This window comes from Ornithorhynchus anatinus, chromosome X1 (genome assembly GCF_004115215.2).
Source record: "Ornithorhynchus anatinus isolate Pmale09 chromosome X1, mOrnAna1.pri.v4, whole genome shotgun sequence".
In the NCBI taxonomy this organism is placed as follows: domain Eukaryota; kingdom Metazoa; phylum Chordata; class Mammalia; order Monotremata; family Ornithorhynchidae; genus Ornithorhynchus; species Ornithorhynchus anatinus.
The window spans coordinates 41508910-41752702 of record NC_041749.1 but is presented as its reverse complement, the minus strand read 5'-3'; the positions used below and the strand labels follow the sequence as shown (position 1 = coordinate 41752702).

General features: G+C 43.8%; 1 protein-coding gene, 1 long non-coding RNA gene and 2 other non-coding genes across 9 annotated transcripts; 1 reads left to right on the top strand and 3 right to left on the bottom strand.

Moving 5' to 3' along the window:
* Positions 1-267: 267 nt before the first annotated feature.
* On the bottom strand, positions 268-133796 carry ACSL6 (acyl-CoA synthetase long chain family member 6). Of its 6 annotated transcripts, XM_007655370.3 has the most exons (22): positions 93114-93403; positions 87370-87484; positions 61450-61670; positions 56119-56233; positions 47741-47805; positions 45391-45492; positions 45178-45277; positions 43016-43194; positions 41741-41773; positions 38975-39026; positions 32314-32387; positions 26653-26730; positions 24291-24425; positions 23200-23334; positions 20247-20342; positions 19046-19118; positions 16694-16782; positions 14376-14492; positions 11093-11236; positions 9813-9914; positions 8014-8085; positions 268-717 (listed from the first exon to the last, which is right to left on the bottom strand). In XM_007655370.3, exons 3-22 carry the CDS (start codon positions 61642-61644, stop codon positions 580-582), a joined length of 2094 nt encoding a protein of 697 aa, XP_007653560.1. In that variant the 5' UTR covers positions 61645-61670; positions 87370-87484; positions 93114-93403; the 3' UTR covers positions 268-579. The 6 variants fall into 6 exon arrangements, with proteins under 6 accessions (XP_007653560.1, XP_007653557.1, XP_007653558.1 ...); XM_007655367.3 differs by lacking the exons at positions 26653-26730; positions 87370-87484; positions 93114-93403 and adding exons at positions 26789-26866; positions 133668-133796; XM_007655368.4 differs by lacking the exons at positions 87370-87484; positions 93114-93403 and adding an exon at positions 133668-133796.
* LOC114806466 lies at positions 35101-37347 on the bottom strand. Its single transcript, XR_003754505.1, has 2 exons — positions 37028-37347; positions 35101-35526 (listed from the first exon to the last, which is right to left on the bottom strand). It is a non-coding gene; the product is annotated as an uncharacterized LOC114806466 (long non-coding RNA).
* A 73077-nt stretch (positions 133797-206873) lies between the features above and the next one.
* LOC114807196 lies at positions 206874-207011 on the bottom strand. The gene has a single exon (XR_003755249.1). It is a non-coding gene; the product is annotated as a small nucleolar RNA SNORA7 (small nucleolar RNA).
* Positions 207012-210888: 3877 nt separating this feature from the next.
* On the top strand, positions 210889-211026 carry LOC114807273. Its single transcript, XR_003755324.1, has one exon. It is a non-coding gene; the product is annotated as a small nucleolar RNA SNORA7 (small nucleolar RNA).
* Positions 211027-243793: the final 32767 nt, after the last annotated feature.

The following is a 243793-nucleotide window of genomic DNA, read 5'->3' as shown; positions in this document are numbered from 1 at the left end:
TGGAGGGTTTTTTCCCTTTATTCTGAAATGAATTGTTAATCTTATCAATTAGATTAATGATAAGAAGTAGAACTTGAATTTTTTGGAGAAGATAAAAGATGTTACCTATTTTATTTTTACGTGATTCAATTTAACATCCAGTCTTAATTTTTAGGCCCTGATGTGCTAGTAATTTGAACATAAATTATTGAATGAGGTAGACCACATTTTTTCGGTATTTCCTTTGTCTCGTTACTATTTTATAAATAATTAAATACAGCATATCAATTATGTTTTTCTTTTATGTTTAATCAGCATCTTGGAACATGAAGATATATATTACTTTTTATGGAGCACTGTGTGAAGATCTTGTTTTTTATACATCTTTACATTATTGTTTGCCATATTTTAGCAGCCTGCTAGAATGTCAATTCAATAAAAATAAAAGGTATTCAGTGATGACAGAGAAAAATATTGTTAAAGACTTCTTGGGACAAAAAAGCTCAGGCTATTTGTTTCAATTTCATCCTTCTGTCTCTGTACTTTCAAGATAACTTTCATATTGCTACAGAGTCCAATATTCAGAACTTGTCTTGAACTTCACATGGAGGTTGAATAAAGCTCTTCTATTTGTTTTTTGAAGTAATCTCTCAGTTCTGGTCTCTTAGCCTTTAATGTTGGTGTCAGCAAGCCGTTTTGCACTGAAAACATGTCAGAGTGGATGTAAATAGCTTTAACCTAAAAAACAAAAGCAAAATCTATTTTATACAGGAATGAAGTACTAACACAACACAGGGCATAAAAATGAGGGAACGTGAAAAGTAGGTATTGTAACCATGCATATTTTTAAGTAAAAATCACCTTCATTTTTTATTTTACATCTATTTATATCCTCCCTCCTGAAAAACACATCACACTTTTTTTCTAGTGCCAAGAAATCAGATTCTAATATGTATTATGTTACAGCTGCAGTAAAAATGACCCAAGCCAGGCAAAATGGGAGATGAAAGTTAGGCTACAGCAAAAACTTCTATGATAAGACCAATACAATCACTCTGAGGATGACAGAATCAGTTGCAAAAGTCATGCTTTTTCTACATTTATAAAAAAGAGAAGGCAAAAATCAATGTTTGGGTCTGGGGAATCTGTGGGTGTGGAATTGTTATTTCATAGTTTAAATGCTTTACTCATTTCAAATGAATTGATGTAATCTCAAACATCTTTGAATATACCTCAGGTGTTAAGTAGAAAAAAACACTCTGACAGTGCAGAGTTGTGACTCATTCCAGTGTAAGTGACTCATTCCAGTATAAGAGAGTTCACATTTTTTACAATGCTTTACAATTAGTAATTATTTTTCAAATATAGCCAAATGCAAACTCACGGGGCGGGGGGGAAGAAAAAACATAGAGAACCCATAAATCATAAAAAATAACTTCATCAGAAGTGCATTTCAAAGAAAGAAGAATTGGGATCAGGAACAGTCAATCAATCATATTTACTGAGCGCTTAGTGTGTGCAGAGCAGTATACTAAATGCATGTGGGAGACACATTCAGACACATAACAGACACATTCCTTCCCCACAACAAGCTTACAGTCTAGATGGGGAGATAGACATTAATATAAATAGGTAAATTATGATTTGTACAGAAGTGGTGAGGGACAGGTAGGGGGATGAATGAAAGGAGGAAGTCAGGGTGATGCAGAAGGGAGTTAAAGAAAAGGAAAAGGGCTTAGGGAAGGCCTCTTGAAGAAGATGTGCCTTCAATAAGGCTTTGAAGAGGAGGAGAGTAATTGTCTGTTGGATTTGAGGAAGGAGGGTGTTCCAGGCCAGAGGCAGGAAATGGGCTAGGGGTCCTCGGCAAGATAGATAAGAATGAGGTACAGTGAGTAGGTCAGCATTAAAGGAGTGAAGCATGCAGGCTGGGTTGTAGTAAGAGAGTAGCGAGGTGAGGTAGGAGGGGGCAAGGGATTCAGTGTTTAAAACCACTGGTGAGGATTTTCTGTTGATATGGAGGTGGATGGGCAACCCCTGGAGATTCTTGAGGAGTGAGGAAACATGGCCTGAATATTTTTGTAGAAACATGATCCAGGCGGCAGAGTGAAATATGGACTCAGTGGGGAGAGACAGAAGGCAGGGAGGTCAGCAAGGAGGCTGATACAGTAATCAAGGTGGGATAGGATAAGTGCTTGGATTAACACGGTAGCAATTTGGATGGAGAGGAAAGGGCAGAGTTTAGGAATGTTGTGTAGGTTGAACTGATAGGATTTAGTGATAGATTGAATATGTGGGTTGATTGAGAGGAATCAAGGATAAAGCTGAGATTATGGGTTTGTGAGACAGGGAGGATGGTGGTGCTGCCTACAATGATAGGAAAGTAAGAAGGAGGACAGGGAATGAGGAGTTCTGCTTTGGAAATATTAATTCTGAGGTGCCAGTGTGACATCCAAGTAGAGATGTCCTGAGGACAGAAGGATACAGGAGACAGCAGAGAAGGAGTGAGATCTGGAGGTGTAGATTTGGGAATCACACACGGAAGATGGCAGTTGAAGCCACAGGACCGAATGAGTTCTCCAAGGGAGTTTGTTAGATGGAGAATAGACTCTGTGTTTTTAGTGTTAAAATACAATGTTTTAATTGTATTACTCTATGAGATTCAACTTGTCCCAATCGTATTACTCTATGAGATTCAAAGGGAGTCAGAGGTCATGGGTTCAAATCCCAGATCTGCCACTTGTCAGCTGTGTGACTGTGGGCAAGTCACTTCACTTCTCTGTGCCTCAGTGACCTCATCTGTAAAATGGGGATTACCTGTGAGCCTCACGTGGGACAACCTGATGACCCTGTATCTCCCCTAGCACTTAGAACAGTGCTCTGCACATAGTAAGTGCTTAACAAGTACCAACATTATTAAAAGGCAGAACAACCTTTGGCTGTGGCAGGGCTTAAGTCTTTAAATTTTTCAGCAGATTACTGTAGAAACTTTACATTTTAACAATATTTTACTTAGAGGCAATAAAACACAAATAATTTAGGTAGCATATACATAATTAGAGATGATATCAAACATTCATATTTACTGTAATAAGCCCCTTAAATTTAGGAAGTAGTATGCAATATTTCACTGACATATAATTTTATAATATAATTGAAATGGATATCTCTTTTATAACTACAATAAAAACAAATGGAAATAATATCGAGTTACTCTCCCTAATTGAGAATGCTGCTATTGTGAAATTTATTTCCTGTGTTGAATTTCTCATTGTCCCATAAATTAGCATTTGAAATGATTACAGTGGAAATGAGATAAAATGGACCTACCCAACTGTGATTTCCAGCTCTTAGTACAGTACTTGGCATATATTAAGTGCTTAAAAAATGCCACGATTATTATTTGCCTGTTTTCTTTCAGGCCAAATTCCAGGGCAACACTTCTTGTCTCCTACCTTTACCTGGAAAAACCAGGAGCATTTCTAATTGGAATCAAATCTATCATGTCAAAGCATGCAAAAATTGACAGTGGAAATCTAACTTTAATTACTTTTTTCTACACTCTGCTTCCCAGTAATCTTTTCCATTAGCAGGTAAGTCTAATGATAACTAGGATACCATTTTAGGGGACAATGGTTATTCATGACACAAGATTTTCTTGAGAGTTATGATTTCTGTTCCATCTTCCCTCATGTGAGTGACTGATCTTGGTAGCAAGTTGTGGGATCTGAATGATGGTCAGATTTTCTTTCGAAGACAAATTCGACTTTTGTTGAAGGTTCGGATTTTATCCCTGTGGATTTACACTTGTTCAGGAGGACAAATTTACATTTACCGCAAGGCAGCTCATTTGTTTGAGAGTAGTCTCACTTTCCGTTGTGGCATTTTTTCAAGTTACTTGTTAAGTACTTACTATGTGCTTACTGTAATAAGGGCTAGAGCTCTGAGTCTTAATCCCCATTTCACAAATGAGGCAAAGAGAAGTTATGCGACTTGGCCAAGGTCACAGAGCAGTCAAGTGGCTGTCAGGATCAGAACCCAAGTCCTTTTGATTCCCAGGCCTGTGCTCTATCCACTAGACCATGCCACTTCTCTGCAGAGAATCATTTACATAGTACAGCAGTCCTTTGCAAAATCTTGTCACTGTATTGTTAGTTTCGCACCTGAGAGATTTACTTTTTAACATCAAAATACTGAAAGGGAATTCATTTGTGAGAGGCTAAGAGAAAGAATAAATAAAAGTAAAAGTAACAGAATTGTGGTATTGTGGTTTTGTGCATTAGGGAATTAAGGGCATTAGAGAAAAGACCTGTGCTTGTGGTTTCTGATGCTACTTCTAATTGCCTAGGAAAGCCTACTTAATGTACAGTAACCATATGGTGTTTGAATCACATGTGTTCGTTTCCCAGGAGGTTATTAATATTTACAGATCAGTACTGTACTTTAGCTAAAAACAGTACCCTTGCATCACACAGTAGGAATGAATAGATGCATTCATTTGGGACAAAAGGGACTTTGGTGGGGTCGGAGGTGGGGGTTGATTAATCGAATTGATTGGATCCCTTTATATTTTCCACTGAAGCAATCAATAGCTCTCAAATGCTTCTTTCGCTAATAAATCCAAAGTTGAAACACAGATCTGATGCCAGAAGTCCCGGGGCCCTGGCCATTCACAGGTCATGACATTCTGGGGTGGAGAAATAGGGAAGAGATGGCATGGGCAGTGCTGAGAGGGGGATGATGGCAAGGGGTCTTGCCTGTTGACATGGGTGCTAAACTGGCTTTGCTCCTGCTGGCTCCCAAGGTGAGGGGCCTAGTGGAAATAACATAGGTCTGGAAATCAGAGGACCTGGGTTCTAATCCCACCTCTGCCACTTACCAGCTGTGTGAACCTGGGCAAGTCACTTCACTTTTCTGAACTTCAGTTTCCTCATCTGTAAAGTGGGGATTCAATACCTGTTCTTCCTCCTACTTACAATGTGAACCCTGTGAGGGACCTGATGATCTTTTATCTAACCCAGTGCTTAGTATGGTGCTTGGCACCTAGTAAGGGCTGAATGGATAGCACAAGTATTATTTTTATGATTATAATAAATTCTGAATCCAGTTGGTACGTTCTGCTCCCTCTGGAACTGGGGTGGGGATATGAGGGAGGGGCAGGATAATAATAATAATAATAATTAATAATTATGGTATTTGTTAAGTGCTCACTATGTTTGACTTCCCCTTTTGACTGTAAGCTCGTTGTGGGCAGGAAATATGTCAGTTTATTGTTATAGTGTACTCTCCCAAGCGCTTAGTACAGTCCTTTGCACACAGTAAGCACTCAATAAATATGATTGATTGAATGAATAAATGAAAAACACAGTAATCTGTGTATATATTCATTTCTGCAACCCTGAGCTTGTAAATCTTCCTGGCATCTTCAAGCAAGGCAGCAGAGAATATATTAAATCAGACTCGACTTATCATTTGTCCCTCCTTCACTCAATTGGAATTTGAAAAAGACACAGGCAGTATATCTTCACCTCTAACTCATACTGTTGCAAAATAGTGATCTTGGTGGATGTTTCAGGTCAGCTCAATCTCCTTAACTATTTCCAGAATGCTATTCTTTTGACGGCATCAAATGCTTTTATAAAATCAACGAACACGATACAAGACTCTTGGTGTTGCTCTCTGCACTTTCTCTAGGTCTTTCACGCTACACTCTGTATCCCGCCCCCTCTGGACTGTAAACTCAGAATGGACGGGGAACGTGTCATTAATTCTGCATATTGTACTCTCCCCAGGCACTCAGTACACGAAGTAAACGCTCTGTAAATACCATTGATTGATTGATACAAAAATCCTATCTGCAGTGCTGCATTTTGGTCTGAGGTAGCAGTGGGATTCAGGCAGAGCACAACTGATTATGTTTTCAGTAGTGTGTTCCAGGATTCTGCCAAGCATCTTTCTGTTAATGGAAAGTGGTGAGTTTCCCCAGAAATTTCCATAACTCACAGAGTTAATAATAAGAATAATGTTGGTATTTGTTAAGCGCTTACTATGTGCAGAGAACTCAGAGCTGGGGTAGATACAGGGTAATCGAGTTGTCCCACGTGAGGCTCACAGTTGATCCCCATTTTACAGATGAGGTAACTGAGGCACAGAGAAGTTAAGTGACTTGCCCACAGTCACACAGCTGACAAGTGGCAGAGCGGGATTCGAACCCATGATCTCTGACTCCCCAGCCCAGGTTCTTTCCACTAGACCGTGATGCTCCTCTACTTAGCAACTGCTTGCAGCAAACCAGAAATGCAACAGTACTTTGTAGTGCCTCATGATCATAACAGAATGGAGGGCTGGAAAAACCTGCCAAGGAACACACGGATTGCGTTATGAAACATAAGTGGAACATTTGTGGGACTCATCACTAAATAAGAAAAATAATAGTAATTATGGTATTTGTGAAGCACTTCCGTGCATGGCACTGTACTGTGCAGGGGTAAATGCTAATAAAATGGATTGGACACAGTCCGTGTTCTGCATGGGGTTCACAGTCTTAATCCCCATTTTACAGATGAGTTAACTGAGGCCCAGAGAAATGAAGTTACTAGCCCAAGCTCACATAGCAGACAAACGGCAGAGTCGGAATTAGAACCCAGGACCTTCTGACTCCCAGGCCCTTGCTCTAAAGATTTATGGCACCATACATGCCACTACAGCATTGTTGAAGGGTGTGCAGTGAAACCACTCTCATCACATACAGAAAGGGAACTGATATGAAACTCTTGAAAATGCCTTCCACTGTCGAAGAAGTCGGTCTTTTTGAGACACAGGAAACCAGTTAAAATGGCTATTATGGCTATTGCAAATAACCATGTTCGAAGGCATTAGCAACTGGATTTGTTGGCATTCCTTCATAAATTTAATAATAATAATAATAATAATGATAATGTTGGTATTTGTTAAGCGCTTACTCTGTGCAGAGCACTGTTCTAAGTGCTGGGGTATACAGGGTAATCAGGTTGTCCCACATGGGGCTCACAGTCTTAATCCCCTTTTTCCAGGTGAGGTAACTGAGGCACAGAGAAGTTAAGTGACTTGCCCAAAGTCACACGGCTGACGAGCGGCAGAGCCGGGATTCGAACCCATGACCTCTGACTCCCGAGCCCATGCTCTTTCCCCCTGAGCCACGCTAAATTTACAAGCATGTGAATGTGGAGGAAATGGATACAAAGTCTCAAGATACTGCCACACTCACCACCTACCAGAAGATAAGGGGAAGAGCTAATTCATTCAATCGTATTTACTGAGCGCCTACTATGTGCACAGCAATGTACTAAGTGCTTGGAAAGTACAATTCGGCAACAGAGCTAATTGTGGAAAATCCTGGTGAACCTCATTATTCTCCATTTTGTTAATAACAGATTTTCTTAGGAACACACCTGCTGGCATCGGAGAGGAACTAGTAGGCTCAACTGTTAGAAAAGCTGAGTTGCATGAAATGCCAATGCATGAAATGAAATATGAGAGTTCAAACATTAAATTCATTAAAAAGAAATGTATAAATTATATAACAAAATGAATAATGTTCTATTAATGTTTCAACTCTATCTTTTTATTTTTTGTGCTGGAATAATTTTTTATGATAAATTTTTTCCCACTTACGGGAGAATCATTTATGTGAACAAGAGAAAAGGATTGCTAAAGACACTGAAAAAAGAGAAGAGCTGTGGCTCTAAATTATGAATGAGAAATGAATTGTCAGTTCCCCTGGAAAATAGAATCAGAAGATTATAAAGGCTGAATTCATGAGGAAGAAATTAAGGGCAGAAATTACATTCCATAATTCTGTCGATGCAAACAATGCGATAGAAAACAAAACCCCAAAACCAGGCTTAAGTGTATCATATGCAAAAATCACTTAGTCCATCATCCTCTAGGCAAAAAAGCACCCCAAAAATACAATTTGCAGGACCAACAGTTGAAACCATAGCTTCCTTTCATCACATAATGCAATCCTAAGTGTACCAGTTGAAAGATAATGTTTACCTGTTCAAAAGAATGAAGTCCACTTTCTTTTCCTAACCTCACCAAGTCATCCATTATAGCTTGCTTCAGTTCCTAAATTGAACCACACAAATTACAAGTTACAGAGGCATATTTCTAAATTTGGGAAGAAAGAAAAAAATATTTTCTGAGTAAAGAAAAGCAATCTAAGAGTTTAAAAAATTCTGTTCAGGGTCTAGGTAGCTTAAACCCATTAAAGCGCAAGCCCCCCACCATAGTCAGGATCAGAGAGTGGCCGGAAGCCCCGAGCCCCTATTCCACTAGATGACAGGGTCAACCCCTTGCCCAGCCCAACCTCCCCCAAGCTCTGCTGAGTTCAGTGGGAGAAAAACTCTATCCACCTGCAGGAGAATTGAGTGGGCATAAGAAGCCTCCCTACTCAATGTTTTTTGACTAGAGGCAAGAAGGTGGAAGTTTGTAACCATGGATTTTTGTAGCCACAAACGAACCCAAGGTTGCCCACTTCAAGTACTGGTAAGGTGGAATATTTTTACTACTTGATTTTAATCTGTTTTCACTGTTCTTGTATTAAGCGCTTAGTACAGTGCTCTGCACATGGTAAGGGCTCAATAAATACTATTGAATGAATATTTTTTGCCTATATATGTTTTCCTCCCATATTTAGCTTGTGAGGCCCTGGAGGGTCAGGGAACCTGTCTTAATTTGATTTTTGCATTATTAACCCAGTGCTTATACAAGACATGCAAGTGGTAAGCATGTTATAAATGTTATTAATAATAATTATAATTAGTTATTACTTGGTAAAGAGTGACCAGACAACCTAGATTTGTTCATTTTTGTTTTGCCACAGCGTTATGAAAGAAGCCCTCAGGATACACAAGCACTCTCTCTGCCTCTAGACAGTAAGTTCACTGTGGGTAGGGAATGTGCCTACCAACTTTGTTTACTGTACTCTCCCAAGCGCTTAGTACAGTGTTCTGGACACATTAAGTGCTCAATAAATAGGAATGATTGATTGTCTCTTGTCCCTTACGATGCCCTCCATGGCCACACATACTGCATGTAGCTATTGGTAAGTGCTATATAGCACAGTGATTTTTCTAATGGTATCTGTTGAGTGCTTACTATGTGCCAGGCACTGTACTAAGCGCTGAGATCGCTAAAAGCTAATCAGGTTGAACACAGTCCATGCCCCCTGTTCTGAGAGACATGCTGTAAGCAAGCTGAGTTTTCACCCTTGCCAGTGGTTCCCTTCTGTTCCCTGAGAGAGTGATTGGGCTTCTCTATGTACTTTCTTTCCAGCCAAGCAAAGATTCATGCACTAGAAAGACAAAGTGTTCCTGAGGGGAGAATTATGTCTTCTAATTTTATTCATTTCTTCCAAGTACTTAATACTGGGTTTTGCACACAGTAGGTGCTCAGTAACTATTAATTTATTGTTTGAGACTGTTAAAGAAAATAATAATTTTATGATAGGAGGATATGTGGGGCTACCAGGCAAACATTTAATTAGATTACTGTGCTCTTCATGAACAAATACTCTGCCCTAATTCTGTCAAGATGAAATAGTGTTTGCAATTCATAATGAGGTAAACAGCATTAACAAAAGCAACATACTCTACATATTATAGTATATGAACCTCTGTCCAGTTGAATAACTTCACAATTTGCCAATACAATATTGCCATTTGGCTATAACATCATCTCTTAGAATATTGGTCCTGGACAATGTCAGAAAAACAGGTTCTTTTACAGAATTGTGGCTTTACACTTTTTGATCGTAAATATGGCAAAGGGAATACAGATAAAAACCCGCATACCTTATCTTCACAGAGTTCTGCATATGCTCCTTCAAGGCCTCTCTTCTTTGCCCAACCTGGCAAGACTTCAGGGTCAGGTACAACAATGCCCACTAAGAAAGCCTACCATTCCGCCCCCACAGAGAAAAAAATCAAATGTAAAGCAAAGCTGTTTATGGTGCGGAATTCAGAAAAATCATTTTATTGACTTTCCGGGATAATTCCTTCTTTCCCTAATTATCATTTCAGTACATGCCAGAATAAGGAAAATAATATTTTGATGGACATGCATTATAATCCTGATTGCTTCTCCTTTTCAAAAGTGTTGGTTTTGCACACTTAGGTTCTTGAAAACCAGCATTTTAGGACTGAATGAGTCCAAATGTGTTCAGAATAAGAATTCTGTCATTGCCTTGATCTATATATTGTTTCACATATGTCATGACTGGCTAGTCACAATACAGAACATCAAAAATATGAACTTTACCCCAAATGGCTAGATCCTTTCTTAAAGCTTTTGCTTTTGTATTGAAACCAGCTAGATTTTCATTTCCTCTTTCACAGTAATCACATGCAGATGTGGATGCGTGAAAATTATGAAAGTATTACTTTAGGCTGGCCCTTGGCCACTAAATATTCTATTTGAGTAGAATATTACAAAGCAATTAGCTTCAAAGTCCAAGTGGGTACCATACTGTAATTATAACAATCCAATAGTGGCTTAAAGCTAAGGGAGGATGTAAGCTTTCTTCGCTTGTTTCTTTCTGCTCCTAATTGGAATAACGCTGGGAGCAAAATGCCATGCACAGTAATTAGGAATGACCCCCAAATAACTTCACTTATAAAATTCAATAGTTTCTTTCCACTAACACCGCTCCATGTTATCCTTAGCTTAGCATTTATAATCCCTATCCTAATCGGTTGTGAAATTAATTCGAGCATGGCTACCTCTGAAAATTACAAGCATTATAAATCCCGGTGTACAAACTAAGAATTATACTGAAGCCCATTTTTCTTGCTTGTTTAACACTTGTTTGTTTCATACTAGAAAAATGTCTTATTTAATTACATTATAAACTGCTAGATATAGAATTCCAGTAAGCACCAATCTCTACTTCTGAAAACCTGGCTAGAACAATGGCTCTTTCTTAAAGCTTTTGCTTTTGTACTGAAACCAGCCAGATTTTCATTTTCTCTTTCACAATAATATGTGGATGCCTGAAAGTTCTCACAAATGAAAATATTTCAGTTTGAGCAAAATCGATGACTGATAATGGATGCTAAAGAATGTCAATTGTTACCTGTAAGCTGTCCCCGTGGACGTAAATCTGAGCAACTGGTTCACTTCGGATGTAGATATTCTCAATTTTTTCTGGGGCAATATATTCCCCCTGGGCAAGTTTAAATATGTGCTTTTTTCGATCAATAATTTTAAGAGTTCCAGTCTGTTAGACAAGAAAAATCGTTTACAAAAAAATATTCCAATGCTACTTATCTGGATGACTTTTCACAAGTAAACAGAACATTTTCTCTAAAAGATTGTTAGGAATATAGATCCGAGCAGAATGTTATGAAAATCAGCTTACTAGCTCAAGCAAACTCAAATTGGGTACACCTCTTTCATCAGAAAAAATAGTGCATACACTAGTAACCATAAAAGAACCTGTTGTGGTTGAAAACTCTATGTTCACCCTCTGCAGATGAGAGTTCTAAACAATTACCTGATGGTTAGTTCTGTTCGATGAGGGCAGGCCAAGAACTAAGCTCTGGAAGACCGGTGGACATTTTATGGCAGGATGTGACTTCAAAAACTAAATCACCTTAAGAGGACCATAGTGATATTGCCCTCTCATGAATTACAAAGGAGAAGGTGACACAAAAGTAAAATATATTCACCTAAAGCCCTTCCAGATATAAGTCTGAGCAAAGAAATCAAAAAAATCTAGCCATCATTGTGGAAAAAATATGACAAGAAAGATTATAGAACAACATTTGAGTGGATGTCCCTGAAAAAAGAACAGAGGCCAAATATTAACAAAATTGAATTATATATTTCCACATTCTCTGTGAGGTAAAGGAGGATTGTCTGATTTTTCACAAAGACCCAATCTATTTTATAGTTTTAAAAACCCAATGTATCTATATATGAGTGTTCAACTGTGTGCAATACTTAAGGATTAGACGTAAACTCCCTGTGGACAGGGAACCTGTCGGACTTCGGTTGCACTCTACCAAGTACTTAGTACAGTTTTTAGTGCATAGTAGGTGCTAAATGAATATCATCAATAAGGAGTGTATTATAAACTGTTGGGAATGGTGCTATAATCAGAATTTAGGAATTGGCATGTCCAGTCCTTAATTATGCATAATAAACCTATCCTCAGTTATATGACATGTGGAATCAATGATATTTGGGGAATTGAAACACACTTTAATTCATTATAAATAGCAACTCATCCAGGGCAACTAATCTTTTAGGAATGGCAAATGGTCAATAGTGCTAATTTGATCTAATATGATCTCTGTATTCTCTTATGTACTTTTAGTGGGAATGGTGAGCTGGTCAAAAATGTGTGTCTGGTTCAAAAGGGGGCTCTTGCCTTGCTATGCCTTGTCAAAACAGGGCATACGGACATTTTTTGAAATCATTTTTCCTAAGAAATTCCAGTTAGGCACATTCCTAAACATTAGGCATGAAACTAATATTAGCCGGACTGCATCATTCAAATAGGATACATATTCACTTTTCCTTCTTTGTCTTCTCTTATTATAACCAACTGTTCCTCCATTGTGTCTGCTTATAATAATAATTGCTATTATTATTATTATGCCATTTGTTAAGCACTTACTATGTGCCAGGCACTGTACTAAGCACTGGGGTGGATACAAGCAAATTGGGTTGGACATAGTCCCTGTCCCACAGAGAGCTCACTGTCTTAATCTCCATTTTATGGCTGAGGTAACTGAGGCACAGAGAAGTCAAATGACTTGCCCAAGGCCACACAGTAGACAAATGACAGATCCAGGATTAGAACACATTCTGACTCTGACTCTGATATATTAAGCACTTATCGTACTTGCAGCACCACTTGCACTTTCTCGCCCCTACCAGACAGTTTCATTCATTCATTCATTCATTCAATTGTGTTTATTGAGCACTTGGGAGAGTACGATAGAACAGTAAACAGACACATTCCCCGCCCAAAATGAGCTTACAGTCTGGAGCCAGAGAGACAGACATTAATATAAATAAATACATTGCAGGTTCCTGCTGGGGCACAGAATGCAAGGAACAAGTAGACAGGCAGGGGTTTACCTCACTGAGAAGCAGAATGGCCTAGAGTCAGAACACGGGCCAGGGAGTCAGAGGACCTGGGTTCTAATCTTGGCTCTGCCACTTTGTTGTGTGACCTTGAGCAAGTCACTTCACTTCTTCATGCCTCATCTGTAAAATGATGATCAAGACTGTGAGCCCCATGTGGGACATGGACTGTATCTAATCTGCTTATCTTGCATCTATCCCCAGTGCTTATTACAGAGCCTGGCACACAGTAAGTGTTTAACAACTGTCATTTAAAAAAAAATTGGATGTGCAATCTTCATCCATGTTAGCCAGCTTTAGGTAGAACCGATGTCAGAACACAGATTTCTGTATGCTCAGAGCAGCAGTCAAGCTGCAGCAGCAGCAGGAGTAATAATGATTTTTACTGACAGCATAAGCAGTGCAATATTAAGACTGTGAGCCCTGTGTGGGACGGAGACTATGTCCAACCTGATCAGCTTGTATCTTCCCCAGCTCTTAGTACAGTGCCTGGCACATAGTAAGTGCTTAACAAATACCAGAAGTATTTATTATTATTACTACCCTTTGCTCAGTGCTCGGGAAAATACAGAATAAGCACAAGGAACATTTCCAACTGCCAACAAGGAGTTTACAGTCTACTGGTCCTACATCTGCTTTTGCCCATGTCCATTAGCTTGCCTGCGTGACTAACATTTCAGGCCTTTTGAAACTCACATCTCAATGTCTGTGAGGAATCTCAGGTTGGGCCCCAGAATCCTGGCAGGCTAGCAGCAAAGTGAGGGATGGAGAATAGAGAGAACCCAAAGAACCTTTAAACAGTAGTCATCAAGAGGGTAGAAACCTGGGTTTCCTAAGAGGCCCAGATACAGAAAAATTCCCCCCTTGACTCAGTTCAAGCCAATACTTTTGAGGCCTATTGGATGGAATTGTGTCAAATGTTGTATTAGTAAATTCTCTAATTACTACCACCTGACATGTGAGATATCATTTGTGCCATTGTGAGACAAGAGGATGCCAAGGAAAATGCTTCTGTTTGTCCCATACGGAAACAGATCTTTTGTCACTAGAGAGCATTTCTACCTTTAACCTGAAACAATAAGGGACAGCAATTTTGATGCATAGAGTCCTTTCTTCTCAAAAGGAGGGATTCTGTGACTAACAGGGAAGGTGTCTGGTAATTCTGTTGTATAGGACTCTCCCAAATGCTTGGCACAGTGCTCTGCACACAGTAAGTGCTCAATAAATATGATTGATTGATAACGGGTCACTTAAATACATACCGGTAACCACTTTCCGATGTCTCCTGTGTGAAGCCAGCCTTCCTGGTCCAGAGCCTCATTAGTCTTCTCATCATCTTTCAAATAACCCTTGAAAACATTTGGTCCCTTGACGCATATCTGCAGAAGACAAAGATGATTACCAAATGTAACTATTAAATCCACCAAATTTCCCTAAACTCGCTGCTTTCCTTAAACAAATGACCCTCAAAACCAAAATAGCTTCTACTGTTAGAATAGACCTAGGTCATGCCATAGGACATTAGCAGGGAAAGCTCTGGTGAAAAGCAGAGGTTAATGGCTTGGAATTAACCTGAAGAGGGTGGAGATGGACAGGGATAGAAACAGGAGTACACACTGGTACACAGTTCCTTGACCTCTAAGTCCATTTTTATTTAAAAGCACTTAATATTGTTGCACTCCGGGATCTTAGAGTAAATCCCTTCCATTTTCACTATGGGCAAAAAGTAACTATGGGCAACAGAAAGATCGGAGTGAACCCACTTCCTCAATCCACAGCTTCTAGACCATGCTTTTATAACCCTTCTGGAGGCAGCCTTTAGTTTCCCCTTCTTTTTATGCTTTTTGCTATGAGATTGCACAGACTTTGTGCCTAGAATATGCAAACCATGTCACACTCAAGAAGCAGTTTGGTGAGAAAACAATCAGTGATATTTAGAGTGCTTATTGAATGCAGAGTAGCGCTTAGAACAGTGCTTGGCACATAGTAAGTGCTTAACAAATACCATCGGTATTATTCTAGATGCTTGGGAGAGTTCAATATAACAGAATTGATAGGCATGTTCTCTGCTGACAGTGAGCTTACAGTCTAGCAGGGGAGAGAGCACCATTTGATACAGTGCTGAGCACTCAGGTGACGCTCAATAAATATCGCTGATTGGGTAGACTGGAACAGGGTCAAGTGCATCATCTTTGATGGCTTCCATATATATCTCTGAGACATGTTTAGCAATGGTCAGTCAATCGTAGTCAGTCAATTGTATTTATTGAATGCTTACTGAGTGCAGAGCACTGTATTAAGGGTTGGGATGCACTTTTCACATAGCAAGCTCTCAATAAATGCAAGTGAATGAATGAGTGAATGAATTACATATTCCCTGTCCATGAGTTTACAGTCTAGAGATGGAGACAGATATTAATGTGAATATATAAAATTACAGCTATATACATAAGTGCAGTGGGGCTGGGAGGGGTGATGAATAAAGGGAGCAAGTAAAGGTGGCACAGAAGGGAGGACTTAGTCAGGGAAGGCCTCTTGGAGATGTGCCTTCAATAAAGCTTTGAAGGTGGGGAGAGCAATTACCTGGTCGGACATGAAGAGGGAGGGCATTCCAGGAGGGAGGGCATTCCAGGATGGAGACAGATGTGGGCAAGAGGGCAGAGGCAAGATAGACGAGATCGACAGCCACAGAGGCCGCTAGGGAATATAGAAAGGAGGTCGAGGGGAGCCCTCCTGAAACTTTGGAGGTGCTTGTTTGTGCCTCAAAGGGCCAGCTGGAAGGGGAAAAGAAAGCTCAAGGCATCACATGGGCCTGTCAACACTGGGCAAAAGTCACATAGATATAGTTGTGACATGGCAATCAAACCATTTACAGCTTTTCTCATTTTGCCCCATTTTAGGCCCTGCCATTTTCCAAATGAAATAGGAAAATGGTAAGATGAGATAAAAAAAAAGGAATGAAACATTGCCTTCTTGTTAGTAAATAGAAAGTTACAATGCTAAATTTGATTAAAAAGATCACCAGAACGCTTTTAGGGGAGGTGATTCTGATAACAGAAAAATATTTTAATCCCTTTTGGTCTAAACTATATTACACATAAAAGAGTGCTCAAATTTAATTTTCAAGCTTCAATCTGCTCTATAATCCCAGTCATTCATTGATTCTTAAAATTGGAAGTAAGGGTAGCATGAAAGGAACATGAGATGCAAGGAGGAAAGATGATTAAACTAGAACCCCAGCTGTAACAGAAAACAACTGTACTGCTAGTAATGAATAGGCTTGTATTAATTCTCAGATCCATGTAAATCAATTAGGTGCAGGACATGAAATGCACTTGGGTTAATGCTGATTTCCACATTTCTAATTAAACTGTCAGTACTATAATTCCTTTTTCTCTTTCATTTTTCCTTTTACTTAATTATTTGATTACCTAATGCAAGAAGATTAAAATACTAGAAGTAACAGACTGCACATTTTTGCAGCCATGCCTCACTGTTCCATTATGACATAGTTTAACAGATGAGGGGCTTTGTTTTCCACTTGAGGTAACCAACCCAATTAAATCTATGCTTAATTTACCTCTCCCTCTCCTTTGGAAGCAAAATAGTTCAGTTCTTCCACATCTGTCAACTTGATGAAATTACAGGGCAAAGGAGCCCCAACGTGACCTACAAATCAAAATCAACAAGTCAATTGTCAAATTCCAAAAGCGTCTCCATACTAGTGCAGAAGACAGACTTGAAACATCTTGTAACTTCTGTGACCAAATGTCCTTGGTGGACACATTCTAACAGTTGGAAAACCCCCTTCTGAGACAACAAGATTTTTACTTTCCAAAACCTTAATGCTGTAGGGTTGTGAAGGTATGCATATTCTATACTGACATGCCTTGGGTTTGTGTCATACTGGTGGAGAAGAGTGAAATTTCTCTATGTAGTGGTTAACTTAGAGTAGCTCAGAATTTCTTGAAAAATGGAAAAGTTCAACATTTCAACATGGTGCAATGTAGCAAAAAAGGAGATTTGCAATTACGATAAGATTTCTAATTTCTATTTGTCTTTCAAATAACAACTTCCAGAAGCCAAATTACTCCTGGGAATAAGAGAGAGCTGTGTGCATTAATTTTAGTGAAAAAATTACACTGAAGATATGAAAAATTTGAAGTTCATACATTGATAGTGGGAAAAAAATCTAAGACAGGGATATGATTCCCAAGATGGCAAAGACACTTCTACTCTTGTGAAAGTAGGATCAATCAATCAATCAGTCAATCAATGGTATTTACTGAGAATTTACTGTGTGCTGAGCACTGTACTAAGTGATTGGAAGAGTACAATACAATACCAATACTTAAAACAGTCATGCATTTTAAAATATATTTGTCCATAATGGTATATTACCCAAAGGAGCTGTCTCTCTCAAGTGTGCTTTTTAATGGTATTTGTTAAGTGCTTACTATGTGCCAGGCACTGTATTAAACACTAGGGAAGATGCAAGTTAATCAGATTGGATACAGTCCATTTCCCTCAGTGGGACTCACAATCTTAATCCCCACTTGGTAGCCATGTACCCTGCCCACAAGGACCATACAGTCCCGAGATGGAGGCAAACATTGAAATAAATTATGGATATGATTAAAATAAATTATGGATAGGTACATTAAGTGCTATGGGGCTGAGGGTGAGGAGAATATTGAATCCTTAAAGGTACAAATACAAGTGAAACGGTGATGCAGAAGGGAGAGGGAGTAGGGAAAATGAGGGCATAGTTGGTGAAGGTCTCTTTAAAGACATATGATTTTAATAAGGCTTTCAAGGTGAGAAGAGTAGCAGTCTGACATATGAAAAGGGAGGGAGTTCTAGGCCTCAAGGAGTTGGTGGGGAAGGGGTCAGTGGTGAGATAGATGAGATGGAGGTACAGTGAGTAGGCTGGCGTTAGAGGAGTGAAGTATTCAGTAGAAAATCAGGGAGATAAACTAGGAAGGGCAAGCTGATTGAGAGTTTTAAAGCCAGTGGTAAGGAGTTTCTGATCGATACAGAGGTAGATGAGTGACCACTGGAGGTTAACTAAATGATTTTGTTGAAGATGGTCCGGGCAGCAGAATGAAGTATGGACATGGGTAGAAAGAGACAGGAGGCAAGGAGATCAGCGAGGAGGCTGATGGAGTAGTCAAGGAGGGATAGACTAAGTATTTGGATCAGCACTTAACACTTGGATCGAAAACAGTCCAGTAGCAGTTTGGATGGAGATGAGAGAGTGGATTCTAGTCATAGGCTGAATTGATAGGATTTGGTGTCAGATACACTACATGGGTTGAATGACAGAGGTGAGGACCAATGCCATAAAAAAATCCCTATTAGATTCTGACACATGCACAATTGTTAATATAAAACATAAGCTTTAATTCTAATAATCATTTTGGGGGAAGAACTGTCCTAGGTGCTGAATTAGAAGTTATGTAGCCCAGTGTGGAGAGTGGCTAATTATTTTAATAGTAATAAAAATGGCATTTGTTAAGTGCTTACTATGTGCCAGGCAGTGTACTAAGCACTGCGGTGGGTACAAGAAAATTGGGTTGGACACGGTCTCTGTCCCTTATGGGGTTCACATCTCAATCCCCATTTTCCAGATGAGGTAACTGAGGCCCGGAGAAGTGAAGTGACTTGCCCAAAGTCACACAGCAGAAAAGCAGCAGAGCCAGGATTAGAACCCATGAACTTCTGACTCCCAGGGCCGGGCTCTATCCACTACACCATGCTGCTTGTATGTGTCCTCACACACTGTCTGCTAAGGAATGTGATTTAATGACAAAATGGTCCTTGGCTGTTCATACTCCATTTGCATTAATTGTACAAGTATAACATGTATCCGCCATACTAGAATCGGTACTATTACTTTCTAGATTTGGATGTTCGTTGGCCAATTTCTTACCTGAAGTCCAGTCACCTGGAGTAGTAAAAGTGCATCCAGCAGTACACTCAGTTTGGCCATAACCTTCATAAACCTGAAAATACCAATATTTAAAAGCCATGCATTTTTAAATGCATTTGTTCATAACTGTATATTACACAAAGGAGATATCTCCCTCAAGTGTATTTTTTAATGGTATTTGTTAAGTGCTTACTATGTCCAAGGCTCTGTGCTAAGCCCTAGGGTAGGTACAAGCTAATCAGGTTGAACAAAGTCCATGTCCCTTGGTGGGGCTCACAGTTTTAAACCCAGTTTATAGATGAGGTCACTGAGGCAGACAGGTTAAATGACTTGCCCAAGTTCACCAGCAGACATGTGGTGGAGCCAGGATTAGAACCCAGGCACTCTAAATCCCAGGTCCATACTCCTTCCACTAGGCCATGCTGCTTCTTGTAAAAAATTTGCAATATAAGAAATAATTCAAGAATACCTTAAATTGGAAAAGTCATTATGATGAGTGCTGGGGATGATGTGTAATTATATGTTATTCTGAATAAAGATCCCAATAATGAATACAATTATAAGAAAGTTATTTAAGTTATTTTTCCCTAAATGGTGCTGGGTAATAATATTTGTGTGAGAAAATTTTGATATGATTAATTTAGCTATAGAATACATTAGCTCATTCTAAAAGCTTTGCATAATTCATATATCCTTATAATATATTACCAAACTCTTAAAGGATTAAGATCTAAGCACATTGATAAAAATATGTAGATTTTGCATTTGTTTTACTCTCATAAATAACGGATGGTATTTAATATGGATCAAACTAAGTAAATTTAACAAACAAATGGTTATTTCTCAATTAAAAAGTGAAAGGAAAATAATATAGGTCTTACTCCTGGGCCAGTAAATGTTTTGCATATTGAAAGAGGTGCAGACATTGAAAATGCTAAACTTCCGATTTATTCTGATGAGGATTGTGGCCAATGACCTATCGTCCCATCACAAAATGGAGGGGCTCTTAGTTTCCATAAGGTATTTAACTAGCCTTGGCACACTCTATGCTCAGATTGAATGTGTTTTGAATAGAAAGAAGGGAGATTCTACCATGTAGGTCTGTATCCTCAAAATTTGATGTAATTTTGGTGTAATACCACTAGATATGTTAACCCAGTCCCCACACACCCCACATACAAGGTATCCCCTCCCCACATACTTGGCACCCCAAAGCTGCCCGAAGGAAACCGAGGACAGTAGGAGATGCGGGAGCCGCACCGGTGACAATCATCCTTACACAGCCCCCGAGGCTTGCCTGAAAGATAACGGAAAACAATGACAACTATCAGAGACCCATGACACATGATCTAGTTTTGTATAGAGCCGATCCTAGCTTGGGCAGTGGCTAGCGAGTGGAAGGCAATCTGCTACAAGTCAAAACTCACCCATACTGGAAGCAGCGGCACAGGAGAGAGTCGAGGGCAGAGACTCGAGTTTACTGCTTGGATGGTGGCAGTGGTAAACCACTTCTGGATTTTTACCAAGAAAACTCTATGGATATACTATCAGAACAATTGCAGATGGAGAGCGGGGTTTTGTGGGAGAGATGTGTCCATGGTGTCGTTATGGGTTGGAAATGACTCGACGGCATAAGACAGGACAAGACCCAGCAGACAGCCCACAGCAACCTCTAACCCACGTGGCAGTCAAGCTAGACCTCAGATCAAAATTGAAACATAGTTCAAGGTCAGAAAGAGATGGGGAATTTAGAGGATCAAAACATAATTAACCTAAAAGAAATTCAGGGATCAATCTGTGGTATTTGTTGAGCACTTACTGTGTACCAATAGAATTGGTTGACATGACCACTGCCCACAGTGAGAGTACAGTCTAGAGGGGGAGATGGATATTAAAATAAATTACTGACAGGGGAAAAGGGGGAGTATAAGGATATGCACACAAGTGTTGTGGGTATGGGGTGAATATCAAGTGCTTAAGGGGTATCAAGGACTTATAACTGCAAGAGATGCTAGAATGACTAGAAAAGCCATATCACCTACAAAAAAAAAAAGGTCTGAAGCTCAAATCGGACTAAATAAATTCAGCATTAGCATAATTAAATGATGTAACCAAATTCTTCCTTTCCATTCTAATGGCTGTTATTAAATATGTCATTTTGGGGAGCCCCTTCACTATCTCTGATTTTTCCCTCATGCTGATATCCTTCAAATATGTGTACACTATTCACAAAGCCCTCCAACTCCCAGAAAAGCTGAGTAATGATGACTGATTTTTTCCTATTTCTAAATTTTGATGACATTGCCTTTTCTTCCAGATTCCTAATCAATATATGGCTCATCTGCTTTGCATCACTTACTAGAAAAAAAAAATCCCTTTCAATTCTTTATCTCTGCAAGTCAGAGGGCAAATAGTGCAGAATTTAAAAGGATCCACTTCTAAAACTAAAAATAGAGTTCGCCACTGCACTGTCACAAAATATTTTTAAAATACGGGTTTGCCCTGATCCAGACTCAAATCTTTCAACTCAAACCTTTCAAACTGAACTGGAACTAGATTTATTTCTGGAGCTGGGAAAGAAGCCAGATGTCATTCCATCCACAGTGCTTGGCACACAGTAAATGCTTAATAAATGTTATTATTCTTGTGGGAACAGCCTGATCACAAGGTAGTCTAATCTGCAAGTGGGATGTGGAACAGCACTGTATAAAATGGAAATCCTGCCTCTCTGGGTAAAAAAGAAAACTGAGGTGCAGGGAAATAATAAAAAAACCCAAAGAGATTATAAGAGGATATGACTGCAGTATACAAAAATCATGCTGGGAGTGTTCAAGGCAAGCACAGAACTGGTCACCAAGTGTGAGTACATTTTGCAGGAGCCTTTATTGAAGCTATAGCGAGATAGGTTAAAATAAAACAAAATGAACCTTCTTCACCTAGCAGGGGGTAAGCAAATGTAATTGGTTCCCTCAGAAAGTTGTGCAAGTAGAAAATATCAGTAGGTTCAATGGTACAGGAGAGTGCAAGGGGATTAATAATGATAATTTTATTATTATTGTTGTGGTATTTATCAAGTGCTTACCATGTGTCAAGCACTGTTCTAAGCACTGGGGTAGATACAAGGTAATTATGTTGGACACAGTCCCTGTCCCACCTGAGGGTCACAGTCTTAATCCCTAATATACAGATGAGATAACTGAGGCACAAAGTGAAGTGAAGTGATTTGCCCAAGGTCACACAGCAGACATGTGGCAGAGCCGGCATTAGAAGACCCGCCCTTTGACTCCCAGGCCTGTGCTCTGTCCACTAAACCATGCTGATTAACCTTAATAATGATTATTATTATAACTGTGGTATATGTTAAGTGCTTACTAAGTGCCATACACTGTATCAAACACTGGAGAAGATACAAGATAATCAGGTTAGGCTCAGTTCTTGTCTCACACAGTGCTCACAGTCTAAATAGGAGAGAGAACAGGTACTGAATCTCCATTTTACAGTTGAGGACACTGAGATGCAGAGAACTTAAGTGGTTCCCCCAAAGTCAAACAGCAGACAAGTGGTGGAACCAGGATTAGAACCCTGAGCCTCTGACTCCCAGACCAATGGTCTGTCCACTAGATCACACTGTTTCTAAAGTTAGGGAGGTAAAACAAAAGTTAGCTTGTACCTTCTTAAACTTTAGGATTAAAGAGCAACCAACATGTACTTCTTCCAAATCTTTCCCATTAAAGATTGGATGTTGGGCTGAATGAACCTTTATTCTGATCCAGGAAGGGCAATGCTTATGGTTGGTTTGTTTTTTTGTGGTATTTGTTAAGCACTTACTATGTTCCAGGCCCTAATAAGTGTTGGGGTAGATAAAAGCTAATTAGTTTGGACACAGTCTATGTCCCATATAGGGCTCACAGACTTAATTCCCATTTTACACATAAGGTAATTGAGGCACAGAGAAGTTAAGTAACAGGACCAAGGACACACAGCAGAAAAGTGGCAGAACCAGGATTAGAACCCAGGATTCAAAGCTGGGATTAGAATATGGTTTTATTAGCTGACCCTTGGCCCGAGAGCACTTAAGACTCCTCAAGCCGCCAGAACTTTTAGAACTCCCTGGCAAATTGCCCAATCTAGGGCTCACCCATTTCACAGCTTACCTGAATCTTATTAAAGAAAAGTTCATCCCATATACTGTCATTTCTAATGATTCCACTCCGAACCTCGGCCTTTTTACGTTTTGCTGCAAATTCTAGAAGCCAGCGTTTTAGAGGCGTATCAGCCTGGCTGAAGATCTGAGACAAAACAAGATGGAAGAAAACTTCTATTCGTCATGAAATCTTCACAGCCAGAACGTTTTCTCTGAAACTACTAATTTGGGGAGTCCATGAGGGAAGCCTTCTAGGCTTTTTGAAGGACTCAATGAGCCCCATGAACTACTGCAAACATAAAAATAGCAAGAGAAAAGACGTAAGATCATGCACAATAATGCCAGATCGATCTGGAGCACTCTTCCAATTTATTTTAAGTTATTGCTGTTATCATCATCATTAACATTGAAATTATTTCTAAGAGATAGACTCTGGGTATGGCAATATATAGGAAGGGTGGGAGAATGGTAGTGGCCACTTTGATGGAAGAATTAGACTTAGTGCACTTGACTGCCCCACTAAATAATACAATTTATTGCCATTTTTGGATTTGCTCGAGAATGCTGGGCAACTTGCTCTCATTCTGTGTGGAGTGGGAGCTACATTCTTACCCAATCCCCGTGGGCTACTGGAGTCTTCACTCTATGAATTTACTGTAGACCCTTCTACTTCCTATGATGTGTGGGTGGAGTCAGAAGGGAAATGAAAGCTTATTAATGTTGAAACATGTTATTCATGGAAGAAGGGTCTGACACTGCCAGGAGCTGTTTGTTCACTCATTCATTCTTTCCCTTCCCTCACTTCGTTTCCCTCACTTCCTCCCTCCCCTCCCTCCTTTGCTTCCTCCCTCCCTCTTTCTTCCTTCATCTAAAGCTACCAAAAGTAGATGAAAATCCATTCTGCTTAGAGGCAGAATGTGGCTCATATCTAGCCCAAAGGCAGAGAAAGCAGTAAGCATTTCAGCTTTAATTCCTTTGGCTCACAATGTTATTCACTCTTAGGAAAGGTAGGACAGGCAAGCATGAAAAGTCAGAAACCTACATATCGCAAGAAAGGATTGAGCCAGTTTCTCCGTCTGTTCTTACTGAAACTAAACTCACCTTATCATACATTCGGTTCAACAGCCTTGGGACAACTGGAAAAATGGTGGGACGCAGGGCTTTCATATCATCAGATAAAAGACGAATATCTCCTTGAAAGAATCCAACTCGTCCCCCATGGCAATAGACCACGGACTGTTAAAGGGGAAAAAAAATTATGGAAGAAAAATATTGCTTTAGGAAGTGTCTTGGTTAAATAACCCTTCCCACCCAACCCTGGAAGCTGGAATAGCAGTTAGCACTTATCACCCCCTGCCACACCATTCTATAGTCTGCCTCCACAGTCATCTTATTGGGGGACTTTCTTCTTGAATGGTGCTTATTCCCTGCAGCTCCTTGTATCGCAGAAGGGTCGGGTCAGTACAAATTCCCGCCTAAGCCATCCCATTCTTCAGGCAGCGGTGGGCCAATTTTGAAAGAACAGAATCAAGACCTAAGCATCTTGTTTCAGTTTTCCAGACTCCAACGCACAACCTTTCTTGCTCTGTAATCAAGCTAAATTGTCGGGATGATGTTTAATCAGCAAGATGGTCCTATTTCTTTCAGTCTCCTTGGGCAGTAATTATAGGACTGGGCTTTTCAATTCAGAGGAAAATGCCTTGTAAGGAGATATACGAGGATAAGCTTTTGTGCAGCTTTGGAATTGGCTTGGCAGTGCTTTGCACACAGTAAGTGCTCAATAAATATGATTGAATGAATGAATGAATGGGGCAGACCCAGGAAGGACATAATGCTTTACTGGCAGTGGCATCGGTATTAATCCAAGTTCTCCTGCATGTCTCTAAAGATGCCTCTAATTCTTTAGAGCTGGAAAACATTCAAAGCACAATGCTGAACAAAGTCCCCATGTAGGGAGACAGTGAGGATGGGGTAGAGGATATAGAGGGGCCTTGGGCCTCACGGTGGAGGGGCAAAGGGCTAAAATGATCCTCATCTACAAGCCAGATTCTCCAAGTGTGTGAGCAGCTCCTTAATTGGACATTAGGTACCTTCACAAACTGAATTAACTCTTTTGGGTCTCGAGGGTATGGATTTGGTTTGATGAAGCAGTCTCCTGTTGTTGAGTACACTCTGATCTCCAATAATGCAGGGTTACATACTTGTTGAACCCCTCGTTAAGTAATACTCACTTTAGAGTCCTCGTACCTAGATCGATGCTGTGTGTATGCACCCAACTATTTCTTCTGATCCCACATTGCGCTGTACCCAGATGGATGCGCGTTGTCAGAAGAAAGGTCCCTAACTCCCCAGCAGTGCTCTAGCCAAGATGCTTAGTAAAAACTTGTGTTTTAGAAGAATGGAGTATACCCTCCAAGAGCTAATGTGTTCCCCAAAATGCCTCAAGTATTTCCAGTGAACATCCTACAAAGTGTGATTCATTAATAATTCAAATTCTTCACCAAAGATTCATTAACAATTGAAATTTTTCATTTTTTAAAAGCAATAGGCTCCCATAGTCTATATTGAATACAAGGACTCAGAAGCCTCAGGGCTTTTAAAAGCAAACTCTATTTTTTTCCCTATAGAGGTATTTTGGCATCAATCTTCAAAGTCTTTAGGCTCTCATCTTTTGGGCAGAAAGAGAGCTGTAACCCATCTTGGACACTGGAGATCAACCCAGAGGGGACAGAAGAACGTCATAATGTAAGAGGCAACAACCAATTTTCTTTAGTTCTTTTAAATTTGAAAGACCCAAGACATGACTTTTCCCCTTCTAGATTCTTCCTTTTCTTTACCTTTTTGTTTCACTAAATTAACCAATTCCCAATTTTTAAAAAAATCAACAAAGGAGGGCAAAAAGAGATACAGCAAAGGCTTTTATGCTATTGCTTATATCATACTAGGAATGTTAGTGATGGATATACCTTCAAAGCTCCACTAATTTCTTTCAAGAAGGGAACTTCATAAATCTACAATCAGGAGCCAGCCACACAGAAACCCATCTCTAGAATACTGTCTGAATGGACAAACATATCTACTTACCCTGTTTAGGAAGGCTCGATCTTTAGAAAAACTAATACTGAACTGATCTGATTTTCAGCCTTTGAAATACTGGATTTTAATCTTTAAAGTGGAACTTGGGGTGAAAATCAGAATGCTTTTTTTTTTCTTAAACTCAGAAAATTTGTAATGTTATTAGGTTGGGACTTTGGAAATGAGATAGATGTTGAATGGAAAGGGAATTTATTCGCAAAAGGATAAATTTTTGCAGACTCAATTCCCCAAGAAAGTCCATATTTCTTATTGAGCCTGTGCACAGGCAATTTGGGAGGCATAAAACATTTTAGTTTAATGGGATATTTTTGTCAATGGTTAGATTTTCTTGCAATGGAAGAGGGCTTCACTGACACTAGGGCCTTACCTGTACCATTCTCTCAAACATGTGTGCTAAAGGCAAATAGGAAATGTGTACATCCTCACAAGTGGGAGACCACTGACTCTGGAAAAAAACACAAGGAGCCCACGCAAGGCCCGGTCAGTTTAGACAGGTTTCTTACCTGTATAACTCTTTCAAACATGTGAGCCAGAGGCAGGAAGGAGATGAGCACATCGTCCTGTCTCGGAAAGATCACTTTCTGCAGGTGAAGGGCATGGGAGACAGAAAGGAAAGAAACACTGACAGGAAGACAACAAGAAAGTCATAAAACAATAAAAGGAAAAATGGTACTAGAGGAGTATACAGTAAAGGTCGTCGAGAGGAACAGAGAGAGGAGAGGGAAAGGGAAAGAACAGAACAGCAGCATACGAAGCGAAGCGTTAGGTCACGACATCATGAATCTAAGTTACTGGGAATAGTAAAGAGCAAAATGGAGCACATATAAAACAGCGGAGAAAAATCTGCTCTGAAAAAGGTAGAGCTATTTAAGGAACCCTGCACTCACTCGATAAATCCACACTTACTGAGCAGACAATCAACGTAGATTTTATGCTGTACAGATTCTCCCTCTAGTCAATCCCCTGTATCATTCAGATGGAAAGAGACAAGATGGTGCCCTGAAGTTCGGTGATACTGCTATGTTTGGAGGTTATCTTCTCTTCTATAGGCTCTTCCTTATTCTTGTCTCCGAAGAAAGAGGTGATGTAGGATTTGTCACTGTTTTAGAACCTGTATATATGTGTGTGTATGGACGTAAGAATATATATACACTCTATATATGTATCTATATATAAAATTATATATTCAATTATTCAGCTTTATTCTGACATACCAGTACTACTACCTGGTATTCCTTGCTCTTCTTCTTGCTCCCACTATTTCCCATTAGACCGCAGACCTGTTGAGGGCAGGGACTGTGTCTTGCTCAGCTGTACTCTCCCAAGCACTCAGCACAGTGCTTTGCACTCACGAAGTGCTCTATAAATACCACTGATAGATTGAATTTCTCTCTAGCCTTTGTGCTGGAGTTTGAGTTGCAGATTCATCCACCTGAAATCCCCTTACAGGGTAGAAACAGATGTGGCAAATGGGGGCAATGTATTTTCCAGTGAAATGTATGGTGAGTAGCCCTGACCATATACAATTGGAGCACAGGTCGGCATTGAGTGGGCATTGGAGAAATGATTGAACCACTGACCATACCTCTTTCACAGCAACCACTGGGAAAAGGAGAAAGGCACTCTTGGATAAGAGATGGAGTTTCGGGTCTTTTTTTCTTACCAAAGACAAGATGATGGTCCAAAATAAAAATGAAGGCCTTATCGCCAACTTTAATGAAGGTTTTTTTTTTACTCAGATGTTTGCAGGTTATTTAGAACTAATTACTATGTACACAATTACTTAGATGTTGTGAATGCACACAGTGCTGCAGATGGCTTATGCCTAACTTTAAAAGCTGTCACAATTCAGCCATTCATTTCATTGGATTTTTTTTCTATTTTACATAGCTTTTACTGTCCTTTATTTTGGTTCGTGTCATGTTAGAGGGTTACGGTTGGCTTTAAAGCACTCAATTAGCTCTCTCCCACCTACTTATCCTCACCCCTCTCCTACTACACCCCAGCTTCTACATTTCCCTCCTCTCAAAACAACCTAGTGACTATGCCTCAATCTTTTCTGCCACAGACCTCTCGCCCTCCCAAATGCCTGGCACTCCCTCCCCCTTCATAGCCTTTCTGAAATGACACTTCTTCTCAGGGGAGGGCTTCCCTGATTAATCTCCCACCCTATCTCCTCACCTCAGGCTACTTCAGTGCTTCCCATCAATTAAATCCTTAGGTACTCACCTTTTCCCGGTTGCACAAGTGTACAGATCAAGACTCTACTGCTACCCTCTACCTGCAATTCATTTTATTATCTGTCTCCCCTCCTAGATTGTAAATCCCTTGAGGGAGAGGTTGTTTCCACTTATTCTACTCTACTCTCCCAAGCACTTAGTACAGTGCTCTGCCCACAGTAAGCACACAATAAATACTACTGATTGATTAAGGTCATGTTATATTGCTGACAATCTCCTTTAAATGTGGCTATTTACCAAAACAGATTTGCAGATTTACCACTGCTGCTGCTAGACACATACATGAAAATATCTTCTGCTCCATAAAAAAAAGCCAGTCTGTCAAAAACATTACACATTTTTCTTCTATAGGAAGCTTGAAACTTGTTTTTCTCTTCATAGTAAACAAATGACACTTTATTTTTCAACTGCTATGAAACTGTCTGCTATTAAACCTTTAGAGAGAAGCTTGGTGCAGAAAAGTCGATACTATATTTTAGTTTCCTTTTTGTTAAATGCCAATTCAAAGAACAGTATTTTTTCTCAATTATCTCAGAACCACACATAATACTGCACTTCCCACCTGCCCTTTTTTATCGTCTCAATTCTGAAATAATAATAATAATGATGATAATAATAGTACTTGTTAAGTGCTTTCTGACAATCATTTATTGAGCACTTACTGTATGCAGAACATTGTACTAAATGCTTAGGAGATACAATATAATGGAGTTGGTGGACATGTTTCCTACTGACAAGTAGCTTACAGTCTAGAGGGAGGAGCTTAGAGTCTAGAGCTCACTGTGCCAAACACTGTGCTAAGCTCTGGGGTAGATACAAAATAATCATGTTGGGCCCAGTTTTTGTCCACATGGGCCTCACAGTCTCTGTAGGAGGGAAAAGGATTTGATCCCCATTTTCACAGAAGAGGAAACCAAGGCACAGAGAAATAAGTGACTTGCCCCAGTTCACAAAGCAGAGAAATGGTGAAGCTGGGATTAGAACCCGGGTCCTCTGACTCTTTCCACTAGGCCATGCTGCTTTTCATGCCACCCAGGTTTTCCTATTCAGATAGATATTTTAGTTCTTGGGTTTGTCTTTTTTGGATGACCACCGCCCCCCCCCCCAGCAATATTAAAACTGGGGTAGCTGAAAATACAGTTGAGGTTTGTCACGATTAGAATCAACTCCTAACGTCACCCCATGATCCCATCCATGTTCAGTTACACCTCTGGAATATCCATTTACTCCAACCAAATTTCAGGTGCCTGGGTCACCAGGTTGGACGCTGGGTCCTCAAATTCCAGAGATTTTATGGACTCGTAGAAAAATGGATACAGGATCACTGGAGCTTGTTTTTGGGCAGGGATTGTCTCTGTTGCAGAATTGTACATTCCAAGCACTTAGTACAGTGTTCTGCACATAGTAAGCACTCAATAAATATGCCTGAATGAATGAATGGAGCTCTGGGCACCTACATTGTTGAGCCAAACCCCACCAAGACTCGCCCCTGCCTGTGTCCTTGCCCATATCCCTGCCCCGTCATAGGCAGCACAAGCACAGGGATAAACTAAAAGTAGAATGGGACTGGGAGTCAGGAAAGCCAGGATCTAGTCTTGGCTCCAGCCACTGGCCTGCTGTGTGACCCTGGGCAAGTCCCTTAGTCTCTCTGTGCCTTAGATTCCTCATCTTTTAAATGGGAATCCCTCCCTTTTAGATTGTGATCCCTATGAGGGATAGGGAACGTGTCTGATCCCATTATCTTCTATTTAAACTAGTACTAAATACATCTTGACCTGATTTTTTTAGGTATTTGTTAAGCACTTACTATGTGCCAGGCACTGTAGTAACAGCTGGAGTAGATATAAGGTAATCAGGCTGAACACAGTCCATAGACTGTCCACATAGGGCTCATAGTCTTAATCCCCATCTTCCAGATGAGGTAACTGAGGCACAGAGAAGTTAAGTGATTTGCCCAAGGTTGTCACATAAAAGATGAATGGCAAAACTGGGATTGGAACCCAAGACCTTCTGGCTCCCAGACCTGTGCTCTACCAACCAGGCTAAACAGCTTCTCCATTTTTATGATTATTTTGTATCAACCCTAGCACTTAGCAGACTGCAGAGAGCACTTAGTTGAGCACTTAATACCACAGTTATTATTATTAATAAGAAATATCGCAATTTAAAGCACCCAATCACCTTGCCTCCTCCTACCTTACCTCACTGCTTTCCTACTTCAACCCAACACACACTCTTCACTCTTTTAATGCTAACATACTTATGAAACCACGATTTCATCTAACTAGCTGCCAATCTTTTGCCCACATCCTGCCTCTGGCCTGGAACAGCCTCCCCCTTTATCTGACAGACACTCACTCTCCCTCCTTTAAAGTCTTACTGAAGGCACATCTCCTCAAAGAAGTCTTCCCTGACTAGACCCTCATTTCCTCTTCTCCCACTCCCTTCTGCACCACCCTTCCACTGGGAATTCCACCCTTTATTCACCCCTCCCCCAGCCCCACAGCACTTATGTACAGACCCAAAATTTATCATTTATATTAATATCTGTCTCCCTCTCTAGACTGTAAGCTCATTGTGGGCTGGGAATGTGTCTCCCAAGTGCTTAGTACAGTGCTCTGCACACAGAAAGCGCTCAATAAATATGATTGGTTGATTGATAATTAAAAGGACTCCTTTTTATTATCAATCAATAAATCATATTTATTGAGCACCTGTGTAGGTATATCATGGGGGCCACACAATACTATAGACTAGAAGAAATCAAGTAACGGAGATGGAAGACCTTCAGATTCCAGTACCAGTGACATGGGTACTTTGCCTGCATCACCAACATTGATGTCAGGGACACCAAGGAGGCTAGATGGTAAGCTCATGTTTCTTTTGAAGTCTTGTCACCCACTGAACTGGTTTGGGCAGAGAAGAAAGCTAGTCAGGTGTTCAGGTCAGCAGCAGAGATTGTCAAAGACCTTTCATATCACGAATGAGCTATAATAGGGTAAAGGAACTTGACTGCTCTGAAACTTGCAATATAATAATAATTATTACTATTATAGTATTTTTAAAGTGCCTATTATGTACCAAGCACTGTTCTAAGTACTGGGGTATATACAAGGTAGTCAGGTTGGACACAGTCCCTGTCCCACACAGGGCTCTCACTCTTAATCCCCATTTTACAGATGAGGTAATTGAGGCCCAGAGTAGTGAAATGACATGCCCCAGGTCACACAGCAGAAATGTGGTGGAGCCGGGATTAGAACCCATGACCTTCTGACTTCCAGGCCTGTGCTCTATCCACGCTGCTTCTTCTTCTTTATATTAAAAGATGATTGTAATTCATTATTTTGGGGTTATATAATGTCAAAGGTAGGCTTTATTTTATAGAATATAACAGAGTACATATTACCAAGAACACCAGCTAAAGTTTTTGAGAATCCTTTAAGTATATAGAGTGGTCCACTTAATCTCTGGTCCAGCATTTTAATGGGCAGATTTTTGTATTTTCAATTCCATGTGTTTTAGACACAATTTAAGAATTCACTTAATGGGCTTTTTTACGGTCCGGCAATCACAGAATACTCTTCTGCTGCGAAGGCACATGTCACAGTTGGGATTTTTAAATATTCCATTGATGCAAAAGAGGGTTTTTGTGTGTGTAAGGATTGGGAGTAGGGGGTTGGGGGTGGGAGCAGATCAGGGAGGACATTCTAGAGTGCAAATGAAAAAGAAACCTGCAGTTTTAAGAAGTCCTGGATATGACATCTGCTTTATGAAACTGCTGTATTCACCTCTGTCACTTTCAAAAAGCCTGAAAAATCAGCAACGACATTTCCATGGGTTAGCATCGCACCTTTGGGGTTTCCTGGAAAGAGAAAAAGAAAAGCCACATAAATGAGAGTCCCTAACACCCCTCCATTCAGCTTTAAGTACTGATGGCCAAATTTTAGAAACAACCCACAGAGCCAGATGCACGAAGAAGCCATTTGAAAATGGTGACAGGGCCTTTCTGTGTCCCCATTAGTGGGAAAAAGCCTTGCAGTGTGGGAGAGAGCCACCTTCCAAAATCAAGCCCCAGAACTGAGATCTGGGAAGCAGAAGTTTGTCAAAAATGAAGGGAAAAGCAGTGACAAATGTTCTTCAACAGATTACTTCATTTCATTCCAATCATCAGAGATTGAGGGGTGAAGTGGCCAAACGGCAGGGGGATGGTTTAGGGCAGAAATCCTGGTCCTGTTTTCCTCTGGGAAGAAATCTGGCAAGAGGGCCCAGGTATTCCACAGTCAAGTGGCTTTCCTATAATCAATTCTCAGTTTGGTGCGGATCCCCACTCTAATAAATGCTGTCTTCCCCGCTTCTCCTCTTCCCAAACATGGACACTGGGGACAGGGATTGCAGCATTGCTGCAGCAGTTTTTCCACACTTGACACATCTACACCGAGTGCTGACACTTCTGGAAAGCCAGGTACCAGAGAAAAAAAGGCATTAATACCCGAATCTGAACATATCCTGTGACATGTTGATAAAACAGTAGAAGACAGATTACGGCATTTCTGTATTTCATGGGAGAGCCACTCTCTTCACTGCTGGCTCAGAGAGCTAAGCATAGTTTTCTAGTCAATATACAGTCATCAAACTGACCAGGACTGAAGTTCATTAGATTGTGCCATACAGAAAGCTCTGAGGGAGATCTGGGTTTCTTGCTGAAATTCTCAGGATAATAATAATAATAATTTTGGTATTTGTTAAGCGCTTACTGCGTGCCAGGCACTGTACCAAGTCTGGGGTGGATACAACCAAATCGGGTTGGACACAGTCCCTGTCCCATATGGGACTCACACTCCTAATGAGAAGGATATGGACATCACTGAGACAAAAGTACCATGATTATCTGTAGTCCTTGGAGGCACAGGCCAGGCACTGTCAGAGAAGATTTAAGAAGAGGATGACCTTTCAATACTGAACACCAGAATGCAATTGGTCAGTGTTTTCTCACTTGCACTTTATTTTATCCTGCACTTTATTTCAAACTCTCAACCCAATTCAGAACATTAGAAAGGTGCCACTCAGGACAGGAGTGGGGAGGAAGGAAGAGGGGCCTTAAATGAATGGGGAGATTTGGACTATATTCTCTGCTATCTCACTCTCCCAAGCCCTTAGAACAGTGCTCTGTGTACAGTAAGCGCTCAATAAGTACTACTGATTAAGACCTTAGGTCACCCATATTGCTGACAATCTCCTTTAGATGCGGCTATTTCGCGAAATGCTCAATAATTGGCAGATTTTTCACTGCTGCTGTGGGACGCAAACACAGACAATACCTTCTGCTCCATAAAAAAAGCAAGTGTTTCACTCATGCAGTTCACATGAGAGTTGAAGAGAAATGAGCCCTGAACACAAAATAAAGTCAATTCACAGAGCTTTTGGACTAAGAACGTGTTGTATTTTAATATGTTTTTGAGGCACTTACATTTAAGTCATTCATTCAACCTGCTGGTAGTTGATTTCTGGTGACTGAGAAGAACACATACTTTATCAATCCTGCCTTTCCTGGAATTTTCCTCTAATGCCAAGTGAATCACAATTCTCCCCAAGAGAAATTCTTTCTCCCTTTTTCCTACCAATAGCCTTTTGCCTAAACAGGGTTCAATCCAGACATGGAGGAAGACATCTGCTTGGGTGGCAAATCTGATTCCAACTCTTCAAGTCTAGTCCATTCTGGAGATGTGTTTGATCGGCAGCCTGCTGGGTGGCCTCAGCTTGTCTACTTCCATTAATTTGCAAGCAGTTCCATTCATTTGCAAGCAGTGGAAGCTCTGGCGGTGGAAATTCAGGCTTCTCTAAGTTACGTTGGACTCTCCATCCCTTTCCAAAGAAGAAAAATCAAGTGCCAGAAACATTTCGCTTTCTTCTCAAAGTGATGATGATAGGCTCTAGCACTGAGAGGCTAGAGCAAGAACAAGTCGTAGACCAAGAACTTGTGCAAAGGAGTTGATTATAGCTTATGGCCTGTTACAGTCACTTGTAATCTTTTATCCCTGCCAGCTGTATTCCTGCAGGGGCACTGAGTATACCGTGGTATGAATTTATTTAGAAGAACAAGATGTTCTTTAAATGCAATCTATAGAGAGGTGATAGCCATGGCTTTCAGAAAGATTCACAGAACTTACAGCATTCAAGGCAGAAGCTAAACACTACAAGTACCTACCATATGCACAAAAAAAACCCCTTTTAGTTTCTCAGTAGGTTTTGTACCGTGTACTGCAATTGAATGTCTGCGTAACTTTAGCTTAGTGCCCGAAGAACCTTCTTAGAAAGGCAGCCACAAGCTCCAAGTATGTCAAAAGGTTATTCCCCACCTGATACCTGTGTGTAAGCTCCTATGGGCAGGGAATACAACTTGTGTCTTCAGTTCTGCTTTCCCAAGCACTTAGCACAGCATACTGCACTAAGCAGCCATGGAAGAAATTCATTCATTCATTCAATCGTATTTATTGAGAGCTTACTGTGTGCAGAGCATTGTACTAAGTGCTTGGAATGTACAATTTGGTAACAGATAGAGACAATCCCTGCCCAACAATGGGTTCACCATCTGCCATTATTATTTTAAATCTTCAAATCACAGTATCATTTTAAATTGCTTTCTCCATCTAGAGAAGCGATCTAATGCCATTTTGAAGTCTTTAAGAGGTGCCTCAGTTTTCACCCAGTATTCCAAAGTGATTACTTCATCAATTTGGAAAATTCCCTCTCTATCACCTGACAGTCCTGGCAGCAGCTGAGGCCCTGACACACTGTTGAGGTTTGGAAAGGGTTTTTGCTGAGTGGTTGGCATCTAGCACTTCCTGAGAATGAATCACATTTTGGCTTGTAGTAAAAGCAACTGTCACACCAAAGTTGCGCATTCCGATGAAGCTTAGCAGAGTTGTTAAATGTCTGTCGCCTTCCGGTTACAATCCTCTTGTCTCAACCTCTCTCCCTCTCTTTCTCTCTCTCTCTTCCTTCTGTCAAGCCAAGAATAATTAAATTCAGATACTGACAGGAATGCTTCATTCAATATAAGCTGACAAAATGAAATTTCTCCTCAATTTTAGTTTGTAAATTTCTAATTAAACCAACCCTTCTTTTTCTAAAATTGTCTCTAAATGCTCTATCACAACAATTTTATCAATTAAGAAGTTTTGATTTTTTTGTTTTTAAATCAGTTATGGTGGTCAGCATGAATGAGAAGGCTTCACTCTGCTGAAACAGAGGAAATACTCATAGAATGGAGATGATGCTGACTTGACCAGAGTCTTCAATGGGCTCAATTTGCAACATTGGGTTGAAACAATGAATAATCATATGACAAAACAAATGTTATCCCAGAAAATATTCTTCTAAATAGTCCTCGATGTAAAACTCATCATCTAAATAACTTTCCTGACTTGAGCATTATTCTATACCTGATGAACTGAGGTAACCTGAGGACCATGTCAAATGGAGTGTGGATAGAAGTAAACACTGAGAACATATTTACCAACTCTGTTATATTGTCTGCTACGAAGCACTTAGTACAGTACAGTACAGTACAGTAAGTGCTCAATAAATACAACTGATGGACTGAACTGCTCCCCTATCCTTCATCATCTTGTACCACTAACCCACAGCCCTGTATCACCTCCACAGTCTACCTCCTTTGCTCCTGTGCACGAGTCGCAGAGCACTGCTGGCAGAAATCTAGATATCTAGATATCAGGCTGACCTCATCCATTTCAAGTTTATTCTTGAGTGCTCTCCTCTGCCTGACAAAATTATTTCTCCATCCTCACTGACACCCATGTCCATTATCCTTGCCAGTTGTTCCAGATATTTAACTCCCTCCTCAAAGCCCTGTTCCCCTGCCTCCTCTATCCTTTGCCTCGAATGACCTGGCCACCTACTTTATTGAGAAAATTGAAACTCCCAGGCCTGATCTCCCTAAAACCTCCCCTGGCCCTCCCCTTTCCTGCTCCTTCTTCAATCTCCCATCTTTCCCAGAAATGTCTCAGGAGGAGATCTCCCACCTTCTCTCAAAATCCACCCTCTCCACCTGTGCATCTAACCCTATCCTTTTGCACATTATCAAAACACTTGCTCCCTCCCTTCTTCTCTCCCAAACTATCATCTTCAACTGTTGCCTTTCCAATGGCTTCTTCCCCACTGATTTCAAATATGCCCAACTCCCCCTAACCTAAAAGACCCTCCCTTGACTCCAGAGCTTCCTCCAGTAATTGCCTTATCTCCCTCCTACCTTTCGTCTCCAAGCTCCTTAGCAAGTTATAAATGAACAAATACCATAAATTCACAAAAAAAACCCACCACATACACACACAACTGCCCAGGTCCAGGGAATGGCTATCTCTACTTTCTTTGGTCCATGAATGCTAATCTTTGCTTACTTAGGCTCTGGCACAGCTAGTAGAAATTTAGCTAACCAGCATTCTACTGCATAGATAAATTCTCTTGACAAAGAAATGCACTCACCTCCTCCATTCTGGAGTCCTCAGGGCAAATCAACTGTTTCCACAGTACAATTATCAGCCTCTGCCACAGAATTCTTGAGGTTCTTGAGGGGCAGCTTCTTCTTCAAATATTAGAGAAAATCTTTTCGGAAGATTTTCCACCAGAAGGAAAATTTCAGGGCAAAGCATAATCCTATATGGCTGATTTGATAGAGTTATAGGGATGTAATACTGGGATGGAGGGAAGGGACAGCTGAGGAAGTAGGCCAGATGAGATGCTCATGGCACAGTGAAAAGAGCATGGGACTGTGAGTCAGGAGATCCTGGTTCTAATCCCAGCTGTATCACTGGCCTGCTAGTGACCTTGGCCAAATCACTTAATCTTTCCGGGCCTCAGTTTTCTTTTGTGCAACATGGAGTAAGACAGCTGTTTGCCCTACTTCTTAGACTGTGTAACCCTGGGCTGAACAGTGACTGTGCCTGATCTGACTACTTGGTATCTTAACTGAGCACAGAGTAAATATGTACTTAATAAATTCAATAATTATTAAGGTTGGGATGCAGTTTCCTTTTATTCCTTGAATGATACAAACACCCCTGATTAATGAGTAGGAAAGAGGCGGGCCCTGGAGTAATTGTGGTAATTAATGAGAACTGTGTCAACGAAATTCTCTGGGGCTTTAACACGCCTGAGGACAAAGGCTTACAAGGAGAAGCAAAACATGTTCTTCTCACTCATCTTTACTTTACCTTTCAGTTGCCGTCACTATTCATTAAGAAGCATGGAAATCATTTGGCTTGAATCATTATTTTCCCCTTAGCCCAGCATTTGGGTCCTCTGGTTCCCAAATCCAGTTTTGGCCCCAGAGAGGAAGAGAGAACACTTCTGCCTCCCTCCAGTGCCTGCTTGCACCACTAGAAGACTAAATGGGTGCTCAGCATCTCATTTCAGTGAGATGATTTGGGTAGTATTTTTCCATTCACATTTGTATTCGAAGAGAAGGCAATTACTCGACTATGCAGACTTTTGAAAATGCATATTATCTCAAAAGAATTTAAGGATCCCATAAGCACAATGAAAGAACACCTGTGTTCTGGGAATCATTTTTTTTTAAATGTCACAAAATTTTGGTTTCTTCGTTATCATGGAAATGTTTTTGAACTATCACCACCAAAACAATTCTGAGATATTCAAAGTCCCAGGCTGACTGTAAAGCTATTGTATTGCCTTCTTGATGACTCTGGTTTAAGTCTTCATGTATAAGTTCTTGGAAGGAAAGGAACAAAGTATGCATCTCTTTTGTACCACGCTTGGACATTAATGAATTCTCTGACCACTTGCACAAGGTAAATAATAGTCTTCAGCATTTCTGAAAGCCTATGTACATTTCCTTTAGTTGTGCCTAAGTTGGTTCCCCGAACATACTGAGCCTTTTTTGAAGCACTGAACTGCAAATGATATAGTTGTCTAGAGATTTCCATTTGGACACACTCACATTGAGATTCTTGTATTCTCTCCACTCATATCTTGCTTTTCTTCAGGATCAACCTAGCGTATTTGTGAATTGGCATTTAACATGGATGAACTGGGGCAGGGGTATAAGCTGGAAAAATCTCTTGTGAAAAAACAGTCATATACCTTTCAGTGTAATGTATTGCTGAAGTTTCCAGAATGTACATATACAGTAAACAGACCACAGTGCACACTGAGTTTAAAAATAGATTACAAATTCTAAACATCCCATTTTACAGAGGAAGCAAGTAGGCACTGGGAAAGCACTTTGGGGTAAGCAATTAATGGCAACTCCTTTGCCAAGAGATTCAGATGAGCCTGACATGGAGTTGTTGGGAAATGACGACCTGCTAGCTGTTACTGTAACAGGCAGAAAGCAACTGAGTCGTTAGTAATGTTAAAAGTGCTCATGAGAATGCAAAGCGGTGATGACAGTAAGGATCTCTATTTGGTTACCTGTAGTGCCACTGGTGAAACACACAATTGACAGGTCTTCCGGCCGGGGAGGCTAGAAATATGCATGAGACAAGGGAAAATTAGAAGGTTGCACACAGGACTGGATTGCATTTTTACTGGTTATTCCTGGAAATCAAATCACAATGCCCTTTACTTCCCATGTTTTAGATCTTCTGTGCAGTACATATGAACTCTGGCTTTCTCACCCCTCGACCTTCCCCTCTTCTAAGTTTTGAGTGAGGGTCTTCTCGGTAGGAGTGTTCGAAAACTGTTGCTGTCTCTGATAGACTTCTCTGGTCCGCCCACCTAGATTTCTATGAGGATCTTCTGCAAGTGCTCTAGCACTCCTAGAAATCATGTCTCAGTCTGAGCAGCTCTGGACTCTAAGGGTACTAACTGCAAAACCGCTTTTGGTCCAAGGGACCCAATGACACTGGAGCTGCACTGGATAATTGTCCTAAAGTCACTTGGTGTTTGAAAAGAAATTGACCCACAAAACACTAAGGGTACACTAAAAACATGGAAATGAAATCAGACCAGCACCCGAACAGACTTCTCCCACAGGTGAGGAAACTGTTAGAGGCACATTTCATATCCCAGTTTGATAACTGATGAGCTTCCTCAGACTCATCCCTATCCAGTCCATACTTCGTTCTGTTGCCTCCAGTACTTTCCTCAAACATCATTCTGTACATGTTTCTCCAGTCCTCCAAAGCCTCTGTTGGTTACCCACTCCTCTGCACATGAAGCAGAAAGTCAAAACCACTGGGTTTAAGGCATTTAATTAACTCTCCTTCCTATTTTTCCATTCTGTTCTTCACTACATCCCAGCTCACATTCTGTCTTACTCTTGTCTGTCCCTCTGGTGACCTCATTCTTTCAATCATTCAGTCATATTTATTGAGCACTTACTGTGTGCAAAGCACTGTACTAAGTGCTTGGGAGAGTACAACACAACAATAAACTGACACATTCCTGCCCACAATGAGCTTACAAATCTAGCCATGCCCTTCCCCCTGGCAAGGTATTCCTTCTACTTTCAAATCTGACAGATCAAAGGTCTCCCCATCCTTAACGTCCTCCTAAACACATCTTCTCCAAGACGTCTTCTCAGATGAATTTCTATTCACTCTAGGTTATATCCCTCAAAGTGCCCCAGCAGCACTTCTTTGCCATCTGAGCATTTGGGAACTCACAACCTCCTGTAGAACTTTATTTTCATATCCCACATATCCTGCATGGAGAAGCAGCATAGCTTAGAACAGAAGCAGAGTGGGCTAGTGGAAAGACCACAGGATGGGGAGTCAGAGGACCCTGGGTTCTAATCTCCAATCCACCACTTGTCTACCAGGTGACCTTGGGTAAGTCACTAAACTTCTCTGTGCCTCAGTTACCTCATTTGTAAAATGGGAATTAAATCCTTCACCTTCCTACTTGTACTGGGAGCCCCATGTGAGACAGGGGCTGTGTCCAACCTGGTTACCTTGAATCTACCCTAGCGCTTAGTACAGTGCTTGGCACATAGTAAGTGCTTAACAAGTACCCCCCCAAAAAACCCCAGAAAAAATTCCTTATTATTATTTAAGCACTAGCTCATATGCTTATTCTTTTTCTGTTTTCTCCTATATACATTGTTTTAGTCTGTCTTCCCCAATACAGTGTAAGCTCTTTGAGGGCAAAGACTATGTCTCTTCACAAAATTGAACACTCTCAAGTATTAGTACAATGTTCTAAACAGAGTGGGCATTAATAAATACTATCAAGTGATTGACCTCAGTGCTCCCCTCCAAAATATCCCATCTTCTTCAACAAGGCTTCCATGACAAATTATCAGTATCTTGATTGTTACTGAACTTGCCACCCCTTGTGTCTATTTATATTTAAGGCGATCTTCAGTACTTGGGAATATATGTGTATTAAATGTCTATGTCCACCTTCTCCATTAGAGTGTAAGACCCTTGTGGGGAGAGACTGTATCGTGCTCCTGTCATATCTTTTAAGGTTTCAGTACAGTTTACTACATTCATTCATTCAATTGTATTTGTTGAGCACTTACTTTGTGCAAAGCTCTGTATTATGCTATTAAGCGCTTTGGAGAGTACAATATAACAACAAAGAGACACAGTCCCTGCCCACAATGAGCTTACAGTCTAGAAGGGGAGATAGACATGAATATACATACATAAATATATAAATTACAGATATATACATATGTGCTGTGAGGATGGGAGCTATTACCATCCCCTCCTCCTCCCCCACACCCCCATTTAATGGCTATAGTACTTTGGAGAACTTTCAGAGCTCTGGTAAGAGAGTTTAAAAAACAAAACAAAAAAATTCAACCCACCACTGAAAATCCAGGGGAGAAAACAGCTGAAATTTCTTTCCCAACACCAATCCAAAATGCTTAATCCAGAATGAAAGAACAAGGCTTTCCCTTTACCTGGGAAACTATCTTTTTTAAAAATAGAATTTGTTAAGTGCTTACTCTGTTCCAGGCACTGTACTAACCACTGGGTAGATTCAAGTTAATAAAGTTGGACATAGTCCACATCCCACATGGGGTTCAGTCCTAATCCCCATTTTACAGATGAGGTCACGATGCACAGAGAAATTAAGTGATTTGCCCTAGGTCACAAGGCAGACAAGTGGCGGAGCTGGGATTAGAAGCCAGGTCCTTCTGACTCCCAGGCCCACGTTTTATCCATTAGGCCATGCTACTTCAATATCTGAATAAAAAGTAGTTAAAGGCACTTGGAGACTTACCACAGGAGCCTGGTGGTTCTCTCTTCCATAATCCTGAAACAAGAAAATGCACTTAGATGTGTCAAAAGTGCCCTGATATCACACTAGAGAATTCAGCTCCCCTCATATATATCCTTACTTTACTTTCTTTTCAGATTCAAGGGTTGAATGATTAACAAACTGAATTTTGATGTAGAAGGGCCTACCTGAATTAATTTTATGTCTTTATAGACCTCTCCCTGGAGCTAAAGGGAGTTCAACATTTAATTGTATCTCATTTTCGTTTGGTGCCTTTTTCTGAGGGCAAATGAGTTTCCATCTTTCAATCTTGGCATTTACATTCTTGTAGGTGTAGACCAAACAGCCCACTCCCCAGTGTGCATAGTGATTTCTGTGGGTACCTATTGCAAGGCCCCTTGTTTCTCTTCTTCCTCCGCCTACAAACTACAGTCTCATGAAAACAAACAGCTCTGTGAGGATTTAAGAGACAGTAGCATCTTTCTTGGCATCTCTCTGAGGTCTGAGTAACCCAGTTTCATATGGAATTCTTCATCCTGACTGGGTGAGGAACCCGAAAACTGCCAGAGAATCCACATGGTTACCCTAGCAGACACAATTATGCACACAGAATCTCACTGTCAGTAATGTCATCTTTGACTATCACATACAATGCCATAAATTCATACATACACACACACAAACATACACATACACGGCTCCTATGGGCATGGAGAATGCTGAGTGGTGAAGTGCCTGAAGCCAGGAGCAAACAAGTACCTCCTGTCTGCATCACTGGTAGACTATGCCACTGATTCCTAATTACCGTTCCCTGTTCAATTCCACATACCCTGCTAAGATGCTACTGCAGTTCTGCTATGAAACAAATGGAAGGAATTAAAAACTATTACAATGACAGGGACCATGTTCTACCAACTTTATTGTATCGCAACTTCCCAAGCGCTTAGTGCAATGCCCGGCACACAGTGAGCATCCAATAAATACCATTGATGGATGGACTGCAACTCGTCTGAAATGACTTGTCATGATTAATGTGCTTCTATCTGTATCTTGACCAACAGCAACAGTATTTAGAAATCAGTTATCACCTTCCAATAGAAGAGGCCAAAGCTCTTCACATCACAGTGTCCTCATTTGTGTGTTAGGTCCTCCCTTAATGTAATGCAATGAGTTCCTGTTCTCTGCCCAGATAATGCGATTTTGTCATTTGTCCCATACGAGCTAAAATGGCTGTTGGTGGAAGATGTTTCTACATTACACTGAGGAAAGGAACTTCACCTCGACTTCCTGCATAGACTGGATGAGCACGCCACATTTTTTCCCTCGCTCCTTCAAGTCATTCCCAAATGCATTGATGAGGATAATGAATTTCAGGCCCGGAGTGTCCTTTCTTTCCACGTGTTCTAGGAGAAGGGTAGCCTTCTCTGGCTTGTCACAGATGACGGTGGCGATATCAGCTGAAAATGAAAGTAAGATATTTTACAAAAGCTGAACCGTTGGGAGGTTCATTCATTCAGTTGTATTTATTGACTGTGGGCAGAGCATTGTACTAAGCACTTGGAAAGTACAATTCAGCAATAGAGATAGTCCCTGCCCACAAAGGGCTTACAGTCTAGAAGTCTTCATATACAGTCTTCATATTTTCCACCTCCTCCCCGCCAAAAATACTCCAGGTCTTTCCTGGGTGATCTGGGAAAACTTCAATTTGAGGATGGGCTAAGAGAAACTAGGCTATTCTCGCCTTCTAGGAAAATCCTTCAAGAATCACGTCACACTGGATCAATAGACTCAGCTGGGCCACAAACATGAAGGAGAAATCCTGAAGCAAGAATGATGAAGTATTAACTCTGGGTACAACTAACGGATTATGAGTCAAAGGGCACTGAAGATGAAAATCAAAGAACTGCATGGAAAACAATGGCTCCACGGTTGCCCAGTGGTAGAAAATTTTAATCTATCTCTTCCTTCATAGTGTAAGCTGCATGTGTATGGAAACTGGGTAAACTCTTTTTGTTGGACTTTCCCAAGTGCTTAGTACAGTGAATCATACTAAGTAGGCTCTCAAATAAATATAATTCCTACTTTATAATTTATAATTCCTAATATAATTATTCCTACCATCAATCAATGATATTTATTGAACACTTACTATGTGCAGAACACTGTACTAAGCACCTGGGAGAGTACAATACAGCAGAACAGTGGATTCATTCCCTGCCCATAACAAGCTTACAGTTCCCCACAGGGCTCCATGAGTTTGATTGTCACTTACTACTAACACTGTACTGAATGATATAAAATTTGTCCCTCTAGTCTGTAAGCTCATTATGGGCAAGGAATATGTCTGTTAATTTTCATGTGCTGTCCCAGGTGCTTAATACAGTGCTCTGAAAATAGTAAGCACTTAATAAATACCAGTAATTGATTTACTATTATAACTGTTACAACCGCCACTTTGGCTGGAACAGAAAAGGGCTCTGGATAGAGAGAGATCTGAGATCTGGATAGAGAGTCCAGATCTGAGGACTAACACTGGGAAGTGACACTGCTGTGATGTCAGGCCTTCTATGCCTAAAGTGGAATTTTTGGAGATCCTTCCATGAGAAGAGAAGTTTCATATTAATTTCTTTGTCACAAAAGAAAGATATCCCCCGATTAGACTGTAAGTCCGTCAAAGAGCAGGGACTGTCTCTATCTGTTACCGATTTGTACATTCCAAGCGCTTAGTACAGTGCTCTGCACATAGTAAGCGCTCAATAAATACTATTGAATTAAGGTATTTGTAACATGTTTTCTATGTGCCAAAGCATTGGGCTGCATGCTGGGATGGATATTGAGTATGGACACAACACCTGTCCCTATCCAAGAGGGAGATGAAGAAAGAGAGAGTGGATATCCTATCCCTATTTTACATGAGGTAACTGAGGAACAGAGAGACTGAGTGACTTGACCAAGGCCACACAGCAGGCCAGTGGTGGAGCTGGGAATAGATTCCCAGGTCCATGCTCTTTCCATTAGGCCAGACCATCTCCCAGAATATTATGCATGTTGCAGCCAATGACTAAAACAGAATCCATGTGGTCTCAAGAGGTGAGCCATGCTTTGAGGGTTTTAGTTCATTGGTAATATTATGAATTACTTATTTATTTATATTAATGTCTGCCTCCCCTCTAGACTGTAAGCTCATTTTGGGCAGGGAACATGTCTGCTGATTCCACTGTATTGTACTCTCCCAAGTGCTTATTGCAGTGCTCTGCACATAGTAAGCCCTCAACAACTACTATTGATTGATTGGTTAATCGGTTTCAATTTGAGTCTGTCCTTCCACAACAGAAGGGCATGCTATCACCCTTACGTCTCTTGGGTAAAACTAGCTGGCCAGTAGCTATTCTCTTTGGGGTGACTAGTTTATGGTAACGGACGTCACGGAACTCTGTTACCTGTGTTAATAATGTAGCGAATGGCTCCAGGCCCCAGTGTGTCGTACAGAGGCACCACCACCATGGAGTAGGTATAACAAGCCAACTCAGAAATGATCCACTGGGAAGAGATGACAGAGAGAAAGATGAGATGAGAGGAGTGAAATGGAGAGAGATCGAGGCAACGTTTACTCTCCTTTTATAAGCTCCCGCGGCACTCAGCGAATCCCTCACCTCTGGCCGGTTCTGTGCGAAGACGCCGATAAACTGATCGGACGATGGTTTACAGCCATGGTGGAGCAGTCCTGACCCCAAGAATTCTGCCCTTTTAGCCACCTGGAAGGAGAAAGAGAGAAAATCAGTAGGAAAAAACCAAAGATGTAAGCAAACACATAGGGGAGCTCCTATTCATTCTTCTCTCATGATTAGCCAGGACCCCAAAACCCCAGAGAGGGGCAGTCTGCACTGCTCCTCCCTGGTCCAGGTCCACCACCGCCTATGATTCCACAATGCCTAATCAGTCTTCTCTGGACAATGACTGCTACTGTCTAGGAAGCAATAGCTTACATGGGGTCCATCGTGGATCAGAATTGCCACAGCTTAGGGAGGAACAGCAAGCGGTAGGCTGAAACTCATTGCGGCAGGGAATGTACCTCCCACTCCCTTCTCTGTCCATCCCCTTTCTCCATCCCCACTCCCAGCCCCACAGCACCTATGTACATATCTGTCATTTATTTCTTCAGTTATATTAATGTCTGTCTCCCCCACTCTAGACTCGTTGCTGTTGTGAGCAGAGAATGTGTCTGTGTACTGTTGTATTGTATTCTCCCCAGTTCTCATTACAATACTCTGCACACAATAAGCGCTCAATAAATACAACTGAATGAATGAATACCAACTTTGTTGTACTGTAGTCTCCCAGGCAATTAGTACAGTGCTCTGCAAGCAGTAAATGCCCAATAAAGACCACTGATTGAAGCACTTGGTCCTAGACCAGGACTGCCACAGCCCAAGGGGCAACGACGTGTACTGGGTCTCCCTGAGAGACAGCGAGGTTGGGAACAGAGAGAAGGATTGCAAAAGAAGGGAAAAAACACCTTTTATTTCTTTTCTAAATTGAAAGTTTCTTCCGGGCATTTTCTCAGGGGAGATTGGATTGTGCAGAATATATCTTAGAGCAAGAACTTGAAATTCAGAAAAAAACCCATAGAGATCCCTGTCCTCCTGCCTCTCTCAGCTTAGCTGGCACCAGGCTTGATGGGAGTTTTCAGCCTGTTCTCCAGAGAGAAGATTGCTCAAAGACCCTCTGAGACTGCTATGGGGACCCTGCCCATTTTTGCTTTGGAAGGGTCCCAAGAAGGAAATTCTATATCTGTCTATGTTTATAGCTTTCCCCTCTCACTGAATGATTCCATGCCTATCCTTCTACTGCTCCTTCTTATTATTATTATATGACCTCTGACTATTTGTTATTCAACCCCACCTCCAACCCCACAGCACTCATGGACATATTTAACTTGCCTATTGTAAATTATTTATTTATAGTAATTTCTGTTCCCACCCTAGGCTGTAAATTTGTTATAGGCAGGGAACAAACTGCTGCATTGTACTCTCCCAAATGCCTTAGTACATTGCTCTGCACGTAATAAGTGCTGAATACCACTGATGGATTGATTATTATTGCTATTATCATTAAAATTATTACATTTGTTAAGCACTTACTATGTGTCAAGCAGTATCCCAAGCACTGGAATAGATAGAAGTTAATCAGGGTGGACTCAGGCCTGGTCCAATGTGGGCTCACAGTCTAAGTAGGAGAGAGTTAGTTGTCTCTCTCCTGAGACAAACTCAAACTTCAAGATAGACCAGAGTAGCCAAAAGCCATTATTTTGCTAAGTCTGGTCCTTTCCTCTGTCCTTCCTCCAGGACTGAAACACTCCTGTGGTAGTTACAGAGAAGTGACAGCAGAGGAAGAAAATCTGAAATACGCCAAAGAGCTTGGATAAATGGCCTACGAGCTTGTGAAAGTGTCATTAAAACATCAATCAACCAGTCACATTTATTGAGTGCGTACTGAGTGCAGAGCACTGTACTAAGCATTTAGGACAATATGATATAGCAATATAAAAGACACATTCCCTGCCCACAACGAGCTTACAGTCTAGAGGGGGAGACAGACATTAATAGGTACAGTAAGGAGGCTGGCACACACAGTAAGCACTCAATAAATACTATTGAATGAATGAACGAATTAGAGGAGCAAAGCATGCGGGCTGGGTGGTTGTAGGTGAGCAGCAAAGTGAGGTAGGAAGGAGCAAGGTGATTGACTGTTTTAAAGCTGATGGTAAAGAGTTTCTGTTTGATGGGGAGTTGATGTGGGCAACCAATGGAGGTTCTTGAGGTGCGGGTAAACATGGGCTAAATGTTTTTATAGAAAATGATGTGAGCAGCAGAGTGAAGTATGGACTGGAGTTGCCTTAGGAGTTCCTAATTTGGTCACTTTTTTGGGTAAACTAATTCTACCCCAGATATTATCAGCATATTTCTGAGAAACAGTGATATTACCTGTTGAGAATATTCTTACCTCTTTGTAGGATAACCACTGATAAGGCTGCTTGGGTCTTCTGGATCCTAGACAAGGGCCATTCTCTAATGAAGCAGAAAGAGAAAATTAAGTTGCATTGTTGTTTGGGGCACTCATTAAGCACTTACTATGTGCCAACCACTCTGCTAAGTACTGGAGACATTAAAGGATAATCCAATTAGATATTATCTCTGAACCAATATCTAAGAGGTAGGAAGTGCAGGTATTTTATCCCCATTTTACTGAAGAGGAAATTGAGGCCCACAGATGTAAAATAACATACCAAGGTCACTATTAAAGCCAGTTGTAGAGCTGGGATTAGAACTCAGATCTCCTGCCTTACAGTCTCCAGCTTTTTCTACTAGGCCACACTGTCTCCTAAGTCTTTTTAAAGTGCTAAGAGAAGCAGCATGGCTTAGTGGAAAGAGCACGAGCTTGGGAGGTCGTGGGTTCTAATGCAGCCCCCACCACTTATCAGCTGTGTGACTTTGGGCAAGTTGCTTAACTTCTCTGTGCCTCAGTTCCATCATCTGTAAAATGGAGATTAAGACTGTGAGCCCCACATGGGACAACTCCATTATACCTAGTATCTACCCCGAAGAGTACTTGGCATATAGTAAGCCCTTAAATACCATCATCATCATTATTATTGTTATTATGAGTTGCTATCTATTACTTTTGAAAGCTACATTACTTTGTCAGGTTTGCTTCTATGGCTGCATTACTGAGTTTGGCAAACCCTCACACGGATCCTTCACCTCACCTGAGCCAGACCTGATTCACAATACAATCACACCATACTCAGTCATCCTTCCTGAGGCCGAGGAAACCAATTTGTGGTGTCAGTGGATATGGCTATGGCCACACTTTCAGTGACAGCAACAGTTCCTCTTTCCGTTCCTCAGTTTGGCGAGGCCTCAGTTCTGTACATTTTGACTAGGACATTGTTAGAGAATTAGAGAATGTTTGTCCCATAATGTGAGCCTGTTGGGATACAGGGTACTGTGGTGGTGTGGGGACAAGAAAGGTAGTGCACATTCATTCATTCATTGATTCAATTGTATTTATTGAGCGCTTACTGTGTACTGCACTGCACAAAACACTTGGAAAGTACAATATATCAATAAAATACATGCGCATGGCTTTGAAATCCAGAGAAGCAGCGTGACTCAGTGGAAAGAGCCCGGGCTTGGAAGTCAGAGGTTATGGGTTCGAATCTCAGCTCTGCCACTTGTCAGCTGTGTGACTGTGGGCAAGTCACTTCATTTCTCTGTGCCTCAGTTACCTCATCTGTAAAATGGGGATTAACTGTGAGCCTCACGTGGGACAACATGATTACCCTGTAACTAGCCCAGCGCTTACAACAGTGCTCTGCACATAGTAAGTGCTTAACAAATGCCAACATTATTATTCTTATTATTATTTGAAATGGGTGATGTAAACAACCCTGGGTTATGGGAGAATGGGTTCATTTTTAAAATGTTCAACTAGTAAGAGAGCAAATGCTTCAAATCAGATTCCTCCTCTTATGGGCATAATTTTAATTCTGTGACAGCACTTTAGCCAAACACTCTGTCACAGTGAAAAGAAGCAGCCAATAGCTGTGTGGTACTGGGAAATATGGCGTTACTTACTCAGTTTTTTACCCACCCAACACATGTATCCCAACTGCTCATGAAGGAAAAACATACAATTTTAAAGATATCAAGAGAGCAATTATGTTTTCCCTAAGAGCAGCATGACCTAATGGAAAAGAGCCCAGGCTTGGGAGCCAAAAGACCCGAGTTAATAATGTTGGTATTTGTTAAGCGCTTTCTATGTGCAGAGCACTGTTCTAAGCGCTGGGGTAGACACAGGGGAATCAGGTTGTCCCACGTGGGGCTCACAGTCTTCATCCCCATTTTACAGATGAGGTAACTGAGGCCCAGAGAAGTTAAGTGACTTGCCCACAGTCACACAGCTGACAAGTGGCAGAGCTGGGATTCGAACTCATGACCTCTGACTCCAAAGCCCAGGCTCTTTCCACTGAGCCATGCTGCTCCTCTGCTCCAGTTGTAATCCTGGCTCTGCCATATGCCTGCTGTATGACTTTAGGCAAGTAACTTAGCTTCTCTGACCTCAGTTTCCTCAACTGTAAAATGGGGATACAATGCCTGTTATCCCTCTTGTGTCCAACCTAATTAATTGTACTTACTGCAGTGGTTAGAAGAGCGCATGACACATGGTTAGGATTCAAAATACCATTATTATTATTATCAATAATTATTATTAAGAACAAATAATCTCCATAAATTTTCCTCCCAAATCAACAGAGAAGAAGCTTAATACTAGTAGGTATGAGTTGGATGCTGTTACTCTGGCTAAGCCTGTGCGTGACTGAAATTTGGGAATGGGGCCGGTTCAACCTGAAGCCAGAAATGTGAGGTTTTTACCACTCTGACACCTAACTTCCTGCAGGCATAGGAAATGGCACACTTAATGGCCACAAAAGGCTGCTGGGTCTTGTGGTCCCTGCGGTCAGCCAGAAATATACCCATAAGCCAGACATAGCATAGGCATGAAGGGCCTTTAGCCACTGAGCTCATAGGATCCACCATGTTAGTCTTAGTTCCCAGAATGAGGAAGCCCAAAATGAAGATGCGTGGGAAAGAAGCACAGATCTTAGAGGCCAAATCCAAGTCTGTACTCTCTCTTTGTACCTGCCTTAGTGAGGTCTTAGGCCTGAAAATCTGCCAGATTGTGTCTACTAACTCTATCACATTCTCCCAAGTACTTAATATAGTGCTCTGCCCACGGTAAAGGCTTCATTGAAATTACTAATTAATCATTTGAATGACTGCTTATGACTCTACCTTACCTCAGCCTATTTTCTTCCCATTTCTTGGCAAACTTGCAAATGTCAATGGGTATCCATTTCCAAGTAGAGCTGGACTTCTGGATCTCAAATGCTCCACTTCACTGGGTTGAAGAAAGATGTTGTTCACAACTTCAGTAGTCACTAAAGGTGTGAGAATGCCTTTCTGCCTTTAATTTCCTACTGCGGCCGTAGGACTAGCGCACGACAGTGGACGTCTAGCAGTATCTCTAGAGAAGACCTCCTGCCTTCTCTTAAAATCCAACCCCTCCACCTGTGCATCCAACCCCATTCCTTCACACCTTATCGAAACACTTGCCCCCTCTCCTCTTCCCTACCTGCCATCTTCAGCTCTCACAGAGTTGTTCGACACGTTTCTTGCCCACAGTGAGCTTACAAGTCTAGAGGATACAATGGAAGCAAGTCCCACAGTCCTTGCCCTAATTAATATGCATATTAATGGACTGGACAGGCAGATGAAAGTTGTTTACAAATAGCGGGAGCAGGAGGAAGAACAAGGAATGCAATGAGGTAGGGGCAGACTGGGTGTGCTGGAGGATCAATCAATCGATCAATCAATTGTATTTATTGAGCTCTTACTGTTTGCAGAGCACTGCACTAACAGATTGGGAGAGTACATTATAACAATAAAACACAGTTCATTCATTCATTCATTTGTATTTACTGAGTGCTTATTATGTACATAGTACTGTACTAAGAGCTCAGGAGAGTACAGTGTCAAAATAGACAGATTCCCTGCCCACAACGAGCTAACAGTCTAGAGGATGGAGAAGCTCTGGGAAGGGGCAGACAATTGATGGGCTTTACTGCATGATTTGGGATGACAAGACAGGACATGAGGAGAGAGGAACTGAGGAATCACAAGAACCATGATGTCCCTCCTTTCCCAAAGGAAGGAGGCATCCTTAACTTGGAAATCAATAAGGACTTTCTAGATGCACACAAGTTCAGATGGGCATAAACAGCCCTAATAAGTGTTGGTTTGGCTCAACCGGATTGCCATCCATCAAATCCTAGGTCCATATGGATCCAGATAATAAGTAATTTGGGAGAGAAGCCTGGCAGAAGCCTAAAGGAGGAGATCTGGGGAAAGCAGGTGAGGATGTAGGTAAGTAGTGTGCCTTGACCTCATGGATTTAACCATCTTCCCTATCAAGAAATCCTTCAGTTTAGGAGAAGCAGCATTGCCTAGTGAATAGAGCATGGGCCTGGAAGTCCCAAGGGCATGGGTTCTAATCCAGGCACTGCCACTCGTCTGTGTGACTTTGGGCAAGTCACTTCACTTCTCTGGGCCTCAGTTCTATCATCTGTAAAATGGAGATTAAGACTGTGAGCCCCATGTGAGCATGGACTCTGTCCAACCTCATTAACTTGTATCTACTTCAGCTCCTAGTACAGTGCCTGGCACAAAGTAAGCACTTAACAAATACCATAAAAAAAAGAGAGAATGGAGCTCAGTGGTTTTACAACTAGTGTGACTCCCTCATCCTATGTCTCTGACTGGTAGGGAGAAGAACACTGAGACTTGGGAAAGTTCAAAATGCTTATTGAAGACAGAGAAGAGGCAGTGATCTCCCCACCCTCCCACCCACCCATGACCACTCTCCCCTGCATGTTAAAGGCATGAGCTTGGCCTCTTGGACATCCTTTATATATGTGAGAGAGGCAGCATAGCCTATTGGATAGAGCACAGGCCTGGGAGTCAGAAGAACCTAGGTTCTAATCCCACCTCTGACACTTGTCTGTTTTGTGACCGTGGGCAAGCCACTTAACTTCTCTGTGCCTCAGTTATCTCATCTGTAAAATGGGGATTAAGACTGTGAGCTCCATGTGGGACAGGGAATGTATCCACCCTGATTAGTTTGTATCTATCCCAGCTTTTAGTACAGTACCTGGCACATAGTAAGTGCACAATGAATGCCATTAAAAGAAATGAATTCATATTCTTCTTCAGGGATTGCACACCTGCCCACTTGTCTGGATGATTTGGGCCATGCTAATGTTCACAGAATTATGCAGTTTAGAGCTTGGAAATGAGGTTGCTTGGAAATGATGCAAAAATCAGAGGAAAGAGTAGGACTCAGGATTTCATTTCCATTTTTTTAATGAGACTTGGTTTTGTCGGTTAGAGAGGCAGCCAGAAAGTACTATTGATCATGATGACACAGCTCATCATTAACAAATCTTGACTTCTTGTATTACCAGTCGTCCAACTGGCAGTAGCAAATATAGAGTCGGAGAGGCAGAAGGAGGTGACACCATACAAATAGAGTAGGTAAGTTAAAGGCAGTAGACAAAGTGCAACTGACAAGAATATATATATTCTCTTCTTTCTCCAGTTCTCTCCTTGACCCGCTCCAATCTTTCTTCCATCCCCTTCACTCCACAGAAACCTCCCCCTCAAAGGTCACCAATGATCTCTTTCTTGCCAAATGCAACAATCTCTACTCCATCCTCTTCGACACTGTGGACCACTTCCTTCCTCTGGAAACATTATCTAGCCTTGGCTTCACTGACACTGTACTCGCGTGGTTCTCCTCATCTCTCCAGCCGTTCATTCTCTGTCTTCTTTGTGGGCTCCTCCTCTGCTTCTCACTCCCTAACTGTGGGGGTCCCTCAAGGTTCAGTTTTGGATCCCCTTCTATTCTCCATCCACACCCACTCCCTTGGAGAACTCATTCGCTCCCATGGTTTCAACTACCACCTTTATGTGGATGATACCCAAATCTCTATCTCCGGCCCTGATCTTTCTCCTTCTCTGCAGTCTTGCATTTCTTCCTGCTTTCAAGACATTTACTTGGCTGTCCTCCCATCCCCTCCAGGTTAACAAATCCAAAACAGAACTCCTTATCTTCCCATCCAAGCCCTGACCTCCTCATGACTTTCCCATCACTGTAGATGACAGCCTCATCCTTTCTGCCTCACAAACCCATAACCTTGGTGTTATCCTTGACTCCTCTCTCTCATTCAACCCATATATTCAATCCATCACTAAATCCTGTCTGTCCCACCTTCACAACATCACTAAAATCCACTCTTTCCTCTCCATCCAAACTGCTACCACGTTAATGCACTCACTCATCCTATCCCTCCTGGATTACTGCATCAGCCTCCTTGCTGACCTCCCAACCTCCATACTTCACTCAGCTTCCTGGATTATTTTCCTACAGAAACGTTCAGGACAGGTTTCCCCACTCTTCAGAAAACTCCAGCAGTTGCCCATCCACTTCTGTATCAAACAAAAACTCCTCACCATTGGCTTTAAAGCCCTCCATCACCTTGCCCCCTCCTACCTCGCCTCACTACTCTCCTACTACAACCCAGCCCACACACTTCACTCCTCTACTGCTAACCTTCTCACTGTGCCTTGATCTCATCTATCTTACCACCTACCTCTCACCCATGTCCCGCCTCCAGCCTGAAATGCCTGGTCTCAAATTCGACAGATAATTTACTCTCCCCGCCTTCAAAGCCTTACTGAAGTCACATCTCCTCCAAGAGGTCTTCCCTGACTAAGCACTTCTCCCACTCCTTTCTGCATCGCCCTGACTTTCTCCCTTTGTTTATCCCTATTCCCAGCCCCATTGCACTTATGTACATATCTGTCATTTATTTAGTTTGTACTGATGTCTGTCTCCCCGCTGTAGACTGTAACATCACTTTGAGCAGGGGATGTGTCTGTTTGTTATTGTATTGTACTCTTCCAAGCACTTAGTACAGTGCTCTGCACACAGTAAGTGATGAATAAATATGATAGAATGAATGAATGAATATGTCAGCATATACATTCATTCATTAAATCATATATAAATATATATATACACACACACACACACACACATAGTTTTTATTTGGCATTTGTTAAGTGCTTACTATGTGCTAGCCACGGTACTAAATGTTGGGGTAGACACAAGCTAATCAGTTTGGACACAGTCCATGTCCCATGTGGGGCTCACAGTCTTCATTTCATTTTACAGATGAGGTAATTGAGGCACAGAGAAATGAAGTGACTTACCCAAGGTTACACAACGGAAAAGTGGCAGAGCTAGGATTAGAACCCAGGTCCTTCTGACTCCCAGGCCACACTGCTTCTCAGCAATTTTGTTTGACTGATGAACTAAGCCAAAAGTTGTTGATCAGACAGATCAGTTCTAGGTTCCAGTGGTTAGGAATCAGAAGTCTTCAAAAACCAATGAACCCTCAACATTTAGATTTTTGCCAACAAAAACAATGATTTTGGCATTTATTAAATGCTTATTATGTGCCAAGTACTAGAGTAGATACAGATTTATGAAACTGGACACAGCCCATTTCCCACATGGGGCTCACAACCTATCATCCCTATTTTCCAGATGAGGAAACTGAGGCCCTGTGAAATTAAGTGACTTGCTCCAGGTCACCCAGTAGACCACGAGTGGAGTTAGAACCAGAACACAGACTCCCGGTTGTGCACTCTTTCCACTAGGTCACATGGCTATTCATGTACAACCTCATGCCCAAGGAAGCCCACCTGGAGCACTTGCCATAACTGCATAACAGTCAGGACCTGGGTACTTGGCTCTGCTCCCTTTTCTTTGCTACTAACCTCAGCAGAATCATGGAGTCCTTATAATCGGTCCATGCACCCTTCATCTTGAGTCCTCCTCCCCTGCCTCTCATACCTCTTCCTTGTTTGGCTCCAGGTCTGCTCTCCTTTGTTAGTTAACAGGCAGACCCACATGGCTTCTTTCCCTAGAATATGGTAGCCACCCACTAGAACATCACATGAGCTGAAATCTTGCTGCTCAGCCCTTCAGGTCTGCCCAGCCAATGCTAAACTGGAGGGTCTAGCCTTCATTTCTCGGAATGCCTTCCATCAGGACTATATTCTCCTCAGGCAAGCATCCTAGTCAATTCTGGGAGTTGTCTTCCCCTGGAAAAGCTATACGTTAGCAAGTACTTTCACACACTGTAGGAGCCCCAGCTAGCTGACCCCATCTAATAATAATAGTAATAATTATGGTACTTGGTAACTGCTTACTATTTGCCAAGCACTGTTCTAAACACTGAGGTAGATACAAGTTAATCAGGTTGGACACAGTCCCTGTCCCACATTGGGCTCACACTCTTAATCCCCATTTTTTACAGATGAGGTAACTGAGGCACAGAGAAGTTACATGACATCCCAGTTCACCCAGCAGACAAGTGGTGGAGCCATGATTAGAACCCATGACCTTTTGACTCTCAGGCCTGTGCTCTATCCACTACACCATGATGCTTCTCTGAACCTATTTAGCTGGAACAGCCTTAGGGGCTCAGGGGGTGTCCAACTTAGACTTAGCCCAGTGTGGTCCAGTTTTGGCTCCTTAAAGCTCAGCCCATGAAGGCAGAAAGTGTAGCCTGGGCCCAGTCCTTATAATGTCTGCTTGCATGTATCTCCTGTTGAATAAACAGAACCCGTTTTGCACAGAGAGCATCACAACCATCCAGGCTGGGGAAAGCAACGAATCACCGAAACACTCACCAGAAATGTTCAATCCCCGTCTGAAAACTTCGTACATGGTGCGAGCATCATCATAGAAGTGAGTGAGCAGCTTGGGGCTGCCTCCTATCACGGATCTTCTCGCTCCATCACAGCCCTGAAGAAATCAGAGTGAATAGGAGGGAAACACCCAAATGATGGGCAATTTGCGGTTGATGTTGGGAAAAAAGAGATTCAGTGTGGGCCTAATATTATTATTAATAATAATAATGATTCTGATATTTATTGAGGGCTTACTATGTGCCAAGCACTGTACTAAGTGCTGGGATAGATACAAGATAATTAGGTCCCACTTGGGGCCCACAGTCTCAATAGGAGGGAGAACAGGTATTGAATCCCCATTTTGCAGATTAGAGAACAGGCACAGAGAAGTTTAATTTGGTCAGAAACCATCAGCGCTGATGGCATTTTCCCAGCAGCCACGAATCTCCCTATAAGGTCGTGTGCAAATCACACTCACTTTATTTTTTTCCTGCAGGTCCTTGGCCGAGAAGTAGAGGGACTGATGCAAACCCATTGTTCTCAATGGGAGACATCATCATCATCATCACTACCCCAGAGCACTTATGAACATATCTTGAAATGACATATTATAAATTATTCATTTCTACTAATGCCTGTCTCCCACTCTAGAATGTAAGCTTGTTGTAGGCAGGGAACGTATCAGCCAACTCTGCTGTCTTGTACTCTCCCAAGTACAAGTTCTGCACACAGTCAACTGCTCGATAAATACCATCGATCATGATGATGACATATCAGCCAACTCTGCTGTCTTGTACTCTCCCAAGTACAAGTTCTGCACACAGTCAACTGCTCGATAAATACCATCGATCATGATGATGACACAGAACTCAGAACAAAGTAGCTAGTGACAATGTAAAGATGCTGTTCTTCTGCTCCTGCTGCTGATTTAGTCCTCATGCACCTTGCCATCTCCCTCCCTCCAGAAAAGATTTAGACCGTCAATTAGCTTGGAAACATTATGTCCTTGTCCTAGGAAGAGCCTATTTGCTTTTTAAAAGAATTTTTGATTGCGACCGATTTTCTTCTCCACAGTAAAAGGAGTCTCCAATGTATCCAATTTCGGTCCTTCAAAAAGTGAGTTTCTAAAAGCCCCCCTCTCTTTTGAGTTTTTAGGCAGATGAGTAATTCAATTACATAATGGTGATGCATCTGACCCAAAGCCAATTTGAACAGAAGGTTCTGCAACTGAATGGAGTCTCATGTAGTGCTGCTGCTTTCATGGATTTGACCTGTTTTTCTGGATTTTGGGAGCTAATGAGGATTATGGGAAATTTATCACATTTCATTAATATTTGGCGATTTGACCCATTCTGCAGCCTTGAAATCCACACAAAAAATAGTAGCAATAATAATAATAATCTCTGTGGTATTTTTTAAGTGTTCAACATGTGCTAAGCACTGTTCTAAGCAATGGGGTAGATACAGGTAATCAAGTTGGACACATTCCCTATCCTATATGGGGCTCACAGTCTTAATTCCCATTTTACAGATGAGGTAACTGAGGCATGGAGAAACGGAGTGACTTGCCTAAGGTCACATAGCAGATGGGTGGCAGAGCCGGAATTAGAACTCATTCATTCATTCATTCATTCAATAGTATTTATTGAGCGCTTACTATGTGCAGAGCACTGTACTAAGCGCTTGGAATGTACAATTCGGCAACAGATAGAGACAATTCATGTCCTCTGACTCCCAGGCTCATGCTCTTTCCATCAGACCACTCAACTTTCTAAGACACAGCTTTGCCCATTATGTTCTAGTAGTGAGTGGAAACACAGGCCAGTCTCCGGGCAACCGCCACCCAGAAATGCTATCATGTAGAGAACTCCAGGCCCTACTGTGGAAAGACAGTGGGGCCCCTTTCATCCTCACAGCCTGGTCTGGCCCTTCAGGGAAGAAAGATGAAGGGGTAGGGGGGAAGAGAAAGATTTGGGGGTTTAGAAGGGGTGGTGGTGTTAATTTTCTGGGTGACAAAAATGAGGTTGAAAAACGAAGTTTGGCATAGCCCTGATCTTTGAACGGTAAAGGGGAGGAGGGATGTTGATAGTCAGGAGCCCTAATAGATCTGCCCCAATGTGGGCAGATTTCTTGTATCCACCCCAGTGTTTAGTATTTATTCATTCAATTATATAAATTAAATGCTTACTGTGTGCAAATGACTGTACTAAGTGCTGGGGAAAGTACATTACAACTATTAACAGTGACAATCCCACCTCACAAAGAGCTCACAGTCCTGGCAATTATTATTATTATTATCTGCCATTAACTCTTTTTTCCTTAATGCATTTTGTTAAGTGCTTACTATGTACCAGGCACTGTACCAACTGCTGGGATAGATACACACTAATTGGGTTGGACACAGTCTGTGTCCCACATGAGACTCAAAGTCATAATCCACATTTTACAGATGAGGTAACTGAGGCACAAAGAAGTGAAGTGACTTGTCTAAGGTCATGCTGCTGACAAGTGGTGTAGTCAGGATTAGAACGCAGATCCTTCTGATTCCCAGGTCCGTGCTGTATCCACTAGGCCACACTACTTCACTACAACCTCTGTCCCTCTCTTTCTGTGGCTGTAAAAGGGAATGATGCTTGCAGTGTTGGAAAGCTATTTGAGATCCTTGTATAAAAAAAGCTGTTCTATTGCCTTGTCTATCTGACACCTTAAATAAACTAACACTCTGACTTTAACCTTTCAGGGTGGCTTCTGATTCTGGGACTGTCACAATCTCCAGGGGTTTTTAGTATCAGGGCCCTTAGCTTTAACCTGGCAGCAAGGAAGGTCCCTCTGGTAATTAGCTGAAAAGCCAGGCTCTGGAGGAAACACCTGCTCCCATTTCTAAATGACGTTGCCTAGACATACACCTCACCTAGTGAAAAGAACTTCCCAAGAGGACAGGATGAAAAGAGAGGGTTCAAGTGTTTTCTTCTCTCATTTATTCAATAGTATTTATTTATTGAGCACTTACTATGTGCAGAGCACTGTACTAAGCACTTGGGATGAACAAGTCGGCAACAGATAGAGACAGTCCCTGCCGTTTGACGGGCTTACAGTCTAATCGGGGGAGACGGACAGACAAGAACAATGGCAATAAACAGCGTCAAGGGGAAGAACATCTCGTAAAAACAATGGCAACTAAATAGAATCGAGGCGATGTACAATTCATTAACAAAATAAATAGGGTAACGAAAATATATACAGTTGAGCGGACGAGTACGGTGCTGTGGGCATGGGAAGGGAGAGGTGGAGGAACAGAGGGAAAAGGGGAAAATGAGGCTTTAGCTGCGGAGAGGTAAAGGGGGGATGGCAGAGGGAGTAGAGGGGGAAGAGGAGCTCAGTCTGGGAACGCCTCTTGGAGGAGGTGATTTTTAAGTAGGGTTTTGAAGAGGGAAAGAGAATCAGTTAACATTTAGCATTCAGGACAGAGACTGACAGGGACAAGAGAGGGTGAGTGGGGCTCATCTCTCAAGTGATGTCATCAATTTCCCACACAGATTCTTGATTTTGTAGTCTCAGGATCAAGTTCGTCCCCTCAGCCCCAAAGGCGGGCAGTGTGGGAGGGACTGTCCGAAGTCCAAGCTTGGCAAAGCATTCCCGTGACAGCATTGAAAGCCTAATGCCTTTCACTCAACTCCTTAGAACCGAGCAACCGCCAGTCATTTTGAGACAAAGAAATGGCTGACTTGTAAGTTTAACCCTCCACTCCGATTATTTTTCTAGGTGTTTTATGGACTAACCTAATGTATAATGGTTGCTCCTTCCACTGAATTAAAATTAAAGCCCCACCCGGCATCCCCTCATTGGAGGGAGTTGAGGAGTGAATGTGGGACAATACCCACACTGAAGCGAAATCTAGAGTGTGAACTTTAAGCCTACAGCTATGCCCTGTATGACACCTGGCATACAGTGGGCATCCACTGAGAGACATGGGAGACATGGAATATAACTGTGATATGCACACAGATAGAGAAGCAGCGTGGCGCAGTGGAAAGAGCACGGGCTTTGGAGTCAGGGCTCATGAGTTCGAATCCCAGCTCTGCCGCTTGTCAGCTGTGTGACTGTGGGCAAGTCACTTAACTTCTCTGTGCCTCAGTTCCCTCATCTGTAAAATGGGGATTAAGACTGTGAGCCCCACGTGGGACAACCTGATTCCCCTGTGTTTACCCCAGCGCTTAGAACAGTGCTCTGCACATAGTAAGCGCTTAACAAATACCAACATTAACATTAAACATTAATATGCCTTGAGCTGGGGTGGGTAGGAAGGAAGAAACTTCTCTCAAATACATAGGGAACAGGGACCAGAGACCACAGAGGCAGAGGCAAGAAACTGGGCCTGGGAGAGCCCAGAAAGGACAGCCTGGCTTAGAGAATAGAACATAGGCCTGGGAATCAGAATGTGGGTTCTAATCTTGGCTCCACCCCTTGTCTGTTGTGTGACCTTAGGCATGTCACTTCCCTTCTCAGTGTCTCAGGTACCTCATTGGCAAAATGGGGATTAAGACTGTGAGTCCTCTGTGAGTCCTGATTAACTCGTATCTACCCCAGTGCTTCAAACTGTGCTTGACATACAGTAAGCGCTTAACAAATATCCTCATCATCAGCATCATTACCCAGCTAGAGGGGCGATGATTCTTCTCCCAAGGGGTGGCTTTTGGTTGTCTTAGAGTAGAGAGCGGTGGCTGACACATGGTCCCTCACTGCCTCTCCACCCCCAGCAGCAAGGCGGAGGTTGTTGCTTGGCTCATCTCCCCAGGAGGGTAGGATACCCCGACTCCCTAGATACCTGCAGGCTCAAAGCACACGCCCCCCTGCCCTCCCCACACCGAGCATTCCCACTGCTCCACAGTGAACAGAGATAAATGAGCAGGTTCAAGAAGTAGAAAGTGGGCCCTGACAATCTAGAAAGGCCCACCACGGTTCACCCGAAGAGACCCTCATGCTCTCTAATAATAATAATAGTAATAATAATAAAAATTATGGTATTTGTTAAGTATGCACTATGAGCCAGGCACTGCTGTAAGCGCTGGGGTAGGTATAAGCAAATGGGGTTGGACACAGTCCCTGTCCCACATGGGGCTCATAATCTCAAGCCTTCTTTTACAGATGAGATAACTGAGGCACAGAGAAGTAAAGTGACCTGCCCAAGGCTAAATAGTGGACAAGTGGTAGGGCTGGTATTGGAACCCATGACCTTCTGACTCCCTGGCCGGTGCCCTGTCCACTACGAATCATTTGGAAATGCTAAGTGCCATGGCCAAGCTGAACCACTGCTGCCCCTTCCAACCTTACCTCCACCTCTTTAGACTGCATCAGGAGGTCACAGGGTGGCTTCAGGGCTTTGGGCCGGCTAGCGAACCAGTAGGCCAGGAGAGCAGCGAAGGCCCCGATGCCCACCAGCGTGGTGGCCGGCAGGCTGCGGAAGAACTGGCTGAAGTCATCGAACTCGGGCAGCCGCAGGCTCCGCAAGATCTCCTGCGCTTGCATCTTCTCCAGGATCGAAAGGGCAAACTCTGCGTGGGACGAGAAAGAGACCGGGTTAATGAGAAGGGCCGACGGGACACCCCCCCGGGGAGAACATCTGCCTTGTCTCTTCCCCAGCGACATCGAGGCCGCCTTTGCTCTCTGACCTCTGAGCGGCATTTTGCTCTCCCGTGGTCCTGCCCTCCAGACCCCACTTCCCTCGGCTGGGCAAAATCTGGGTTCCCTAGCACAGGGGATTTTCGGCAGTCCTGACAGTGAACCTTCCCAGAACAGGCTACAGACATTTACAAACAGAATCTTACTGGCAGCGGCGGCGAAGAGGAAAAGCATCCCTGTGTTCTCTTGTGCAGCAGAGGTGTTTGGTATTTACTCTTTCTGATGTTTTTAGGGTCTCCCGGGTGATCAGACGATGGGGAAGCCACAACTCACCTTACATATAGGTCCACTTTCCTCCCAGAGGGCATCCCTGCTTCTGAACTACCCGCTGGAGTTGTCAGATTGACATTCTTTAAATCATCATGGAAGGAATTTTTCCAGCAGCTATTTAAAGCCCTCAACTGTCCCTCTGACTTGCATACCCTGTTTTTTTTTTTTATTTAAATAACTTCGGATGCCTCTCCTCACTTCACCCCTCCGACGTCTGCCTTTGGTAGGTGCTAAATTGTGCCTTGATCCCAAGAGATGTATTTAAAGAAATTGGATGAGGTCAGTGTTAAGAATCCATATCATGTTTTTCTTGAACTCTATTTTCCTACTGAGAAAGCAACTAACCCCTTCCTTTCCTCCCCACAGCCAGCACTGGGATGAGAGAAGGGAGGGAGTCTGTCTTTGATGATGATAAACAGTCATTTTTCTAGGAATTTCATCAATGATCAACGATGTGATTTCATAACATCAAAGCAATGAAAATAATAATAATAATGCTAATAATAATAATAGCAATATCATCTATTAAGTGCTTAGTATGTGTCAACCCCTGGAGTACCTATAAGATAATCAGATCAGACATAGTATCTTATTCCCATTTTTACACATGGGGAAACTGAGGCCAGACAGGTCATATGACTTACCCATGGTCACCCAGCAGGCTAGTGGCAGACCTATGATTAAAACCCGAGTCTCCCTTTCCCATGCTTTTTCCCCTAGACCACGCTGACTCACTGGATTCAACCACCTCTGGACTCATGGCCTAGTGGAAAAAGCACAGGCCTGGAGTCAGAGGACCTGGGTTCTAATCCCAGCTCTGACACTTGTCTGCTGTGTGACATTAGGTAAGTCACTTTCTCTGTGCCTTAGTTCCCTCATCTGCACAAAAAAAAAAAGAAGGACAGGGGATTCAATACCTGTCCTCCCTCCTACTTAGACTACATGTGAGCTCCATGTAGGGTCTGATTACCTTGTATCTGCTCCAGCATTTATTACTGTGCTTGAAATATAGCAAACACTTAAATATTATTATTATTATAATAGTTGCAGGGAGCTCTTGCTTCCTGTGGGGTAGGAAGTTTTACATGTCAGTAGGCCTCCCTTCCCCTTCTCAGGGTTGCACCTGGAGAGTTTCCAGTACTGTACCAGTCTCGACTATGGGAGGGAGAGTCAAGCAGACATATCCATTCCATTCCTAGCTTGAGCAGGGGCTGGTGAGTGACAGGCAATTTGCTACAATCAAAACTTACCTGTACTGGGCATCAGCGGCACGGGAGAGAGTCGAGGGCAGAGACTCAAGTTTACTGAGCGGAAGGAGGCAATGGTAAACTACTTCCGTATTTTTACCAAGCAAGGTCTATGGATACATTGCCAGAATGATTGCAGATGGAGGTGGGGTGTTCCAGGAGAGATGTGTCCATGGCGTTGCTATGAGTCAGAGATGACTTGACAGCATAAGACAAGAGGCAAGCCCTCCCTTCACTGCTGCCCAAGGATGCCAGCTTGGGACAATACAACAAATTTTACTTTGAGGAGAAGATAACATCTCTTTTTAGTGGTATATGCTCTGTGTTAAATGTCTACTGTGTGTCAAGGACTGTACTAAATACTGGAGTAGTCATAAAATAATCGGATTGGACACAGTCCCTGTCCCACATGGGGGTCACAGTCAAGTAGGAGGTAGAATAGGTATTGAAGACCCATTTTGTAGTTGAGGAAATGGAGACACGGAGAAGTTAAGTGACTTTCCCAGGGTCACACAACAGAGAAGTAAAGGAGCTGAGATTAGAACCTTGGTCCTCTGACTCCCAGGTTCAGGCTCTTTCCACTACTAGGCCACATTGCTCCTCTGCCTTGAGTGCATTAATTCATTCATGCAATCATATTTATTGAGCGCTTACTGTGTACAGAGCACTATACTAAGCACTTGGGAGAGTGTGATATAAAAACAAACAGGCACATTCCCTGCCCACAATGAGCTCCCAGGCTAGATGGGGAAACAGACATTAATATAAATCAATAAATTACAGTTGGTGAGGCTAGCAATGTTTAGGGCCTCTCTTCCAGCTCCTTAGGTGCTTTCCATCTTGCAGTCTCCAAAGAAGACTGTAGCATGCATGGGTTGCTCACAGAACAGACCACTCACTCAAGCAGGACCCAGCTGACAAGCCAGTTGACCAGTCAGTTGACAAGCTGGCTTCTCCACTGTTAACTGTGGCTCCTAGCTGAAAATAGACTTCAGAGTCAGCCTGCTGCCCTCCTCCCTGGGGAGGGGCTCTGAGAAGAAATTTTTAGAGTTGAGGCCCTTCAACGCAGCTACATTCTTCCCCTGAGCCAGTCAGAATAAAGGCCTTTTCTGAGGAAACTGTTAAACTTTGCATGGCCAGGGAGCCAAAGGATCAAAAGGCGATTACTGGCTGGGTAATTTGAGAAGTCAGGGGTCTTGGCTATCCACAGTGGCGACAGATATTTGAATTTCTCCAACTGGGGCTGCCATTTAGCTCTTGGGAGAGGAATGACAGAGTAAAGACCTTCTGTTTGGACTAGGGAGCTCACCATATGCAGAGCCAGGAGCAGGACACTCTTGTGCAAAGGACATCAGTGGAGCAAATGGAACTCAGGGAAAGTTCAGGGTTGCCCCATGGCCCCTTGATCAATGATATTTAATCAGTTGTGTTTATTGAGCACTTACTGTGTGCACAGCACAGTACTTAAGCATTTGGAAGCGTACAATACAACAGAATTGACAGATACATTCCCTACCCACAGTAAACCTAAGAGTCTAGGGGATTGGGTCAACTATGAAGGGAAAGGTAGATGGAGGAAAGATTTAGGAGGGAAGATGAAGGTTTTTTTGTTTGTTTTTTGTTGTTTGCTTTTAATGGTATTTGTTAAGTGGTCACTGTGTGCCAGGCACTAAACTAGGCACTGGGGAAAATTCAAGGTTGGACACAATCCATGTCCCACATGGGGCTCACAGTCTTAATCCCCATTTTCCAGATGAGGTAACTCCTCACTACACACTCCCAAGCAGAGGCCTGGGAGTCAGAAGGTCATGGTTCTAATCCCAACTCTGCCACTGGTCTGCTGGGTAACTTTGGGTAAGTCAGTTCACTTCTCTGTGCCTCAGTTACCTTATCTGTAAAATGGGAATTAAGATTGTGAGCTCCATGTGGGACAGTGACTGTGTCCAACCCAATTATCTCATACCTAAACCAGTACTTAGAACAGTGACTGGCACATAGTAAGCCTTAAACAAATATCATAAATATTATTAATTATTATTATAAAGCATAGGCCTGAGAGTCAAAAGGATCTGGGTTCTGAACCCAGCTCTGGCACTTCACTTCTCCAGTTACCTCATTTGTAAAATGGAAATTACGACTGTGAGTCCCACATATATGGACTGTGTCTAACCTAATTATCTTGTATCTAACCCAGCATTTAGTACAGTGCCTGGCACCTAGTAAGTGCTGAAAAAATACCATTAAATAAAAAAATACTGAGTATACCGAAAGGATTATTTCCCCCTCTATTCTGTAAATTTGTTATGGGCAGGGAATGTGTTCACCAATTGTGTTGCACTGTACTTTTCCAATCACTTAGTACAGTGCTCTGCGCATAGTAAGTGCTCAATAAATACCATTGATTAATTGATTGGGTTTATCTTCTATCCTTTACCCCTTCCTCTTCTCTCTCCCTGTCCCTTGTCTTACTATAATAATTACTAATTATTATGGTATTTGTTAAGTGCTTACTATGTGCCAAGTACTGTACTAAGCGCTGGGGTAGATATAAGCAAATTAGGTTGGACACCAGTCTGTCCAACATGGGGCTTACAGTCTCAATCCCCATTTTACAAATGAAGTAACCGAGGTCCAGAGAAGTGAAGTGATTTGCCCAAGGTCATCCAGCAGACCAGTGGCAGAGTTAGATTTAGAACCCATGACCTTCTGACTCCCAGGCCCATGCTCTAGCCATTATGCCATGCTGCTTCTCCAACATGTCCCAGACAACAAGGAGTCTTGTTGGTTGGTCTAACAGAGGGGACACTCGGGGAATTAACTCAACTGATGGACTTGGAGCCAATCAGGTGTCTTAACTCAACACAAATTCAAAGTAAAAATACTCTCTTTGTACAAGCTCACTTTGGTGTCGTTCCACTCCCTTGTGCTGGATCAGTCAATCAACTGTATTTACTGAATGTTTACTATGTGCAGAGCACTGTACTAAGTGCTTGGGAGAATATAATATAACCGAGTTGGTAGAGACATTTCCTGCCCATACTGAACTTACAGTCTTGACGGGGAGACAGACATAAATGAAAGTAAATAAATTTCACATAAGTGCTATGGGGCTTAGGGAGAGGTAAATTAAGGGGGCAAATCCAAATGCAAGGACAGGGCAGAAGGGAGAGGGGAAAGAGGAAATGAAAGCTTCGTCAGGGAGGCTTTTTGGAGGAGATATGCCTTCAAGGAAGCTTCAAGAAAGAGATAGCCACTGATGAAGAAATGTGCCTTCAAAAAAGAAAGGTGCTTTCAATAAAGAGAAGCAGCATAGCCAAGTGGATAGAATGGGGGCCTGGGAGTCAGGAGGACCTGTATTCTAATCCCTGCTCCACCACTTGTCTGCTGTGTGTCTTGGGCAAGTCACTGCACTTCTCTGTGCCTTAGTTACCTCATCTGTAAAATGGGGAATACAACTGGGAGCTCCATGTGGGACATGTACTCTGACCAACCTGATTAGTTTGTAGCCACCCCAGCACTTAGTAACTAGTTCACAGTCCAGATACCCCATTTCACAGACCAAAAGGCACCTGCCAGAACACTATGTCCCTACCTAATTGTTGGGCCTGGGGTTCAAAGGAGGTTCTGTTCCGCTCCTTTCTCTTAAGTAACATAAACAGTTTAGTGGATTAGATTGTTTTAAGGAGACACTGCTATTTTTAGAAGGCATCCAACCACACGAAGTGCTTTAGTTTCTGAAACTGATACTTCATTTTGAAGTTGGATTCCCAGTTCCTTTCACCTTGATCTCTCCTGAGGGCACTGAAGGGGCTATGACAGCAGAAAATTTCTTGCTGCTGCTATGTTTCTCCTTTTGAGAAATGACAGCTTTATTCAAGTCCACTGATGGAAAGTCATTCTAAGACCAGTGCTGGCATTAAGTATTATACCCAGGCCTCACTGCTGTGCACCATTTGGGAATTTCAATCCTCAACTTCACCTGAGACATTTGGTATAATTTCATTTGATTTTCCAATTAGCGATAGTATTTATTGCTATGTACAAAATACTGTACTAAGCTCTTGGAAGAATACAGCAGAATTAGGAGACAAAATACCTGGCCTCTGAAAGCTTACAGTCTCCTGGGGAGCACAAGCAATAAAATAATTTGAAAATAGGGTTCTAATCTTGGCTCTGCCACTTGTATGCTGTGTGATCTTGGGCAAGTCACTTCACTTCTCTGTGCCTTGGTTACCTCATCTGTAAAATGGGGATTAAGACTGTTAGCCTCACGTGGGACAACCTGATTACTCTGTATCTACCCCAGCGCTTAGAACAGTGCTCTGCACATAGTAAGCACTTAACGAACACCAACATTATTATTGTTATTATTAAAATGGGGATTGAGACTGTGAGGCCCATGTAGGACATGGGCCGTATCCAACATAATTAGCTTGTATCTACCCAGTGCTTAATACAGTGCCTAGCATACAGTGAGAGCTTAACAAATGACATAAAATAAAATTTAAAAAAAGATAAGAGAAAGCAGAGACTAGAAAGATATATATATGTGAACAAGCAAGTGCTTATTTTGTAGACCAGGAAAATCAACAGACATATAAGAGCTGTGGGGACATAAATACGGAAGTAGTGCAAAAGTGCTGAGGTGTCAGTTAGGAGGATATGATCTGGAGAAAAGAAAAATCGGGGAAGGTTTCCTGAAGGAGAAGGGATTTCAGGAAGGTTTGAGGATGGGGAGAGTTGTGGTCTAGTAGATTTGAAGGGAGTAGGAGTTCCAGGCAGGAAAAAGCCTGAGCAAAGGGTTGGAAGAGGGGGAGATGAGAATGAAGTACCTATCAATCGATCAATCAGTCAATGATACTGAGCACTGTAGTAAGCCCTTGGGAGAGTACTATACAATAGAATAGGTAGACAAGATCCCCAACAACAAGGAGAGAGGTCAAGGCTGGAGACGATTTGGGAATCCTTCACATACAGATGATAGTTGTAGTTGTGGGATCAAATGAGTTCTGCAAGGGAGTGGGTGTGGATGGCCAACAGCAAGGGATTCAGAACTAAGCTTTGAGGCATTCATACATTTAGAGGGTAGGAGAAGAGGAGGACCTGTGGAAAGACCCGAAGAAGGAGAGGCCAGAGAGATAGGAGAACCAGGAAAGTACAGTGTCAGTGAAGCCAAGGTTGGATAATGTTCCAAGAGAAATGGCTGGTCCATGGTGTGGAAGGCAGCTGAAAAGGAAATGAGGATGAAATGGAGTAGAGGCTGTTGGATGTGGCAGGAAGGAATCATGGATGATCTTAGAGGGCAGTTTTGTGGGAAAAGAGGGTGCAGAAGCCAGATTGCAGGGGGTCAAAATAGATGACTGAAGGAGAGGAAGGGAAGGCAGCATAATATAAACTTCCTCAAGGAGTTCAGAAAGAAACACTAGGAGGGATAAGGGGTGATCACTAGAGGATACATGGGTATTTTGAAAGCAGTAGGGGAGAAGCCACTGGAGATTGAGCAGTTGAAGATGATGGTTAGGGAAGGAAGAAGGGAAGATGAAACCTTTTGAAATCTGAATAATATTGTGGAGTAACTCCTTTGGAGGTGAACCAAGACCCATTCCATCCTTTATAAGCATTTGAGCTGGGGGTTGGATGCAGGGCTGGCATTTGATGTATTTGTACTGAAATTGTTGGCAGATAAAATAGCATTAATGAATGAAGTCACCCAGGGGCTCTCTACACCAAAACTTACAATCTTCTATGGTTCCAATTAACAGTCAGAATAGGTCTCTCCATGTAGCCACTTTGGTTTGACAGGAGGTGTTAATTGTTCCCATGCACCAAAGAAGACAATTATAACGTGCTTTGTAGAAGTCGACACACAGTAAATAAAAAAATAGAAAGAATGACTGGCTTTAAGTAGAATCTAACTTCCCAGGAGCTCAAATCGGCCCTCAATTATCTTCACATTAACCCTCAGGTGGTACAGCAGAATACCAGAGCAGTTATTGAATGGTACACTGTAAGGGAACACACTCAACCCAGGAGAGCAGAACACACAATATAAAAACAGAGTAAAACACAGACTCCAACGATGCCAAAGAGCAGGGGACTATTCATTCATTCATTCATTCAATAGTATTTATTGAGTGGTTACTATGTGCAGAGCACTGTACTAAGCGCTTGGGATGAACAAGTCGGCAACAGATAGAGACAGTCCCTGCCATTTGATGGGCTTACATACAGTCTAATCGGGGGAGACGGACAGACAAAGAACAATGGCAATAAATAGAGTCAAGGGGAAGAACATCTCGTAAAAACAATGGCAACTAAATAGAATCAAGGCGATGTACAATTCATTAACAAAATAAATAGGGTAATGGAAATATATATAGTTGAGCGGACGAGTACAGTGCTCTGGGGATGGGAAGGGAGAGGTGGAGTAGCAGGGGGAAAAGGGGAAAAAGAGGGTTTAGCTGCGGAGAGGTAAAGGGGGGGTGGCAGAGGGAGTAGAGGGAGAAGAGGAGCTCAGTCTGGGAAGGCCTCTTGGAGGAGGTGAGTTTTAAGTAGGGTTTTGAAGAGGGGAAGAGAATCAGTTTGGCAGAGGTGAGGATGGAGGGCGTTCCAGGACTGCAGGAGGATGTGGCACGGGGGTCGACGGCGGGATAGGCGAGACCGAGGGACGGTGAGGAGGTGGGCGGCAGAGGAGCGGAGCGTGCGGGGTGGGTGGTAGAAAGAGAGAAGGGAGGAGAGGTAGGAAGGGGCAAGGTGATGTAGAGCCTTGAAGCCTAGAGTGAGGAGTTTTTGTTCGGAGTGGAGGTTGATAGGCAACCACTGGAGTTGTTTAAGAAGGGGAGTGACATGCCCAGATCGTTTCTGCAGGAAGATGAGCCGGGCAGCGGAGTGAAGAATAGACTGGAGCGGGGCGAGAGAGGAGGAAGTGAGGTCAGAGAGAAGGCTGACACAGTAGTCTAGCCGGGATATAACAAGAGCCTGTAGCAGTAAGGTAGCCGTTTGGGTGGAGAGGAAAGGGCGGATCTTGGCGATACTGTAGAGGTGAAACCGGCAGGTCTTGGTAACGGATAGGATGCGTGGGGTGAATGAGAGAGACGAGTCAAGGATGACACCGAGATTGCGGGCCCGAGAGACGGGAAGGATGGTCGTGCCATCCACGGTGATAGAGAAGTCTGGGAGAGGACCGGGTTTGGGAGGGAAGATGAGGAGCTCAGTCTTGCTCATGTTGAGTTTTAGGTGGCGGGCCGACATCCAGGTGGAGACGTCCCGGAGGCAGGAGGAGACGCGAGCCTGAAGGGAGGGGGAGAGGACAGGGGCGGAGATGTAGATCTGCGTGTCATCTGCATAGAGATGGTAGTCAAAGCCTTGAGAGCGAATGAGTTCACGGAGGGAGTGAGTGTAAATGGAGTACAGAAGAGGTCCAAGAACTGACCCTTGAGGAACTCCAACAGTTAAAGGATGGGAGGGGGAGGAGGCACCAGCGAAGGAGACCGAGAATGACCGGCCAGAGAGGTAAGAGGAGACTAGATGGGAAACTACTGCATCAGGCAGATCAGCCTGGGCTCCAGCAATTACACAGGAATTATGCTTTATTATAGTGTTGTATTGTACTCTCCCAAGCACTTGGCTCAGTTCTCTGCACACAGTAAGGACTGACTGAGCAAAAACTTCATGAAGATCTGGTTGCCAAGAGGCAGGCTCTGTTTAAGACAAGTTATCATCCCTGCAAGGCTTTAGCCTCAAGTGCAAAGAATACAGCAGCTGGCTGTCCCGCTCCTACCTTATAATAATGTTGGTATTTGTTAAGCGCTTACTATGTGCAGAGCACTGTTCTAAGCGCGGGGGTAGATGCAGGGTAATCAGATTGTCCCACATGAGGCTCAGTCTTAATCCCCATTTTACAGATGAGGGAACTGAGGCACAGAAAAGTTAAGTGACTTTCCCACCATCACAGAGCTGACAAGTGGCAGAGCTGGGATTCGAACCCATGACCTCTGACTCCTATTATCTCAATCATTTCCTATTACAACCCAGAGTTCACACTTCACTCATCTAATACCAACATACTCACTCTACTCGATCTCACCCATCTCACCGCCTCGTCCTTTCCATGTCCTCCCTCTGGCCTGGAACTCCCTCTCTCTTCATATATGACAAATCATTACTCTCCCCACCTTCAAAGCCTTATTAAAATCACATCTCCTCCAAGAGGCCATTCCCGACTAAACCATCATCTCTCATACTCCCTCTCTATTCTGTATCACCTACACACTTGGATCTGTACCCTTAAGTACTTGATATTCACCCCATCTTCAGCCCCATGGCACTTATGCACATATCTGCAATTTATTTTAATGTCCACCTCTCCTCTAGCTTATAAGTTTGCTGTGGGCAGGGAACGTGTCTGTCAAACCCTGTTGTACTGTAACCTCCCAAGTGCTTAGTGATCCTCACACAGTAAGAACTCAATAAACACCACTGATTGATCTGTAAGATGGGATTCAATAACTGATGGCCCTCCCCTTTCTATAGTAAGCTCCATTTGGGACAGGAACTGCAGCTGACCTGATTATCTTGTATCTACCCCAGTGATTAGTCCAGTTCTTAGAATATAGTAAGTGCTTAATAAATACCACAATTATCATTATTAATGCAGGACTGTGAGCGGTATCTTTCCACTGTCCACCCCCCATGCTACGCTCCTCTGCCACCCACCTCCTCACCGTCCCCCGTTCTCACCTATCCCGCCGTCGACCCCTGGGCCACATCCTCCCACTGTCCTGGAATGCCCTCCCTCCTCACCTCCGCCAAACTAATTCTCTTCCCCTCTTCAAAGCCCTACTTTAGACCTCACCTCCTCCAAGAGGCCTTCCCAGACTGAGCTACTCCTTTTCCCTCTGCTCCCTCTGCTGCCCCTCTACCCCCCTTCACCTCCCCTCAGCTAAGCCCCATTTCCTCCCCACCCGCTTTCCCTCTGCTCCTCCCCCTAGCACTGTGCTCGTCACTCAATTGTATATATTTTTATTACCCTATTTATTTTGTTAATGCGATGTAAACCACCTTGATTCTATTTATTGCTATTGTTTTTGTCTGTCTCCCCCGATTAGACTGTAAGTCCGTCAACGGGCAGGGACTGTCTCTATCGGTTGCCGATTTGTACATTCCAAGCGCTTAGTTCAGTGCTCTGCACATAATAAGCGTTCAATAAATACGAATGAATGAATGAATGAATGAATGAGATCCTCAGAATCCCTGATTCGGATTGACTGCCTTGTCCTCAGAACAGCTGCCCTGAAGAGTTCTGCCTTTATCACCTGGATAAACTTTCCCTCTCAGTCTGTAGGTGATAACAGGCAATAGGCAAGGGGGCCAGAGTAGAAAGAAAGGGGAAGTCACGCGAGAGGGCAAGGTGGAGAACTAAACAGGAGGACCAAGCAGCTGAGAGAGAGAGTTGCAGCTTGGAAAATTGCAATTCAATTCCACGTTTTTCATCCAAGGAAAGACAGAGGAATTTATTGAAATTCAAAGCAGAATTGGCCCATTTTTGAAGCAGAAAACCAACAACCCCCAACGACTTTCCTATTCCAGAGTCAGAAATAGAGAGGCAGTAGAGATCTGAATTTAAGGACTTTAAGGATAAAAGAACAAATAGTCAAGTTGGAGTATTTAAGAAAGCTCTTTGCACTCACATACCACTATTCCTCTGAGAATTTCCACACAATTTTCCAAACACATTTACAGAACATTAGTCTTCCACACACTATTATCATTGCCCATTGACCTGAACTTCTGAGAATTCAATGGGAGTCCAGAACTCTTTCAGAAATTACTTCTGGAGCAGGGACAAGGAGCTTGCTCAGTTCTGCAGAAATGTTTGTTCTTGCTGTGTCTTGGCTAGAATGCAATAGTGGGATTAGGGAATGTTCTTCCAACAATGCCCATCTGGAAACAGTGCGAGGGGATGGTGGAAGAAACATGGTTTTACACACGTAAGCGTGGTTGTACGCATGTGCTTCACGTCGGCCACAAGGTGACTGCTACATGGTGAGTTTTCTGTGAGAATACCATCCCCGTGTTATGGGACAGCTGGCGCATTGCTCCTGTACTGATTAACCTTTGCAGCCAGGAAAACTGAGCTGGAAAGACTGGACAAAGGTCTCAGATCAAATCAAGCGGTGGACCTGATAAACTTTTGCTGAATTCAAACTCTCACTTGTCGTCCCACCTGTGAAAACCCTGGAATCGTACCAATCAATTAAATTGATAGCATTTACTGAGCACTTACTATGTGCAGAGCACAGAATTAAGCGCTTGGAAGAGTACAGTACAACAGAATTTGCAGACCTGTACCACTCACAGATGGAGGATGAAGAAATCCCATGTCAGAATCGCCCAGGAGGCTCATTCTGCAATAGACTTAGCAACAGACACAATCAGCAACACAACAATGCCCTAATAGCAGCACCTTACCCTTTGGCTTGGCGTTCTTGGTTGTAAAGGTGCTTCTGGTGGCCAGAAACCTCAGGTTGGCCACCAGAGAGCATCCTGGAACCAGTTCTTTGAAAGCAGTCAGCCCCAGACTCCTGCTACCCCAGCCTAAGCCTCTTTGTCTATAATCAGGAATTACTTCCCCGATTTCCTACTACAATCCAGGCCACACACTTTACTCCTCTAATGCTAACCTACTCACTGTACCTCGATTTTACCTATCTCGTCTCCTACCCATGTTCTGCCTATGGGCTGGAACTCTGTCCCTCTTCATGTCTGACAGATGTTCACTCTCCCCATCTTCAAAACTTCATTAAAAGCACATCTCCTCCAAGAGGTCTTCCCCTACTAAATCCTCATTTTCTCTTCTCCCACTCCCTTCTGAGTCCCCCTTGCATTTGGATTTTCACCCTTTTTTCACCCTTCCCTCAGCCGCACAGGACTCGGCATCAAGGGCACATGGCCAGGGAAGTTAACATACGCTTGAGGAAGGTGTGATCAGGAATCCCAGGAGGCAGGATGCTGGTGGCTGCTTCAGGGACTTCAGCATAGTCTAGAGGGAAAAGCTTGGAATAGGGAATTCAAGAATTCCCAGATCTGTTCCTGACCTACTGGGTGATCTTGGGGAAGTCACTTAACCTCTCTGGCCCTCTCAGTTACTTCATCTGCTATATGGGGAGAAGGTACTCATTCTCCCTACTTCTTAGATTGTGAAACCTGTGTAAGTCACGAGCTGCATAGGCTCTGGTTGTCTTCTTACACATGCCTTATACATGGAGTATAGAAAGGATTTGATAAATAGTACATTATTATCATTATTCTGGAATTTGAATCTCACCACCAAAAAAATATTTTCAAAGTTGTTTTTGACACTTTTTCATGGAATCAGGCATCCATCTGCCCTGATATTTCTTTTGAAAATACATTACAACCAATTGGAATGAACAGTCCTTCACATCAAGAATTGCACTAGAAAAGTATTTCCATGAAACAGTTAGAGCATTACTAAATATTTCCTGGAGGAAGTATCTGACAGCCACTGGCTTCCACTGCCATGACTCAAATGACCACCCCTTCCTCATTTGTGTGATCTTCCCCAATTAGCTCTGGGATGCTGCGGCTTAGTGTGGGAAAACAAACAGGAAATCTGCTGTGTGACTTTGGTCAAGTGACTTAACTTCTCCAGGCATCAGTTCCCTCATTTGTTAACTGGGGATTTGATACCTGTTCTCTTTCCTGTCTAGACTGTGAGCCCCTTGTAATAATAATAATAATAATAATGTTGGTATTTGTTAAGCGCTTACTATGTGCTGAGCACTGTTCTAAGTGCTGGGGTAGACAGGGGAATCAGGTTGTCCCATGTGGGGCTCACAGTCTTAATCCCCATTTTACAGATGAGGGAACTGAGGCACAGAGAAGTTAAGTGACTTGCCCACAGTCACACAGCCGACAAGTGGCAGAGCTGGGATTCAAACTCATGAGCCCTGACTCCAAAGCCCATGCTCTTTCCACTGAGCCACGCTGCTTGATTATCTTGTATCTATCCCACCTTAGTACAGTGCTGTTTTTTTAATGGGATTTATTAAAATGTATTTTTTTAATAGTATTTGTTAAGCCCCTATTGTGTGCTAGGCATTGTACTAAGGACTGGGGTAGGTTCAAGATAATTAGGTTGGACATAGTCCATGTCACACATGGGGCTCATAGTCTAAAAACCCCACTTTACAAATTAAGTAACTGAGGTACAGAAGTGACCTGCCCCAGGTCAAGGTGATTGACACATATTAGGCCATTAACAAATACTCCAATATTATTAAGCAATCTAAACCCACATTTACAAATTGTCATTTCACTGTGTTTAGGAAAAATCATCTTCTTTAAGCTGTGAGGATCTGTTACCGGCATCTAAAGAAGAGCAGAGACAGAAGCTCATTCAGAGGAGGGAAGAATTCAGACTCTGCAATTTTCAGGTCAAAAAGTAAAAGAAATGGCTATTTTTCTTGTGTTAAGACTATCTGCAGGAGGCAGCCTGACCTAGCAGGATGAAAGTGAGATTCCAGGCTCCAGTCCCAGCTCAACCACCAATCTGCTGTGTGGCACTGCGGAACTGACAACTTTCCGTTCTTTAGCTTCATCTGTAAACATAATGATAATGAATGATAATTCCCTACCTCTCTCTTCCTCTTAGACTGTGAGCCCCATGTGAGACAGGGACCGTATCTGATCTGATTATAATCTTGGTGCAGTGCATGATCTGAAGGAAGCAGTTGATAAATGCCATTCTAACAATAATAGTAATAATAATAATAACCTCAAACTATCCAAAAACTGCGAACAAGGTTGAAAATCAACCGATGGTATTTATTGAGTGCTTACTGTGTGCACAGCTCTGTACTAACCACTTGAAAGAGTTTAACAGCTGTATTCATTCCCTGTCCTCCAGTCTAGAGGGTGGGACAGGCAGTAAAATAAATTATGGATAAGTACACAAATGCTGCTGGGCTGAGGAGTGGGGTCAGTATCAAGTACTTAAAGGATGCAGATCCAAGTGTGAGGATGATGTGAACGGGAGAAGGAGTAGGGGAAATGAGAGCTTAGTTGGGGAAGGCCTCTTGGAGAAGATGTGATTTTAATGAGAGTTTGAAGGTGGGGAGAGTGGTGGACTGTCAAATAGGAAGGGGGAGGGAGTTTCAGGTCAGGGTGGCGGGAATATGGGCAAGGGGTTGGCCTTGCGATTAGACAGGTACAGTAAGTAGGTTGATGTCAGAGAAACAAAGTGTGAGGGCTGGGTTTAGTAGGAAATCAGGAAAGCCCAAAGCTTCTTGTTTTTCTTTTTAAAATATTTCTTTTACAATAACTCCAATATATTTAGGAGGAAGAGTAGTGACTCCAGGCCCAGAAGGCTACTAGAGACCTAGTTTTCCAAAGCACAAAAGCCTCTTAGCCTGGTCCTCTTTTGTGTCCAGAGAGCACCATCTGAATTCAGTGACCCTTGAAGTGAATGTGAGGAATTCAGGAAGCAAAATTAGGGGGTTGGGAAAAGCTGCTTTCCTTTCACCCAGCTACTTGCTCTTGGTGTGATTTTTGGTGGCGATTGCCAACGACACTCCACGTTGCAACCTATGGTACTTCTCAGCTCAAGCTCTTTAGGTTATGGAGAGACATCCCTGATTCCTCATGCCCCCCTCAAGTTCTCAATAAAGACCAATTTTTTAAATACTATCTGTTAGCGCTTACTGTGAGTCGAGCACCGTTCTAAGCACTAAGGCAGATGCAGGTTTATTGAGCTGGATACAATCCCTGTCCCACATGGGGCTGTCAGTCTAAGTAGGAGGGAGAACAGGTATTGAATCACCATTTTTGAGGAAACTGAGGCACAGAAGTGACTTGCCTAAGGGTCACACAGCAGATAAATGGAGGAACAGCGATTAGAACCCAGGTTCTCTGCCTCCCAGGCCTATGCTTTATCCACTAGGTTGTGCTGCTTTTCACAGGTAGTTGATAGATTCCACTTATCAGCTCAAACTCCTTGAGTTGGAAGGGGATAACATCTATGTTTTCTTGTGCATACAGCAAGTGCTTACAAATATCATTGCATTTTATGGCATTTGTTAGGCAATCACTCAATTGTATTTATTGAGCACTTACTATATGCAGAGCACCACTGTAGTAAGCTCTTGGGAGAGCACAATGTAACAAAGTTGGTAGGTGTATTTCCTGCCCACAACAAGCTTACAATCTAGAGGGGGAGAAAAACATTAATATAAATAATTACAGATATGTACATAAGTGCTGTGGGGCTGAGGGAGGAATGAATAAAGGGTGAAAATGCAAATGCAAGGACAACTCAGAAGGGAGTGGGAGAAGAGGAAATGAGGGCTTAGTAGGGGAAGGCCTCTTGGAGGAGATGTGCTTTTAATGAAGTTTTGAAGACGGGGAGAATGAAATCTGACCGAAATGAAGAGGGATGGAGTTCCAGGCCAGAGGCAGGCGACTGTGTGCAGAGCACTGTACTAAGCACTTGGAAGTTTAACAGCTGTATTCGTTCCCTGCCCCCAGGGAGTTTACAGTCAAGAGGGTGAGACAGGCATTAAAATAAAAAAATAAATACACATATGCTGCTGGGCTGAGGAGTGGAGTCAGTATCAAGTACTTAAAGGATACAGATCCAAGTGTGAGGATGATGTTAACAGGAGAAGGAATAGGGGAAATGAGAACTTAGTTGGGGAAGGCCTCTTGGAAAGATGCAATTTTAATGAGGGTTTGAAGGTGGGGAGAGTGGGTAGGCGACAAGATAGATAAAATCGAGGTACAGTGCGTAGGTTGGCATTAGAGGAGTGAAGTGTGTGGGCTGGGTTGTCGTAGGAAATAATATAAGTAAAGATGGGGGGCAAAGTGATCTAGTGCTTCACAGCAGATGGTAAGGAGTTTCTGTTTGATGTGGAGGTGGATGGGCAATGACTGGATGTTACTGAGAAATGGGGAAATATGGTCTGAATAGTTTTGTAGGAAAATGATCTGTGCAAGAGAATGAAGTATGGACCGGATTTAGAGAGACAGGAGGTAGCGAGGTTAGCAAGGAGGCTGATGCAGTAATCAAGGTGGGATAGTAATAATTATAATAATAATAATAATAATAATAATAATGGTATTTGTTAAGTGCTTACTATGTGCCAAGCACTGTTTTAAGCACTGGGGTAGATACAAGGTAATCAGGTTGTCCCATGTGGGGCTCACAGTCTTAATCCCCATTTTACAGATGAGATAACTGAGGCACAGAGAAGTTAAGTTGCCCAAAGTCACACAGCTGACAAGTGGCAGGACCGGGATTAGAACCCATGACCTCTGACTACCAAGCCCGTGCTTTTTCCACTAAGCCACGTTGCTTCTCCATCCTGCTTCTCTAGGATAGGATAGGATAAGTACTTGGATTAATGTGGAAGCCTTTTGGATGGAGGGGAAGGAGTGGGTTTTAATGATGTTGTGAAGGTTGAACCAAGAGGATTTGGTGACAGATTGAAGATTTGGGTAGAATGATATGAGTTGAGGGTAAAGCCAAGGTTCAGGGCTTGGGTTCAGGTGAAGCACCTAACACGTGTCAAAGCGGTGCTCTAAGCGCTGAGGTATATACAATTTTATCAGGTTGGACACAGTCCCTATCCCATATGGAACTATTAATTATATATTATTCATGTATATTAATGTCTGTCTCCCCCTCTAGACTATAAGCTTGTTGTGGGCAGGGAACATGCCTACCGACTCTGTTGTACTGTATTCTCCCAAGGGCTTAGTACACTGCCCTCCACACAATAAGCACTCAATAAATACCACTGATGATGATGATGGAGCTTTCAGTCTGAGAAGGAAGGAAAACAGGTATCCAGTTCCCATTTACAGTTGAGGAAACTGAGACAAAGACAAGTGAAGTGACTTGCCCAAGGTCACACAACAGGCAAGTGACACAGCCGGGATTAGTACCTAGGTCCTCTGACTCCTAGTGCTTTTCCCACTAGGCCACACTGCTTCCCTGCTTGCACTTCTCAGTTTAAGCTCTTCCAGTTGTGAGGGACTGCCATCAATGCTTTTTCATGTCTATAGTAAGCACTCAATAAATACCATTGATTGATGGATTTCCTGAGGAGGAAAAGAAAGGTGGTAAGCGTCCATCCATCAGAGGTTTGGTCTTGGAGAAGAGGAAAGTTTCTTTTTTTTCTTTAAATGGCATTTGTTAAGCGCTATGTGCCGCACACTGTATTAAGGTTGGACACGGTGTCTGTCCCACATAGGGATCACAGTCTTAATCACCATTTTACAGTTGAGGGAACTGAGGCACAGAGAAGTAAAGTGACTTGCCCAAGGTCACACAGTAGACAAGTGGCAGAGTCGGGATTAAAACCTAGGTCTTTCTGATTCCCAAACCCTTGATCTAGCTACTAGGCCATACTGCTTCTTTTCTGTGGCCTTTCACTCCAGAGAAGACCCAGGTTGCTCTGCCAATCGCTGGCCCAGTTCTTCCCAAGTCATGATGGGTGTTGGCACTGGCCCATTGGCATTTCTGCTGAGTTCTCCACTTTCTGCAAAGTCAGAATGGAGATGGCCATTTTTGTTTGCTCCTTTCCCATTTCCTTTTTTCTTCATTTTTTTCTTCTTCTTCTTATTGTTATTATTATTAAGTCCTTACTATATACCAAGCCCTGGGGTAGGTAACAAAATAATCAAATGACAGTCGGGGTGGTGGGGAGGAAGGAGAGAACAAGTATTTTAATTATCTCCATTTGACTGATGAAACAGGTTAGTGAAATTTCCAAGATCACAAAGCAGCCCAGTAGACCAGCCGGGATTAGATCCCGGGTTTCAGGACTTCTGCTCCACTGCTTTTTCACTCTCTCTTTGCTTCAAGCAACAGCTCTGCCAAGAAATCACTGGGTTACCAAAGCTCTTGACCTCTGCCCTCCCCCTCACTCCTACATGACCTGTGAACACAAGCTAGAGGGAGCACACAGACCAAAGACGAAAATCTCCAAGACACCTATCTAAGGGGGAGACAGAGTGTTCCCCCAACACCAGTTGTATTTATTGTGCACTTACTGTATGCAGAGCACTTTACTATGCACTTGGGGAAAGTACATGATAGACTTGGTAGACATGAAACCCTGCCCACAGTTTGGCGAAGTAGTTAGAACATGGGCCTGGGAGTCAAAAGGTCAGCTCCGCCACATGTCTGCTGTGTGACTTCACTTCTCCGTGCCTCAGTTACCTCAACTGTAAAATAGGGTTTAAAACTGTAAGCCCCAGGTGGGACTGGGACTGTGTCCAACCCGATTTGCTTGTATCCACCCCAGCTCTTAGTACAGTGCCTGATATATAGTAAGCACTTAACAAATACCATAATAATTATTATTATTATGACAGAGCCTCGACACCCACAACACAACCCCAGGGTCAGGCTGCTGCCAGCAGCATCACAGCAATACAAGAATATGATCCTTTGCCACTGAGCTCCAAACAAGATGTTGTCAAACCCGACTGAAAGGAAGTAGCTGCAAGGCAGGTTGGATAGAAGGTTAAGAACTGTCTAAATAAACTTGGAAGGACTCATTCCAAACAGGCACCTTCCAAAGTAGAAGGACTATGATCTTGCCCTGCTACATCATTACCCATTTAATCAACTTGATTCAGCAATTCAAACTTTAGACTGAAGCACCTTTTCTCCTCCCCCAAAAAGGATGGGGAGCAAGGTCAACAGGGCAAGCAAACCCTAAAATACCTGAACTTGTGAATCCTCTAGGACCTCGGCTCAGCCAATGCCAAGCTGTGGCTCATCCATTGCCAGGCTGTGACTCACCATACTGGGGTAGGGGAGGGGGAAGGGGAAGCATCGCATTTGCTCGCTCATGCGTGCATTCACTAGGATCTGGATTTGCCTGCTTTGGAGCTCATCACTCTGACTCAGTGAACTGCAGCGGGAAAATGTGAGGAATACAGCGATTTTCCTCCACAGGGGAGGATTCTGGCTATAGTTCTCCATCACCATTCCTCTGCTCTTGACCCTGCAAAGATGAATTATGAAAATCACCTCTGACAGCAAAGGATTATAATCATAATGATTCTGATGGGGTTTATTAAGCACTCAATAAGTGCCAAACACCGGGCAAAGTGCTGAGGTAAATTCAGAAATAATCTGATCTAGGACCATTTTTGCCCCACCTGGGTAATCACAGTTTCACAGGTAGGGTGAGCACTCTCTTTATCCCCATTCTACAGATGAAGAAACTGAGGCCCAGAGAAGTTAAGTGGTCCCCCATGGTCATGGAGCAGGTCAGTGGCAGAGTTGGAATTAATAATAATAGTAATAATAATGTTGGTATTTGTTAAGTGCTTACTATGTGCCAAGCACTGTTCTAAGCGCTGGGGTAGATACAAGGGAATCAGGTTGTCTCACGGGGGGCTCACAGTCTTCATCCCCATTTTACAGTTGAGGTCACTGAGGCACCGAGAAGTGAAGTGACTTACCCAAAGCCACACAGCTGACAGGTGGCAGAGCCCAGATTAGAACCCATCACCTCTGACTTCGAAGCCCGGGCTCTTTCCACTGAGCCATACTGCGTCTCTATTAGAAACTGGGTCTCTTGACTTCCAGTCCCAAGCTCTTTCTGCTAGGCTGCACTTACCTCAGTTAAAAAATAGCATTTATGGAGGTATAGTAATAATAACTATAGTATTTGTTAAGCACTTACAATATGCCAAGCACTGTTTTAAGAGCTGGGGTAGATACAAGGTAATTAGTTGTCCCATGTGGGGCTCACAATCTTAATCCCCATTTTACAGATGAGGTAACTGAGGCACAGAGAAGTGAAGTGACACAGCATGCAACTGGTGGAACGGGGATTAGAACCCATGTGCTGACTCCCAAGCCCATGCCCCTCCACTATGCCATGCTGGTTCCCAAGATAAACTTTGTACAGAGCACTGTAACAACTTGTGAGAGCAATAGAGTTAAAACAAAAATCCCTGACAGGGAGTTTATAATCTAGCCACAATCTCTTAGCACATCAATCAATCAATTTATTTATTGAGCACTTACTGGGACAGAGCACTCTACTAAGTGCTTGGGAAAGTACAATATAACAGAGTTGGTAGACACGTTCCCTGCCCACAATGACTTTACAGTCTCAAGGGGGGGATGAACATTAATATAAGTGAATAACGGATATATACATAAGTGCTGTGGGCCTGAGGGAGAGGTGGATAAAAAGTGCAAATCCAAAGTGCAAGGGTGACAGAATGGAGTGGAAGAAGAGGAAATGTGGGCTTAGTCAGGGAAGGCCTCCTGGAGGAGATGTGTTTTTAATTAGGTTTTGAAGGTGGGGAGAGTTATCATCTATTGGGTACAGAGAGGGAGGATGTTCCAGTCTGAGGTAGGATGTGGGTGAGAAGTCGGCAGCGAGGTAGACGAGATGGAGGTATAGTGAGTAGGTTGGCAATAGCGGAGTGAAGTGTGTGGCCTGGGTTGTAATAGGAAAGCATGGAAGGAGGGGGCAAAGTAACTGAGTGCTCTAAAGCCGACGTGCTGTTGGAACTGATAGGTGCCCTAGGATGGAATTCTCTGTACTCTTCTAGCCTGTAAGCTCATTTGGGGCAGAGAATATGTCTACCAACTCTGTTATATTGTATTCTCTTAGTACAATCTAACAAGCATTTAGTGCAGTGCTCTGCATACAGGAAGCACTCAATAAATATGATTGATTGATATACATTTCTCATCCCTTGCCTCACACCTAGACTTGACCCTTGGGTTTTCGATGAAATGGTTGTGTGGAATAAATCCACATCTACTTCCTCATGAGCATTCTGTTGCCAGGGTTGGCATGACCGTGTCACCTTTCCAAAGGGAAACCACCTGTGTTTGTACAAACCTTTCTCTCCCTGACCCACTTCCCCTCCTTCCTCCTTTTCTAACATTTATCTTGCCTTTGACACATTCTTGTTCTTGGTATCTGAAAGATGCAGTGTTGACAGGGAGATCCTAACCATGCATGGACCTGAAAACATCCTTTGCGGTCCAGTGACTTGGCATTGTGGTCCTGTGGAGTGAGCACAGCCCTGGAAGTCAGGAGAACTGTGCTCCTAGGCCCAGCTCTGCCACTTGCCTTAACTCCTCTGTGCCTCAGTTTCCTTGTCTATAAAATAAGAATTCTCCCTCCCTTTTAGGTTGACCCTCATGGTGGGCAGGGACCACGTCTGATCCGATTGTATTGTATCTCCTGCAGCACTTGGGGCATAGTAAACGCCTAACAAATACCACGTTTATTATTATTATTATTTGCTGAGTTCATACTTTCTGGATGGTAGGACGCTATTAACTATTCCAAGAAGCCTTCATCATATGTTGGAGTGTCCAATAGGGCATTCATTCAGGTGTATTTATTGAATGTTGGCTGTGTGCAGAGCACTGTACAAAGTGCTTGGGAGAGTGCAATATAACAATAAACAGACACATTCCCTGCCCAATAATGAGCTTACAGTCTAGAGGACATAAAGAAAGCTTCTGACCAAGGTAAGTGATCTCTTCAGCAGATGGTAGATATGGTACTCATTCAGCACTTACTGTGTACAATGCACTATATGTCTGCTTATTGTTATTTTGTACTCTCCCAGCTGCTAGTACAGGGCTCTGCATATAATAATAATGTTGGTATTTGTTAAGCATTTACTATGTTCAGAGCACTGTTCTAAGTGCTGGGATAGATAGAGGGTAATCAGGTTGTCCCACGTGAGGCTCACAGTTAATCCCCATTTTACAGATGAGGTAATTTAGGCACAGAGAAGTTAAGTGACTTGCCCACAGTCACACAGCTGACAAGTGGGAGAGCTGGGATTCAAACCCATGACCTCCGACTCCCAAGCCCGGGCTCTTTCCACTGAGCCACGCTGCTTCTCTAATAATAATAATAATAATGATAACCGTGGTATTTGTTAAGCATAGAGTAAGTGCTCAATAAATTCAACTGACTGAATGAATGCATACTAAGCACTTGGGACATAAAGTGGACGTACAAGACAGATCCTGCCCAAAGGGAGTTTGTTGCAGTGAGAGGATGCATTATCTACAGCAGAACAGTTGGTAATAATGGGAAGGGGCATATTACAGGGAGGTTTATTTCAGGTAGAGCCCAGCGTGATCTTGTTTTGATTTTCATTCACAGAACATCCGACAGGCCTTGTACTTTAAAAATAGGAAGCTAAGGATGATTTTGAAGCAATTTTTTTCACTCACTGACAGCATGGCTATGCCATCAGTTCACTCCCAAGCTGCAGGAACTAAAGGGGCTGGCAAAAGAGAAACAGCATGGCCTAGTGGACTGAGCAGTGCCTGGGAGTCAGAAGGACTTGAGTTGTAATCCTGGCTCCACCAATTGCCTGCTAGGTGACCTTGGGCAAGTCACTTCACTTCTCTGTGCCTCGGTTACCTCATCTGTAAAATAGGGATTAAGATGGTGAGCCCCATGTGGGACAGAGATTGTGTTCAACCTAATAATAATAATAGTACCTGTTAAGAGCTTACTATGTGCCAAGCACTGTTCTAAGCGCTGGAGTACACATAAGTCAGTCAGATTGGACACGGTCCCTGTCTCACATGGACCTCACAGTCTCAATCCCCATTTTTACAGATGAGGTAACTGAGGTACATGGAAGTGAAATGACTTGCTCAAGATCTCACAGAAGTCTTGTAGTGGAGTGGGGATTCTATCCCAGTGCTTGGTACAGTGCATGGTGCCATAGTAAGCACTTAACAAATAGCTTAATAAAAGGATTTTCTTGAGGGCTGCTTGGGGCAGAGCCTGTCCTCCGTCTCCCCTTTCTAGCCTCCTGTGACTGCTAAAGCAAGATGAGTAGCATATGATACTCATTGTGGTTAAAAGGAGTTCGATTATTTCCGGTTTCTCTTCCACTTGAATGATTTTACATTCTCTACCCTGTTTCTCTCAGCCCTTAGAAACTCTCCCACCACAAAGAGATAAGACATTTGCATTTCCTTTATTGGATTTTCTTATGGGCCCCTGATAGTTTACTGTCCACCCTAATGACTGAGCTAACATTACAAGAAAACTCATATTTAACCCAATTGTGCATTGCAAAGGACAATTACCATTCAACAACCTAAAAAAAGGATTTTGAGGTTTACAGAATGTTGATGTTTTGGGTTTTTTTCCCTCTTCTAGCTCTCTTTCTAACCAAATGTTCCAGCCTGGCTGGAATGAATTGGATGCTTCTGTTTTCAAGCCTTACGCTATGGTGAACCAGGATAAAGTGGAGGCGAATTAACTCTTCCAGCACATAACATGGGAACAATCAGTGCTCTGTAAGAGTTGGCTTCCTCAGAGACGTGGCCCAGAAAAGGCGCTTAAGCCTCACATGATAGTACTTCATAATCCAGTCTGGGGGGTGGAGGGGGGGGACTTATTAAACCCATTTATGGGTAATTTTCCAGAAGACAGTGGATCAAACCTTTCAGTAACCTTCAATTAACAATTCACCAATAGGATGGATACTTAACAACACTCGGAATACCGGACTCTTGAGATGCATGTGATGTCACGTCATCCCAGACACACAGTGTAATGCACTGACATCACACAGGGCAATTTGTATACCAGGTCTGTCCAAACCCAGAGTTCTTCTCTGGAGGGGCTTAGTACAGTGCTCTGTACACAGTAGGCACTCAATAAATACCACTGATTGACCCACGAGCCTTCCTCAACCTGCTTTCTCCAGTCTGGGTGAACAGAGACACAGCTTCCAAGCCAAGAGACTTGGCGGCAGGAGTCAATAATAATGTAATAATAATGTTGGTATTTGTTAAGCGCTTACTATGTGCCGAGCACTGTTCTAAGCGCTGGGTAGACATAGGGGAATCAGGTTGTCCCACGTGGGGCTCACAGTCTTAATCCCCATTTTACAGATGAGGGAACTGAGGCACAGAGAAGTTAAGTGACTTGCCCACAGTCACACAGCCGACAAGTGGCAGAGCTGGGATTCGAACTCATGAGCCCTGACTCCAAAGCTCGTGCTCTTTCCACTGAGCCACGCAGGGGAGCTGGTTTATGAAAATAAAGATATTGGACATAAAGGCTTCTTGTGCCAAACATGTATTGATCATGGAAGAGACCAGCTGGAAACTGGACTAACAACATTGTATAAAATCAGATAAATTGCAACCCTACTCACAGTCGCTTTGAGAAACAGAACATTTCACAGAACTGAGTACCATAAACAAGCAAACAAACAAAAATTCTGTTATACTCAAGCCCTCTAAGAGTATCGCACAATAACAGGAGAGTGAGTCCCTGAAAATAGAGCAAAGCAGACAACCACAAAAGTAAAACGCAGTCTGAAGCAGTCCTTGTAGGCTGTGAGTAATCCACCTGCCCTTCTTCATTTCAAGAGGGAGTCCTGAACAGCCCTAATTAGCAAACAAATGGTTGGGGAGGTCAGGCTACTTTACATAAGGGCTTTGCAATTTAATGATAAAACAGTGTTCACAAAATCTAAAGTGGTTTCTCTGAGAATGCTTCTCACTGAACATGGACCAAACTGGGTTCCAAAGAGCACTGAGAATAACAAAATCATTAATACCAGCCGATCCTGCCTCCAGAGTCCAGTTCACACTCAACTCTCACGACTTGGAATTGGACAACGCCATCAAATGTGGTCACCACCTTTGTGATAGGAGAGGGTGAAGTAGAGTAGAGCACTGTCCTTTGGTTCGAGATGAATTGCCACTGATGAAACCATGCCCATGAGTGTGTGTCTTTGACAGATAATCTTTGCACAATTGCACATAGAATAATACACCTTTACTGGCCTCGTGCCAGGGGTTGAGCATTGCTTAGACCTCAGTGATTAAGAGGACAAAGATGTGCCCTATTACCAACAGGATATGCACTAGAGTTATTTTTTCAGTGGTGATGGTTTGCATGGAACCATCCACACTCTCTCACCCGGTTCCCCTGTACCCGATGGCATGCACTACAAGGCAGGTGGTAGACAGAACAGAACAGATTACCTCTGAGATGTCAGTGGCAACAGGTACTGTGGTGTCCTAAAGGTACAAGGCACAGTTTGGGCTGGGGCCAGAACGGGGAGGAGATGACGAGAAGGTGCATCAGAGGATAGCCTCTCTGTCAAAGAAGGGAGCCAACTCAACTTAGTTGTCAACTTTATGGTCAAAAGACACCAGCTCAGGAAGTAGCATGATACTGCCATATCCCATTCCCACTTTCAGAAGCAACAGAAGAGAAGCACTGCAGCCTAAGAGAAGCAGCATGGCCTAGTGACAAGTAGTGTGGCATAATGGAAAGAGCATGGGCTGATTTTAATCCCAGCTCTGCCACTTACCTTCTGTGTGACCTTGGGCAAATCACTTAACTTCTCTGTGCCTCATCTGTAAAATGGGGAGTAAGACTGAGAGCCCCACATGGGACATGGACTGTGTCCAACTTGATTATCTTGTACCTACCACAAGACTTAATATAGTGCTTGGCACATAGTAAGCCCTTAACAAATACTACTGAAAAAATAAAGGACAATCTAGACTCTTGGGACCCTTGCCATTGTGCTAAACCACTGAGCTCACGATCTCTTCCTCCCAGAAAAAGAAATTCTCACTGTCACTCAGGCCTTCTTCACAGACAAGCTCACACAATCCCTGAGGGAGCTCAAATCCAGAAATTCCCAGAAAAAGACAGAAATTCTCAGTGTCATTCAGACCTTCTTCACAGACAAGCTCACACAATCCCTGAGGGAGCTCAAATCCAAAATCTTAAAAGAGCCTCAATTTCAAAGCTCAGAATAGCAGCCAGAGCCAGAACAAGGAAAAAGTCTCAGAATGGCACAAACTCTATATGGAACATGGTGACATCTTCATAGAAAACACAAGAAATAAAAAAAGAGAAACAGCAAAAACTAAGATTAAAACTGGGATCAAAACGAGTTAGGGACAGAAAATAACTGTGGTAATTGTTAAGAGCTTACTATGTACCAAGCACTGCCATAAGTACAAAATAATCTGGTCAGATACAGATTGTGTCCACACAGGACTCATCTTCTAGGAAGGAGGGAGAATAGATTAAATCCCCTTCGTACAGATAACAAAACTGAGACACTGAGAAGTTAAGTGACTTGCCCAATATTGCACAGCATTTAAGTGATGGAGGCGGGATGAGAACTCAAGTCCTCTGACTCCCAAGCCCATGATCTTTCTATTAGGCCACACTTCTTATGATCTCAAGGTGTCTGGGAACGATTCCTTATGCCTTTCTGATTGTTTGCTGGGAAAATTTTCCTACAGTGTTTGGAAAACCACCTGACGAGCAGAAAGCAACTCTGCCAGCTACTCATAAACAAATGTTTACCTCATATTTCCTTTCTGGTTATTCTCAATACCTTGTGAGACATTTAGGCTTGATTGTCAGAGGGCTTCTTTTCTAAACAAATCAACGCTTGTGGAACACCTTTTCCAGTGAGAACCACCACCCCACAATCTGTAATAATAATGATAATAATTGTGCTATTTGTTAAGTGCTTACTATGTGTTACCACATTATGTAGCGCTGGGCTAGGTACAAGATAATCAGGTGTGACAAAGGGCTCACATTTTAAGTAGGAGGGAGAACAGGAATTGGGTCTACATTTTGCAGATGAGGGAACTGAGACATAGAGAAGTGAAGTGACTTGCCCAATTAAGTGGTGGAGCCAGGATGAGAACCCAGCTCCTCCGTCTTCCAGGCCTATGTTAATTCCACTAGGCTACAGTGCTTCTCTAAGAATACTGAAGTCATAGATCAAGCGCCTCCCTCTTCCCGTGCTTCATCGGACCTATCTTTAAAAGGGGTGGGAAGTGAAGAATCGCGGTCCAGACGTGAATTTGGATTCCCTTTAGGACAGAGTTGCTATGCCTGTTATATAGCAGTTAGTAAATAGATCCAGGTCACAGAAATCAGTTCTCTGGGATGGGGAAGGTATCAGCATGGCAGGCATTTGAGGAAAGTTTGAAATGCCTTCAGGGTTTGTGTGGCATCTACATAGCCTTCCTTCTCTGGACACCTTCCTGACAGCGCAGAAGACCACCCCTCAAGGGGAAACAAGGTTCCAGGACACAAATAATACAAAAGTTGGGGTTGCCTAAATCAACAGATCCATTTGTCCATGCTGATCTCTGGAGCCCAGCCATCACAAATATCCTCCAGAGAATGTAGACAAGACAGCCTGGTTTATTTCTATGGCTGCTCTTACCACCTCCTTGAGGCACAGAGATACTGGGGAATTTTCATCCCAATCATTCCATCAAATTAATAGTTGAATTAATAGTTATTAGGCACCTATGGACCCCTAAGCACCATACTAATAGTTCGGGAGAGTAGAAAAGAAGGACACACTTTCTTGCCTCCAGTAGCTTACAATCTAATGATAATAATAATAGCAATTGCAAAGCATTCATTCATTCATTCAATAGTATTTATTGAGCGCTTACTATGTGCAGAGCACTGTACTAAGCGCTTGGAATGAACAAGTCGGCAACAGATAGAGACAGTCCCTGCCGTTTGATGGGCTTACGGTCTAATCGGGGGAGACAGACAGACAATCGGGGGAGACAATGGCAATAAATAGTGTCAAGGGCCAGAACATCTCATAAAAACAATGGCAACTAAATAGAATCAAGGCGATGTACATTTCATTAACAAAATAAATAGGGTAATGAAAGTATATACAGTTGAGCGGATGAGTACAGTGCTGAGGGGATGGCAAGGGAGAGGGGGAAGAGCAGAGGGAAATGGGGGGAAAAGAGGGTTAAGCTGTGGAGAGATGAAGGGGGGGTGGTAGAGGGAGTAGAGGGAGTACTTATTATGAACCAAGCACTGGGTTTTTTATGGCATTTGTTATGGGTTTACCATGTGCCAAGCACTGTTCTAAGTACTGGTAGATACAGGACACACTTTCCTGCCTCCAGCAGCTTACAATCCCTCTGCTCCTCCCCCTCTCCCATCCCATCCCCTCAGCACTGTACTCGTCCGCTCAACTGTATATATCTTCATTAACCTATTTATTTTGTTAATGAGATGTACATCACCTTGATTCTATTTATTTGCTTTTGTTTCAATGAGATGTTCTTCCCCTTGATTCTATTTATTGCCATTGTTCTTGTCTGTCTCCCCCGATTAGACTGTAAGCCCGTCAAAGGGCAGGGACTGTCTCTATCTGTTACCAATTGGTACATTCCAAGTGCTTAGTACGGTGCTCAATAAATTCTATTGAAGGAATGAATGATAATAATAATAGCAATTGCAAAGCACTTATTATGAACCAAGCACTGGGTTTTTTATGGCATTTGTTATGGGTTTACTATGTGCCAAGCACTGTTCTAAGTACTGGTAGATACAGCTTTATCAGGCCGGACACAGTTCCAGTCCCACATGGGCTCACAGGCTAAGTAGAAGTAGGATTTAATCCCTATTTACAGCTGAGGAAACTGAGGCACAGAGAAGTTAAGTGACTTGCCCAAGGTCACACAGCAAGCAATTGGCAGAGCCAGCATTAGAACCCAGGTCCTCTGAGTCCAGGCCCATACTCTTACCACAAGGCCACACTGCTTCTCACAGCTCTGAGAGCTAAGGGAGATACAAAATAATGACATTGGACACAGTCCCTGTCCCATATGAAGCTCACAGTCTAAGTACTCTCCTAAGCACTTAGTACAGTACTCTGCACATAGTAAGTGCTCAAAAAATACCACTGATTAATATGTAGGAGGGAGAACAGGCATTGAATCCCCATTTTAAAAATGAGGAAACAGAGGGAAGAGAGGAAGTACAATCTAATTGGGGGAGCTAGATAGTATAAGCATACCAAGATGAAATAGCTTAATAAATAATTGAATTTATCAATCAATCAATGGTTGTTATAGAACACTTACTGTGTGCAGAGCACTGTACTAAGTGCTTGGGAGGGAACAGAGTAAACAGATATGTTCCCTGCCCATAACAAGTTTACAGTCTAGAGGGATGAATATACAAAAATAATAAAAATATGAACAGTACTAAGTGCTTAGTACACTAGTACCATAGAAAATGCACTATAATCACCACTGATTGGTAGAGTTCTTTTTATGTCAGAAGAGTGAACAAGCACAATTCTTCCCCTGAGTTTAGGAGAGAGCTACTGGGTCCTCTAGCAATAACAATAATAATGATGATGGTAATTTTTTAAGTGGTTACTGTGTGTCAAGCACTGCTCTAAGCGCTGAGGTTGATACTAGCTAATCAGGTTGGACATAGTCTCTGTCCAACATTGGCCTAATAGTCTTAATCTCCATTTTAGAGACGCGGTAATGGGCTCTGGGACCCTATCCTCTGATGCCCCCCCCCGAAGAGTCCAGAGTCCACCCGATGGACCACTGGAAACTGGATGTGCCAGGCTGGGGTTGGGTGGGGGGAGGCTCTGCTGACCTGTGTAGGTTCATGGGACTGCCATGAGGCTTTCCAGGGCAGCAGTGAAGTAGAGGGATCAGGGCTGAGGGGGAGGAGGGAGGGCAATCCCTAAAATATTATCTGGCAGACGTGCCCAGGTCATGGGTGTGGAGTGGGCTCTAGGGTGGGTGTACGATTACATAGCTAAGCAAACCTTACTCCTGTGTACGCAGGGCTCTCCCCGCAAGTGCTGAGTGGTGCCAAGGTTATGCCCATTGTGGATTTGAAGCCAAATAGGTTTTTGTCTACTAAACATATATATGTATTACACACACACACACACACACACACACACACACACACACACACTCTCTCTTTCTCTCTTAAAAATGGGCTTTGCCCACAGTGGGATGTTCAACAGCCTGCCCAGGTGAGTTCAAACTCTCTTAGTCTGTAGGCTAAGTGAAAAGGTTAACTTTGAAACTTTTCCCTGACCCTTCATGGATCTTGTCCTTCATAAGTTTTCCCAGCCAGCAGGGTTTAGCCACCTGTGGAGTCCCTGGCTGCAGGACTCCAACCCTCCAAAACAAATACCACTTTCCTGCCCTACAGCTTTCTGCATTAGGATGGTTAAAGGCCTTCTTAGAAAAGCCCCAAGCATCCAGAACTAAGATCTGGAAGAGGGAGTCACCAGTATGATTTTACTTCTCCATAACCTCACTAGTAATTAATTCACATCTCCACCAAGAGGTCTTCCCCGATTAAGTCTTCATTTCCCCTACTCCTTCTCTCTTCTGCGTCACCTGTGCACTTAGATCTGCACCCTTTAGGCTCTTGTTATTCACCCCACCCTCAGCCCCACAGCATTTGTGTACATATCCATAATTTATTTACTTATACAAATGCCTGTCTCCCCTTCTAAACTGTAAGCTCCTTCTGGGCAGGGAACACTTCTACCAACTCTTTTGTATGGTCTCTTCCAAGAGCTAAGAACAGAGCTCTGCACACAGAAAGTGCTTATTAAATACAATTGCCTAGGTACTGTATTCAACTCCGTTAACTTATATCTACTCCAGCACTTAGAACAGTGTCTGAGACAGGGTAAGCACTTAACAAATACAATTATACAATTATATTGAGTGAATTCACTCCTTAAAGAATGAATTAGTGAACAATTAACAATGTAACATTTAGCATTCTCCAGTGTTAATATTTGTTTCTGGACAGTAAACCCCAAATTCAGTGGGGAGCTGACTCCCTCTTCAAATGAAAAAATAAAAATTAAATCACTGCCCCTCCCCCTAAAACCCAAACTACCCTGCAGAACACAAAAAGTGCTTCCTACCTTTCCTGAGAGGGTTAGAGGATTTCAGAGTTGTCGATCCATCCAAGTTAGTAAGGGACTAAACCTCTCCTCCTCTTTATAAAGGCCCACGAGCCAACGTGAATGTGGCCCTTCTCTTATCCGGGGGCAGAAATTACAACATTTCGCCAATAAAAGGGCTGAGGATGCTACAGCAGGGCTCTCTGTGCAGGTTCAAAGCTGTTGCAACACTTTCTGTTCTGAGATGCACTGGTAACTTTAGAATAGGTCCTCTGTCTTTGATCCAACCAGCTCAGAGTTCAGAGAAAATCTGGCAGGAACTTGGACACTTGCAGAAGAAATGCTGACTTCAGAGAGCCCTCCCCTACCCTCCACTTCCATCTGTGAACTGTTCAAAGTTGTTAAGCTTGGCTAATGTCAGCTTAGGCTGCATTAGCAACCTCACTGATTCCCAGGACATAACCCTTGATGTGCCACTGTTTTAGCTGGAGTTGGCAAGAGTGTTTTTGATAGGGAAATTTTCCTTTCTTCAGTACAGTGGTCCAGTCTGAATAACTTGCCACATCTCTTGCTAAATGATAAGTGATTGGGTACATTCATTTGTGCAACTCGCTGAAAATTTTTAACAGCTCTCTTTACCAACCGGAACAAGGTCAAAGCAGGGGAAGCAGCGTGTACCAGAGGAAAGAGCAAGGGCTTGGGAGTCAGAGAATCTGGGTTCTAATTCTCACTCCACCACTTGTCCGCTATGTGACTTTGGGCAAGTCACTTAACTTCTCTGTGCCTCGGTTTTCTCAACTGTTAAATGGGGATTCAAAACCTGTTCTCCCTCATACTTAGACAGTGAGCCCCAAGGGGGACATGGTCTGTGTCCGACCTAATTAACATGTACCTCCCCCAGAGCTTAACAAATATCAACATTATTAGATTAGAATGGTGTTTGACACATAGTGAGCGCTTAACAGATACCATAAAAAAAGCTTTTCAGTTGTGTGACTGTAAAGGTTTCTGCCCATTGACGTCTTTTTTTAAATGATATTTATTAAGCACTGATTAAGTGCCTGGCACTGTACTAAGCACTGGAGTAGATGCAACCTAGTCAGATAGGGCACAGTTCATGTCCTACATGGGGCTCACAGTCTTAATCCCTACTTTGCAGTTTAGGTAACTGAGGCACAGAGAAGTTAACTGACTTGTCCAAGGTCACATAGCATACAAGTGGCAGAACCCATATAAGAACCCAGGTTCTCTGACTCCCAGGCCCATGCTCTATTAGGCCATGCTTCTTCTCCAATCAATCAATTGTAGTTATTGAGTGCTTACTTTGTGCAGGACACTGTACTAAGTGCTTGGGATAATATAACTCATTACTAGTTTAATAGAAGAGGAAGAAATACTTCTAAAAAAACTAAAGGAAAGATGGGGTGGTCTAGTGAAAAGCACATGGGACTGGGAGTCAGGAGGCCTGGGTTTCTCTCATTCAATAGTATTTATTGAGCGCTTACTATGTGCAGAGCACTGTACTAAGCGCTTGGGATGAACAAGTCGGCAACAGATAGAGACAGTCCCTGCCGTTTGACGGGCTTACAGTCTAATCGGGGGAGACGGACAGACAAGAACAATGGCACTAAACAGCGTCAAGGGGAAGAACATCTCATATAAACCGATGGCAACTAAATAGAATCAAGGCGATGTACAATTCATTAACAAAATAAATAGGGTAACGAAAATATATACAGTTGAGCGGACGGGTACAGTGCTGTGGGGATGGGAAGGGAGAGGTGGAGGAGCAGAGGGAAAAGGGGAAAATGAGGCTTTAGCTGCGGAGAGGTAAAGGGGGGATGGCAGAGGGAGTAGAGGGGGAAGAGGAGCTCAGTCTGGGAAGGCCTCTTGGAGGAGGTGATTTTTAAGTAAGGTTTTGAAGAGGGAAAGAGAATCAGTTTGGCGGAGGTGAGGAGGGAGGGCGTTCCAGGATCGCGGGAGGACGTGACCCAGGGGTCGACAGCGGGATAGGCGAGACCGAGGGACGGCGAGGAGGTGGGCGGCAGAGGAGCGGAGCGTGCGGGGTGGGCGGTAGAAAGAGAGAAGGGAGGAGAGGTAGGAAGGGGCAAGGTGATGGAGAGCCTTGAAGCCTAGAGTGAGGAGTTTTTGTTTGGAGCGGAGGTCGATAGGCAACCACTGGAGTTGTTTAAGAAGGGGAGTGACATGCCCAGATCGTTTCTGCAGGAAGATGAGCCGGGCAGCGGAGTGAAGAATAGACCGGAGCGGGGCGAGAGAGGAGGAAGGGAGGTCAGAGAGAAGGCTGACACAGTAGTCTAGCCGGGATATAACGAGAGCCCGTAATAGTAAGGTAGCCGTTTGGGTGGAGAGGAAAGGGCGGATCTTGGCGATATTGTAGAGGTGAAACCGGCAGGTCTCGGTAACGGATAGGATGTGTGGGGTGAACGAGAGGGACGAGTCAAGGATGACACCGAGATTGCGGGCCTGCGGGACGGGAAGGATGGTCGTGCCATCCACGGTGATGGAGAAGTCTGGGAGCGGACCGGGTTTGGGAGGGAAGATGAGGAGCTCAGTCTTGCTCATGTTGAGTTTTAGGTGGCGGGCCGACATCCAGGTGGAGACGTCCCGGAGGCAGGAGGAGATGCGAGCCCGAAGGGAGGGGGAGAGGACAGGGGCGGAGATGTAGATCTGCGTGTCATCTGCGTAGAGATGGTAGTCAAAGCCGTGAGAGCGGATGAGTTCACCGAGGGAGTGAGTGTAAATGGAGAACAGAAGAGGGCCAAGAACTGACCCTTGAGGAACTCCAACAGTTAAAGGATGGGAGGGGGAGGAGGCTCCAGCGTAGGAGACCGAGAATGATCGGCCAGAGAGGTAAGAGGAGAACCAGGAGAGGACAGAGTCCGTGAAGCCAAGGTGAGATAAGGTATGGAGGAGGAGGGGATGGTCGACAGTGTCAAAGGCAGCAGAGAGGTCAAGGAGGATCAGAATGGAGTAGGAGCCATTGGATTTGGCAAGAAGGAGGTCATGGGTGACCTTAGAGAGAGCAGTCTCGGTAGAGTGGAGGGGACGGAAGCCAGATTGGAGGGGGTCTAGGAGAGAATGGGAGTTAAGGAATTCTAGGCATCGATTGTAGACGACTCGTTCTAAGATTTTGGAAAGGAAGGGTAGTAGGGAGATAGGACGATAACTGGAGGGGGAAGTGGGGTCAAGAGCGGGTTTTTTTAGGATGGGGGAGACGTGGGCGTGTTTGAAGGCAGAGGGGAAGGAGCCCTTGGAGATTGAGTGGTTAAAAATAGAAGTTAAGGAAGGGAGGAGGGCAGGGGCGATGGTTTTAAGAAGGTGAGAGGGAATGGGGTCCGAGGCGCAGGTGGAGGGGGTGGCACTTGCGAGGAGGGAGGAGATCTCCTCTGAGGATACTGCAGGGAAGGATGGGAAAGTAGGGGAGGGGGTTGTTGGGGGGGAGGGGAGAGGCGGAGGGGTGACTTTGGGGAGCTAAGACCTGATCGTGTTGATTTTCGTGAGGAAATAGGTGGCCAGATCATTAGGGGTGAGAGATGGGGGAGGGGGAGGAACAGGGGGCCTAAGGAGAGAGTTAAAGGTCCGGAACAATCGGCGGGGGTGACGGGCATGGGTGTCGATGAGGGAGGAGAAGAAGCTTTGCCTGGCGGAGGAGAGGGCAGAGTTAAGGCAGGAAAGGATAAATTTGAAGTGTGTGAGGTCGGCTTGGTGCTTGGACTTTCGCCAGCAGCGCTCAGCAGCTCGAGCATAGGAGCGTAGGAGGCGGACGGAGGAGGTGATCCAGGGCTGTGGGTTAGTGGAGCGAGAGCGGCGGAGGGAAAGGGGGGCGAGAGAGTCGAGATGAGTAGAGAGGGTGGAGTTGAGAGCGGAGACCTGATCGTCGAGAGTGGGAAGAGAGGACAGGGCGGCAAGGTGAGGCGAGATGCTATTGGAAAGACGGATGGGATCGAGAGAGCGGAGGTCTCTGTGGGGCAGTAGCGAAGATTTGCAGGGGGAGGGAGTGTGAGAGATGAGGCAGGTGAGAAGGTTATGGTCCGAGAGAGGGATTTCAGAGTTGGTGAGTGAGGAGATAGTGCAGCGGTAGGAGATGACGAGATCGAGGGTGTGACCGAGTCGGTGAGTGGGCGCGGTATGGTGGAGGAGGAGGTCGGCAGAGTCGAGGAGGGATAGCAGGCGGGCGGCAGAGGAGTCGTCGGGTACATCCGTATGGATGTTGAAGTTTCCAAGGATCAGAGTGGGCAGAGAGAAGGAGAGAAGGAAGGTGAGAAAGGGGTCAAGGTGGTTGAAGAAGTCGGAGGTGGGACCGGGAGGGCGGTAGATGACGGCGACAAGTAACTGGAGTGGGTGGTAGAGGCGAATGATATGGGCTTCGAAGGAGGGGAAGGAGAGGGAGGGGGGAGGAGGGATAGTGCGGAAGCGGCATCGGGGCGAGAGGAGGAAGCCGACGCCTCCTCCCTTACCGGTGAGTCTGGGGGAGTGGGAGAAGGAGAGGCCTCCGCTGGAGAGAGCGGCGGCGGAGACCGTGTCTTCGGGATAGAGCCACGTTTCCGAAAGGGCGAGGAGGAGGAGAGAGCGGGAGAGGAAAAGGTCATGGATGAAAGGTAGCTTGCCTGTAACAGAGCGGGGGTTCCAGAGGCCACACTTGAAAGTAGCTGTGGGTGCAAGGGGAGGAGGGGGGAAGGGCGGGGGGAGGGGAGGGTTTGGATGGGAAGGAGGTGGCGGGGCCCTGGACGAGGAGAGGGGGATGAGGGGTGGCGGTGGGACAAGAGGACTGGGATGGGGCATGGGTGGGGAAGAGAGAAGGGGGGAGGGGGTGAAGAGGGGGTTTGGTGGGGGGAAGAGTAGGGGGAGGGGGAAGAGGGGTAGCGCTGGTAAAGTGGGGTTCTAGGGCGGGAGAGAGGAGGGGGGGAGGAGACAGAGGAGAGAGCGGGAAAGAGCTGAGCGAGAGAGGGGAAGGGGAAGGGGAGGATAGGAAGGGGCGGGAGGGGGGGGGGAGGAGGGACATGGCGAGGCCAGAGAGGTGGGTGGCAGCACTGACAACAATAAACAGTAATAAACGAAATCGGTAATATAGCAACATGATACAATATGATACAATCCAGTGGTGCTAATATAGCAACATGATACAGTATGATACAATATAGTCGTGTTAATAAAAGGGGTGATGACCAGGGTCGGGGGTAGACTCGATTAAGGGGTGACCTGATCAAATTCAAAATCTGACGACAATAAACAATAAAAAGCGAGATCGCAAATATAGCAACATGCTACAGTAAGGCACACTACAATAGTGTTAATAAGCAGGCGATGACCAGGGTCGGGGAACGAGCCGACCCTACCCGATCAGACTCAAAGTCAAGCGGCCAGCGGCCGAGAGAGTCCCAGAGCTCATGACCAAATAACCCTGTGGCGGCGGGGGGGCCCTGAGGTTGTCCGGGGTGGGTGGCGGCCGTAGGCGGCGGCTAAGGTAAGGTAACATGGTGAGAACAAGGACGTCGTCGCCCGGGGCGGGGGCGGGAGAGATGAATCACCTCAAGAGGGAAGAGGGAGTGAGGCCTTCCCAAAATGGCCGCCTCAGGCAGAGTGGGGGCTTCCTAAAATGGCCGCCTCGGGCGGAGTGGGGGAGCGGTTGGGGAGCACAATGTCCCCGGGCCCGAGCAGGGGGACACAATGTCCCCCGAGGACACAATGTCCTTGGGGCCGAGAAGGGGAGCACAATGTCCCCAGGATCGAGAAGGGGAGCGCAATGTCCCCGGGCCCGAGCGGGGGGGGGTGGGCGGGTGGACTGGAAGCTGGTGGCTGGGGGTCTGTGGGGGCGAGGAATCTTGGCCAAATCATTTAACCTTTCTGGACCTCCATTTCCACTTCTCTAAAATGAGGCTAATTAATACCTGTATCTCCTTGTCTCTTACACTTTGAGCCCTACCCGTCTCCAACCAGGCACACAAGCACTTACATACTTATCAATCAGTCAATGAATGGTATTTATTAAGTACTTACTGTTTGCAGGGCATTGTACTAAGTGCTTGGGAGAGTAAAATACAGAAGTGGTAAACACATCCTTACATGCTGTCATTTCTCCTTTCTGAAATAAAGTTTAACGTCTGTCTCCTCACCCTGGATTGTAAGCACTTTGCAGGCAGGGATCATGCCTACCGACTCTATCGGTAGAAGCTACGTGGCCTAGAGGATAGCATGCAGGCCTGGGAATCAGTAAGACCTGGATTCTAATTCCATCTCTGCCCTTTTCTGTTGTGTGTCCTTGGGCAAGTCACTTCACTTCTCTGGGCCTCAGTTACCTCATCTGTAAAATGGGGATGAAAACTGTGAGCTCCATGTGGGTCAAGGACTGTGTCCAAACTGACTACCTTGTGTTTACCCCAGCTCTTAAAACAGTGCCTGGCACATATCAAGTGCTTAACAAATACCATAACCCCTCCCCCCAACCATCCCCCCAAAACCCTAAACTCTGCTGTATTTTCTCAAGCACTTAGTAGAGTGCTCTGAAGACATTCAATATATACCACTGATTTATCAAGCTCTTAGTACAGTGCTCTGCACACTATAAGTGCTCAATTAATACAATTGAATGAATGAATTGAGTCTACTTTTGGGCTTAGAACAGTGTTTGGCACGTAGTAAGTGCTTAATCAAATACCAGCATTCTATCCAGGTGCAAATAGTGGTTTGAAGCACAGTTCTGGGCACCACCACATGGTCTTATCCCAGCACTGACCACAGTGAGTGTCCACCCAGTAATTCAGCAGCTCACCCGGATGGCAGCAGATCAGAGAGGACACTAGAGACCTTACTGTTTCTGCAGCTCATTTATGCAATACCAGACTACTTGGTGGCTAGATCAACAGAGAGTATTTATACTGGCTGGTTAACTGAAGGGCATCAATCAACTGGGATTTCAGTCTTGGATGGAACCAGAAAAGAGACAGAGTTGAGTGGCGTAACTACTGCAGGACAGTTTACTGTTATTTCACAATAAAAGAGAAATGATTTAGCTAATCATTCGTCATCCACCGAGGCATTAATTAGCTAATTGGAAACTGGCACCAGATGTAGTGTCCTTGGACCTCATCCAGTGTCTTCTCTTTATACTTTACAAAAATCCCTAACATATTTTAGGAAGAAACAGCTTCTCCCCTGGGCTGCAATAGCATAGAGTGGAAATGAGGAAAAAGCAGCAGCGTGGTCTAATGAAGAGAGCATGGGCTTGGGAATCGGAGGATCTGGGTTCTAATCCTAGCTCGGCCACTCGTCTGCTATGTGAACTTGGGGAGGTCACTTCACTTCTCTGTGTCTCAGTCACCTCATCTGTATAGTAGGGATTAAGGCTGTGAGCCACCTCATGTGGGACAGGGACAGGTTGGGATGGGTTGCCCAATGTGACTACCTTGTATCTACCCCAGAGCTTAGAACAGCGCTTGGTACATAGTAAGTGCTTAACAAATACCACAATTATTATTATTAAGTGCTTAACAAATACCATTTTTTAAAAAAAGATAAGAGGATGGTCATGGTGCCAAGTCAAGTGTTGGCCTGTGTTGTTCAACAACCATATTTATAACAGTGCTCAAAATACCTGGTCCATTTCTACAGACAAATTTATTCAAAGGATATCAACAAGGGGCTTTTTACTCCATGACCACTGGGAAACAGGGTAGTAATGATTTTGCTTCTTCACCAAATGCCCTCCGTTAACTCATTCATTACATGACAGGAAAGTGCGATCCTCACTCTGATGAAATAACCCTCCAGAAGCAAGCCAGTTCAAACTCCTCCAACCTGAATAAAGGATGGGAGAAGTGAGCAGCTTTTCAGAGTTTTTCATGGTCATCTCAGAATGCCAAGAAGCATTTCCTGACAAAGGCCCCATGGTCCAACTCACATTGCCCCATCAGCCTTGTTAGCATTCATGTGAAGATCTGTTTGTGATGAAGCTATTTAATTATTGAACTCTCTCCTTATGTTTTTTTCTCATTCCCATCTAGGCTCTTACTCCTTTTACCTACTGTGTCTTTGGCAGTGTGTTCTACTTACCTTCTCAGTAATACTGTAAACTCTCTAAGGACAGGGTCATTTGTCATTTCTGTGGTATGTTTCCTGGAACTAGTTCTGTGCTCTGCACAGAGCAGATACTCAAAGAATGTTGTTGAGAGCATGCTTTAGGAAGCTATATGCCATCAGTTCTCAAAGATTGACAGTTCTATACAACAGATAGAATTAAGGAACTTTCTTCAACAGCACCTGTCTGGATACAGTGGTGATGTATTGGTGGGAGAAACAATTTTGGACTTTCAAGCAGGTGTCTATATTATACAGTGAGTTTTCTTTAATTTGGAATTCATCAGGAACACATGCACCCATGTGTGTGAGCCCAAGGCTCAATGGCTAGCTTCTCCATCTCCCACTGAAATTTGCATTTCAGCTCTACCCTTTGGTCTCCTGGTTCCCTGGATGTAATTTATAATTCCATGAATGGTGGGTTGGGCAGTGTGGCGTGGCTCAGTGGAAAGAGCATGGGCTTGGGAGTCAGAGGTCATGGGTTTGAATCCCAGCTCTGCCACTTGTCAGCTGTGTGACTGTGGGCAAGTCACTTAACTTCCCTGTGCCTCAGTTCCCTCATCTGTAAAATGGGGATTAAAACTGTGAGCCTCATGTGGGACAACCTGATTACCCTGTATCTACCCCAGTGCTTAGAACAGTGCTCTGCACATAGTGTTTAATGAATACCAACATTATTATTATTATTATTATTATTAATGGGTAGACCAGGTGCCTGGGAATCAGAAGGATCTGGGTTCTCATTCCAGCTCTGCCACTTGTCTGCTGTGTGATCTTGGGTGAATCACTTAACTTCTCTGGGCCTTGATTTCCTCATCTGGAAAATGGGGATAGATACTTTGAGCCCCATGGGATGGTCTGCGACTAACCTGATTAGCTTATATCTACCCTAGAACTTAGTACAATGTCTGGCACATAGTAAGCACTTACATATCCTGAAAAACTTAATACAATGTCTGGCACATAGTAAGCACTTAAATATCCTGAAAAATGGTAAACTTCTACTACTGACTTTGAAAACTAGCCCAAAGCATGAATATAAAGTGTCTATACCTCTATAGCAACATACCTCTCTCTGTGTGTCCTTTGCATTTGAAGATAGCACAACTGACAATGAGATTTTATCCACAAGAACTGATGTAGCTACAAAATCTGATCCACAAAGGTCAATCCCTTCTTCACCCAAGATCACCCTCTGTTGTGTGGATGCATTTGCCAGTGCAAGACAGCAGGCTGTTTGCTTTTCTCCCTTTTCCTTCATCTCCCAGAAGCCTTTGTTCTAGAAACTTTTTCACTCCTGTTTGCCACAGGCCAAATGGGTCTGTTGACCATTTTCACCTCCTGCATCATCTGTGGTGGTGTTTCACTTTGTCTTCAACACTTCTTCCCTTCTCGGCTATAGTTACTCTGCTTCAGCTCACCAGAAGGTATCCTGCTATTATCCATTTTCCTCACATGTTCTTGCCCAGTGAAAGGGTGATTGTGATTTGTTCGGCACTATTAGACGCTGATGAACCAATTGTGCTCTGGGATCTTGTTATTTGTGATCTGTATTGCCATCAGATGCTACACAGTCACTTCTGCCACAACCCATCAATCAATCAATGGTATTTACTGAGTGCTTCCTGCCTGCAGAACACTGTACTAAGGATTACCACAACATATCAATCAATCAATGGTATTAAGTGAGTTCTTTCTGTGTGCATAGCACTATGCTATGGGCTTTGGAGAGTACAGCCTTGGTAGACATGTTCCCTGCCCAAAATGAGCTTACGGTTTAGAGACTGTTTTCATGATATAATCTGGATAAAGCACAAAGGAAAGACTAGGGAACATTCATCCCCACAATATGAGTCTGTTCTGGTAGAACACGATTCACAAGGTAGTAAAGTAGATGGGAAGAAACAGTATGTGTACAACCATGGTGTCATTTGAAGCATTAATACTACTATGCGTCCCACCCTTAGTCTTACCATACTGAATGATTCAGTACTCTGTGTTTTTTGCTACTTTAAAACATTTAATATGATAAAGCAACATTAAGTGCCATGGTCTCCCAAGCGTTTAGTACACAGTAAGCTCAGCCAACAGTTAGCACGCAACAAAGACTTCTGATTGATTTGGTCAGAAGCTTCATGTCAAAATAGTTCTAGTAGTTAAGTCCAGGCTCAAGGAATCAAGCAAGTTACCTGGCTGCTTCAGGCAGGAAGGCCTTTAGGGGATTAGGTGTCTGATTGACCTCTGAGGAACTAGGGACAAGAGCCCAAAAGGAATATTGCTTTTTTAAAGGTACTTTAGCACTTACTATGTGCCAGACTATATATAAGGTGTTGGGTAGATAAACTGTAATCAGGTTGAAAAGGCAGTCTCTTTCCCACAGGGGGCTCACAGTCTTGATTTCCATTTTACAGGCGAGGTAACTCAGGCATGGAGAAGTGAAGTGTTATTGCTCAATATTAACTAACTATTGCTCAAACTCACCCAGCAGAGAAGTGGCTGAGTTGCTTTTTCTACTTATGCTTCACTTCCTGCAGCCTGGGATCCATGTGACAAGCAGCTTGGGTCAGGGGCAAATCACCATATTGTGTGGTGGTGGGGGTGGGTTTGATATTAGAAGACCCAGGCTCTCCTTCAGCCTCTCCCCCGAGGGGAAGTCACATGATACTCTGCTTATTTCATTCCCATTATAATGAAAGGTCTTTGAAGGCAGAGATCGCCTATCCGGCTTCTATTAGTCACTATAGTAGCAGTAGTAGTATTTATTGAGTACCAAATAGGAACAGTGCCCTGTACTAGACACCTGGGAAGTACCAAAAAAGTGATATGTTCTCTACCCACTACATTCTAAAGGAGGAGATGAACGTAAAAATATGTACAACTTGTGTGGTTAAAATAATTGAAGAAAAATACATAATGAGTGCTTGGAGATAGGTAAAGTTATGGTAAGCTCATCTCCTAGACTGTAAGCACCTTGTGGTCAGGGAATGTGCCTGCCAACCCTGTTGTACTGTATTCTCCCAAGTGCTTAGTGTTCAGGTAGCACTTAATAGCACTTATAGGTAGCACTCAATATATACCACTGACTGATTATGATGCTGACTGAGTACTTACTCTATGTTAAGCACTGTTGTACTCTCCCAAGCTCTTAGTACAGGGCTTTGTGCTTAGTGGACACACACTGATGGATGACTCCTTAATCAGCAAATGAAGATAAGTGACCTTTGCTTCCACTTCCTTCAAAGGGAGCTACATCTTTCATAAAATGGAAGGGAGAAAAGAAGGCACAAATTCCCATACTATACCTTGGGTGATTAGAGAGAGGCTCCTTGGAAGTTACTGGCATTGAGTCCCAATCTATCCCAGGTCCAGAGAAATAGCAGGGCTCAAAAATCTCCCTTGAAATGCCTGCAAGGGGTTTAAGGGTAAGGAGCCGGAGGGCAAGGTTCCCATGTACAAGCTCAGAGCCATACCAGGAGGAAGCGGGGCAGGGCTAGCAGCTGTCACCCCGGCAGTGATGGAAAGGCGGGAGAGGTTGGCGGGAGGCTGCCTTCTCCTCCCGGACTCCCGAGGGGGGCACAGCCATGCCCTTCAGAGCCTTGGGAGGCCTTGTCCAGCTCCATGGTATTTTCCCTCTTGACCTATTGGTCAGGTGGGAAGTTTCTGCTGAGGTTTTGAACTAATCTTCTTAACTACTTCAGAACAAGGAAGTGAATGGACTAGTGCATAGAGCAAGGGCCTGGGAGTCAGGAGGGCCTGGGTTCTAATCCCAGCTCTGTCACTTGTCTGTTATGTGATCTTGAACAAGTCATTTCACTTCAATGTACCTCAGTTACCTCCTCTGTAAAATGGAGATTGAAACTAGCCCCATGTGGGACAGGGACTGTGTCCAACCTGATTTATCTGTATCCACCCCACCACTTAGTACAGTGCCTGGCACATAGTAAGCGCATAACAAAATACCACAGTTATTATCATTATTATTACCATCACCAACATAGGATGCTGCAGTTTAGGAAGAACTACTCTTTGGACAGGACCGTTCCCTCAAAGGTATTTCTGACTCTGTCACTCCCCTACCAAAGACCTGAAGTGACAGCCATCTGCCTCCTGAATATAGAACCTCTGATCTCGGGCAAGGTTGAGAAGCAGCATGGCCTAGTGGCTAGAGCACGGGTCTGGGAGTCAGAAGGACCTGGGGCCTAATCCCAGCTTTGCGTCTTCTCTGCTGGGTGACTTACTTTGAGCAAGTCACTTTACTTTTCTGGGTTTCAGTTTCCTCATTCTAAAATGGAGATGAAGACTGTGAACCCCACATGGGAAATAGACTGATTCCCTTGTATTTACCCCAGTGCTTAGAATGGTGCTTGGCACATAGTAAGTGCTTAATAAATACCATAAAAAAGGTTCTCCATTAACTGTCCCCTCTTTCTCCTGATCCACTGCAACCCATATTCTTCTGTGCTACCAAACAAACTCTGTGCTGTGTCCTGTAATCCAAGCAAGACATTACCAAATCCATTCCCTCTACAAAGACTGTCATCTCCACTGCTCTACACCAATCCACTCTCCCTGTCAAATCTCTGTTTAGCTCCCCAGTCGATCAATGGTATTTATTAAGAACAGAGCACTGTACTAAGCACTTGGAAGAGTGCAATACAATAGAGTAGGTAGACATAATCCCCACCTACAAGGGGAGAAGGAATTAAAATAAACTTGCTTGTGGAAGCAGTGTGGCCTATGAGAGTCAGTATGGGCCTAAATAGGACCTGAATTCTAATCTCCGCTCTGCCACTTACCTGCTGTGTGACCTGGGGCAAGATACTTCACCTCTCTGGGTCTCAGTTCCCTCAACTGTAAAATGGGATTAAATTACCTGTTCTCCTCTTGATTAGACAGCCCATGAGGTACAGGCAAAGTGTCTGACCTGATTAATTTGTAACTGCCCAAGTGCTTAGAACAATACTCCTCACTGTTATTATGTAGGTAAATGCTTTACAAAAATAATAATAATGATCATAAAATCACTTGTTCCAAGGGCTTTATATTTTTCATTTTGAAAACTGGGGATCTCATGACCATGTCAGGGAGGTGGGGAATGGGGTGATGAACGGTGAGGGTTAGAAGAGTGAGAATAGAGGAAGAGGGCTGAGGCTGGGAGGGAAAGCTAGAAAAACATAACCAAGAATGACTACACTGAAAATAGCTAAAACACACATGCAAACAAACCAGGATGCCAGTGAGAAAGCTATGCACAGCAACTCCCTTAACCCAGCTTTGCTCAGTTTGCTCATGTCCCCATTTACTCTGCATTCGTATGGTATTCTATAAAATGTGATCTATTACAGACCTCAATAAAAGTGGATACTTTTCTAGAGTCAAAGGGTTCACTTTTACAGAGCTATGCCTCTTAGACTTTCAGCTCCTGCTTCAGCCTTCACCACGGAAGGTGCCTCACAAACGCATCAACCTGACTCCTTTGCCCCAATCTTTTCTCATCTTTCCCCAACACTTTCCTAATCATATTTTTCTCCCTTTCTCCTGGACCCAGTGACTGAAGTGTGTTACTGACTGGGGATACAGAGATGAGAACACTCTGTGCAGTAAACTAATTTGGAACAAAGGCTTCACCTTCTGCTCCTTGGGTCGAAGGAAGCCTGTAGCCTTCGGCCCAGGTGGTTCAGAATGCTCGTTTGTATGGCCTCTGTGATGAAAGAGTGCCGAGGGCCACCTTTGAAGTTTTCACTGGTCCTGAGCTACTGGCTGGCCAACTCAGATCCCACACCAGGAGTCTCCCTCTAGTCTGTAAGCTCGTGGTGGGCAGAGAATGTGTAGCTTATTGTTATACTGCACCTTCCCAAGCACTTAGTACAGTGCTCTGCACACAGGAAGTGCTCAATAAATATGATTGACCGACAGTCAGCCCGAACACTTTGCTCCTCTAATATTATCCTTCTCACCATGCCTCGATTTGTCTATTTCACCATCAACGCTTTGCTCATGTCCCACCTCTTTCCTGGAACACCTTCTCTCCTCATATCTGACAATGAGTCTCCCCTCTTTCAGAGCCTTATTGAAGGCAAATCTCTTCCAAGAGGCCTTCCCTGACTAAACCCTCCTTTCCTCTTCTCCCATTCCCTCTACATCACCCTGACTTGCTCCCGTTATTCATCCCACCTTCCAGCCCTTATATTACTGTCTGTCTCCTCCTCTAGACTGTAATTTCATTATGGGCAGAAAATGTGACTGTTTATTGTTATATTGTACTCTCCCAAGCGTTTAGTAGAGAGCTTTGCACATAGTAAGTGCTCAATAATTACTACTAACTGACTGAGTTCCTGTGCCATGGTTTCCCATCCAGTCTCTCTTCTGGACATTTCGAGCCACTTTGAGAGAAGGAGACGCCGTTATTATTTCTTTGGTGTTCTGTGGTAATAACCGCCACACCAGACTGCCAGGGACTATTATAGAAAACAAGGCAGACTCCTGGCGGTTCTATCAGTTTCTCTAAATAGGTCACACTAGGTGAGGGGCAATGATAATATTATACTGGCTTTTTACAAGCAATCCTTGCCTATTAGTGTTCTCAGTACAGCGGGAGCTGCAGAGTAGGACAGTCACTGTGTCTCAGTGTAACACAGGCTTTTTAGCATTTTCCCTCATCATCTCAGACCGCAGACCCAGAGAAATAATAATAATTACAGGGCTTTCATAAATTCCATACATATAATAAAATGCTGTATTATTATGTAGGTAATAAATGTTAGTAGCTCTTATTATGTCCCCAGTGCTGCTGTCGATAGAAGATAATTAGATTAGCAATAGTCCTTGTCCCACAAGAGGCTCTCAATCTTACGAGGTAGGGGGAACTGGCATTTTATCTCGGTTTTACAGATTCATTCATTTGTTCAACTGTATTTATTGAGTGCTTACTGTGTGCAGAGCACTGTACTAAGGTTCTGGAAAGTATAGTTCGGGCAACAAAGACAGACAATCGCTGCCCACAATGGGCTCACAGTCTAGAAAGGGGGAGACAGATATCAAAATAAGTAAACAGGCATCAGTAGCATCAATATAAATAAATAGAATTAGAGATACATGTACATATCAGAACAAGTAAAACTAGCATTAATATAAATAAACAGAATTATAGATATGTACATATATACACAAATGCTATGGGGAAGGGGTGGGTAGAGAGCAAAGGGAGCAAGTCGGGGCAAGTTGGGGAGGAGGGGGAGCTGAGGAAAAAAGAGGCTTAGTTTGGGATGAGGAAACAGGCCATGTACATTAAGCACTCAATAAAGACCATTGGTGATGTATGTCAGTGCAGTCCAGTTCTGGAGGAGAAGCAGGTGACGCTCAGGAGGGTGGCCCAAGGCAAGTAGCCCTTAAGTCGTGCAGTGCACGGGGTCAGAGAAGTGGATTCATTCATTCAATCGTATTTATTGAGAGCTTACTGTGTGCAGAGCACTGTACTAAGCACTCGGATGAGTACAATGCAATAATAAACAGACACATTCCTTGCCCACAATGAGCTTATAGTCTAGAGGGGGAGAATGTAGTCCATGGGACGCAAGGTACCCATCAAACACAGATTCTTTGGAACTCAGAATAATAACTGCGGCACTTGTTAAGCACTTTCACTAAAGCACTCTGGCCCCAAAGCACTGGGATTAACCTATCAGACAAGTACCGATGATTCCATTCTTGTTACTCCCTGTGTGTTTCTGTAGTCTGCTGTGTGACCTTGGGCAAGTCACCTCATTTCTCTGGGCCTCAGTTCCCTCATCTGTAAAATGGGGATTTAAGACTGATAATAATAATAATGTTGGTATTTGTTAAGCGCTTACTATGTGCCGAGCACTGTTCTAAGCGCTGGGGTAGACACAGGGGAATCAGGTTGTCCCATGTGGGGCTCACAGTCTTAATCCTCATTTTACAGATGAGGGAACTGAGGCACAGAGAAGTTAAGTGACTTGCCCACAGTCACACAGCCGACAAGTGGCAGAGCTGGGATTTGAACTCATGAGCCCTGACTCCAAAGCCCGTACTCTTTCCACTGAGCCACGCTGCTTCTCGAGGGAGCCTCGAGAGACTGAGCCTCACGTGGGACAAGGACTGCTTCCAACCTAATAAGTTTATGTCTACGCCAGTGGTTAGAACAGTGCTTGGCACATAGTAGGCGTTTAACAAGTACCATCATCATCAAGGGCAGCCAGGCTGGGACATTTTGGGTGATTCTCCTAGTTCTCCCCTGCTGGTTCTCAGACCAGTGCCTTACCAGCCCAGACCCCAGCCCTACTGGCTAACAGATCCCTGGGTGAGAGAAACGGTTTGGGAAGGCACCAAGCCCTGTAAATGCAACATGAACCTCTCCCCTTCTTGGATGAGGCAGTGGCAGCGATGCCAATGTTCTGGCTTCGGGAACAAGGATTCAGTTTCCCCAAAGAGGTCTGGGGTGGCTGAGGACACATCCAGAGGGAAAAAGCTAGTCTTTCACCTCTCCTGTCTCAGACATCTTTGGCTTAAGGCCCCATGCCTCAGCTGTGTTGTCCCTTCATAGTTCTGGAATAAGCTTGTCAGCAAAACTAGGAGGGAGAGGATTTTCAGGGAGGACCCCCCCCCAACCCCTCCACTCCTCCCCCCTCCCCAGATGGCCACAGAGGAGCAGCCGAAATTAGGAGCTGCTGCCTGGATCTTCTCGCAGCCCCCCGGCACGAATCCTTTCTTCATTCATTCAATCATATTTACTGAGCGCTTATTGTGTGCAGAGCACTGTACTAAGTGCTTCGGAGTAGAATACACCAATAAACAGACACTTTCCCTGCCCACAATGAACTTACGGTCTAGAGGATGAACACGAGGTCCAGTCAGGTCTACCAAAAAGTATGTTTTCACGGGGTGGTTTGGCTAGAAGGGCCAGCAAAATTAGAGAGCATGTGGCAGACAGTGATAGAGCAGGTCAGGATGAAGCTTGCCATGGTGACAGGGGAAAGGATCGTGGGTACAACACCATGAGGGCTACAGCCCAGGTTTCCTTTAATTCAAGGTCTTTTTTAAAAAAGTGGTATTTTTTTTAATGGTATGTGTTCCGTGCTTACCATGTGTCAAGCACTGTACTAAGTATTGCAGTAGGCACCAGATAATCAGGTTGGACACAGTTCCTGTCCCACATGGGCTTCACAGACTTAAGTAGGAGGGAAGAGAGATATTCAATCTCCATTTTCCAGATAAGGTAGCAGGCTTTGAGGCACAGCGTGGTTTAGTGGAAAGAGCATGGGCTTGGGAGTCAGAGGTAGTGCGTTCTAATCCTGGCTCTACCACTTGTCAGCTGTGTGACCTTGGGCAAGTCACAACTTCTCTGGGCCTCAGTTATCTCATCTGTAAAATGGGGATGAAGACTGTGAGCTTCATGAGGGACAACCTGATTACCTTGTATCTACTCCAGTGCTTAGAATAGTGCTTGGCATATAGTAAGCTCTTAACAAATATCAACATCATTATTATTACTATTATGATTAAGTGACTTGCTCTAGGTCACACAGCAGCAAATTGTGGAGCCAGAATTAGAACCCAGCTCCCTTGACTCATAGGCCAGTGCTCCATCCACCTGGCCACGCAATTTCTCGAGTTGTTTTTTCTTCTTTGTCTTGTGTAGTACTGGAGAGCTAACTCCACTTTCTTCAGCCTCTTCCTACTTCCATGGGTGGCTGACAGCTCAGTGAACACCGCTCTCTACAGCTGAATTAATTCCCTCATCAGGTATGGGAATAGGCGAGAGTGAATTGTAATTCTGTTGCTTTTATACTTTTTACGATTATCATGATATTTGTTAAATGCTAACTATGTTAAGCAATAGGCTAAGTGCTGGGGTAGATACAAGTTAGGTTGGACACAGTCCCTGACCCACATAGGGGGTAGTAAGTAGGTGGGGGACAAGTATTTAGTCCCCATTTTACACTTGAGGAAACTGAGGCACAGAGGTTAAGCGACTTGCCCAAGGTCACAGAACAAACAACAGGCAGAGATGAGATGAGAACTTAGGTCCTCTGACTCCCAAGCCTGTGCTCTTTCCATTAGGCCACGCTGCTTCTTGGGAATGAAGGAAAAGAAAAGGGGATACAGAGCTTGGCAAATGAGGAGCTGGTGGCAATTTTCCTTACAGAAACCAAGAAGGGTATCAGCTGATAGCTCTGAATCACCCCTAGGAGGTGAATACTTATCCACTGCACAGACCCAAGGAAATGAAACACGGAGAGTAACACAGGCCTGACCTGTGGGTAAAACCATCTGATTTCCCAATTGAATTCTGTCACAATTCAAGGCAAGAGGGAAAATGTGTGATCAAGCAAGAGATCAAAATTATGATCGTAGAGTACAGAAAATATCTTCTTGTCATGGGCTATTTGTAGATACAGCAACAGGATATACCCCTGACCAATACTCTGCTCATTAGAGTAGAAGCTGCTTGAGGGTGGACTTCGGCTGTCATACTTCCGTTGAATTCTCCCAAGAGCTTAGCACAGTGCCTTGCACTCAATAGGAACACAGTAAATACCTTTGACTGATTGCTGGATTGATAAAAGAGATCTTGAAAGCTTGTCACCAGGTTGCCACTGGCTACTAAAATTTCTGGTCCTTCTATACCAACTTTCATACTCTCCCAAGTTCTTAGTACAGTGCTCTGCCCAGAGGAGGCACTCAAATATCATCGATTGATATCAGAAAACAGAAGATCCTGAGCTTGCTTTCATCTTGTTGAAAATAATTTAATCAATCATATTTATTGAGCACTTACTGTATGCAGAGCACTGCACTAAACGCTTGGGAGAGTACACTACAACAGAGTAGGGAGACACATTCCCTGCCCACAATGAACTCACTGTCTAGAGGGGGAGAATACTTCACTGATCCCTGAGCCCTAATCCTGGCTCCTCCACCTGCCTGCTGTGTGACCTTGGGTGAGTCACTTAACTTCTCTGTGCCTCAGATACCTCATATGTAAAATGAGGATTAAGAGGGTGAGCCCCACAAGGGACAGGGATTGTGTCCAACATGATCAGCTTGTATATACCTCAGTGCTTAGATCAGTGCTTGGCACAGAGTAAATGATTAAACAAGTACTATTATTATTATTATCCATCTTCCCCAGGGCCAGAGGCACCATGCTGGCCATTGGCCGACTCTCCCATACTCAGCAAGGAGTGCTGTCCTGGGAGGCAAAAGTCACATTCCACACAGCCGGAGATGTGGTCTCTTGCCTTCCCAAACCTTCCGTCACTTCTAATAACCCCGGGTAGGGCCCAGTCCAGTCACCCTGGTCTCTGCAGGGCAGAGCCTGAATTCCAAGGAGTGCGGGAGGAGGGTTTAAGGGGACAAGGGGGGGGGCACTATCCTAGACCCAGGGGAAGGTTATAATATTTGAAATGTATTCATTTATTTGGGTCTCTGATCAGTTGTGGGGCAACCTTACTTTTCTTTAATTTGGCTATTTTCAGAAGCAGCATGGCGTAGTGGACAGAGTACGGGCCTGGCAGTCAGAAGGTTATGGGTTCTAATCCCAGCTCTTCCACTTAATAATGTTGGTATTTGTTAAGCACTTACTATGTGCTGTGCACTGTTCTAAGCGCTGGGGTAGACACAGGGGAATCACGATGTCCCACGTGGGGCTCACAGTCTTAATCCCCATTTTACAGATGAGGTAACTGAGGCACAGAGAAGTTAAGTGACTTGCCCACAGTCACCCAGCTGACAAGTGGCAGAGCTGGGATTCGAACTCATGACCGCTGACTCCAAAGTCCGTGTCTGCTGTGTGACCGGGGGCAAGTCACTTCACTTCTCTGCACCTCTGCACCGTTACCTCATCTGTAAAATGGGGATAGAGACTGAGCCCCACATGGGACAGGACCTGTGTCCAATCCAATTTGCTATATCCACCCCAGCGATTAGTACAGTGTCTAGCACATAGTACGTGCAAAGTGCCACTTTGCCAGGGTTGTGGAAAACACCTTTCCCTGTCCCTAGGGAGAGCCAAAAGAGGGATTCCAACAGTTCCTTAATTCATTCATTCATTCAATTGTATTTATTGAGGGCTGACTGTGTACAGAGCACTGTATTAAGAGCTTGGGAGAGGACAATACAACAATGAGACACATTCCCTGTCCACACAAGCTTACAATCTAGAGAGGGAGACAGACATTAATAAAAATAAATAAATTACAGATATGTATGTAAGTGTTGGAAGGCTGGGAGGGGAAAATGAATAAAGGGAGCAAGTCAGGGCGATGCAGAAGGGAGTGGGAAAAGAGGAAAGGAGAGCTTAGTCAGGAAAGACCTCTTGGAGGAATTGTGCCTTCAATTAGATTTTATAGTGGAGAAGAGTAAATATCTGTCAGATTTGAGGAGGGAGAGCGTTCCAGGCCAGAGGCAGGACATGGGTAGGGGGGGTCAGTGGTGAGATAAATGAGATGGAGGTATAGTGAGAAGGTTGGCAGTCTGTTATATAATCCACCGACTGCCACTCCTTTTCCAGCCCTCTCTGGCAAGGCTGACGAGCAGCTTTCAGAGAGTTAAAAGTCCAGACCCGAGTAGTTCTCCGCTCCCAATGGCCGAGAACTTGACTCCATCAGGACCATCTGAAAAGGCCCAGTGAACGGGAGGCCGATGAAAATAGACCCTTCTCAGTGAGAGCCAGGCAGACAGGAATTGTTGTCGGAGAGCCTCACCATCACCCCATTCTCCCCAGCCTGCCGGATGAAAGGGGGTTTTCTTTCCGCTCGCTGGCTCTGGGGCTCCGCCAGGCTGGTGCTGTTCTCGCCTCACAATGAGAATTCCTTTCTGGGCCAAGGTAAGGTTTGGGCTGAGGCCTTTGGGAAAACGCTGTTTGCTAATGTTGTTTTCATCTGGTATATCAGGAGTGTATGTCATTTTGGTGCTCTCTGCAAATGTCCCCCAGACCATTCAGAATCTGCTGCCTTTTGGAAAAGCAAACCCGGAAGGCCTGATATGAAAGCGGCTATTTGGGAAGAGAAAGCTGAGACTAGTGGAGATAGGAACTCCCCCAAATTTTTCCTCCACCAAGGCCCAGAAGAAAGCCTTGAGAGTTGAATCTACAGTAGTAGTAGTATGGACCACTAGTAGCAAAGTGGCCTATTGGATGGAGCACAGGCCGGGGAGGAAGGACCTAGGTTCAAATCCCGGCTCAGACACTTATCTGCTGGGTGACCTTGGGCAGGTCATTCCACTTCTCTGGCCTTCAATTACCTCATCTGTAAAATGGGGATTAACACCGTGAGCCCCATGTAGGACATGGACGGTGTCCAACCTGATTGGATTCTCTCTACCCAGTACTTAGTACAGTGCCTGGCACATAATAAGTGCTTAACAAATACTATTAAAAAAGGGGCAATAGTAACAAAAGTATGGTAATGATATGGTAAAGGTAATGTTAGAGAAGCAACATGGCCTAGTGCCTAAAGCACAGGCCTGGGAGTCAGAAGGTTATGGGTTCTAATCTCTGCTCTGCCACTTGTCTGCTCTGTGAGCTTCGCTGTGCCTCGGTTCCCTCATCTGTAAAATGGGGATTAAGACTGTGAGCCCTTTATGGGACAGGGACTGTGTCCAACTGGATTATCTTGTTTCTACCCTAGCACTTAGAACAGTGCCTGGCACATAGTAAGTACTTAACAAATAGCATTATTATTATTATTATAAGTATTTAAGAAGAAAAACATGATATAAACATTAAGGAATATACCACAGAAGCTCAGATCACAAAGTACTTACACTCTAATAGGGGAGACACATAAAAATATGTACGAGCTGTGGAATCAGAATAAATACATTGAATACTCAGTTGACCAGACACATATCCACAAGTGCTGAGGCTGGGTACATATAAATGCGATCAATCAATTGTATTTATTGAGCACCTACTGTGTGCAGAGCACTGTAAAGAGCGCTTAGGGGAGTGTAATATAACAGAGTTGGCAAACAAGTTCCCTGACCACAAGGAACCTATGGACTAGATGGGCATACAGATATTAATATAAATAAATTGCAGATATGTGCATAAGTGCTAAAGACAGCCTGGAACACCCTCCCTCCTAAAATCCGCCAAACAATTCCTCTCCTTCCCTTTCAAAGTCCTACTGAAGGCACATCTCCTCCAAGAGGTCTTCCCAGACTAAGCCCCACTTTTCCTCATCTCCCACTCCCTTCTGCATTGCCCTGATCTGCTCCCTTTGCTCTTCCCCGCTCTTCCCGCCCCACAGCACTCATGTACAAATCTGTAATTTTGTTTATTTATATTGATGTCTGTTTATTTGTATTGATGTCTGTCTCCCCCACCTCTAGATTGTGAGCTCCTTGTGGGCAGCGAATGACACTCTGTATTGCTGTACTGTACTTTCCCAAAAGCTTCTTACACTACCCTGCACACAGCAAGCTCTTAACAAATACAATTGAATAAATGAATGAATGAATGATGCAGGCTGCTAGCCCACACAGACATCCTAATCTAAAGCCTTTAGTGAGACGCCAGGGGGATTTGTGCATTTCTACTTTTTGGAACACTTTAGGGCAAGCCTGAGGGCAGAAATCTTTGTTTTTCCAACTCCCTTCACATGCTCAGTGAGAGCTGACAGTCCAACTGAGCCAGGCTCCTCTAGCTGTGTGAACAGTTGTTTCACTTTGGGGTTGTTAAAAAGGAGAGAAAACCAGTCAGGGCCGAAGTCCAGATTGAACAGCAATTTATCCTCAAAGAAAAATGAGAATACCAACCAGGGAATTGTCCGGAAACCAACTTTAGTTCCTGCAATTTCCAAGGCGTGAAATGGCCCGCTCAAAGCCTCAGTGAAAGATTAGAGCTCTTTCCTCTACATCAAAATGACTCTCTCAAAGTGACCCTCCATCACCATTCTAATTTACCTCTTGATACGTGTGATGGTCAAATATTGTGGCATGAGGTCCAATGAGACAGGAACTGGCAGGGAGATGGGTAGGCACAATTGGACTTTACATACTGGGCATGTAATGCCAACTTACTCACTGTGCCTCGCCCTTGTCTCAACTGCCATCAACCCCTTGCTTATCCCCTCCCTCCTGCCTGGAAGCAGCATGGCCTAATGGAAAGAGCATGGGCCTTGGAGCCAGAGGACCTGTGTTCTGATCCCTCCTCTGTCAATTGCCTACTTTGTGACCTTGAGCAAGTCACTTCACTTCTTTGTGTTTCAGTTCCCTCATCTGCAAACTGGGGATTCAATACCGGTTGTCCCTCCTGTGAGCACCGGGTGGGACCTGGTTACCTCACATCTACCCCAGCGATTAGTACAGTGCTTGGCACATAGCACTTAGCAAATAACACTGCGGCATTATTACTAAAAATCTGATGGACAAACACACTCTCCATCGCCAAAGCCCTTCTCCTCCAGAAAGCCTTCCCTGACTACACTCTTCTCCTCCACCCAATTTTCCCTCCCTACTGCCTCTCCTATGCACTTAGTTACTGCCTCCCAAGCACTTTAGGTGCTTCCCCTGCCCCCACAAAATTTAGTACATATCTTTATACTTGGCTGCTTCTCTTACCTGAAGTCTATTTTAAAATCTGTCTCCCCTGTTAGACTAAAAATTCCTTGAAGGTAGGGGAATCGTGTCCACCACTTGTATTGCACTTTTCCAAGCACGTAGTACAAGAGTTTGGCACAAAGAGTTCAAAAATATCATTGACTGATTAATGTACATGCTAACTCTCTGGTTTCAGCTGCATCACAGTAGAGGAATTGGTAGAGGAACATGCAAGTCATGGTGGTATCATTAAGCCAACTACCCCCGCCCCCACCCCCAGGTATCTTCAAACCACCTACCCATTAATCCATTCATTCCCACTGAATCATGGTTACCAGACTGTGATTTTCTCAAACTACAAGGATCTTCAAGAACACAACTTCATCACTGTAGGAGAACTCTCTGCATTTCCTCGCTGAAGAAAATGTCATCACCAAAATGCCATTCCAATGGTCCTTTCCTGATCATCACACCTCTCTGCTGTTTCCAATTAGGGGTCAGCAACGGCTTCCATGTTTCCAGGAACATGGCAGATCAATCTTAAAGATGCATGGACTGAGATTTTCGTTGCTGTTTTCCTCTAAATGACTGGCCTATTCCTTTCAATCCTTCCTCCCTTTTGTCGAAAATGGACAGAGCGTTCTCTTAGACCACACTTCATGAACAGCTTTGTTTTATGAAGCCAAAAACCAAAGAACCAATCTCCTTTCCTTTCCATCTGGCCACAACCCCATCTCTTCGGTTCCCTACACAAAATTATCTGCATTAAGTCATTGATTCAGTGCCTAGTACAGTGCCTGGCACACAGTCAGTGCTTAACAAATACCATAAGAAAATACCAGAAGAGAGATTGACGAATATCAAAAACTGAGTCTCACGATTACAGGCACATACAACTTTGTCTTCCTTAGTCAATCAATCAAAAACACTGTACTAAGTGCTTGAGAGAGTAAGATAGCAACAGAAGAGATAATCCCTGCCAACAAACATCTTATGGTCAAACAGATTGTCAGGAAGCCAGAGACCTAAGGTAAAACTCCTGAGTTCCATGAAAATTTTGGCACCCGAGAAGTCGTCTGATAAATGTCCTCCATGCAGTTGGGTGAGCATCCGGAAAACTCGTAGTTTATTTTTTCTGCAGTTTTTCCATTTTGCCTCAGAGTGGCCACTAGGCAAGACTGCTTCCCTTTCCACCAGAACTAAGAAAACAGAAGTCAATGCCAATGTCCATTCACGATATGGAAGACCTTCAATAGCTTTGAAGAACAAACCTGACTTTGGTTTCCTTTCTTTAATTTGCTTTACCTGTCTTTTTTTTTAATAGTATTTGCTAAACATTCTAAGTGCTGGGGTAGGTGTGAGCTAATCAATTTGGACAAGTCTGAGTCCCCTGTAGGGCTCACAGTCTTAATCCCCATTTCATGGGTGAGGGAATTGAGGCACTTAGAAGTTAAGTGACTTGACTAAAAACACACGGCCAACAAGTGGCAGAGGTGGGATTAGAACCCAGGTCCTCTGACTCCCAGGCCCATGCTCTATCCATTAGACCACACTGCTTCTCAATGAACAGACCCCATATAAAATCTGTACTGCCTTCAAGGATCCTAGGGATAGGCAGGGCTGAATTCTAGTCTAAGCCCCATGGGAGTTGCAAGCGCTACTGAGACACCCTCTCTAGTAATCACATGAATGGATATCAGCAGGGAAAATCTGACAGCCTGTCTCCTTGGAGAGTCCGTATCGGCATCCTTACTCCCAGCCTGTCTCCTGGGTCCAGAGGTGACGTCCACCCGGAGAAGTGGGGAGAGCCACCCTTGTCCCAGAGTTGGGGGAGGGGGGAAGGGGGTGCTTGCTGGCAGCTTGAAGCCCCTGAGCAAGGGTCTGCCCAGCAAACACTGATTCATTGCGGAAGAGATTCACAAACTAACGTTTCAAAAGGGAAAGTACACTTGTAACAGCAAAAAGGTGAGAAAGCACACAACTGCATTCCCATCATCAGCATAATACTACACTTCTCACCAGCCAAAAACAAGCCACCAGTGAGGCTTGGAAGAACGCAACAAGACACTTCAAGTGCTCTTTGTCATTTTAATGTCTAGAACTCCACAGCCATGTATGCAATTTTCGATGTGTCCGCAATGGTACAAGATTCAGGAAGGACAGCAAGGGTCTGGAGTTCTGGAGAGAGAGGAAGTTGTCATACCACAAGGCCTTTATAATTTCCTTCCTTTCATCATTCTCCAAAGATAATTTTTGGGCAGCTGGTTTGCTTCTCATTTAAAGCAGTTATAATGTGTCAGAATACTCATTTCTTAACAGTATGCAAATAGCCCTAGTCTCCCAATCATTATCACTCAGTTGGGGAACCCACTCATTATGGTAATACTGTATCACTTCGTCTTGGCACTGGAATTCATTCTGAGCCTGGCCTGGGCATACAGACTTAATATTATGTATCTAGCCATTTATAAACACACCATCATTTGGATCTATAAATGCTTTTTGGAAACTTTCATCTGTTTCCTTTAAAATGTCTGAATCAGGAATTCACACCGATTAACTCTCTCCGTACATTCATTCATTCATTCAATTGTATTTATTGAGCTCTTGCTGTGTGCAGAGCACTGAACTAAGCACTTGGAAAGTACAGTACCGCAATAAAGAGAGACAATCCCAGCTTATAAAGGGCTCACAATCTAGATGGGGGTGGGGGTAGGAGAGAAAGACATCAATGCAAGTAAAAACACATCAGTACAAATAGAATTATAGTTGTATAATAATAATGATAATGTTGGTATTTGTTAAGCGCTTACTATGTGCCAAGCACTGTTCTAAGCGCTGAGGTAGACACAGGGGAATCAGGTTGTCCCACGTGGGGCTCACAGTCTTCATCCCCATTTTACAGATGAGGGAACTGAGGCGCAGAGAAGTGAAGTGACTTGCCCACAGTCACACAGCTGACAAGTGGCAGAGTCGGCATTCGAACCCATGACCTCTGACTCCAAAGCCCGTGCTCTTTCCACTAAGCCACGCTTGTATGTATATATACATAAGTGTTGAGGGGTGGGGAGGGGGGAAGGAGCAAAGGGAGCAAGTCAGGGTGACGTGGAAGGGAGTGGGAGCTGAGAAAAAGTGGGGCTTAGTCTGGGAAGGCCTCTTGGAGCAGATATGCCTTCAGCAGGGCTTTGAAGGGGGGAAGAGTGATTGTCTGACAGATTTGAGGAGGGAGGGCATTCCAGGCCAGAGGTAGAATGTGGACCTGGTGTTGGTGGCGAGACAGATGAGATTGAGGCAAAGTGAGAATGTTAGCACCAGAGGAGCAGAGTGTGCAGGCTGGGTAGTAGGAGAGCATTTCTGGAAGATGCTGAAAAGCAAATGATTTGTGGAGATTTGATATTTATTGAATACATACAATATGTTAGAGGAATTCCAATCCCATGCATTCCTACTAGACCAAGCTTCATTGGTACACAGTAACTCACAGATGACTAGAGTGGTCAGGGCCCCTGTGAAAATATGGTTCAGTCTCCTCCCTCCTGGCAGCTGATTAACTAGACCACCTGTGCCTTTTCTTCTCTTAGAGATCTCCAGAGATGGAGCCCATCTCCTTCATGGCTTGTTCCAGCACTTGAGCACCCTGATGAACGTCCTTTCCTTCTCTACCCCTCAAATCTGGTTCCTTGGGAAACATTTCAGAAGCAGCTTGCGGGGACAGTGCTTTTGAGTTCACTGGAAACCTGGATTGTAAATCACACCTAACCAGTCACTTCCAGAATTACCAGTTGCAAGAAGGAACTGGAAGGCGAAAAAAACCAAGAGATGGCCAAACGGAAACCCATTGCTCCATTGCCACCTAGTGGTGTCATACTTAAAGATGGCTGACATTTAATAGTTTCTCAAGGAACACTACAAACTTGAGGCCTTTTAAGTTCTAAAGTCTACTTTGACAGGGGATTTCCTCTTAGTTTTGGCAAAATGGGCAGCTAAATTGTCCTACTATCCTGATGTCAAAGGTAATAGCAGAAGTTAAACTCCTGGTGACACAAAAAAACCCAGAAAGGGGTGTTTACCCCTTCATCTCTATTGAGGTGAAGAACGGCATTACACATGTTGTGTGTTCATTTTCTCTTGGGCTATCCCACAGATCTACTCACTCAGCTCTTTCCAACACTTCCAGTACAGTAGCAGACATAGTAATGTTATTTATTAAGCACTTACTATATGCACACAAGGGTTTTAGAAGAACTAAACCTTTTCATAGTTGAAGTGACCACGGCCTAGTGCCATGACCCAGGAAGTAGTTGCCTTGGTAGTGGCCCTGGGCTTTGCCATCTATGTTAAGCAGCTACGTCTCCAACTGGGCCTGTCCACCTCATCAAACTCCCTAAGTGGTTCTTTGGTTAGAAACTTTTCCCACTGATAGCATGGCCCCATTCTGGTACTTCCCTACTTCAGTCAATTAATTGTTAGCATTTATTAAGCACCTACTGAGGGGAAAACAAAGCAGCATGGTCTAGTGGAGCTTGGGCTTGGGATTCAGAGGATGTGGGGTTCTAATCCTGGCTCTGCTGTGGCAAGTCACTTTGCTTCTCTGGACCTCATTTACCTCATCTGATAAATGAGGATTAAGACTCTGAGCCCCATGTGGGACAGGGATTGTATCCAACCTGATTATCTTGTATCAACCGCAGTGCTTAGAACGGTGTTTGGCCCTTAGTAAGTGTTTAACAAATTATTAGTAATTATTATTAGTAGTAATTATTATTATTATTACTAAGCCCTTTAGAGAGAACAGCAGAAGCAAGGCACCCATTCCCTACCTTCAAGGAACTCCCAATCTAAAGGGGAAATAGAAACACAAAAATGATTTACAAATACTTCTGAATGATTCCATACTCCCACCCCCTGACCAAGGGGAAGCTTTAGGGAAATAGTACATGTACAGCAAACCAACCACTTCTTGAAAAATGATCAGATCAACTGATTTTTTGCATCACGAGGGGTTTTTTTTTTTGGTTTTTTTTGGTCAGGACATATCTCTCTGGCTTTAAACAGGATTAAGAGTATAAATTATTTATGCATGGAACTGAGAGCGCATTGCCCAAATAACCATTTTTCTGATGACACTTTGAAACACAATTCCATTTTTCACCACACTGGGAGGGAACAACAGATCAGTGACCAATGCCTAAGCAATTTGTCTCACATGTAAATGTTGAATGCATACTACATTTGTGAATACAGTATGGAAGTCATGGAACTGGTCTTATTTTCCAGCAGACTAAATTCAAACTAGGTTTCTGATCGTGTCCTCTTCTTTCTTCAAGGAAATCTGCTCATGTTATAAGTCTTCTGCATTATATTTAGATCCCTGCACAGGTTGAAAATCAGAGCCCCCATGAAACTTAATTTGACCTGATTTTCATGTCTTTGACCTCCGAATAATAAATAATATTACTTTGTCAGTCATATTTATTGAATGCTTACTATGTGCAGACCACTGTACTATGTGCTTGGGGGAGTACAAAATAACAATATAACAGCTTCAACTTTTACATTCAATACAACAATATAGCAGACACATTTCCCTGCCCACCAGGAGTATCATTTTGAATTTTTGTAATATTTTTGTCTTCAAGAGCACTTTCAAATCAATTAACCCATCTGTCCCCTACATAGCTCTGTGAATAGGAAAGTGTGGATATGATTTCCTGATTTTGCAAAAGGAAGAAACTGAGGCCTAGAAAGGTTATATGACACCCACTGCCACAAGCAGACTTTTGCCAGAGCCAGGATTAGAACTCGTCTTCTAAATTTCTTCCATTAAGCTAATCAATTAATCATAGTTAATGAATTATAATTATATATACTATATGCAGAACATTTTACTAAGAGTACTCACCTGGAGGTCCTAGAGAAAAATACAAGGAACTGGCAATAATTCAGGAATTATGTGGTCTAGTGGATAAAGCACAGGCCTGGGAGCCAGAGGACATGGATTCTAACCCCAGCTCTACCACTTACCTACTGTGTGAACTTGGGCAATGCACTTATCTTCTCTGTGCCCCAGTTCCCTCATCAGCAAAATGATGATTCAATACCTGTTCTCCTTCCTACGTAGACTGTGAACCCCATGTGTACCCTGATGATCTTGCAGCTACCCCAGCACTTAGTACAGTAGCTGGAACATATTAAATGCTTAACAAATACCCCAATTCATCTAGCAGAGGAATCAAACTTAAAATGGGGGAGAGGTGCTCAAGTAGTAGAGCATGTAAAATATGTTTAAAAGTGCAACAGGAAATAATGAAAGCCAAAGGGCTACAGAAGAAGAAAAATGCTAAGCTAATAGTTCGTTCATTCATTCATTCATTCATTCATTCATTCATTCATTCATTCATTCATATTTTTTGAGCGCCTACTGTGTGCAGAGCACTGTACTAAGAGCTTGGCAAGTAAACTACAGCAATAAAGATAATCCCTGCGCATAACGGTCTCACAGTCTGGGGGCGGGGAGACAGACATCAATACAAGGAAACAGACATCTATATAAATAGAATTATAAATATATACATATATTCGTAAGTGTTGTGGGGTGGGGAAAGGGGGGAAGAGCAAAGGGATAATAGGGAGGTTGTAACTTGGGAAGAAGACAAAAAATGAATGAGGGAAATCCTCCTAGATTTTGAAGGATTTCAGAAGCGTTTGAAAGATGAGAAGAGAGCTTTGGCTTGGGCCGATTTTGAGAGTGAGGAGGAAGAGCATGAGCCAGGGCTGGAGGTGGAAGGAAGAATTGAGAACAAGAAAAAGTGAAAAGATAAATGTGGGTGGGACAGAGTGGCAGGGAGTGTGTAAAAAGAAAAGAGAGCAGATAGATAAGAGAGAGCTGATGACTGCCTTAAAGGCAAAAGTCAGAGGTTTGATGTAGTAATAACTACTGTGGTATTTGTTAAGTGCTTACTGTGTGCAAGCACTCTACTAAGCACTGGGATAGATACAAGATCATCAGGCCAGACCATCTCTGTCTCATATGGGGCTCACGGTCTAAATAAGGGGGAGATAAAAGGTTTTGAATCTCCGTTTTATAGATGAGGAAACTGAGGCACAGAGAAGTTAAGTGAAGCATTTGAGAGACCCGAGTGCTGAGCTGGGTGTAAATAAAATCACAGTGCTAGAGTTGGCTGAAGGGACGACGTGGGTCAGGTTGATGGGAAATTATCAGGGAAAGCTAGCTTGAGGCGGGGAGGAATTTAGGAGAAATTTGAATGTGGGAATGTGGGAAGAGCGGAGATAAATCCGATGAGGGATGGCGAGGAAGTTCTGAAACGAGGGAACAGTGAGAGATTGGAGTTGTGAGAAACAAGAGTGATGTCCAACTAGAAGGAACAAAGACGAAGGAGAGAGTAGTTAGGTGGAGATCCTTGAAGCAGAAAGGAGGAGTTTTTGTTTGATACAGAGAGAGCCAAGAACAACTGGAGAGCTTCAGGGAGAGGAGAGATTTGGGCTGAGTGATTCTTCAGGCAAAAAATGACTGATGATCAGTGCCACAGTGTGTAGTAGAAATTGGGAGGGGGAGAGGGTAGAGACTGGGAGGCAAGCAAGGAGGGTAATCCAATAGTTTAGCTGAGGAAAGACCAGAGCTCACACCAGGGTGGTACCAGCTTGGCTGGCAGGAAGGGGCAGATCCAGGAATTACTGTGCAGGAAAAGCTGGAAGAATTTGGCGGTAAACTGAATATGAGAGCTCGCCCTTGCACTTGGATTTCCACTCTTTACTCTCTCTTCCCTCAGCCCCACAGCACTATTTCCATAATTTATTTATTTAAATCAATAGCTGTCTCCTCCTCTAGACAGTAAACTCACTATAGGCAGGGAACATGTCTACCAACTCTATTCTACTGTACCCTCCTAAATGTTTACCACAGTGATCCACTTGCAGTAAGTGCTCAGTAATGATTGAACAATAACAAAGAAGAGACAAGAATGCCATTGAAGTTGTGAGCTGTTGGGATGGCAAGGCCGGAGGCATTGACAGTACCTCAGCAGTTAGTACAGTGCCTGCACATAGTAAGCGCTTAACAAATACCATAATTACTGTGAACTTATGTGGGAAAATTAAGGAGTACTTTAGAAACATCGAGTGCGAGGTACCAGCAAGGCAACCAAGTGGGATGTGCTGGAGGCAAGAGGAGATGCTGGATTGATGGTAAGTTGAAAGTTCGGGGCTGGAGAGATACGTTTGTAAGTCAGCTACACAGACGTGGCAGCTGGGGCTATGGGAGAAGATGAGCTCTCCGAGAGTCAGTCGGTCCATCGTATTTATTGAGTGCTTAGTGTGTGCAGAGCACTATACTAAACACTCGGGAGAGTACAATATAACAGACACATTCCCTGCCCACAACCAGAAGAAAGCAAGAAGAGAAGATGATCTAGAGTGGAGTCTTGAGGGATGTGAGACAGAGGAGGAGCCAGTGAACAAAACTGAGAAAGCGGGATCAGAGGAGTCAGAGGAGAAGCAGGATCATTCCGTGTCAGAAAAACTGAGACTTAATAGTGCTTCCAGGAGAATAACTGGGGACCAAAGTCCTCAGTGGCTACCAAAGCCACTGCCTGATGGGTCATGGTGCTTCGGGGTGATACGAGCACTGGGTTGCAGTCACTTCTGTCATCGATGGAGCCTACACAGCAAAAACCACTGCATAATGGACTGCACTGTGCCTGCCTGCTTGCTTGCTTGCTACGCTTGGAGCCTCAGGTAGCACTCCTGGAAGAGATGAGACAGCGGCGAGCCGTGCTGGGCAAATCGTCATCACCACAACCAACTCCCTCACATGTGCTCTCGGCCTCAAAGTTTCAGAACCAAGGCTTGTCTGTCTGTCACCATTAGTGCTATTTATTGAGCATTTACTATGTGCAGAGCCCTATTAAATGCTTGGGAGAGTACAGTACAACAGAGATGGCAGACACGTCCCTGCCCACATCGAGCTTACAGTCAAGAGGGGGAGATGGATATTGATATCAATAAATAATGTATAATATATAATTTAAAGATATGTACATGAGTGCCGTGGGGTTGAGGGAGGGGGAGAATATCAAATGCCCAGAGGGTCCAGATCCAATGGCAGAGATGATGCAGAAGGGAGAGGAAGCCGGGGAAAAGAAGGCTTAATCGGGGAAGGCCTTTTGGAGATGTGACCTTAATAGTGCTTAATCTAATAACTTAATAATCCTTCTCGATAGGAGAGTACATTATCATCATCATCACTTTGGGAAACCCACAAGATACCAGGTATCACAGGTGAGACTTCAGGGGCATCACTGGTACAAACATGTGAGAGAGTCACATCTCACTCCTGATCTGTGCCCAAACCCCTAATCTTCTGCTTGCTTTTTTTCTTTTAATGGCATGCTAAGTGCTTAGTACGTGCCAGGCACTATACTGGGGTAGCTAAAAGATAATCAGGTTGAACACAGTTCCTGTCCCACAGAGGACTCACAGTCTTCACCCCCATTTTGCAGATGAGGTAACTGAGGCATAGAGAAGTGAAGTGACTTGCCCAGGGTCGCACGGCAGGCAAATGGCGGACAGCTGGGATTAGAACCCAGGTCCTCTGATTCCCAGGCCTGGGCTTTATCCACTAAGACATGTCGGATGAGGTTTTAAAACAGGATCCCTAATGTCACCATTGGACCATTATTCTGAGGTGCAATTTAGTCCTGATTGGATCAGTTGATAGTGAGGATGACTAGCACAAACAACAACCCAGAGTATCCGTGAATGCAGAACTCAAAGTTTCAACACACGGCAAACAGAGAAAACTCAGTAAATCAGCTGATTTCGATAAAATTTATCTCTAGTCAGACCCTATAAACCCAGACGGCACATCAAGCTGCCGGATTTGACCCCAGAAGCCAAGGTGGAGGAGGCTGGATGGGTAAAACTACAACTCATTCGCTCTCACAGCTTTGACTACCATCTCTACGCAGATGACACGCGGATCTACATCGCCGCCCCTGTCCTCTCCCCATCCCTTCAGGCTCGCATCTCCTCCTGCCTCCGGGATGTCTCCACCTGGATGTCGGCCCGCCACCTAAAACTCAACATGAGCAAGACTGAGCTCCTCATCTTCCCTCCCAAGCCCGGCCCTCTCCCAGACTTCCCTATCACCGTGGATGGCACAACCTGGATGGCACGACCATCCTTCCCGCCTCTCAGGCCCGCAACCTTGGTGTCATCTTTGACTCGTCTCTCTCGTTCACCCCACACATCCTATCCGTTACCGAGAACTGCCGGTTTCACCTTTACAATATCGCCAAGATCCGCCCTTTCCTCTCCACCCAAACGGCTACCTTACTGCTACGGGCTCTCGTTATATCCCGGCTAGACTACTGTGTCAGCCTTCTCTCTGATCTCCCTTCCTCCTCTCTCACCCCGCTCCAGTCTATTCTTCACTCCGCTGCCCGGCTCATCTTCCTGCAGAAACGATCTGGACATGTCATTCCCCTTCTTAAACACCTCCAGTGGTTGCCTATCAACCTCCGCTCCAAACAAAAACTCTTCACTCTAGGCTTCGAGGCTCTCCATCACCTTGCCCCTTCCTACCTCTCCTCCCTTCTCTCTTTCTACCGCCCACCCCGCACGCTCCGCTCCTCCGCCGCCCACCTCCTCACCATCCCCCGGTCTCGCCTATCCCGCCGTCGACCCCTGGGCCACGTCCTCCCACGGTCCTGGAATGCCCTCCCTCTTCACCTCCGTCAATCTAATTCTCTTCCCCCCTTCAAATCCCTACTTAAAGCTCACCTCCTCCAAGAAGTCTTCCCAGACTGAGCTCCCCCCTTTTTCCCTCTGCTCCCTCTACCTCCCCTTCACCTCTCCGCAGCTAAACCCTCTTCTCTCCCCTTTCCCTCTCCTCCTCCCTTCTCCCGTCCCACCCACTCAGCACTGTACTCATCGGCTGGACTGTATATATCTTTACCACCCTATTTATTTTGTTTATTTTGTTTAATGAGATGTACATCACCTTGATTCTATTTAGTTGCCATTGTTTTTACAAGATGTTCTTCCCCTTGACTCTATTTATTGCCATTGTTCTTGTCTGCCTGTCTCCCCCGATTAGACTGTAAGCCCGTCAAACGGCAGGGACTGTCTCTATCTGTTGCCAACTTGTTCATTCCAAGCACTTGGTACAGTGCTCTGCACATATTAAGCCCTCAATAAATACTATTGAATGAATGAATGAATGAATGAAAGTTGTCCAGGGCCGAGTCAGTACCAGTCAGGAAATGGACCTAACGGAAGACTGCATTGACTGGGATAAAATTGGATAAAAGCCACCCGGACGGGAAGATGACAACATCAGAAAGGACTGAAGCTTCTCGTTGGTTCAGACGAAGCAAGGGCAGCCTTCCAGGGGCTGGATAAAGAACAGACCAGGGGCCACCCCCATCTAAAAGGGACTCGTCTCCTGTTGCCTGCACTTGAGTTAAGATAAAAAAAAATTCCAAAAATACTTCCAGCCTTTCCAAATTTCCATGCTTTCCAACCTCCTCAAGGGTTGTGTGAACAAGCCACTCCTCCCTCTAGAAAGTAAGCTCATAGTGGGCAGGGAGTATGTCAACCAACTCTGTTTTATTATACTCTCCCAAGCGCTTGATCCAGTGCTCTGCACATAGTGCTATGTTCAATAAATACCAATGATTGATTGATCAGTCCAAGCTACTGAAATACAACTTCTTACGATAGGACTGGGGTGGGTAATAATCCATCAGTCATATTTATTGAGCGCTTATAGTGTGCAGAGGACTGTACTAAGTGCTTGAGAGACTACAACATAACAGAGTTGGTAGACACGTTCCCTGCCAACACAAAGCTTACAGTCAAGAGATGAGCTTACAGTCTAGAGTATTACATGAAACAAGTGACCACAACAAAAAGTTCCAGAGGTAATCAGAGAAAAATATGTGTGTGGCTACTTGTTCTATACTCTCCCAAGTACTTAGTAGCGTGCTCTGCACACAATAAGATCTCAATAAATATGATTGACTGCATGACTCTGTCAAGCCTAAGAATTTGTACAGGAAATACCACCTAAAATTTTAACACCTTCTGGAATATTTCCCTGATTTTTCTTCTCTTCAACTACCACTTCAGCAGATCTGCATCGCTTCTGCATCTAGGCAGTCATACTCACCCATAGCACTTCTGCACACGTCAGTGTACATACTTCATTCTTTTTTCTTGCACTTTTTCATCCTGCAATCCATCTTTCCATCCTCTTCCCCTCCTTTTGGTAAATTACTTTGGGGCTTATCTCCCACACTAGATTGCAAGCTCCTCGAGAGCAGGGATCATGTCTTCTAACTCTATTGTTATTTCCCAAAAGATAAGTATAGTGCTCTGCACACAGACTGAAGGACCTGAGGTTTGGTGAGACTCAGCAAAGTCCTCTATTATAGGGCTAAGGCCATTCCTTGCAAACCAAAATCCCCCATTCAGAGAGCTGTTTAACATCTTAGTCTTGACAAAACAGCACTGAGACGAAGATCTTAAGTAGTGACATATTGGGGTCAAATCACTGGTCCTTCCAGGGATGCTTTCTTAAATAGTGACCACAAAAGATGCTGGAGGAGTGAGGATTGCCTTCTTTACACCATGGATCATTCAATCAATTGCACTGAATTAGTGCTATTGTGTACACTGCACCGTACTCAGCACCTGGGAAAGTAATAATAATAAATAATAATGTTGGTATTTGTTAAGCGCTTACTATGTGCCGAGCACTGTTCTAAGCGCTGGGGTAGACATAGGGGAATCAGGTTGTCCCACGTGGGGCTCACAGTCTTAATCCCCATTTTACAGATGAGGGAACTGAGGCACAGAGAAGTTAAGTGACTTGCCCACAGTCACACAGCCGACAAGTGGCAGAGCTGGGATTCGAACTCATGAGCCCTGACTCCAAAGCCCATGCTCTTTCCACTGAGCCACGCTGCTGCTCCAATACAATATACAAGTACAATATAAAAGAGAGGTATAGACCATCCCCGCCCACAAGTTAACCATCTATCATCACCAATTTGCCCAAAAACTCATCAAGATCATATTGTCCACAACTCTATTTTAACCTTCCTCACCTACTGAACTTTTCCTCCAATAGCCTATTGTGGGTCTTTCACCATGAAATTATCCAGTCCTTCATGCAACCTGATAGTCTGAGCCTGCACAACGTCCTGCGAAAATAAATTCCATATGTTTGCCTCCCGCTGGATGACAAAGTATTTCCTTTGTTAGTTTCAACCCTCCACAACCAGGTTTCAATGAACTCCTCCTCATCCTGTTGTTGTGGGATTTGGTGAACAACAGTTCCAAGTTCACACCCTGCCCACACTCTTTGTGAGTCTGTAGACGGTAATTATGACCCCACTCAGCCTTTATTTTTCCTGATGAAGCATCCCATTCTTTCCAGAATATATTAGTTTGGAAGCCTTTCCATTCTCCGCACCCTCCAGCCCCCCTGGAGCTTTTAAAAAGCTGCTCACTATAATCTGAAATTTTACTCCATCTTTTACCAATGTGTGCTTTCTGGATGAACAGATAAAGAGGTCCAGGTAATTTACCTGCCTCGCCCTCCATAACTACCCCTCTTCAACTGACACCAGTTTGGGATCGTGATCTTTGATCCGCTGCTTCTTTTTCGGAATGATGAAGCCAGCAAGGACCTGCTCTTCAATTAGGAGCATTCTGTTCACCTTGAAAATGAATTAAGGTTGAATTCCTAGTGGAATAATCAACCACATGTGAGAACACGATCATTAGAAACCACGTGGCACAGCCAGCTAATCGGAGAGAGAAAGGGTCATGTCATGGAAACCACAGATTAGGAGTGTACTGAGCGCTGTCGACTCCTACCTACCCCAGATTCCACTGAATTAAAAAGATTGGGGCAGGAAAACCCACAAACCCCTCCTAAACCAGCATCACCGATACCGCAAGCCAAGCATATGACTCAGAAGAGCCCTCGGGAGAAGTTGGCTTAACACCTGCTCACTCTCGACGCTTGGATATCATCACTGGGACTAAAATTAGACCCTGGGTGCTGTCAGCGTCAAAATCCAGTGCAAAACCTCCAAATCGAGTCCGGATAAAGCTGGCAGGTTTTCCACTCACCAAGCATTTTCACCGAGAAGACACTAAATATTCTGGAAACGCCACAATTTTTAAGCTTGATGCTATTTGCACATTAGAATGGGTGGGGTCACCCCAATGTCAGCAGACAATTACCTCTGATGCAGGCGGATATTTCCCAGATGCCCTTTGATTCTGAAAACTGTCCATTTTTTCCCATCAAAAAAGTTTCTTTTCAACTCATTCAATCGTATTTATTGAGCACTTACCGTGTGCAAAGCACTGTACTAAGCGCTTGGGAGAGTACAATGCAACAATAAACAGACACCTTCCTGTCCGTTTAAATCCGTGGGTCCCTTTGCCCTCCAGCAAGCCCTTCCAAATTGCTTCCCAAGGCATTCTACTCCCCTCCTCTGGGGTTAAGGGAGTGGAGTGACCTTGGACAAGTCACTTCTCCGTGCCTCAGTCACCTCCTCTGCAAAATGGGGATTAAGACTGTGAGCCCCACAAATGGGGATCAGGACAGTGAGCCCCACAAATGGGGATCAGGACAGTGAGCCCCACAAAATGAAAAGCAGCGTGACTTAATAGCAATAATAATGTTGGTATTTGTTAAACGCTTACTATGTGCAGAGCACTGTTCTAAGCGCTGGGGGAGATACAGGGTAATCAAGTCGTTCCACGTGAGGCTCACAGTTAATCTCCATTTTACAGATGAGGGAACTGAGGCACAGAGAAGTTAAGTGACTTGCCCACAGTCACACAGCTGACAAGTGGCAGAGCCGGAGTTGAACTCATGACCTCTGACTCTGAAGCCCAGGCTCTTTCCACTGAGCCACGCTGCAAGAGCACGGGCTTGCGAGTCAGAGGACGTGGGTTCTAATCCTGGCTCCGCCACTTGTCTGCTGTGTGACCTTGGGCAGGTCGCTTCCCTTCTCTGCGCCTCAGTCACCTCATCAGTAAAACGGGGATGAAGACCGTGAGCCCCACGTGGGACAACCCCATTACCCTGTACCTACCCCTGCGCTTAGAACAGTGCTTGGCAGGTAATAATGCTGGTATTTGTTAAGCGCTTACTATGTGCAGAGCACTGTTCTAAGCGCTGGGGTAGACACAGGGGAATCAGGTTGTCCCACGTGGGGCTCACAGTCTTCATCCCCATTTTACAGATGAGGGAACTGAGGCCCAGAGAAGTGAAGTGACTTGCCCACAGTCACACAGCTGACAGGTAGTAAGCGCTGACCAAATAGCATCATTAATCATTATTCTATGGGGATGAAGACTGTGAGCCCCGCCTGGGTCACAGACTGCGTCCAACCTGATCATCGTGCATCTCCTTCGGCGCTTAGCACAGTGTCCGGCTTCCAGTGAGCGCTTAACAAAAGGGGAGTCCGAAACCGAGGTGCTGGGGGGGCGATTTTACCAGCCAGTGGCAGGCGGTGCCCAGGAAACAAAGAGTCCGGGCCCCCTCCCTCGGATGGAGGGGCCCGATGGGAGGGCAGCGGGACCCCCAGGAGTTATGCAACCCGCTCTCTGAGGGTCATTCATTCATTCAATAGTATGTATTGAGTGCTTACTATGTGCAGAGCATTCATTCATTCAATAGTATGTATTGAGCGCTTACTATATGCAGAGCATTCATTCAATAGTATGTATTGAGCGCTTACCATGTGCAAAACATTCATTCATTCCATAGTATGTATTGAGCGCTTACTATATGCAGAGCATTCATTCATTCAATAGCATGTATTGAGCGCTTACTATATGCAGAGCATTCATTCAATAGTAGGTATTGAGCGCTTACCATGTGCAAAGCATTCATTCATTCCATAGTATGTATTGAGCGCTTATTATGTGCAGAGCATTCATTCATTCAATAGTATGTATTGAGCGCTTACTATATGCAGAGCATTATTCATTCAATAGTATGTATTGAGCGCTTACTATATGCAGAGCATTCATTCAATAGTAGGTATTGAGCGCTTACTATGTGCAAAGCATTCATTCATTCCATAGTATGTATTGAGCGCTTATTATGTGCAGAGCATTCATTCATTCCATAGTATGTATTGAGCGCTTACCCTGTGCAGAGCATTCATTCCATAGTAGGTATTGAGCGCTTACTATATGCAGAGCATTCATTCCATAGCATGTATCGAGCGCTTACCCTGTGCAGAGCATTCATTCATTCCATAGTAGGTATTGAGCGCTTAGTATACGCAGAGCATTCATTCCATAGCATGTATCGAGCGCTTACCCTGTGCAGAGCATTCATTCATTCCATAGTAGGTATTGAGCGCTTAGTATACGCAGAGCATTCATTCCATAGCATGTATCGAGCGCTTACCCTGTGCAGAGCATTCATTCATTCCACAGGACGTATTGAGCGCTATGTGCAGAGCATCCATTCATTCCACAGTATGGATTGAGCGCTTACTACGTGCAGAGCACTGTACTAAGCGCTTGGAATGGTCAATTCGGCCACAGCTAGAGACAATTCCTTGTCCATGGACGGGCTCCCAGTCTAATCGGGTCCTGGGGGGACCCCCACCCTCTCCCCATCCCCCACCCCCAGCCTGCATCCCTGCTGGCAGCGTGCACCGGCCGGACCCAGAGGCCGTCAGCCCTCCCCCGACCCCCCCGACCCCCCGACCCCCCGACCCCCGGTGCCCGGGCCAGGGGGCTGCAGCATCGCTTGGTCCCCGGGCCCTCTCCCTGCCCGATGCCCGGCGGGGGCGGGGGGCAGGACCGGCTGCGGGGCTGCAGAGCCGGGGGAGGGGGCCTCCAGCCGCTTACCCACTAGCAGCCAGATGGAGCCTCCCGACACCAAGAAGAAGGTGAGCATGTCGGCGGGCGCGGGCTGCAGCATGGGCGGCCTGGGGGGGCTGGAGGCAGCACTGCAGCACGCGCACTGCAGTGGCGGAGCCGGCGGCCGCTCCGGCTCCGGATCCTCGGCCGCCTCCGGGACTTCCCGCTCCCGCTCCGGCTCCCGCTCCGGCTCCGGGCTTTCGACGTCGCTGCAGCTGCGGAGCCGGGGTGACCCCACCTGCCCGCCCCCAGCGCCGCCCCCCGGCCCTCTGCGGAACTGCAACGTCACCGAGCCCGCCGCCGCCGAGCTCCGCGCCCAGCTAAAGCGGCACGGCCTACTGGCAAGAGCACGGGCTTGGGACTCAGAGGAAGGGGCTTCGGAGCCTGCCTCCGACACTCGTCCGCCCTGTGACCTTGGACAGGTCTCTTCACTTCTCTGTGCCTCCTTGACCTCAGCTGGAAGATGGGGATTAAGACTGTGAGCCCCATCCCGGCTCTGCCACTTGGCAGCTGTGTGACTCTGCCCCTTGGCAGCTGTGTGACTGTGGCCAAGTCACTTCACTTCTCTGGGCCTCCGTGACCTCAACTGGAAAATGGGGATTATGATTGTGATCCCCATCCCAGCTCTGCCACTTTGGGCAAGTCACTTCACTTCTCTGTGCCTCCTTGACCTCAGCTGGAAAATGGGGATTAAGACTGGGAGCCCCGTCCCGGCTCTGCCACTTGGCAGCTGTGTGACTTTGAGCAAGTCACTTGACTTCTCTGTGCCTCCGTGACCTCAGATGGAAAATGGGGATTAAGACTCTGAGCCCCATCCCGGCTCTGCCCCTTGGCAGCTGTGTGACTGTGGCCAAGTCACTTCACTTCTCTGTGCCTCCGTGACCTCAGCTGGAAAATGGGGATTATGATTGTGATCCCCATCCCGGCTCTGCCACTTTGGGCAAGTCACTTCACTTCTCTGTGCCTCCTTGACCTCAGCTGGAAAATGGGGATTAAGACTGTGAGCCCCATCCCGGCTCTGCCCCTTGGCAGCTGTGTGACTTTGAGCAAGTCACTTGACTTCTCTGTGCCTCCGTGACCTCAGATGGAAAACGGGGATTAAGACTCTGAGCCCCATCCCGGCTCTGCCCCTTGGCAGCTGTGTGACTGTGGCCAAGTTACTTCACTTCTCTGTGCCTCCGTGACCTCAACTGGAAAATGGGGATTATGATTGTGATCCCCATCCCGGCTCTGCCACTTTGGGCAAGTCACTTCACTTCTCTGTGCCTCCTTGACCTCAGCTGGAAAATGGGGATTAAGACTGTGAGCCCCATCCCGGCTCTGCCCCTTGGCAGCTGTGTGACTTTGAGCAAGTCACTTGACTTCTCTGTGCTTCCGTGACCTCAGATGGAAAACGGGGATTAAGACTCTGAGCCCCATCCCGGCTCTGCCCCTTGGCAGCTGTGTGACTGTGGCCAAGTCACTTCACTTCTCTGTGCCTCCGTGACCTCAGCTGGAAAATGGGGATTATGATTGTGATCCCCATCCCAGCTCTGCCACTTTGGGCAAGTCACTTCACTTCTCTGTGCCTCCTTGACCTCAGCTGGAAAATGGGGATTAAGACTGTGAGCCCCATCCCGGCTCTGCCACTTGACAGCTGTGTGACTTTGAGCAAGTCACTTGACTTCTCTGTGCCTCCGTGACCTCAGATGGAAAACGGGGATTAAGACTCTGAGCCCCATCCCGGCTCTGCCACTTGGCAGCTGTGTGACTTCGAGCAAGTCACTTGACTTCTCTGTGCCTCCGTGACCTCAGATGGAAAACGGGGATTAAGACTGTGAGCCCCATCCCGGCTCTGCCACTTGGCAGCTGTGTGACTTCGAGCAAGTCACTTGACTTCTCTGTGCCTCCGTGACCTCAGATGGAAAACGGGGATTAAGACTGTGAGCCCCATCCCGGCTCTGCCACTTGGCAGCTGTGTGACTGTGGCCAAGTCACTTCACTTCTCTGTGCCTCTGTGACCTCAGCTGGAAAATGGGGATTATGATTGTGAGCCCCATCCCAGCTCTGCCACTTTGGGCAAGTCTCTTCACTTCTCTGTGCCTCTGTGACCTCAGCTGGAAAATGGGGATTATGACTGTGAGCCCCATCCCAGCTCTGCCACTTTGGGCAAGTCTCTTCACTTCTCTGTGCCTCTGTGACCTCAGCTGGAAAATGGGGATTATGATTGTGAGCCCCATCCCAGCTCTGCCACTTTGGGCAAGTCTCTTCACTTCTCTGTGCCTCCGTGACCTCAGCTGGAAAATGGGGATTATGATTGTGAGCCCCATCCCAGCTCTGCCACTTTGGGCAAGTCTCTTCACTTCTCTGTGCCTCAGTGACCTCAGATGGAAAATGGGGATTATGATTGTGAGCCCCATCCCAGCCCTGCCACTTGTCAGCTGTGTGACTTTGGGCAAGTCACTTCACTTCTCTGTGTCTCCGTGACCTCAGCTGTAAAATAGAGATTAAGACTGTGAGCCCCACCTGGGACAACCTGATTACGTTGTATCTACCCCAGCACCTAGAACAGTGCTTGGCACATGGTAAGCACTTAACAAATATTGTAGTTATTATTATTCACTGGACCAGTGAAAAAGGGAGGGGGGGAGTAGAATAATAATGATACTAATTATGGTATTTGTTAAGCACTTGTTATGTGCTAGGCACTGTACTAGGCAATGGGGTGGATACAAGCAAATTGGGTTGGACACAGTCCCGATCCCATGTGGGGCTCACAGTCTCAACCCCCATTTTACATATGAGAGAACTGAGGCTCAGAGAATTAATAATAATAGCTATGGTATTTATGAAGCATGTGCCAGGCACTGTACTAAGCACAGGGGTAGATGCAAGTTTATCAGGTTGGACACAGTCCCTGTCCCCATTTGGGCTCACAGTCTCAATCCCTGTTTTACAGATGAGATAACTGAAGCACAGAGAAGTGAAGTGGATTGCCCAAGGTCACATAGCAGACAAGTGGCAGAGCCAGGATTAGAACCCATGACCTTCATTTTGCATGCTCTATCCATTATGTCATGCTGTTTCTCAGGAGGGAAGGATTCAGGTGTCCCACCGGGGAAGGGTTTACAAGGAGCCAGTAGGAAAATCCATCCATCAATCAATCAGTAGTATTTACTGAGCACTTACTATGTGCAAAGCACCGTACTAAATCCTTGGGAGAGTACAACAGAATTAGCAGACATGTTCCCTGCCCATTATGAGTTTACAGCCTAGAGCAGGAGACAGACATTAATATGAATAAATAAGTTATACAATTTAAAGATATGTAGCTAAATGTTGTGAGTTTGAGGGAAGGGTGACTATCAAATACCCAAAGGTCACAGATCCAAGTGCATAGGCGACGCAGGAGGGAGAGCGAGAGCTGGGGAAAAGACGGTTTAATCGGGGAAGTACTCTTGGAGGAAATGTGACTTTAATGCTTTGAAGGTGGAGAGAGTGAATGTCTGGTGTATATGAAGGGAGAGGGAGTTCCAGGCCAGGGGGAGTATGTGGGATCAGGACACAGTGAGTAAGATGGAGCTAGAGGAGCGGAGCGTGCTGACTGGGCTATAGTAGAGATCAAATAATCAATTGTACTCAGTGAGTGCTTACTGTGTGCAGAGCACTGTACCAAATGCTTGGGACAGTACAATATAACAGGCACGTTCCCTGCTCACAACGAGTTTACGGTCTAGGGGGAAGACAGACGGTAATAGAAATAAATAAATTACAGACATGCATAAGTGCTGTGGGGTTGAGGGAGGGCTGAATAAAGGGTACAAATCCAAGATAACTTTCTCTTGGAAATTTTACAACCCACACCCGAGAGTCCCCCCTCTCCCCATCTTTCCCTCCCTCTTTTCCTCTCTCTTCCTTCCCTACCCACACTCTAGCTGGGCCTAGAAAAGGAGGTAAATCTGAACCCTCAGGGTGATTCAAGGACATAAGCAGGCAAACAGAAACCTTCACAGGGCTCCCCAGAGGCCTGGGGACACATGGATGAGATGGAAGAAGCAGGTGGTCAGGGCCGGGGGAACTGATCACTGGGCCTAGCGCCACATCACTCAGGCCAAAGTGGGATGAGAGTCATTTACCTTGCCAGAGACAGACGTGGTTTTGAAGGCAGATGGCAGGCATCTTGGAATCACAGTGTCACCCCCTCAGCCTACAGCTGACATGGAAATCCAAACTGGATGATGACCTCTTCCTCAGTTTTGGAAGGTTAACACAAGTCTTCGGGAGGGAAATGGGAGCGGAGGGGAGGGTTGAACATGCTGTATTTCATGGGCTAAGCACAATACTTAGCAAGATCCCAACCCATCAAAGGTATTTGTTGAGAGCTTAGTGTGAACAGAGCACTATATACTAAGTGGTGCTCGGGAGAGTATAATACAGTAGAGTTAGTAGATACAATCCCCACCCACAAGGTGTTTACAATCTACCAGCTACCTTATAGCCCACTAGGACATCACCTATCAACATTTTTTTCCTCAGAACACAGAGTATGGGATCCTCTAGGATCAGACACTGTCCCCTGCCTTTTGTCAGTCACTTAATTAAATGATGGTTTGGTAGGGGGAGTGTTTTAGTATTACATTTCCAATTTCAGTGAGGCATCCACGCTGTATTTATATGTATGAGTATATCCATGGGCATATATCTCTGACCGTTACTAAGTTTTCTTTGGCAGGGAAAGCTCATCAATATAAAAGAAGGTAAACTTAATTGAGCTTCCATAAGGAGAGGGTTTGCATGGAATCTATTTTTATTTCACCACACTGGGATCCAACCTTCTTTGTCCTGAAATAATGAAAGGTGTTTTTTTTTAAAAAAGACTTCGCAAGGACTAATAACTATTTAATTCCAAAGAAACACTTCACTGTGTGGCATTAAGACCCATACGTACACAATTAACAGCACAAAATGACACTTGTCTTGAACACAGGAGCATGATAATGAAGCAAGAACTGTTAATGTTTTAGTGAGAATGCCTTTATTTAAAGATTAGATGGTAAAATATATATGAAAGGTCTCACTTCCTGCTTTTGTCGCTTTCATAAAGAGTCTTAATCTGTATTGGTAGGGGAGGGACCTGACTCCCACCCTCATCCCCCTGCTACCCCTACTAAATCTCTCTGAGTGTTTTGTTATAATAGTCTTTCAGTAGACTACAGTACTGAAGACTCAAAGCTCCATTTGTAGACCATAAGCTCTCTATGGGCAGGGATCACATCTACCAGCTCTGTTGCACTGTACTTTCCCAAGTATTCAGTGCCGTGATTGATTGAGTTTAAACATGATTAGAAGGGAAGAGAGAGCACAAGGTGTGCTGTGCAAACTCCTCTGTCCAGGTTCTCAGTCTTGAAGTCTGAAGATCAAGGCTCAGCCACCATTCTCAAACGGAGAATCACCGGTTCAAAGATGTGCTGCCGACAGTGAAACCATGTGAGTGAGAGGGTGTGAATGAGCCAGTGCAAACCATCACCACTACTGCAAAAACAGTTCAATATCATACTTCAGATCAATTCAGTCATGTTTACTGAGCCCTTACTGTGTTCAGAGCACTGTAGTAAGCTTTTGGGAGAGTACAAGACAAGAATTAACAGACACATTCACTGCCCACAATGAGCTTGAGAATCAATCAATCAATCAGTCATATTTACTAAACGCTTGGAGAGTACAATATAACAGAGTTGGTAGATACTTTCCTTGGCTAAAGGAGCTTACAATCTAGATGGGGTGACAGACAATATAAATAAATAAATGAATAAATAAATGAATTACAGATAAATACATAAATGCTGTGAGCCCGAGAGAGAGGTGAATAAAGGGTGAAAATCCAACTGCAAAGGTGATGCAGAGAGTGAGGAAGAAGAGGAAATGAAGGCTTAGGCTAGATTTCTTGGAGGAGATGTGCCTTCCACAAGGCTTTGAAGTTGGGGAGACGGAACTAATTCTTCAAGGATTCCTTTGGAGAATGTAGAGCAGTTACAAACCAACCCTCCCCAAACCCAAACTTCTCCATTGAAATTGAAGTGGCCAGGTCTATGCCGGAACCAATCAGAATCCAACCCACTTGCCCCATTTTTTTCTCCTTGTCCTGACTCCTCTCCCCCTTCTCTCCCTTTCAGATGTGTTTTGGGGTCCTCCTTCCTTCTCTGATCATACTGCAGGCTTGGTTTACCCCTGCTGCTACCCATTATCTTTTAGGGTTCAGCTCCAAAGTTAAAAAGGCCAGGCCGGAGCCCTGGTTGGAGGAAGGAGGCTCCATTAAGAACCTATGAATGTATATACTACCTCCATCTGGTGAATGTTTTGGATTCAGGAAAAGGTCCAATTGAGATCTCTAAAGGACAGGGTCTGTTTAGTCCACAAAAAACTGATTGGATTGAGAGATTGATTTCCTTAACTGAAGGACAACTATAATGCCTGTGATGGAAGGACAACGAGAAGATGCAGAGGAGGTTCAATCTTCTGAGAGAAATGAGATGAAGACTACCTGGGAGAGAATAAAATTCGGCTTAGACACTATGGTCAGGATTTAACATAGTGGACTGAAAAAAAGTTTGAAGCACCCACTATGAATTGGCATTAAGGATAATACATCAAACTCGGCAGGCTCTGTGTTGTCAGAATCTAGGAATCTAGGAAAACTGGGCACTTGGGTGAGTTTAATTTAACAGAGTTGGTAGACATATGGAACATATGTATATATCTGTAATTTATTTATTTACGTATTAATGTCTGTCTCCCCCTCTAGACTGAGCTTGCAGTGGGCACAGAATTTGTCTGTTTGCTATACTGTACTCTCCCAAGCACTTAGTACAGTGCTTTGCACACAGTAAGTGCTCAATAAATACAATTGAATGAATGAAAGAACATGTTCTTTGCCCACAAGGAACTTATCTTCTACAGGAGAAGGATGAATAAATGAATGCTTAGATAGTAAAATGCAAATAGTGGTATGTACAACACACTATGGGAGGTTGTACTTAAATGCTTAGGAGGTAGTTGGCAGGATATGACCTGAGGAGGAGGAAATGAATGGGGGATTCTGAGTTGTCAGAATCTAGGAAAATAGGCATTCTAAGGGTAACAATTATGATACAAATATATATTTGTATATAATATTTATTACTGCATTTATTTTATTAATGATGTATATATATCTATGATCTGTTTATCTATTTTGATGGTACTGATGCCTGACTACTTGTTTTGTTTTGCTGCCTGTCTCCCCCTTTTAGACTAAGAGCCCGTTATTGGGCAGGGATTGTCTCTATCTGTTGCCAAATTGTACATTCCAAGTGCTCAGTACAGTGCTCTGTACACAGTAAGCGCTCAATAAATACAATTGGATGAATGAATGATAGGAAGTAATCAGAGGAGGCAACACTATTTATTATATGGCACACTTTCTCAGTCTTCCAGAACAGTGGTACTTGGTCACTCATTCCCAGTAACTATGTGAGGTGAGTGAACGAGGCATAAGGAAAGCTTATTTTACTCATGTGGCCTAAGACTTTGAGAAAATTAAGTTTGTGAGACCCAAATAATGCCATAATAAAAAATTTTCTTTTGCCCCATGACCCTGGAATACTGCAACACCCCCTGTAACAATAGTTTGCTATTTGGGAAGGTTTTGGGATGCTGGACTAGGGATGGCCCTGCCACAGTGGTGAAGTCCCTGAAGCCAGGGATCATGTGTACTTATTCTACTGTACTCTCCCAAGCACTTGGTACAGTGCCCTGCACCCAATAAGTACTCAATAAATACCACTGTTGATGGTGATGAGTGATGAGAAGTCTGAAAAGTTATTCTTTAGCAGTAATATATGGCACCGCTTTTACTGCTGTCTTCGCTGATTGTCATCGATTAAATTATTGGTTTGTCTGTATTGATCACAATATTCTTTCCTTGTGTGTCTGCCACCAATTCTTCACCCTCGCTCTTTTTAAGGATGTAAGCTTTCATTCATTATTTATTTGTATTAATGTCTGTCTCCCCCTCTAGGCTGTAAGCTTGTTATGGGCAGGGAATGTGTCTGCTAATTATGTTATATGGTATTCTCCCAAGTGCTTAGAACAGTACTCTGCACATAGTAAATGCTCAATAAACTCGGTTGATTGAGTTACATTCTTCTGATTAATTCATTTGTCATAGCAGACATTCAATCAATGGTATCATGTGCTTGGAAGAACACGAAAAATGTTGAAACCCCAATCATGGAGTTTACAATCTAATGGGAGAGACAGACACCCACATTTATTCACAGATAGGAGAAAATGGGAATGGAAAAATTGTTAGATGAATCAATCTTATTTATTGAGTTCCTACTGTCTGCAGAGCACTGTACTGGGCACTTGGGCGAGTTTCATTTAACAGAGTTGGTAGACATATGGAACATATGTATATATCTGTAATTTATTTATTTGCGTATTAATGTCTGTCTCCCCCTCTAGACTGAGCTTGCTGTGGGCACAGAATGTGTCTGTTTGCTGTACTGTACTCTCCCAAGCACTTAGTACAGTGCTTTGCACACAGTAAGTGCTCAATAAATACAATTGAATGAATGAAAGAACATGTTCTTTGCCCACAAGGAACTTATCTTCTACAGGAGAAGGATGAATAAATGAATGCTTAGATAGTAAAATGCAAATAGTGGTATGTACAACACACTATGGGAGGTTGTACTTAAATGCTTAGGAGGTAGTTGGCAGGATATGACCTGAGGAGGAAGAAATTAATTGGGGAACATCTACTGGAGGAAGTGGAACTTCAGGAGTGCTTTGAAGTGTGGGAGAGTTGTAACTGAGCAGATTTGAAAAGGAAGGGAGTTCCAACTCACGGAGGGCGTAAGAAAGGGGCCAAAAACTGGCAAGCGAAAGCATAGAACAGTGGCGATGTTTGTTTGGAAGGAGCAGAGGATGTTAACTGGGGACTTACAGGGGGAAAAAGCTGACGTGGAAGAAGAAGAAAGTTAGTGGAATCCTTAGATTGTAAAGTTCATAAGGGTCATGATCCTGCCATCTACTTCTGTGGTATTCTCCCAACCACTTAGTACAGTGCTCTGAAAACAGTCAGCACTCAAAAATATTATTGATTGTTTAAGAGCCTTAAAACCAAAGGTCAGGAATTTTTGACTGATGTTGAGGAAAATGGAGGGTCATTAGAGATTTGGGAGGAGGGGAGAGATGTGAGCAGAACTAAATTTTAATAAGATGATCCAGTCTATGGAGTGTGGTATGGCCCGAAGACATGATAGATGGAAGCATAGACTAAACATGAGCATGCTAATATGGAAACCCCATTTTACTAGAAATCAGGGGCACTCTGTATATGTAAGCTCAGTATGGACAGGGAATGTGTCTGCTAATTCTGTTGTATTGCCCTCTCCCAAGTGCTTAGTACCGTGCTCTGCAAATAGTAAGAACTCAATAAATACGATTAATTCATCGGTCCTGCTCATGGACATACATATGTGTGCTATGAGAGAATGCACAAAAAACTTGAAGTTAACTAAGGGGAGGGGGGTGCTAATACCATTTAATCCTAAATTTACTTACTTAACTACCTCCCTTTTTACTCCCCCATCAGATTTTAAGCTCCTTGAAGGAAGGGGATGTAATTCTTCTGTTGTAGTTTCCCAAGTGCTTAGTACAGTGCTTTGCCCTTTAGGAGGTGCTCAGCAAGTCCCACTGTTTATTCAATGGATGACTTTCATCCTTCGTTATCAGGCTGCTCACCTTAACAGCTCCACAGGCCCAGTGATGTTTCTCCTGACAATAGGGAAGGGAAGCTCAGGATAAGCTAATGCCTAGATGAAGCACATCACTTCCCAGACTCTGTTAAACCACAACCACTAGCCTCTCATCTTCCTTAACATCTCAAGCAGAGAAAGTCAGTCAAGCAGTCGATCGTATTTATTGAGCACTTACTGTGTGTAGAGCACTGTACTAAGTGCTTGGGACAGTACAAAAGAACACCATAACACATACACAGTTGTTGGAAGGGGAAGGGATGGCTGCCATGGAACCTGGCTGACAGGATTTGTGTCTGGTGGACCCTCCTGCTTCACAAAAGCCCAATCACCCACAAAGTGGCCTACCCAAAGACCAAGAACACCATATTCTGAGGATGATTCTGGACAGGGAACATGTACGCCAATTCTGTTACCTTGTCCTGTCCCAAGTGCTTTCCTACAGTGCTCTGCATATATTGAGTGCTCAATAAATACTGTTGACTGATTGATTACCTCCTCTCCTTCCCTTCTTTGGGGGCAGGGTCAGCTTGCTATCTCATGTTTTCAGTGGAACCACATAATAGGTAGCTCACATTTCATGGCACTTACGTACATACTCCTTTTCTCTGCCCCTTCCCCTATCTATTAGTTTTATTGTCTGTCTCTTCCACTAGATTGTAAGCTCCTTGTGGGTAGGGATCATGTCTTCTGATTCTATTCGTTCATTCTTTCCCAAGCACTTAGTATGTGCTCTGTACACAGTAAGTGCTCAATAAATACCACTGATTGATGGATTGACTGCTTGATTGATTCCTAAAAGTAGAAAAGGCTGGTGGCCTTGCATGCTAGGTTCTATCTCAGGGCTACCGACCTTGAATTTTGCAGATGTTTCTTGGGAGACCTGAGTCTTCTTTAAACAGCATCCTTGAAGAAGCACCTTTCAGTATGCTCCAATCAATCAATCAATCAATCATATTCATTGCAGAGCACTGTTCTAAGCACTTGGGAGAGTACAGTCCAACAGAATTAGAGGACTCGTTCCCTGCCCATAGCGAGCTTACAGTCTTCAGGGGGAGGCAGATATTGATATGAAAAATACATACTTTTTAATGTATAATTTAAAGATATGTACATAAGATATGTAGATATGCTCCAGTTATTTTAAGTTGCTTATTTGGATCATTTAATCATTAGTGTATTTTGAGAACCTACTTTGTGCAGAGTGCAGTACTAAGCACTTGGGGCAAAGTACACTAGACATTTGAGGCATTGACCCCTGCTTTCCAGAAGCTTAGATTCTAACAAAGAAGGTTACTCTGTGAGAAGTTCTATACACCTCATCAACCTATCTGGCTAGATTGTGCAGATAATGCATCTCTGACGATTACAAAAATCAATTATCTTCCTTTAGGAGAAGCATCTCCCTTAATTGATTGATTTGGCTTAGTTGATGACTAGTTGTGATACAAAGGCCCTATCATTTTATATATATATCTATACATATATATAGATGGATAGATACATACACATATACATTTGCATATATATATGTATATATATGCATACACACACATATATACAGAGAGAGAGGTATCTATATATATTAGTTATATATTATATTCCCAGAGGAGCTATAATGATCATCATCAAACCTTCAGGAAGCCTTCCGAGACTAAGCTCTCATCTTGCCATCGTATTTTCCTTCCCTTCTGCCTCACCTGTTGATTCAATCCCACCCTCTCAACACTGAGGTACTCACTCCATCCCCCCTTCCCACCCCAAACCACAGCACTTATGAACATATCCTTATACTTAGTTCATTCATTCAACGGTATTTATTGAGCGCTTACTATGTGCAGAGCACTGTACTAAGCTCTTGGAACGTACAAATTGGTAACAGATCGAGACAGTCCCTGCCCTATGACGGGCTCACAGTCTAATCGGGGGAGACGGACAGACAAGAACAACAGCAATAAATACAATCAAGGGGATGATCACTCTTCAAAATCAGTGCCAATTAAATACGTAAAACCTGCAGGAACTGAGTAGTCTGGGGAAAGCGGTAATGACAACTGGAGCGTTTCACCTCTAGATCGCTGGGCACAATCAAAAATTGACATCGGTTGCATCTCGGAGTCATTACCATTTGGGCAGCTATCCAGCAGTTTCCGTTAATGGAAACCAGCGTGGTCTAGCAACAAGAATATAGGATTGGGAGTCAAGAATGAGGAGTCAGTGGATCGTCTATCGGTTCGGTGTGATCTCGCACTTGTTTCCCTTACTATAATTTATCAATCAAGCAATTGCATTTCTTGAATGCTTGCTGTGTGCAGAGCACTGTACTAAGAGCTTGGAAGAGTACAATATAATAGAGTCGTTAGGCATATTTCCTGTCCACAAGGAGCTTACAGTCAAAGATGGAGTGAGACAATAAAATAAACTACGGATACGTACATTTGTGCTATGGGCCTGAGGGAGGGTGAAGGTTAAGGGCTTTAAGGGTACATATTCATTTGCAAGAGTATCAAAGGAGGGAAAGGGAGTAGGGAAATGAGGGCTGAGTCAGAGAAGGCCTTTTGGAGGAGATGTAAGTTTAATAAGGTTTTGAAGGCAGTGAGAGTGATGTCTGTTGGATATGAAAGGGGAGGGAGTATCAGACCATGGGTAGAACATAGGTAAGGTGTAGGTGGTTAGATAGATGAGACTGAGGTACAGTGAGTAGGTTGGTATTAGAGGACCTAAGTGAGCTTGGTGGGTTGTAGTAGGAGATCAGTGGATTTCTATTTTGGGCATGTATATTTTGCAGCATCAGCGGGACATCCAAGTATAGACATTCTGAAGGCAAGACAATTTACAAGACTTTGGAGAAGGAGAAAGAGCAGGGCTGTGGATGGAGATTTGGGAATCATCTTCATAGAGGTAGCAGTTGAAGCCATGGGAGTGAATGAATTCTCCATGGGAGTAGGTAAAGATGGTGAATAGAAGGGGATGCAGAACTGAGCCTTGAGGGATTCCCACAGTCAGGGGAGAGGGGCAGAGGAGGAGTCCATGAAAGAGACTGAGAATGAACAGCCAGGGAGATAGGAGAAGAACCAGTAGAGGACAGTGTCAGTGAAGTCAAGGTTGGGTAATGTTTTTAGGAGAAGGGGGTGGTCCACAGTGTCAAGTGCTTAGTACAGTACTTTGCACACATTAAGTGCTCAAGAAATACAACTGAATGAAAGGCTGCTTTCTTTTTAATGTCTCTCTCCCCAACTAGATCCTTGAGGTCAGGGAATGTGTCTACCAACTTCAATGTCCTCTCTCAAATACATAGTATGGTGTTCTACAAACAGTAAGCACTCAATAAATACCGTTGGTTGATTGAGTGATTGATCAATCAGAGAAGAAGTGCGGCTTGATGGATAGAGCATGGGCCTGGGAGTCAGAAGGACCTGAGTTCTAATCCCAGACCTGCCCTTTGCTGTGTAACCCTGGGCAAGTCACGTCACTTCTCTGTGCCTCAGTTACCTCATCTGTAAAATGGGGATTAAGTCTGTGAACCCCATTCAGGTCAGGGCTTGGGTCCATCCTGATTAGCTTGTATCTACCCCAGCACTGAGTACAGTGCCCGGCACATGGAGTTTAACAAATACCATAGAAAAAAATGTAACTTCAGCAGCTCCCCAGCCACAGCCTCCTGTTAATTTGGAATCTCTTAGTGACAGATCACTAGATTGAAGTAATAAGCACAAGTTTTGTCAACTGCCAGAGTTCAACTCTACTCTTAGTTAATAGCCCTCCTTTCTCAGCAATCCTGGATTAAGCATTTATGAGGCTATGAGAAAATGACATTGAACTCTTTCCACCTAACAAGACAGGAGGGAGTCAGCACGGCTTAATGGAAAGAGAAAAGGACTAGAAGTAAGAAGACCTAGGTTCTAATATTCCCAGCTCTTCCACTTGTCTGCTGTGTGATCTAGAACAGTTAGCTTCTCTAGGTCTCAGTTTCCTCATATTTAAAATGGGTATAAAACACATGCTCTTCCTACCTCTTAGACTGTGATCCCCTTGTAGAATCAATCAATCAATCTATCATTGGTATTTATTGAGTGCTTACTATGTGCTGAACACTGTATAAGTACTTGGGAGAATACAGTACAGCAGAATCAGCAGACATGGTCCCTGTCCATAATGAGGTTACACTCTAGAGACTGTAAATGACTGTCAGATCTGAGTACCCCGAATCTATCCCAGTGCTTGGCATTTAGGAAATGCTCAACAAATTCCATAATTAATAAAAACAATACTACCAAGGAATAGTAGAATCTGTTTTAGGCCACTAGGCAAGGACACTGGGCAATATAAGCATGGCGTAGTGGATAGAGCATGGGCCTGGGAGTCAGAAGGTCATGACTTCTATTCCCAGCTATAGCACTGGGCTGCTTTGTGACCTTGGGCAAATCACTTCATTTCTCTGGACCTCAATTATCTCATCTGTAAAATGAGGATTGAGACTGTGAACCCAACATGGGACAGGGACTCTGTTCAACTCAGTTTGCTTGTATCCTCCCCAGCGCTTAGTCCAGTGCCTGGAACATAGTAAGCTCTTAACAAATATCATCGTTACTATTACTATTATTATTAAGAGGGGTTAGTTTTTAAAAGGTCCAAAGAGAAGCAGCATGACATAGAGATGAGAGAGCACAGTTTCGGGAGTCAGAAGAACCTGGGTTCTTGCCAATTGCTTGCTGTGTCTTTGGGTAAGTCACTTTACTTCACTATGCCTCAGTTTCTTCAACTGTAAAGTGGGGGATACTTGCTTTCCCTCTTACTTAGACTATGAGGACAAGGACAGGGACTGTGTCCAATCTGATTATCTTATATCTACCCCAGCGCTTAGAATTATGTTTGATGTAAATTAAGTGGTTAATAAATACCATTAAAAAATAAAAGGGATAGGTGGAAACCCCAATTACACAGGGTCCATGCATCCATTCTGGATCCCTGATTCCCGAGACCAGTCAGGATGATGAATCAGCTAAATCCAGGTCCTGTAATCACCTTCTTTTATGAGTTTAACTTCAACCATTAGATTGCCAGTCCCATTTTTTCAAGTGGAATTTGTTAAGGGTCTTCTATGTGTCGAGCACTTTACTAAGCGCAGGGATGGATAAAGGTAATTAGGATGGACACAGTCTATTTCCCACATGGGGCTCATAGTCTTAATCCTTATTTTACACTAGGCCATGCTGCTTCTCATGTTACATTAGACCACGCTGCTTTTCATTTCCTCCAACTACCACGAAAGGACATTAATCAGGGCTGGTTCCCCTTGGACTCTCATTTTGCAACCCCCCTCCCCCCCGCCCTGCCCCCAGTGTTTTTTGCTGGGTCATCTTGGGGGTTCATCGATGTGGAAACTGGCAATAAACCCAGGGTTCACCATATTTCAAATACCAAGAAAATAATGAAAAGACATCAGGATTGATTTATTGAGTTGGTATTCTTGTTTCGTAACATGGAATCCTCAGACACGAATGGAAGAAGGATCATTCTGAAGTCATCCTTATCCATATTTCCTTAGCACTCATACAGTGCTAATTACGTACAGTCCCTGGCCTCTAGCTTGTGCAGATGGAAACTTGTTACCTTTCTATGTCAGTTTGCACAATTTTCTTCCCATTTGTCAGGAAACACTGCTTACCCCATTGATAGCTTGATTCTTTGTCATTTGAATAGGCAGTGAATAGCTCCGTGAAGCCCTGTTTGGCTGTTTCCCTTAAAGCCCCCTTTGCTACCCAGTTTTACAGAGAAAGAAACCGAGGCAGTCGATTCTTGGCTTCTTGACAAGAGGAAAACTGGAATTAGATCAATCAGTGGTTGCAGGGTGGTGCAGTGGATAGAGCCCAGTGGATAGAGTTAGAAAGTCATGGGTTCTAATCCCAGCTCCCGCACTTGTCTGCTATGTGACCTTGGGCAAGCCACTTTATTTCTCTGTGCCTCAGTTCCCTCATCTATAAAATGGGGATTGAGACTATGAGCCCCACAAGGGACAGGGACTGTATTCGACCCGATTTGCTTGGACCCACCTCAGTGCTTACTACAGTGCCTGGTGCATTGTAAGTGCTTGACAAATACCACAATTATTATTATTATTATTATCCATGTGCAGACTACTGTATCGAGCTCTTGGGAGAATATAGTGAAGAGTTGGTAGAAATGTTCTCTGCCCTTGAGGATCTTAGAGTCTAGAGAAGGATCTTACTTTTCCGCAGCTCACCAAGCCACATGGCCTCCCCAATTTGCTAAAGCTGACATAATTATGGATGAATTAATCATTCATCAGTCCTCTATCATGCCAAATCATCCGGATAGCAGCAGAAAGAGACCGACCCTACTGATGGGGCCATTGTTATCAGAGGAGGCTGATATTGCCAACTCAGGACAGCTCTGTTCTCTCTGAATCTTTACATTCTGGGCTGCCTACTATCCTTTGTGCCCGCCTGTCCCTTTAGTTTGTCTCACCTCTTTCAGATTTGTTTTTCTTTGGCTTCCTTGGCTGTAGCTCACTTTATTTAATCAAGTGGATTTGGAAATTCCCCCTTTTAGGTCCTTTGAATTTGTTTGTCTCGACTAAGAGCAAACCAGCCCCGGATGTGTGATTAGCACAATCAGTAGCTGTGGCAGTGCCATTTAATGACAGTGGGGGGCGGTTGGAGCTGGGGAGAAGAGGAGTTGGATCTCACAGGCAAGGGTTTTAGGCCCAGCCAAGGAGCCTTAGCTCTGGGGAACTGCATTTGTAGCAGGCTGAGAATAGCATAGTCTAGTGGAAAGAGCACCGGCCTGGGTTCCGAGGACCTGGATTCTACTCCTACCTCCACCACCTACCTAACCTTGGGCAAGTTGTTTAACTTCTCTGTGCCTCAGTTCCCTCACCAGCAAAATGGGCATTCAATGCCTGTTCTCCTTCCTACTTAGACTCTGAGCCCCACACGGAGCCTGATTATCTTGAATGTGCTTGGCACATAGTAAGCGGTTAACAGATGCCACAATTATTATTGATAATACTACTAATAATTGTGGTATTTGTTATTTGTTATTTATTATTAGGTCAATGGGTGGCGTTTGGCACGTGTTCTGCTCAGTTTGTAAAAGTGTTCTTCCTGGATTCTCCTTTACTGGAGGCTCCACCTCTTGTCTCTAGGACCATCTTAGAATTTCCACATTCCCTGATAAGCATCTCTCAATACCACTGAACTAACAAAGACCTTGTCATTCCCTTCAGACTGTAACTTTCCTCCTCTAGATTGTAAGTTCACTGTAGTCATGGAATGTGTCTACCAACTCTGTCATATTAAATTCTTCCAAATATTTGATTGACTGATTGATTGATTGATTGAGTCAGACCTCCAGCAGCAAGAACTCTGCTGCTTCCCTGATAAGAGCACTGTCTGAGAAGCAAGCTCTGCCCCATAACTAAAGTCACCTGCTACAAAGAGGTAAGTAAACTTCCATGAGTCGGGTGAGTTAAAGGCTACTGGAGTTCAAGTGAGAAAACACCTTAATCTAATTACCAGTTGACTCAACACCTCCTCTCCTCTTTGTCCTCTTTTGTGGAAGAGACACTCAATGTCGGTCTTTCCCTTGGCCAAAGCGATTCCCAGGTTTTAAGATTGAGAAATTACATCAACTCTTTCAAATCACTAGGACCTAGAGGCTGACACCCCAAGGGGGTGTTTTGGAATTGGGAGACTGACTGTACACAGCCCCATTTTTTGTGTCAAGTACTGTTCTAAACTCTGGGCTAGATGCAAGTTAATCTGGTCCAACACAGTCCCTCTCCCACATGGAGCTGACAGTCTTTATTCCCATTTTACAGATGAGATAACTGAGGCACCTCACTTCACTTCTCTTTACCTCAGGTACCTTATCTGTAAAATGGGGATTAAGACAGTGAGCTCAATGTGGGACAGGGATTGTGTCCAACCTGATTATCTTGTATCTATCGGAGCACTTAGTACCGTGGCTGGAACTCAATTGCTTAAAAGTACTATAAAAAAGAGTGGGTTGCTTCTTGAGCCTAGATTTTGCAGAGGAGACTACAGTTTGCCTCCAGATTGAGTGCTATTTATAACCTGACAGGGCAAAGCCTCTTGACATTTAACTCCTTGGAGGCATGCCTGACTCAGACAGCTTATCCACACATTTCCCACTAGGTGGCATAGAGTAATATATACATTTTCTCTGATGACTCTCCATATACCCGAATTAAAATTGAAGCACAACTATTCTAAGCTGTTCCTAACATATTGATTCTGGACTGGGAAAATTTGATGGATTACCTCCAGAAATTAATGCACATTCAACACCCCCAAGCACCAAAATTGTACTCATTGTACCTGAATTTTGTTTATCTTGCTGCTGACTTCCGGCCCACATCAGAGAAGTAGCATGGGGTAGCGGGTAGAGCACGGGCCTGGTAGCCAGAGGGTCATGGGTTCTGATCCCAGCTCTGCCACTTGTCTGCGGTGAGACTTTGGGCAAGTCACTTAACTTCTCCGTGCTTCATCTGTCATCTGTAAAATGGGGATTAAGACTGTGAGCTCCACATGGGACAACCTGCTAACCTTATATCTACCCCAGAACTTAGAACAGTGCTTGGCAAATAGTAAGTGCTTAATAAATACCATCTTTATTATTAAGTGGTGGAACAGGGATTAGAATCCAGGTCCTATTGACTCCCAGGCCTGTGCTCTACTAGGTCATGTTGGACAGAAGATAGTTTTGGGGATGAAGGGTTCGGAAGGCAGTGGACATCCTTCTCCCACTGGTTGTACTAATGGAGATTATGTCACAATTACAGAGCTGAAGACAGAACTGATAACTAGAGCTTGGTAGCCTGTGAATCACTGCAATTCCCTGGAACTGAATTTCCTCATCTGTGGTGAGAGAAAGGGGGTGGTACAGGAGAGCATAAGTCATTCACCATAATCAATCAGTGGTGTTTATTGAGTGCTGGCTCTGTGCAGAGCAATGTACTAAGTTTCTGTGGGAGGACAACACAAAAGAGTTGGTTAGATGCATTCCCCATGCACAAGAAGCTTATATTCAGAGTAAGTGTTTGACGCTCAAAGTCTTGGCTGTGTTGACATGTCACTAATCAGGATAAATCAGTAACTAGGGGATAGGTATTCATAGGGGACAGGTATTCATTCATTCAATCATATTTACTGAGCTCTTACTAGGTGCAGAGCACTGTACTAAGCACTTGGGAAAGTACAGTGCAGCAATAAACAGTGACATTCACTGCCTACAATGATTTGTCAGCTGCAAGGCCATGCACACAGGTGTGGGAATCAGAAAGACCTGGGTTCTAATCCCTGACCCGCCACTTGTCTGCTATGTGACTTTGGTCACTTACTTATCTTCTCTGTAGCTCAATTAACCTCATCTGTAAAATGGGGATTAAGATAGTGAGCCCCATGAGGGATGTGAACTTTGTTGAACCCAATTAGCTTGAATCTACCACAACAGTTTGTATGGTGCCCAACACATAGAATACCATAAAAAAAAAAGAGTGACCAGCTCTGCTATTTTCTTGCTGGGTGGCCCTGAGGACTGGACTTCTTCAATTATGTCCCCAGGGAACTCTGGCACCTTCATGTTTGAAAGTACCGTTAGTGTACACGGAGTAGGAGCACCTAATAATAATTGTGGTATTTATTCAGCACTTACCATGTGCCAAGCACTGTACAAGTGCTGGGGCAGATGCAAGATAATCATATTAGACACAGTTCCTGTCCCATACAGCGTTCACAAACTAAGAGCTAGAGGAAACAAGTATCTTATCCCCATTTTACAGGTGAGGAAACTGAGGCACAGAGTGGTTAAGTGATTTGCCCAAGGTCACACAGCCACCAAATAATTCGTGAAAGTCCAGTTGCTCTCTCTATAAAGCAAAATCTGTGGGAGCTCCTGGACACACAGCAGCACCTCACACAAAGCATGGCTCAGGATCAACCTCATTAGGACAGTAATTCCCCCCCCCCAGCCTCCTGCGAACTCCATGTGGCTTGGGAGGGGAGAGTAGGGTAACTTTACACTCTGCTTCTCCCCCTGAGGCTATGCACCCCATTCAGGATCTGTGACATCATTTCTTGGGGCAAGCCTCAAGAAACAGGAAACAGGGTGATGAAAGGTGTCTGGCTCCTCTCTGAGATCCTGATGTTCTCCAGATGGTCTCATTCCCCTCCCATCCAGTCAGTTTTGGTTGGTGGCTCATTATGGGCAGGGAATGTGTCTGCTAATTCTGTTGCACTGTACTCTCCCAAGTGCTTAGTACAGTGCCCTGCACACAGTAAGCACTCAATGAATACCATTGATTGATTTATTGATTGAGAGGGAGGGTTTGCTTTTGGGCACCTTGTTTCTTGGGGAGGCTGGGGCTGCTCTGGGCCTGCCTGAAGGTTTAGATATTATTCATCGAACGGAAGGGATTTGGGTGGGGCCCCAGAGCCTGTATGGAATTCCTCGAGGTTAAGGGATGAAGAAAGGGAGCTGTTTCTCCTCACTCCATGGACCTCTGAGCAAGTCACCTAAGGGCCCTGCCAACACAAGACCAGTTTAGGCCCAAACCCAAAAGATTAAACTGGATCTGCAGGAAGTTCGGCTGGGATCCTAAATCTTTGTCTCCCTTCTCCTGGCTCCCAGCCAGGCATGACATCCAGGTTGAGCCAGTTCTTTGCATTTGATACTCCTCAGCCCCACAGCACTTATGCACATATCTTTAAATGATCTATTTTAAATGATTTACTTAATGTTTCTGCATCTCCCCCTCCAAACTGCAAGGTTTTTGTGGACAGGGAATGTGCCTGCCAACTATATTGTACCATATTCTCCCAGGTGCTTAGTACAGTGCTCTGCACCCAGTAAGAGCTCAATAAATACCATTGTTGATGATGATGATGATGACCATTCTTTCATCAATCATTCAACTGCATTTATTGAGCGCTTACTGTATGAAGAGCACTGTACTAAGTGTTTGGGAGAGTACAATCTAACAATAAACAGACACATTCCCTGCTCACAACAACTTTACAGTCTAGAGATGAATTTACAGTCACTAAGAGGTGGGGTTAGAGTCTGGATGGAAGTGAGATTATTTCTCATCTCACCTCTGGACAGAGATCAAAAGTTCAACATCCCCCATAGCCCTATGGGAAATACTCCAAACTCTTTGGGATAGATTGGTCCCGCCCGCATTTCTCTAGTACAAGAGTGTCTATAATTTTGGCATTGATCGCTCTACAGACATGAAGACTTTTTCCCAGACTTTCTGGCAGAAATTTACTTAATCTCAGGTTTACCTAGCATTCTCTATCCTTTCTTTGCTTTGGACTTTTCAATCAATGAATGCCTAAAGTATGGACTAAATAAAATATGGTAGGTGCTAAAGCAAAGTGCTAAAACTAAATATTGGCAGATCCAAGGACTTGGAAGGAAATAGATGGACAGAATTTGGTGATGAGTTCTCAGTGTTTGATGCTGCTGCTGCTGCTGGGCATGTAGACTCTAAGCCCCTCTAGACTTACCTCATCGTGAGAAGGGAACGAGTCTGCTAACTCTGTTGTTTTTTACTCTCCCAAGCGCTTAGTACAGGGCTCTCAACAAGCACTCAATAAATTCCTTTGATCGATTGGTTGATTGGAGTGATGTCCATTTGATCGGGTTAATATGGGTATTAGCACCACTTATAAAAGCTTAAACCAGATTCCAGTTCCAGACCTCAAGTTGTGCATTCAGAGATCAAATTATTACCAACTCGATTTTCCCTCCTGTTTCTGTTTTAAATAGGTCATGAGTACTCTTGGAGATCTACTTTCCACCAAAATTTACATCATCCTCATAATCCCCAGTTTTTACAGAGCACTAATCTGGGCCTTGGAAAGAAGAGATCCCTGTCCTAGGGGATTAACAGTCTCAACAGGGAAAACAAGCTGATGGAAATTGACAGGGCAATCTTTGAAAGAGGGTGAGAGTAGCAATAAATAATTAACCCAAATGATAAATAATGTTACAGTTGTTCATGTCTTCCAGCTGAGTGCCAGGTCCCCAAACTGGTTATTCCCAGCTTTCCTTGTGGGATAAATTCCATGGTCTTGGGCACGTTTAAATACAGAGAAAGACTGGAAGCTGGGGACTAAACCTCTTCCTCCCTTCCCACCCTGGTGAGTGGAGGCTGAGTCATCCCACAGGAAAATCCATCTCTTCTCCTTTGGGAGGTAAGAGCTGGAGGAACAAGGCAACAAGATTGAATCAGGCAAGCAATGCTATTTATTAAGCACTTATTGTGGGCAGGGCACTGTACTAAGTGCTTGGGTGAGTTCACTACAAGAGTTGGTAGACATGTTCCCTGCCCACAACGAGCTAAATGGGGAGTAATAAAATAACAATATGGTATTTATTAAATGCCTACCTCGTGCCAAGCACTAAGCACTGGGGTAGATGAAAGATAATCAGGTTGTCCCATGAGGGGCTCAGAGTCTTAATTACCATTTTACAGATGAAGTAACTGAGGCACAGAGAAATTAAGTGGTTTACCCAGGGTCACACAGCAGACAAGTGGTGAAGCCGGGATTAGAACCCTTGTCCTCTACCTCCCAAGCCCATGCTCTTTCCACTAAGGCACTGAATACAACCTTCCTTAAGCTACTCTTTGTTGCGAGCACAGTTCATCCCCAGCTCTCCAAAATATCACCCATCAATCAATCGTATTTATTGAGGGCTGTGTGCAGTGCACTGCACTAAGCACTTAGGAGACCAAGCCCCAAATTACCCAGAGACAGTTGATGATGTGATCCCTTCAGGATTGTCAGTGACACTTATTGAACGTCTTCTGCGGGTAGAGCATTGTATTTGGGCCTGAGGAAAATACACCAGAGAAGACACAGTCCCTGCCCTCTGGTGGTTTCTTGTCTACTCTGGGACTTTGGACATGTCACAACTTCTGGGCCTCAGTTTCCTCATCTCTAAAATGGACCTTAAATCCTACTCCCTTCTACTTAGACTGTGAGCCCCCATGTGGGAGAATATGTCCAACTGAGCTATCTTGTAACTATCCCAGCTCCTAATACAGTGAGTGCTTGGTAAATATTAAGTTATTAACAAGTACCATAATTAATATTAGTAATATCAACCCAAGGATTCCACCAGAGGTGGAATATGTTTGGAAACCAATTGATCTTCCTAACTTGCCCTTATCTGAGGTAAACTGTACTTCTTTTGAAGGGCAGGCCATATCTTGCACAGCTTGAAACAAATTATGAGACCTAATGGGTAATGTTATAGTTTCAATAAAATATAAAATGAAGAAATCCAGTATCTTCTACTAATAAGCTAAGTCATTTTGATTCCCAAGTTCCACTGTGACCTCTGGTGAGTTGTGATTGGTAATTCAAATTAACCCAATCAATTTTGAGCTTTAGCTTTTAGGTTAGATTTGCAATCCAGGTATACAAAACAATTGTGGGTTTTTATGGTGGTGTTTTTGTTTAGGTTAGTGTAAAGTTATGTACACTAGTCATAATGACTGCTAATATTTGTCAACATCAATACTGCTTTTTGTTTGAGTTAGTGTAAAGTTGTGTACATTAGTCATAATGACTTTTGATGTTTGCCACTATCAATATAGCATTAGTGCCAGACTACATTACACTTTGGGGGAAATTCTTTGGGTCAGGTTTACACTCCTTTCAACTCCCATTTTAAGAGGTGTAGAACACTGCCAACTCCACAGGACCATCAATTGGCTCCATCAGATCTCCTGCCTGGGCCAGTCATTGAGTGACTGAGAACTCATGTTGCTATATTACTGATTTCGTTTGTTCCTGTTTATCGTTGTCAGTGCTGCCACCCACCTCTCTGGCCTCACCATGTCCCTCCTCCCCCCCTCCTCCCTCCCACCCCTTCCTATCCTCCCCTTCCCCTTCCCCTTCCCCTCTCTCGCTCAGCTCTTTCCCGCTCTCTCCTCTGCCTCCTCCCCCCGCTCCCCTCCCCCGCCCTAGAACCCCACTTTACCAGCGCTACCCCTCTTCCCCCTCCCCCACCTCTCCCCTCTACCAAACCACCTCCTCACCCCCTCCCCCCTTCTCTCTTCCCCACCCACACCCCATCCCAGTCCTCCTGTCCCACCGCTACCCCTCATCTCCCTCTCCCCGTCCAGGGCCCCGCCACCTCCTTCCCATCCAAACCCTCCCCTACCTCCACCCTCTCTCCCCTCCCCCCCTTGCACCCACAGCTACTTTCAAGTGTGGCCTCTGGAACCCCCGCTCTATTACAGGTAAGCTACCTTTCGTCCATGACCTTTTCCTCTCCCGCTCTCTCCTCCTCCTCGCCCTTTCAGAAACGTCGCTCGCTCCTGAAGACACTGTCTCCGCCGCTGCTCTCTCCCGCGGAGGCCTCTCCTTCTCCCACTCCCCCAGACTCACCGGTAAGGGAGGAGGCGTTGGCTTCCTCCTCTCACCTCGTTGCCGCTTCCGCACTATCCCTCCTCCCCCCTCCCTCTCCTTCCCCTCCTTCGAAGCCCATATCATTCGCCTCTACCACCCCCTCCAGATACTTGTCGCTGTCATCTACAGCCCTCCTGGTCCCACCTCCGACTTCTTCAACCACCTTGACCTCTTTCTCACCTTCCTTCTCTCCTTCTCTCTGCCCACTCTGATCCTCGGAGACTTCAACATCCATATGGATGTACCCGACGACTCCTCTGCCGCCCGCCTGCAGTCCCTCCTCGACTCTGCCCACCTCCTCCTCCACCATACCGTGCCCACTCACCAACTCGGTCACACCCTCGATCTCGACATCTCCTACCGCTGCACTATTTCCTCCCTCACCGACTCTGAAATCCCTCTCTCTGACCATAACCTTCTCACCTGCCTCATCTCTCACACTCCCTCCCCCTGCAAATCTTTGCTACTGCCCCACAGAGACTTCCGCTCTCTTGATCCCATCCATCTTTCCAAAAGCATCTCTCCTCACCTTGCCGCCCTGTCCTCACTTCTCACTCTCGATGATCAGGTCTCCGCTCTCACCTCCACCCTCTCTACTCATCTCGACTCTCTCGCCCCCCTTTCCCTCCGCCGCTCTCGCTCCACTAACCCACAGGCCCGGATCGCCTCCTCCGTCCGCCTCCTACGCTCCTATGCTCGAGCTGCCGAGCGCTGCTGGCGAAAGTCCAAGCACCGAGCCGACCTCACACACTTCAAATTTATCCTTTCCTGCCTTAACTCTGCCCTCTCCTCCACCAGGCAAAACTTCTTCTCCTCCCTCATCGACACCCATGCCCGTCACCCCCGCCGATTGTTCCGGACCTTTAACTCTCTCCTTAGGCCCCCTGTTCCTCCCCCTCCCCCATCTCTCACCCCCAATGATCTGGCCACCTATTTCCTCACAAAAATCAACACAATCAGGTCTGAGCTCCCCAAAGTCACCCCTCCGCCTCTCTCCTCCCCCCCACCAACCCTCTCCCCTACTTTTCCATCCTTCCCTGCAGTATCCTCAAAGGAGATCTCCTCCCTCCTCGCAAGTGCCACCCCCTCCACCTGCGCCTCGGACCCCATTCCCTCTCACCTTATTAAAACCATCGTCCCTGCCCTCCTCCCTTCCTTAACTTCTATTTTTAACCACTCAATCTCCAATGGCTCTTTCCCCTCTGCCTTCAAACATGCCCATGTCTCCCCCATCCTAAAAAACCCCTCTCTTGACCCCACTTCCCCCTCCAGTTATTGCCCTATCTCCCTACTACCCTTCCTTTCCAAAATCCCAGAACGAGTCGTCTACAATCGCTGCTTAGAATTCCTTAACTCCCATTCTCTCCTGGACCCCCTCAATCTGGCTTCCGTCCCCTCCACTCTACCGAGACTGCTCTCTCTAAGGTCACCTGTGACCTCCTTCTTGCCAAATCCAATGGCTCCTACTCCATTCTAATCCTCCTTGACACCTCTGCTGCCTTTGACAATGTCGACCATCCCCTCCTCCTCCATACCTTATCTCACCTTGGCTTCACGGACTCCGTCCTCTCCTGGTTCTCCTCTTATCTCTCTGGCCGGTCATTCTTGGTCTCCTTCGCTGACGACTCCTCCCCCTCCTATCCTTTAACTGTTGGAGTTCCTCAAGGGTCAGTTCTTGGCCCTCTTCTGTTCTCCATTTACACTCACTCCCTCCGTGAACTCATTCGCTCTCACGGCTTTGACTACCATCTCTACGCAGATGACACGCAGATCTACATCTCCGCCCCTGTCCTCTCCCCCTCCCTTCAGGCTCGCATCTCCTCCTGCCTCCGGGACGTCTCCACCTGGATGTCGGCCCGCCACCTAAAACTCAACATGAGCAAGACTGAGCTCCTCATCTTCCCTCCCAAGCCCGGTCCTCTCCCAGACTTCCCTATCACCGTGGATGGCACGACCATCCTTCCCGTCTCTCAGGCCCGCAATCTCGGTGTCATCCTTGACTCGTCTCTCTCGTTCACCCCACACATCCTATCTGTTACCGAGACCTGCCGGTTTCACCTTTACAATATCGCCAAGATCCACCCTTTCCTCTCCACCCAAACGGCTACCTTACTGCTACGGGCTCTCATTATATCCCGGCTAGACTACTGTGTCAGCCTTCTCTCTGATCTCCCTTCCTCCACTCTCGCCCCGCTCCAGTCTATTCTTCACTCCGCTGCCCGGCTCATCTTCCTGCAGAAACGATCTGGGCATGTCATTCCCCTTCTTAAACACCTCCAGTGGTTGCCTATCAACCTCCGCTCTGAACAAAAACTCCTCACTCTAGGCTTCAAGGCTCTACATCACCTTGCCCCATCCTACCTCTCCTCCCTTCTCTCTTTCTACTGCCTACCCCGCACGCTCCACTCCTCTGCCGCCCACCTCCTCACCCTCCTTCGGTCTCACCTATCCCACCGTCGACCCCTGGGCCACGTTCTCCCGCGGTCCTGGAACGCCCTCCCTCCTCACCTCCGCCAAACTAATTCTCTTCCACACTTCAAAACCCTACTTAAAACTCACCTCCTCCAAGAGGCCTTCCCAGACTGAGCTCCCCTTCTCCCTCTACTCCCTCTACCACCCCCCCCTTCACCTTTCCACAGCTTAACCCTCTTTTCCCCCCATTTCCCTCTGCTCCTCCCCCTCTCCCTTCCCATCCCCTCAGCACTGTACTCGTCTGCTCAACTGTATATATTTTCATTACCCTATTTATTTTGTTAATTTTGTTAATGAAATGTACATCACCTTGATTCTATTTAGTTGCCATTGTTTTTACGAGATATTCTTCCTCTTAACTTTATTTATTGCCATTGTTCTTGTCTGTCCGTCTCCCCCGATTAGATTGTAAGCCCGTCAAATGGCAGGGACTGTCTCTATCTGTTGCCGACTTGTTCATTCCAAGTGCTTAGTACAGTGCTCTGCACATAGTAAGCGCTCAATAAATACTATTGAATGAATGAATGAATGAATGAACTAACTCCTAACAATGATATCCCTCATTTCATTGGAATTTGGGAAGAAGAGGTTTTCTGGAGCCAATTCAGCTCTTCTCAAATGTCCTCAAAATGAAGCAAGATAGGTCCAACACAAGTAGAAAGTGGCTAATTTGCTCTCATCTGCCAGGGATCTCTCCCCTCAAAACAGTTGTATGCTATTTCAGCAGGTCATCTTTCTCCCACTGAAACGTGGTGGAATTTGCATAGCCATGTTGGAAAGCTGTTTCTGGCAATCAAATAAAGCTCCCATTGTCAAAGGCTGCATTTTGGTCCTTTAAAGTAAGAAGACGCTTATTGCAGCAGATGCCTGGAGTTTAGGTCAGATAGGAGGCTCCATAATACTAGCTGCATAAAACCCAAGAGCTGAACATAGCAGGCTTCCTAGATGGGAGGACTAGGTCTCCTCCTGAGAGTCCAATTTTCATTTGGCAGATGACTTGGATATCATTTTGAATATAAGGACTATTGAACTTGGGCTCATTCAAAACTTTTATTGAACTACACTATTAGATGAAGAGAAAACTGGGGACTCTGTGCCAAGAAATGACCCTTTGGTCAAAAGAAAAAAGGCCATGGCTATAAGTGTCTAAAAGTAGCTAAAAGTGGCTACAGTATTATCTAGGTCACACTTCTTTAAGATTAGGTTCATAAGCAAAGTTCTAACCAGGCAGATGTCAATCATGTAGGTATAGCAGGAGCAGGAACAAGGATGTAGTGGTTAGTATCATCAGTATATTGGGATTAAGTAACCAGATGAATAACTGAATATGCACATACATTAATGCTGAAGGTGGATGGCAAGAGCATGGACTTGGGAGTCAGAGGATGTGGACTGTAATCTTGGCTCCACCTCGTTTGCCACTTGTTTTCTATGTGACCTTGGGCAAATCACTTAACTTTTGTGCTGTTCTCATCTGTAAAATGGGGATTGTGAGCCCCATGTGGAACAGGGACTGTGTCCAACCTGATTACCTTGTTTCTACCCCAGCTTTTAGAACAGGGCTTGGCATGAAATAAGCACTTAATAAATATCATTGCTATTATTATTATTGTTATCCACTGGGCCATGCAAGATATTTTATCTGAGCTTCAACAAAGATTCTTTGCTGACTAAAAACCTAAGCACGCTGGCCTAGAAGCAGAATGACCTAATGGAACGAGCACAGGTCTGGGAGGCAGAGGACCTGGGTTTGAATCCCACTTCTGCCACATCTGCTGCGTGACCTTGGGTGAGTCACTTAACTTCTCTGTGCCTCCATCCCTCATCTATGAAATAGGGATTAAGACTGTGAGCTCTATGTGGGCAGGGACTGTGTCCAACCTGACTACTTTGTATCTACCTCAGTGCTTAGAATAGTGCTTGGCACAGAGTAAGCACTTAACAAATACCATTAAAAATAATAATAATAATAATTATCTATTATTACAGTTTGGCTAGAAAGCAATAGGGGAAATGTTTCAGGCAAATGACAGCATCTTCTGGAAACCTAATTATCATTAATATTTCCTTAGCACTCATTAACATTTCCAATAGAATAACCAATTGCAAGTTTGAAAGGGACAACAAGTCCTCTAAAGGGAGTAAGATCCAAATCTAGGCACTGGGTTGGGAGTGAGCAGAGTACGTCATTGTTGTGTTTTGGTTTAAACATCCTTTTCTTTGTCTTATCTTAACTCTTTATCTTCCACCCAAACACCTTCCTCCGGGTGGCTTTCCCATCTCTGTAGATGGCACCACCATCCTGCCTGTCTCACAGTAACCTCGGAGTTATCCTCAGTTCATCTTATTCGACACACATAATCATTCAACCCACATAATCATTCTGTCACCAAACCCTGCTGGTTCAACCTTCACAACCATCAAAATCAGCCCTTTCTTCCCCATCCACACTGCTATCATGTTAATAATCCAAGCACTTACCCTAACTGCCTTGATTACTGCATCAGCCTCCTTGCTGAACTCCTTGCCTCCTGTTTCTCCTCACTCCAGTCTGTACTTCACCCTGCTTTACAGATCACTTTTCAATAAGAATGTTCAAGTCCATGTTTCCCCTTCCTCCAGAACCTCCAGTGGTTGCCCATCCATCCCCACATAATTCAGAAACTCCTTACCATTAGCTTTAAAACACTCAATCACCATGTCCCCTTCTACTTTACCTCCCTGATTTCCTATTACAACCCAGCCCGCACACTTTGTTCCTCTAATGCCAACCTACTTACTGTACCTCGAGCTCCTCTATCTCACTGCCTACTTCTTTCCCACCTCCTGCCTCGGGCCTGGAATGCCCTCCCTCTTCATATCTGACAGACTACCACTCACCCCACCTTCAGTCTTAATAAAAGCACATCTCCTCCAAGAAGCTTTCCCTGTCTAAGCTCTCATTCATTCATTCAATAGTATTTAGTGAGCGCTTACTATGTGCAGGGCACTGTACTAAGTGCTTGGAATGTACAAATTGGCAACAGATAGAGACAGTCCCTGCCCATTGTCGGGCTTACAGTCTAATCGGGAGAGACAGACAAACAAAAACAATAGCAATAGAATCTGTGTCACTCTTGCAATTGATTTTGTACCTTTTATTTTCCCCTCCCTCAGCCCCTCAGCTCTTTTTTTTGGTATTTGTTAAGTGCTAGCTATGTATCAGACACTGTAATATGGTCTGGGGTAGATACAGGATAATCAGGTTAGACACAGTCCATGTCACATATGAGGATCACATTCTTAATCTCCATTATGTACATATCCTTAATTTATTTATATTAATATCTGTCTCCTCCTCTAGATTGTGAGCTCTCTGTGGGCAGGGAACGTCTTTAACTCTATTGAACTGTACTCTCCCAAGCTCTTACTAATGTGTCCTACATGCAATAAGCATTCCATAAATAGACTGATTCTTTTACTTCCATATCCCACCACTGGCTTTGCACAGGATATGGAGGACACTCTTCGGGAGGTGCAGGCCCCAGCTCTTAGCCTTATAGCTAGCAAGGAGTTGAGCCTTTATATTTTTACCAGACTCTTAGCTGGTCTTACAGAGGGAGATTTGAGGTATGGACTTGGATAAAAAAGGGCCAAGAAGCCTTCTTTAGAGTCAGACTGAAACACAGGCAGCTCTCCTATAAGAAGTACACTGCTCATCCCAGATGGGAAGGGAATGGAACAGGAGTCCCTAAAAATGATCTAACTCACCCAAACTAAAAAACCTCACCAGTATTCCATGATTAGGAAACTGTACATCTGTGGTACAGAGAAATAGAAAAAATACAATAAGAAAATAATTAGTCTGTCATGGACTATCATCTAAAAGTGAAAACAGCATCCTAAAAGAACTGCTTAGTTCACAATTGGCCGGGTATGGCAGTAGACTACTGGTTGAAGAATGTAAATAGCATGGTCTAGTGATTAGAGCACGGGCCTGGGAGTCAGAAAGACCTGGGTTCTAATCCTGGCTCCACCACTTGTCTGGTGTATGACTTTAGGCATGTCACAACTTCTCTGTGCCTCAGTTACCTCACCTGTAAAATGGAGATGAAGAGGTGTACATCCCCTTGACTCTATTTATTTTGATAATGTTGTCTTGTTTTTGTTTTGTTCTATTTTGCTCTACTGTCCATCTTCCCCATTTAGACTGTGAGCCCATCATTGGGCAGGGAATGTCTCTATCTGTTGCCGAATTGTACATTCCAACCGCTTAGTACAGTGCTCTGCATATAGTAAGTGCTCAATATATACTATTGAATGAATGAATGACTATGAGTCCCATGAGGGACAGGGACTGTGTCCAACCTGATTAGCTTGTATCCACTCTTCACTTAGAACAGTGCTTGAAACATAGTTAGGTGCTTAACAAATACCATCATCATCATTATTAATAAGAATCAATCAGTGGTATTCATTGAGCATTTACTTTGTGAAGAGCACTGTACTAAATACTTGGGAGAGTGCAATACTACAGAGCTGGTACTCACATTCCCTGCTCACAGAGCTAGATAGGTGGTGGGTATATTTTCTTTAGAAGTTTTTACACGTGTGCAGCATTGAACATGGTAGAATACCAGAATGCTGGTTTCCCTTAATGCAGAAGAAGTGGATGTGTTTCATTGGTTTTTGAATCATCTTCCCCACTTTCTTCCCCCTAATCCCTCCACCTCTCATTTCCCAAAGAAACAATTGTGAAGGATCACCTCTTTCCCATTTTATTCTTAGACATGGAGTCCTTTGAGGACCAGGGGTCCTGTCTAACTCTTTCCCAGTGCTTAGTACAATGCTATGTACACAGTAAGCACTTAATAAATACTACTAGTGTTGATATTAAGATTATTGGCTCACCCAGGGATTTGCAGGAAAGCAATTATCATGCTGTAGCAGAAATGCTTGTATTTTTTAGCTCTAGCAAAAATGCTTTGCTGGGGTGAGAGTCTAAGGCAAGGATCTGAGATTCCTCATTGTGGCCAGGTGACGAGTCTACCAACTCTGTTATATTGTACCCTCAAATGCGCTTAGTACAGTGCTCTGCACAAAATAAGTGCTCAATAAATACTATTGATTGATTGATTACAAATATTTTTCAACCTTTCCCGGAGGCAGGGAAAGGCTCAGATGACAAATCCCATTGACTAGAGAGTTTGTCCACTTGTGTAAGTCGCCGTCTGCTGGTTCAAGTAGGTACTGGGGGATTACTACTTGGGGCCAAGTCAACGCTGGGGCTTCCCCGTGATGTTGGGAGGGGAAGAGTTGGGTGTCAGTGGGGTTATAACATGTGATTCCACGTGTTGAGAGGAGAGAGTCCTGCCTTCCTGGAATTCCCTACCTCTGCCAACACGTGACATTGTCATTAGCCCTTTGGGATCCTCAGAACGTCTCTCTGTGCACACATGGGGATTTCTGCCAGGTCTCATCAGCCCACCAGGGAAGTCCAGAAGCACCCAGGCTGATCCCAGTAACAAGCCAAATGGTCTCTGGAGAGCCCTGCACACTCCTTTATCTCTTGAAAGCAGGAGGCCCAATCCAATTCTATTATACTGGACTCTCCCAACCGCTAGTACAGGGCACACAGTAAGTGCTCAGTAATTATGATTGACTTACTGACCAACTAATACTAGTCGTAGCAGCAGCAGTTGTAGTAGTAGAATACTGGTAGAAGTAGCAGTGGTATCAGTAAGAATAATAATAATAATAATTGTGGTATTTGTTAATAATAATTAATAATTATGGTATTTAAGCACTTACTATGTGCCAAGCACTGTTCGAAGCACTGGGGTAGATACAAGGTGATCAGGTTGTCCCACATGGGGCTCACAGTCTTAATCCCCATTTTCCAGGTGAGGTACCCAAGGCACAGAGAGGTTGAAAAATGGAAGCGCAAGGGCACACAGCAGACAAGTTGGTAGAGCCGGGGTTAGAACCCACGTCCTCTGACTTCCAAGCCCGGGCTCTTTCCACTGAGCCATGCCGCTTCTCTAAGCAATACTTTGTGCCAGGCACTGTTCTAAGGGCTGGAGTCAAGGCAAGCAAATCGGGTTGAACACAGTTCCGGTCCCACAGAGAGCTCACAGTCTCAATCCCCATTTTACAGATGAGATGACTGAGGCCCAGACAAGTAAAGCGACTTGTCCAAGGTCACAAAGCAGACAAATGGCAGAGCCGGGATTAGAACCCATTACTTTTCACCTTCCAAGCCCCTGCCCTATCCACTATTTTTAGCAGAAGTAACAGTAGCAGAGGCAGGTCATAGTAGCAGTGGTAGAAGTAACACTAGCATCATAGAAGTAGCAGGAGTAGTAGTGGCAGCAGTAGCATTTAGAACAGTACTTGGCACATAGGAAGTGCTTAACAAATACCATCATTATTATTATTGTTCTTAGTAGTAGTAATAATATTCATTGCCCATCCTGAGTGTGATGCCCTGTACTCCAATTCACTTCACCTTTCTGTACTTCAGTTTCTTCAAAAAGGAAATGAGAGTGTAGACTCATGTTAAGCAGGGACCGTACCCACTATTTCTGCTGTACTGTATTCTCCCAAGCGCTTAGTATAGTGCTCTGCATAAAGGAAGTGCTTCAATAAATGCCAATGGTTGATTGATTATAATGCTATGCACACAGTAAGTGCTCAATCCATGCCATTGGTTGACTGACTGAATGAAGCAATGCTGAGATATTACCATAATTACTATTATGCCTCAGGATGGGGCGATACAGCACAGGATGTGTCAGTCAGCGAGTCTGAGGACTTGTCCAATTCAGATCCCGAGTCTCATGTTCTGTTCAACAAGTCAGTCTGCTTTCTTTCCATACACTCTAAGGAGCGTGAACTCTCCCTACTTAACCCTTTCTGGCCCTAGGCAGAAAACTACACCCTGAAACAGCCCTGACCCTGCCCTGCCACCCCTGCTCCCTCCCTCTCCTCAGGACAACCATCCTGCCAAGATCTCAGAACATCTGGTTGGAGGGGAAGCAAGTTAAGTGATTCTCAGAGGAGACCTCCCAGCACAACTCAGTCAGAGATGAAAGGGATGGCAGACTACATACAGTGGGTGCTCAATCAATATTAGTGAGTCTCAAGGCTCAGAGGAAAAAACTATTTGAATTTATTGAAATGTCTGTCTTCCTGTCTAGGCTGTAAACTCCTTGTGGGCAGGGGTCTTGTCTATCAACTCTGTTAAATTATACTGTCCCACACGCTTAGTAAGGTGTTCTATACACAATAAGTACTTGATAAGTACCACTGATGATTCACTGATACAGAAATTTCTCTATTACCCAAGGCAGTAATGGCTGAGTTTAAAGAAACAGGATCAGAACACTCCATGTTTTTGTTTGCTTTATGGTATTTGTTGAGCACTTACCATGTATCAAGCACTGGTCTAAGCACTGTGGTAGATACACATTAATTATGCTGGACATAGTCTCTGTTCCACACAGTGCTCACAGTCTAAGTAAAAGAAAGAATAGGTATTTAATCCCCATTTTATAGTAGAGGAAACTGTGGCACAGAGAAGTAAAGTGACTTGCTTAAGGTCACACAGCAGGAAAGTTGCAGAGCTAGGATTAGAACCCAGGTCCTCTGTCCTGGACTCGAGTTTAGTGCCCTAAACATCTAGTGCCATGAAACATTGTTTGCATTCTTGCTTCACTCTGTTTTTAAAACATTTCTTCTGTCTACTTTACCTCATTTCTTCTCACCTTCAAGAAGTTTATTTTCCTCATAAATCCTGCCTGGTAAATGTGTGCTATAACAAGCAGTGCCTCGATGTTGGTGGTCTGACTTTTTGGGCAAGAATTGTATTTACCAATTCCACTGTATTGTACTTTCCTAAGTGCTTAGAACAGTGCTCTGCAAGCAGTAAGTGCTTAATCAATTCCTTTGACTTACACTCAACTATTGCTTGTATCTGTAATATACCCCCTTGTAGACCGTAAGCTCCTTTTATGCAGGGATGACATCCACCAACTTAACTGCACTGTACTTTCCCAAGAGCTTAGTACAGTGCTCTGCACGCAATAATTACTCAATAAATACCACTGACTAACTCATCTATTTCCTGTATCCATAATATATCCCCTTGTATACTGTAAACTCCTTGTGGGATCTTATCTACCTCTAGGCATTACTCTCCCTCCCACTCCAGACTGCAAGCTCCTTGTGGGCAGAGAACATATCGTACCAATTCTGATGTATCATACTCTCCCAAGTGCTCTGCACACAGTAAATGCTCAATAAATTTCAGTGACTGGTTGATTGATTGAGATGGATGTGGAGTCAACTGTAGATCCAGGTGTAGGCACTACAGTCACCCTACAGACCTTTAGTTTCATCTGAACTTGGATACCATATCTGTGCCCTGATCTGCCTGAGAATCCTAATGGACACAATTGCTTTCCTGGTTCTGAAATTGAATGCTACAGTAGTTAGGTTCTTCCTGGCTATTTTCCCACTGTTGTTTCAGATGTGCTGGGAGTTGCTTTTAAGCAAATTCCCTGGTTAGCTTGTTTTTGTGCCTTAGAGTTCCAAGGGAATTTGCCCATTTAGAAATTAAAATAATAAATTCAGCAACTAAATCACGGTCCTCGAGAACTTGGCTCCTAAGTACATTCTGGCCTAGTGACGAATGTATCGGTGATATTTACCGAGCATGTACTGTGTGCAGAGCACTGCACTTAGTATTTGGGAGAGTACAATGCAACAGATTTGATAGACACATTCTCTGCCCACAACGAGCTGGAAAAGGTGTTGGGTTAGAACGCCCAGTGGGGATCAAGCCTTTCAGGTGAGGTTTTAAAGCCAAAGTTTGTTCTTTGGTCAATGTGAACTCCACATATCCCAGCAAGTTCATTACAAAGACATGAAATCACTTTCCTCTAGTACCCCAAATTTCAAACCAAAGCAGAGGGCCTCAGTAGGGTCGAGGAATGGAGTCTTGAGAACAAAAGAGGAGAACTGAGAATCTGCAGGAAGCTGTTCATTAGTTTCTGTTGGTGGGTAGGTCACTCTTTTCTCTCTGATTGTCTATGGTTTTGAACACCTTCAGGGAACAGGAAAAGTTGAAGAATGAGCACCCAAGATCACCACTAGAGGCCTTTCATTTTAGATGGGATTACTAGGCATTTTCACTGGGAAAAGAAGGCAGGATGGCCCTATTACCAGAAGCCATGTTGGGGGTCTCTGTCGGTCTCTGAGCCTTTTGTGTCCTGTTGGTGTTCAGATCAAGTTGTCCTAGAGTCTCTGTTCGAGGAAAGCATCACATTTTTTCCCTCACCACCACCAGCCTCTTTTAAGCCTTGCTAATGCCAGGTTCGATTTAAATTGAAAAGTCTTGGCAAATTGGAAAAGTCTTGGGGCCTTGGAATCACTGGGAATGAGGCTGCTGTCTCTGAAGTGCCCTAATTCAGGAACCAAACTCATAATTTGTAACCGTTACAGGTAAGACATGAAGTTTTAGTTTTTACCTGATTTAACTGAGTTTCTGTCCCATGAATCCTTTCTGTAAAAATGACAACTCCACAAAAACTAAAAAACTGAATTTCATTATGTCTTGCTTAACATTTTCACCGTTGAAATGGATTACCAATCCATTCTAATTCTGCCAGGTGGATGGAAGTTGATTTTAATGCCTTGTCATTGTCTCCGCTTGGGTCAATAGAACTGATATATTGCAAATGAGATATCAAAAACTTTTGACCCTGTTTCACAGCCTCACTTGTGCTTTTTCTAGTCCATTTCCCTCTCCATCCTTTAAAAATTTCTCAGGAAATTGGGACCCAAGAACAGTTTTGACTCATCTCTTGGCTTCTTCTGTCAGTATTCAGGCTCAACCTAAAAAGTTTACTTCTACCTTACCGGTTGTTCTGGCTAAAATGTTGGTAGGGAGTTGATGGGGGATGCTCATCTGACAGCATGAGCCTATTTGTAAGTGGAACACTGTGGTTTGGGAGACAATGGCTTCTGTGTCCATGCTCAGGGCATCGGAATGGATGAGTGCTACAACACACATTTTCTTTAAAAGTTTTGCAAGAACATAACTCCCACTTTCTAGGAGAACTGGATATAGTTGGATGTTGCCCAATTTTGGATTAACACTGGGGTTCCACACCCTAAATTAAGCAAGGTTGCCTGACCTTGCGATAAATGCCAAAAGCAAGCAGGATGTGAAGAGTTCTCTTCTACAAATGCCCCACTTACAGATTCCAGAAAAGACTGAAATTTTTTTTATCATATTTGTTAAGTGGTTACTATGTATCAAGAACTGTGCTAAGCGCTGGGGTAGATACAAGTTTTATCAGGTTGGAAACAGTCCCTGTCTGACATGGGGCTCACAAGCCAAATTGGAGGGAAGGGAAATTAATCCCTATTTTTCAGATGAAGTAACTGAGGCCTAGAGTGGTTAAACTGATTTGCCCAAGGTCAAAAGGTAGGCAAGTGGCAAGACAGGGATTCAAACCCAGGTCCTCGGACTTTCAGGCCTGTGGTCTTTACAATAGGCTTCACTTTTTCCAACAAATGCTGAATGAAGCAAATGAAGCAACTTACCGTGCAGATTAAGTATATAAAATAAGAGCCACTGTAAAACCTGAAATTTTTGAAATTTAAACCCAACTTTAATAATAATAATGAAGTGTCAACTACAGCAATTAAACCTGAATTACATTTTTTGAACCAGAAAAATTCATACCTTATCATGCATGGCCTAGTGGAAAGAGCATTGCTCTGGAAGACAAGAGACCTGATCTCTAATCCCAGATCAACCAGTTGCCTTCTGTGTAACCCTGGGTAAGTCACTTAACTTCTCTGTGCCTCAGTTTCCTTTTCTGTACAAAATAAGAAGACACTTCTTCTCCTTCTCCTATAGGCTATGAGCAGGTACCTTGTTCACTCTGTCTATATTGTAGGAACCCCCGTACTTGGTAGATTGCTTGACACAGTCAACATTTAATAAATATGAAAAATTTTATAGGCCTGGCTACTCCATCACTCCAAGGTGATGGAATGCTTTAAAGCCAATGGTAAAGGGTTTCTGTTTGATACTGTGGGGGATAGGCAACCACTGGAGATCTTTGAGGGGATGGGTTGACATGTCCTGAATGTTTTTGTAGAAAGATTATCCGGGCAGCGGAATAAAGTATGGACTGGAGTGGGAAGAGACAGGAGGTTGGGTGGTCAGCAAGGAAGCTGATTCAATGATCTAGTCTAGTTTCTAGACTGCTAGCCCAGTATGGGCAGGGTTTTTCTCTCTTTATTGCTGAATTGTACTTTCTAAGTGCTCAGTACAGTACTCTGCACACAGTAAGCATTCAATAAATACAATTGAATTAATGAATGAATCTAGGCAGGATAAGATGAGTGATTGCATTAATGTGGTAGCAGTTTGGATGGAGAGGAAAGGGCAGATTTTAGTGATGTGAAGGTGGGACAGACAGGATTTGGTGATAGATTGAATATGTGGGTTGAATGAGAGAGAGGAGCTAAGGATAGCGCCAACGTTACGGGTTTGTGAGATGGGAAGGATGGTCGTGCTGCATATAGTGATGAGAAAGTCAGGGAGGGGACAGTGTTTGGCTGGGAAGATAAGGATCTCTGTCTTGGACACGTTAAGTTTGAGGTGACAGGAGGACGTACAAGTAGAGATGTCTTGAAGGCAGGAGGAGATGCAAGCCTGGAGAGAGGGAGAGACATCAGGGAGGACATGCAGATTTGGGTATCATCTGCATAGAGATGGTAGTTGAAGCCATGGGAGCGAATGAGTTCTCCAAAGGAGAGAGTGTAGATAGAGAATAGAAGGGGTCCCAGAACTGAACCTTGAGGGATCCCCACAATTAGAGGGTGGGAGACAGAGGAAGAGCCTGCAAAGGAGACCAGAGAGAGAACAGAGAGATAAGACGAGAACCAGGAGAGAACAGAGTTAGTGAAGCCAAGATTGGATAATGCCTCCAGGAGGAGGGGGTAGTCCACAGTGTCAACAGCAGCTGAGTGGTCGAGGAGGATTAGGATGGAGTAGAGGTCATTGTATTTGGCAAGAAGGAGGTCATTAGAGACAGTTGAGAGGGAGGTTTCTGTGGAGTGAAGAAGCTGCATTCCTTTATGTCATCTCAGACTAACCAGAATACTAATACATTCCAAACCTCCAGCACCCTGTCCTGATAGCATCTGTCTTTTTTCCTCTAGTGACTCTAATGTTAACAAATTATGTCACTGGGAGATTTCACTCAAAACTGGGTGAGTGTCCATGAAAGAGAATGGATTGCTAAGTGGTGTTCAGAGAAGTCAACATTATCTGCCAGTATTCTCCGCTACTGACGTCTCTTTTTCCGCTTATGATTGCAGCCCCTTCAACCTTAATCTTTTAAACAGAATAATGGATGAAATCGTACTTAGCACCTGCAGGTTTCAAACCCACCCATGTCAGCACCCGCCCACATGTATAAGATGCTACAATACACATTAACTGACAACATAATGTCTTCTCCTCAGACAAGTCTCTTCACTACTCTGGGCCTCAGTTACCTCATCTGTAAAATGGGGATTAAGATTGTGAGCCCCGTGTGGGACAGGGACTGTGTCCAACTCAATTTGCTTGTATTAGTAAAGTGTTTAGTAAAGTGCCTGGTGCATAGTAAGTACTTAATAAAATACCACCATCATTATTATCATTATGCACGTATACAACCATTTCTTCCACCACTGCATTGCATTTCATCCGGAGAGGTAAGTAGAATGACCTAGTGGAAAGAGAATGGGCCTGGGAGTCAGAGGGCCTGGATTCTAATCCCAGTTCCACTGCTTATCTGCTTAGGCAAGGCACTTCTCTGTGGCTCAGTTTCTCATCTGCTACAACAGGGATTCGATACCCATCCTCTCATTTACTTAGACTGTGAGCCCCATGTGGAACCCAATTATCTTGTATCTATCCCAGTGCTTAGTACAGTGCTTGGCACATAGTAAGCACTGAACAAATGCCACAAGTATTATTATAAAGATGCATTGTAGGAAGAACACTCCTTCATTTTCTGGCAGTGTTGTAGCCAAACCATGAGTGCAAACAGAAGTTATAAAAGGGCTTATTGTATTTTCATTTAGGTAGAACAAGGAGTTTATAAAGGGGAAAGGAGTTTGCATTTTCAGAATTATATAGCATTAAACTAGGAGCATCATCAAATTTCCCTAATACAAATGTATTTGAATAAAAGACTTGTAAAGGGCCTAGAAACATTGAAATAGAGAAGCTGCATGGACTAATGGATAGAGCACAGGTTTGGGAGTCAGAAGGACCTGGGTTCTTAATCCCGGCTCTACCACTTGTCTGCTGTGTGACCTTGGTTAGGTCACTTCACTTCTCTGTGCCTCAGTAACCTCATCTGAAAAATGGATATTAAGGCTGTGAGCCTCATGTGGGACAGGGACTGTATTTAACCTGGTAAGTTTGTATCTATCCTAGTGCTTAGTACAGTTCCTGGCACATAGCGCTTAAGAAATATCTTTAAAAAAATGCATTATGGGAAGACAGTCTGGCCTGAGTTTGGTCTAAATGATTTCAGTCAACCCTTCTATTGAGATTTGGCTCATAAAGTAGATTTTCAAGCTACCCCAGTGGTTCCTTTCATTCACTCATTCATTCACTCATTCAATAGTACTTATTCAATGCTTACTGGGTGCAGAGCACTGTACTAAGCACTTGGGAGAGTATAATACAAGAATAAAGAGACACATTCCCTGCCTACAACATGGGGCTGTGATTTCTATTGTGTTCATTTTTCATTTGTGCTGGCAATTTATATTCAGGAATCTATAAACAGGTATACCCAGTTGAGTCATAACATTTCTTTTCACTCTGCATTTTGGCTAGAACACTGATAAGGCATAAGGGCATGTCCATCCAATATTTGGATATAGGATTCAAGTTCCAAGCGCTTAGTACAGTGCTCTGCACACAGAAGTGCTCAATAAATGTGGCTGAATGAATGAATGAAGTTGAGAAGTATTGTGATCCATTGGATAGAGCATGGGCCTGAAAGTCAGAGTTCTAATCCTGGCTCTGCCATTTATGTGCGGTGTCAACTTGGCAAGTCACTTAACTTCTCTGTGCCTCAGTTTCCTCAACTGTAAAATGGGGATTAAGACTGTGAGACCTATATTGGACAGGGACTGTGTCCAATCTTATCAACTATCTACCCCAGTGCTTAGTACAGTGCCTGGCACATAATATCATAAAAAAGTGTGATGAAAGTGGATAGAGCACAGGCCTGGGAGTCAGGAGGTTATGGGTTCTAATCCTGGTTCCATCACTTGTCTGCTGTGTGAGCTTGGGTAAGTAACTTTACTTCTCTGTGCCTCAATTACCTCATCTGTAAAATGGGGATTGATACTGTGAACCCCAAGTGGGTCAGGGTCTGTGTCCAAAGCGATTTGTTTGTATCTACCCCAGCATTTAGTACAGTGCCTGGCACATAGAAAGTACTTAACAGATACCATAATTATTATTATGATTATTGTGAGTAGAAGTGTGGTGTCAAATGTGACTGTGCAAATTTTCCTTAATAGGAGAATTTGTGAGAACACAATTACCATTAGGAGAACTGGTTGTCTGTTTCAGCGAGGCTTAGTGGAAAGAGCCTGGGCTTGGAAGTAAGAGGTCATGGGTTCTAATCCCTGCTCTGCCACTTGTCTGCTGTGACCTTGGGCAAGTCACTTAACTTCTCTATGCCTCAGTTCCCTCATCTATAAAATGGGGATTAAGACTGTGAGCCCCATATGGGGCAACCTGATTACCTTGTATCTACCCCAGTGCTTTGAACAGTGCTTGGCACAAAGTAAGTGCTTAACAAATACCACCATTATTATTATTTCAACTTTGAGGAGAAACTGTTCCTATATCATTATGCTACAAATTCAGGGATGCTTCTAAAAGGAAGCACTGTCTGCTTTCATAGAATAGAGTCAGTTCTGTTATTTCTTGGTTGTTTTGTGTTCCTGAAGAATCTTGTGCTTATGGAAAACTTGTGTTAGAATATTAGTGCTATATACGGGTGCACAAAGGTCTCCTTCTGCTCTGAATCTTATTTGCTTCAATCTGTGGGTTGTGTTATGCCTACAGACAGTTCACCGTGGGAAGAATGTTCCCCGATTCTTCAATAGTATTCTCTCCAAATCACATAATGAGAACACATATTACAGCTGAACTGACTGTACTTGGAAAAAAAACTAGATGTAAAAGAAACTTTTTCCCAAATTCCCATTTATCCACATATTCAAAAGTATGCCTGGAATAATAATAAAAAAATCATTTTCTCCTTCCTTCTCTTCACCTCTGGTGTGCAATCTACAACAAAAGGCTTACATTTAATGAGAAAATTCCCAATTTCAGGATAAGAATTGATGAACTACTGCTTTTCTTCCATGTAACAAGCTAACGTATCACCTCACCCCCAACCCTTCTTGGTATTTATCAAGACTTGAGAAACAGCATGGGCTAGTGAAAAACAACACAGGTCTAGAAGCTAGAGGACCTGAGTTCTAATGCTGTTTCCATCCCTTGTCTGCTCTGTGACCTCGGGCAAGTCACATAACCTCTCTGTACCTGTAACCTCAACTGTTAAATGGGGATGAAGACTGTGAGCTCCGCATGAGGCATAGATTGTGTCCAACTCGTTTAGCGTTTATCTTCCTCAGCACTTAGTACAGTGCCTGGGACATATTAAGTACATAAGAAATACCATAAAAAGTGCTTTCTACGTGTCAATTACTGTTCTAAGCACTGGGGGAAAGCCCCTTGTTTCTACAGGGGAGAAGATATATTTATTTATTTATATTAATGTCTGTCTCACCCTTTAGGCTGTAAGCTCCTTGTGGGCAGGGAATGTGTCTGTTTATTGTTATTCTGTAACTCTCCCAAGTGCTTAATATGATTGAATGAATGAAAAAAGAAAAGGAGGCCATATTCCTGAGTGGAAAGAAAATGAGGCTGGGAGTTGGGACACCTGGGTTCTGATTCCAACTCTGCCACTGGTCTGCTGTATGACCTTGAACAAATCACTTAACATCTCTGCACACAGTAAGTGCTCAATAAATACGGTTGAATGAATCTCTAGGCCTTGGTTTCCTCATCTATAAAATACTCTCCCATGTGGAACAGGGACTCCGATTTAATTGTTTTTATCTGCCCTGGCACTTGGCATCTAGTAAGCACATAATAAAGACTGATAATGCTAATAATAATAGTAATAATCTTATTCCAATGGGCAGTCATATAGTCTTCACCCTGGAGGGAATGGAGGAAATCTTCAGAAATGTCACTGTGGGGAATCTGAATGTGCCCCCATTCCCTCTCTGGGGACATGGGAATAATTAGTAACTGAAAACTAACTGATGGAATTATTCTTTCTTGCTTCAGACTAGGAAGAACCTTACTTTATTGTAAAAATGCTCATCAGGAAACTGCAGGTAACTTAGGGACTCCTCCTGGAATGTGGAAAAACTTGGCAATTAACAAAGAATTAAGGAGAAATATTCCATCATATGCATCAGACCAGGAAGAAGACTTAGTTTATGGTAAACTGTGATTATCAGGTCCTACTTTTTGATGATTAACAGATGAAGGATATGAGCACATTTTAAGCTTTAAGAATAAGTCTGTGAGGTCATACTTCTGGAAAAGAATCCTATAGAATCAAGAGTGAGATCTCCAAGAAGAGAATGATGGTCTTGTTCCCTTCATCTAAGCCAGAACTGTGAGAACTTGTCAGTCTCCAAGGGTATTTCCATGTTGGGGAGATTTTAACTCTAGAATTTATCTAGCTTGTCTGATCTGGGGCTTGATTCAGTGAGCCTATCCAGATCTTGAAGATTTTTTCTTTCACTCTGTTGATATTTGAGCAGCAGCATGGCCTAGTGGAAAGAACACAGGCCCGGGAGTCAGGGGACCTGCATTCTAATTCTGATTCTACCACATGTCTGCTGGGTGTGCACTTGGGCAAATCACAACTTCCCTGGGCCTCTGTTTCCTCATCTGTAAAATGGGGATTCAATACCTGTTCTCCCCACTGTTTCCAGGGACTGTGACCAGACTGATTAACTTGTATCTACCTCAGCGTTTAGAAGAGTGCCTGACACATGTAAGCACTTATAATAATAATAATAATAGCAAGCACATAAATGCCATAACAATGATAATTAAAATTATAATTTGTCATTTGGGCCCCAGATGCTCTTCTAGCAATGATGGCAGAGCTCTCTTGCTAAGGAGGCAGGTGTATCATCCACATTAGACAGATTGGGGAGGTCAGAGATTAATGGCAATATGGCTGCAAATCCAATACCTGAACTATGTTACTCTGAGAAAGGCCCCGTCTCTGTGAATCGTCCTTCACCTGGTAGTCTTGTTTTCCTCAGTGCCACAATGGTTGAATCCAATGGTTGAGAAGCAGTGCTGCTCACTGGCTATGGCAGCCCCCAGACCTTTAGGCATTTGCCAGGGTAGTCATTATTTTCAGGACACCTGTTGAATTTATCCTCTATGCGAGATGCTCTAAGTAGTTCTTCAGTCAAAATCTCTAACAATAATATTAAGCAGTTTAGCCTAGTGGAAAGAGCACAGGCTTCTGATCCGAGGACCTTTTTTTAAATGGTATTTGTTAAGTGCTTACTATGTGCTAGGCACTGAACTAAGAGCTGGGATATTTTCAAGCTAATGTCCCATGTGGAGCTCACAGTCTTAATCCCTATTTTACAGATGAGGTAACCAAGGCAGAGAGAAGAGAAGTGACTTGCCCCAGGTCACATAGAAGACTTGTGGCAGAATAAAATTAGAACCCAGGTCCTCTGTCTCCCAGGTCCAGACTCTTTCTACTAGGTCATGCTATTCCTTTACTACCTGGGTTTATAATCCCAGGTCTGCCACTTGTCTGCTGTGTGATCTTGGGCAACTTTTCTGTGACTCAGTTTCCTCCTATAAAATAAGGAATAAATCCTACTTCCTTCTACTTAGACTGTATCTGTCAACTCTATTTCACTGCATGCTCCCAAGGGCTTAGTACAGTGCACTGAAAACAGTAAGTGCTCAATAAATATGATTGACTGATTAGATTGGGCCCCAGTGGAACAGGGACTGCATCAAACTCAACTGTCTTGAATCTACCCTAGGACTTAGTATAATGCTTTGTACATTCTCCATATACACTCATTGCTTTAGAGAACTCACTCACTCTCATGGCTTCAACTACCATCTCTATGCAGATGATACCCAAATCCACATTACCTCTCTTGATCTTTCTTCCTCTCTCCAGGCTCGCACCACCTTCCGCCTTGAAGACATCTCTACTTGGATGTCCTCCCGTCACCTCAAACTTTACACGTCCAAAACAGAGTTCCTTATAAGAATGATGGTATTTGTTAAGCATTTACTGTGTGCCAAGCACTGTTCTAAGCCCTGGGATAGATACAAGGTGATCAGGTTGTCCCATGTGGGACTCACAGTTTTAATCCTCACTTTACAGATGAGGTAAATGAAGCACAGAGAAGTTAAGTGGCTTGTCCAAGGTCACAGAGCAGACAAGTGGCAGATCCGGATTTAGAACCCAAGACCTCTGACTCCCAAGCCTGTGCTCTTTCCACTAAGTCACGTTGCTTATCTTCCCACTCAAACCCTGTCCTCTTCTGCACTTTCCCATCACTGTAGATGGCATCACAACTCTCCCATCTCACAAGCCCATAACCTTGGCGTCATCTTTGACTCCGCTCTTTCATTTAACCCGCATATCCAATCCATCACCAAATCTTGGTGTCACCTTCACAACATCGCTAAATTCCACTTTCCTCTCCATCCAAACTGCTACCGCATTAGTACAATCACTCATCCTATCCTGCCTAGGATAGGACCGATCCTTTCTGACCTCCCAACCTCCTGCCTCTCCCTATTCCAGTCCAAACTTCAATCTACTGCCAGGATTATCTTTCTACAGAAACATTCAGGACATGTCACCCCCAACCCTCCAACAGCCCTCAAAAATCTCCAGTGATTGCCTATCCACCTCCATATAAATCAAAACTCCTCAGCCAATGGTGAGCACTCCACCACCTTACCCCCTCCTATTTCGCCTTGCTTTTCTACTTCTACAGCCCAGCCTGCACACCTCACTCCTCTAGTGCTAACCTTTCCACCGTGCCTCGATATCACCTGTCTTGCCACTGACCTCTGGCCCACATCCTGCCTCTGTCCTGGAACATCCTCCCTCCTCAAATCCGAAAGACAATTTCTCTCCCCACCTTCAAAGCCTTACTGAAGGCATATCTCCTCCAAGAGGCCTTCCCAGACTAAGCCCCACTTTTTCCTCATCTCCCACTCCCTTCTGCAGCACCCTGACTTGCTCCCTTTGCTTTTCTCCCCTCCCCTCGCCCCACAGCACTTATGTATATATCTGTAATTTTATTTATTTATATTGATGTCTGTTTACTTGTTTGTCTCCCCCACCCCCACCCCCACCCCAGACTGTGAGCTCATTGTGGACAGGGATTGTCTCTCTTTATTGCTGTATTGTACTTTCCCAAGCACTTAGTACAGCTTTGGGCACACAGTAAGTGCTCAGTAAATATGATTGAATGAACATAGTAAGCGCTTAACTAATACCGTCATACTGACCTCAGCCGGCATTCCCCTACATTGGGAAATTGTTCAACATATGGAACAGTGAAGTAATGCTGCAAGATTTTAACGACACCACTGTCATCACTATCTTCAAGCAGAAAAGGGAAAGAAAATGAACCGTAGGAACCACTGAAATAGCTCTCTTCTTTCCATTGCCAGCAATCGAAAATCAGTGTGGCATAGTAGATACAGCAAGAGGCTGGGTGTCAGAAGGACTTGGGTTCTAATACCGGCTCTGCATGCGCCTGTTGTGTGACTTTTTGGGCAAGTCACTTTGATTTTCTGTGCCTCTGTGCCTTTGCTTGTATCCACCCCAGTACTTAGTACTGTGCCTGACATATAGTTAGCACTTAACAAATGCCATAATTGTTCATTCATTTAATAGTATTTATTAAGCGCTTACTATGTGCAGAGCTCTGTACTAAGCACTTGGAATATACAAATCGGTAACAGATAGAGACAGTCCCTGCCCTTTGACGGGCTTACAGTCTAATCGGGGGAGACAGACAAAAACAGTAGCAATAAATAGAATCAAGGGGTTGAACATCTACGGGAAGTGCCCAACAAATACCATAATGATGGTAATAATGACATTCAGAATATCCTGCCAACAGTTAATCGCTACCAAGATTCTACAAGAATTCTTCTCAACGGAATTACTGAAGAACATAATCAACCAGGCAGTACGCCTGAATCAAACGAAAATGAAGCTCTGCAGATATGATCTTTGCAATACGAAAGACAGTGGAAAAATGCACAGAATAACAAGACATCAATGCTGGCTTCATCAACCTGACAAAATGAATTGATACCATCAAATGACCAGGGCAATTTCCAAGTAAATGCCTCAGTTCTAAGACATTTAACAAGATCCTTAAGTTTATTCTATGACCGTTTATCTAGTTAAATGAAATGTAAAGGTGTCATATCTGATAGTTTCTGCATAAGTGTTAGAAGTAACAAACAATGGGTAGCTCAGTGGATGCTGCCATGCTTGAGAAAGCTATGTCAACGCGTCCTTGTTGTGGGGCGGGAATGTGTCTGTGACATTGTTGTGCTTTACTTCCCCAAACTGAGTACAGTGATCTGCACTAAGTGCTCAATAAATAGAACTGATCAACTGATATGGAAGTTGTAGTCAGGTTACACAGCTAATTCCAACAAAAAAAATATTCCTAACAAGACTACTAGTGTCTTTGAGGTAGTGGTTTGTGAATTTCTATATGAAGATGGCTGAGCTCATTTATCAGGGCAATCCCTAGTATTTATTGGGTATTTATGGTGCGTAGACCACTCTATTGAGCTTTTCTTAATGGTATTTGTTAAGCAGTTCCTATACTTCAAACACTGATCTAAGCTCTGGGAAAGATACAAGTAAATTAGGTTGGACACAGTTCCCACATGGTGCTCACAGTCTAAGGAGAAGGGAGAACAGGTATTAATCCCCACATTACAGTTTAGGAAACAGAGGCACAGAGACGTTAAGCCCAAGTTCACACAGCAGAAAAGTGGTGGATCCAGGATTAGAACTCTGATCCTTATGACTACCAGGCCTGTACTCTGTCCACTTAGCTACACTGCTTTGTAAGAGTACATCACATTTAAAAACCAAGATCCCTGACTTCAAGGATTTTACAGTCTAATGAGGAGTTTATAATCTACTAATGACAGATATCCACATTTATATAAGGCCTGAAAATAATTACAAATCACTAGGCAGATTCAGCACAGTTATAGATTGACAGGAAACTCACAGGAAAATAGGAGCTATATACCAGCCCACAGGCAATCAAGGTTTTTCACTGACTGAGCAGCACTTAATGCCAACTCACTAAACTTCTCTGTGCCTCAGTTTCATCATCTGCAAAATGGAGATTAAGACTGTGAGCCCCATGGGGGACAGGAACTGAGTCCAACTAGATTAGCTTGTATCTGCCCTAGTGCTTAGAGCAGTGCTGGACACATAGTAAAACACTTAAATACCAATATTATTACAATAATTATTATTATTACTCCTCCACTGACATTGGGGAATGGATCAGACCAGGCACCCTCAGATCCTACTCAGCAAGTCTTGCTGTCAGGAAAAAGTCTCAGAATCTTGATGAGCTTTCCAGGACAAATTAGCTGAGTCTTTTCCAGAATCCAGAGCTGCTGATGGTAGCGAATGTTACCGTAGAGTCTCTGTGAAGAGATCCTGATGCTATTTCTGGAGCTTCCCTTGTTTGCATATGATATGCAGCAAAGATCATTGTCTGCTGTGCGACACTAGGGACTGAAGCCATATTTTAATTCCAGGAGTGTTCATTCAATGATGTTGTTTGGCAACCGATTCAAGAATACTTTGCTTAGGATCTAGAGAAGCAGCATGGCCAAGTGGAACGATTCTGGGATATGGGTCAGAAGAACCTGGGTTCCAATCTCAGCTCACCACTTGTCTTCTATAGCAAAGGATACACAGACCTTGGGGAAATAATAATAATAATGTTGGTATTTGTTAAGCACTATGTGCCAAGCACTGTTCTAAGCACTGGGGTAGATACAAGGTAATCAGGTTGGCCCACGTAGGGCTCACAGTCTTCAGCCCCATTTTACAGATGAGGTAACTGAGGCACAGAGAAGTTAAGTGAGTTGCCCAGGGTCACACAGCTGACAAGCAGTAGAGTCAGGATTAGAACCCATGACCTCTGACTCCCAAGCCTGTGCTCTTGCCACTAAGCCACACTGCTTCTCTGAAATCACTTAACTCCTCAGTGCCTCAGATACCTCAACTGAAAAATGGAGATTAAGATTGGGAGTCCCATGTGGAACTAGAACTGTGTCCAACCTGATTAGCTTGTATCTATTCCAGTGTTTAGTGTACTACCTGGCACACAATAAGTGCTTACAATACCATAAAAAATACTTTAAAAACAAAAGGATCTTACAGGCAATAGAGAGTAATGATATATCTTGATAATTCAATTAATGGTATTTATTGGATTTGGATCTGTACCCTTTGGGCATTTGGCACACCCTCAGCCCCACTGCAGTTATGTACATATCTATACTTTTTTTTAGTTATATTAATGTCTGTTTCCCACTCTAGATTGTAACCTCATCGTGGGTAGGGAAGATGTCTACCAATTCTGTTGTAAATGAGCTCTCTTAACTCAGTGCTCAATCAGTCAATTGTATTTATTGAGCACTTACTATGTGCAGAACACTGTGCTAAGGGCTTGGGAGAGTACAATATAACAATAAACAGACACATTCCCTGCCCACAATGACCTTATAGTAAGCACTCAATAATCAGTGAAAACCATTTATTGGGTGCACAGCACTGTACTGTTCTGTACTATATTTGGGAGCATAAAATGGAACACTTAGAGATGATTCTGCCATGAGCCATCCTCCCTCGCTGCCCTGGCTTATACCAACCAGGACCTTCCTGGACCAGGAGTGCCTCAGTGACACTAAATAGGCTCAAAACCACACCTCCTATCACCAACGTTACTGTGGAAAGTTTTTTACTTAGTTCTTCCAACATGCAAGGGAGTGACACATTCACACACTCACTCACTCCACCAAGGGTCCAATACCAGTCTGCTGGTCAAGGGAACCCATTCTGCCAATGCTTCTTCTTTGCTTCCAAGTGCTGTTGCTGCTACTTCTGAGTACTGCTCTCAACATGCTTCTTACCACCCCCGCCCCTTCCCCAATACTAGTTCTCCAATTACCTGCTCACACTTCAAAGCAACTGCCTTTTATCAATGCCCCTTCCATGTTTGTAGATGTCAGGAGTATGCTTTTCCATTTTTCATGGCTCTGACTGCTGAGGTGAGTTCTCCAACAGTTGATAAAAGACTGTGAACTTGTTGTGGGCAGGGAACGTGTCTGTTTGTTGTTGTATTATACTCTCTCAAGTGCTCAGTACAGTGCTTTGCACACAGTAAGATGCTCAATAAATATGATTGAATGAATGAAGTACTGCCCCAACTGCCGTCATCCAGTCAGGGCTCCCGGGGTGCTGGGCATGGTCCTCCAGGGGCCCTCCAAGCTGGCTCACTGGGATCTCCCCCCAGCTTTTCTCTGCTTCACCAAGGAATCACCACCCTGACCTGCTCTGCACCACCCTGGCCTGTGGCAGAGAGAAGCAGCCATAGCCAGGTGTGGCCTCCTCACAACCTCGGGAAGGCTGGACTGTGATTGCTGCTGGATCACTCGCCATAGCCACCACTGAGATTGTGGACTCTAGGAAACTGAAATTCTGTTCCTCTAGCCATGGTGCCCGCCTTCATTTTTATCTTCATGTTGTCTTAATGTTTTGTTTCATCACTCCTTAAATGTCCGTCGCCAGTCCCCTCTCCCACTTTTTAGTTATAGGTTTTGAGCCTCCCCAAGGACCAGGGACCATGTTTAATTAATAATAATAATGATGGTATTTCTAAGCGCTTACTATGTGCCAAGCATTGTTCTCAGCTCTGGGGTAGATACAAGGTAATCAGGTTGTCTCCCATGGGGCTCACAGTCTTCATCTCTATTTTACAGATGAGGTAACTGAGGCATAGAGAAGTTAAGTGACTTGCCCAAATTCACACAGCTGATAAGTGCAGAGGCAGGATTAGAACCCACATCCTCTGACTCCCAGGCCCATGCTCCTTCCACTAAGCCATGCTGCTTTGCCACCTGTAATAATAATAGTGGTATTTGTTAAGTGTTACTGTGTGCCAGGCACTATGCTAAACGCTGGGGTGGATACGAGCAAATCAATTTAGACAGAGTCCCTCTCCCACGTGGGGTTCACAGTTTTAATCCCCATTTTATAGATGAGGTAACTGAGGCACAGAGAAGTGAAGTGGCTTGCCCATGGTCACACAGCAGACAAGTGGTGGAGCTGGGATTAGAATCCATGACCTTGTGACTCCCAGGCCCTTGCTGTATCCACCATGCCATGTCACTTCTATGTAGTCCAGTGCTCAGCACACAGTAAGTACTTAATAAATGCTATTACTACTATTACTACTAATACATGCCATGTCTTCACATATTGGGAGATTTTGCATGTTTTGTAGACCTCATCTTCAGTAGTAGAAGGTGTGTTGAGGAGAGTACTGAAATGTTCCTGCCAACCTTTTGGGATTCTCTCTCTGTGAGATCCATGTCACCTTCAATTCACTATTTTGAGCAGCCAAACTTTTATTTCTGATGATTTTACATCGAACCATTCTTGGTGCTGGCCCCAGATGTATTGTGTGCTACTTGGAATACAGCAGCATTGCATAGTGGATAGATCACGGGCCCAGGAGTCAGAACGTCATGGGATCTAATCCCGGCTCCACGGCTTGTCTGCTGGGTGACCATTGTCAAGTCACTTCACTTCTTGGGGCCTCAGTTACCTCATCTGTAAAATGGGGTAGAGACTGGGAGCCCCATATGTGACAGGGACTGTGTCCATCCTGACTTGCTTGTATCCACCCCAGGGCTTAGTACAGTGGCTGGCTCATGGTAAGCACTTAACAAATACAATAATAATAAGATAAGCCTGTTCACTGCATACGGTGGTATCGAGGTTCATTTTCTAATTTCAGCAGGGCTGCGATAACATTGCTGCAAAGTTGTTTTTGTGGGTGTTTTTATCTTCCAGGAATGCTAGATGTTTGGGTGATTTGCAGAGCAGTTTTTGGTGAAAATGATCTAAGGGTATTGTAAAGCTGGACCGTAACAGGTGATGTTCTGTCCAACATTTTGCTGAATACATGGCTGTGGTGATCTGTTTACATCAGGGATGCACCCAGGGCATTTTTCTCTGTTTGGCAGGAAAAGACAATACTGCATTCATGAGGTAGTCCTTGGTGCATTCACTCAGCAAAAGAAGGTCGTTGCTGTTGACTTTGCCACCCCCTTGCTGTTGGATGACTTTCTTCCCTTCCTACTCTGGCATTGAAATCACCCATTACGATTAATTTATATGACATCAGTATTCCTGCAATGAGCTTGCTTAAATCTCTGTAGAAGGATCCTTTATCTTCAACACTGTTCATCACTGTGGGGAGATAAGCATTTATGATGCTAAAAAAGTGCTTTTCTTTCAGGAGCAGCACTGCGTCATCAGATGGTCATCTCCGGATAGATCTGGGAGAACTGATATCATTGTCTGATAGCAAACCCATCCTCGGATAGATAATATAGAGTGGCATAGTGGAAAGAACAAGGATCTGGGAGCCACAGGATCTGAGTTCTAATCCCACTCTGACACTTGTTTGCTATGTCACCTGGGGCAAGTCACTTCAATTCTCTAAGTCTAAGTTTCCTAAGGTGTTATATAGGGTTCAATACCTGTTCTCCCACCTACTTAAATTGTGAACTCCATTTAGGGAGGGACTGTGTCCATTCTGATTATGTTGTATCTATGGATCCCCTACCAGAACGATTGCAGATGGAGGTGGGGCATTCTGGGAGAGATGTGTCCGTGGTGTCGCTATGGGTCGGAGATGACTCGATGGCATAAGACAAGACAAAACTCCAGGGCTTGGCACAAAGTAAGTGCTTTACAAATACTATTATTATCATTGTTAGTGATTGACTGGTTCATTCATTCGGTTGTATTTATTGAGCACTGTGTGCAGAGCACTCTACTAAGTACTTGGGAGAGTACAATACAACTATAAAGAGACACATTCCCTGCCCACAAGGAGCTTACAGTCTAGGTGGGGGAAAGACAGACATTAATATCAATAAATAAGTTACAGATATGTACATAAATGCTGTGGAGGTGGGAGTGGGGAATCACAAAGGGAGCAAGTCAGGGTGATGAAGAATGGAGTGGGAGAAGAGGAATGGGGGGCTTAGTCTGGGAAGGTGGCTTAGTCTGGGAAGGTCATTTGGAGGAAATATGCCATCAATAAGGTTTTGAAATGGGCAGGGAAGTAATTGTCAGATTTGAGGAGAGAGAGTGAACCAGGCCAGAGGCAAGATGTGGGTGAGGGATCAACTGTTAGACAAGATCGAGGCACAGTGAAAAGTTTAGCATTAGAGGAGCGAAGTGTGTAGGTTGGGTTGTAGAAGGAGAGGAGCCAGTTGATCTCATGATACTGATAATATTTAGTTAGAAAAGGGAATCAGAGTAGAAGAGGCAAAGATACTAAGCTCCTCTAGACTGTAAGATCCTCTGGGAAGAGAGTGTGTCTACCAACTCTTTTGTATTGTGCTTTTCCAAGTGCTTAGTAGTGTTCGGCACACAGTAAGCACTCAGTAAATGCTATTGATTGATTGATTAGGAAACTGAGGGACTTAGAAGCTGAGTGTCTTGCTCAAGATCACAATGCAGGCAAGCAGTACAGACAGGATTAGGATCCAGTTGAACACAGACTTAGAAGCAGAAACAGACCATGTATGGGAGAAGCACAGTGGCCTAGTAAGGAGATATCTCTAGGTTTACGCATGCAGAAGGGAATGTTGGTCATGCATTGTTCTTTGTGGGCGAGTATGTAAGCCTTTCTTAACTTGGAGTGTTCAAGAACATAACCCCTGCATTACAGTAAAACAGTGTATTTACTGAGTGTCTACTATGTTTACAGAATACCTCACTAGATGCTTGGGAGAGGACAATAAAAGTTAAAGAGATAGTCCCTGCCCTCAAGGAACTTACAAGCAAGTGTGGGAGAAAGGGAAATACAAATATAGGAAATACAGTGGTGTACTCCACATATAGTAAGAATAGGGAGAAAATATAGAGCCCAAAAATAACAAAAATAAAAATTAATAAATGAATACATAAGTGGAGTATGTGCTTATAATGAATGTATATAGATAAGTGCCATATTTTGTCTTAATGATGAAAATCCATAATCTATTTTGATTTCTGTCTCCTCCTGTAGATCAATTAACTGTATTTATTAAGCACATACTGTGCGCAGAGCACTGTACTAATCGATCAGGAGAGTACAATATAGCAGAATCAGTAGGCACATTCTCTGGCCACAACAAGCTTACAGTCTAGACAGGGAGACAGACATTTTCTAGACAGGGAGACAGACATGAATATAAATAAATAAATTAAGGATATGTACATAAGTGTTGGGGGCCTGCGAAGGGGTGAATAAAGGGAGAAAATCCAAGTGTAAGGGTGACACAGAACAGAGTCAGAGAAGAAATGAGGGCTTAGTCAGGGAAGGAGTGGTACCTTCAATAAGGCTTTGAAGGGAGAGATGGTTATTGTCTTTCGGATATAAAGAGGGAGGGCGTTCCAGGCTAGAGGCAGGACATGGGCGAGAAGTCAGTGGTAAGATAGACAAGATCGAGTAACAGTGGGTAGGTTGGCATTAGACGAGTGCAGTGCGTGGGCCGGGTTGTAGTAGGAGAACGGCAAAGTAAGGTAGGAGGGGGCAAGGTGATTTAATATTTAAAGTCAATGGTAAGAAGTTTCTGTTTGATGCACACATGGATGGGCAACCAGTGGATGTTCTTGAGGAATGGGGAGACATGGACTGAACGTTTTTTTAGAAAAAAGATCCGGGCAGCAGAGTGAAGTATGGACTGGAATGGGGAGAGACAGCAGGCAGGGAGGTCAGGAAAGAGGCTAATAAAGTAATCTAGGCAAGATAGGATAAGTGTTTGGATTAACGAGGTAGCAGTCGTGCCCAACCTGATTAACTTGTGTCTACCCCAGTGCTTAGAACAGTGCTTAGCACATAGTAAGTGTTTAACAGTATAATAACCATAGTAATAATAATAATAATAATAATAATGATCTGTTTCCTGATAGCCTCCTCCTCTGGAGCTGCTTTGCTGACTAACCTTTAGCCTGACAGTCATCAGTTCGACAGAGTGCAGTGGATCATTGGTTCTCCAGGTCAGGTAGACTAGTTTGGCCTAGGGTACACAGACAGTGGGGGGTTTCCAATTGCCCTCCTCCCCACTTAGGGACTTATATTTTCATCTAGCCTGACTGGGTGAAGGGGATCAATCCAAAAGACCGTTGTATCTGAGGTGGTATATTTAGTGGTCATGTTTGTCCTGAGCCTGAGCCCCAACAAGGGGCTGGGAATCTTGGGTTCTCTCCCCAGGTAAAGAGATGTATTAAAAACATACAGGGATGTAAGCAAACGTTCTCCTATCCAGGTACCGCAAACAAAGCATTGATATCATCATTATCTTCATCATCATCATCATCATCATCAACAACAGTGGAATTTCCTGAGCACTGCCTATGTTTAGGCCACTGTACTAAGCGCTCGGGAGAGTATAATGCAGCAGTCACCTCCCCAGTGCCAGGCTGCCATTGCGCTAATTGTTGAGCTGATATAAAAGAGCCCTGAGCCCCCATAGTCTCTCCCCAGACCAAGGACTGCAGTCAGTGCCAAACGAGAATCCAGAATGCGGCTGAGTTACAAGGAGTCCTCCATAGGAGAATGGACTCAGGTTGGGTAATATATAATAACAATAACAATAATAATAATAATTATAATGATGGTATTTGCTACTATGTGCCAGGCACAGTACTAAATTCTGGTGTGGATACAAGCAAATTGGGTTGGACACAGTGGGGCTCACACTCTTAATCCCCATTTTACAGATGAGGTGACTGAGGCCTAGAGAAATGAAAGGACTTGCCCAAGGTAACACAGCAGACAGGTGACAGAGCAGGGATAAGAAACCAGGTCCTTCTGACTTCCAGCCCTGTACCCTATCCACTAGGCCACACTGCTTCTTTCTAAGTCTTTCTTCTTTCTTTTATAGTATTTGTAAAGCACTTTACTATGTGTCATGCACTGTACTAAGCGCTGGGGTAGATATAAGAAGACACAAGATAAACAGAAGCAGCGTTGCCTAGTGGATTAATTCATTCAATCATTTATTGAGCGTTTATTGTGTGCAGAGCACTGTATTAAGTGCTTGGGAAAGTACAGTACAACAATAAATAGACACATTCCCTCCCCAAAACTAGTCTAGCACTTAGAAAAGTGCTTGTTGCATAGTAAACGCTTAACAAATACAATAATTATTAATTATTATTACTAGTTTACTGTCTAGAGGGAGAGATTGAGCACAGGCCTAGGAGTCATGAGGACCTGAGTATTTCTCCTCCACCCATCTGCTTGCTGTGTGAGCTTGGGCAAGTCACTTCACTTCTCCGTGCCTCGGTAACTTCATCTCTAAAGTGGGGATGAAGGTTGTGAGGCCCTTGAGGGATGTGGACTGTGTCCAACCTGATTAGCTTGAATCTACCCCAGTGCTTAGCACAGTGCCTACCACTTAGTAAATGCTTAACAGATATCATTAAAAGAAAAAAAATCCAAGCTAATTGGTTGGGCACAGTCCATATCCCACATGGAGCTCAAAGTTTTAATCCCCATTTTACAGATGAGGTAACTGAGGCACAGAGAAGTTAAGCGACTTGCACAAGGGCTCAGAGCAGACATGTGGCATAGCTAGGATTAGAACCCAGGTCCTTCTGACTCCCAGGCCTGTGCTCTGTCCACTTGGCCATTGCCACTTCTATTCTGTTTGTATTATTCTATGCACACATAAGCTTGCTAGTAAAGTTTTGTAGTGTGCCTAGTGGTAAAATCATGGGTTTGGGAATCAGAGGATGTGGATTCTAATCCCAGCTCTCGCACCTGTCTGCTGAGTGACCTTGGGCAAGTCACTTCTCTGGGCCTCAGGTTTCTCATCTGTAAAATGGGGATTAAAACCATGAGCCTCACATGGGACAGGGACTCTATCCAATCTGATTAGCTTGTATCCACCCTAGCGCTTTGGACAGTGCATGGCACATAGTAAGCACTTAACAAATAATACTGTGCTATTCTTGGTGGTGCCTATGGAGTCGGAATCTGAACCCTCCATCCCGGAGTCTGCGGGAGATTAAAACACTGAGTCATACTGGCTATGTTAAGCACCCTGAAATCTGACTGCCCAATTTAGCTGTCATATGTGAGAATACTCTTGGTCCAGTTAGTTCACAAAGATCTAACATCTTGGAAATGTTTTATCAGAGTCGAAAATTTTCATCCATCTTCAGTTCCTCCATGATGTCAGGGGATGATGCGTCAACACGCAGAATAACTTTAGTGTCCATGGGTCTTCTCAGAATCATACCTTCTAGCCGACAGTTTTACAAACAGATTTCTGCTAGTGCATTTCATTTCTAAAGCTTGGTACAAAAAGGCTATGAATTAACTCTAGGCTCATTCCTCATTTAAGGCAAAAAACTGCTTCATTCGACTAAATCACTTTAGCCCAAAGGCTTAGCCATCATCAGTTCAAAGAACTGCAGAACGCTTACTCCCTTACCAACTGGTGGACATCTTCACTTAAAATTTATCTGAACTTCCTGCCTCTCTCTTCAAACACTTTTCTTCAAATCTTTGAAAACCAATTCATCAATATCCTGACACAGAGCACACGAACTGGTAGAGTACAGAGAATGCTGAAAATGGCCATCATTTGTGTAGCAGGAGTCAACCCCTTGGCCTCTTTGATTGAAGGCTCTGACACTGTGAAGGAAAATGAGTCACAACCCTCATTAATGCATCTAGACCAAGGAAGTGTGAGGGGCTGCCTTCCTAACCATATGACATAGCATCCCATGATCCTTGATCCTGAATGTTTGGACTCTTAAGAGCTGGGCTGAAGAGCACTGGCTAAGCTTTTGATTCCCCAAGGCCAGAGTAGTACATCAGCCAATCAGTCAAGACTCTGTCACTTGTCTGTTGTATGACTTTAGGAACCCACTTTGCTTCTCTGAACCTGTTACCTCATCTGTAAAATGGGGATTAAGATTGTAAACCCATGGGGAACATGAACTGTGTCCAATCTTGTATCTACCCCAGGTCTCAGTATTGTGCCTGGCACATAGTAAGTGCTTAACAAATACCACGAGAAAAAAAAGCATCAAGGGCAAAGCATTGTATTGAACACTTGGGAAAGTACAAAAGGAATAAAACACATTCCCTTTGCTTAAGAAGCAGCGTGGCTCAGTGGAAAGAGCCTGGGCTTCGGAGTCAGAGGTTATGGGTTCGACTGCCGGCTCTGCCACTTGACAGCTTGTGTGACTGTGGACAAGTCACTTAACTTCTCTGTGCCTCAGTTACCTCATCTGTAAAATGGGGATTAACTGTGAGCCTCACGTGGGACAACCTGATTACCCTGTATCTACCCCAGCACTTAGAACAGTGCTCTGCACATAGTAAGCGCTTAACAAATACCAACATTATTATTATTATTATTAAGAGGCTCACAATCTGCTGGGTGAAGCAGACAATCCAAAATTATTCAGTGTGTGAGTAGGAGGATAAAATAGTAATTTAGCTGTGCCAGTGCAAAATAGTTATATATGATTGAATATAGAAATGAAAGTCCAGATAAAAATACTCCTACCCTTGTATGGGCTGAGGAACTGTAAGAAAGGCATATCTTTGGTAATGTATGTCCTGTAGCCCTGCCGTTGGTCCATTTGAAAGATCCAAAACTCCGGGAATCAGCAGTCCTGGGTTCTTGGGCTAGTTCTATCTTTTTTCTTTTTTTAAGGTATTTGTTAAGTGCTTACTATATGCCATTCATTCATTCATTCAATAGTATTTACTGAGCGCTTACTATGTGCAGAGCACTGTGCTAAGCGCTTGGGATGAACAAGTCGGCAACAGATAGAGACAGTCCCTGCCGTTTGATGGGCTTACAATCTAATCGGGGGAGACGGACAGACAAGAACAATGGCACTAAACAGCGTCAATGGGAAGAACACTGTACTAAGTGCTGGGGTAGATACAAGGCTGTCAGGTTGAACACGATCTTTGTCCTGTATGGGGTTTACAGCCTTGATCCTCATTTTACAGATGAGGGGACTGAGGCACAGAGAAGTGGTGACTTGGCCATGTCACTCAGCAGGCAAGTGATGGATCTGGGATTAGAACCCAGGTCCTTCTGACTCCCAGGCCCACATTCCATCGACTAAACCATGCTTTTCTCACCCCTTGGTCTTCACCTGCTGGGATTATATCAACATTGATGAAGTTTCTAATCAAAGAACTACTCAGGGCTATCCAGGAGGTGGACAAGACCTGCAAGAAGCTTGAAACGTATCTGGCAAATATGGGTGGTAGGAGGCTACCAAGTAACCACTTCCGGGGTCTTTAGCACTATGGTCTGCTATCAGTCAGTCAACTGTATTTACTGAGCGCTTATTCTGTGCCAAGCACTGTACTTGGTGCTTGGGAGAGTACAATAAAACAGCCACATTCCCTGCCCACCGTGACCTTACAGTCTAGAGGGGGAGACCAATAGTAATATAAATAACTAAAATTGCAGATAAGTACATAAATGCTATTGGTCTGGGAGGAGGGATGAATAAAGGGAGCAAGTCATTGTGATGCAGTAGGGAGTGGAAGAGCAGTAGGGAGTGGAAGAAAAGGAAAAGAGGATTTAGGGAAAGTCTCTTGGAGGAGATGTACCTTCAATAAAGTTTGAAAGGGGAGAGAGTCACTGTCTGTCAGATATGAAGAGGGAGGGCCTTCCAGACCAGAGACAGAAAATGGGCGAGAGGTCAGTTTTGAGATAGACAAGATTGAGGTACAGTGAGAAGGTGGGCAAGAGGACAGTGGTGAGATAGGCAAGATTGAGGTACAGTGAGAAGGTTAGCATTTGACAAATGAAGTGTATGGGCTGTGTTGTAGTAGGAGAGTAGCAAGATGAGGTAGGAGCGGGCAGGGGATTGAGTACTTTGAAGTCGATGGTAAGGAATTTCTGTCTAATGCGGAGATGGATGGGCAACCAGTGGTTGCCTGGATTGATGAGTGGGGAAACATGGTATGGGTATAATTCAGTGGTCTCTTCAGCCACAAATTGTCCTGCCTACAAATAACCTCTGCACATGCTTTACAATAGCCTGTTCCCTCAACTATCTACTTGCTTGTTAAATTCTGGGCTCCAACAGGAACACGTTCAGCTGGGTTGAGAGGGAAATGAAGGCACTGAGTAAACCGCTATCATTATCATTTCCTCCGTGCATGTTCTTGGTCCTGAAGTCCCATGACCGGAGCTCATCTGTCCTTCCTGATGGAAGATTCCATCAACATCATCAAGTGATCTCTGCTGATTGACATCTTCCTCTCCCCTTCTGTACCACAGGAGCAGTACTTTTATAGTACTGAGTCCGATTGTCCCGCCTGCAAATAACCTCTGCACACGTTTTACAATAGCCTATACTCTCAACTATCTACTTGCTTGTTAAATTCTGGGCTCCAACAGGAACACACAGCTGCTTTGAGAGGGAAATGGAGGCACTGAGTAAACCGCTGTCATTATCGTCATTTCCTCCGTGTGTGTTCTTGGTCCTGAAGCCCCATGCCCGGAGCCCATCTGTCCTTCCTGATGGAAGATCCCATCAACATCATCAAGTGACCTCTGCTGATTGACATCTTCCTCTCCCCTTCTGTACCACAGGGGCAGTACTTTCGTAGTATTGGGTCCGATTGGCTCCCTCAAGGGGAAATCTAAAGGGGAACAAGACAGAGTTTGCGTGGGGCAGCCCCTGGAATATGGGGAAAATAATTCCTTGAATTTGTATCATATCTATTTCCCCCAGATTGTTTTCACTCTGTATCTCCTTTGGTGCCCCCAACATCTCTCTGAGGTCAGGAGATGCAGGTATGCATTGTCTCCATTTTAAGGTTGGGGATACTGAAGCCAACAGAGGATGAAGTGATTCACCCAAGACCACACAGCTGAGCTGAGATTCGAGTGAGCTCCTCTAATTCTGAGACTTAGGCTCTTGCGACTATACCATGCTCTTTAGAGAAGAAAGCTGATATGAAGGCCAGAGGAGTAGATACATCATGGGCTTTACATTCTATCAAGAAAAAACTAGATTCACAAAAAGGATCAGTTTTGCATTCTCTACTCCTCATCAAATAGTAGTAGTAATAGTACTTGTTATGTGTTTACTATATGCCAAGCACTGTTCTAAGTGCTGGGGCAGATACAGGTTAATCAGGTTGGACATGGTTCCCATCCCACATAGGGCTCACACTCCAAATCCCCATTTTACAGATGAGGTAAATGAGGGCCAGAGAAGTGAAGTGATTTGCCCAAGGTAGTGTCACATCATAATGCAGGATCTATAAGGGAGTAGCAGTGTTGCCTAGTAAATAGAGCACAAGCCTGGGAATCAGAAGGGCTGGCTTCTAATCCTGGATCTACCACTTATCTGCTGTATGATCTTGGGCAAGTCACTTAACTTCTCTGGGCCTCAGTTACCTCAACTATAAACTGAGGATTAAGAATGTGAGCCCCATGTCGGACATGGACAGTGTCCAACCTGATTAGCTTGTATCTGCTCCAGCTCTAAGTACAGTGCCTGGCAAATAGTGAGCATTTAACAATTACCGTTTTTTAAAAAAGAGGGAAAATGCCCTTTAATATGGAAAACAAGTCATCTGTGGTTTTCGCAATCATGAAATCTAAAATACTAGTCTCAATCATTTCTTTCAGAAGGTGTAATCTGGGAAATCCCAGAGCACTGCTTTTTTCCCTGTCATGTGACTGTGAGCAATAAGACTATGAAAATGCCTCTCTTCCATTAATAATGCACTGAGTCAGTCCTTTCAACAGGAATGCAGATGCCTTCTATGCTATTGGGGTTACCCAGCTGTGTGTGTCTCCCTTTCTGGGGTAGCTGCAATCTAAGAACGTCTGACTGTAACATCAAGAGCTACAGGGCTAGCCTTTTGCATATGTGGAGGAGGAAAACAGACTGTTCCCCAAGGACTGGAGAAAACAATTTCTCTGCAGTGGGCACCAATATTCCCCTCTCAGGATCACACTTGGAGGGTTTCCAGTACTCTACCAGTCTCGTCTATGGGATGGAGAGTCAGGCAGAGGCATATCTGTTCTATTCCTAGCTTGGGCAGTGGCTAGCAAATGGAGGGCAATTTGCTTCAAGTCAAAACTCACCTGTGCTGGACAGCAGCAGCATGGGAAAAAGTCGAGGGCAGAAACCCAAGGTTACTGTGAGGAAGAAGGCAATGACAAACCATTTCCACGTTTTTACCATGAAAACTCTATAGATACACTACCAGAATGATTGTAGATGGAGGCGGTATGTTCTGGGAGAGATGTGTCATGGGGTCGCTATGAGTCAGAAACAACTCGACAGCATAAGACAAGACTAGACAAGGGCACCAATATTCCCAGTGTCAATGCTTTTCTTCTCCTTCTCCTTTTTCCTTTTCCAGCTAAAGATCTCTCACCTCTGCCCTGCCCCTGGTTGCTTAAATCCTTTTTTGAGCATGGAGAGGGAATCCTCCACTCAGCAGCAGAAAATTCACAAGTCACTGGGTGGCAGTTCTTGTCTTCTCTCCAGAAGCACTCCACCTAATCTTCCTCTAGAATGTAAGCTCACTGTGGGCAGGGAATGTGTCCGTTATTATATTGTACTCTTCCAAGCGCTGAGTACAGTGTTCTGCACACTATCAGCACTCAGTAAATACACTTCACTGACTGTCTAAGACTGTGGAGCTGATTCATTCATTCAATCATATTTATGGAGCGCTTACTGTGTGCAGAGCACTATACTAAGTGCTTGGGAAGTACAATTCAGCAATAGAGAGAGTCAATCCCTGCCCACATTGGGCTGATTCTCAGAGAGGCTTGCCAGAACCCTTTCAAAGGCTCTGATTTTTGGAATTTAAGAAGTCTAAAGCTCACATCAAGCTGGCACAGTATTCAAGACAGAAAAGGTCCCATAAGAGTCAAAGAAATATTTTGAAAAGTCCTGTCCTAATCCTCCTTTAGCTCTTGGCTCTGATGCTATTGACTATACCCTTCTCATAGTTAACCTTTCCCAGACTTAATTTCACCCAAATGGCTCTCCTTCTCGGTTCCCTTCCTACCTTTTTTTTAAAATGGAATTTGTTAAGCACTTACTATGTGCCAGGCACTGTTCTAAGCCCTGGGGTAGATGCAAGCTAATCAGGTTGGACACAGTCCATGTCAAGCAATCAGTCGTATTTATTGAGCACATACTATGTGCAGAGCACTGTACTACGTGCTTGGGCGAGTACAACACATCAATGCAGCAGATGTATTTCCCTGTCCACAACAAGCTTACATTCTAGAGGCCTGCATGAGGCTCAAAGTCTTAATCCCCATTGTACTGTTGAGGGGACTAAGGCACAGAGAAGTGAAATTATTTGACTAAGGTCACACAGAGGACAAGTGACAGATCTGGACTATAGCCTAGATCCTTCTGACCCCTAGGCCCATGCTCTGTTCACTAGGCCACGCTGCTTCTCACTGCCATTGCTCCTTCTCTATTTCCTTCACTGCCTCTTCTTCTCCTCCTCACCCTTTAACTTGGGTTGTTCTGCAAGGCTCTCTTCTACATCCCCCACTGTTCTCTGAGGAAGCTCATCCACTCACAGGGCTTCAACTCCCCCACCACTATGTGGATGAATCCTAAATATGTTTCACCAACCCCGACTTCTCAAACTCCCTTATAATTGCGTGTTTAAAACTCCAGTCCCTACAATACCTCCACATGAATGAACCGCTGGCATCTGAAACCCAATATGGCAAAACTGAACCCCTTCATTTCCCTTGCAAACTTCATCCTCTTCCTATCTTTCCCATCACACTTGACACCACCACCATCCTCCTTTTACCTGACGCTCTCAACCTTGGTGTCTTTGCCTTGTCTCCATCTTTCACCTCTCACATTTAGCCTCTAAATCCTTCTGGCTATTCCTCTACTCCATCCTCTCTACTATCACAGCCTCCATCCTGTCCCAAACTCTTGTCATCTCCCTGCTGAATTACCTCATCAATCTTTTAATCTGTCTTCCTGCCTCTAGGCTCTTTCCTCTCCAGTTTATTCTATATTCTGCTACTTGGATCATCTTCCTAGAAAAAACATTCCAAAAACATCACTGCCCTCCTCAAAATGGCCAATGACTACCCATTTTTTTCTGCATCAAACAGAAACATCTGACCATTGGATTCAAAGCTCTTCCCCAACACTTATGCTCTGTTTTCATTTTTTATGGTATTCGTTAAATCCTTACTTTGTGCCAGGCACTGTAGTAAGCACTGCAATAGATAAAATCTAATAAGGTTGGACACAGTCCCTGTCCCAAATGGGGCTCATGGTCATCATCCCCATTTTACAGATAAGGTACCTGAGGCACAGAGAAGTGAAGAGGGGAAGTGAATTGATTGGCACAAGGTCACAAAGCAGACAAGTAGCTGATGGGATTAGATCCGGGTCCTTCTAACTCTCAAGCCTGTTCTCTATCCATTACACCATGCTGTTTCTCCTTATCCCCCACTGGTTGAAATCTTCTCTGCTCTCAAGTTTGTTCAATCATTGGTATTTTTGAGCACTTACTGTGTGCAGAGCACTAGGGAAAGTACAATACAACAGAGTTGGTATATGGCATCCCTGCCCACAGTCAATCAAGGCTATTTATTAAGCATTTACTGTGCACAGAGCACTATATTAATCACTTGGGAGAGTTGGTAGACAGAGTTCCCTGCCCACGAGGAGTTAACAATCTTCGGTTATGTCTACAAGCTAAAGTCTTAACCATAGCTTGCTCTTGACTCACCCTTCTCCAACACACTATGCCTGCCTTTTTCCCTGAATGGAACTTCATCCCCTCTCAAATTGATTCAGTCGTATTTATTGAACACTCACTATGTGAAGAGCACTGTACTAAGCACTTGGGAAATTACAAGGGCAACAATAACAGATACATTCCCCACCCATAACAAGCTTCCAGTCTAGAGGTGGAGAGATAGATATTAATATCAATAAATAAATTAGAGAAATGTGCATAAGTGCTTTGGGGCTGGGAAGGGGACTGAACAAAGGGAGCAAGTCAGGGCAAAGCAGAAGGGAGTGGGGTAAGAAGAAGGGTGTCTTAGTCATGGAAGGTCTCTTGGAGGAGATGTGCCTTCAATAAGGCTTTAAAAGGAGGAGAGTAATTTTTGGATTTGAGGAGGGTGGGCGTTTCAAACCAGGGGCAGGAAAATCTCAAATCTGCTAAAACCCATCTCTTCCCACCTTCAAATCCTCCTAAAAACACCTCCTACAGGAGACATTTCTTCATCAATCCCCCATTTTCCTGGTCAGACCATCCCTATGGCCAACTTCGGTACTTTGTGTTGGTGGGGCATGGTTTTAACAAGCATGTATTCACTGACAGTTGGGTGTATAGACTACCAAGCCCACTGTCCTCACCAGTTGTTTCAGACATTTAACTCTCTCAAACTTCCAGTCCCCGAGAAGCAGCGTGGCTCACTGGAAAGAGCACGGGCTTTGGAGTCAGAGGTCATGGGTTCGAACCCCGGCTCTACCACTTGTCAGCTGTGTGACTTTGGGCAAGTCACTTAACTTCTCGGTGCCTCAGTTACCTCATCTGTAAAATGGGGATTAAGACCGTGAGCCCCACGTGGGACAACCCGATTCCCCTGTGTCTACCCCAGCACTTAGAACAGTGCTCGGCACATAGTAAGCGCTTAACAAATACCAACATTATTATTATTATCTCTTGCCCCTAATAACCTGGCCACATACCTCACTGAGAAAATTGAATCCATCAGGCATGAACTCCCTAAAATCTCCCCTGCTCCTCTCTAGTCCTTCCCTCCTCCTGCCCCATCTTTGACTTCCCCATCTTTCCCAGGAGTATCTCAAGAGGAGCCCTCCCTCCTCTCAAAATCCACCTCTCCACCTGTGCCTCCAACCTCATCGCTCTGCATCTTAATAAAACACTTACTCCTTCCCTTACTCCCTCTGTGACCACCCTCTTCAACTGTTCACTTTCCAATGGATTTTCCACCACTGCTTTCACTCATGTATTCCCGATCCTAAAAAAACCCCTAAACCTCCTTTGACCCTACAGCTCCCTCTAGTTATTACCCCATCTCCCTCCTACCATTCTTCTCCAAACTCCTTGAGCAAGTTGTTTACCCCTGCTGTTTTCCACTTCATCCCTGCCAATTCTTGACTCACTCCTCCAATCTGGCTTCCACTCCCTTCACTCCATGCAAACTGTCTACTCAAAGATCATCAGTGATGTCCTTCTACCCATATACAATGGCCTCTACTCCATCCTAATCTTCCTTGACCTCTCAGCAGCCTTTGACACTTTAGATCATCACCTTCTCCTAGAAACATCCAATCTTGGCTTCATTGAACCTGTCCTCTCCTAATTCTCCTCCTATCTCTATGGCTGCTCATTCTCACTCTCTTTCATGGCTTCCTCCTCTGCCTCCCATCTCCTAACGGAGGGAGTCCCTCAAGGCTTAGTTCTGGGACCCCTTCTATAGAGAAGCAGTGTGGGCTAGTGGAAAGAGCATGGATCTGAGAGTCAGAGGACCTATGTTTTAACCCCTGCTCCACCAGTTCTCTGCTGGGTAACCCTGGGTTAGTCACTTAACTTCTCTGTGTCTCAGTTATCTCATCTATAAAATGGGGATTAAGACTGAAAGCCATATGTAGAACATGGACGGTGTCCTACTTGACATCTAGTTTCTACCACAATGCTCAGTACAGGGCCTGGCACACAGTAAGGTCTTAATAAATGCCACAAAACCTTTTTCATTTACACCCACTCTTTTGAAAAACTAATTCAATCCCATGGTCTCAGTGTTCATCTTTATGCGTATGATTCCCAAACCTACATCTCCAGCCCTCATCTTTTTCCTTCTCTGCAGTCTCCTATTTCCTCTGGCAATCAGAACATCTCTACTTGGACACCTCAAACTTCAAACATCCAATATAGAGCTCCTGATCTCCCACCCAAACTCTGACCAGACTTTAACACCACTGTAGACAAAACCACCACCTTCTCTGCCTTCTAATTCCTTAATCATGACATTATCCTCAATTTTTCTCTCTCACTCAACCCACAAATTAAATACGTCACCAAATCCTGTCAGTTCTACTTTCACAACATCACTAAAATCTATCCTTTCCTTTTTATCCAAACTGCTACCATATTGATGCAAGCCATTATCCTATCCTGCCTTGACTACCGCATCAGCCTCCTTGATGATTTCCCTGTCTCCTGTCTCTCCCCACTCCAATCCATACTTCACTCTGCTGCTTGGATCATTTTTCTACCAAATCATTCAGTCCATGTTTCCTCACTCCTCAAGAACCTCCAGCAGTTACCTGTCCACGGGCACATCAAACAGAAACTCCTTACCACTGGCTGTAAAGCACGGTCACCTTGGCCTCTCCTATTTTACCTCACTGGTTTCCCAGCACTTTCACTTTGCTCCTCTTACATTAACCTTCTCAACTGTACCTCAATCTTGCTTATCATGCCAGTGACCCCTCACCTATGTCAGGCCTCCATTACTTATGTAATTCATTCAATTGTATTTATTGAGCACTTACTGTGTGCAGAGCACTGTACTAAGCACTTGGAAAGAACAATTCAGCAACAAAGACAAACCCTACCCAACAACCCAGAGTCTAGAATGGGGGAGACAGACATCAAAACAAGTAAACAGGCATCAATAGCATCAATACAAATGGACAGAATAATAGAAATATACACATTAATAAAATAAATAGAATAATAAATAGGTACATAAATACACAAGTGCTGTGGGGCAGGGAGAGGGATAGAGCAGAGGGAGCGAGTTGGGGTTATGGAGAGGGGAGGAGGAGAAGAGGAAAAGGGGGATTTAGTCTGGGAAAGTCTCCTGGAGGAAGTGAGCTTTCAGTAGGGCTTTGAAGGGGGGAAGTGTGCTAGTTTCGTGACGTAAGGGGGAAAGCATTCCAGGCCAGAGGTAGGACGTGGACCAGGGGTCAATGGTGGGACAGGTGAGAATGAAGCACATTGAGAAGCTTATTTTAATGTCACTCTCCCCCTTCTAAACTGTAACCTCTTTATGGACAGGGAACCTGCCTACCAAGCAGCGTGGCTCAGTGGAAAGAGCACGGGCTTTGGAGTCAGAGGTCATGGGTTTGAATCCCACCTTGGCCACTTGTCAGCTGTGTGACTTTGGGCAAGTCACTCAACTTCTCGGTGCCTCAGTTCCCTCATCTGTAAAATGGGGATTAAGACTGTGAGCCCCACGTGGGACAACCTGATTCCCCTGTGTCTATCCCAGCGCTTAGAACAGTGCTCGGCACATAGTAAGCGCTTAACAAATACCAACATCATCAACTCTATTATACTGAACCCTCCCAAATGCTTAGAACAGTGATCTGCATTCAGTAAGTGGTCATCAAATGTGATTGACTGACTGACTCTGAATCCTTTAGAGTATCTCATTCTATAGTCACTAGAGAAGAAGAAGAAGAAAATTTGTTAAACACTTACTATGAATGAAGCATTGTTCTAAGCGCTAGGATAGATATGAGGTTATCAGTATGGACACAGTCCCTGTCCCGTATGGGGCTCACAGTCTAAGTAGGAGGGAGTGAAATTTAATCCTCCTTTTACAGATGAGGAAACTCAGGCACAGAGAAGTGAAGTGAGTTGCCCAAGGTCACAAAGCAGAAAAACAATAGAGCTGGGATTAGAACCCAGGTCCTAGGGAAGAGCCAGGGTGCTCCAACTGGAAGGGGCACCCACTGAACCTTGATCCAAGGCTGACCTGGTCCTGGAGAGAGAAGAGTCCAGACCTGATGAACACTCTCTCCACTCTGGAAGGAGACAGATTTCCGAGCTCTCACTTCTCCTTCCAAGGGTTATGGTGCTGCTATGAGAACACGGCCAATGTCTGACACACATTTTAAAAACATAATTTTCCTCCTTCAGTTTGGGAAAACTAAAACCAGATTCCCTTCCAGACAAATGAGAAAAACTCAACTGTGATTGTGTCCAGTTCATCTCTAGTTTTTCCACATTATCCACCAGTCCAGGCCAAGGCTCTGGAGCTCTGGTCCCATTGCTTTGACCAAAGCTAAGTCTGAGACGCTGACCAGGTAGCCCCAAGCAATTCTACCTTTGGCAAAAGACCCTCTAAAGGCAGGGCTTGTTTATTTCATCAAGGCTGTGCCAGGCTTCTTCTCAGTAGCAGAGTCCTTTCCTCAGCTGGAATTCTGCTTTTTGACCAGGATCACCAGTTAAACTCCAACATAATCAGGTTGGAGAATGAGTTGGATCAGATCTTTCAAATGTGCAGACTCAGAATGCAATTTACCGCACACTAGCACAGTCAGTAGTAGTATAGTAGGTAGTGTTTCCCCCACCTCGTTGGGTTATTTTGTGGTGAGACAGTTTCCTCGAACTCCGTGCTTTATAAGAACCTCAGGAGGACTGCAGCCAGACCCAGAACACGGCATGAAAGTGTCGAGTGTTGAAATGGTGCAGCTCTGGGTTCTGCTGGTCTTCTACCTTGCATCTTGTTCCACAGCAACACCGGCCAAGTCCAGAGAACTTGCCCACTGCCTCCAGATGAAAATCAAAGAGATCCAAGGCCAAGTAAAGAACATATTTCAAAATCAGAGCTCTGAAGAGGTGAGGACCTTTTAAAGGCTGGTTTGAGTCAATGTTATCTTTCCTAATCCTTTCTCCTTTTAAACTCTGGCTAATTCAATCTTATTTTCTTGTGTAGGCTGAGGAACACAAAGAGCTTCCAGATTTCCGTCATATACAATCGGTAAGATAAGAATTTCTCGAACCATTCACTGTCATTTTTTTCATGAAACATTAGTTAAGGTATTTTTACATGCTGTGGTAGATGTAAGATAATTAGATCTGACACAGGCCCTGTCCTACACAGTGATACTCCCACAAAAACTGTAAAACCTGGTTCTCAGCAGAGATAAAGGTTAACTTTTAGTATACTGGGAGGCCAAACAAAATGTATAACCAAGTTCTTCTGGGTACCTGAATTCACAATTTGACTTGTGAATCATGTCAACAACATAAGCACCACAGAGGTGAAACAAGCAGAATTAGGCTTCTGGATGGTCCCAGAGGAAGAGGCCACAACTTATTTTCCTTCTTATTTTCCTTCCCCAAAATTGCAGTATCTGTTAAGTGCTTACTATGTATGTGCCAAGCACTGTACTAGGCGCTGAGGTAGATACAAGATAATCAGGTCCTGCATGGGACTTACTGTCTAAATAGGAAGGAGAACAGGTATTGAATCCCCATTTTACAGATGAGGGAACTGAGGCACAGATGAGTGAAGTGACTTGCCCAAGATCACACAACAGGCAAATGGCAGAGACAGGATTAGAGCCCAGGTCCTCTAGGCTTTTTTCACTGCTCAAAAACCCGTGCCTATGCTTCTCCTCTGCCTTCAAATTTGCCAGACCTCAGCTCTCTCCATATTAGTAAGGCATTCTCAACCTTCTTTAGCACTTTTAAACATACTAATCTGCAAACTCTACCATTTAAACACTTCTCCCGCCTATCTATAAAGCATTTTGTGTCTGCCTCCTCCTTTACATAGTAAATTTCTTGAAGGCAAGCTAGTGTCTCTTAATTATATTGTCCTCTCTTAAGCACTTAGCATAATGCTCTGCAGAGCGCGGTCTAGTGGAAAGAAGCACCTGGGAGTCAGAGGAGCTGGATTCTAATCCTGGATCTTTCACTTGTCTGCTGAGTGACCTTGGGAAAAGCAAGTCATTTAATTTCTCTGTGCCTCAGTTTCCCTGTGTGTATAAAGGGATTTAGTACCTGTTCTCCCTCCTACTTAGAATATGAGTTCCTTGTGGTTCAGGGATTATGTCCAACCTGATTATCTTTACCCCAGTATAAGTAACAAATACTACAATTTATCATCATCATTATTATTACCATTATTGTTGCTATTGTTGTGGTTGATAATATCGATTGGCTGATTGATCTCATGAGACTGATAGCATCTAGTGAGAAAAGGGCATCAGAGAAGAAATATCAAAGAGACTGTAAGCTCCTTTTGGATGGGGAAGGTGTCTACCAACTCTGTTGTATGATACCCTCCCAGGTGTTTAATACAGTGCTCTACACACAGTAAACACTAAATAAATGCACTGATTGAATGATGCAAGGGAGGAGAGAGTCATAAATCTCCATTTTAAAAGTGGGGAAAATGAGGATTAGAAGGGCACACAGCTGGAGTAGTACAGCTGCAGAGCCAAGATGAGAAACCTGGTCTCCAGACACCCAGCCCGGTGCACTTTTCCATCCAGTCTTATTGAAGCCCCCAGTGTAGGATTGCCCTTGACTTACATAGAAAGCCAACACACTGGAGTTCTGAGTCCTTCTGACACCACCTAATATGAGGGTATATCCAGTGAAGTTAAAGTATCATTGCTATCAAAATTAGAAAGTTGGTGATATGAGTGTGTTGTAAAGTTTGTGACAAATGAATGTATTTTTATGCCAGGAAATGCACTATATACAGAAGACCTTGAATGAAAGTTTCCAAAGTGAGAAGACAGCCTCTGTAATCATGAGCTTCACGGGAATCGATACCTGCATTAAAAACAACTGTAATAACCTGATAGTAAGTATCCTCCTCTACTTGGCTACAGTAAACATGTAACACATTTACTGAACAAACTGACATACAATGCCATCTCAGTTTTTGCAACAGTCCGGGGAGGAATAAGGACCATTTTGCTCCAGAATTCTGAGCAAACTTCCGAGTTCTGAATACCAACCTCCCTGCTTCTAGGTTCCCCCATGCAAATTGAACCAGGTTGTTTAGGGGAGATGGGGTGGGTCCTGTGACACATGGCACATACCATCCCTAAACGGGGGGCAAGAGTAATACTCTTTCACCTGCCCCAAACAAACTGGCAGAGTTAATCAATCCATTCCCTGCCACACCCAGGAATTAGATCCCCGCAGCTGGTAATGCAAAAATTCAAACCTCTATTCTTCTGAACCTCTGAGGTCAAGGGGACCTTGACTTTTCCACAGAAACCCTGCCAGCTGACCAATAGCCTACAGTACCAAGCCATGCTTATGAAACAGTAGTCAATGTCAAAGATCACCCACAAAATTAAATCCCAATTTTCTCTTTTTTTTTCAAGGAAAACAACAGAAATGCCTATGAAATGAAGAAAATGGGAGCCAAAGCCTTTGCAGAATATATTTTGAACTTTGTGAACCACTTGCCTTTGGAATGTCCAAACTTGTCAACTCCCAAATAGTCCAAGGACTGACAAAACACCTGGCCTTCCTGATGTCACTTTACTGGACCCTCTGATCCTGGATCTAGACATCCCTCTTTGTCCCTCAGACTGCTCTCTGAGGCCCTCAGCTCCACGACAGCCATCACCAGGGCTTCAACCACAGAACCGACTATGGGTAATGGACATTTCTTCACCTCAAAATGGTTTCAAGTACTTTGTTGAAGAGATGGTCGTATTCTGTGAATACTTCATGAATAGGAGTGATTTTATTTTTGAAACAATTATGAAGTATTACTTTGAGAACTGGAGTATATATTTATTTAAGAAAATTTTTATTTATTAAAGTGCAGTATCTAAGTTATTCAAAGCCACTAGTGGGGGGCATCATCTAAACGATGTTTTCTATTCTTCTAGAATGTCTGAACTTCAAGCTTAGGGGTTAGTTGAATGAACTGAGTTTAAAACTTTCTGCATTTTGTCTTGCATGATGGTGTCGAGTCATTTCCTATCCCTAGCGACCCCATGGACACATCTCTCCCAGAATGCCCCACCTCCATCTACTATCATTCCAGTAGTTTATGCATAGAGTTTTCTTAGTAAAAATATGGAAGTGGTTTACTTCTTCTTCTGCATAGTAGACTTGAGTCTCTGCCCTTAATTCTCTCCCATGCTGCTGCTGCCCAGCACAGGTGAGTTTTGACTTGTAGCAGATTGCCTCTCACTCGCTAGCCCTTGCCCAACCTAGGAATGGAATGGGTATACCTCTGCTTGACTCTCCCTCCCATAGCCGAAAATGGTAGAGTACTGGAAACTCTCCAGGTGCAATCCTGAGAGGGGCTTCTGCATTTTAATGCTTTATTATTATTATTATGGTATTTCTAAAGTGCTTACTATGTGTAAGACACTGTACTAAGTGCTGGGATGAATACCTGCAAATCAGGTTGGGTACAGTCCCTGTCCCACATGGGCTCACAGTCTTAATCCCCATTTTCCAGATGAGGTCACTGAAACACAGAGAATTTTAGGTGACTTGGGCAAGTCACCCAGCAGACATGTGGCAGAGCTGGGATTAAAACCCTGGTCCTCTGACTCTCAGGTCCATGCTCTACACATTAGGCTACATTGCTTCTCAGCTGCAAATCCAGCCCCCTTTCATGGCTTCAGGACACCCCTGCCTCTGCCTGTCTGCCAAGGCCTCCCCTGCCCAATCCCCAAGGCCCAGCCTCAGGTGGTGGGGGTCAGAGAAGAGACAAGATTGAGGGAGAGGGGAGAGGGTTGTGGCAGCTGGGATGGGGGGAATCGGTTTACTTGAGTCTTTTCTAGCTTCTGTATGTCAGGAGTGGGGAGAGAGAGGGGACTTTTGTGCTTTTTCATAAGTGCTTACTTCAACTGCTATAAACTACAAGAAAGATCATTTCAAGATTTGGTTGAAGATTTGTAGGGGTTATACATCAATACAGTTTCTCTCTGGAGGAAGTAAGAGAGTAGTCAAAGTGGAAATGGGGAAAAAAGACAAAAGAAATCATCACAGCATTCCTGCATGTTTAATGAAATTTTATTTACTTTTCTTTCATCCTCTTGGGGTAACTGATACTTGTTAATGGAGTCAGAATTCAAACTCAAACTAACAACGTTGTCCTTTGATTCTCTTCAAAAATTATTTCTCATTTTTGCACATATGTTATGTTGAAACATGAATCCACTGTTAAAATTTCCTGAGAAAGTGGAAAAGCTTTGTTCTAGCTCTCTTCTACTGCGGGAACTTGAGTGGCAGGGAAAAAAGTACAAGTGGTACTGTGGAAACCACGATCCCTAAGCGGTAACCGATTCTGCTGCATGCTGCACACAGACAACCACTCTCCTCATGTCTGTCTGGGGCCAACTTGTTGGGCATAGGTAGTCTTCTTTTAGACTGAAGTTTATTTTGGGCAAGACACATACCTGCCAACTCCACTACCCTGTCGTGTGTCAAATACAGAGCTCTGCACACTGTATATGCTCAATAAGTACCAGTAATGATGATGACTGCAGCGTTTCTAACCTCAACTATTTTTTAATGGCATTTATTAACCACTTACTACATGCTAGGTACTACACTAAGCACTGGGGGGAATTACAAGATAATCAGGTTGGATGCAGTCCATGTCCCGCATGGGGATCACAGTCTTAATCTCCATTGTGCAGATGAGGCAATGGAGGCCCAGGGAAATGAAGTGACTTGCCCGAGGTCAAGCTGACAAATGACAGATCTGGGATTAGAACCCAGGTCCTCTGACTACCAGGTGGCTCTTTCCACTAGGACATGCTGCTTGCTTCTCTGCTACCACTATGCCTCATGCTCGTCTCTCTCAATGCCGATCTTTTGCTCATTTCATTCATTCATTCAGTTGTATTTATTGAGCGCTTACTGTGCACAGAGCACCCTACTAAGTGCTTGGAAAGTACAAATCAGCAATAAAGAGAGACAATCCCTGCCCACACCATCTAGAAGGGGGGAGAGAGACAACAAAACAAGGAAATTACATATCCTCTAGGAGTTCTCCATGATTAATTTATCTTCTCTTCAGATTATTTCTCTTTAACTACATCCTCAGCACTTTCTTTCAGTTACATACGTAACCCACAGCTGCTTGTAGCACTTCTGGACACATAGACGTGCATATCCTGTTCCTAAACGACTCATCCACATAGTCACTTTTCCTTCTTCCTCTTATCTGTTAATTATTTTAGTTTCAGTCTTCCCTACTAGATTGGAAACTCCTTGAGGGCAGGGATCCTTCCTATGACCTCAACTTCCAAGAACTCAATGAATACTACTGAGTGGTTGATTGATATTTGCCGAGTGAAAGGTTCACCTTATGTCAGAAATGATGTTTTTGTGGAAGATTCCCCTCCCAAATTGGGCTGCTGCTTCTGAGGGCTCCAGGGTTAAAGAGGCCCTATGGGACAGTGTTGGGGAAGCCATATACTGGACAGTCCAGTACAGATATGGTTTCGGGAAGTTTTACTTTTGCTTTCAACACCCTGTGTCTCGTTCTGCCTTGGTTCAGAAGCTAAGCCCTGATTCACAGGGACCTGGAGATGGAGAACGCAATGGCTCAACAGAGCTTTAGAGGATAGAAGGCTGACTCCAAAGGAGAAAACTTGTTTCTGAGAGAGACAAAGGAATCGATTTATTTTGTGGACCCTGAGTCACAGGAAGCATATTGTTCACAGGAGGACTCTCCGTCGAAACCACTCACCCACATCCTGCCTCTGGCCTGTAACTCCCTCGCTCCTCATATCAGACAGACAATTGCCTTTTCCCCATTCAAAGCCATATTTGAAGGCATATCTCCTCCAACACTTCCCTGATTAAGCCCTGACCTCCTCTTCTCCCACTCACTTCTGTGTCATCCTGATTTGCTCCCTTGATTCATCACCACCTCCCAGCTCCACGGCACTTATGTATTTATCTGTAATTTATTTATTTTAAAGTCTGCCTCCCCCTCTAGATGGTGAGCTTGTTGTGGGCAGGAAATATGTCCATTTATTGTTATACCATACTCTTCCAAGCACTCAGTACAGTGCTGTGCAAACAGTAAGTGCTCAATAAATAGGATTGAATGAATGAATGAATCTGAGATGACAGGGGAGAGATGAAGCTGATTCACCCAGCCCTAAGACTACCTTCAGGGCTAATTAAATTTGCAGGGTCAAGTGCCAAGGCCCACTGTCTCCCAGAGTGCAACAGGAGTGACTTGAGGGCTCTCTAAACAAGGGAAAGGGGCCAGGGGTTCAGTGGTGGTCTAGTCAATCCCTAGTACTGAGGAGGTGAGATCTTATTAGGATGGAAGGGTTCCTGGGCAAGAGTGTGTCTTTCCCAGCCAGTTTGGTATCTTTCAGATGGAGAAAGGGAAGAAAGGGCATTCTGACTAACCTAGGGTGGGGACTTTAAACTAGTTTTGGTAAAGGTGGATCCATAAGCCTAAAAGGTATGCAAAATTCCCCAATATCAAGAGGGAAGTCTAAGCTCTACAATACAGTGTAAGCTCGCTAAAAACAGGGAAGATGGGTTCTACTTCTCCTGTTCTCACCCAGTTGCCCAGAACTGTAAATAGGAGAAACAGCATGGCTAGTAGATAGGGCATGGGCCTGGAAGTCAGAAGTACTCAATAAATATGATTGAATGAGTGAATGAATCTGTAAAATAGGGCAAAGTTAACTGCTCTACCTACTTCTTAGACTGTGAACCCCATGTGGGACATTGATTGTGTCTGATCTAATTACCTCAGTGCTTAGCACAACATGTTATCACTTGATAAATGCTTAATAAAGATAATTTATTATTATTAATTATTATTATCATTTCTGGCTTAGAAAAGGACTCATGAGAAGAGAGGTAGTGTACCCATGTGTCCCTAGCCTCCTTCTTCAATCATCACCACATTCAGTGTTCTTGCCTTGCCTTGAGCAGAACGCACAAACCTTCCTCCTCCTTGAACTCATTCAACACTGGTGCATTTCTCTACCTTTATTAGGTCTTCCCCAAGAAGTGATATTTCCTTTGACAGCAAACTTTTACCAGGTGCCACTGAGTCCTGAAAACTCCCTTCAAACAGCAACTCTCAGCAGGGCTGACCAGACCTTGGGCCCTGATGGGGACCGAAGCAGCACCTCTTTTGTTCCACATGATGCTATCATGCTCTGTTTATTCATCCCCCGTCCCAGCCTCCACCTCTCAGGATCGCATCTAGAGAGTTTCCAGTCCTCTACAAGTCTCAACTATGGGAGGGAGAGTCAAATAGAGGCATATCCATTCCATTCCTAGCTTGGACAGTGGCTAGCCAGTGGAAGGCAATCTGCTACAAGTCAAAACTCACCCATACTGGCAGAGACTAAGGTTTATTGCCTGGAAGGAGGCAATGGTAAACCGCTTTCATATTTTTACCAAGAAAACTCTATGGATCCACTACCAGAACGATTGCAGATGGGTTGTTTTAAGAGAGATGTGTCCATGGTGTCGCTATGGGTCGAACATGACTCAACAGCATAAGACAACAACCACCCAGGCTCACTGCACTTATGTAAATATCTGTAATTTATTAATTTATATTCATGTCTGTCTCCCCCTCTAGACTTTAAAGTCACTGCGGGCAGGGAATTCATTCAATCGTATTTATTGAGCTCTTACTGTGTGCAGAGCACTGTACTAAGCACTTGGGAGAGTACAATACAACAATAAAGGGTCACATTTCTTGCCCACAATGAACTTACAGTCTAGGGTGGGGAAGACAGACATCATTACAAATAAATAGAATTACAGATATGTACAAAAGTGCTGTGGGGCTAGGAGGGGGGAAGAAAAAAGGGAGTAAGTCAGAGTAATGCAGAAGGGAATGAGAGATGAGGAAAAGTGGGGCTTAGTCTGGGAATGCCTCTTGGAGGAGATGTGTCTTCAATAGGGCTTTGAGGCAGGGGAGAGTAATTGTCTGTCAGATTTGAGGGGAGAGGGTGATCCAGGCCAGGGACAGGACATGGGCTAGGGGTCAGTGGCCAGACAGGCAAGATCAGGGTACAGTGAGAAGGTTAACATTAGAGGAGTAAAGTGTGCAGGCTGGGTTGTAGAAGGAGAGAGCAACAGGGAATGTGCCTATTTATTGTTATACTGTATGCTCCCAAGTGTGCTTAGGAGAGTGCTCTGCACACACTAAGCACTCAATAAATACGATTACATGAATGAATGAATGAATCACATTTCACGGTGGGCACACAACCCACTGAACCCTCAGCTATATGTCCTGAGAGCATTAGGTCATACTACACACACATCATACTATAATCACATCATATGTAGCCTTTTTTGTGAAGCAGCATATATCCACTGCCACCCCACCTCTCAGCTCCCACAGCCACCACTCAACAGAATGCCTTGGATATCTTGGCTCCGAGACCCCAGCTTATAAAAAAAGTAAAATAAAATAATATGGTATTTGATTAGAGGTTCCCACTGGAAGGTTCTCTTACATCCATCAAGAGGAGGTTAGTTTTGGAACATCAATTTCTGACAGAGGGAGAGTGTTGGGGGAGAGACAAAATGGCAGGAAGTGGGTTCAAAGAGGATAAAAGTCAATGGAAAAGACAGTAAAGGGAACTAAGAGGTGGGGTGAGAACGGCGAAAGATAAAAAGAAATAGAAGTGCAGAGGATCAGATGGAGAACTGTTGTTGAAGGGGAGGGAAAGGGGAGGAAGGAAGTGGTTTGATGGGGCCATGGATATAAGTGTTCTGGAGTGATCCTGGCCTAGGAATTGAACTGAGTGCAAAGATTTCTTAAAGGCCTCCATTTGCTCCAATGAAAGTCCTGTGAAATGCTCCTAGAGGAAGGAAATGGACTGATGGGGTCATGCCTATAGGTAATCTGGGGCTATCCTGGCCTAGGGAGTGAACCGAGTGCAAGAACTTCTTCACGGCCCCCATTTGATCCACTGAAAGCTCGGTGAAATGTTCTCAGACTCTACACTGGGTGGAAGACCAGCTCTGGGAGACCGAAGTCCTCATCCCTTCAATAGGTCCTCCGTGTGACTTCTGTCATCTGACAAGAGACACTGTATCAACTAAGCTAAAATGGGATGGTAGAAGGAAAACTGCTCTCCAAAGAGAAGGATTATTCATTCATTCATTCAATAGTATTTATTGAGCACTTACTCTGTGCAGAGCACTGTACCAAGCGCTTGGAATGTACAATTTGGCAACAGATAGAGATAATCCCTGCCCACTGACAGGCTTACAATCTAATCTGGGGAGACAGATGGACAAAAACAAGACAACTTAATCACGATAAATAGAATCAAGGGGATGTACACCTCATTAACAAAATAAATAGGGTAATAAAAATATACACAAATGAGCACAGTGCTGAGGGGAGGGGAAGGGAGAGGGGGAGGAGCAGAGGGAAAGGGGGGAAAGGGGGCTTAGCTGAGGGGAAGTGAAGGGGGAGCAGAGAGGGAGCAGAGGGAGTAGAGGGAAAAGGGGAAGCTCAGTCTGGGAAGGCCTCTGGGAGGAGGTGAGCTCTCAGTAGGGCTTTGAAGAGGGGAAGAGAGTTAGTTTGGCAGAGGTGAGGAGGGAGGGCATTCCAAGACAGTGGTAGGACAGGGGCCAGAGGTCAACGGCGCAATAGACGTGAACAGGGGACGGTGAGGAGGTGAGCGGCAGAGGAGCAGAGTGTGTGGGATGGGCAGTAGAAAGAGAGAAGGGAGGAGAGGTAGGAGGGGGCAAGGTGATGGAGAGCCTTGAAGCCCAGAGTGAGCAGTTTTGGTTTCGTGTGGAAGTTGATAGGCAACCACTGGAGGATTTTAAGGAGGGGAGTGACATGCCCAGAGCGTTTCTGCAGGAAGATGATCCGGGCAGCGGAATGAAGAATAGACTGGAGCCGGGAGAGACAGGAGGAAAGGATATCAGAGAGAAGGCTGACACAATAATCCAGGCGGGACATTATGAGAGCCTGTACCAGTAAGATAGCCGTTTGGATGGCAAGGAAAGGGTGGATCTTGGCTATATTGTAAAGGTGAGACCGGCCGGCATTGGTGACGGACTGGATGTGGTGTGGTGAATGAGAGAGCTGAGTCAAGGATGACACCAAGGTTGAGAGGCTTGAGAGACGGGAAGGATTATCTAGTTCCCGGGAGAGCCCAGGCCAGAGGATGTGTAGGTGGGAGCCCTGCAGAAGGACAAGGAGCTCTGATGTTTGTCGAAGTCAAAGGACAAGAGAAAGGGGAAAGCCTATATCATGGTATAACAATGGAGCGGTTTTGCATGAGCTCAAGACTCCAATCGTGGTTCATGAGTAAGAAGACGTGTGTGAGAGAGGACAAGGAAGGAAGGGAAGCAGGGCAGGAAAGCAGGAGGGCAGGAGAGGTCTCTCCTGAAAAAGCACCCACCAACAGATCTACTGCAGAGCTTGCTTTTTTGGCAACAGCCTCCTGCTGGTGAACCCCAGTGTTGAACTCTCAGAGGAAACCTCAGATTATCGATCATCAACTCAGAGATCATATCTCTTGTCTCTCATTGGTATGAGAAATGACAAACACCTAAGCACACATTCAAACTGGGGCTTCTTGAGAACATTGAAGTTGGGCTCACAGTTCTGACACAGGCACCGTGACACTCACAGTTTAACTTTCTCTGCAACACAAAGAAATTCCCAGACCAATCAGTCAATCAATAAATGGGATTTATTGAATGCTTACTTTGCACAGAGCACTGTACTAAGCACTTGGGAGAGAACAATACAAGAGAGTTGTACTGAAGCCTTCCCTGACTATTCTCTCATTTCCCCACCCTATTTCACCCTTGCTTCTGCATCTCCTATGCACTTGAGTCAGTACCCGTTAAGTAGTTAGATGCTCACCCCAACCCCAGCCCTGGAGCATCTCTGTCCATATTCATTCATTCATTCATTTACTCATTCACTCATTCATTCAATCACTTTTATCAAATACTTACTGTGTGCAGAGCACTTTATTGAGTGCTTGGGAGATTACAATACAACAATAAACATATTCCCTGCACACAATAAGCTTACAGTCTAGAATTGGGGGAGATAGACCTTAACATAAATAAATTACAGATATCCTTATACTCTCTTCTCTCCCCTATCTATAATGTATTTTACTGTCTCCCCCACTGGACCATAAGCTCCTTGTATTGTAGTATACTCTATTGTAGTATAGTCTCCAAAGCACTTAATATAATGCTCTGCATGTAGTAAGTGCTCAATAAATACCACTGAAAAAGAAAATCCAAACCTCTTCTCTTTTTATAATAAATATTGACATTTTTATAATCTACCAATACAATTAACCTTTAATGTTTTCATTGTCTAACTCGAGTTGGCCTTTTTAAAATTCCTGGCCCTTCCTGGCGCTTCATTCGCCATTGACATTATCCAGGTTCCTCTTGTTTACACCCTTGATAGTTGCTGTAGGTATTCCTATTTATTCAGTAGATGCTCCTCTTTTCTTTTTTAACCTCAGTCAACCAATGGCATTTACTGAATTCAGAGTCAGTGCAATGGGGGAATAAAATGGTAGCAAAAGATACGGTCCTTTCCTTAGACAGTTTAAGCAATCAATCAATACTATTTCTGGGCATCGACCATGTACAAAACCCTGTACAATGCACTTGGGAGAGTACAATATAATTAGTAGACATGATTACCTCTTCTCAAGAAACTTACAATCTACTGGGGGAGATAGAACCTAAAGTAAATCAGAGGTAGAATTACAGAGAAGCAGCATGGTCAGGTGGAAAGAGCACAAGCCTGGAAGTCAGAGGACCAGGGTGTTAATCACAGCTCTTTCACAGGTCTGCTGGGTGATCTTAGGCAAGTCACTTAAATTCTCTGTGATTCAGGGACCTCATCTGTAAAATGGGGGTTAAGGCTGGGAACCCCACATGGGACATGAAATGTGTCCAACCTGATTATCTTGTATCTAGCCCAGTGCTTAATGAAGTGCCTGGCACATAGTAAACACTTAAATACAAGTTTAAAAAAGGTTAGAAAGAAATAATTAAGATAGGTATATCTCCAACTAATGGCATTTGCAACTTATTGAGAATTGATCATCTATCTTGGCATCACTTTCCGCATGAAAACAGTCTTGGCCTTCAAATATTTTCAAATGAATAATGTAACTTTAACAACCTTCCACTTAAGCAAACAATGAGAACACCTGTTTTAACACACCTCATCTTTGTCATCCTTTCTCTGTTGGATGACCTCTGCCTCACTTGCTTCATTTTCAAATTTGGGCGAAGACTAAATCAGACTTTAACCCCCAAAGTTAGTTTTGTGCATAGATTCTTTACGAGAAAAGATGAAGCCACCTACTGTATGATTTTTGCCAGTGTGCGCAAACATGACTGATAAAGCCAATGTATAGGCAATGATGCATTTCATATTATGATCTCATGCTGTTAGCCCCTATAATGTTTTTGTTTTTTCTCGATCACCTGGTCGTCTTGAAGCCTCTGTGATAAAAGATGCCCTCCAAATGACTATATACCAGAGAAACACTGTGACCTATTCAATCAGTCGGTCATAAAATCCGTCCTTCCTTCTCCATCCAGAGCCGGGATTAGAACCTGAGTCTTCTGACACAGACAGGTGGTTTTTCCATTAGGCCACACTGCTTCTCCTTCCTCTCTGACTGCTCCTTTTCTGTTTCATTCACTGATTTCTCTCCCACCTTTGATCCCCTGTCACTGTCCGACAAGGCTCTGTTCTAGGTCTCTTAACTCTTCACCCCTTACATTAAATTTCTCAGGGACCTTGTCCACTTACACAGCTTCAGCTACCATCTTTGCACAAATGACTCCTACATCTACCACAGTAGCCCGGAACTCTCACCTGCCTTACAATTTCAAAATTCCTCCCTCTTCCAGGATGTCTCCATCTGGAAAACTCACCAGCACTGCAACTTGGGATGGAAAAAACTGAGTCATCTTTCTTTCTAAATTTATTTCTCCACCTCCTGTTCCTACTGCCATCTACAACACCACCATCCTCTAGTCACAGGAGCTAGCTACGTCGATACCAATTTTGACTCCTCTTTCACCTCCTACATTCTGTCTCTCGCTAAATCCCACCATCTTCTCCTCCACAATTTCCTGGATTCACCACTTCCTTTCCATTCTTACAGCTGTCATCCTTGCCCAAGGCCTCATCACCACTCAGAAGCTCTAATTCACCTCATCCTCTACTCGCTTCCTACTACCTGTGTAGTAAATAGTAAGCGTAGTAATACCTGTGAGAAAAGCAGCAACAGGTTGTCCTCACAACATTGTTATATGGCTTTAAGGCAAGGGCACTTACCGATTTTATCCAAAACACCACAGTCAAGTCTGGCTGTGCAGTTCAAGGTGGACAGCTGGGATAAAATGGCAATATCATATCCCAAACACCAAAGCATTGCTCCATCACAGGATCATAGGCTCTGAGGCAAGGATGATCTGAGATCAGATGTGAAGGTCTGGCTGTGACCACTGAGCAGGTGATGGACGGAATGCCAGGAAGGTGGTTTACGGCGAGCTCGGTTCTCAAGCTCACTCCAGAGGCATCCAGAGAGGGAAGCCCCGGGATGGACGAAGACCCCCACCCTTTGGGTGGGCTTGCCTGGACTGGGGCTGGGACGCCATCTGGCCGGGGTGGGGTCTCTTGGAAGCAGAGTTTCCACTGGACTTCTGGTCTTTCAAGGACAGATGTAGCCCAGCGATGTGGGAGAGACACACTGGGCGGGGGTGGGGATCACCCACCCTGACCACAGTGAGCATGGACTGCAGGTGGACATTAGTCTCAGGCCAAGGCCTCCATGCACATCTCAGAAAATGCCTGTGGTCAGGGTCAGGCCCCCATTGTCATTTCTGATGGAGGACACCATTAATCCTCCCATATTCTGCTTAGATTTATTACTCTGCCAAAATTTTTTCTTTAATCTGAATGGATGTGTATTCATATTCAGCTTTAGACCCAATTCATGTACGCCCAGTTCTCCTACACTGTGAAGGTCCATAGTAGCAAAACCTCAAAAAAGGTTTATTCATTCAGTTCATTCAATCGCATTTATTGAGCACTTACTGTGTGCAGAGGACTGCACTATGCACTTGGGACAATAAACAGAAAGATTCCCTGCTGACAAAGAGCTTACAGTTAGAGAGGGAGACAGACATTAATATAAACAAATTACAGGTATGTACATAAGTGGTGTGGGGCTGGGGGTGGGTAAATAAAGGGAGCAAGTCAGGGTGATTCAGAAGGGAGTGGGCAAAAAGGAGGACTTAGTCGGGGAAGACCTCTTGGAGGAGATGTGTACTACTCACCTACATGCCACACATACCTGCATGATAATGAGCACAGTAAGCCCAACCAGGCTTGGTATTTGGAGGAAGTTTTTCTAATTGCCTAATCACATTCTACTCAAAACGTAGTGAAAACAGATTATGGCAGAACTGGATGAATGTTAATTGATGTGTGTTCAAGTTTCTTAACATGTCTGCTAGCTAATTAATCACAAATCAACATGTCATCGAAGAATATTTTGGGGATGTTTCGGTCTTCCAGTAGTTGGACTCTTCTGTGATAAACTTCAGGTGCAGAACATAATCGATCAATGTACTTAGTAAAAGCCACGGTGTGACAAGCACTGTACTGAACACTTGAGAGAATACCATTCAATTGAGTTGGTAGAAATGATCCTGCCTTAAAGGAGCTGGAAATCTAGTGGGGCAAAGAGACAATAAATAAAATTAGATATAGGGGAAGCAGCAGAGTATAGGGGATAAAGGTACATAAGTGTGTTAGGGCTGGGTGTGCAGTGAGTATCAGAGTGTTTAAGGAGTTACAAGCCAAGTGACTCAGAAGGGAAGGTGGGGAAACGAGAGGTTAATCAGGGGAGGCTTCATGAAGGATGAGTGAATATAATAGGGCTTTAAAGATGGGGAGAGTGGTGGTCTACTGGATATGAAATTGTGGGGAGAGCATGTCTGTCACCTCTGTTCTACTGTACTCTCCCAAACACTCAGTACAGAGTAAGCCATCAATAAATGCCACTGATGGAGTTCCAGGCCAGGGAAAGGACCATTTGATTAATCAGTGGTTTTTACTGAGCACTTACTATGTGCATAGCACTGTACTAAGTGCTTTGGGAGAGTACAATTCAACAGAGTTGATAGACACGTTCCCTGCTCACAGCAGGCTTACAGGATGTGTGCTAGAAGCTGATCATGGGATACAGTGAATGGGTTGATGGTAGAAGTGGGAAGTGTGCAGTCTAGGTCCTAGTGGGAGAAGAGCAACATTAGGTTAGGTGGGAGAGCTGACTGAGTGCCTCAAAGTCATTGGTTAGGAATTTCTGTTTGAAGCCCAGATGGTAGTTTTATACAGGAATATATTCCACATACTATCTTGAATGAGCCTCTCAATTTTACTAGATTTTTCCAATATTATCTGCCAGAGCTGAAGATGTATCTAGGAAGAAAAGGCATCTGATCCTTCCATTCCATGAAGTATCTCATAATTCTAGGATTGGAAAAAGCTATATTTAAAAGCTATATTTACTTTTAAGAAGCTATATTTACTTGGAAGCAAGCATAAAGAGATCCATCTACCTTCTCAATTATTTTTTGTACTTCTAACATTAATTCTTTTGAATTTTTCCTGTAAATCTAATAATACATTCTTTGGAGCATATATTATTAAACTCTAATCATCCTTAAAAGTAATTTTTTCACTGGAAGGTAACTTTCCTGGACCCCAAAATACCTCCTAATAGTTATCTTGTAATTGTACCTTACCTCCTCCTGGAAAATTGTATATCCTTTTAATTAACTCAAGTGATAAAAACCATCAAGTTAAAATTAAATTAAAATTTAAAACTAAATTTTGAATTTATTTTGTGTCTTTTTGTGATTAGTAATATTTTGGAATATCATAAGAATCCACAGGGGTGATACTATTGCAATATATAATCTGATAACTTTAACCTGTGGTAAATCTGTTGTGGTATAATAATTTCTTGAGCAGCTTCTTGAGAGAAGCAGCCAGGCCTAGTGGAAACAGCACAAGTCTGGGAGTCAGAGGACCTGCATTCTAATCCTAGTTCTGCCAATTACATCCTGTGTGACCTTGGGCAAATGACTTAACTTCTCTGGATCTCAGTTTCCTCATCTGTAAAATGGGGAGACTGTCTGAAATGAATAATTTGTATCTGCCCCATTGCTTAGAGCAGTGCTCGATGCAAAGTAAGCACTTAATGAATACCATCAATCAATTAATCACCTGTGTAACGAGCAAAAATTACTTCAGTTTAATATAGTATTTAGCTTTCTACTTCAATCCATTCTGTTTCCCTTTCATTTTATACTCCTTCTATAATGTCTGCCATTACAATTAATGGTTTTCCTCTTTCCTGAAGGCTGCTTCCCCACCTATTCATAATCTTTAAGCAGAGTGTGGAAAGAGTTAATAATAATAATGATAGTAATAATGGTACTTGTTAAGCACTTACTATGTACCGATCACCATTCCAAGTGCTGGGATAGATACAAGTTAATCAGGTGTGCTGCAGTCCCTGTCGTACATGGGGCTCACATTCTTAATCCCCATTTTACAGTTGTAGTAACTGAGGCCCAGAGAATTTAAGTGACTTGTCCAAGGTCACACAGAAGATATGTGGTGGAGCAGGGATTAGAAATCGTGTCTATGACTTCCGGGCCCATTCTCTGTACTCTGAGTTACTGGGGCAGCTCACTGATTACAATACTAGGACATCTCACAGAATCTTAACTAATACCTAGGCTTACCTAGAATCCCTTCAATGGACTACTTTTTATTGGCATTAAGTACTTATTATGTGTCAAGTAGTATGTTCAATGAATCAGTCAATTGTATTTATTGAGCACTTACTAGGTTCAAGGCTCTGAACTAGGCACTTCAGAGAGTACCTTATAACTGAGTTGATAAACTTATTCCCAGCCCATGGTGAGTTTACAGTCTAGAGGGGGAGACAGACATTAATATAAATAAATGAATTACGGATATGGACATAAGTGCTGCGGGGGCTGAGGGAGGGGTGAATAAAGGGTTCAAATACAAGTCCAAAGGTGAAGCAGAAGGGAAAGGGAGAAGAGGAAATGGGGGCTTTTTCTGGGAAGGCCTCTTGGAAAAGATGTGCCTTCAATAAAGCTTTGAAGGTGGAGAGAGTGATCATTTGTCGAATATGAAAAGGCATTCCAGGCCAGAGGCAGGACCTGGGCAAGAGTTTAGCAGTGAGGTAGATGAGATAGAAGCATGGTGAGTAGGTTGGTATTACAGGAACGAAATATGTGGGCTGGGTTGTAATATGAAATCAGGGAGGTAAGATAGGAGGGGCAAGGTGATCAAGTGCTTTAAAGATTACGGTAAGGAGTTTCTCTTTGATGCGGAGATGGATGGACACCATTGGAACTTACTGAAGAGTGGGAAAACATGGATTGTTCAATCCATTTGTAGAAAAACGTTACGGGCAGCAGAGTGAAGTATGGACTGGAGTGGGGAGACAAAGGAGGCAGGAAGGTCAGCAGGGAGGCTGTTAGAATAATCAAGGTGAGATGGGATAAGTGCTTGGATTAATGTGACAGCAGTTTAGATGAAGAGCAAAGCATGGATTTTAATGATGTTGTGAAGCCTGGACCAACAGGATTTGGTGACAGATTCAATATGTGGTTGAATGAGAGAGATGAGTCAAAGATAATGCCCAAGTTACGGTCTTGTGAGTCAGGAAGGATGGTGGTGCTATCTTCAGTGATGGGAAAGTCAGAGGGAGACAGGGTTTGGGTTGGAAGTTAAAGAATTCTGTTTTGGATAAGTTAAGTTTGAGGTGTCAGCGGGATGTCAATGTAGAGATGTCCTGAAGGCAGGAGAAAAGAGATCAGGGTTGGAGGTGTAGATTTGGGAATCATCCACATAGAAACTGTTGTTGAAGCCTTGGGAGTGAATGAGTTCTCCAAGGAATTATGTGTGGACGGAGAATAGAAGAAAATCCAGAACTGAACTTTGAGGGACCCCCACAGTTAGGGGGTGAAAGGCAGAAGAGGAGCCCACGAAGGAGATGAGAATGAGTGGCCAGAGAGATAGGAGGAGAACCAGGAGAGAACAGTGCCAGTGAAGCCCAGGTTGAATAATGCTTCCAGGAGAAGGGAGTGGTCAAGGGTGTGAATGAATGAATGAATGAATGAATGAATGATGGCATTTGTTAAGCACTTACTATGTGTAAAGCACTGTTCTAAACACTGGAGAGGATACAAGTGATCAGGTTGTCCCACATGGGGCTCACAGTCTTAATCTCCATTTTACAGATGAGATAACTGTGGAAGGCATCCGAAAAATTGAGGAGAATTAGGAGAGTAGAGATCTTTGGATTTAGCAAGAAGGAGATCATTTGTGAGTTTAATAATAATAATAATAATGTTGGCATTTTGTTAAGCACTTACTATGTGCCAAGTACTGTTCTAAGCACTAGGGTAGAAACAAGGTAATCAGGTAATCCCATATGGGGCTCACAGTCTTAATCCCCATTTTTACAGCTGAGTCACAGAGAAGTTAAGTGACTTGACCAAAGTCACACAGCTCCTAAGTGGCGGAGCCGGAATTAGGAGCTGAGTCACAGAGAAGTTAAGTGACTTGACCAAAGTCACAAAGCTGATAAGTGGCAGAGCCGGAATTAGGACCCACAACCTCTGACTTCCAAGCCACTCTTGCCACTAAACCACGCTGTTTCTATAATCAGATTGAACACAGTCCCTGAGGGACTCACCGTCTAAGTAGGAGGGAGAACTGGCATTTTATCCACATTTTATAGCTAAAAAAATTGAGGCAGAGAGAAGTTAATTGTCTTTTCCACAGTCACACAGCAGGTGAAATCTGGACTAGAACCTGGATCTCCTAATTCCCAATTTCCCTAAGTGGACTTTACGCTAGGGTACACTCTCTCTCACTACTGAAGAATATAGTCAACCATTCACTGTTTGAGTCACAACATGACTTCAGACCAAAATGCATCAGGGCAGATAGGATCTTTGATCTTTTAATGATCTTTGCAGTATGACCAATAAAGGGAAAATGCTCCACACAGTGATCCATCAAACATAGTAAGAGCTTACTAAATGTGGTAATAAGTGCACAGAGCAACACCAAGACCTGTGATAAGGTTAACAAACTTTTCAAAAACATTTCATATCATCATTAATGGGATATACTAGGTGTTTACTATGCACAGAGCACTGTACTAAGCTCTTAAGAGAGCACTAATGCAACAGAGTTAGCAGGCACCTTCCTTGCCCATAGCACCAGTAGACCAGGGTTCTGGCAATTGCTAAGCAAACTCGCTGGCCCGAGAAAGTCACCAGAATCTTTAAGCCTAGTCCAGGATGAACCAAAGCAGTCAGTCAGTTGGTTAATCATATTTAACTGAGCACTTATTGTGTACAGAGAGTGCAGTACAACAGTAAACAGACACATTCCCTGCCCACAATGAGTTTACAGTCTAGAGAGGGAGACAGACATTAATATAAATAAATAAATTACAGATACGTACATTTACTTTTACATATACATGGGTCTGGGAGGGGGAGTGAATAAAGGGGAGTAAGTTAGGGAGATGCAGAAGGGAGTCGGAGAAGATGAAAGGAGGACTTAATCAGGGAAGGCCTCTTGGAGGAGATATGCCATCAATAAGGCTTTAAAGTGGGGTAGAGTAATTGTCGGATTATAAGGAGGGAGAGTATTCCAGGCCAGCAGCAGAATGTGGCTGAGAGGTCAGCAGTGAGATAGGTAAGATCGAGGTACAGTGAGAAGGTTAGCATTAGACAAACAAAGTGTGCTGGATGGGTTTTAGTAGGAGAGTAATGAGGTGAGGTAGAATGGGACAAGCTGCTTGACTGCTTTAAAGCCAATAGTGAGTAGCTTCTGTTTGCTGTGGAGGTGGATGGGCAACCACTGGAAGTTCTTGAGGAGTGGGGAAACATGTCCTGAACATTTTTGTAGAAAATTGATCCGGGCAACAGAGTGAAGTATGGACTGGAGTGGGTAGAGACAGAGAGGGCAACAAAAAGGCTGATACAGTAATAAAGGCAGAAATGGATGTGATGTATTAACATGGCAGCAATTTGGATGGAGAGGAAAGAGCAGATTTTAGCAAAGTTGTAAAGGGAGAACTGATAGAATTTAGTGTTAGATTGAATATAATATTAATAATAAGGATTATGGTATTCATTAAGGACTGCAAAGCACTGTTCTAAGCACTGAAGTAAGATACAAGGTAATCAGGTTGGACACAGTTCCTATCCCAAATGGGGCTAACAGTCTTAATCCCCATTTTACAGACGAGGTAACTAAGACACAGAGAAGTTAAGTAACTTGCCCAAGGACACACAGCAGACTAGAGGGAGAGTTGAGATTAGAACCCACATCCTTTGATGCCCAAGCCCATGCTCTTTCCACTAGGCCATTAGGCCATGCTGCTTCCCTATGTGGGAATATGTGGGTTGAATGAAAGAGAAGAGTCAAGGATAATGCCAAGGTTAAAGGCTTGTGAAACAGGAAAGATGGTGCTGTCTACGGAGTTGGGAAAATCAGGGGGAAGACAGGGTTTGGGTGGGAAGATAAGAACTTCTGTTTTAGACTTCTACTTATCCAGGGTTTAGTATAGGGCCTGGCACATAGAAAGTGCTTAACAAATACCATGCCACTCTCTTCTCTGACTACACCCCAGTTTGCATGCTTGGTTTCTTTCAAAGCAACCTACTCACTGTGATTCACTGTTGCGCTCGCAGTGCTGACCTCTTGTCCATTTGCTCCCACTCCCTTCCAATATGGTAAACCACAGTCTCTATCCATATTCAAAGCCCTTTGGAAATCACTCTCCTCCAGGAGGCCTTCCCCAGTTAATTTCACCAGCACTCATGCAGCTACTACCTGTTCAGAAGTTCTGCAGCTCTTAAGTACCTGAACTATAAGTACTTTTATTCATGTCTTACACACTCTATTAGTTAAGCACTAACTCACTTCCACATCCTCATTTTCTTCTTCCTTCTATGTGTGCTATCTTAGTGTTGGTGTCCTCTGCTAGATTGTAAGCTTTCTGAGGACAAAGATCATGCCTATTCATTTTATTGTACTCATCTAAGTGCTTAGTGTAGTGCTCTGCACACAGTAAGTGATCAGTAACTGTTATCGATTGACTGGCGCAATGGTTGGTCAGGTCAGAGTTGATGGGGCTGTGTCTGACCTTTTCCTCATCGCTGTTGGAGTGGAATTGGACTAGCTCTATCAGTCATATTTACTGAACTCTTACTGTGTGAGAACACTGTACTAAGCTCTTGGGAGAGTACAATTCTAGTCCTGTTCGACCTAGTCTATGTCTCTCTGCTTGAGAATGCAATGAAAAACCTGGAAGTGAAAGTCAGATTTGCTGGATGTAAGCATGAACAAAAAGCACTTACCTGAAAGCTTATGCATAAGAGTACATGCAATTGATTATGACTCACTTTGCTGCTTAGGCACAACCCTATGGAGTGACAATAAATCTGAAGCAAACTAAAGTTATATAACACAATACACCTAGGAAATACCACACACGTTGAAGGATTTTCATCTAATTTCATTTAATGCTCTCACTGAATTCTGCTTCCTTAGAAGTCCACCATCCAATTATGTACATTTACAAGGAAGTAGAAACATCATCAAAAGATCAGCTTGGCTATTGGCAGATTGGTAGTAATAATAATAATGATGATGGAATTTGTTAAGTGTTTATTATGTGCTAAGGATTGTGCGAAGTGCTGGGATAGATACAAAGTAATCAGGTTGTCCCACGTGGGGCTCACAGTCCTAATCCCCATTTTACAGATGAGGTAACTGAGGCATAGAGAAGTTAAGTGATTTGCCCAAGGTCACACAGCAGACAAGTGGCAGAGTTGGGATTAGAACCCACATCCTCTGACTCCCAAGCCTGTGCTCTCTCCACTAAGCCATGTGTGGTGGCAAGAGAGCATAAAATTCCCTAACAAACTGAGAGTCTATGAAGCTGCTGTGTTGCGCATACTTTTTTAGGACTTTGAACACACACACACACACACACACACACACACACCACACACACACACACACACACACACACACACACACACACACACACACACCACACACACACCCCCCCCCCCCCCCCTTGAGAATTTTTACCAGCTCCAACTTAAACCTCAGAGAAGCAGTGGCATCTAGTGGATAGAGCATAGGACTGGGAGTCAGAAGAACCTGCGTTCTAATCCTGGTTCTGCCACTTGTCTGCTGTGTGTTCTTGGTCAAGTCCCTTAACTGTACCTCAGTTACCTCATCTGTTAAATGGGGATTAAGACTGTGAGCCCCACATGGGACATGGACTATGTACAACCAAATTAGCTTGTATTTGGCCCAGCAGTAGTACACACTAAACAAATACCATAAAAAAACAGTAAATCATCAATAAATCAATGGTACTTATTAAGCACTTAGTGTGTGCAGAGCACTATACTAAACATTTGGGAGAGTACAATACAGTTGGTAGACACATTCCCTCCCAGGTTACAGCCTAGAGGGTTAAATAAATAAATTATGGATTGTCATATAAGTACTGTGGGGCTGGTAATGGATCCAAATGCATAGAACACACAGATGGGAAGGGGACTTGGGGAAAAGAGGCCTGAGTTGGGGAAAGCCTCTTGGAGAAGATCATCAGCATCATCATCACTGGCATTTATTGAGCACTTTCTGTGAGCACAGCACTGTACTAAGTGCTTAAGCCACATTCCACATCATGTGGTAAGACAAGGTTACCAACAGTGAGAGGCTGGAACGCAGTCAGCTCACCAACCCTGAATTAAGGATTATGGCAACACAGCTCTGCTGGTTTAGATATATATGGAGAATGGATGAGAGCAGGAGGGTGAATGAAAATGGGCACTGCAACCTTGGAGAGAAGAATCAGTCAGTCGATAAATCAATAGCATTGATTTCCTACTATGTGCAATCAATCAAGCAAGCAAGCAGTCATATTTATTGAACACTTACTGTGTGCAGAGCACTGTACCAAGCTCTTGGGAAAGTACAGTATAATCGAGTTGGTAGAAATATTCTCTTCCCACAATGCACTTAGAGTCCAGAGGGGGAGATGGATATTAATATAAAGTATATGTGCATGAGTGTGGTTGAGAGAGAACGAAGAGGAAGAAAAATCTTACAAACTGAGAGCGACAAACACAAAATTATTTACAGGAGAAATAAGAATGGAAAGATGGATAAGTAAATGATTAAGTACTTTAACAATTTTCTGTATATCAGTGTATGCTATAGTTGGCTCTGAGTACCAGGGCTGAGGTGATATTTATGGTATTTGTGGGGGAATATCAACTGGGGAGAAGAAAATTGGGGAAAGTGCTCCCCCAAGTGCTTAGTACAGTGCTCTGCACACAGTAAGTGCTCAATAAATTTGATTGATTGATTGAACATGGAGGGAGCTGTGGTCTGGGGAATTTGAAGGGGAATGGAATTTCAGGACAGAAGTTTACATAGTTTAAAGACACAGTGAAGCCTCACCCCAAGCAATCATCAGTGGTATGTGACATTAACAGTGGACTATTTGGAGCCCACTGCAGTAGAAAGGCCCATCCTGTGGGAAGCAACAGAAAGGGGACTTCTTTCCTTGAGGAAAGCACTGGCTGGCCAAACAAGGGCTCCAAACAAAGACAAGCCCTGGATGGGACAAAAGTATTAACAAGAAACCATCTTTAGGTGTACGCCATGAAAAAAGGAATATCGGTTATGCCTTTGTCTTTTCAGCCACAATCACCTCCATGGGTAGAATCTTACCATCTGCAATGCCCTCTTCAATCAACCAATCAATCAATGGCATTTATTAAGCACTTACTTTGTGCAGACCACTGCATTAAGCACTTGGGAGAATACAACAGAGTTGGTAGACAAGTTCCCTGCCCTCACAAAGAGCACACTTTCTACAGGGGGAAACAGACATTAAAATAAATTAAAGATATGTACAAGTGTGCAAAATAAGTACAGAAATGAAGGACAGCCGATGGTGACTTTTTCACAGCCTCCAAACCTCTTGTTTCTTGTTTTTTAGCAGCTTTCACTAACTAGTTTCACTTCTCTGCATAATTCTCATTTCTAAAATGTATCATCCTTCTGTGTTTTTTGCTCTCCTTCCCCAAAATTTCACATTAACTTTGAAGTATGGCTGTCACACATTCTTTCGGCAAATAGTACTGTCCTCTGATCAGAAGGAAAATCCAGGATATTTTCTATACCTCTTTCTATACCTAGAAAGAGATTCTAAAAATCTCTTTCCATCTAGTCTGTTTAGCTATTCTTCCATTTGTGCAAAGATCAATTGAAATCTCTCACTATTACTACTGGTTGAGTTTTAGGACTTTCCATATCTCATTTGACATTTTCTGCTCTCTTTCTTCTACTTGGTCAGATGGTCTAGAGAACAATCTTATTATAATTTTTTTTGTTGTGACAGGATGGGATTTCCACGGAAACAGATTCTGTTGTATTGTAAATTTGACAAAAATTCCAATACCACGGAAATATGGAGTGGAGGACAGGAAGTCTGGAAAGCCCCATAGACCGGTGTGAATTTGATAGAGTTACTTAAGAGTGTTCCACATCAGTTCAATAGAGAAAAAGGAGAGGAAAATTTATAAAAGCTCTCCTTGCAAGCTTGTTCATTTTTATACTATAGACCCCTCTAGACTGTAAGCATTTTGTGGGCAGAGATCGTGATGACCAGTTCTGTTTTATAGTGCTCTCCCAAACACTTAGTACAGTGTTCCACACACAGTAAGCACTCAAGAAATACCCTTGACTGTGATTGAGAGATGAAAGAGTTGTTTAGTTTTGTTTTAACCAGTTACCCATTTCAAGGATAATGCATTTGGAAAGGAGGAAGCTGTAGAGGAGATTTAATTTAGTAGAAATCTCAAAGCCCTCTTAGTGATTTAGCAAGATAGACTAATGAAAACAATAACATTTGTGGTATTTGGTCAGAGTATACTATGTGCCAAGCACTGTACTAAGCAATGGGGTAGATACAAGATAATCAGGTCCCACATGGGGCTCACAGTCAAAGTAGGAGGGAAAACAGGTATTGAATCTCCATTTTACGGATGAGGGAACTGAGTCACAGAGATATTAAATGACTTGCCCAAGGTCACACAGCAGATGAGTGTTGGAGCCAGGATTAGAACCCAGGTCCTCTGACTAATTATTAAGTAATCAATAGTATTTACTGACTTCTTACTCTGCAGAACACTGTACAATAGTTAGTAGGCATGATCCAGGTCCTCCAGGAATTTAATAATATTGATGGTATTTGTTAAGCGCTTACTATGTGCCAAGCACTGTTCTTTGCAATCTAGTGAGGGATATAGACACTAAAACAAATTAGATGTTAGGAGGAAGCAACAGAATTTATAGATCTCCCATGGGGGTGAGTACCTAAGTGCTTAGGTATAACAGAAGAGATAGAGTAGTAAGTGGGGGAAGAGGGAGGGAGATGAAAGCTTAATCAGGATTGAATGATAGATTAATCCTCTGAACCTCAAGCATATAATTTAAGGAACCAATCACCTGATGACCTGGGTAAAGAGGTGTAGGATATGAAAGAGGTATTCATCAATGGATTTATTGGGCACTTTACTCTGTGCACAGAAAGTGCTCCTCTAAGAGTTGGAAAAGTACAATACAATAGAGTTGGTAGACTCGATCTCTGACCATAAGGAGTTTACAGTCTCTAAAAGGAAAGATGGAAATATTAGATCTTTAGGGCTTTATATAATAATAATAATGATGATTATGATATTTGTTAAGCACTTATTATGTGCCAGGCACTGAACTAAGCACTGGGATGAATACAAGCAAATCGGGTTGGACACAGTCCCTGTCCCACATGGAGCTCATAGTCTTAATTCCCATTTTACAGATGAAGTAACTGAGGCACAGGAAAGTGATTTGCCTAGGGTCACATAGCAGACATGTGGCAGAGCCAGGATTAGAACCCATGACCTCATGACTTCCAGGTCTGTGCTCTACCTACTATGCCATGCCACCTCTCTATATAGATGATCAACCCTCATCTCATCCTCGCTGAAGGATGCAGAAGACAGAAGCTTTGGAGAGTCTGTGTGTGCAGTTGGTGACGGACTAGTGACCTCAACATACATCTTTCTCTTCTTCAACCCATGTATCCAATCTGTCATCAAATCCTGCCAGTACTGCCTTTATAACATCACTACAATCCATCCCACCCTCTCTACCCAAATTGCTATTACCCTGATCCAAGCACTTATCATATCCTGCCTTTACTACTGCTTTGATTACTGCATTAGCCTACACGGTGACCTCTCTGCCTCCTGCCTCTCACCACTCCACTCCATACTTCACTTTGTGGCCTGAATCATTCTTCAAAAAAAATTAAATATTCAGTCCACATCTCTCCACTCCTCAAGAACCTCCAGTGGTTGCCCACTTCCACCTCTGCATGAAACAGAAATTTCTTATTATTGGCTTTAGAACACTCAATCAGCTGTCCTCCTCCTATTTTACCTTGCTGATGTCCTACTACAATCCAGCCCATACTCTTTGGTTCTCCAGTGCCTACCTACTCAGTGGACCTTGATCTCCTCTATCTTGCCAACTACCCCTTTCCAACATGCTCCCTTTGGCATGAAACTCCCGCCCTCAAAGCCTTATTAGAATCACAACTCCAAAAAGGACTTCGCCAACTAAGTTCTCATTTTCCCTATTCTTTCTCCCTTCTGGGTCATCTATGCATTTGGATCTATATACTTGATAATCACACCACCCTCAGACTCATGGCACTTATGTACAGATCCATAATTTATTTAATATCTGTCTCCCTGTCTAGGTTGTAAGGTCCTTCTGGGCAGGGATCACCCCCATCAACTCTATTATACTGTATTCTCCCAAGCAGTGAGTACAGCACTCTGCACACATTAAGTGCTCAATAAATATCATTGATTAATTTATTGATTGACTAGTGAGGGATCATCGATTGTTAGGGCTACAAGGTTCTGATCAGATTTTGGTTTTGCCTGTTATTTAGAAATCTATTCCCCTTTAATATTCTTCAATGTCCTTGTTAAATAAAGCCATCTTTTCCCCATGAACCTGGTCATCCACTCATCAATACTTACTTACAGATCTGTATACTTTATTATTTCCCCATCTGTAATTTATTTTAACGTCTGTATTACCCTGGAGACTCTAAGCTCCTTGAGGGCAGGAATCATGTTTACCAACTCAATTGTACTTCACTCTCTCAAGCACCTAGTGTAGTGCTTTACACAGAGTAACTACTCAATAAGTACTACTGATTGATTGATTGACTGACCTGTTTGTCTGATGGGAGTGAAATGGGATCTGAACATTCATGGGGCACGTCATCAGGGAGGAGACAACTTTTCTTTAAGCAACCTGTGAGAAAGACATTAAAAATACAACTGAAGTCTACTATTTAAAGCAAACCATCTATCTTTTAACAAGGAGGGACAGGGTGGGACAGTGACCTATTTGCAATTTAAGGTAAAGAGAAAGACTTGAGAAATAAATACAGTTCAGTTTTCCCTCCTTCTTAGACTGTGAGCCCCATGTGAGACAGGGAATATGTCCAACCTGACTAACCTGAGAAGCAGCACGAGGTAGTGGATATAGTATGGGCCTGAGAGTCAGAAGATCATGGGTTCTAAACCTGGCTCTACCACTTTTCTGCTGTGTCACTTTAGGCAAGTCACTTCACGTCTCTGTGCCTCCGTTACCTCATCTGTAAAATGGGGGTTGAGACTGTGACTCCCACTTGGGAAAGGGACTATGTCCAAGCCTATTTCATCCATCCCAGCATTTAGTACAGTACTCGGTACATAGTAAGAGTTTAACAAATGCCACAATCATTATTATTATTATTGTTATTAACTTGTACCTACCCAAGTGGTTAGAGCAGTGCTTGACACATTCATTCAATCATATTTTTTGAGCATTTACTGTGTGCAGAGCACTGTACTAAGTGCTTGGAAAGTACAATTCGGCAACAGAGACAATCCCTACCCAACAATGGGCTCAGAGTCGAGTAATTAGCGCTTAATAAATACTATAAAAAAGTTCAGCCCCACAGGAAAATGCATTTAGGATTTTGATAATGAGTTTCCATTTGAAAGGGAGTCTTTTTCCTTGAAAGGAAAATAGCTTTTGGGTACCTGAAGAGTGAAACTTCCCATCCCTCTGTTCCAGAGTTACTTGGGAAAACTACACTCTGATCCTCTAGTCTGTTAGGTAGTTATGGGCAGGGAACATGTCCACTAATTCTATTGTGTTGCAATGATAATATATAATAATAATTATGGTACTTGTTAAGTGCTTACTGTGTGTCAAGAAGTGTTCTAGGCACTAGGGTAGATACAAGTTAATCAGGTTGGGCACAGTCCCTGGTGGGGCTTACACTCTTATCCCTGTTTTCCAGATGAGGTATCTGAGGCTCAAAGAAGTTAAATGTCTTGCCCAAAGTCACACAGCAGACACGTGGCAGAACCAGGATCAGAACCCAGGTCTTTCTGATTCCCAGGCCCATGCTCTATCTATTAAGTCACACTACTTCTGCTTATACTCTCCCAAGCACTTAATATAGTGTTCTGCACATAGTAAGCAATCAATAAATACCATTGATTGATCTACTTGTTTAGATGGTGGGATGCTTAGAAGGGAAGTAAAATGCTTAGAAGAGTCAGAAGATCATCGGTTCTAAATCTGGATCTGCCACTTTTCTGCTGTGTGACTTTGGGCAAGTCACTTCACATCTCTGTGCCTTAGTTACCTCATCTGTAAAATGGGGATTGACTATGACTCCCACTTGGGACAGAGACTGTGTCCAAGCCTATTGTATCCATCCTAGCATTTAGTGCAGTGCTTGGCACATAGAGTTTAACAACTGCCACAGTTATAATTATTAACTTATATCTACCCCAGTGGTTAGAACAGTGCTTGACACATTCATTCAATCATATTTTTTGAGCACTTACTTAATCAGTGATGATTATGATGATATCCTCAGCTGAGTGGTGGTGGCAGGGATCCCTGAGGACTTCCTCAAAATGGGGGGACTGACAGAGAGGAATGGGGAGCCTCTTCAAGTCTCCACATCAGTTGCCTAAGGGAAAAATCTCTGTGGGGTGGGAACCTGGAACTTGTCTGGACAACCAAACCCTCTTCACAGTGACGCACTGGACTTCCCTTGATTCAATCAATCAATCAATGGTATCTAGTGAGTGCTTACTATAAGCAGAGAACTGTACTAAGAACTTGGGAGAATAGGAGCCAACAGAATTCACAGACATGTTCTAAGAAAGGTTCCTCTTCCTGGCTATTGAGAATTGCATGCTACACCGTCTTCTGTATTATCCCTCAAAAAAAGTACCACCCAAGTCCTGTCCACCCATCCTTGTCTTTTCTGGAAGTCCAGTTAATTTTTTCCCTCCACTAGTCTCACATATTTTCCCCACCATCCCCTCCCATTCTAATTCATCCATTTGAGTTTTAGGCTTTTAAAGTTAGTATAGAAACATTTGTCCATTTTGGATTTACTCGGGCTGAATAAGTCTTCGAACGGGGGGAGAGTAATTGTCGGATAAGAGATGGGGAGGAAGTGGAATAGAGAGAGAGGTAAATAGATATCCCAGGGTAGCCAGGAATAAGGGATTTGGGACCATCTAAATTATACATATATATATATATATATACATATATATATAATATAATAGAGAGAGAGAGAGAGGGAGAGAGAGAGAGAGAGAGGGAGAGAGAGAGAGAGGGAGAGAGAGAGAGAGAGAGAGGTGAAGAAACTATATATGGGTATCCTGATCAGGAGAGAATAGGAAAGAGAGGGGAAAATGGCCTAGAAGCAATGATGTTTATGAAGGACTTATTAAGGGGAAAATACTCTCAATCAATCAATTAGTCAGTCAGTGGTATTTATTAGGCACTTACTATGCGCAGAGATCTGTTCTAAGAGCTTGGGAGACTACAATACAACAGAATTAGCAGAAACATTCCTAGCTCATAATGAGTTTACAGTCTAGAGGAGGAGATAGATATTAATATGAACAAATAATTTATAGTAAATAGTTTAAAGATACATATGTAAGTTCTGTGGGGTTGGGATGGGGCAAATATCAAATGTCCAAAAGTCATAGATTTAAGTGCATAAATGATATTGAAGGGAGAATGAGCTGGGATGTACTGTGCTAAATACTGGGGTCAAGTTCAAAATAATCAGATTGGACACAGTCCCTGTCCCACAAGGTACCAGTCTAAGAGGGGAGGAAGAACAAGGATCTTATCCTCATTTTGAGATGATCTTCAGGAGAAGCAGTGTGGCTTAGTGGGTAGAGCATGAACTTGGGAGTCAGAAGGATCTGGGTTCTAATTCTGGATCCTCCACATGCCCGCTCTGTGACCTTGGGCAAGTCACTTCTCTGGGACTCAGTTACCTCATCTGTAAAATAGGGATTAAGAGCGTGAGCCCCATGTGGGACAGGGACTGTGTTCAACCTGATTAACTTGCATCTACCCTAGTGCTTAGAACAGTGCTTGCTACATGGTAAGTGCTTAACAAGTACCGTAATAGTGATTATTATCGTTATTATCTCCTCTTATGGAGAAAATTGAATTTCATATTTTTCACCATCCATCAAATTTCAGTACCACAGCATTCTGAAGAAAGTAAACATTTCCTTGATAAAAAATAAGTCATGCATGGATTTGATCCTATTTCCTCTAGGATCAAATTCAGGAGGACTCTGTCCCTGTGTTAATGATTTTCTTCAGAAAGAAAGAATCCTCAAGAGAAAGGAGATTTGGAAATCTTGGAAAATCCTGGAGCACTGCCTTTCTCTTTACAAAATCCTTCCCATTATGTCTCTCGTTCATTAATAAATATGTTCATGGAGCAGGCACGTGACTATGAGAGTCTGGGACCATCTGGGTTCATTTAATGGATAACAGGCATATCAGGAGGCTTCCTGCAGGGTAAAAGGCAATGTTCCAGGATTTTCCCAAGTTACACAATATGCACATGAGATCGGGACTGTACGAATCTGATGATCTTGTATCTATTCTGGAGCTAAACACAGTGCTTGGCATAAAGTAAGCATTTAACGAATATCACATTTATTATTATGCTCTTTGAATCCACTCTGCCAACAGGAACATAGATGTTATTTTTATTAAGTACCATTGAGTCATTTCCAATTCATAGCGACTTCATGGATATGCTTTCTCTAGAACATCCTGTCCTCTGCCATAATCCACAATATCATAGCCATTTTTTTTATGGTATACGTTAAGTGCTTACTATGTCCCAGGCACCGTATTAAGCGCTGGGGGTAGATTCAAGATAATCAGGTCAGACACAGTCCATGTCCCACATGGGGCTCACAGTCTTAAACCCTATTTTTATAGATAAGTATGGCGCAGAGAAGTTAACTGACTTACTCAATGTCACAGCTGACAAGCGGAAGAGCCAGATCAAGGACCCAGGTCATTCTGACTCCCAGGTCCATATTCTATCCACTAGACCACCTTGCTTCTCACTTGATTTTATCTTTCCCTCTTTTCGGTGAATATGCACTCCAACTTCATCTGGACCAAATTAACAGGAGAGAGGATACCAGAAGCTTGTCATCCATTCAGAAAAAACCTGTTCATCATGACCAGAGCAAATACTCCACTTTTACTGGGAACTTTCAAGATTGAAGGTCTCCATTTGTCCTCCACTATTCTGTCCCAAGAAAAAAGGTATGGATGATGTTCAGGTACCCCATCCTGCCAATTTCATTGGTTAGGAAGCAGCATGGACTAGTGGACAGAGCATGAAGCTGGGACTTCAGAAGGATATGGGTTCAAATGCCAGCTCCTCCACTTGTCTGTTGGGTGACCTTGGGCAAGTCACTTAACTTTTCTGAGCCAAAATTACCTCATCTGTAAAATGGGGATTAAGACTGTGATCCCTATGTGGGACATGGACTGTGTCCGATCTGATTAGCTTGGATTTATCACAGTGCTTAGTATAGTGTCTGGCACACAGTGAATGCTTAACAAATACCATAAAAAAAATGAAAGCAGATCATGTGTGGTTTCCTCCACAGTCAAATCCAGGAGGGGCCTTTTCTGGTGTTACATGTTTTTCTTCAGGAAAAAAGAACCCCAAAGGGAGCAGGAGATGTGGAAATTTGTGAAAATCCTAGAGCACTGCCTTTCTCTCTGAAAAAGAATTTTCCCAACTGCCTCTTATACACACACAAATGTGCCCATGGGACAGATAAATGGCCATGAGGGTTTGGAACTCAACTGTGTCCCTTTAATGGAGGGCAGGCAAATTGGGGGGCCCCAGGTGGGACAGTGACTGTGTCTGATCTGATTGTATTTTATCTACTCCAGAGCTTAGTCTAGGTTGTACACACTTAAATAGTATTCTTATTATTATTATTACCAATATTAACATCCTAGCATGAACTTTGGTTAAACTTCACAGGCGAATGGGGTCAGCTTATTCCAGCACAATGGGCTCCAACCAGGTGGAGCATCCAATGATCCAGGGCACATACTTCCTCAAGGCTAATGCTGTATATTCTCCCAGAAGCAGGGATGTGTTTTAAGGCCCGAGCTTTCCCTGGGCAGGGTTCTGGGGTTTGAAGGGGATCCATTGTCCAATCTACAACTTAGAGAAGAAAGGAAGAAGGGGTTAGCTCAGATGGGTCAAGAGTGCCAACCCTCAGATACTCAGATGACTCTGATGCCCCGCCTCTTTGAGTCAATTAATGGTGAGTCATCTCATATTGTCCTATATCATAAGGTTTAAAAGAGCTTCAGTGAGACAAATAAGCACAGATCCCAGAGTTGGAGATTGTCATTAGGTAATGAAGTAATTTCAGTTTGGAGCTTTGTTTTGCTTTGTAGTCTGCTGCCCTCCAAAACCAATATTGTAAAAAATCTTTCAAATCAATTTTCAGGTGATTAATAGGCATCTATGAGGATTCATCACCAGAGATCCGAAGAGGTAAGTGATTTTCATATTTTTAAACTCAATTTCAGTTTATGTCAATTGGCCAATTCCTCTCTAAATTTGGGGCTTACTCAACCTCTTGTTGGTTGGGTAGGATTTTGAACAGAGTGAAATTATAGATGGGAATAACTTCAAAAAGGTAAACTATAATTGTTTTTATCAAAATCTTGCCATTAGTCCTTCTGAAGAGGAATGAACTAGGGAGATTATTTCATTTGTGATGCAATCCTCTTTAAAGAGCTACAAGGATGGTTAATAAGTGTAAAATTAGCATTTTGGATGTAAAAGTGCTTGTTGATTCTCTACTGATGAGGGATCTCTGTCAGCTAGGATCATCAGGGGCCAGAAGGAACCAGGTTAGAGGGGTGAGAAAGAAGACAGGGGAAGGAGCTGGCACCTGCTGCTGTTAAAATGGTGTTTCTGTGCCATCCCTGAAGCAAGTCTTCTTGCTTCTGAAGACACCTCACCCTTGTCTCCTGAGGATACTGGGTGACAGGGACTACCCACAGGGGCTGTGAGCCGCCAAAAGGAAAGTACGAGGGGGAGACAAAGAAAGAAGTAGCCTCACTTGGGCTCTTAGGAGCCCAACTCAAAATGGGAAATGAATGAACACATGGACCCTCTTTAGGCTCCCAAATAACCAGAAAAGGACAGAGAGCCTCCTGCATGTGGAGGAAAAAGCAAAATTTGGGATCTAGGACATGATACAACTTTTTGTATGAAAGGTGGGTCACGTGTCATGGAGAGTGATAAGCCCTCATTTCCCCTATCTGTCCCTACTTTCTGTCCACGAGTAAACTTGGCTGTGTCCACCTTTAGCATTTTGATACTCGACCCAGCTCCTCACCCCTTATGGGCATAGCCTTATACTCTACTATTTCCCCTCTCTATAACTACTTAATCAGTCATATTTACTGAGCTGCATTCAGCCCTTGGGAGAGTGCACACAATAGAATTAGCAAATACTTTCCCTGACCATAATGAGCTTATATTTCTTTTAATGCCTGTTTCCCCCTGTAGACTGTCAGCTCCTAGTGGTCAGGGATCATGTCTACAAACTCTGTTGTACTGTTCTTTCCCAAGCACTTTGTACATAGTTCCTTACTCAGTAAGCACTCAAATAATACTCTGTAGAGTATCTACTAGAATTAATAGGCACAATCCTGACTCTTTAGGAGTTTACAATATGATGGAAGAGACAGGCACTAAGATAAATTACAGGGAGGAGCAAGCAACAGAACCTAAAGTTATTTATAGATTCAAATAGATGCCATCAATAATAACTGTGACTTTGTTAAGCTATTACTACTTGCTAAACACTGTACTACTACTGCTAATAATGCTGGTATTTGTTAAGCACTTACTATGTGCAGAACACTGTTCTAAGCGCTGGGGTAGATACAGGGTAATCAGGTTGTCCCACGTGAGGCTCACAGTCTTAATCCCCTTTTACAGATGAGGGAACTGAGGCACAGAGAAGTTAAGTGACTTGCCCACAGTCACACAGCTGACAAGTGGCAGATCTGGGATTCGAACCCATGACATCTGACTCCCAAGCCCGTGCTCCTTCCACTGAGCCACGCTGCTCCTCTATGAATACTATGAGTGCTCTACTAAAGACTGGAATAGGTGCAAGATAATCAGGTTGGACACAGTTCCTGTCCCCCATGGGAGTTATTGTCTAAGGTGGAAGCAGAATAGTTGTTTAATCCCTCACTTTACAGATGAGGAAACTGAGGCACAGAAAAGTTAATTGATTTGACCAAGGTCATATGCAGAGGCAAGTGATGGAACTAATAAAAGTAATAGTAATCATAACAATAATAATAACAATGATATTTGTTAGGTGCTTTCTATGTGTCGGCTCTGGGATTGCTACAAGTTAATCAGGTCCCACAAGGAACTCACAGTCTGAGTAGGAGGGAGAACAGATATTGAACCACCACTTTGCAGGTGAGGGAACCCAGCTAGATAAATCTTTAGAGCATTTGCTTTACTAATAGAGGATGGGGATGTTCCATTTGTTTACTCATTTAATTCAGATAACTGTTTGGTCCTATTAAAGTTGACTTTGTCTCTAAAACTTTGCAAAGTTTTAGTTATCTTTTCTGGGTTTATCAATTCTCCCTCTCTAAAAGGTGAACTCCCCTTGGGCAGAAAATGTGTCAACCAACTCTACTGTATAGTACTTTCTCAAGCTCTTAACCAGTCAGTCAATCACATTTATTGAGAGCTTATTGAGTGCAGGGCACCGTACTAAGCACTTGGGAGAGTACAGTAAAAGAATATAGCAATATAACACATTCCCTGCCCACAATGAATTTACAGTCTAATAAGCCCTTAGTAGAGTGCTCTGCACACCTAAGTGCTCAATAAATAACGCTCGATTGATTAATTTCCCCTTCCTACTAGAAAATTTTCCTTCACATTTGGAAGAGGTCGATAACTCCTTGCGTAAGACTGTCAAAAGACAGTTGAAAAGCTCTGCCCCAGTGGGGCAAGCTGCCTTGTGATTCTATCACTTTGCAGCAGTCTAACATTTCTGGAGTCCTGGAGTCACAATCTGAAATTGTGAATCCGTTTTCTGGCAATCTGATTCAAAGATGGCGACACTAGAAATGGGGTTCTAGTTTCCTCTGGAGGATTTTGCTCTCCATTTCCTAAAACAACACAGTCCTTAATGTCTGCTCTGCTTCCACCTCTTGAGACTGATGCTGCCTAATAAGGACAAGGCACCAGAGTAGAAATAACAAAGGGCTTCTCCCCAGAGCTGGATGAAGAGCTGGAAAACCAGTGCAGGAGTGGTCTCCATCTGGGGCATTTTCCCACTGGGTAATCTCTTGGATTTCCACCCTTCAACTCTTCCAAAGATTTCAAATGACTTTCCTGACTTTAATTTCACGTCTTCTTCCTCCCATCCCATGAGGCCTTGAGGAGCAGACCGTATCACTGTTCATTCTAAAGAGATGGTTTGGATGGGAGTGGCAAGGATGACTTCTGGCTCGGGCAGGGAATGTGTCTGTTTATTGTTATATGGTCCTCTCCCAAGCACTTAGTACAGTGCTCTGCACACAGTAAGGGCTCGATAAATACGATTGAATGAATGTCTCGGAGGAATCGGCCCTGAGGTTTAGCTTTATGTCCTTCCGACCTCTGCCCCTTCACTTCCATAACCCCAGCCTGGGATGGGTCAGAATGAGCCAAGCCCTGAGCCAGAGCAGGCTACCTAGGATCAGGCCTCCCTGCCATCCCCCACTCCCCAGGAGAATCTCATCAATCACCACGGTGGGAGGGGGGTCACAGGAGATGAGAAACAAGAGCCAGACCGGATGACTAATGAAGGGGGGTCATTTATTGAGAGGGGCACTTCAGCCACCGTTACACAGAAGGGCTGGGTGGGCTATTTCTGGTGACTATCAATCTTTTGGGGTGATGACTGACAAGGGGTTTTTTCTTATAGATTTAACAACCTTGACACATTCACTTATCATCCTGGACATAGGTCCTTATTTGGTCTGCTAGGCGGGGGAATCCCTTAAAAATGTCTTTTATTTTTTTATTGATTGTAATGGGACACTAGGCCAGAAAACCTATAATCTCTCAGATCTATAGTGCACAGCAAATTGATAGAAAATATATAAAATTATCAACCTCTAGTGTCTCAACCAAGAAATATGAAACCAGGATTGAAATAATGTATGCCTAAGATCTTGGACTGCCGGTTAAAGTGACACAGAATGTAACCCCTTCTAGCAAGCCTAGTGGAAAGGGCACAGAACTGGCAGTCATGAGACCTGAGTTCTAATCCCAGCTCTTCCACTTGAATGTTTGTCTGACCTGGGACAGGTCACTTCACTTCTCTGAGCCTCAGTTCCCTCATCGGTAAAACGGGGATTAAGACTGGGAATCCCATGCGGGACAGGGACTGTATCCAACCGGATTACCTTGTGTCCACCCCAGTGCTTAGAACAGTGATTGACACATACTGTAATAATTTAATTTAATTTTTTTTAAATCACTGCTACTTCTGCTACTATTATTACTCCTACTACTAAAAATAATTCTGCTAATACTACTACCAATTGAAATTGACCAAAAAAGTGAAAAATCTTTTGTTACATCTCTTTTATCACAGTGGCCCAAACACCTAATTACACAACCTTGAACCACTATGTCTCTTGAGAAAAAACAAAACTTGGGCCTAGAAAAAAAAATCACAGAAGACTTTGGAACCGACTTCACTGTGAATGAGGGTGGGAGAGAAGGACAAAATGGCAGTAGGATTGTGGAGTGGAGAGGAAGCCGGAGAGAGCTTGGGAGTAGGAGGAGGTGGGGGCAGAAAGATCTCATTTGGGGTCTTTTAGCCCTTCACTGGTGGCTCTCAAGTCTCGTTGGAGTCCTGGATTTAATGAAGCTGAAAACCAGTCTGGAACTGGTGGAGCTGGAAGTCACAAGCTTAGCCTCACCCACATGGAAGCCTGTGAAGGCAATCCCTCCCTTTGCTCTCAGGGAACTGTGGTTTTTAATGATCTCCAAGTGTGCCTAAATGGTTCTAACACCTCCCTACAAGTTTGCTGTCTAGATCCAGGAGGACTCAATTTGTAATTCTGTTATAAAGACTCAAAAGGATTATTCATTCATTCATTCAATAGTATTTATTGAGCGCTTACTATGTGCAGAGCACTGTACTAAGCGCTTGGGATGAACAAGTCGGCAACAGATAGAGACAGTCCCTGCCATTTGACGGGCTTACAGTCTAATCGGGGGAGACGGACAGACAAGAACAATGGCAATAAATAGAGTCAAGGGGAAGAACATCTCGTAAAAACAATGGCAACTAAATAGAATCAAGGCAATGTACAATTCATTAACAAAATAAATAGGGTAATGAAAATATATACAGTTGAGCGGACAAGTACAGTGCTGTGGGGATGGGAAGGGAGAGGTGGAGGAGCAGAGGGAAAAGGGGAAAAAGAGGGTTTAGCTGTGGAGAGGTAAAGGGGGGGTGGCAGAGGGAGTAGAGGGAGAAGAGGAGCTCAGTCTGGGAAGGCCTCTTGGAGGAGGTGAGTTTTAAGTAGGGTTTTGAAGAGGGAAAGAGAATCAGTTTGGCAGAGGTGAGGAGGGAGGGCGTTCCAGGACCATGGGAGGACGTGACCCAGGGGTCGACGGCGGGATAGGTGAGACCGAGGGACGGTGAGGAGGTGGGCGGCAGAGGAGCGGAGCGTGCGGGGTGGGTGGTAGAAAGAGAGAAGGGAGGAGAGGTAGGAAGGGGCAAGGTGATGGAGAGCCTTGAAGCCTAGAATGAGGAGTCCAAGGATTAGCTTGGACTGGTGCAGGCAGGGTTTACCTATAAAAATGCATCCTCCTTGTGAATCCTAATTGGCCGAGGAGACCTCGTGATTGGCAGATTCATTCATTCAATCATGTTTATTGAGCACTTACTGTTTGCAGAGCACTGAACTAAGTGCCTGGCAGGGTACAATGTAACATTAGACAGACATATTCCTTAGACAGACATATTCCCTGCCCACAGTGAGTTTACAGTCTAGAGATGCAGTTCCAAAGATGCTGATGCCTCTTCCGGCTATGCTCTCACATCTCCTCTAGACTGTAAGCTCACTGTGGGCAGAGAACGTGTCTACAAACTTTGTAGAACTGAAACTGTCCTATTAAGCACTTACTAGGTGCCAGACACTATACTAATTGCTGGGGTAAATACAAGATAATCAGGTTGGACCCAATCTCTGTCCCACAAGGGGCTCAGTCTTAATTTCCATTTTACATATGAGAAAATGAGGCACAGAGAGGTAAAATGACTTGCCCAACATCACACAGCAGACAGATTAGGACTCAGGGCTATAGTTGGGAAGATATTACCTGGGAGGAAGAGAAACTAATTGAGTTAAGCCATTCAATAGCACTTTCTCAGCAATCATGGGCCTCCCTGCAGATTTCTAAATTTTGTAATCTAGGTATACTTCAATGCACAATAGATGCTTAATAAATGCAGTTATTAGTGATGATGATGAACAGAATTACTGAAAGCATTAATGAAAGATGTAGAAGAGTGTCCAGATTCTACCATATAAGTCAAAGAAGCGGATAATTCGGTCCTTCCCTTCCACGTAAAACTATTGGTGAATCTGATAAGCCATTTCCCATTTGCTCTGATATTCCTAGACAAAACTATGCACTTACCACAAGGCAGAATACTTTCAAGGGTAGTAGATGAATAAAGCAGTTAAATCACCCGCTTTACTTAAAATAGAGAGTTCTGGATTTTAGATGCTTTTCTGCCCAAGAGCAGACCACTGTTTTAGGACTCTGAAGATAACAACATAACTTCCTCAACCCAGTTCTAGTACTCTGGGACCTTAAGTGATACACCTCTAACATCCTATTATGGTTTAATTCAAATAAATTTTCTTTGGATTTCATGGTAAATTTGGTGAAAATGACAGGCTTGACTGTGTCTATTCTATAGTACATATTGATGTACACATCAGCCCCTGGAATCATCAGCCCATAATCTCTCCTCTCTTCAAACCCTCCAGTTTTTTCCCGTGCTTTTTCACATCAAACAAAAAATCATAATTGGCTTCAAGGCTCTGCACCATCTTGCTCCACCTAACCTATCACCTCTTCTCACCCATTATTACTCAACCTACTGTTTTGGTTCCTCCCAAGCCAACCTTCTAGCTATACCTCACTCTCAATTCTTCTGCTTCCTTCTTCTAGCTCTTTCTGCTCCCCTTTCTTGGAATTCCTGCTCCATAACAGACTATAGCTCACCCAACCTTCAAATCCTTCCTAAAATCCCACCTCTGACAAGTTTTCCCTGATTAATTTCCCAGCACCCTGATCCATATCTTCCTCTCAGGCAATGCTAATATTTATAAACTTATTTACATCTGTCTTGG

Excerpts from the sequence above, each read along its gene's own strand:
- ACSL6 (XM_007655367.3), bottom strand. The coding sequence starts at position 133,740 with ATGCTGCAGCCCGCGCCCGCCGACATGCTCACCTTCTTCTTGGTGTCG. Across the intron at positions 45,278-45,390 it reads TCGCACAGAACCGGCCAGAG|TGGATCATTTCTGAGTTGGC; the intron begins GTGAGGGATTCG and ends ATCTCTTCCCAG. Across the intron at positions 26,867-32,313 it reads GCTTTTTGAAAGTGACAGAG|AAAGTGATCTTTCCGAGACA; the intron begins GTGAATACAGCA and ends CTTCACCTGCAG.